The sequence below is a fragment of the Mercenaria mercenaria genome, chromosome 2, assembly GCF_021730395.1.
Source record: "Mercenaria mercenaria strain notata chromosome 2, MADL_Memer_1, whole genome shotgun sequence".
NCBI classification, from domain to species: domain Eukaryota; kingdom Metazoa; phylum Mollusca; class Bivalvia; order Venerida; family Veneridae; genus Mercenaria; species Mercenaria mercenaria.
In genome coordinates this window covers 94,969,968-95,258,325 of record NC_069362.1, presented here as the reverse complement: position 1 = coordinate 95,258,325, position 288,358 = coordinate 94,969,968, and the positions used below count along the sequence as shown (strand labels likewise).

At 34.0% G+C, this 288,358-nt stretch overlaps 3 protein-coding genes across 7 annotated transcripts; 1 reads left to right on the top strand and 2 right to left on the bottom strand.

Moving 5' to 3' along the window:
- Window positions 1–66,126: 66,126 nt before the first annotated feature.
- LOC123564619 (FMRFamide receptor-like) lies at window positions 66,127–279,047 on the top strand. Of its 4 annotated transcripts, XM_053537281.1 has the most exons (5): window positions 66,127–66,398; window positions 150,319–150,375; window positions 178,239–178,300; window positions 223,076–223,131; window positions 271,033–279,047. In XM_053537281.1, exon 5 carries the CDS (start codon window positions 271,129–271,131, stop codon window positions 272,254–272,256), a length of 1,128 nt encoding a protein of 375 aa, XP_053393256.1. In that variant the 5' UTR covers window positions 66,127–66,398; window positions 150,319–150,375; window positions 178,239–178,300; window positions 223,076–223,131; window positions 271,033–271,128; the 3' UTR covers window positions 272,257–279,047. The 4 variants fall into 4 exon arrangements, with proteins under 4 accessions (XP_053393256.1, XP_053393257.1, XP_045214268.1 ...); XM_053537282.1 differs by lacking the exons at window positions 66,127–66,398; window positions 150,319–150,375 and adding an exon at window positions 164,688–164,767; XM_045358333.2 differs by lacking the exons at window positions 66,127–66,398; window positions 150,319–150,375; window positions 178,239–178,300 and adding an exon at window positions 179,334–179,727.
- Window positions 75,728–82,638, bottom strand: LOC123542920 (uncharacterized). 2 transcript variants are annotated; one of them, XM_053537301.1, is made up of 4 exons: window positions 82,263–82,638; window positions 79,655–79,807; window positions 78,847–79,041; window positions 75,728–78,332 (listed from the first exon to the last, which is right to left on the bottom strand). In XM_053537301.1, exons 2-4 carry the CDS (start codon window positions 79,671–79,673, stop codon window positions 77,743–77,745), a joined length of 804 nt encoding a protein of 267 aa, XP_053393276.1. In that variant the 5' UTR covers window positions 79,674–79,807; window positions 82,263–82,638; the 3' UTR covers window positions 75,728–77,742. The 2 variants fall into 2 exon arrangements, with proteins under 2 accessions (XP_053393276.1, XP_053393275.1); XM_053537300.1 differs by lacking the exon at window positions 82,263–82,638 and having other exon boundaries at window positions 79,655–80,104.
- LOC123531130 (uncharacterized) lies at window positions 216,475–222,250 on the bottom strand. The gene is made up of 3 exons (XM_053537280.1): window positions 221,797–222,250; window positions 219,192–220,528; window positions 216,475–218,536 (listed from the first exon to the last, which is right to left on the bottom strand). The coding sequence occupies exon 2, from the start codon at window positions 220,526–220,528 to the stop codon at window positions 219,251–219,253; it is 1,278 nt and encodes a 425-aa protein (XP_053393255.1). The 5' UTR covers window positions 221,797–222,250; the 3' UTR covers window positions 216,475–218,536; window positions 219,192–219,250.
- Window positions 279,048–288,358: the final 9,311 nt, after the last annotated feature.

Genomic DNA, 288,358 nt, shown 5'->3' with positions numbered 1-288,358 from the left:
CTCTGGTGCCAAGGTATACTGCATTAACTTAAGCATGTTTGCATCAATTTGATAAATAATTTCACACAAACATTATAGCAAGATACTTCGCTGAACTAAATTGTCCTTTTTCGCCATTTCCAGTAGTAGTCAAAAATACTTTCAAGTTAAATTGAGTTTATTATCGTATTTCATAAATGTACTACATTTAGACACATTTCCGCCCGGAAGTACAATATACACTCACATTCAGATTCAACAAAGGGTATTATTATAGACTTACCGGCATATTTAAAAAGTAAACACCCGAAGTTAAATACTTAATAATTATGTTATTTAAAATGTTAAGTTAAACTTCACTTGTTTTACTGAAGTTTTACATTTCAGCAGGTTTAAATGTACAGTTTTCAGGGAAAATTTGTGCGATAGATATATTTTATAAACAATTTATTTTGAGAGAGAACGTCATTAATTTTTTTCTGTAAGTATAGTGTTCATTATATGTAACTAGAGTTGTCACAGGAGTGACGAATTATTCCCCCACAATATGGCCTTGTCACAGAACTAAGCCAGTGTCAAAGCAGAACTTGCTTGACTTTTGACCTACTAACCTCATAATCAATAGGAGTATCTGCTGGTCATGATCAACCTCCCTAAGAAGTTTCTTGATCCTCGCCCAAGCGTTCTCAAGTTATTGTCCGGAAAAGGTTTAAATGTTCAGGGTCACTCTGACCTTTGACCTTTTGAATTCAAAATCAATAGAGGTCTTCTGCTGGTCATAAGCATCCTCCCTAAGAAGTTTCTTGATCCTCGGCCCAAGCATTCTGAAGTTATTGTCCGAAAACTGTTTAAATGTTCCGGGTCACTGTGACCTTGACTTGTGACTTACTGACCTCAAAATTATAAGGGGTCATCGGCTGGTCATGACCAACATCCGTATCAATTTTCATGACCCTAAGCCCAAGCGTTCTTAAGTTATCATCCGGAAACCGTTTAACTGTTTCGTGAAACTTCTTCCTTATTATATCTCTCAAATATATATGTAACAAAACGTATTTAAGAGTCGCTGTCATTTTAAAGTAACCAAGCAATTTGGTGTGGAACAAAATGTTGTGAACCATTATTGCAACAGCAGTGCTACAACCAGGAGCCATTCTATGATCCTTATTTAGGAATTAGAAATTATTATGCAACTTTAAGAGCACCAACAACTGCAAGTAATTTCCTCTCAGATAGGGGTTACGAGGAGCAGCTGATGACAACAGACTCCATTATATGCTAACATTTGCCTTTAGCTCCACATGATTATATGCAAAACATAAAGAGCTATCAATATTTATAAAGTAATAAAGAATTCTGTGGCAGTTTCTCCCACTTTCAGTAACTTCGAAAGATCTTCTCAATGAAGAAAAACTAATAATAGCTATTTCCAGAAATATTTCATCAAATTTTATGAGATAATATTGTTTTATTATGGCAATGTTGTCCTTCGGGATAAACCACTGCAATCAGACTATCTTTGTAGTTCTAGGCACTTAAAAAGACACACCATTCAGGGAATCAAAGATGTGATTGTTTGTAATGTTTATGAACCTAGAAAAAATTAGGAATGAGTTGTAGCAAGTGTTTATCGTGTTTCACATTTTTTTCAGTCTATTGACTTTTTCAGCTTAACCTTAGCATGTGGTTTCCTGTTCTAGATATAGTATTAACACTCGTCGCAAATCACCACAAGCCAATAGTAACGGTATAGCATCGCGGTGGATATAAGGATGTGGCTCTTGTTTCGTTTGTTCAAGGGAGTATACTTTATGTTTTAAGACTGATAATTCAAGGCCTATTCATCGGCGTTGGCACCTGCGTCGGCATCAGCGTCCCGATTTGATTTAGTTTTGTAATCGCTTGTGAGGATGGGTTACTTTACATACTTATTCGCTGTGATAAACTGACTTACATTGCACAGGTTGCATAATCCTTTTTAGCTTTTTATCAAAATTATGCCCCTTTGTCTACTTCGCAATTTTTGGTTACGTTTTTGTTTGTAAGCTGGTATATCAGTACCCACTAAAGAGAATGGACTAAAACTTCACACACTTGTTCACTGTGATAATATGACAGCAGTGCACATGTTCCATAATTCTACTTTGCATTATTACAAAATTATGACACTTTTTTACTTTATATTCATTCAATTGATAAGACTATTGAATAGTCAAACGTTGCCGTCCTCTGAAACTCTTGATTATGTAGAAGTTAGAAGTAAATATTTTATTATAACTGATTCATATGTGTCTATTTAGATTTGATTCCGTATCAAGATATCATTGTTCTCATAATTAAACAAAACTGCAATATCATGATGACGATGATTATGTTGATGACAATAATATATAGAGGATATTTGTTTGTTTGCAGTGTGATATCGAAATATATCTTCACCGATAAGGGAGACAATTCTGATATTTTCACTCAGGCTCCGCCTTCGTGAAAATATTCAATTTCGATATCACACTGCAAACAAACAAATTTTCTTTTTATTTTATGCTTATTGGTGAAGGTCAACGAATTTTCTGTTTATAACATGCTTACATGTTCAAATAAGACCAATACTTCATGATGATATCAGGATTTATTTAGGCTGACGTGTTACATATAATGCATCCGCTAAATTACCATAGACACTCAGGCACATTGATATCGAATATTGGTGATTAGGCCCGTTAAATCAAAACGACGCCATTTTGTTTTTGAAAATAAAAACTACATTTAAAATATTTTGTTCAAAAATGCACAATAATCCGCGGCCAACAGACAGAATTTAAGTAAGCATATTTAAAACTTTTCGGTCAATGCCGTCAGTTCGTTAAATAACCGGAAGCTTGCTTTGTTTACAAACGCTGAAGGTCAGATTAAAAAAACGACTCGAAAAACGTAAACAACTGGGGATTATCCGAAAGTCCTTGGAAAATCAAGCTGCAGAATTAAATATCATCATGGATTTAATGGAAATATTGGTCTAGGAGCTGTATAGCATAACGAACAGGGATGGAATTTGGAACACAACTGGCTGGGTGGGGAAGAATTTCGACGAAAATGCTGGCATATTACGTAAGGTTGAGTTGATGTCTTGTGATAATAAACTAAGACAACAACCAACTAAATGTGCTGTCGCCAGTAAAATCTACCATACGATAGCGAGGAACAGATGAAAAGTTGGAAGACGTTGAGGCATATAGCAAGGCAAGAACCGTAACATTCAGAGCATTAGATCTAGTAGTACGTTATTCTTTTGCAAAGATTATTATAGCTAGCTTTCGATATAGATTTCTAGTGTATATGTCTCTCATGCTTGATATTAAGTAAATAATAGGATACCAACAATTAAAGCCCAAAAATGAAGTTAGTTAAGAATATTTCAAGGTAATGGACCTGTTTGAAGTGAATTTATAAATAATTAAACCATTCAAAACGCATTTTTATACTGCTGACATCAGATATATGTCAGATGACTCGACTCCAGTAGTTAACAAATATTCTTAAAGTATCTGACGTGAGTATTTGTTTCAGAATCAATCGTAAAATCAATCGTAAAATTTCGTTCTACATATTCAATATTTTCTTTTCTTCTTACAATTGAAGTATATTGTATATTCGTAGCGATACTGGCAAAACAGCCTTAATTTTATTATCACAGCAGCGTTGTTTGTGCCGTGTGGCGGCCGTAAGTCTCCCCGTACATTCAATCAGGGCTGTTATATTTCGATCTTCTCAAATCGTTCAGCACGACTTATGTCGTGATATGGTACTGTTTAGTTATCAGCTTGATATTCGCCTGGGTGTTCCATACTCCGCTTTATACTTTGGGTATTGTGTATCACCCTTGTGTGCCGCTTTATTGTCTTTGGCAGTTCTGTGATATGAGGCTCCTAACTCAGATCCTTTTAATTCCGTTTGTTAGTTCTGCCATTTTCTCGTTTAGGGCAATCATATTAACTGGACATATCGCTTCTGACTTAACGCTATGTATCATTGAAGTTCATGGCACCTCCGTAGAATACATCTGCGAGTTTCAATGATTGATTTTTGTTTTGTACTTGTGGCATGGTAAATGTTAAGTTCACTCAACCGGGCTATGGGCGTGAACTGTTCAGATTCCTCTACGTCCATGAACAATGTCATTCTAAACCGAGCCGCAATTTTCTTTTTTGTCGTGTTGAGCGACTTTGAGTTTCACATTCTGATTTTATTGTCCTAAGCGTTGTTTGTGCCGTGTGGCGGCCGTAAAATAACTCCCCGTACATTCAATCAGGGCTGTGATATTTCGATCTTCTCAGATCGTTCAGCACGACTTTTATGTCGTGTTATTGGTACTGTTTAGTTTATCAGCTTGAACTTTTCGGCCTGGGTGGTTCCAATACTCCCGCTTTCATAGCTTTGGGTATTGTATAATCAACCCTTGGATATGGTGCCTGCTTTTTAATTTTGTCTTTTGGCAGTTCCTGTGATATGCAGGCTCCATAACATCAGATCCCCTTTTTAAATTCCAGTTTGTTTAGTTCTGCCCATTGTTTTCTCGTTTAGGTCATACTCATTATTTTAACTGGGAACCATACGCCGCTTTTCATGGAATTACACGCTAGAGGCTCAATCAAACCGAGCATGCAATAGTTTCATATTTGTCGTGTTGAGCGACCTGTGGAGTTTCCACTTTTTTCTATCTTAATATATTTTAAATAGGGAATATGTGCAATCTTTGACTGTGTGTGTTATAGTGATAAAATATATATTGGTCAGTTACCTAATATAACAATCACGATACAAAATATAGGCGTGTAAATGTTTATGAATGATAAAGAGAGTGATCTGATGCCGTACTCGTCAGTTTATGGTACGTTTGCTTTAAATCACTCAGTAGATTATATACTGTTGAAATGGGCAGACAAAATGATTAATATAAGAACTATATTTAAAACAAATGTTGTCATCTGATAAAAACAAATGCCTAGATTTCAGACTTATTTAAATGAATACGGCATCAAGTATTTGTAAAACTTATTGTAATGGCAACATCTATCTATCACACCAATACATTAAGTTGTATGTTCATTCATAAACCGGTTTGATTAGGAATAAGATATAATGTAGTGGTATTAACATAAATTATTATTTAAATAGCTTGACTTTTAGAATCTTTACTCACTCTAAGATATCGAACAAATTGAAAGAATGTATAATCTAACAGGTCAAGGCATCATTTCTTTATTCTATGCATATTTCGATTGACCAGTAATGGAACTTCAAGATTAATCTTTGTGAATAATTGCAACAAAAGGTCAACATTGCCGTTATTTTTTGTCTGGCATTTTATCTTTCACACCTATAGAGATTTTGATTGTGTTATACTAAGTGGATGCAAAACGGGGACCAAAGTCTAAATAATTGTTTGCACTTGGTATTCGTTTCTCCATAAATTCCCTCTGCAACTTCAGACTCATCTTTAATAGTTTGTTATGTATTAGCAGCTATATCCAACAGCTTTACAATTGACGTTTTGCCAAAAAATATTGTAAATATTTGATGCAATATTGTTTTTGATAACAAAATAAACATAAACCTTAAAACCCTTAGAAACAATGTAAGCTTAGCATCGTGTTTACATACTGCTTTTGACTAGAAATTTTAGAGTTTAATTTAAGTTATCTAAAATGCTAAAAGGAAACGCCGGAAGATTGATATTTTGTGTAGAAAGTTTAGAATGCTTTCCTTTACAAGACTGAGTTTGAGAAATGTTTTATTTCAATGTTAAATTTCACCAACCTGATTAATATGTCTGAGCAAACAATATATTAGAAAACTAAGCATTGATTAATGTTGTTATGCACTGAACAGCATTAAATGCGCAAAACCATGCATAACTGCTATTTAAGGCATATAGTTTCCTCCTTATTTCCAAGCACGTCACATTTTAAAAACGCATAAAATTATATCGGTATGCTGTTCAAATCCGCAGACTAGTATCATCAGATTGACTTTTATATAGTGTATTCTACAATGCATTTATATTTTTCAAATATCTAAACAGTGAATAGTCCTGTTTAAAAAACATTTGACTTTTATGTGTAAACCAAAAAAATTCTTATGGCTTCTCCATTATAAGTTTTGAATACGAGGCTATAATTATGAATACAGTGAAATCTTTTTACGAGAATAACATGCACAATGTTCCTCAGGACTGACGATCCACATCAATAGATTTTTATTATTTAACTTGACCTCATATATTGTAAATTGAAATCTGCGAAATGAGCGTTAAGCCATTTACTCCGTTTTCACACATGAATGATCTCAAAGTTAACCAGTTGAAAAAATATGTTATAGCTTTAAGAATATTTTGTTACTAAAGAAATAATCTATTCCAAACAATGATTTGTCCTTCAATTAAGTCATTGTTTTCCAGGGCGTATGGATCTGAACGACAAACTCTGATTGTATTCAAGAAAAAAATCACTGTTTGAGATAATTATGTTATTTCTATTTCGACACGATCTAAATGATTAGTATCTATGTCCTTGATGACGTACACTGAATATTTGCCTGTTTTGTCGTTTTCTGTTCTAGCGCTCCGCTATGACTTTTGACGCTGTGACGTAATAATTTTGACGTTATGGTACTAAATGCGATTTTGTTGCAAGAAATTTCAGTCCATTTACAGTTTGTGGACTGGACAGTGAGACAATATAATCCAGACGTAATGTCCGTTCAGCATATAGACTGCAGTGCCATGTATTTTCTATTAGACACCTTCTTGTTGAAAACAAGTTTCGGTATAGTAACTATAAGACTGCGCTTTTCAGCGGTCCGTAATTCTGTCAGTACGTCTACAGTTTCATGTCGTCCATCAATGGATTTTGATATACTTGTCGCGTATCAAAACATGGATAGCATTAATTTCTGCTGTAATAGAATTTCGCTTAAGACAGTGTTGGGGGGCGTGGGCATATTTCATTAATGCTAATGAATAGACAAAATCAAACCAAGCCTGCTACTGCTATTATGCTGCTTGCGTGCATTCTGTTATTCCAAAAGATCTTTTTACAGGTTTTATAAACTATCACAACAGCAATATTTTATTGCCGTGACGCGGCTGTAAAAAGTCTCCCCGTACTTGGACTCAGTGTTCTATGTTTTGGTCCTTTTAAATTATGGAAATCATTTATTTTACTGTTCTAGTAACAGAATCCCGATTACACTGGGCTGGTGCTAATCTGTATATATTTTATAGATTATATTTAAATGTAAACAGGCTTTTTTTCCTGTCCGCTCCGAACCTCAAACCTACGTCGAGATCTTAATTATTATTACTTAGCAAAAATGTTCCCCATATAAAGACGGTATGCCATGCACAAGGCCCTGACCCCTATCGTAGAGGTCAACTTAAGCACACTTTGCGGTCAAATATTTACAGGATCTGTTTTGTGTCCATTCCGTAACTAAGCCATCCATCAATGTTACTTTGCACAAATGTTCCGCATAACGAGGTGATATATATAACTCACAGACCCCATAGCTTAAGGGTTTAGGTCATTCTCCGAGCAGTCTATTCAGCATCTGATAAATTGCTCTGCTATTCATTAAGGGATTTGAATTTTACTTGACACAAATATTTGTCATAACGAGTTAATGTGTCATTCGAGCACCCATAGCACTAGCTGAAAAGTCAAGGTGACATTGGGGTTTTATATTTTCGGTCACTTATCTTGTCATGTCCGTAAAGTTTTCGTCTGTGCATAGAGATGTACATAGCTTTTTTTTATATAAATTTTAAGCATAACAAGCTGATGTGTCATATAGACCTAAATATTTCCTTTATTATGATGAAGTTATACATTATTTTTTCTTAATTTACAATCAATTTACAAATGAACTGTTATTAAAAGATGTTGTTCAATTAATAGATGTTAAAAGCAGTTGACAACTGCAAATGGTTTTGTATGCAAATTCAAATCCCAACGTTTTGCATTACAAGAAATTGCATATATAGGGAGTATGTACAGATATAATTAGATCATAAATGACTTGTTTACAGCAATTGTTATGAAGTATTGCTTGACTGAAATACATGAATATATGTTGTTCCAAAGAAGGTTTTATTTGTTTGAATGTCAACAACGTTCATATACATTTTCTTATTTTTTTGTTTTATAAACTTTCACAGTCATTATGTCTCCCACCAAATAGTGGTGTGTGAGATAAATTGATTTACTGCTGTCCATGTGTCCGTGTGCGTGTACGTCCGTCTGTCTGTCTGTCACAAACTTTGCCCGCGCTTTAAGTTGAACAGTTCTCATCCGATCTCCACCAAATTTAAACAAAATGTTTTTACCAATAAGTCCTCGGCAAAGGTTGATAATGAGCCAAATCGCCATAGGCACTTTAGAATTATGGCCCTTGAATTACCGAAAATTGGCCTTTTTACTCTTGTCCGCGCTCTAACTTAAACAGTTCTCATCCGATCTTCACCAAACTTGAACAAAATGTGTTTGCCAATAAGTCCTCGGCCAAGTCAAATCAAATCGGTCCAGGCACTTCAGAATTAAGACCCTAGAATTACCGAACATCGTTCTGTACACATTTGTCCGCACTCTAAGTCGAACATTTCTCATCCGATCTACACCGAACTTTAACAAAATGTGTTTGTCAATAAGTCCTCGGCCAAGTTCGATAACTAGCCAAATCGGCCCAGGCACTTCAGAATTATGACCCTTGAATTACCGAAAATCACTCTGTACACATATGCCAGTGATACGTGTATTGGTGCAACATAACTATTCAGATGATTAGGCAGTTGTAGGGACATGTGCTTTTCTCAAAAGCGGCTCTTTAATAAAACACGACACAAATAAACGAAAACAAAACGGTATGACTATTTTGGTATGAAGCTTTTATGTCCTCAATCACAATAAAATCTTTGTCTAAACAAGATAATTAATTAAAATGATGTAAAAAAGACAAAACAACTCAATTTATAAGTCATAAAATATCTATAATTTTAATGCGTCTCGTCTGATGTGTAAGTATCACCATATGAGTTATCTACTATAAAATATTTAGTGTTTATTGTTTTCGTTGTTTTAAGTATTAACACGTTTCACTGAGTCTTTTCACAAAAGGTAAAGCATTCCCTGATTAGTCCAAATGAACCAAAATAAGTCGCACATAATTTTGGTAGCAGAAAAGTCGAACATCATTTTTTAAAGTAAAGTGTCTTTCCTTCCTGAAAATGCTAAGAACCAGATAGATATAAAAAGGATTCTTTCTTGATGGTTGGTCTACAAAAGGCGTCTGATAGTATTTATGTAATGAAGGAAATAAAGGTGTGATAAATTGATTTATATCAACTTGATAAACAGACTTAGAAAGCGTGACTTTAAGTATTCAACATAGACATTCAACAAGTGTAGGAGAATATATTTGGTGAGTTATTTTAAGGAAAATGTAAAAATATTGAGAACAGTCTCTGGTTATATTAAAAGCTGGAAAGTACTTTAAAGTATTTTTAATAATTTAGTTTAAACTCCCAAATCGATGTTTAAAGTTGCAACTGACCGTTCAAGGCGGTATAATACTATGTTCCTTCTTCATGTTTTATTCTGTCTGTTCATTATTTCTGTGTTATTATTATCCCCCGACGAAAGTCGGAGGTATATAGTTTTGGCGTTGTCCGTCCGTCAGTCTTTCTGTCCGTCTGTCCGTGCCCGCGAAATGATGGTTAAGTGACTGCATAACGGTACTTTCTCTTTGATGTCATTCATTCCGTTCTGTTTATGTGACCTTTTTCTTTTTATGTGACTGTTAGAACAATAGAGAGAACAATGGGGGTGTCACATAAATACCGTTTCGTTAGAACGTCTGTCCTTCCGTCCATCCGTCATTCCGTCCGTCCGGAGCCATATCTAGGAAATGGTTAGGAATATTTATATAAAACTTCATATACATGTTCACCACTATGAGTTCTTTCGGCCCATCAAGTTTCAGTCAGATTGCCCTAGTAACACTAGAGTTATGGCCCTTAGAAGTTTCTAATGTTAACTATATAGGGTACTATAAATATGGCAATTTCTGCATCATAACTTTTGATATATTTGACCTAGAACTATGAAACTTAAACAGAATTCAGATCACCATAATGTGTTGTGTAACACAATTTCGTTCGCATTTATTTGTAAATTAAGAGTTATTTCCCTTTAATTTTATAAAAATCCACATATTTCTAAATAACAAACTTACCATTTGGTAGAATTTCATTAAATTTCTTTCATTCTTTTCCATGAACATTTATTGTAAACATGTGAAGTTGTGTACCCATACCTGGTCACCCCCTTACCTTGATCACATCCCTCCCCCTCGCAACCCCCCTCCCAGATTGCCCTAGTAACACCAGAGTTATGGCCCTTAGAAGATTCTAGTGTTAAGTATATAGGGTACTATAGATCTATAGATGTGGCAATTTCTGCAACATAACTTTTGATAACTTAAACAGAACTTTGAGCACTATAATGTGGTTGTGCACACACAGTTTCATAGGGATTTCTTATGTAACTTCAGAGTTATTGCCCTTTAATTGTCTAAAAATCCACATATTTTTACATAACAAACTTACCATTTGGCAGAATTTCATTAAATTTCTTTCATTCTTTTCTATGAACATTAATTATAAACATGTGAAGTTGCGCAGCCGCACCTGGTAACCCAATTGCCTTTGCCACTCCCCCTCACCCCGCCCCCTCTCCCCCCCCCCCATTTTTTTTTTCATTCCATATTTCAGATTTTTTTCAAACCTTCCATGAATATTTATCAACATGATGCATGTTGTACCATTCTCCCAACTCCACCCACCACTGATCATGCATCCTCTGCCCCCCCCCCCCCCCCCCCCCCCACTTCACCCATTTTTTTTTTTCATTTTTAATTTTCCATCAATATTTATAATCAACATGTGAAATTTTGCTTCCTCACCCGTTCCCCCGCACCCCCACCCCCTTAAAAAATAAATAAATATATATATATATATATATATATATATATATATATATATATATATATATATATATATATATATCCATTCCTTTTCTTTTAAATGTTCAAGCCTTCAACATCTTAAGTTGTGACTGCACAAACATTGCCCTCAGCCATGTTCAAGATATCTTACTTGATTGTGTTCTCTTAAGGACATCTGTTCTTTTAAGTTCAAAATGTACATGTTAAACAGCAACATCTGGTGCCAAACCACTCAAAGACAATATTTCGTTCCAGTTAAACTTAAAGCGCATATTTCAATAACTGCATTTAATTTTAAAAGCTAACCTTATTACAGTAAGCATATCCCATTCAAAATAAATTCTTTAGTCAGGATCAAAGTATCATACATTTATTATGTACTCTTTAATTAAACATTTGTTTTCTGTTAAATTGATTTTGACTAATGAAATTATTTGCTTCTTATTAACATCCTTAACTTTTTGCCCGATATATTTTTTGCCATTCCTCACCACAAACCCTTTCGGCGGGGGATACCAATTCATCGAATTTGCTTGTCATTATTCGCACATATGCTCGGGCGCTGGGTACGTGTATGCATTTGAACATACTCCTATTCCCGTGTAGAGGGCCGTACAGAATTTTGCGTCATTCGAATGTGACTTTTCATCCTTGATTTTTAACGATTACAGTATAATAACAATGAGCTCAAACCGTCCGTAATACCCCGGTCACAAGAACACTACGAGCTCCGTAAGAGTAGGTTTTCAGTCGAAATTTGGCAAACTCGTACGGCATCCGTACGGACATCGTTGACTCGTACGAGCAACGTACGTATTTTGTTAATTCGTAAAGGACTCGGGAACTCGGTGAAAAGGTTAAGAGCTAGTAGAGATTTTCGAAGTCGGGAGCAACTCGCAAGAGCCCCGTACGACATCCGCACGGGCCTCGGAAGAGCTCGTATAGGCACCGCACGATGTCCGTGTGCGGATTTGGAAAACTGCGAGGATTGCCGATGCTCGCACTACTATCGCAGGGAATTCGCACGGTCAGCGTACGATGTCCATACGATATTAAGGACGACTTAATTGATTCAAGGTGGTATGAAAACGGGCATCGTACGAGGTACGGCCGGGCTCCTTGCGAGCTCCGTACGATTTGTCTGCGATGTCCGTACGGATATCCTACGGTTAAAAACGGAAATTTTTAGACGTTGCCGAACTGATTACTTCTTGTCGCACGGACACCTTGCGGACACCGAACCAGTGCCGTGCAAGCGCCGTACGAACCCACCTTGCGAGCTCCGTACGACTTGTCTGCATGTCCGTACGGATATCCTACGATTGCTTCCTCAAAAGTTCGTACGGGGCCCATTGGTACTATGGCCAGACGCTACGAGTGTACAGAGACCGTAACGATTCTAAAATTGGTGTACTCGTACGATTTTTTAAAACCGTACGGATATCGAACGGTTTTCTGACCAAGGATACATTGTAAATTGCTGATAAATGTTAAATGGATGCTTACCTACGTAGGCTATTCCATTTGCCAAACAGTTTTTCTATCTTATTATTATTCATTTATTATTCCCTAGTTCATGTTCTCTCTACTCTTACCGCTCTTGTATTGTTTTTTGGTCAAAATCCCAAAACGCAGAGGATAAGTACTAATAATGGAATTATATTTGCTAACAGATGTCCAACTCGGTTAATATGCAATAATTTGGCTTTGATAATACTTTTCAATTATCTGGTGGAACAAGTTATTGACGTAGTATAGACTCTGAGGCTTAGCCGAAATCCTCTTTACTCGAGTGATAAAAACCTATTCATATAAAGCAAATTGGTGAATGAACATGAACAGAGATTTAAGTGTATATGAGTGTTGAACCAGTGCAAATGTGTAGTACAATTTGGGTGTGTATATAAAGCAGCATCGAAACTAATCTTATTGGGCTAAAGAACATGCTGTGGCATGTGCACCTCGTTTGTACTACTAGGCGCTTTGCCGTTATTTGTCTGGTTATTGTGGTGGCGATTAGTTCGTATGAATTCTCTCTCTCTCTCTCTCTCTCTCTCTCTCTCTCTCTCTCTATATATATATATATATATATATATATATATATATATATATATATATATACAGTTAGCAGATACTTTTCTCTTCCCATCAATAGCTTCATCAATATATTTCGTCTTTTGAGGTTCTCTGGATTTTATTCCCCAGGGAATTTTTGATTTGATCTTAGTTTATAGTTACATATTTCTCTTTTTAACCCACTCACATTTGACCGATTATACTATACCGATAACCGTCTGCAGTAATTTGCATGTTTCTTTTCTTCAATTAGATGAAAAGTACCTCGTCGTCTAAGAGATATTTTTCCAAATATTATGGCACGTGTATGGTGCACATCAATATTACTGCACTCATATCCACTCTACTATTAATGGCAGATTCCTTATATGCACAGCTGGATCAATTTTGGCTACAAATTGTACCTCATATGTAATACATTGTGTAATTTGATTATTCGCTTTTTCAATTTTACCATGTGAAAACAAAGTATGATGCTTGTGTTTATAATAAAGGTAACACAGTATTCTATCAACACTAAATTTGACACTTTTGGTCATACGGTTCATAAAGATCAGCACTAAAGATTTAAGTTATAAATAGTGCACTTTATATTTATAAAACATTGTACATAATAATTTCCTTTACTCTCGCACCACTCACTTATCCATTTTTTTAACAAAATCAACACAGTGGCCACGTTCTCTTACTCGTTTCGGAGTCGTACATCAGAAAATAAATGATGTCTTACTGATTACTATAAGTTCGAGCATAATGTGCATATATTACCTGTTGAGAAGACAAGAAGTTCACTATCTATAATAGAATAGTTAGCTAAGCAAACTAAATGCACAATAAAAAGATCCTAGGTAAAATATTTGGAAAACAATGGAGACATTCCGCTAAAAATTGTTTTAAGCTAATATGACTGGGTACTTTTCATATCCTGCAAATTATACACTCTTAGACCTATAGGCATGGAAAAATCATGCATAACAACTACACAGATTTTTATCTGTTAATAGGTTCTTTACCTTGCGTAAAGAGGATTTATGGTAAATATCTATATATAGACATATTCTGATTGGATACTGCGGCCCACCCAATGCAGAAATTCCGTTTAAATAGTCGCCTTAATGAAGCCATACTTACCTACATACCTTCTTCTGTTTCATGAATTAGATATTAGAGTATTATATCTCGTCTTGGCCAACACATGCAGATTTTAAAATTATTGACAATATATTTTAAATCAAAGTTACAGAAGAGATTCAATGGCTGTCGTGCCTCTATTAGTCAATGCGAAATATGGTGTCTGGAAAAAAATGTGTATGAATAAGAATTGAAGCCGCCATTGTCTTACCGTTACATCATTGTAAGAAGCGACTTGTCTCTTCTGAAAACTTAATTTTGCGATTCGATTCCAGCAGGTATAAAAGTTTTGATTCTATACATCATATTTTACATAGAAGATATTACATGAGTGTCTTTTCATATTGAATTTATTAAACGAGTTGAATAAAATAATGAAATGCGAGACTCTGCCGAGCATTTTATCAATTTTATTCAACGAGTTTAATCAATTCAATGTGGAAAGTCACAAATGTAATAATTTTAATCACATGTTAGCTTGTCCGGTCGAAACATCAAAAATTCTACTTTCGTTTACTATATAAACAAGTAAATTTAACCAACGTCTCCTTTACTATAAACGACGTCGATGTCAAAGCGTTATTACACTAGTGTATTATAATTTTTATGTAATGGATTTATTATACACACGCAACGTATTCAGTATCAGTCTATTATTTCCTTCGGCAGTCAGTCTAAAGGCAACATAGTATTCATGTGTAAGAAATGTTTAACCATATAAGGCTCAGAAGTGTTTTATTTAAATCATATAACTGCTGCTTCTTGACAAATTGTCGGTCTAAAACACAGAAAAGTGTAAATAATAGTTCAAATATCTTTTATTTCCGGAGAAAAAAATGCGAAAAATATGCATTGAGATCTGATGTAGTTTATTTGAAAGCGACATGACACAGCTTCAGTGTTATTTGAAAGTTTTTCAGTATAATCACCTGCACATTCACGAAGTGACGAATAAAAGCATGCGTAATTCAAGTTCAACAGCTACAAAGCGGGTTATATGCAAATTGATTTTATCAATGTCTGTTTTGTTCAATGTTACTTAACATACTTAAGACACGATTTCAAAAGAGAGTAAAACGTTTTACTACTATTTTACTGACAAATGCATATAATTATGTATTAATTAACATCTTTTAAATCTTTGGTAATGCAAGTGTATGTCTAACACCGCTACAACATATGATTATTTTCAACCTAGTGACACCTCCTATTTTAAGAACAATAAATGTCTTACAAATATAACAGCCCAAAATTGTTCGTACATACGAACAATATTCCAAATTGCATAAGATTCTTTTTCAGTTCACACATTTGTTCGTACGTACGAACAGCCCAGACTGATATAGAAATTCTTTAGATGTCTTGAACATTTTTCAAATGCATACAGTCCACAGATTTGTTCGTACGTACGAACAAAATGTCAGAACTGAAAAATAATCTTTACGCAATTTGAAATATTGTTCGTACATACGAACAAATCCAGGCTGCTCGTACGTACGGACAAATGTGAGAACTGAAAAAGAATTTGTTAATGCAATGTGAAATATTGTTCGTACGTACGAACAAATCCAAGCTGTTCGTACGTACGAACAAATGTGAGAACTGAAAAAGAAATTGTTAATGCAATTTGGAATATTGTTCGTACGTTCGAACAAATATGGGCTGTTCGTACGTACGAACAAAATGTCAGAACTGAAAAATAATCTGTACGTATGAATAAATTATTTCAAATATGAGCAAAAGTGTATTAAAATTCTTGATTTTCTGTTGCTATGTCTTCGATTTCTTCAGTTTTTGCTGTGATTTTCACCGGTATAAAAACCCATATAGCAGTAAAAAAGAGGGACAGATCGGACGATCCTCTTTTATTCCGGCGGCAGATATATGTATATTAAGTTCCAGTAATTTGTCAAAAGAATAAATTCAATATATACTATGTCAAACAACCTTTATCTTCAGACAGAAGCTTGCTGCTTCACAAGACATTATTGAGATATATTAGCAGTAACACTAGTGTTTTTCCAACACTCATAAATTGTTATTTTACCCAGTCTAGAAATTAAGTGACCATATATTATGCCATTCCAGGCAATTTTGTTCTACATATCTGTTCAACTGATAATAAATCATGAATTCCAGCTTACTGTTGCTTAAGTCTAAATGTCAGTTCTGTGAAAAAGCTAATATTAAATCTAATTTATCATTTTCGTATACAACAGATGCCAATAGTATATATGATACATTAAACGCCTACGACATACCTATGTAGTGAAATAATATAGGAATAAAAAAAAACTACATAGTTTGGCTATGCTTCCTTTAAATGATAACAAAATACCTGAAATGAAAGGTCTTTTCACTGACAAACTAGCATTTACTTTTCTTTCATTTCAGGAATTGTTTAAGCTATATCTTCAATTTCACATATAGATACATTTTGGTATGAAAACGTAAGAGCCAAACTACCGATACTATTACTGCGAAGACACGGTAAGTTATTTATTTTGTTGTGAATGGGTAAACTTACTGTTTAGTTTCCCTTTCCTAACTTGATCTTATCACATTTACAGCAAAGATGTAACAACAGTCTCTATTTCAAAAAGACGAATTTACAAAAAACCTTCAATTTTCAGAAGAAAAACAACATTTTTTCTTCCCGAAATCATTCAAAAATGCGAAGTCGTAAGGACATTAAAGAATATTTAAGTACATGTCAGCAAAGTCAAAGGATGGAAACAAACATATTTGATTGTTTATTCCCCACAATTACCAGATTCGTTTTCTACTTTATTTCTGCAGCTACAATGTAAAATGCGAAGTGGCAATACTTGGCAAGGTTGACTTTCTAACGTTTTATCCACTAACCCAGTTGGATTTGAGAATTAATAAATGATCAAATAAAGCTTTTTTTATTTAATTTACATTTTCTGAACATATTTTGAATAATGGGAAAAATAGAAATTGCAAAAAATCGACGTCACCTTTTAAATGGTTGTTTGAAATATTTTCTTTTGTTTGTTTCGGTATATTCTCCCAGTTTGTAATTCATAAAAGAAAATATTTATATAAGACATCATACTTGTAGGTTACTAGAGCATGAACAACATTGTTTTCCGAAAGCCATTATTATCCAGTACTTAAATATACATAGAATGCTCAGTCCCATAAAAAATACAGATGACAAATTACTCGTACAAAATGTGCCGCACTGAAATGAAGGCATCGCGCCTCCGACGGCGCAGGCATTGCGCAGGATGTTTACAAAAATAACGAGCAAGGTGAGTAAAATTGAATGTTTTTGATTATTGTCTTTTTACAGTAAAAACTTTTTAGAAATCGGGGAATGCAGCGGGATGTACACGCGCAAAATAACAATATTACATATTTGTTCACAAACTGGGCATGGATTTGTCGGCAAGACACAACTACATCCCGCTGCACTCCCCGATTTCTAAAAAGTTTTTACTGTAAAAAGACAATAACTAAAAACATTCAATTTTACTCACCTGATTGTTATTTTTGTAAACATCCTGCGCAATGCCTGCGCCGTCGGAAGCGCGATGCCTTCATTTCAGTGCGGCACATTTTGTGCCGCAGGCAACGTTTCATACCCGTGTCGTACATGTTTCTGTTCAACATACCTTGGGAAAGCACAAACTTTGGAGGATACAGTTTGTGTTCGATAAATATGATTTGCTGATTTGACTGTTTGTACAAGTAAATTGTTAAATGTTCAATTTTCATAATCCCTTGAAAATGATTAAGCTTACTAAGATTATTTAATTATCACTGTAAATTGATTAATTGAAATCAGATGAAAATAAAGGTAAGTAGAAACAAACAATGTTAATTTGCATTATTTCTGTATTTTACGAAAAACAAAGTGGTTAGAAATTACCGTATCCGGAATTTTGATATAAAAGTCACAATGAATGAAATATGTTTATAGCTTTATAATTACACCATTGAGTCATTCTATGATACTAATATAGGAATTTGGGATTATAACGTATTTTGTAAGAGTCCAATAAGCTTTCTAAAAGTGATCAGTTACATCTATGCAACATTATGTGAATTTTTTCACTTTTTGTATCTTCTGTTAGATTTTTATTATGAATACAAGACCTATCAAACAGCGTTAAGTCCTTATAAGAAATATATATTATCGACTTTCGTGAAGTTTTGCAGTCATCAGTTTTTAATCTTAACCGTATTTTAAAAGCTGATTATTTGCTTACATTTCAACTGAATTTCTAGTTTTACTTTAGTATCTGGATATTTCAATAATCTGATTCAAAACTCTATATAGCTTCTGAATTGATTAAGTTCAAAACTATTTTGGCTACGCAACCAAGATAGGCAAATCGAGGTTTTTCTCTCTTTTTTCATATTTTAGTACATAAATGTTACCGTAAATCGAAAACAAACAAATACAATACATTGTGTCTGATATCTGTATTTTTTTAATTTTAAATTTTGTTTTATGCTGAAATAGCTCTATCTTGGTTGGGGAAACAGGATACGACTTTCAGTTGAAAAAATACCTCCAGTGAAAATCCAAATGTATAAAGTGCTAAGTAAAACGTTTAAGTGTAAATAATCTGATAAAAGAAGTTTGAAGAAATCCATTACTTGACCAAAATCTGATTAACCACTTTTAATGGAAAATAACGAATAATAGCTACTTCCAGAAATGTTTCATAAACTTTTATGGGATAATATTGTATTATTATGGAAATGATTGTCCTTCAGGATACAACTTGAAGTTAATGGTTTGAAGTGATTGGCGCATAACAAGAGGTACCATTCCCGGAAGATGTTATTGTTTTAGTATGAACCGGATCGTCATGCGCTTAGTTTTTGGAAAATACGAAAAATTAACAGAATAGAAATTATCATTATGTCTGTAAATGTAACAATTTCGGTCTGCCAACTTAACATCGGCAACTTAAGTTTAAATATAACCTTTCCTTGTTCCGTCTGTATTTTGTCCATTTTAAGCCACTACAGGTCTGGATCTACGGTGTGTTTGAAGTTCTATACTGCGTATAAAGAATGTGCTAGATCGATAGTTGGAACGGCACTTCTTTCAGTGTTGCAAATGAACTCACACAGGCCAAAATGCAGGAAATGAAGAACAACACATACAGTAATTCTTCCTACTATGTTGACCAAATATTCAAACCTAGGTAATAAATATCTAAAAGTAGAAAGTAAAAGAGATGAACATACTTTATGTTGATAACACAACCTGTGGCAGCAACATTGTAAACAAAGCCATTATGGACCGCCTTTACTACCCATTTGTTTCAAGGACAATTTTTTTCTTCATAACTCAGTAGGTTACGCAGACATTGTATATTAAAATTATTTACATATTATCTCAATTTCCTCTTAGTTCCATATTATGTTATCGCCTCTTTCATAGTGTGTAAATCTAATTTATTTATTATTATCTTTGTTTAATTATGCCATTGATAACACTGATGAGATAACGATTACGAAAATATAACAGCGTATGCGCATGATAGTTGTCATCACCATAATAAACTTAAGCCAACTGAAGCAAACTCTGCTGGTTAAGAATTGAGAATGCTAAATGCGTAGGATTTAAATTTATTTTTATACTTGAAATCCTGTGATCAGTCACAAAAATACATCATTTTAAGCAAGTGGCTGTTAAATCAAACGCGTTTAATTCTGTGCAGATTATCTAATGGCATTCATCATAAAATTCCACATTTTAATGAATACTTTTAAAATTACCACCATAAATCATTGAGTAGAAGCAATGTAAAGGTATTTCCATATTTTTATAGTGAAAATAAAGTATCTATATCCATAAGGAAAACTATACGCGTTTTACACAAAGATTTGTCAGGTTACTTGCAGTAGGCGAAATGTATGACCAGCGACTGTTTAAGCGTACATACCTAAATCCCGAGGCAAAGAAACTCGATCGAGAGTTCGAAACTGAGCTGAACATACCAACGACTCCCCTAGGTAGAGAAGATATTATAAATCCTCTAGGGATTGATCTGTCTCCAGTGACTATGGGCCTTGCTGTTCCTCATCTTGACGGCGGGAAACAAGGAAACAAGAGGATGAAGGCAATCGGAAGAGCCTCACACTAGCCATGATCAATGAAGACTATCCCCCGGAAACATGGATTAATGTCTGTACAGATGGATCAGCCACATGCGACATCAAAGATGGAGGAGCAGGAGCTTTCATTCTATACCCATCTGGCAAGGGAGAAACACTACATGCAGCCACAGGAAAAGACTGCAGCAATTACAAGGCGGAAACAGAAACACTCAAAAAAAGGCCGTCTCAATGACTGAAGACTCGGCAGAAGAAAGCTCCTCACTCGTCTTTCTCACAGATGCACTGTCTGTCATGGAAGCTCTGATCGACAATAAAGCTCCACAGCTGGCCAGGAGAATTCAGAGCCTGTGTATCACCTGCAAAGTATCACTCCAGCGGACTCCATCTCATTTTGGCCTTGCAGGCATGAAGATGTCGACCAACTGGCAAACACTAGGAGCTCAGTCATAATATCCAACAACAAGGAGAGAGTCACCATCGTCAAGGCACTAACGAGACCAAGAATGGAGGAGGATGCTTTTCATCTTGATCGGTCGGAGCAAGTGATGCTGGTAAGACTTCTCCCATGGCATAATAAGCTCAATGCTGACATTAACAGAGAAATACAGACTGGCACCATCACCAACCTGTCCATGTGGTGAGGAAGATCCGACTACAGAGCATGTACTCCAGAAATGTAAAAAGCATAACCAGGAGCGAGCTGCGACCTGGCCGATAGATACCGCGATCCACCTAATACTGTACGGAGGCATTGAGGATCTGCGGTAAACCACTAGTTTCACCGAGGCTACTGGTCTGACAGTGTAGGGCGAAAGAAGAAGAAAAAAAAGCACACACATATGCCCCATTTTCTGTAACTGTATTGTTATTTTCTACTTGTTGACAATGTACTAATAAATACAAATCCACTCTTTACCAAGATAGTTATCTCTTGCCTCACCGGCTCCAGTGACACCTGAACAAATCACCATCACGATAAACACACGAGTCTTCCAAAGACTTACTTTGTTCAGTTTTGACTTGTATGTATTTCAATATGAAGATTATGTTTTCCCATTTATCTCTGTATTGTCAGCACAAACGTTCAAAACCTTCAACATAATGAACAAATATGTTACCATTTATGTCATAGCCCACCACATTTTATCTATGGCAATTGATGATGTAACATACGTTTTGCCATGCATATAACTTGTATTTCACAGATACCTTTAATTATGTTTCACAAGGGGATACTAAGATACTCTGATAAACAAATATGTCAACATAGTGACCAAATGTATTATTCCTTTTCATTTAACCACCCATCTTTTATTCTAGCACTTTATCTATGACAGTTGATAATGCAACTTACATTTGACGTCTCACCAGCGGATACTAAATTAAATTCCTCATAGAAATGATACATTATCTCGGTAATACTGGCTACATGGCGCTATATTGGCAGTCATAGCTATATAACAGTAATTATATTTGTCTTAAACCTGCTTTGTATATCTATTACTCAGTGGGCTGAAATAGTATATTCTCAGCTAACTTAAAATAATTACGTGAAAGATGTTTTGACGTGTACCAAAATGCAACAAAAAACACGAAATATTGCATAATAATGAGATTAGATTGTTTTGTGGAAATTATCGAAAACTGTAATAAAGTTTTGAAGTTTGATATACAACTCAAATCGGTTGACTAAACTAAATCGGTCCAATTATTTATGCATATGAGTATCTCATTTTCATGTTTATGCGTATGGTACCTATTAAAGCATATTTGTTAGGGTTGTATCTATCAAATGTTTGGCTTCGAGAGATGAATTTGGCTTTATAATAATAATTTTGAGTACAACATTTTCTTTGCTAATGCTCAATTTATTCAACGGTCTAAATGCACGGACAAGACATATGTTAAAATTATGGTTTATTTTCATTAACTTTCAAGTCATATTTTAACGCAATATTTCAAAATTAAACTATAAATAGTACAGACTCGAGAGCAAAATCACAGGATCTCGCATTTTCTGGTAATTCTGATATGCAGTACGTGAACAGACACAATATTTTAAACTGGCAGCTCAATCAAAGAGAACAATATTCTAGATGTTTTGTTTCAAAACCTAGCTTAGCACACTTTTTTGTCTTGTCTCGTCGAAAAACTGACCATCGTAATCGCTTCGAAATATCATAAAGCAATAAACGTAAACATATGGACTTTTTAATTTCTATTTATTTAACGAAACTGATTGTTCGAAAATATACATAAATATAAGACCTTACCACGCTTAGATTAACCCCATTTATCCCGCGATTTACGTCATCATTTATGAAGACTAAATGAAATATAACCATGTCAAATTCAACCTCAGTTTCCATCTATAAGTTATTTATTACTGGTCTGTATCATTTCAGAAAATGTACAAATATAACAATAGACACGACTGTTAAAGTAAGTTGACAAATGATGGATACCACAAGGAATTGTATTGGAGATAAAATAAGAGAGTCAGCAACCCTATCAATCATGCAACAATCTGATCCGTAATGTTGCCTGTATTTACCCAAAACCTCAACCGATTACACAAAAATTAGATTCCGCATCATTTGCATTTGTCCACACGTTTACAGTTTTTCTGGAATATTTAAACAGTCGGGTATTATGGCAATATGATCGTTTACAGAACACTAACACAGAGAAACCCTTTCATGCCATAAGCGAAATTATTCAATGTATGTCGTCTTTTCAAATGTCGAGATGTATGACATTTGCATCTACACTTTCCGTATATATATTTATTGTTATAGTCAATATGGAATATTAAGAGACATGAGTCCAAAGTGAAATACTGTGATTACAGAAAATTATAAGCTCCATGATATAAGATTATTCCAAATATTAAACATTTTTTTCAAGAAATGTTACGTAGCTTTGATCATAAACAGAGATTTTCATAACTCATAATGATGCAGCTGCTGTCATGTATTTTGAGATAGTAACTAGAAAGATACTGTATCCATAAAACTTCTGAATATCTATACTATATTTTAATACATTTCAATGTGTTCCGATATGACAGCATTTTTTGGCATTTTGAAATTCGTTTCTAGAAGTAAAATAAGAATATAATCATTTAACTTTTTTCTCTGTGAGTAGCATTTCCTAATTCTTCTTTCCATTCAGATGAATAATTAGACTGAATCAAACATATTAGAATATCTTTGAAATCATTGACAGCAGCCTAGCAAAATAACAGCAAACTAGGATGGATCGACCTCTTTTTCATGAGAGGAACTGAAATATCTACAAGTTTTCTAGCATCGGCGTAGGTGGAAGTCTTTCATATATTGAAATGGACTCCATGATAGCAAAGGATCAGAAATTAAAAGTAATAATAATAATAATAATAAAAACATTGGAATCCAAGTACGGGGTGACTTCTAACTGCCCTGAAACGGCACTTGATGAGTACTAAATAAATTTGAAGCATACAAGGCAACATTGTAAAATGATGGCAAGAAATGTAATGGCGGTACAGTTAACTACTATACATGTACATTGCAACATCACGCTATATATGTCCATGTCTTTGCAAACATTTTTATTTACTTCTCATATTATATGAAATGATCTTAGATCGACAAATCATATATGAAATAAAATGCCTATTATTCACCAGTAAACGTGACGTCAGTTCATCTGAAGTGTATAGGTCATAAACAAAAAGTAATCTTTTAAAACTCTACGAACGAACAACTCTGCTACAAACCGATAATATTTTTAACTTCCACTATACTGGTGCATTATAATAAAATGATAGTTAAACCAAACATTAACTTCAAGACCTCATTTTGGGGCCTTAAAGTCAACAATTAATACTGGCATTTTGAACTCATTATGTATTTTGTAGAAATTTCTCAAACGTAGTAATGAAAGAAAAGTGTTATGTTATGGTATACAATGTATATACTACAAAATATTAAATGTAAAAGGCAAATAATATGGCCTTCAGAGTAATGGAAATAACAGTTTTTAAAACTTGACTTGGAGAATTTTTTTGCAGTGATTTGGAAGTCAGATTTTTATTTTCAATATGTCGAAGCCAGATTTTTTTTTTCAAGCTAAACCAAAGTCAGGGTTTTTTTCCAAAAAGGACCCACCCCCACGAATATCATATGATCGGTGCCTTAGAAAAACGTTCTTTGATTACTTTAGAACCTGCAATATTTTATATATTAAATAACGGAATTAAAAGGAAAATAAAACAAATGCCATACAGATTGAACTAGACAGCCTCAAATACAACAAACGAGATGATTAAGTGTAATTAAATAAAAAGACCAAACATGCAACACATTAATAATTCATGCTGACGAATGCATACACATCACTACAAGTTTATTATGTCTCATCGGATGTGTCAGGTGCACGATTTGCTGGCGCATGATTTATCTGATATAAACAAGTATTATTCGTTTTGATTTAGATTTCTCCGTAATACAAGCAAGGACTTGTCTTTCTGTTTATATTTTATTTATTCTTTAACAGGAGATAATTGGAAATACTGTCCTATTTCATGGCGGAGCGATGAAAAGTGAATTTATTTGATTTTAGATGACTGAAAATGTAATGTACGTAGGGAATTCAGAAATTTTTAAACTGTCTATAAAAATATAGAACAAAAACTTGCATTTAAGCATATGGCTTACTCGTCTGGGTTCTAAAAATATTCACCCAAAACAGAAACGTTTCTTTCCATCCATAAAGCCGCATAGTAGTCTGCCCTTGGTATGCTATGCAGACACTGACACACTGCACTGCCCAGGGTGCTTATTGACACCCAGCAGCATTTTCTTCTGCAAAGGAAAATGACATAGCTTGGCGAACATGGAGGATGTGACATTTGCTTGGCATTCTGGTCCCTTAAACACTGATGTTCAACATTGCTCTTGCGTGCAGATGCATTGTCACGAATGACCAAAAACCTAGTTTTAGCGAAACGTTTGTTTTGTTTTCTAATTGATCTTAAAGCATTGTTGCTGCTTCCAGTAATAGATATACCGGGTGCACTGGGTAGTTGCATAGCAGGACTGTTGTTATTACTGAAAATACAATTATTGTATTCCTGTCTTTCAAAATTTGTCTTTTAAATAATAAAATAAACATAACGTGCAGATATAATTACTTCCTTAGTAACAAAGACGACTTGTCCGAATAAGACTTAACACCTCATTTTAAAGACTTCGCGCATTATTCGCTTTTATCAGTGTCGCGTTAGTTGTTTGCATAAGCCTATCTAATAATATCTCCATAAATAAACATTAATCGAAAACAAAAGGATTTTTTTCAAGTCTGAACTTCCTCGAAATCACAATGAACGGCTTATGGTATGCACTGATACTTGACAATTTCCAAATCACTCCGTATTTCCAAATACCAGAAACTTTAAAAAACGGACTTTTCTTGTGGTCCTGATGGTGTGCGATTTTCGGAAATTACGCTGTATATTGTTTTATATGTCAGGACTAAACTGTATTAAACCAAAGACTTTACTTGCAATGCCTTTATTTGCCTTTAGACATACCATCTCGCTAAAGCATCTCAGTGTGTATTATTAATTATAAGTTCTATGAAAATATCAGTTGTTTCTACATATATTGCCCTTTATTTATTTTATTCTGATTCTATGAAATTTACATTGTATATAGTTTGGTTGTTACTGCTATTATGAACAAGGCATGTCTTATCGCTCGAGAAACGGTCAATTTATGCGACTAGTTGGCGTTTGATGAGATTCCCTTTTTCCATATGGATGTGTAAAATGTCATATTTCTCTCCATGGACTGTAACAATTCGATAAGTTAAAAATGCGTATATGTATTTGTGTTTGTTTAGATCGTTTACAAATATTTTTGATTATGAATGGTGTCCTTGATGGCAATATATGAGCTGCTTGCAAATTAGCAATGTAAATGTGTATGCCATTGCCATTTTAAATTGGTAGGCAAGGGACATATAGTGTTTATGTTGTCCATGGAAATGCGTGCGTCCATGCATGCGTTCGTGCATATGTGCAAAATATCATGTCCCGCCAATATCTTTATTATGCATTGTTAGGTTTTGAAATTAGTTCTGTGAAAAACCACTAGTACAATGTGACGTGTCGCTTGTAAAATCCAGAACCTTAGCTTAAAGATCAAGATCACACACTGAAGTTCAAAAATTTAATTGTTTGTATGTGCACAAAACACTTTCCGTCTTTGTTGTGCATTGTCGGGTTTTGAAATCGCTTGACACAAATAACAACCTTAATAAAAACCTCAAAGGTCAAATTAACACTGAGAGGTCAAGGTCATTTTTATTGTACGCTCAATAAATTTTGTACGAATGAATAAAATATTCAAGTAACTAGGCACAGATACGACATCTTGCGCTACAGACTCATACTCCTACCATTAAAGTCAAGATCAAATTAAAAGTTTACAGACTAAAGCCATTTCTCTTGTCCGCTATAAAACCAGTTATAAACGCATTGATATTCAAATAACTTGGAACAAAACATTAACCATAACATGATTAGACAATGTGTTGTGTGCTAGACCTATTGGTAGATCCGAACATAAACAGTCAAGGTCACCCTTAGAAATCAAAGATTTTACGTTTAAAACTTTTATATGAATGTATGAATACTCTTGCACCTTGGTATAAACATTCACAATTACTAGATGATACCAAAACATCTTGCTCAAAGATCAAGGTCATAAACAGATAGCAAATATTTTCCATGCATTTGTTTTCTTGCCTGGTCTATTACCTTTGCATTTATATACACATTGATGAATATTCAAATAACTAAGTAATACAATGTGTCAAATGAAAAAGTTAGACCCCTAAATCATAGGCCAGTATTACACTTTGAGACCAAAGCTATTTTCTGTCTTTTTTCTTGTCTACTAGTAATGTAACTATGCTTTGTTTAAGCATTTGAAAATAAGTTAATAAGTATGCACAATCTTGTTATTTTCCAGGTCATAGCATGAGTATACATATTCTATTTGCCATTACCGACAACCCGCACTTTTGAGTCCGAATATCCGAAATACGAGGTATTCCGTGTCCTATAGACACAAGTCAAGTTTCAATCTATTACAGAAAGACCAAGTAAAATTGAACACAAGTAGTCATACAAATAGCTTCACAGCATTAACTTAAACTGTACGGTGTAATAACTTTAAGTATAGAAATGAAGTGTTAAAGATGTGTAGATGAAACATTTTTGAACAATCTGAACAACTAAGCTTTTCTCTTGTACCTGATGGCATGACGAAATTTGACAATGTTTCTTTCAAAGAAGCATCAGAAAATTAGAGTTGTAAAATTAATTTTGTATTGTACTGAAACCCAACCTATCATAGTTCTACCCTGATTATAGAACACAAACAGAGGGCATAAAGTTAATGTTATATTTCAGTTTTCATAAGCCTTTTAGTCATTTCAGTTACTCGAGATTTATGACATTTTTGTCTTCACCCTGAGTGTGTTTATATAACATAAATCAGATACGATGTGGCGTATACAAACACATGTGTCCCCAAGGAAATACCGTGATTGCATGATAATTATAAGCTTGCATGATCTAAGACACCAATAAGAAAGAATGTATAAAACATGCAATTCAGTATATTAAGTATTTTCTGCAGGATATTAATAATTTTTTAAACGGTATGATAGAAATGAATTTCAAAAGGCGCACCTGAGGCAGTGTATTTCAGGCATTATGTAGAAAGGTCCTTTATCTAGACACCTACTCAGTATATTGCAGAATTGCTGTAACTTAATCTCGCGTTAGATCATTTGTCATTTTTGAAAATCGTATAGATAATATATCGGATATGATTTTATTTTTTCTGAGCAATCCCTTAGGTGGACCAAACTTTATGCTAATGCAAGTATCATACTATAAGACGTTTTGGAAAACATACTTAGCTACGAACAGTTCCTTCTTTTGAAGTACCCAAATTGTGCAGTATAACTAATAAGTCTTTTTCAAACATAGAAACATTTTACTCTTCTATTGTGCATTTTTCTATAACTGGAAATTTGTAGTACACATTTAATTTAAGTATTTAAAACAATTTTAACATCTATCAGTTGGTTTTGCTAATCAAATCTATAGAGATAATATTAATGAATTACTAAATGAACGAATAAATAAATTCATACATACAAAAAAAGAAATAATTTATTTGAGATAAATGAATACATAAATAATCGAAACATTGTTTAAAGACGGTAACACATTAAAGTGAATTTCAACATCATTAACCCAATTTCTTCTAAAATGTTCTTTTTCTAAATTAAGGAATAATCGGGCACACATGTAGAGTGAGTAAATCATTAACAATAAGTCAGAAACAGATAACTTATCAAGAATAGCACCATCATTTACACAGCTATCAAACACAATCATAGTGACATGTTTACAGTAAAATTCAAAACTTATGATACTAATACCCGACCTGATGTGACATTTAGCCACATTTCATCTATGTACACATGATTCAAAGTCTAAATTCTTCACATAAAACACCTCCTTTAAAAGCACAGCAATTTTAATACCCCAAACAGTCACTGCAGTAAAAACTGTTAAAACAGTTTTAATATAAAACTAGAAAATGCTTTTGTAAAAAAGCGCATGTCTCCCCCAATGCAAAGTCCTATAGGCACGAAGTCAATAGGGGTCAGGAGCGAAAGTCAAAGAGACACTGATGGTTGGCTGCAATAGGGATCATCTACTTGGCATGTCCAGCCATCCCGCTAAATTTCAACACTAGTGGCCTAGTGGTTCTCAAGTCACTGTTCAGGCTCCTGTGACCTTGACCTTTGATCAAGTGACCTCAAAATAAATAGGGGTCATCTTCTCTGCATGTCCAATCATCCTATGAAGTTTCAACATTGTAGGTCAAGTGGTTCTCAAGTTATTTCCAAACAATGATTTTACATGAACAGATCACTGTGACCTTGACCTTTATTAGACTGACCCCAAAATCAATAGGGGTCATCTACTCTGCATGTTCAATCATCCTATGAAGTTTCAACATTCTGGGTCAAGTGGTTCTCAAGTTATTGATCGGAACTGGTTATCAATGTTCAGGCCCCTGTGACCTTGACCTTTAACAGAGTGACCCCAAAAACAAGAAGGGTCATTTACTCTGCATGAACAATCATCCTATGAAGTTTCAACATTCTGGGCCGAGAGGTTCTCAAGTTATTGATTGGAAATGGTTTTCCATGTTCAGGCCCCTGTGGCCTTGACCTTTAACAGAGTGACTCTAAAATCGTTAGGGGTCATCTACTCTGCATGACCAATCATCCTATTTAGTTTCATCATTCTGGGTCAAGTGGTTCTCAAGTTACTGACCGGAAATGGTTTTTAATGTTCGGGCCCGGACCTGCATGACCAAACACTATTAGTTCATCATTCGGTCAAGTGGTCTCAGTTCTGACGGAGGTTTATGTTGCCGACGACCTTCACAGAGTGACCCAAAATCGTTAGGGGTCATCTACTCTTTATGACCAATTATCCTGTTAAGTTTCAACATTCTGGGTCAAGTGGTTCTCAAGTTACTGACCAGAAATGGTTTTCAATGTTCAGGCCCCTGTGACCTTGACCTTTAATGGAGTGACCCCAAAATCGATAGGGGTTATCTACTTTGCATGTACAATCATCCTATGAAGTTTCAACATTCTGGGTCAAGTGGTTCTCTAGTTATTGATTGGAAATTGTTTTCAATGTTCAGGCCCCTGTGACCTTGACCTTTGACGGAGTGACTAAAAAAAAAACTATAGGGGTCGTCTTCTCTTTATGACAAATCATCCTATCAAGTTTCAACATTCTGGGTCAGGTGGTTCTCTAGTTATTGATTGGAAATGGTTTTCAATGTTCAGGCCCCTGTGAGTGACCTTGACCTTTGACGGAGTGACCCCAAAATCAATAGGTGTCATCTACTCTGCATGACCAATCATCCTGTGAAGTTTCAACATTCTGGGTCAAGTGGTTCTCTAGTTATTGATCGGAAATGGTTTCAATGTTCAGGCCCCTGTGACCTTGACCTTTGACGGAGTGACCCCAAAAACAATAGGGGTCGTCTACTCTTTATGACCAATCATCGTTTGAAGTTTCAACATTCTGGGTTAGGTGGTTCTCTAGTTACTGATTGGAAATGGTTTTCAATGTTCAGGCCCCTGTGACCTTGACCTTTGACGGAGTGACCCCAAAATCAATAGGGGTCATCTAGTCTTTATGACCAATCATCCTGTGAAGTTTCAACATTCTGGGTCAAGTGATTCTCTAGTTATTGATCGGAAACGGTTTTCAATGTTCAGGCCCCTGTGACCTTGACCTTTGACGGAGTGACCCCAAAATCAATAGGTGTCATCTACTCTTCATGACCAATCATCCTATGAAGTTTCAACATTCTGGGTCAAGTGGTTCTGTAGTTATTGATCGGAAATGGTTTTCAATGTTCAGGCCCATGTGACCTTGACCTTTGACGGAGTGACCCCAAAATCAATAGGTGTCATCTACTCTTCATGGCCAATCATCCTATGAAGTTTCAACATTCTGGGTCAAGTGGTTCTCTAGTTATTGATCGGAAATGGTTTTCAATGTCCAGGCCCCTGTGACCTTGACCTTTGATGGAGTGACCCCAAAAACAATAGGGGTCGTCTACTCCAGCAGCCCTACAACCCTATGAAGTTTGAAGGTTCTAGATCAAATGGTTCTCCAGTTATTGCTCGGAAATGAAGTGTGACGTACGGAAGGACGGACGGACAGGGCAAAAACAATATGTCTCCTGGGGGAGACATAATTATATCGTAGCGCTCTGTTACGCCTGTAAATACAGACGTATAATAATAAATTATATACGAATGTCTTAAACGTTTCTAACGTAAATCAATCTTTGCATATCTAATCATTTCTTACGTATACGAGAGGTGTTCGACATATATCTGAATACAGTATAAACATAGATATATTATATAATAAAAGATCCTATTTCATTAGAACAAATGTTCTATTTGAGATCCTGTACAAGACATTATGCTTCGGCCACGATTATGCCAATACGGCAAAGTTGTATTAATAGTTTCCACCACGTGGTGCTTAAGAGTAATTTTAAATCAGCGGGGATCTTTACAGTGTGTTCTTACTGTCCGCTCATGATGTATTTCCCATATACCATTAGGATACGTATAGTGTCTAGAATCTATTCCTTGGGAATTAGGTTAAGACTATGTCTGCTTAGCTAAATGCGGTGTGTTGATGAAAAATAAACCATTAAGCGAACTCCTCTGGACACTGTGCACTTTTTTCAGCTGTCCGAAATTTTTGTCCGAAAAAGGTTAAAATTTCTATACAGTATATACGGCTCACTTATGTTCATTAGTTGACAATGCCAGTCTCAGTCGTCTTGTCTCCACCTTCAACAATATCCCATGCAGCTAAAGTGTCAATAACCTTCCTAACTTATGTTGCAGGAAACATACCTTGCATTTGATTTCAGCTCTTTTGCTAGTTTCTTGACGTTTAGCTGAAAGAAAAGAACAAATAATTGCTTTTCCTAGAAATGTTTCATGTATTTGTATGAGAATATTTCGTATTATGCAAATACTGTCCTTCTGGATAAACCAAAACAGACCAGCGGGAAACATATTGTGTTAACAGGGTTGTGACTAGACATATCAGTTGTAGTTATTTTGAAATGTCAGAAAAAAAACCCCAAAACTACCAGCTCTCTTGAATATGAATATGTAAACTGTGACAATTTGACGCTTGCCTGATTGCACGTTCTTTTGTTCGAGCTCGTGTTTTGTTCCATGCACTAGACTATATGTATCTGTAATGGACATGGATGTACGCTATAAGTAATGAGAAAAGAATATATCATATATACCATCTTACAAAAAAATAATAAATTAAAAATATTGATTTCGTTTTAATTCCATGTCCTAACTTGTATTTGACGGTAACTATTATAAATATAAAGTGCAGTTTTATAGTTATACTTTTAGTAATAAAATTATTATTATGATTTTGATAAAAAACGTTTAAAGGATCGCCTGTAGATTGATGTTGTAGTGTACTTTCTTCGATACGTGGTTGGACTAGACTATTGCGTATTCACTGATAACCACAAACCCGCCCCAGCCTTTCGTTGTAGTATCTATCATGCGTCCACTAAATGCAGCGATCGTGTATGTTATGCACCTTGTTTTAATGGTGTAGGACTGCAACGGATGAGACAGAGATGAAAGCCGTGCTTAGATTTGGAATTAGCCTTAAGGTAATGGACCCGTAATAGAGTATCTCCTTTTTGAACAGTATTCAATTCCTACCATAAAAAAACAAAGAAAAATATCAAAAAGGGAATGCCACGCACCAAAAACGCAGCCTCCCCAAAACGAAACCCCCAGCACGCAGACGCGCGCACCACACACACATACACACACACACACGCACACACACCCAAAGCCAACACATAAGGACAAAACGAACAACACACACGCGCACAAAGCCAACACATAAGACGAAACGAACAAACAAAGGAACACAGTGGGGCACCGCCTTGGAACGGTCAGTGGCAAAAACACCACTTTGACTGCAATTTTTAGGGGGGGGGGGGCGTAGATTCAAGCCCCACTGAGCCACTGAGACCAAATTTGTTTTTCATATTTTCCATTTTTTCTAGTTAGTTTTTACTTCTTTCAAGTCTTATTATGGATGTATTGTACAAAAGTGGAAAACTTTCATTTTATAAGCGATTTCTTGCTGTTCAAAGTGAATTTATCTCTGAATCAGGAGGGGTAGAGTTAGGTATCTTTAAAGATACTGAGTTACATGCGGTAAAAGTTCTCTATTTTGCCTTCATTCTTAAGATTACATATTGTGGAAGAAATGCAGGTAGCTTTAACTTCTGTCCCAAGGTTATCTTTGAATGAAGTGAGCAAAATTCAAAACAGACACACAGGATTCGACCTTAATTTTTCAATGTTGGAGTTAGAATTCTGTCTCATTAAACCTGTTTACCTGAGTCACCCTAGAAGAAAATGATATATTTATAGTTTTATTTTGTGTTTTATAATTGTTTAACAATAGTTTGATGTTTCTTTTATCCAAAATTAATGCTGTAATGAATTCTCTGCAAACATTTTAGATAATGGCCATCACATTGAAATTTGTCTCTAATTGAGCTTGAGTACCATAAATTATACAAAATTTACAAAAAACGGCTCGGTAAATGTTGCTTAAAATTTGCGACACAGTGCGAAACATGGTCACTATAAGAATATACCAAGCAAATGCCATGTTTTAAACATTACTATTAGGGGTCCAATACCTTAATAGATAAGGTAAAGCCAGGGTTAAATAAATTGGTTAATTTTACTGTGTTATGGTTCTACATTTTCAGGCAGATTATGAGCCTGAAAAAAAGATAAAACACTTGTCGGCTTAATCTGAATAAAATGGCATGAAAGCATGAACAATTTATTGGTTATAACAGAATAAAGTATATAAATATAACTTGAGATATAATGTTTGAAAAGCTATTGAAAATAATTTTCTCTCGATCAATAAAACTGCCCCTTGACTTGATGGTTGATGTGTGCGCGAAGTGTTTCATACAGGCAGGAAGCATAAACATTTTTGACAGTTAAGTAGCAGAATCCAAGGTTTTTTTTACCTTTTTGAAAGAAGACCAGGGACCGGCTTCCTTTTATCCTCTCATTCAGCAGAAATCACATAGACAAAGAGATCTGAAAAATAAAGCAAGCAGTTATCTTGTATTTGTATGTCTTCGTAAAATCCTAATGACATGAATCTGTCGTCTATACGTTGTTACAGTGAAACCTCGATCCTCGATAAAATATTAGACAATTTTTCTAAATAATAACATATTTGGCCTGGCTTACGCACAAACTCTCCTAAGCAACTGTAATTTCACATTTGACCGATGTCATGACACTAATTTTGACAAGTTATCCGCACGGAATATCATTTTGTAGTAAAATAGGGTTTTTTATTTTAAGACATACCTATATTTTAAGGTTTAGACCATGACCAGTTTGTATTTAGGACGGGCTGGAAACTATCAACTGCTGTTTTAATTAGATTGATTTATTTTCTTCAAATCTTTTTAGGGGGCCGTAACCACATTAAAACTGTACAAATACGAATGTCATATTACGTTCATTATAAGCAGCAATATTCAAAGTCTTTTCAATTCCCTACATTTATGCAAATTTTCATATACATAATTATACCACCAAGGATATATGATATATATGTCATATACATACACATGCGCCCCTGCAGAAATAGTGTATTAAACTTGTACTTATACGATATGACAAGGCAGTCATTTTTCTGTATGTCTTTTGCAGAATATAAATAATGTCTCAAGTAGTTACAGAGAATCTTGATCAAATGACACGTTATGTCGACTTGCAGTAGTATAAGATTCTTTCACTAGTTGTAGGTGCAGATGGGAATATCTGGCTCGAGGGTAACTGTTTAGGCGGTAACGAGACTCCTGCCGAGTTACCGCGTAAACAGTTTCCCCGAGAGGCAGATATTCCTATCTGCACCTACAACCAGTGATCGGATCTTTTTCTTGCATACCATATTCAAGAAATTCTTGTAAAAATAAAATCAATCGAACGTCTTTCTTTTTAGAACTATTTCTTATATAGTAGCGCATTTAAACAAAGCGCGGAAAACCAACGTCCGTAAACAGGAAAGACGTCATGACGCTTCAAAGACAAATGGCAAAGCTTAGTTCGAGTTTTGTTTTATCAGTTGCAGAGTAACGTTATGATTTTTTGATAAAATAACGTTTTTTGAATCGAGAAATATACTATCAGGAACAAAGAGGAACTGTCAAGGTATTGGATTTTTATTCCGTTTTATGAAATAAAATATAAATTACTACATAAATCTTCTACATATATGTAGTTCGTAATACGTCATTTACAGCATGAGAGTCATCTTACACCCCGGGGTGTAAGATGGATTTTTCCAGCACCGGTAAATATACCGGAAATCCCCGTCTGGTATGCAAGAAAAACATATATTCCAACATTATAATTAAGATTATAAAATTAATTAATTTATTTATTAATTTTTATAATTTGGTGTCTTTTAACGGGTTCTGATTTAAAGGAAATCTGATATCAAAAATAAGATGTAAAGCTTCTCAAATTGTATAGCATTTTAGATGAAACAAAATATTTCAAAAAGATTGGACATATGTAGGAAACTTACATAATTATGACAATAATTGCCCTCATATCCTTATATAATTTAAAAACATTTCTCGAATATCTTTTCTCTGACTTTAATGCGATGTTTGTAATCAACATTCTTTAGGGAAAAATAAGCTTATCGAGTTTTGCACTGCTTATAAGTACTGTCTAATTATAAACACCAGCATTGCAGAATGTATCAAGAAATACAGATGTACTTGATATTCAGAAAGTACCAAAATTTTAAAACACATAGCCATTCCCATACCAGATGTTTAACTTGTTTCTCAGTAAAACATATATGGACTTTAAATTATGCAATTATTCTCACATACTGGTCTTACGTAATGTTTTGGTGTTTGTTTTCTTTTTCATCAAGAAACTTACTTTATACAGAAGATAGGTGCATGTTAAAGACTTTTAGCGGTAAAATACGTGTGATATCCTATCTGAACTATTATGGTGCTACTTAAACTTCAGTTCAGTCAACGTTTCAAATTTACAAGAAATAATCTTCACTTCTTTTGAATAGGAAAAGAACTAAAGCAACAGAAAGCAAAGATGTAATTAGCTTTCAATATGTTTGGGTCGGCCGATGGTCTAGTGGTAACACGCTTGACTGTCGATCCAGAGGTCCGGGGTTCGAATCCCGGTCCAGACACTAGAAATTTCTGAGACGCTCTTGAGTGTCTCCCACCTAACTAAGAGGCCTGTACTGATTCTTCCAGGAAAGACGGCTTCGCGTGTATCGGTGCTATACACCGGGCACGTTTAAGAACCAGTCTATTTGCAAAGAGCTAGGCTAAGTTAGCAGGACAGGCCTGTATCTAAAAACGATTTCTCTCTTTCTGCTCTGGGGGCTTTATCTCACTCTGTCCCTCTGGTCAGATCGCTCCGTGTCTGTACTAGTAGAGGATGCATTTCGAGCCCTGTGTGGCTGCGTTTGCTATATGTAAAGCGCCTGTGAAAGCTATCGGATTATCTAATAACAACATATTTGAAATTCTTTTCTCGGTATCAGCACCGTCAATGCAAGTTCTCAAATCATACTTAACGCCATTAAATGACAAGTACATAAAAGAGTATATCTTAGGCACAAAGTGGCTTACAATTTTGTTTGTTCCAAGTATTACATCATTAATTTAGGCTAACTGAAATATAAATATGTCCACTCCAGCCTCGTTTCCCATTTATATTTTATGTAATGCATGTCTGCATTATATCAAAAAAGGTACAAATATAACAATAGACACTACCGGTTACCATAAATTGACAAATGATAAAAACCACAAGGAATGTTTGGGGGAAATTATGTTGAACTATTATCAGAGAGACAACGTGCCCATCAATCTTACAATAATCTGATCCTAAGATCCACAATTCAAAGAAATGATCCTTCAATATTGGTACTGGGTGGATATTTTATCGTAAACATAATGTTAACCATATTATATTAATGTAGCTCAAATTTTTGACTTTCAAAATGCAATTGAATATTTAAATGATAGACAAAACCCTACGCTATACATTTTAATTGTAAATCATTTCTATAAGATCAGCTGGAAAATGCAGAACACAACCAGAAGATAATAACTGCAGAAGCGGTGCGATTGAATTAATGAAATGTACAACATACCTACACTAACAATTTAAGACGAACTCAGTTATAAAGTGGTGTGTTCTTACTAGTTTCTAATGAGAGATGATGTAACTTAAATATATAAATAAGACAAAAATGCCATTTGTGTCACTTGATTCTAGATTTCCTTCCAACGAAGGTTTTACATATTTCCAAATGAATTGTCTAGGAAATTGAGGTATAGTACAGCGCATATTTAAAATAAAACAAAAAGTCGTTAACATCCTCTCTCTTGCCTTCTTGTTGTACAGACGGTTGTCTAAAGTAATGTCTAAAAATCTTCAACGATAGAGATTAGAATTCACTTGTGTTACGTGTTGAATTCGACCATAGTGTCCCATTTATAAGACACATCGCGTTTCGTCCGGTGTGGCGTCATATATGACAATAATATAAGGAAAACATTACGTTTGTCTATACTGGCACCCATCCTATTATTGACAAACTTATCTGCCATGATCCTTTCCAGAACACAAGCACAGGGCAAAATGTCCATGTCATATTTCAGTTTTCTTAAGCAATAGAATTCAATGTTTATCTTCATTTCAATTACTCGAGATTTATGGCATTTGTGTCTTCGCCTTCTGTATACATAATGATAGCCTAAATGAGATATGATATGGCATATACAGACACATGCGTCCCTTCGGAAATACTTTGATTACATGATAATTATAAGCTCGCGTGATATAAGCCAATAATAAGAAAGTCCAATAGAATATTCAGTCGTATATAGTTCTTGCAGAATATTAATAAATCTCTCAAGGAACGTTAGAACGCTTTGATCGTACAAATGAATTTTCAAATGGCCTGTTCTAACGACGCGCATGAGGCCGTCTATAGCGAGACATTAATAAGATACTGTTTCCTGAAAATTACACAATATTTATATGATGGTGCCTTTTAACTGATTTCGATATATTTCAGTGTGATATGTGTCAAAGCCCGTGAGAACGAAGATGCTCAAGTACGTTCAAGCATAATGATATTTGTACATTTTTCAGCATTACCCATTCACCAACTGATATTTTGCTAGTGACAAAGGCGTCATATAGCTAAGCGTTGCTGTCCTCGGACAGCTAAAGTTTAGTAGAATTAATAGTTCTGTAAATACTGATTACTCATTAGATGAAGAAATTTCAAACTACATGTACAGAGTTTCTTTTAAGGCTAAGGTGGATAAACAGGTGTTGTGTAACAGTGCAAAAGTTTTAAATAAGGCAAATGTAAAAGAAAAAGACGCCGTTTTATCGTAGTAAAACAAAGTTATTAAATGCAGAACGTTTTTGCAGCAATCTCTTCTAATTTCAGAAAATTCGGGATTTTTGATAACTGCTATAATTTTCAGAGCTGTTAAAACAAGTTTTATGGGGTAAAGTTTTTTCCTTCAAAAGCTGTCGTTCAGATTAAACCACTGTATTCATGACGGTAGTGTTTTGTTGTTCCAGTCGTGTAATAAGACAGACTATTCAAGGATCTGTCATATTTTTACTGAAAATGTTCATCGCTTTGAAAAGAACTTGTTAAGGTTTCAGAGATATGACAAAATAAGTTATTACAAATGTTAAACGGTTTGCCACTCAACATTACGTCTCAAGACATTATATCCAACAAAGGTGTGTTGGTGGGCGGGATCGCTGCATACTGTGCTTCCTAAGGTTCTTCATTTATAACTCATTACAGTTGCAGATTGTATATGTATTCTGAAATTATCATGTAATGCAAAATATATACATTGGATAGAATTTTGTCACTTTTTGAAATTTATATCAGGTGATCGTTTTTTGTATGTCAACAACCAGTAGAATACATCTTAAAGAGAACTTTGCAAGTTTCACAGTGTCCGATCGCTAAGCTGTTAATGCACTGTTAATAACACACGTATCTACGCTTATAACGTTGATATTTTATATAATTAAATGATCAAATACTCGGTATTATGTGTAGGTATAATACATGAAACAAGTCATTAAACGGAAATGGCGTGCCTGATAAAGTTAATTATACTCATAAGCCTATTCTTGGTACTAAGGCTACGTTTCGTGCAAATAGAACTGTGTTTTTTACTACTTAAGGCACGCCATTGCCGTCTAATAAGGGTATATGACCCTTTACAGAACACTAACATAGGAAAAAACATGCATGTCTGTTTTCAATTTTCATAAGCTACATTATTCAATATAGTCCATCTTCATTACAGTTGCTCGATATTCATAACTGCCTTTACACTCCTTATATAAATCATGATGACGTATACAAATACAGGAGTCTCAGAGGAAATACTATAACTTATTATAAGGTCCCATGCTACGAGACAATAGAGCTTCAATCATGCAGCTGAATTTTCACATTCACGTTATAGCGACGTGCCAGAGCTTTTGTATATGTGTATATTGATATTTATATGATTTAATAGTATGATTGTTATAACAGATTATTTCCTAAACTTTCAAAAATGTAAGTGTACATGTATTGTGACCATTAACTTCCGGACAAGATGCATTTACCCAAGCATGTCAATTTAATATTACCTGTTTTTAGTGATTTTTTGTTCTTTCAAAATATTGTAGCAAAATCCGTAACCATCACGCGGTACGCTGAATATTCAAACATAATGCTATTACTTGTTTAACATAGTTGCACTGGTTAACATAGAGAAATATAACTTAATGTAATTCATTGTATGTAATTCAAGGCGAACATAGAACGGCCCTTAGTTACACATGCTTTTTCTTTGAGAATTGAGAACTAATAAGAGCTGAACACTTCAGTCATTATTTGCTTCCAATTTACCTTATACGTCACTTTATTGTTGCAATATATACATCAATTTGCAATTTTCCGTGTACTTTTACTTCCATTAGATAACGATCGGTGACAAGTGCGATTTAAAAACCTCTAAATATAGCATGACAGGTGAGGCAATTATTTGATGCTTAATAATTAATTTTCGATTTCAAGATACTTACGACTCCAAATAAGTAAAATATCAACGTCCAATAGTTTACATGGTTGCACTTGAAGGGAAAGTGATTATCAAATAACTTTCCTTTCACTTAAATATTGTGCTACCTTTTAAAAGCACGTGTACATGTACTATGGCCGTCGTTATGTTTTCTAAAACAAAAAACAGAAATTCAACAGGAATAGTCACATCCCAAGAATGCTGTCACCAATAAATCACTGAACGTGGATATAAACATGGGTATGTGCAATAATGAAACACACATATATGGAGAACGTTCAGTGGCAAAACTACCACCAACTTTGGAGTTTATTAGGTGACGATTAACAAACCTCATGCTTACCCCATCATATTCCTATATTGAAAGAAATGAAATTACTTACCGCCAGGTGAATCCCTTACACACGTAACACACGTAACAGTCACCAAAGGAACACATTGAAAAAACACAAATGTGTTCATTTAAAGGTATATAAACTAAAGCTCATGTAGCGGTAAGTATATGTACCCGAGGACTTTGAGCCAGTGCCCCAAACGAAACACCATTAAGGGTACGATGAAGCAAGCGAGGAGACATTTTTCAAGCCAGTACTATTTCCTTGAGAGGAATATAACAGCCACTTGGCATGAGTGCACCGTCCCGCAATCTCATGTTCAGAGACTAACGTTAAGCGTAAGTTTAAAAGAGTTGAATATTAAACATGTATTTTGACTAAAAACTACGGTCTCGCCATCTCCAATAAAACGTTTGATAATTTTGATAATCTATGGTCCAAGCTATAACTAATATTTTGCTTAAGCCGTCCTTAACTGGGGATAACTTAAGAATTTTCAACGTACTAGGCCAATAGGGAGACATTATTTGATCAAGAGGTATACAATACATCTAGGACATTACTTACGTTTAAACTGTAAAAAATAACGTATTGATATATCTCTGTGATGTTGAAATACTTTTCTATTTAAGGCAACTCTTTCTTCTACAATTTAACACATACTTTACTAATGGAATCTACGGAAGTGTTTATTTCTGTAACTGTTTCTATCAATATATAATTATGGTTGTGCTGCAGACATATAATTCATGTCAAGACGAAGTATTTCACTGTAGTTAATTCTTTTTCCTTGGATCCTTTAACTATTTCAAAAGCAGTGCGTCCATCTTAGTATGAGTGTTTACGTATGCCTGAGTAAATTGTTATAAAGAAAGAAACTCTGTATCAAAATAGAAAAAGTGGAAACTCCACAGGTTTAGTATCGACTGAATAGGCATAACCATGATATTGCTATTGTTCGTAATTGAGTACTGAGGTGTTTATGTCCGCCTATATTGTTTGCTTTCTGTTGTTAAAACCTCAGCTTCCTTATCTCCTTGTCAAAGGCGGTATATCTTTTGTAGTTGTTCCTTCTCTTGAGAAGAACACTTTGACTGAGCAACTGACCTCGAATGCTGTTGTCATTACAAGCTGACCAGTCAAACTCCGTGACCTTAGAAATAACCACTGACGTTAAAATTATTCTTTCCTAATTGAGGCGATTCTCTGGCGGATTACATTATTACTAAACCCGAGGATGGTTAATTGATTCCTTTATTTCCTCCATTCTTAAAGAACATAACATATGTACAAACAGACAGACATATATCAGCATGTAAACAACTAAATATTATTGTATCATGAGTTTTATTTTGGAAAGGTGACGTTTAAAACTAAAGTAAATGCTAAGCTTAACTTAAAGTAATGTAATTGAATTAAGTTTAACTGCAAATGTTAACACAGTTTTACATACATTTTTCTAACTCTATAGTGCTGGTAACCTAAGTTATATCTTGCAGATATTGCTATTTATTTAATGTATATAGTAAGAGCAATGTGTTCATTTGACATTTCATGTGTTCATCTTTAGAAACTTTTGCTATGCTTTAACTTGTATAAAAAGCTGATTGAACTGAATATTTTAGAAGCTCCATAGTAGGTAAGATCAGTACAGAATGTGAAAATATCTGCACAAATTATAGTACATGTATATTGTCATGGGAACCACGGTATATATCTGGTATGGAAAGAGATATGTGTACTTGTAGAAAATAACGTTTTACTTGACTGGTGTTTCCAGATGTCCAATGGCTACCATTACTCTTACCCTTTGATTTTCAGATGGACAATGGTTACCATTACTCTAACCCTTTGATATTGAAAAAGATGAGGTGCCTAGCCTTGTTGTGCATATCAACAGCTTATCGTGTGTGCCTTTGTGCCTTTACTGTAGTTTTTAATTTTCAGGTCACGATTTAGTTTAATATCCAACACAATTTATAACAAGAGGGCCGTGATAACCCTTTATTGCTCACCAGAGTTGATCTGGCCTACTGACCTAGTTTTTGACCCAACATGACCCAGTTTCAAACTTGACCCAGAGATCATCTATACAAACATTCTGATTAAAATAAAAAAAAGTTTCATAAAAATTGAGTTACTGTGACCTCTAGTGTGCTAACAAGCTTTTCCTTTGATTTGACCGAGTGACCTAGTTTTTGACCCCACATGACCCAGATTCAATCTTGACCTAATTGTCATCGAAGCAAACACTCTAACCAATTCTCTTGAGTTTCAAACATAAACTGGGGACTCTAGAATGTTAACAAGATTTTCCTTTGATCTGGCCTACTGACCTAGTTTTTGATCCCACATTACTCAGTTTCGAACTTGACCTAGAGATCAAGAAGACAAAACATTCTGACATAGTTTCATAAAGATTGGGTTACAACTGTAGCCTCTAGTGTGCAAACAAGTTTTTCCTTTGATATGACCAGGTGACCCAGTTTTTGATCCCACATGACTCAGATTCAAATTTGACCTAGAGGTCATCAAGACAAACACTTTGGTGGCCAATTCTCATGAGTTTTCATCTTAAACTGTGGACTCTAGTTAACACGATTTTCCTTTGATCTGGCCTACTAACCTTGTTTTTATCCTCACATGACCCAGTTTCAAAGTTGACCTAGAAATCATCAAGACAAACATTCTGACCAAGTTTCATAAAGATTACACTACAACTGTGACCTCAAGATTGTTAAAAACTTTTCCTTTGCTTTGACCGGGTGACCTAGTTTTTGACCCCACATGACCCAGATTCAATCTTGACCTAATTGTCATCGAGGCAAACATTCTAACCAATTCTCTTGAGTTTCAAACATAAACTGTGGACTCTAGAGTGTTAACAAGATTTTTCTTTGATTTAGACTACTGACCTAGTGTTTGACCCCACATTAACTGTTTCGAACTTGACCTAGAAATCATCAAGACAAACATTCTGACAAGGTTTCATAAAGAATGGGTCACAAATGTTGCCTTTAGAGTGCTAACAAAGCAAATGTTGACAGACGACGCACGACGCACGACGGACGACGCACAACGGACGACGACGGACGCCGAACAATGACCGGTCACAATAGCATCTTGAGCACTTCGTGTTCTGGTAAGCTAAAAATGATTAAACCGTTTGTGTACCAGGTTAGTGTGTGTGTGTGTATGTTTTTTGTTTTTTTTTTGGGGTTTTGTTTTTTTTTTTTTGCAGAAACATAAGCCTATGTGTGGAACAATGAATTTGTTTATTGATGAAGTTTTCCACCTTGCATTTTTTTTTGTAGCAGCCAATAATAGATTCCATTTTACATGAATGGTGTTGTTGGTTTAAGCACGTTGTCAACAAGGTTTAAACGTCTACTTAAACGTCATACACAAATACTCAGTATGAAAAAAGTGTTTGTGGCTTTTTATTAAATCGAGGTGGAATTTTGTTAGTAAAGAAAGCCCAAAGTTTGGAATAAGTTTAGATTTGGAAATAATGAAAGCTGCCTTATTAAAATAGCTCTATACACAACAAATCTTTCGTACATAATAATGATTATAAAGTCAATGGATTATAAAGTATACGTGTATCTAAATATGTATCTACGGAAACGCACTTACGCGTTACAATTATGCATCTTTCAAAAACTTTCCAAAGTTTGATTTTAAAATATACGTCCGTCAAAATGTTTAAGTATTGATCTACCGAACAGAAACGTAACTTGGAATGTGTATCACATGGCTGTTCGTGTAAAATGGTATAGTTCCTGAAGATCAGAACTAATGTCAATAGATAGCTGCTCATTGTATTTCTTTCAAAGATATTTAAGATCTGCCCTACATTAAGATTGCGTTAGATAAAAAGAGGTTGTTTTTTTCTAGTCTGTTATATTCGGCTTTATTGTCCTTGCAGCCCTCAAGAAAATGAAAATTGCACTTTAAATAGTTCATGTATTGCCCTTTTGCGGAGGCAACGTCCGTTATTTCAAAGTAGCATAGTAATTGATTAAATCGTTCATTTTTTCTGTCTGGGAATTGTGAAAAGTAGTTTGTATTATTAAGAAATTATCTATCAATTTCAGGAAATAGAACGTCGTTAGGAGATATTATCTCAGTTAAGACAAAAAGAGATTATTAAATGGCGTAACAGCACAAAACTGTTTACGTTATGTCTGCTTTCTGGTGTAGTGATTTCATATTGTCAAATATGTTACAGATTAATGACAATATTCCTTATATCCGTTTGCATCTGAGCAAAAATATACAGGTTTACAAAATGAAATTCCTTTTCACAGATATATAAAGTTAACATTATTGTTTACTGTTACCCATGAAGTATCTTAAAGAGTTTAGGTCTGAATCACTTGGAGTCATCTGGGCATAAAATACCACTTTGCAGACAAAAATGAAATGTTCTACTGTCTTGAAAGTATTAATGGTTTGCTCATCAGTTATAACTAATTTTTCTCTCCGTTTAATTAATGGTTGATATTGAACATGAATTAAATTTTTAATTATAAAGTATGAATTAGGAAATTAACTTTCAGTTTAAAACATATAGTTCATATGACATAAAATATGACAAATATACGTTCTGGTAGGAGATTTTTACTGCTACACAATAGTCCTGTTTTATTGCAAGGAAGTTACACATTAAGAAATATACAATAAGACATAAACACCTTATTTCACCGAATAATATATTATAAACAATAAAGGACCTAGTAAAGATTCCTGCGGAACACCAGCAGAAATTGTTTTCATCGTTAAAGACTGTGAATCACCTATTGTAGCTTTTTGTTAGAAAGATAAGAATTAAAACCATAACGGTTTTCCAGTAAATACGGTTGAGTTCTAGTTTATGTCAAAAAATGCATATCACTTTTTCAGACGACATCAAAATTTAAGGGTATGACAATAAATGAAAGCTGGTATAAGAAATATTTTAATAACTATGCTAAATGTTATACTATTCGGAAGTACTGATATATTTCTTAAGTGTAAATTGTAAAGGTTACATTCTAAAACAGTATAAAAGTACCAAAAACTAAGAACTATTTCTTGGAAAGCTTCTTTTGACAGTTTTGTTCTCGGTGCTTCCGAGGGATCTACTTTCCAGATTTTATTTACCAAAATGAGTTATAAACTTACTGGTAATGGTATATCGGATTCATGTGAAGCAAATTTAATACCGGTAAACATTTACTATACAACAGAGCTTTAGATAGGAAGTGTTGTGGTGATTTGGGTGTAATTTTGAAAAGTATTCTCTGATCATTTTCATCATGATCATTTTCAGATATTTCGGAGTTATTAGAATTATATACATTATTGACTGTCATGAAGAATAAGGTTAAGTTCACACGATTTGAAATATTGAATACTTAAAATTACATTGTATAGCCGCAGAGGGATTAAAGCCTTTCCCGCATTAAATAATTTGAAGAAACAAAGGACCACTTGTTCGATAGTTACCACTTGTTCCATCGTTACCAGCTTAAACACTTATATTTATAACGCTTGATGTCATAGATTTCCGGCTGATACTATTGTCCTTCGATAAGGATTGTGGAGACAGAGGTTAAATTTCATCAGGGGTTCGAACCTACCACTTTAGAGATTATGCGTAATACGCTTTCTTCCTATAACACCAAACACCTCTGAATCATTTTTTATATGTTTCTAAGCATACGTTGTTAATGTCATTAAATGACCCGGTTGTTTGATTCCAGTCGTTCCGGTTTAAACAAGCTGATTTATACATTATAAACAATTATTCAGTTAGCTTGTTATTTAATCAGTATTCAGACTTACCTTCACAGTGAAGCTTCAAACTACAATGAGCCTAAACTGAACTCACGATCAACTGTAAGAAGTAATGGAACGTCCTTAATTTAAAATAACCTCATACAGACAAACACATCTTTCTTCCGATAAAATTACCCCCACAAACGAATGAGCTTGTCGGTCGGTCGGTCTGTCGGGCCGTTGGTTTTCATGGTTTCCGGACAATAACTCATGACAGGCTTGACAGAATTAAACAAATATTGGTACACTGGTGTAACATTATGATATACAGGTCAAGTTCGACTTTGCCTACAAACCTCCATCTTCTGACCTAGTTATGACCCCTTTCCAACTTAAAATTTGCCAAACTCATGGGTTCCGGACAATACTTCATGAAAGGCTTGACAGATTAAAATAATTTTGGTACACAGGTGTAACATCATAAAATACAGGTAAAGTTTGACTTTGGCTACAAACCATCATTTGTTTTACGTAGTTATGGCCCCTTTCGAACTTAAAATTTGCCGAACTCATGGTTTCCGGACAAAATCTCATGATGTACTTGACATATTTAAATAAATTTTGGTAAACAGGCTAACACCATAAAGTACAGGTCCCTTTCAAACTTAAAATTTGCCAAACTCCCGGACTCATGAAAGGGTTGACAGATATTAATAATTTTTTATACCCAGGTGTAACTGAAATCATTGTCTAATTATAACACCAGGCTCTTTCACAAACACTCGTTTCAGTTTTTTCACCCTCAAGTTAAAGAATTTAAATTGCACTTCTTGGTGCGATTTCTTTCATATGGTTGTCATACTTCTGTGACAAGGCCGCATTGTGGGGGTATTATTCGTCACTCCTGTGACAGTTCTAGATATTATTCATAAAAATGTTTTTGTTCATTTGATACTATAGTAAATATCAGTCAAATGTTACAAAAAGCCTTAGGAATCACACGAACAAAACTTGAATGAAATACAATATGCACCAGCTGCTTCCGTACTAAACGAATTCAGCTTTTGTCTATTTAGTTTCAAGTACTACTTTTCTTCCATCCGCTTTTTATCGTTATGTAATCAATCAACAAAACCATATAAGATACAGTAGATGCATACACTGCATAGCAGAAATATAAAAAGCAAGAATAAATATCCAATAGCAAAAACCATGTTACAAGATAGTAGAGCTAGGATAGCAGGTCCTTGGCAGTCTGAGTGCTTCTTTTCTGCACCATATGTACATAAGAAGCAAATATTTTGGTACGTGGTGTGCACTAAGCACATCCAGTTTTTCTTTCATCTAGGACAGATAACTGTTAAGCTCGTTTTTGCTTGGTTTGTGGCGCGTCGCTCATGTTAATGCACTTTGACAGACGTTTATGCTACGTTCGAATGTTAACACTGGATTCCCCTGATACAATTAATAAAACATTAGTCCCTTGGAAAAGTTCTTAAAATTGTCGGCAAAGATTTTAATAAATAATTTGCTAAAATTCTTAAACAGCATTGATTTGAATTCTTTGCAGTATTGCTATGTTGTTCACAAGTACTGCAATGGTCAGGCGATCTTGATAATTATTCTTGAATTAGTTAATAGTGTAAGTATTATGTGCAATATGTTTTCGAATTTCGAACTTTTCAAGAAATTCCAATACAATACAATAAAATGCAATGTTTTTTTTCTCAAGCATTAAACTGGCTTATAACGTTTCTAGCTTACAATAAATAATACGCGAAAACACATCGCCTTTTGAAACTTTTTTAAATGGATAGAAGGAATTAGCGTATAATATTTCAGTTTGAATTGACAATATTGATCATATGAAATCTTGTAGAGCGGTTTATAATTGTTTCGTCTAAAAGTATTATCTTGTTTTATACAAATATTCGACAGAATACATCTAAAGAAAAAATAAAAATGTCTTTATATAATCTTAAATGAGTATTGTTCAAAAACCTGCAGAACGTCAGTTACCTACAGGTAGGTGAAAATGTACATTTTAATACAAACATGATAACAATTATCTTAACTCCACGTATTATCGAAATTAAATAAAAATGTGTTTAACCAAGCGCCAATATACAGTATTTCATATCTTACAGGTCTGCAGTATGTCAGAAAATATATTATTATAACGGTAGACGAGATAACAATAAATTGACAAATGATGGATATCACTCAGAATTTATTTGAATATAAATTTTGAGCCATTTTTTTTCAGAGTGTAAGCATGCCTGTCAATCTTACAATAAATTGATACTAACTTCAACGGTCTTTCAACAGTTGTTGTATTGCACAAACTCGGTTAAATGCAAACAGTTTATATTAAATTGAAACACCTACTAAACACTCTAAAACAAAGTATTAAAATGTTTTGAAAATGTTAGGCTCGACCAACGCCCACTATAGTACATTATTATTACTTGATATAAGACTGTTAATTTCGAAGATTAATTGCCATTTATGTAAATTAAAAACAAAGGTGAATTAAAAAGAGAGAAAACCTAAGTATTTCTGCAACTTCATATTTATAGTTAAAATGTAAAATATTAACAGTTTGTATTTTGTGTTATTCGATACAATAAGTTTTCAAGCCTATAGGAAAGGGAATGTATGTAAGTCTTCTTTGGAAATAGCTTGTGCCAAAGGTCATTTTACAAAATACAATTTTTACAAAGGAAAATGTGACGGTTCAACAGACAGTGTTTCTTTTGTTTTAAAGGAGCTTATCGTTGCCAAAGGAAAGCAAATTTTACACTCCGGCAGTATGAAATAATGAACGGTTCAATATCTTATGATAGTGTATATATTTTATCAGATTTGTTATAAACTGTATAGAAACCACATAATTGAACAAATATACAAGCATCGATTGTAATGACGTGTTGCAGTTTCATATAAGATATTTTAAGAAATCTAAGTAAGAGAACAATTGAAACAAAGAGGAAGCACGAGAAACGCAAAATAGCCGCATGTGGCAAAGCAGGCAACCCATAATAGGCTGGCACTGAGTTGGAAAGATACTGCAGACGGAGAGCTTCAAATAACTCTCAACGATACACATTTTTATTATTTTGAAACTAATATAAAATTTGGGTGGGGGTTACAATAACATGGTTCATAAATGAAATAATAAATATAACAATAAAAATCAATGCAAGTAAAAGCACAGCTGAAAATAGGGGCGCCGCATTGGTACGATCAGTAGCAAAAGTAAAAGGAAAGTATATGATCATAGATAAAAAAATCGCTTTAATTGCATGCCTTTTGTAAATCTTTTCAACGGCCGACACAGAGAGTAAGCCGTGAATGTCATTTTTCGGTTCTTTTAATGTCTACCGCCTTTTCAGTTGCTCGGAAGTTATGACAATTGCATGTGCTCCAACAACATTAAAATGGTTATTTGAATGATATATGATCAATCATATACAATGACATCCCTGTGGAAATACAGTGATTTGATAATAATAATAATAATAAGCTCGCGTGAAATGGGACAATGTCAAGAATGCCATATGGCATAAAACCTCCATTGTCTACCCTTTTTATGAAATAAGTGTCTTAAATCTCTCTAGAAATGGAAGGGAACTTTGATCATATAGGTGAATGTTCCAATGATTCACTCTATAAAAACGCACCTGAGACTACAGAGATTATAGATATCAAGACAATAAGCAACAACCACTCTAAATCTATTATTTTCTGCCTTTTCACTGGTTTCGGCATGGTGAAATTTGAAATGAATTGAAACTGTTTCTGGCATGTATATTGCATTCAAGTTTGATGCTACTTTTGCAAATATCATCTCTTCTATAAGGAGTAGTTATGAAATATTGTAAAATACTGTGAAACGTATTCCGGGATATGATCATGCTCTATATGACGGCCTTATTTATTCCTGATATTATAAGTATGAAATGTACAAAATGTCAAAAATGTTTGTATGCGATTCAACCCAGACATATAACTCAAAATGCATTTAGATACATTCAGCTCAATATTTAATGTCAGTAGCAATAAAGAAAGAACATATACCAACTGTGTTCTAAAGTTTCAATTAAACAGTTTTGACATCAAGTTGTTAGATTAACGACATAAAATTTGGGTTTAATAAACTGAAAATGAAATCCTAAATCTGGAAAATTTGTTTGTAGATATTATTTAATTCGTTGACAGCCCATATGCCGCTTTGCATTGAATTGTACTCTGTGTATCATTGAAAGTTTCATGTACACCGCCTATTTTTCCGGTACTAGTAACAAGAGTAAATGTTGAGTTCTGCTCAACCCAGGGTTAGAGGGCATGGACGGGAAGCTTGCATGTCCACTATCTTCCACGAATAGGCTCAATCAAACGAGGCTGCAACATTTTTTATGTATGTTGTGTTGGGCGATATGTGGTTTTTCACTTTTTCTTTTTGTCAAAAAATATGAATAAATGCCATAAAAGTGTCAATTGCATGCCACTCCTCCTATTCCACAACCCCAGTAAAACTTTTCTTTCTATTTTTACTGGATGACGTTATGTGGTATCCATACCCCTACCCAACCACTGATGACTCATACTCCCAACCAAAGGCAATATAAAAGATTACATAGTCTTCCATTGCCAAGAAGTAATTAAATATGACTGTAGAGCGACAGGATGTAGGGGGAACCAGTGCACTATGGACACACATCTACTTTATGGTATACATCGGCCTGTCTTTGGAACAACTGAAGAAAACAGCATCTACTCAGCCCATTGAACTCTTACACAGCAGAATGTCTGTTTTCTGTGACAATAACTGTTTTTAAAGAAAACTGAATTGTTTTTCAGATTAACGGCCTAGTTAAAGGTTAAATTTGCTGCAGGTGTATGATACATTATTGCCTTTGCTATCCTATTGCTGTCTTTATCATATTTTTTAAAATCTATATGAAGATCCCTTTGATGCATACAGCGAAGCAAAATAATAGCAGCTTGAGTTTAGTTGAGTGTATTCATAAAAGGTAATGAAATGTGCAACTTTCCTCAAGCCTAGTACCGGCTTAAACGAACTTTTATCATAGTAAAATAAATCTGAATGAACATCAGGACCAGAAATATACCACGTAAGTGGAGAGGTTTTACAGCTAACAAACGGCAGGCACTTAAAGACTATTGTAAAGTTGTTAATAAAAACAATCTCTTGGAACAAGTAAAAGATTTATATAACAAACTCGGTTTGACCGCGTCGTTTTGTCACAGCTAATGAAATGTGCAATAAATCTCACGCCCCCTAGCACCGGTTTAAGTCGAATTCTATAGTAGTAAACTTGAATGGACTGCAGGATCCCGATGGACCAGAAAATATAACACTGAGTCTAGGCAGAAAAAAACACAAGAATCGTCTTTGATTTCTTAATATACAATTTTCTCAATTCAGAGTAACATGGGCAAATCAAAATAAAATGATATTCGTTCTCAATGTCATGCTTATCACAATATATACAATAACGCTGATTTCTCTCTCTTCTCATTATACCATACCGGCCTGTTTGAATTCTCAGAGAGTGAGAGGACAGCCTTATTTTGGTTAAATAACTTCTTAGATTTCTAGGTAAGATGTCCAAGTATTTTTCATACTCAATAACACATTTAACATTATTGTATAAAAACAGAACTATTTTGCTTGCCAACATACCAGCTTTGGACAAAGCAATCAATCACACGTTGTTTAAAATATAAAACAAATTTCTTATCACATACAGTATCGGGTACTCCTTACATAAGATGTGTTGTAAGATTATGAAAGTCTAAATTTTAGTTACGTTATTCTCCTGTTTTGAATGTGCAGGATGGATCACCTAGAAGAAAGTACAACCAAACAGTCCAAAAATGTCCAGAATATTCTGTCATTGTCGGTTCAGTTTAGAGTCCGTTGAAACAAGTAATAATTTAACCTGTCAAAAACTTGTCAAAATTATTTATCGAAATATGCTATTTAGTCAGAATGTTTAGTCGTAGTAAGTGAACTAAGAACACGTGTTTGAATTAGCGAGGCTGCACGCTGAATAGATATATCATAAACAAATATTTTGTATACATAATATTCATTTCTTGTAATTAATTCAAGATGGATTTCTGCCTGTGCAGACTGTACAGTGAAAATGTCAGAATGAGTTGTTGATTAATAGACAGCAAGCTGCGAGAAGTAATGGAACGTAGCTTATTTAAAGAATGATCTTAGACAAACAATTCTTTCTTTGATAAGAACCATATAATTGCAAGTAAGATATACAGAAATGCACGAAGTTTACGAAAAAGTCTTTAGAATGTTTGTCATACTAATACGTTTAAAAAGGATGAAGTCTGTGTTGAAATTTAGACTGCAAATGAACAACATAACTTCAAAACGGAATGTATAAATTATTCAGACGATGTCAATATTTTTTATATGTTAAGATTTTTTCAGACTGTACAAAACCATAAAGAAATAACAGAAATTAAATCTGATATAAATATATGTAACATATTTTCGATCTTTTTCATGACTGTTCTGAAGAGTTACAACGTTGTTGGAATATCCTAAGCAGGTATATGAGAAAAAATGGACACAAAAGTAATGTTTACTAAAGCTATGCGCAACAGTTTCCTTGGAAACATTTTGCACGGACAGGTTTGTAAAACAATGGCAAATAAATCATAACCAAACTGTTACTGATACATTCGAAGCGATTTTGTTTAGGAATAGCCTTTGCTGGACAACAGTACACCCGAGTCGCTTTTAGAAACAGACATGTAAATGCTTATTTTTAAGGCGATGATGTATTTTGGATGGAACATCATGAGCCGTGCCATGAGAAAACCAACATAGTGGCTTTGCGACCAGCATGGATCCAGACCAGCCTGCGCATCCGCGCAGTCTGGTCAGGATCCATGCTGTTTGCTTTAAAGGCCTATTGGGATTGGAGAAACTGTTAGCGAACAGCATGGATCCTGACCAGACTGCGCGGATGCGCAGGCTGGTCTGGATCCATGCTGGTCGCAAAGCCACTATGTTGGTTTTCTCATGGCACGGCATTCTTTTTTATATCATTCGGTCCATCCGTCTTAATACATATTCCATTTTTAAGTTCATTTTGAAAGGTAGGATACTTGTTCTAATAATATTCATATAAATATAGAACTGTTACCTCAAACACAGTTACTATAACTTACTCCTTAATTAAGTGCTATAAATGTTTTATGAGTCTTTTCTTGGCCATCAGTTTTTTCACAGGGATTTGAAACTGCAACTTCCGCGTTAGAAGTCACTTACACTTTACCACAATGCAAACACTAACCGAATGTTTCAGTATCTATTTTGCATAAAATTTAAATGTCATGAAAACGAGCTATAGCAAGCCGTTTAAGAAGGTTTAACGCAAAATTGTGATTAACTATAATTCAGTATCATAGCCAGTTATTAAACCAAGATTCACCGAGAACAAAAACATTCAGATAAGAATAAATCCTAGACTAATTGACGTCCAGCTGTGAGAATTAATGGATCGTACCTTGCTTAAAATAACTTCACAAATCAAAAACTTTCTGCGATAATTATTGTCTATGAACAGTCTTCGTGTCATTTGAAACTGAAATATGCATCAGTCAAATGCTACAGGAACTCTATGAAAACGCAACACTTAGCACTTACAAAGCTCCTATTGTAGGCTTCGGTTTTGAGTTCAATTTTCCAAGAACGTTGCATTCAATATAACTTATTCTTGATAAAAATCGTTTTGAAGAAATGCATGTTCGCATAAATGTAAGCTTTTTAAAACACAAAAATTAAAGTTGCAAAATGACACAAAGTTCGGACTTCCGTCCATTAAACAGATCAAAGCAGCGAATAGTTTACGTCAGAATGATTTTAATGTATTCTTCTTTGCCTACTACAAATCTTTATGATCAAAATAACACTGAGTTTCTGGTGTAAGCTATCCATAATACTGTTATCTGTTATCAATCACGAAAAATAGTGTAAACTTTCAAATACTTTGAAACATTTTACGAAATGAGCATTTCGCTAATCCACCCGTAAGAACATAGTACTTCGGTTGAATGTCGACATTTTACATATGTCTACATCTTTTTAAAGAAAAAATAATTTAATAGGGAAGGGGTTTGATCACAGACCTGAAATCTTGATATAAACCCTAAATTATTTACTCCGTTTTCCGCAGAAAAAGGTTTACAAAATTCAACATCAGAAATTATACAATGCAAGTTTCTGTTTATTTTGTTATCTCAAATAATGCTTCAAATATTCACGACTAATACTGCGTTCTAAAGCTGTTCAATGTATTTTATGACATGTGGCAGTTGCATTTTGGGTAACTGGACACAAAACTTGTCACGGCTTCATCGGGTGTCGCTATGTATATGAGGGTATGTGATTGAATTACTGAAATTCTATTTTAGGGTATTCGAAGACCTTATTAAAACAGACATTTGCGTTTTATATTGATAAAAAAGTGGAGACATCACATCTTTAGATATATCAAAAGATGTATAAACACTGCTGCGTTATTAAGTATCTCGGAACTCGTTGAATACCGCTGGCAAAATTATGGGTTTTTAACATATGGTCCGGGAGCTCACGGACTTTTATTGCAACAATTGAGGCCAAAAGAAGTTTATGCTTTTTTGGAAACAATATTTCATATTCGCCATGAAAACCCATTTCTTAAGTGTCAAAGCCGTGCCTATCTGTATTGTGTTCACTTATGTTTGTGATAGGGGAGGTAAACCCGCTTGTAAAAATATTAGTTGGTAGGGTAAAGTGTACATCTACCAGTTTTATCACTGATTGATTACAGTATTAACTTCTTTTGGCCTCAGTTGTTGCAATAAAAGTCCGTTAGCTCTCGGACCAATAACGGCGTGATCAACCTACGCCTTGTAGCCGCCGTATTTTTACTGAAACAAGCTGATGTATAATGTTACACTGAACACCCACATGTTTTAAATGTGAACTCAAGTTCGACAAGTGAAAGAGCTGTTTACGAGAAAAATAACCGCATGTTTAAATAATTTTCAAATCAAAGTTGGTCATAAAATTACTTTTGCAAAGTTGGAAAGTGACGTTTTATGTTGTAGGTATATATCTACTGACTTGGGACTTAATACATAACGTTTTTGGATCAATATTGACTGATAGCATGTACAGAATGCACGTTTACTTTTCCAAATGCTGTATGCATTAATCGCAATTCTGAAGAAAAAATTGTTATAAGTATTGTAATTATTAGGTAATTATTTCAGGGGAAAATGACGATAATCAACTGGATAACCTGAAATTCCCTACTTTTGCCAATGTCTAGTGCAGTGTATGCTCAGGGTTTGTCGGTACAGTAGCATAGTGGCATGTTTATTTTAGTTTTAGTTTTCATTTTATAGAATTTTAAGGTTTGTAAAATGACAATATGAAAAAACTGGTTTAATGGTATATATATTGCTTATCTTCTAAACATCATTTGAAAATGGACTTGATCATGACATTCTTTATTTTTAATGTAAATTGTTCCAGAGGGAAACTAAAACCGTAAGTTTTAATTATTAAACTGATAAGGCAGGAATAAATATTGCGAGTGAATTATGGCCAAGTTATTATAATCTGGACCGGAAATGTCTGTTTTCAAACGAGGCGTTCAGTGAAATGATACGATTTTGACATTGAAAGCTTGGGTATCTTGCCTGTACTTTAGAACGTTATGAATTCTGAATAATTAACTTGATTTGACAATTCACTTTAAGGCATAATAACGCTTCAAATACATAATAAATTAGCAACGACCTAGAAAAAAGGTTATCGACAAAAACACAATTTTGAGGTGTTTACAGAAAGTTTTGAATTTAAAGAAGGCGAAATTAAAATTTTTTAAACTCAGGCATGTATCGTAACTTCGAAAATGTAAAATTTTTGATACAGATTTACTATGGTAAATATCCGACTGTCCGTCTTTTGAACTCTTATTCTTAATAGAAAGTACCATAACTAGTGTTTATTCACATGAAAATATGGGCCCAACAAGCACTTGAAAATATTCCTTTGTAAGTAATAATTTTAATAAAATTATGCATTAATGCGTAACCTTTGAGCTTTCCTGGATTACCTTCTACCAAGAAATGTTTATGTGAAAAATGGAAAGTAACGAAAATTGGATGGAAGACATCGCATGTGTAAACCTTTGTTGATAGCCTTTCGTGGAAAATCGGGAGGGGGGTGGGGGGGGGGGGGGCGTGCTACGAGGCTGAAAGAGGCCTCGTGGCCGAGTAGTATTTTAAAAGTCACTGACTTGGAATCAGTTGCCTCATCGATGTGGGCTCGGAACTTAGAATTCGTAGTGTGAAGTCATACATATAATATTATGGGAAAATTAGACCCAACGGATTTCCGCATGAGTGAAGATATTATATATACAGTAGCGCAAAGAAGGAGTACTTTATTTTATCTAAATTTAATAAATAAAGTATAATAGATATTTTACTTTTGCAAATGATTCGACACTGAAGTTTTAAAACGAATTTAAAAGAAAACATTCCATTTGCGTATACTGTATATCTGTCTATCTACAATTAGATATATATAGAAAAGTACTGATAATTTGCTGAAGTTGTTCCTATTTGATAAGGAATTGTTAATTACTTTATTAGTTTATAATAGTTTATTATTCATCTTTTAAGGCAATTGAAAACGGCTAAGTAAGTATCTATATTCATTTAGCTATTGTTTCATATTAACTACATTTTTCAAACTGAAAAAAAAGGAAATGGTCTTTTTACGTGTTTTGTAAATGAGTATAGGGTTTTTTTTTCTTCGTTATCGACAAGACTCGACCATTCTAATATTCAAAATTCAAGTTTTAAAGAAAATTTAATTTGGGTGTTGCTTAGAATTACAGAATAGATGCAATGCTTGCATGTATATTGTTTAAAACACGCGTATCGAGAGTGAGTGTTTAAGACATCGAACGTGTACATGTTAAGTACATTCTGTAAAGGTTATTTTTCATAATCTATTCGTGTAAGTATTTAAGATTTGTACTTTTGTCAAATGATAACACTCGATACATTGACTGTATACTAAAGGTTTTAACCGTTGCTACTAGATACTCTGTTTGTGAGCTACTTGATCATTGAGGCATATAGCATATAACAAATCTGTTTCATTTAAAACATTAATACTCGTTTAACATGTAAGTCAAGTGTGAAATAACATTTGTTTAAAAAAAAACAAGTAAACCCATCAGTTCATACTACTTTGATTTACACACATATTGCATGATCGTGAGACTCGCTACTTGATGTTAGAGAAATAATCATTACTACTACTGCTGCTACTGCTATTGCTACTGGTACTACAACTACTAATGCTACTACTATTACTTCTACTGCTACAACAACTACAACTACGTCTATTGTTATTATTATTATTATTATTATTACTATTACTATTTCTACTATACTTCCACTTTTATTGCTAATGTTAGTTCTGCTACTATTATTACTTTTACTACTACTGCTGCTACTACTAGTAACACTACTGCTACCGCTGCTGCTATTACTCCTACTATTACCTAATATTACTATTACTAACGTTACTCCTGCTCGTCCTCCTACTACTACTTCCGCCATAACTACTATTATTCCTACTGCTGCTACTACTACTACTACTACTTCAGCTACTACTTACACTACTAATACTACTTCTACTGCTGCTGCTGCTGCTGCTGCCGCTGCTGCCACTACTACTACTACTACTACTTCTACTTCTACTAACATCACTACCACTTATGTTACTACTGCCACTACTACCACTACCAACATTACTACTATTACTACTGCTAACGCTACTTCTGCTACTACTACTACTACTACTACTACTACTACTACTACTTCCCACTACTGCTTCGACTCCTATTACTTCTATTACAACTGCCACTACTACTACTACTACTACTACTACTACTACTATCACTACTACTGCTACTACTTATACTACTTCTGCTATTGCTGCTAACACTGCTAGTACCCACTATTGATACTACTGCTACTAAAACTGCTAACACTTCTACTGTTACCACACTACTACTACTACTACTACTACTACAAGAATTTATACTGCTGCTGCTAATACTACTACTTCTTCTACTACATTTTCTGCTGCAACAACAACAACTTCTGCTGCTGCTGCTGCTACTACTACTACTGCTATTACTAATACTACTACTTCCACAGCTACTTCTATAACAACAACTACTACTTTTACTACCACTGCTACTACTTCTACGTCTTCTACAACTACTCCCCTCACAGATATGAGTTCGAGTGTCTCGTTTCAGGTGTTGAATTTTTCGTGTGAGGAAACCTTCAAACTGGCTTACAGAAGGTCAGTGGTGCTACCAAGGTACCCGCCTTGATGAAATAATGTACGGAAGGGCACCTGGTGTCTTCTCCCACCATCAAAAGCTCGAAAGGCGCCATATGACTTATAAATGTGTAAGTGTGACTTAAACCCGATCAAAATAAATCAAAATCTATTTACTACTACTACTACTATTATTAACACTATTACTACTACTACTACAACAACAACAAAAACTACTACTACTACTACTACTACTACTACTACTACTAAATGATTCAAAAAAGTGATAATACTAAATTATACCAAAGATGCTGATATAAGCAAATATTGTAATTTGAAATAATATTTGTTATTCTTGAAGTAGCGTTGCTAGATCGTTGACGTGGGCAATGGACAACACATTGCAATTACAGTCATTTTGTTTAATTAAGTATCTCGCTACAGGGAAGGGAGATATAATGTCATTGACATGTGATTCAGTACGCATGTATACCATGACGAAGCGTCGAGCCTCACTACTTACTGCTTACCAAAGTTTTCATTAACGTGACGGCTGACCGAGTTTGCTATTATTTTGCTTGCTTGCGTTCTTTTCTTCCAAAAGATGCTCTTTCAAATATTACTATATATATACATATTTGAAAAACGTTTAAAACAGAACACAAATAAACTCGCTTGAAACTGTCGGAATGATTTATTTATAGCTTGTTTACAGAATTAGTTTTGCAGCTATTTTGTTTCTTGGTGAAGACTAACTGACAATGATCCGCTAGTTTGAAAAGAATGGAATCACTGAGAACTGTGTGATAAATTACTAATTATTAGATCGCACTATTCAAATATAAAATTGAGTAAGTTGTCTTCGTTGACATTTAGTCACACCGGACAACTATTTTTTCACGATTAAAGTTATGCCAACAAAATGATATGTTATATGACGAGCTAAAGCCTATCGTGATGGAGGAAGACAACCTATTTCCATAAGCCAGCAAGACAGCTACCTCACATGAAAGAATTCTAAAAGGGGGTAAGTGATTCGAAGGTATAGACGTTAACTAATCGGCCAAGATTCCCCTTCAGCTTTAGTAGTTGTATAAGGCCCAATGTACCACGCTGTGAATTATTTCATGAACGGTGGATTTATTTGTAGAATCACCGGCCTCTAACAAGTTAGATGGGTGTTTTCCCGATATGCAAGAAATTAACGTGCTAAGAGGGCCAAACACCGAGCCACGAGTGTAGGTTCAACTACTTTGGTCACCAAGCCGCGGGAGCTTTGATCTGATATGATGCATTCGGTTCTCGTGGATTTTGCCAGACCTGGACCCCGCAAGGCATATGCAACATAATAGATCAAATAGGAAAAGTGCAAACTGCACAAGTCGCTCAACACGGCAAAAACGAAAATGTTGCAGGCTCTGTTTGATTGAGCCTGTTCATGATGCTACCGTCTATGCCCTCTAGTCCCAGGTTGAGCAGAACTCAACATTTACACATGTTACAATTTAGAGACATCCGCAGATGCGTTCAAGATACTATTACAATAGGCCCTTTATATATCATCAATTCAATTCCAGTAATTTAATACAAGAATCATGGCAGTTTTTAATTCAATATCCGGCATTCCGATACATTCTTTGACAGTTCTGACAACATTAAAAGCTGCTCTTAAAAAACGACTATCTCGGCGTATTTTTTGCCAATATATATCCTTTTTCATTATTATCATGAAATGAATACTAGGGATGGTCATAATGAAATCTGGCAGTAACACTTTCCGTATTAAAATATTTCTGAATCAAATTTGAGTAGTTTCCGTCAACATGATTCTTCTTTAAAAATTAGTACTTTTGCTGTTAAATCAGCGCTTATATTAAGGTTGTCATGTACTTTTAGCATGGTCAGCTGCTACAAGTGAAATGAACGAAATTCTATTATTTTTTGTTGTGTTGTGTTCGTTAATTTGAACAGTGTTTCTTCACAAACTTGTATTGTAGACTGAATATATTAATTTATTCGAGGACTTGGAATCATCTGGTGCATATGTCATGGCTTAAAGACATCTAGTGCTTTCGCGAAGGCTTGAAGGTTTCCAGTGCACTCATACTTGCTTGCAGGATTGATGGTTTGAAAGAGTTTAGAGCGTACTCGATGGCTAGTTTGTAATAGATAATTGCGAAAAAGTGTGTAGTGCGTACTCGATGGTTGTATAGTGTCTAGTGTGTACACAATGGCTGTAAAGTGTTTATTGCGTATTCAATGGCTATAAATTTACCAGTACGTTATAAATGGCTATAAAGTGTCTAGTGCGTACTCGATGGCTATAAATTGTCTAGTGCGTACTCGATGGCTATAAAGCAGCAAGTGCGTTCTTTGGTTGCTATAAAGTGCCTAGTGCGTATACGCGATGGTTTGAAGACTTGAAGGTTCCGGTGCTTACACGCTGGCTTGTGCGTACTTGATATCGTGAAGGTGCGAACTCGATTGCTATAAAGTGTCTAGTGTGTACTCGAGTGCAAAAACGTGCCTAGTGAGTACCCGATGGCTGTACAGTGTCCAGTGCGTACTCGATGGCTGTAAAGTGTCTAGTGCGTATTCCATGGCTATTAAGTGTCTAGTGCGTACTCGATGGCTATAAATTTTCTAGTGTATACTCGATGGCTATAAAGTGTCTAGTGCATATTCGATGGCTATAAATTGACTAGTACGTTATAAATGGCAATAAAGTGTCTAATTCGTACTCGATGGCTATAAAGCGTCAAGTGCGTTCTTGATAGCTTAATATTGCCCAGTGAATACGCGACGGTTTGAAAACTAGACGATTCCAGTGCACACACGCTGGCATGAGTGTTCTAGCGCGTACTTGATGTCTTGAAAGAGTTTAGTGCGTACTCGATGGCTATAAAGTGTCTAGTGTGTACTCGAGTGCGAAAAGGTGTCTAGTGCGTACTCAATAGCTGTACTATGTCTAGTGCCTACTCGGTGGCTATATAGTGTCTAGTCCGTCTTAATGGCTATAAAGTGTCTAGTGCGTACTCGATGGCTATAAAGTGCCTAGTGCATACGCGATAGTTTGAAGACATATAGTGTATACTCGATGGCTTGAACGTGTCCATTGCCCACACGATGCCTTGAAAGAATTTAATGCACACTCGAAGGTTTGAAATTCACGTTAGAAGGTCAATTGTCTTGATCAAATGATTTAATTTTCCTTGCATCAAAGCGGAATCTGGGGGTATTAATCGCCTTTAACGATAGCTCTAATTGTTTTGGCAAGAACCATAACGTTTTAATCGAATGTTTCTTTTTAAAAGGAGCTTTGATAAATGACCAGAATAATTTGAGGCGCTTTGGTTCAGTTAAAATTATTGAAAAAAAGTTAATGTATAAATTTCGAAAACGTGTGACAGCGCAAATTGGTCCGCTTTCTCGAAAATAACTAATGTTATTTTGTATTGCCTATTGACTATTATGTTGTATACACGCACAGAATAAGACTTTAATGTCAATTTTAATGCATATAATTTTGATACAAATACTTGCAGGATGACGGCGTATTCCACAGGATAATCCGTTATTTTCCAACTATTGCCGATGTCTAATGTTGTACTTACCTCAAGCGCATGAACTATATACTTTATTTTGTCGGATCGATAGGCACTCAAACAATTCAAGCAAAAACTGTAGCCTAATGGCGCGTTAAAAATTTTGTATCATATATGCATATAAAATTGTAAGGTATGTGAAAATTGTCTTATGGTACCTGCACATATATTTTTTTCATTGTATAGTATATTCGTAAATAAATTTAGCAGAACGGCGAGGTATATGGTTTCGAATATTACTGATAGGTTCTCCGCAACTTTTATATAGATAGTCAGACCGCATTAAGTCTGAGTCTTGTGATGTAAATGAAAATGTAAATGCGCTTGAATTTCTAACGGAATGGAGGTAGATCGCGACAAGCTTGCTTATCCTTTCTAAATATTTACCTTTTACAAGGTAAACAAAAATCTGTTGTTTTTTTCTCCAATAATCTATCTCATATGCAGGAAAAAAAGCTGTATTTTGACTTGTTAGGAATAATAACAATAATAACTTTATCTAATGAGGACAACATATTTGGCTATAGCCACTCTCACATTTGATCATCTAACATAATGGTTATAACCATTAGCCTGCTGGCGGCAAGTCAGTAATTCTATATTTGCGACCAGTGCAAATCCGCACAGTCTGATCATCATCATGGTCTGCACTGTTCGCTCTTCAGTCAGTAAATTTTCAACAAACATCCCTTCAATTAGTAAATGGAACTGTCTAAATTGAATGATAGACCAGTCCGTTTAAAAATTTAGCAGGGTGAAGGTTTAGAAATTCTGCCCTTAGTATGTAAAACAGGATATGAAATATAATATCGTATTATGAACAAGAAGCAGTATGAAAAGAATCTAGTTTTTAAATCAGAAGTTAAAAGTATGTACATGTGGTTAAAGAATAAATGTTATTTTTAATCCGCGCACGAGGTTAGCGGTGGTCTAGCGGTTAAGGTGTCGGTCGGCTCGGAGGTCGTATTTTCGAGCCCCACTGTGTAACGATCATACCTTTTCATACGAAAGCGTACTCGAGAGTCATTAAAGTAAGCTTCAAGTTCAAAACAAAAGGGGTAGAATGAATTAGTTTGGTATGTATTTAAATTCATATCTAAGCATCCGATCAAACTGGCAACTAAAAATAACCTGTCCAGACCGGACCTCGTTTTAGAAGGCGGGTCATTTAGTTTATAGAAAATTGAGTTATTCCACTCTTTCATTCAAAGCTCTTTTCTGACCTTATTTTGAATTACTGATGTGTTGACTTAATTAAAATATATTAATGGATTACAATACATCGTGTGTAGTGCTACATGAAAAATCATAAAACTTACTGGGCCGTATATAAAACTGACACTGTTTCATTTAAAAAAAAGTAGGTCGAGTAAGTTTCAAATTTAAGAACTAAACTCCTTTAAAGCTTAGCTACAGCACTATTTTGTCAAAGATGTTTTGGGGAAGAAGAATGACTTGCTAGTTTGAAAAGAAAGAAATGAGAGTGAAATTTGTGATTAAGTAATGCATTTTTATCACACTGTGCGAATGGAATCCAAAAGCCTGTCTGGTTTGTATCAAGAGCTTTTGCTTAGGGTGATAATTCTATGCGAAGCATCATTATTTGTAATAGATTTTTTATAGAATGCATTTACATAGCAACAAGGACCATGTAACAAGTATTGCAGAAAAGTGATCTTATTTCATCAACTTGAAAAGAAAAGCAAAAATTGCAAATGTAATTTTCTGAAATTATAAATATTTCACTGCAACAAAATACGATTCTAGAAAAATCAGCTAGTGCATTTTCTCGATTTTTAATACTCCTTACGCTTTTTGCAAAATTCATTTAGATATAGCTGTAAAATCGGCTTGGTTACATTTGTCAAATGGCAAAAACAATAGATACTTTTATAACGGAAATATTGCAAGAATATTGTAATGGAAAGACTTCTAGGAGAAGAAAAACTGATATGAAAACCTTCACCTTCAATTCTACATTCAGACCTGATTTCAACCATTCTGTCAGTTATTAGCATTTTATGCCAAAGGTCTGAAAGTAACCGTAATGTGACGAAAACACCATGACGAATCTTAAACGCATCATTCCTCAGTCGGTTTGAAAGATATGCTAGGGTTCTTGTTGGAATTTTTTTATCAAACTGATACAGTTCAGTTAGAAATAAAATAGAGATATTACACCAGAATTTGTTCATTGAATTAGAATGCATTAGAAAACCCTAGCAGGAGAGAGATATCGTTACGAATAACGGACTTACCTTGCAAGATTCGAAACTAAATATTTATGTTTACATTGTATAGCTGCGGAGGAGAGACGCCAGCTTTTTGAAATATATTTTTGAGAAACATGACCATTCGTTAATGAGATAAAACTTTGTTTTCAAGGAATATATTGTAAAGAAAATTCTGACTAATTTTACTTAGTATTTCATAAACTTTTGACCAGTACTCATATCTTAGTAAGTAAATGTGAAGATCGCTGTCAAATTCATTTTAGTAGGAATTCGAATCCTCGACCACAGGGTCAAAAGTCATGCGCTTTGTCTCTAAACCACTGTGCCAAAACACTCGCCACTGAAGGTTTCTATTTTCTGTTTTCCTAAGCATGAATTGTTAATGTCAGTAAAATTGCCCGACTATTAGGTCTAGTAAATTCGGATGAACGAGTTTGAACGTAATTGTAAGCATTATGAATAATTTGTTCATATGCTGTTATAAAATCAAGATGGTGTTGTACAGAGAACCTTTATGTGGAATGAATTCTGGATTAATTGACGTCCAGCTGTGAGTAATTATGGAACATGATGTGTTTAAAATATCTCCGCAGACAAACAAAAACTTGCTCTGATAATTATTAGCTATGCAAAGCCTTAGCGTCATTTGATACTAAAGCAAAAATGTTATAAAAACAGCGAATGGAAATGTACAATTACATATAAGCACTCCTAATTGTAAATATAATATTCAAAAATTGAAGGCCATGATTATTTTGTCGCTAGCAATCTGATACTAAATATTGAATTCTGCCGTCGCGAGTGTCTACGATCAGAACATCAATTAATGTTATTTGTGAAGACACGCTTGTCGCTAGAATGTTTCCTTGCTTTTTTCAGCGCATTATAAGCAGCATGTATTTGCTTAACTATGTTTTAGTGACATAAAGCATGTTGGTAGATGCTACGCATCAAGACAGTCTCATAGTTCGTATAACAATTTCATACTATATACAAAATATACTGTAAGATATTTGTTTGCTTCAGTGTAAAATTGAAATACCTTAATCTGAAGTATGTGAAAACCAGAAGCACTATTTTCACGAGAGCGGCTTACATTTGAGTGAAAATGCAAGCGCTGATGTGCATGAATATAAAATATTTTTCAGCCAACAATACTTCTATAGCACTGAAAAAAATATCTGATATTTTTCTAATCTTATCAGATATTATTCAGTGTTGTAGTTCAATAATTCTTTGAAGAATATATAACAATATTCCATACTAGATCACTTACATCTGTATTTGCAGAAATGGGCTGAACGAATCAAGTGAAAACAGTCATTTTATCTTATATAAATAGCAAATAAGATACACCTTTTGAAAAAAATGTTTAAATCACTGTTATTGCGGTGTTACACAGTTTAGAACGTGTTTAAAACCGCAGGCACAATTACAGGTTAACAAGTGTTCATATTAACAACTATAGCTACTGACTGCGCTTCGATGAAATCTTCATTTGATCAACTGGTGTATAAAATTACACCGAACACACACACTGTTTCAAAGGTTCACTCAAAGTCAAAGTGGTTTTATGAAAAACAAGTACATGTGTATTGACAGTTGTTTAAACATTTTTCAAAAACAAAGTAAACGATCTATATTTGTTAAATAGTTTGTCATTAAATTGCTTAAAGTGATTTTTATGTTGATGTATTTAACAAATAGTGTATGTTTGTTTATTGGAGATTTAAAATTCTGGAACTGTGTTTTGGATTAAAACTGTCTGGAATTTGTACTGATGGAATGTAAGTAAAAATGCATGTTAACTTTATCATAAGTGATATATATATAAGTGATATATATATTCATTTCTACAAATTAAATGCAGATTATACTTATAGGCCTGTTCAGTTATGAAGCATTTTCTGTTTTCGGTTTACAAAATGTATCTGATCTGTTAATATAATGCAAATCAATTAGCATCAAGTTAAAGTACACCATCTAATTTGAAAACTAATCTCGATATTTTCCACAATATTTTTATATTTTAAAGTAGAGTAAAGTCCATAATTCATTCAATCATTGAAATGTTTGAAGTTGATACTTCTTTAGTTTTGGTAGAATAACAACGTAATTGTCCTTATGGCACCTACATTTTACTGCGTGATCAGTGCAGTACAAAGTTGTATTTGTGTTTTCGTCAATGCCTTGAATTAACTGGTCCGTTTGCCATAACGCTGTGATTGAAATAACGTGATTTGTAAATTTGCTTGTTGCCATTTCTGTTATAAATGGCACTTAACGACAACGGCACCATGTGAAGAAGTTGAAATATGTAACATCATGTGTATTACGTTTACGTTACAGTTTTGGAAACAACAAAATGGCGGATATCGGCGAATTCTACAGTATAACCCGATATTTCCCAAATTTATTCGATTTCTAGCGCTCTCGTGTGCTATATGACAGGTCTTGTCAATGCGCTCCCTTGTAACATGCCTATTATTTTTTTCTATAATTTTCTAAGGCTTGTGGGATGGCAATATAAAACGTACCTTGCACACCTAATGAAACACAGGAAAATATATTAAATTATGATATTACTTATTTTTGTTTATTCATAATGCAAATTGTTAAAGAGAGAAACTAAAACCTTAAGATTTGAAAATTTAATTGATTTGAAGGAAAGTACATTATATTATGATTGATTTACAGGTGAGATATGGTAAATTTATTACAATCCGTACCGGAAATACCTGTTTGCTAAATGAGACATTTAGTTAACTGATAAATAGTGCGACTTTGACCTTGCCTACCTGTATTTAAAACGTCGTGAATCAGCAATAAGGTTTACCGAATGTTTAATAAGATCAACACATGACATACCGCTTTAATTATGTAATATATTTGTTTGTAAAGAAATGTATTGCCCAGGTAAAATGTCATTTTATGTATTATATAAGAACCCTGAATTATATTTTACCGTGAAAATGTAACCCCTTTTAAATAATGTTGTTGACTACGGTAAACTGATGCTTTTAGGTTTTTTCTTACAGATATTATCTATAATTTTTTGTTGAGACAGAAAACTACGCCATCAAATAAATATTGTAAATATTTTCATTTTAATTCAGTTTTTATTTAAAGAAAACCATTCAGTACTGCATAAATGGATCTGCCCGAATATCGTTTTTAATTAATCAAGAATATGAGTATATTTAGCTTGGGAAAAGTTGCATGTATTAACCCTATGTGGCATTCTTTATTTCAGTTAATTTACGATATTATGTAAGTGGGGTTAAGTCTGCTTTTCAACATGACATAGGAAGTGTTTTGTTTAAGTGTCGACCATACAACGATCCTTTTCAACAGTTTTACCTCTAATTATTAATAACGCACAGTTCATGCACAAAACGCGTATCCTTATTCACGGGCCGTTTTCCAATCATAAATCGAAGTTTATAAAATAAAACAAAATTTACCCTACGAACGGCCCTTAATTTCGTTTTATATTGAGGTAGTACTTCTGTTATATATCAACTGACAACTGTACGCCGAAAATGTTATAAACCATTGCTTTAGTTACCTCAAGAGCAATCACTGATCCATATAGCTTACACGAAATATGTTTCCTTTCACACACTATAAAGTGTTTAACATGTAGGTCAAGTATGAAATTGAGACTCTTTCAAAACAAACATGAACCCCTTTACATGCTGTTTTGATAATCTTGTAATGTTCTAAATATCTCTGTAACACGCCATGATTTACGCTACGCATAAATTTTACTTTTTGAGTGAACATTTATGACTTCCTGTTTGATATGAAAGTGGTGTTATGAGGAAATGAGCAGAAATCATGATTAATTACATGTTGTTTTTTTTTTTCAGTGAATTATTGAAATATTAGAGTAAAATAGACATATGTATCCGGTATTTTCACAGTTAAACATATCAGATATATTTTGTTACTGGTAAGAAACTGTAAAATGAGTAAAAAAAAACTGTAAAACATGAAATAAAAAAAATATTTATTTGTTCTATATGTAAGATGAATATATATTTCCCTCAAGAAGAACATATTGTACATTTTCACCCGTGGTCATGCCACATGTGAAAATATTGCATCTGGTGTTCACTGGTGAAAGATATTCAATCTTATACTGAAACGAACACTTAAACTCTATATACTGTAAGATTATTCGAGTGTTATGTAAATGCCATTGGTTGTAGTTTAAGTTTAAAGCCACTTTTGAACACTAGACCCTAGGTGTCCCTCCAGACTTTAATTTTAGGAACGGGCATGCACCAATCTTCTGCAACATATATATATGAGGGACATAATATAGACGTTACCTTCGCTCGCGAGTCTCGAACCCAAGTACTACCTGAACTGGTCGCTGTATTTTGAGCTATGCGGTTTAAGCTTGATCAATTTGCTATTTTTGATGAATTCGTTACGAATTATTGTAATGATGGCTAAAATAACATTGTAAAATTGAACACTTTCATACTTTCATTACAAATGTAAAATCTACGTAATTCATACCATATTTTTTATTGCAAAACAGTTGATGTGATAATGTTATGCTGACACTTCTGTCATCAAGAGTTTTTAAGTCCCAGTTCACTTAGTTCTGACGTCATTGCATCTGGTCGTAAATTCTTAAAGTCCCACATAATTTACTTTATTTTAGATTGAGTTTGTTCTTCATGTTATCTATTATAACTTTGCAGCAAGAATGTGTTTGAACAACAGTTCTAGAAATTCTGATCAGATTAGGGGGCCGCTCCGTTCAAAACCTTCTTTCATCAGTATTAGATAGACTTTTGAAATATTAATCAATTGTGGTACTGAAAAATTAGTATCTCTCAACACTACATTTAAGTTGCCGTGTACTTAGCTTGATTTTCTTTATCAAAGTTTACTAGATTATTTCATACGAACTACTTTATGCCAACGTTAGAAATGATATAAATCCGCATAATAAAGTGGAACTAATTGAGTCATTTTAGATTAATGCATTCTTGATTACATCACAGTATGATGTTAGTTCCAGATTGCTTTCGTTATATCGTATTAGGCTTTTCTTGCTGTATTTTCTCTAAAAAAATGTTTTGCTAAGTTATATCACTAAACAATCGAAGAAATAGAGGTTTGGTGAAAAGTAGGGATAAACGATTCAAGTCGAAATTTGAGATAGTAAGTAGTCCAATATGGCTAGGTTATTAGACTAAGTAAGTTTGAACGTTAGATGTTGGTTAAGTTATATCACTGTTTAAACGACGGTCAGTATCATTTTCCTATTAGTTGTCTTGTTAGTATGACCGAATGGTCAATGACCTTGCAGTACCTACGCAAAATAAGCGTTAAGTATCTGTAGAGGCTAGTTGAGGCTAGAACATAAGACAGCTGTGTTATATAGCGTATCGCAGACATTTTATATAAAACAGGTTTAACCTCTGTAAAATTATGTTGATCAAATATTTTGTTCACGAGTTTCTTTAGTAGATGTGATATTCCGATCATCATGAATCTGTTGATATTAACGCCCCGGCACTCTATACGCAATTGCTCTATGGCGAGCTATAAAGATGTACAATAGAAAAAGTGAAAACTCCACAGGTCGAAACTGTTGCAGGCTCAGTTTTGTTAAGCCTGCATGTGCATGGACAGTAGTGTAAATGGATGCTACCGTCCACGCCCTCTAGCCCTGGGTTGAGCAGATTTCAACATTTACACATACTACAAGTACAAGAAACAATTTAGAGACATCCGCAGATGTTTAAAGACGTGTTTAACTTTTCGGAAATGTTTAGAGTGCAGTGACTGACAATTACTGTTTCTCCTTATGAATTATATATCTAGGACAGTTCCAGTTTTTGTCGATAAATTTCATCTAAACCATCCCTCTATTGTTATTCTATCATACCAAGGTCAAGTGCTCACAAGCGGTATCACAAACAAAATGCAAGTGATCTATTGTGTAAGCTAGGTCAGTCGTATTTGAAGTCCCGACTGGACAGTCTGTTTTATGTCAACATTAATGATTGACAGTTTTGGATCCGTCCTATGATGGTAACTACTACTATTACAGATTTAAATAATGATGAAAAATAATAATTACAACATGACATCAACACATGATTCAGTGCGCGTGTATACCAGGACGAAGTATCACGCTACTCACTTTTATGAGTTTCATGTATGGGAACTCACCTACTTTGCGGTGTGTGGCTCTTGCTGTGGTCGCTGTGCGCAATCCTACTGACGTTTTATTGGACTCGTTTCGACCGCTCTCTGCTAATACTTTTTCTTGATAGTGTTCTATGCTTTCAAAGGATTTTCTATATTTGTATCTCTGTCTACTTTTTCTTTTGTAAGTCTTTTACGATATCAAGGTTGACGTTTAGGTTATTATTTATATGAATGGATATTACGACGAGTGTAATTGTCAAATATACAACTCACTTAAAAACATTCAAACTTCAGTGACAGTGTTAGGTTTTAAACTCTCACTTGACCTTTACATAATGATCAAAGCACAGCGTTTTGTAAATCATCATAAAATTTGCTTGCGGGTTTGTAAAGCGCGGAATGCATGATGTTAATATCGACATTTCAAGTTTTTAAACCATGATATTTTTTCCAAAGTAATGTTAGAAATATTATTCTGTTGTTAATCCAGCACGGTTACGATCTTTTTGTTTAATTTCAGTCACCAGCAATTATTAAAAATGACAGTGAACGAAGTTTTGAAAAATGTACTTCCGAAGACATCGCCGATACAGTTTGGTTTCGTTTTTACATTCAGCATTGCTGAATGCTAAAAGATGACTTTTGATATAAACCGTTATTAACTTACTGAGTTAGTTATCACTACGGGTTAACACGCTGTAACAAGCTAGCATAAAATGTTCTGTCGTTCATTTCGACTTTTTTAACGCAAATTCGAGTTTCAAAAGTCTTAAAACATGATGTTAGTGCTTTAAAAATATCCACATGTGTGTTGAAAGTTGTTTAAACTTTTTTACAAAAAATCGAGATTAGTGACATATTTTGTGATAAAACGGATAGTTTGCACCTTTAAAAACATTGCTTTTGTTTAATGCTGTCTGGAGTATATACTGATGGAATGTAAGTAATTACCTATAAACTTGTCTAACTTGTGCCTTACATAAAACAAGGCAGTCTGAAAGACAGCTAAATCCCCCGCCACTGCTATGGATAGTGAAAGGGTAAAACCTTTGATTTTAGCTGTAACCTTGACCTTGAACTGACATGGCTGACTCATGAATTCTGCACAACGTCTTGATGAGGTGATCATTTGACCAAAGTTTCATGACAATCCTTCAAGGGGTTTAGGAGATACAGAGCTGAAACCTTTGACCTTCAGTTTGACTTTGACCTTGAGTTGACATGGCTGACTCATCAGTTGTTGATGAGGTGATCATTTGACCCAAGTTTGATGAAAATCCTTCAAGGGGTTAAGGAGATACAGAGTGGACACCAAATGGAAGGCTCAAACCTTCAACCCTTAGTTGTGACCTTGATATGGACACGATTTTGTTACGGACGGAAGGACGGACGGAAGGACGGACAGACGGACGGAAGGACGGACGCAGACCATTCCTATAATCCCTCCGCCACGGCGGGGGATTAATAACCTGGCGAAATGTATCTTCTCTTGCATAGTATATGCTTATAACAAATAAAAAAGGTTTCAGTAATGGCAATATTAAAATGGTAAAATGGTATAGAATTTGCTTTTTTTTAAATAAAATTTAGAGCTAGTTATTTAAAGTGAAAAGAACACCATTAATGCACACGTAAGAGATATTTAGGTTCACATTATCACTTATTTTGTCCGTTTAGAATATGGTAGTTTGTCTGCCCATTAGATCATAACATATGACATATGATATGTATGATATGATATTCTTTATTTGTAATAAGCCATTTATGGCCCATGAACAAAGCATCAATATAAAGAACATAGGTAATACAGCGAGTCACATTATACAATATATAAAATACAAGATCATATTCTTTTAAGTAATGCTTCGTGTATTCCTCGGGTCTGATTATCTGGTATGTTTTGAGAATATAAAATTTGAATAGCATTAGGTATTATTTCGTGTGAACTTAAAATACGATCTGAATACAGACTAAGTTTATGATTTAGCTAGCCTTATTTATTCGGCTTATCGTGATGGCTTATTTAATGATATGACGTCTTTCTACGGGACAGCGGTCACTTTGTCCCTTAACGTCCTTTTATTTGGACTAATGGTAAATGCAAAATTTCGATCTATTGGAAAATGTTAAAAAATCTGCCCCCAACCCGCCCCAAACAAGTCTTAACTGAAGCATACGCCATATTTTGATTTAGCAGCAAGATCTGACAAATGTATAACATGGTCGTTTAGAAAACGACTGATGGATATTGCAATTTTGACCTTAGATCTCTCTATGCATGTAGCGTACTTGTGTAACGGGCAATAATGCTATATGTCTTTAATTAGCTTGAATACTTGAGCACCACTTCAATGCATGATAACTTAGATAACAACAAAATACAATGACCTGGGGAATACTGGTTTGATCATCACTTTCAAACTGCTATGGGCCCCATGTGGTTCTGGGTCGATCTGTGTATGAAAAGAATTGGAACCACTGCCTTACCCTTGCATAATCGTAAGAGGCGGCTAATAGGGTCTTAACACTTGGTTTTGCTGTAACTCTGTGATTCCAGCAGGTATGCAAATTTTGATTCCATACCTCATGTTTTTATTTCGATGTAAATGAGATGTGAAACCAAACTTTGTAGTCCTGTTTGGCGCTATATAACCTATACTGTCTTGGTGCGCCGTAAAACCCAAATAAATAAATTGCTATGGTTAAATACTTATAATAAACGAATATGTGAGTTTTCACGATTAAATTTTGAGAGAACCTCACTTGCATTACGTCAGACCTCAAGGTCCATAATCGCATAAATAATTCAATACAATTATTTAAAAGCTGTGCATGAAATATTGTAATCAACATCCTGCATGTTGGCATTTTTTGAAACTATTATTTCACTGTTATGGCAGTGTTGAAAGCTCTTAAATGACGTCTGACGCGGCGAATTTGGCAAATTCTAAATTGATTTTCGTTTTTCATGGTTGTCGTGATATGAATGTAGTATTGCAACATCAATGTGTTGGCATTCAAATGGTTTTGAATTCCTGTCGACACAATTTATTTCCCCCAAAAAAGCTGTTTATAAATCAGTATTTTTCCATTGCCATGCAGTTTTAACATAATTACCTCCAACAAGCGAATTGCGGAAAATTCTTTTCTCATTTCTTTACAGCATATTTCAGTTGTGTTTTATTTTTCATGAATTGTGTTTTTTTGCACACGTATTATGGAAACATTATAATAAACCTTCCTCAAGGGCTGAAGAAACGTCCAGTGCACATCAGCATGTTTACAGACTGTCGCAATTCTGTTAGTACTCTTAAAGAAATATTAAGTTAAATGATTATTTTACAATATTCATAAATTAATGTACTGTAAGATAATTATATCTAAGACGTTTCGCTAGTTTTAAAAAATATTTTATTACATTCAATAAGTGTAAGGTTCAGAAATGTTGTCAACGTTTCAATAGAAGAAAATAACTAACGCAGACCTTTTTAAATCAACCCAAACAGACGGGTTTGTTTTAACATCGAAATAAATAAATGATGTAATTTTGCTGATTAACTGATTAATGAGGTCTTTTTAATAATGCATTTGAGGGTTAACATGTCTTAACTTTGATATCCTGGTGTGGTAAACCCACGACAAGCAACTGCGCCTGAATGATATGTGACCATGACTGAGAAAATGGGTCCAGATGAGGAAATTTGACATTTTCAGATTTTTGCATATTTAGAAAGTACATCCATTCAGAAATAAATCCTGAAAATTTCAGAGGAAAATCTTCAATATATTGAGTTTTATGACATTTTTTGTAACACAGATATTAAAAGTAAAAATAGAACATTTCAGTTAATATCCTTTATTTCAAGTTTATTTGTCACTGGTAATAGTTCACAATTGTAAGATAGGTTTATCTTCAGTTACAATGGCAGGATCTAATATAGATCCCTACTTAATACACAAATTGTTAATCAATTAAAATCGACAAGCTTTCAATAAAAATCATTACTCATATTGTGTTACCATGGCAACAACTATATTAAATTCCCTTTTTCTACATGCAAATACTTAAAAAAAACATTTTCACTTGAAATAAGGTTTCATAAAGTAAAATATTTGAAAAAAAATGTATTTTTAAATATGGCATGAAAATTTCACACAAAAATATCCAAAATGTTTGATTTTATAACCATCTTTATGACATGGGTAATAACCATAAGAAAAAGAAATTTTAGTCATTTTTCTTCACAAGTAATCTTTCACTTGCTGGTAATAAATGAGTTTTTTTTTAAAATAAATGAAACTTCTATTATTATGAAATTTTATACTAGTGATGCTTACTTAAAAGTAGAAAAATTTAATCAATTTTAATTTTCCATATCATGTATTAAAACATTATTAAAATTGCGTTACCATGGCAACATATGCATTAATTTCCCTTTTCTTCAATAGTTGTAAAATAGAAGCTTAACTTGAAAGAATGTTTATAGTAAGTTATATATAATAAAAGTATAGGTATTCATAAATAAAATCTGAAGATTTAACATAAAAATCTTAAAAATGTTTGGTTTTATGACAGTTTTTGTACAATTGGCAAAATCCATAAGATTTAGGCATTATCATCATTGTGTCTTCATAGCTTGTCATACAATTGTTGGTAATAAATGTCTATTTTAAACCTTTTGTTACTATGAAATTGTATACTTTAGAAGCTTATTCAAAGTAGGAAAATACTGACAATTAAAATTGTCAATATTATCTATGAAAACACTATTCATATTGCGTTACCATGGCAACATATGCATTATATTCTTTTTTCTACAGTAGAATTTCAAAATAGATGCTTTATTTGAAAATGTTTCCAATAATCTGAATTCTTGAAAGTATAGATATTCAAAAGCAAAATCTGAAAATTCCAGACGAAATATTAAATAAAGTTTGGTGCTATGATAGGTTTGGTAATATGGGTATTAACCATAAGTATAAACTATTTAAGCCATTGTTTCTTCAGTTTGTGTTTTTCACTTACTGTTAATAACTGGCTATCTTTAAATACATGGATCTTCTATTATAATAAAAATTATGTATATTTAGATTTTCACTTAAAGAGCAAATATCTAGCTAACAAAAATCCTTTACATTTTTTATAAAAGATGGTAAAATTGTGTTACCATGGCAACATATACATCTGATTCTGTTTCCAACATTAAAACTTTAAAACAAGAGATAAATCTGGAAAAGTGATTCATTAAGTTGGATATTATATAGTTTATGTATTCAAAAATAGAATCCGAAGATTTCTTGTAAAAATATAAAATATGTTAGGTTTTATGATAGATTTCGTTACATGAGTATAACCATAAGAGTAAGACATTTCTGTCATTGTTTCTTCTTAATCTGTCTTTCACCTCTGGTAATAAATGACTATTAAAAAGAAAAAAAACATATATTACTAGGAAATTTTGAATTGTAGATGCTTATTATAAAGTAGAAAAATACAGCTAATTTAAAATCATATTTTCTAAGAAAAAATATTCAAATTGCGTTACCATGGCAACATAAGTATTAAACTCCTTTTTTTCTATTATCATACTTTAAAACAACAGACTAATTTGAAATTATGTTTCTAATAAGTTAGATATTTGAAAGTATAAGTATCCAGGAAAAGAAATGTGAAAAACACACAAAACTACTTTAAAATACTCTAAAATACTCAGTTTTATGGTATGTTTTGTAACAAAAGTAATTATCGTAAGAACATAACATTTCAGTCATTCCTTCTGCATCATTTGTTTTTCACTGGCTAATTATAATGGAAAATATTAAAGAAAGTGAACATTCTATTACAATGGAATTATACATTGTATATCCCTAATTGAAAATACAAATCAATAACTTCTATGAAACATAATTTGAATTATGTAACCATGGCAACATATACACTAAATTCCTTTATCTAAAACTAGATGCCCACGGGCAACATGTCGAGCCCGTCAGCTGTCAAAAGGACTGGGAGTTGCACACGACACTCTGTCTCATTGAGGCAAACATTTATGCCAGTTAAAAAAATGATTACATAAAGTTACAATATAAGTTATTTGTAGTAACAACAAAGGGAAGTAATCTTAAAAAAAAAAAATCTAAGTCCATACAAAATCCTTACCAATAGAGATAGGTCAAAATATGCCTCAAAATTGGATGTAACATGCATGTTGTACTACAGCAAAGTGGTCTTGATTTTTCCCTATTGATAACTTAGTCATACATACTCAAGACTCTTTCATTTCTATAACAGCATGATTCACAGTTGGTTACCATGGCAACATATATAAAGCAATAGTTTTGGTATTGTAAGGTTGCATTCAACATGTATGTACATGTCAATAAATATCAACTGAGTTGGTTAAACATGTCTTCCTTCATACTACAATTCACTTTCTCAGGTAGTGTAACTAAAATTATAATGTAGATAGCACAAAAGATGAAACATCTTAGAACTACTGGTATCAGTATACAACAGTCAACTTTATTCATCAATTCTATGACAAAATCATTATATCTGTAGTTGATAATCTCCTGAAACATAGAGTAATTCTTCAGTAGTTTTCTATTAAAGTGTATATTTTGATAGCATAGTCATACATTCTCAAGACCCTCTAATTACTATAAAAGCATGATGTACAGTTGGTAACCATTGCGACATATCTAAAAATGGTTTTGTTATGGTACCATAGCATTTAAAATGCATGTTTTAAATGTTTCTGTCAATAAACTCTTAATGGACTTGTATGAATATACAACTGTCAACATTATTTACCAAAAGGCAACATATCTTCTTTAAACATCAAAAAGCATACTTTTCTTAATACACACAGTTATGAATGTCTGTATATATAGTTTCCGCAAGGTTCCTTTGAAATTGAAATCTCAGACAGTACTTTTTGTATGAACTTTTTAATTCAACAACAGTTTTTTTCTCTTACAGCCACTTCCCTTTTTCCAGTTCTCAGAGCAATCCTCGTTGATTACAATTTCAGTCTTTGGCACAATTGGTTTTGGACAAATTGATTCCTTTGATTTTTCAGATAAACAATGTTCTCTAATATGTTCATAAAGGTACCATTGTCTGGCTGGTGTCAATCCAGGACAAGGAGACACATTTGGCAATGTACCCTTTGGAGGAGACATTTTTAGCAAGCTGACTGATACAACTGGACTGTCACTTAAGATTTTCACATTAACAATTCCAGGTGCTTCTGCAGATATGAAAAAGTGGTGATACTTGGTAATGTTCTTTAAAGGTTTAAAATACTGTGACAAGAAAGTTCTCCACTGATAGAATGTGACAGGCTTTGAACCATCATTGACCAACTGTGCAATGTTATGACCTTTCTTTGAAGACTGATCCACTGTGTCTGCAATGTCGTGTAAGGTCTCAGCATTTACCCTCCTCCATCGATTTTTCCAAATTCCAAAGTGCCAGTCGGGTTCAAACTTTGTATGGCCTGCAATCATCGTTGAATACTCAATTGATCTATGATATCCTGTAATAAATAGGTAAATCAGTACATATTTTATTTTAAACAATAAACCTGGGTGTCATCTGGGGTTTTTTTTTTCATTAATTATTTTATGTATCATTAATTACATAAAAGTATCATTAATTACATAAAAGTATCACCGACTGATAAAGGATTATTCTTACAACCAATGCTACCACAAATTGCCAGACAGACTGACAACAGGATGCGGCCAGTATATAAAATGTACTTTGTTTGTAGATTGTGATAAGTGCAAATAGCATGTTGAACAAGCACATTTATTGTTATCATTATGTTAGCCCTTAACCTGCTAAACTTGTAAAATAGACTACCCCATCTTTCAGTAGAGACAGTACCATTTATAGTTTAAAGGTGTTCTCATAGAAAATGTGTCGACTGAATAGCAAACAGTGCAGATCATGACCAGACTGCACATACATATCTCATGCAGTCCAACAGTTAAAATCAGACAAAGTTTCAACAGCTTTCAAAGAGATAAAAATATAGGGGTTGTTACCTAGTAAAACTCTCCACAGACCATACCACAGCACAATGTTGTTTTTATTCTGACCAGCAGCATTGTCAAAATGGAATTTGCCGTCTATCTCCCCATGACCATACCAATATAGGTAGTGGTGTACCATGCTGACAACACTGTCTGCCCCCTTACCAATTGAGTCACTTTCATCCACAAGATAAAACACTTGTTTTCCTGAAAAAAAAATTAAGTCCTTACCATATATCAGAAACCTTTACAGTCTTCAGTCTAATCAAAATTCATTCCTGGGGCAATAAAATTTATTAAAATGTTATAGAAGAATATGATTATAGTAAATGCAGTGAGATTTTTACATCATTTAGGTTAATGTCAAACTTTTACTGTGTAGAATGTGTAAGAAAATTGACCCAGCTGTTATGATAACTGTGTATAGAGTGCGAAGCTAGAAAAATCTTTGTTCTTTAAAAAAAGATTACTGACTTGTACCTCTGTGAATCTACTTCATTCTGAAAGTTACTGAGATACACTAGTACTTTTAATTATTTCTTTCACCTCACATCTTCTTAGTCAGAAATTGGTTCATTAATTTTGAAAATAATCACATCAAAATCAATTTATTAGAAAAAAAAAACAATTTATTGATGTTTTAATTTTAATTAATAAATCAAAATTCTTATTATTTATAATTATTTTCAGTTTAATAAGATATAATGTTATACAAGTACTGTGTTAAGCATTCAAAATGTTCTTGTACAGTTTTGACAGAGATATGAATAAATAATTACATGAAAATTACAATAGGAGCTAGTGGATGCATGTTGCTTACCTGATCCCTCACAGCACATCCCAAATACGTTGCATTTTCTTGGGGTCTTGAAGTAAACAGGGCCAACTTCCTGGCTGTAATGGGGTATATGTACCTGTTGAGCATAGTCCCAGCTGTAGTGGAACGAGCCATCAAAGGAACATGGTATATTATCTGAAAGAAGATACATTACATGTAAGTTGCAAACATAACCTAAATATTACATTAAGTAATATGAAATGTTTTTATTAACTTACCACAAAATAATTTTAAAGTTATCATAGAATCCATTTTCTAAGTTTTTCACACAGCAAGGCTCAAATATTGAAAAAAAAAATCATTATATGAGCCGTGCCATGAGAAAACAAACATAGTGCGTTTGGGACCAGCATGGATCCCTACCAGACTGCGCATCCGTATAGTCTGGCCAGGACTCTTGTTGGTCACTTTCAAAGTCTTGATTGCAATTAAGGAAACTGTTAGCAAACATCATGGATCCTGACCAGACTGCATGGATGTGCAGGCTGGTAGGAATCCATGCTGGCCGCAAACACACTATGTTTGTTTTCTAATGGGGCGGCTCATATCCTAAATTCCTCACTATAAATATACAATCATCCTGTTACAAAACATTATGAAACAACAATACTGGCAATAGAGTAGTTCCTAGAAAGAAATTACATGACTAATATGATACTCACAGCAAAAACAGTTGCATTTTATAAATACCTTGGCTTTGCTACTACGTTCTATTTTTTGTATTAAGTAAAACATTTAGGGAGTGTGTCCAGTGATATTCTGTCTGGGGACTACTCATGTGACAGAACTGTTCAGTGTTTTGCTGTAAAACAGTCTAAAAACTGACCAATGCCATTCTTAAATCTGCTGCATTTGAAAATTTAATTACAGTAACAGGGACCCCAGATTTTTTTGTGAACTAAGAGAGAGAAAAACTAAACATCTACACCAAAGATAGAGCACTGTTAAACTATATCAAAAGGATTATGCAGTTTTATACTTCTTAGCATGCTAGTAAGTGGCAATTGTATCTGTCTTTACAAACCCGTGCAGCTTGATCATGACCTGCACTGGTTGCTATTCTATCAGTGAAGTTTCAATGAATACCAAATTATGAACTATATTCAAAGGTAGTGAAAGATTGAAAAGATGGAAGTAGTCAAATTTAGAAAATTAGCAAGGTAAGAATTTTAATATGACTGAACTGATAATAGATGTTTATTAATAATATGCTATTACTCTTTTCAAAACTACACTTTCAATGTATGTACAGTAAAATCAGGCAGATTTATTCATGAATCTCACCATCACTTTTGTATTCTGGAGGCAAGAGACTGTAGTTAAGTTTACTATCCATGCATTGTTGCCTGTAATATTCCCTTTGTTGCTTTGCAGCATTTAAATGAGCTTGATACTCAACAAGAAGAGCTGTTTTTTCCTCTTCCGGCAAATTCCCACTATTACCTATCTCATATGAAAATTTTTGACATTGCTGACAAATATCTGTACAGGGTTTGCAAACACTTATGTAAGGACACAGGTCATGCCATGTCCTTTGAAATGTCCTCAGACTAACTGTTCTGTACTGTAATTGCGTGGCAAGCTTTTCATACTTCTGATGTATGTCAGACACAGTATTATCTGACGGTAAGATAAGAACATGTGATTCTTTGAAATTTGGTAATCTACCGGGCAATGGAAGCCCATTATCCCGGGCATATCTACAGATGAATGTTCTTATCTTCTCGGTCTTCAAAAGTAAGGCTATGTGAGGGTTGGACACCTTTTCTGCCATGAATACGAGGTTTTAAGCCATCAACATCCAATGACCGACCTACTGCCTGCAACTTTTTCTTGTCAATGCCATGAGCAAAGCAGAATGTAGCTCTACAAACTCTTTTACCAGACAAATAAAATTCCTGATATGGCCTTTCCCTCTCTTTTTTAACATGCTTCTTGCCATCCGTTAAACTGTCAGAATGTCTGTGACCTAATAACTCGGACTTAAGTGCTATATCTAACTCATCTCTAGACAACTCTTTGTAGTTTTCCCTCAACTCAATCAAAAAATCAAAATCTACAACAGTACTACATGGTTTTCCGTAGAATGATTTGCATCCACATGTATTTGTTTTGAATTGGGCTTGGCAGTTGTACTCTTTAAAATCTGCTTCATTAAACTCTAGAGGGACATGTTCACTGTCATCATCAATGTCAGAATCATAATTAATATCAGACTCTTCATCACTTGTATCTCCTGTCGGACTACATAAAACAGAGGGGTTTTGTTGGTTCGACTGTGGTGTTAATATTCTGTCGTTAAAGTACAAATTGTCAACTTCATTCAGCTCTTCAATAAAGTCTTGATCTTGAAAATCTGTTAGCTCATACGGTACTGTGCTTGTAGCACTAGATTGACTCATTTTAAACGATAAATTTCATTTTAAATTTCCCTCGGTATGACACTGATCCTGGTATCTATAAACAAACATGGGTTAGCAACAATATTTACTTCCGGGTACCTGTACGTGACAAATTAGTAATTCTTTCCAAGACTTCGAGGCAATATTTCATATATATTACGCTAACAACTGTTTATAAAGGTACTTACCTTATCAGTAAACAATATAACAAGTCTCATATCCTATCACGGTTGGACAGAAAGTAGTTTTACGAAAGTAAACTTCACATGCTTTCTTGGTAAATCCGAAACCGGAAACAATTTAAGCAAAGGGGAAACAATCGATTTTGACCGAAATATTTTTGCTTTAGGCGTAATACCATTAAATTTTTTGCATGCCCAACGTCTAAATATTCATTCTCTTAGAAGTTGTTATTAATCATGTAACAAATACTCGTATTTTAACGGTCAAACTTTTGCTAATTGAAACAGGTGGTAGAAAGCAGCGCGCGTAAACTTGGCGCAACTTTAAACGTCGTTTCTCGATATTACGTCATGCCGCATCTGGACCGGTTTTCAAAGACGACGTCACATATAATGAATGATTAGGATGGAGATGTCGCCGTATTTTTATTGTGGCAAGCTGGTGTATAATGTGTATAATGTTACAAACAGATATTTGAATGTTAATTCAAGTATGAAAAAGTCAAAGTGTTGTTTATGAAAAAGTGACTACAAGTGTGTCGAAAGTTGGTTAAACATTTTTCGAGAACAAAACAATCAAAATAGTTTATCTTCGTTGCAAAGAGAATTTTTATGTTATATATTTAAACGTTTGGTGTATGTTATTCAATGAACTTTAATATTTGGATTAATGCTGTCTGAAATGAAAACTTAGGAATGTAAGTAAATTGCATCTGTGCTATCTGAACTGTTCGCCTTTCGTTTTAGTTAATATTATACAAAGCATTTATTGTTAAGTCAAAAGGACAATATCGCAATCCAAACGACGACTCGAGCATGTTCACGTTTTACCAATACCAATATATATGTATATAGATATTTTATGTTCTCATGTATCAAAAGCATCTGATTAATGCACATCTGACTGACAGTTTCCTTCTAAAAGACAGATTTTTCCCCTGAAATTTTGCCCATTTGTTGACTTGGACGAATGAATAAAACTATCCAATAAAATGCCAGGTTAGGCTGTTCGTGCAAGTTCTGTACAAATGCAAAACTACCAAAAATTATAAAAAATGCTGTTTTAAAGTTTGAATCTCTTTTAGAAATCTAGTCTTAATTCTTTATAAGTTGCTAACAGATTTTTTCTTTACACAAAAGCAGATTTGATATGAATCATTTAGAGGTCAAACCAATCAGCTAAGAATGATTTACTTCTATTTTGAGTGAATATAAGTGTTTGGCAGATTTTGTTCAAAATAAATTCCTTTGCACTATTTTATAGTGTTTGACAAAACATGAAAAGTCACGTGCTCGTTAAGAAAAGTGGCGTTTATTAAGTAATTTAGCCAGAACAATTGGAAAATATAGGATTTAACTCTTCGATAAATGCATATTCCAATGTGCCATATTGATTGTTTTCATCATATAATTTTTCTTTTAATATTTTAAGGCTTTTGGATTGATATATCTAAAATGGTCATATTGTACATATTTTTGGTATCTTTTTACTAACATAGGTAAATAGAGCTTATAACCCCGAGACGGCTTTGTATATCAATGCCGGTGTAATGAAGTATTTCGACCCCCATAGAATAACGACCTCCCGGTCATTATTCTATAGAAAATGTGCCTCCTTTCCTGTAAAATATTGACTCCCCTTATGAAAAACTGACTCCCTTTGAAAACTCTATAGAATAACAACCCCCAGGTCATTATTCTATAGAAAAACTGACCCCTCCAAGTAAAATACTGACTCCCTAAAGATGACTCCCTTCGAATCTCATAGAATAACGACCCCGGTTATTATTCTATAGAAAAAGTGACTCCTTCAATGTAAAATACTCACTGCCGAAATTACTACATTCGAACTCTCATACAATATCGATTCCCGGACATTATTCTATTTAAAAAAGTTACTCTTACCGTGTAAAACACCGGCTCCTAAAAAGACTTCCTACGATAATATCTATTAAAAAGTGATCCCCACCAAACCTAACGGACAATTTTACTAGATCTACAACTCTAATACCCTCCATTGCCAATAGTTAACATTTTGATTGTACTACTACTACCGCTACTTCTATTGCTATTACTACCTGTACTTCTTCTTCTTCTTCTACTACTACTACTACTACTTCTACTACTACTACTACAACTGCTACTACTGATACTACTATACCTGCTTCCACTAATACGTCTTGTACATCTACCTCTTCTTCTCCTGCTGCTGCTGTTGCTGTCACTTATTCCTCTGCTGCTGCTGCTGCTGCTGCTACTGCAACTGCCACTACGACTGCCACTACTACTACTACTACTACTACTACTACTACTACTTTCTATTGTTGCCGCTACCGTACTTTACTGCCACTGCTAAGTATTGCAACTTCTATTAATACTAAGTTCTATGCTAGCAGTTTCTTGTGCAGTTTTCTTCTGAAGAGTTACTTCATACCGAAGTTTGCAGGGATTATTGACACTGGTGTGTTTTGTGAACGTATATTGAATTGCTATTTTCCTGAAAAAAAATGTATACACCAAGATACAGCGTCTAGAAATAGAATCCCTTTTCCCGTTGCGGAATGCTCTGATTTCTGTGTCAAGTGATGGTATCTGGGGCTAATGGTCAAATGGAAGGACGGACAAGGGCAAATCTATCCATTTTATGCCCTTCTCCCCCGAGTGGGGGCATAAAATGCAGCAATTAGGCCTTAGATGCATGAGTTATCACTAAATTTGACCAAATGACCGGGGGTCGATTTTTTATGGGAGTCAATATTCTTCGTGAGGTTCAGTTTACTTCAAGTGGGGGAGTCATAGTACTATGATCTGGAGGTCATAATACTATGACCGGGGGGGCTTCACTTTTTCTATAGAATAATGACCGGGGGGGTCATTATTCTATGGGGGTCGAAATACTTCATTACACCGGCGTCCCCGATTATATAATGGTTATTATAATAATAAGCATTCGGTCTATGAATCATTGATACATGAATGCAGATTTTTTTTCACATTTTATACGCCAACGGAATGATATGTCAATGCTTTTTTTTAATCTTTTTTATATTGAAGAAAGTTTATACATGGTTAACTAAATCCTCAAGTTTGACGGTCTAAAATGGTTCATAAAGACAATGGCAAATTCCTTACAATTCGGAACGGAAATGACTGTATATAATTCGAGACTTTCAGTTAACGGATCTGAGCGTCAAAGCTTTTTTTCTGACATGTTTTAGAACGTTACGAATTAGCAATATGTTTACTGTACCTTTACTTAGCTAAGTATGCGAGCATATATTTGAAGACTATAATAAACTGGCTTGTAACTTGGTCAAATATTTTGAACTAAGATACCTGTTTATGCATACGATATGCTAATGCAATAGAAAATGTTGTTAATTATAATAACACCGGAAACTGATATTATATTTTAAAGAATCCAACTTTTTATAATGATACAACATATAGAAGCGGTGGCAAATTGATGCTGATTTTTTGGACAATTGACTTTAATATGACTATTGACTTGTTCATTCAGCTATCAAAACCACACCATTTGAAAAGTAGGTAATGTGTTACTTCAGTGAACAATGAAAAATCACAGGTCAATCATTTGTCTTAACGAACATATGTCAAAATAACCACAGATATTTGAAAACACACACATACACGTACACACACACATATGCTAGAACCATTGTAAAAATCTTTGAGTTAAATAGCTTACACTAAATTTGTTTCATTTCAAAATGCATATAGATATGTTTAACATCGAGTGTGTTTCAAAATAAACATACATGCTGGTTTCACAATTATATCGAAATGCTATGTAAAACGCTAATCTGCAGCAAGGTTTGCAATTTTATTTAGATGAAGATTGATACCACTTTAATACAGCTCTTGTATCATTATTTCTCACCGCTCGAATGTAATGCTACGAGAACGCTTGTTGAGACTGCAGTTCATGCTTTAATAGCGGAAAAACTTAGATGTTCAGCAAGGCACGGCGTGTATTTAAGTCATCACAAAGGTAACTTCATAAATTATAAAACATTTACATATTTCAATCAGTTTTATCATAATATTTCATCGCAATTATTTTTTCAATGTTGTACATGGCGATTCTGTAATCAATTTCGTGCATATCGACACATCTTCTAATTAGTTCTGACGTTCTTAAATCGTATCGAGAGTGTCGCGGCAAAGTTAACAAGTTCAAATTTTATTTTGTTCTTCAACGATTTTTAGGAATATCCGTTATGTTATATTAATGAGCTTACAACAGCAACGAATTTTCAGACAAATGTTTCGGAATCAAATTAGAGCAGGTCCTGTCAACAAAATTCTAGAAAGAGTCGGAGTCATGCCATTCATAAATCAGTATCGTCCCATGTGAACACTGAAATTTCCTTGTACTTTTAGCATATATATTAAAGGTATTGAATACCAAAATTTCATATTTGAAAATCTGAACATTTCCTACATATACAATGTAGTTTATATCATAAAAATAAAATACACAAGTTTATGTGCATTATCAGTACTAATTGTACTAATTGTATTAGGTTTAAATAGTACACACTTAATACTTGCATATAAATGCATTTCAACATTACAAAAACTGGATGTTTATTTTTATCAGTCAATGGTTATTTTGTATCCTTTCCGCAGTGTAACGTAATTAAACGTATTAGCGTCTGATGGCCCTTTCACGCTTCCGTAGAATCAACATTTATTATACAAAATTCATTTTGGAAATATTTCTGAAATGTCTGGGTCTGCAGCTCTCAAATACGGAAACATCTTACATCCCAAGCATATACTGAAACTTTCAGACAACATCAAAAAGGACCTTTAAGCGATCTGACGAAGTTCCAAATTGTGTTCTCTATGTACACTTGCTCGGTTACGGACCCCTGTGGGATTTGTGTTTATCCCGAGCTCAAATACGTTTCCGTAGTTGAAAAGCTGACATGTCGTGCTAAAGCCCAGGTAATATCAGATCGTTAGAAAATGCTGAAAATTGACCCCTGTCTTTCGACGAATCTAAATACGACTTTCGTTTTCAAGTTTGGCATGCATATGCCTGGCGAGATTGCATAAATGTGCCCACTGTCCTAAGGGTATGTCATTTATTTATAAACGTTATAATTTATATATTTAGTAAAGGTAGAGACATTTGATGATATATTTCTACATAATACAAAGTAGATATATAAAAGGGTTATAACGTACGATCCGATACACACAAAGTATATGGTTTAGCAGGCGGTCATGAGTCTTTCGAGGGTCATGCCAATGATTTGGTCAATTTTTTATTTGAAATTGTTAAAACCTTATTTTTAAAAAGAAGAAACAGATGCATGCGTATATTTTGATTTACCATCACGATATGCATGATATGACAAATATATATCATGTTTAGTTAGAAAACGACTGTAGAATAAGGCAACTTTCACCGTTTAAACTTTGTATGTGGGCTACTTGTATTATGAGCAATAGTGCTACTTGTATTTGTAGCAATTATGTTTACTGAATATTTAATTAGCTTAAATACTTGAGCATCGCTTCAGTGTATGATAATTTAGATATAACAAAATACAATGACCTGGGGAATTCTATTTTAAAATTGCTGTGGTTAGATACTATGAAGATTATATTTTAGATTTTGAGAGAACTACATTTTAACAATGAAATATGAGAACAATTTGCATTAGATCATACCTCAATGTCCATTTATTTGTTTACGTTATCAGATTGAAATATACCCGTTTTAATAATGATGATATGCGTAGAATAAACAATCATGCTCTTCTCTGGCACAATTCATTTTGAATCTGAACAGTATGAACCAAAGTGATACTCTGTTTTCGTCCTTCACCTCTGAATCATGTGAGGAAGTTACCGGTTACTTGCGGAGAACAGACTATTACTACAAAAGAATGGCTGAACCTTAGTAAGGTTAATTTGTCTGTCGCAAATAAATAAAATACAATTGCAAAACTGCGCTTAACCAAAAAATGCGGGACTTCTGATAAATATAGATTTTCAATTTCTATTTCTCTTAGTTCTGACAGCGTTATGATCAGTACTGGATGCATATGCCATTAAAGGGGTCATGAAATTGGCCTTAATTTTTTCAAACTTTTTTTACAGAGTTTTAACAGGTCACCATTCGACCATTATTTCTTACTATTTAATGGGATTTTCATGACCATAATTTTAATGCCATACATTAAAAAGTCATGAAATAAGTATATTAAAACCCTGGTAAAATATACCTTGTTAAAATGACTGATGGCAATGAAAAGCTGCTTAAAATAAACCATTAAAATAAGTTAACAGGCTCCATAAAACCCCATGAAAATTTTTAATTGGCATGAAATTAATGTGCCATTAAAAAAGTACCCCTTAATTCCACATTAATTAGTAAGAGCTAATGGGGACATTAATTTTTTTTATACTCTGTTAATGGCCGTTAATTATTAAAATATTGATAAATGGTCTCATTAAATATGTCAGATTCAATTTTAATGGGTTCGTAATTTTAATGGTATATCAAATTAAGGGCCATGAAAATTTGCCATCAGAATTAGACATCTTAAGATAATCAACTTCGTATTGATATTTGCCGTATTGATTTAAACTACGTATTACTACACATGTAATAGTATCTATACATATGTACTGTTTTGTAAAATGCTAGAATATTTGTTTCTTCTTTTTTCTCTCGTTATTTTGTAATATAAACACATGTAACAGCCTCGTACATACATTTGTCATATTGTATCCTTATTCTGTCATATGTTCATATGAAATGAGAAAATAAATGGATATTGTATTGTATTGTGTTGTACTGAGAATGGTTTACAGGTATCGGTTTAATAGATCAAGTGACCATGTAGGTAGTTTTAACTATTCAACATTATAATATTGACAAACATTCTGACCAAGGTTTTATTTGTACAGACATCAGGCATCAGGTGTATTAAAAAGCAACTGTTGATGACAATGTAAGCGCACAATGGGCAATCTCAATTTAGCTCTCCTTCAGTACTTTGTGCTCAGGTGCATGCACTTAAACAGCTAAAAGCAAATGTTTGAGGATTGCATCACAAAAAGCTTCGTCCCTCCCTCCCCAATCAAGCGTACCACACTCTTTGATACATTAAAATGAAGAAGCGATTGTTCTGCCCATGCCCCAAATGAATTTAAATCAGACTGTAAATCTTACAATCATGTGTACAGTTCACTTCTCTATAAACCTTAGTTTCTACTCAAGGATTGGAAAATTTGAAAATCTAAACTGGTCTGAACACATTTTATAATGTAAATTCCTTACCTCACCCATTTTCTTATACAGATGCTGATTATTTGGACAGGAAAAACAAAAAACTAAAAAAGTGGCATGCATCAATACGTATTTACCCTTACCAAAATAATGTAGATTGATGTTATCAAATAAAGTAATATGTTTTCATCCGACTTTCATTGAAATAAATCCGATTTTTTGTAGGAACACAATCGGGCAAACATTTGAAAAAAATGGCGTAACTGCATCAAGGGGAAATAATCTTAATGCAACTTAATAAAACATCATGATATATTATAGACAATGTGTGCGTAGTATGTAATTATTGTGATTAAAGTCCATTTTAGAACAATATGGGACTGGAATTATAAGCATTCAATGGGAGAGCAAGCCAAAAACCAAAAACAAAGAAAATATACGAATCACATTTTACAGAATGTAGGATTTAATGGGCATCAAATTGCTGTTAAGGGCCATTAAATTTACTGTTAAATGAAATCGTACAGAACTTGAACATTTAATGGGCATTAAATAAAATTTAAGGGCCTTGAATAATCCTGTTAAATTCAAAATATACGGAATTTCACTATTTTTTCAAAGCCATTAACTTTTTTAGCTAACAAACTAAATTTTTAATGGCATGATTCATCGTCAAAAATGGATGTTTTAATGGTATTTTAACATGTAACCCATTAATATTGTGAAACCTGTTAAATAAAGTGATGCAAGAATTAATGGGGTTAATTAACGGGTTTTCCTATTTTAATGGATATTTTACAGGGTTTTAAACCATGTTTAATGGTATGTGCATCCAGTAGTGGATGTCTGACGCGGCAAATTTCGCGAAGTCAAAATTGATTTCGTTTCAATGTTTGTCGTGATATGAATGTTAACATTACTCATATCAAATTTATGAAATTTTGCAACTTCATTGTGTTGGCAGTCCGGTGGTTTTGAATTAAATAAGAGCAGCTCCTGTCAACACAAGTAATTCTGTTGATAAATCAGTATTTTCCCATTGCCATGTAGTTTTACAAAATTAGCTGCGGAAAATTCGTTCATTTTTTGAGAATCCATTAAGACGTCTTTTTCCATTCCTTTACAGCATATTTGAATTGTGGCTTCTCATTAATTGTGTGTTGTTTTTTTTTTTCACTTACAAGAAGGAAATTGATTATTAAAAAATGATACGTTCAAGATAAGCAATAAAATTAAAATGAAATATTGCAATAAAATGAGTAAATAAGTCCTTGGAAAATATGCTTTCCTTTATAAAGAACTGCATAAAATTAGCTGCTGTGTACTGTTTCAAGCTTTCTTTACTGTTCTTCTTCCCAATTAACCCTTAACCTGTTAAATTTCTATAATGAACTTGTCTATCATTCATTTGGGGCAGTACCACTTCTTATTCAAAGGGTAGTTCAGTGAAAATTTACTGACTGAATAGCGAATAGTGCAGACATTGATCAGCCTGCACGGAGGTGCAGGCTGATCTTGGTCTGCACTGGTCGCAAAGGTAGAATCACTTGCCGCAGACAGGCTAAAGGTTAAACAAAATATGAAGAAAACTTGATAATTTCAGTAGTTATATCACTGATAATTTGGAATTATGAAGTTGGAGGAATGATTAATTTAAGAATTGGTATAGCTACATACAAATGTAGTCTAATATGGTGCACTTTCCTGTTTAAGGATTTCTAAATTTGAATTTAAATCTGTATTTTACAAGTTGGTCGGGGTCGATGATTGTCTCGAACAGTAGAATTAGTTATTAACGCAAATCTCTGTAAATCTATCCCAAACCGACTGGTTTGTTTTAATGCAAATAAATGATGCAATTTTGTTAATTAACTCTCTAATAAGGTCTTTTTAATCATGATGCATTTGCGGGTTAACATGTCTCGGTGTGGTGAACCCACGACTACCAACTGTGCCTTAATGATAATAGTGAATGATTAGGATGAAGATGTCGCCGTATTTTTATTGTGGCAAGCTGGTATATAATGTTACAATCAGACATTAGAAACAAATTTCTAATGAAAGTCCCTGCCCTTTTTATCGGTGTAAGAGAAATTCTAATCCACGATGCTATAGTAAGAAATAACACCTAACACCGGGCGACAATGCGAGGTTTCACTAATTCTTGCAACTATGTATCATTATTTAAGCGGAATTTTAATTTCCCTATGCGAGAATTAAGAAAGACATGCGAATATTAAGACGATAATTATCGCACTGAAAGCCTCGCGAGTGTTGTTCAATCTTGCATGGACAAGGCGACAATGCGATAATTATCGCATTTGTCGCGTGTAGCTGAGGCGAGAATTAAAGTGGCACGAACAGGATTCCGTAGTGAATAGTGCTTAGCGTGTTTCCAAATAAGCATACATGCTGGTTTTGTAATTTCCACATGTATGTATATCGCAAGTCATTTTATTTAGATGAAGATTGAGACGACTTTAATACAGCTGTTATCTACGCAAATGTAAACGCATTAGTTCGCACTACGAGAATGTAATGAAGAACGTCTGGCTAGATTGCAGTTCATGCTTTAATAGCGCAGAAGACTGGATGTGCCCTTCCAGACATTCTGCTAGGCACGGCGGATACTTAAAATCAGCACCTAGTTGCCATCATAGATATGTAAAACACTTACAATGTCAGTTTCCATCCTCATTGTTTTAATACAATCATTTTGTAAATAGTTGTACATTGCGATTTTTCGATCAGATTCGTGCATAAGTTTATGCTAATTCGTTTTAACGTTCTTAAATTGTATCGCTTCTGTTGCAGCGAATAACTTCTAGAAATACTCGTGATGTTACATTAATGAAATTTTAAAACAATGTATCTTTAGACAAATGTTTCATAATCAAATAAGAGCAGTTTCTGTCAACAAAATTCTTCGTTACAAAGAGCCGGAGTCCTGCTGTTGGTAAATCAATATCGCTTCGTGTTAACACAGAAATGCCAATGTAATTTTAGCATATGAACTACTTTCAGCGATTATAATATATATTTCCGATTTTTTAACATCTTATTTGCATTGTGTTTGAAGTTCATGTCAATATAAAAAGGTATCTATAAAATGAACAAGAACCATATATATGTAAAATAATGAAAAGAAATGAGTAAATTCTTCATTTCAAATCATGTATATTACCGAGTACAGCGCAAATTGTTGCTAGCTGTTGAACCTGATGTTTTAGCCTTTGTTAAATGGACTTACAAATGTTATACATGTATGTATTTGAATATCTAAACAATTACTACATATAGTTTATATAAACATAAAATTAACAAGTTTATTTGTATTAACAGTACTAATTGTGCTTGTCGCATTAGATTTAAAATAGTACACACTTAATGCGTGTAAATGTATATCAACACTACAAACACTGGAAGTATCAACACTACAAACACTGGAAGTTTTTTATCAGTCGACAGTTACTGCATGTCATTACGTTATAAAAGTAGCTCTACATAAACAATTAAGTTAAATACATTTGATGATACTTTTCTACTTCTATACTTTTCTACATAGAAGTAGATATCTAAAAGTATTTAAGCGTACGATCCGATACACACTAGTTATATTGTTTAGCATGCAGACACGAGTAGATTGAGGACCATACCAAAGCTTTGGTCCATTTTTTTATTGCAAATTGTTGAAACCTTATTTTCTTTATAAAGAGGTAACGAATGGATACGCTATATTTTGATTTACCGTAAGGATATGACAAATTTATAACATGTCTGATTAGACCGTTTAAACTCTGCACTTTGCCTTCGTATTATGAGCAATAATGCTACATGTATTGTAAGCAGTTATGTCTACTGAATCTTTAAATAGCTTAAATACTTGAGCACCATTTCACTGTATAATAAATTAAATAGCAACAAAATACAATCACCTGGGGAATACTGTTTTCATTATCATTTTAAAATCGTTTTGGTTAAACACTATAAAGAATATTTCAGTTTTGTTAAATTTTGAGAGAACTTCGTTTTAACAATGAAACATGTTAACAAGACCTCAAGATCACAATATCTGTGAATGTTATCAGATTGAAATATACCCGTTTTGATAATGATGATATGCATAGTATACCAACCATGCTCTTCTTAGATTTAATTAATTTTGAATCTTGATACAATAGCTAGTTTCATTTAACTTCATCGTTCTTTCTCAATGTCAGATATATATTATTTATCAAAGTGATACTCTATTTTCGTCCCTCGCCTTTGATTCATGCGGGGAAGTTATCGGTTACTTGGGGAGAACAGGCTATTACTATAGAAAAGAACCCAGGAACCTGAGTTAGTCGTAAAAGAAATGAAATACAACTGCAATATTGCGCTTAACCAAAAACAAAGCAAATAAATTTTATCTCCAGCTATGTATAGTTACAAAATATGTATTAACAGATTACCGAGCCGTCGCTTAAATAACTCTGTTTTATAAGTACATTTCTAAAACAAAGTGAGCAACCTATTCTAGTATGTTTCAAATTAATCAAATGCTGGTAATGCTCTATAACATGTTTTGCCTTGTATTATTATATCGCACTATATGAATTAAAAACCAATGGATTGTATCAGTTGTTTTGTTGGAGTTTAAGAGACGGTCATTCTAACGAATTTACAGATTTGATAGTTAATGAAGATCCAGTGTATCCCTCTATGCGGCAGATACCTGTAGTCAGATGGGTAGTTTCTCATTTTAATGAAATCGACGTCCCGAGCTGACCCCGAACACCTATCAAGTCGGTTAATTTAACTCCTATGTAGCTTTTTATGTTCTTGATGTCATTGTTTTGATGATGGTAATGACGATGACTTTAAGCATAATAACGGTGACGACCACAGTGATGATTAACGATCTTGTAAAGACGGCAAAAGTCCGTGTTCCTGATGTAAAAAATATACATAATGCAATTGTTTTTTATTAATAGCACAAACAATTCAATACAATTATTTAAAAGCTGTGCATGAAATATCTAAATCGGCATCCGGGCATTTCTGAGAAAAAGACCTTTTTAAATTACTATTTCACTCAGTTCTGACAGCGTTAAAAGCTGTTCAATGACGTCAGACGCGGCGAATTTCGCAAAGTGTAAATTAATGTCGTTCTTCACAGTTGCCATTATGAGTTATATGAAATTAATGAAATATTGCACCATCAATGTGTTGGCATTCAAGTAGTTCTAAATCAAATTAGTGCAGCCCCATGTCAACACAATTTATTTTTTAGAAAATAATGCAGCTTATAAATCAATATTTTCCGTTGCCACGTAGTTTTAACATAATTAACTTCCGCAAGCGAAATACGGGACCATTTTTGAGGACTTTTCCCATTTCTTTACAGCATATTTGAATTAGGTTTTTTCGTGAATTGTGTTTTTGCACGCACAAGAAGGATATAGATCGTGTGACAATTAACGTTCGAGATAAGCACTAAAATTGTAATGGAACACTTGAATGGGATGATAAAATAAGTCATAAGAAAACATGCATATCTTTATACAGCGCAGAAAGACGTTAGTTGTGTTGTATTGTTTTAAGCTTTTCTTGCTGTTCTTCCCAATTAAAGCTATTTGCCCACAGCTTTGGCGAAATCTTTCAACATCTTCATTTCCACGAAGTTTGGGGTAAAATGTATATATGACATTTAAAATGCTAAAGTTGGTGAAAATAAAGGTTTGATATTGATAAAAATGCAAGAGAAATGTAAATTTTCTGCCTTATTTCAAACTACCTTCTGCACAATTTTTATAGGGCCACTTTCATAGTATTCACTTTTAATGGACTTTTAAAAGAAATTATTTTTCACGATATTTTCCGTAAATTTAAAGTTATGAAGAGGAATTTAGAGAAAAGAACAAGATAAAGATAAATGTAGCTTCGTAGCTTCATACAAATTTAGTTTTATGTATCTCAGTTTTGTTATTTTTTCTGGTCCTTTGGGATCATTGATTTCAACTTATTTAGATTTGAAGATTGAATACTGCTTAAGCCGGTGCTTGGGGGCGTGGGCAGTTACAGCTCATGAACAGACCCAATCAAACCGAGTCTGCAATTTTCACTGCAATTTGATCGGCGGTCAATGATCTTTATGGTCAGTAGTATAAGAATGAAGCTATACAAGCGCAGGGCATATGCCAACTATGTGAAATATGTTACCTACTAATTTTGAAGGCATTTTTACTTTACGATGGCATTTAGTTGATTAGGTGAAAGCAAAATAAAAATCATGCTACGATATCACTTGAAGAAGCTGATCGTCATAAATTAGTAGTTGATAGCGCGTATAAGATGCGATATTGACCTGTGACAGAGCATTCATTTACTCTATGACGTTAGTGTTTTTCTTTCTACTGTTCATTCGCCCTTAAATATACAGTACGTTAGTATAGTCAAGTTAAACATATTTAGTGTTAAATCAATATTTAGGGATAAGATAATTTAGTAAAATAGGAGCATAGTACATCTTTAAAATTGCAACTGATATGACCATTTGAGCCGTGCCATGAGAAATCCGCGCAGTCTGGTCAGGCTCCATGCTGTTCGCTTTTAAAGCCTATTGGAATTGGAGAAACTGTTAGCGAACAGCATGGATCCTGACCAGACTGCGCGGATGCGCAGGCTGGTCTGGATCCATGCTGGTCTCAAACCCACTATGTTGGTTTTCTCATGGCACGGCTCATTTGTATTCTTAAAGTATCGAACGACCGTACTTGAGAGTAATCATGCCATCAGTGCAAACATTTAAAAGATTGGAGCTTCTGAGAATACACCAGGAATATGTTTATACATACAATGTTCGTTTGACATTCGCCTTAAAGCAATCTTTCATGAAACATATTTAGCACTTTTAATCAAAGTTCATTGTATTGGAACATTACAAAAAAAACCTTCCTCAAGGGATGAAGAAACGTCTAGTGCACAGCAGGATGTTTACAGAAGCTGTCGCATTTCGCTTTAATTTATTAACTCTCTAATGAGGTCTTTTTAATCATGATGTATTTGCGGGTTAACATGTCTTAATTTTGATATCCCGGTAAACCCACGACTATCAACTGCGCCTGAATGATATAATGAATGATTAGGATGAAAATGTCGCCGTAGTTTCATTGTGGCAAGCTGGTGTATAAGGTGTATAATGTTACAATCAAACATTTGAATGTTAATTCAGGTATGAAAGGTCAAAGTGCAGTGTACGAAAAAGTGACAACGTGTGTTGAAAGTTGTTTTAAACTCTTTTCGAGAGCGAAATGAGTTAAATAGTTTGTTATTTTCTTTGCAAAGTGAATTTTTATGTTATATATGTTAACGTTTGGTGTCTGTTTATTCAAATTTATTCACAGGATCTTTAATTTTTGGATTAATGCTGACTAGAATAAATACTTAGGAATGTAAGTAAATTGCATCTTTGCTGTTCTGAACTGTATGCTTTCCTTGACAATATATTGTGTTTTAATTAAGTATTCATGCTTATAGGTTTAACATCTCTGGTTTTATAATCTCGAAATGCTATGTATATCGCAAATCTATAGCATTAATCATATCATGTATTTTTATTTAGATGAAGATTGATACGACTTTAATACGGCTGTTGTAGTCATTATTTCGCACTTCGCGAATGTCATGCATATTAAATGCCTGTCTAGCTTGCAGTTCATGCTTTAATAGCGGATGTCCGTCCAGACGACGGGTACTTAAAATCACCACTTAGGGGCCTTTACAGAGTGTAACATATTTACGTACAGTCAATTTTCATAATAATTATTTTAATACAATCACTTTTGAATGTTGTACATGGCAAGTTATATCGTATCGGCACATGTATGCTAATTAGCTCTGACGTTCGTAAATCGTATCGCGACTGTCTCAGCGATTTTCACAAGTTCAAAATTGATTCTGTTCTTTACGATTTCTAGGAATACTCGTTATGTTATATTAATGAAGTCTTACAAAAAACATGTATTTTCATTCACATGTTTCTAAGAATTCTCGTTATTATCTTGCAATAAAAAGTTTCGGAATCAAATTAGAGCAGTTCCTGTCAACAAAAATCTTCTTTAGAATCGGAGTCATTCTGTTGATAAATCAGTATCGTTCCTTGTTAACACTGAACTTTCCATGTACTTTTATTTACAGCGTGCTGAAGTTGATTTATGAAATTTTGTCATGTTAATGTGCGCATTATAATGTGTATTTCCACTTTTTACATTTTATTTGAATTGTGTCTGAAGTTCATGTATTTAGTCAATATAAACTGACATATGCAAAAAGAAACAAAAGCAACATATAAGTAAAATAATGGAAAGAAATGAATAAATGAGTCATACTTAACCCTTAGCCTGCTAGCAACAAGCGATTCTTTCTTTGCGACCAGTACAGACCAAGATCATCCGTGCAGTCTGATCATGGTCTGCACTGTTCGCTATTCAGTCAGTACATTTTCAGTGAAAAACCCTTCAAATGACAAATGGTATTGCCCGAAATTAAAGACTGACCAGTCCATTTTAGAAATTTAGCAGGGTAAAAGTTAATTATGTACATTCCAAAGTACAACACTATTTGTTTCTAGCTGTTGAACTTGCTCTGTTAGCCTTTGTTTAGTATATCAATAGTATACAAGACCCAGTTTTCATGTTTGAAAATATGAAAATTTACTACATATAGTTTATATAACATAAAATTAAAACGTTAATGTATATTAACAATACCAGTTGTACTAATTGCGTTAAGTTTAAAATAGTAGACACTCAAAACATGTCTAGCTAAACATAGCATAAATGTATATATACTCTACCAAAACTTAAAGTTTTTAACAGTCGGCAGTTATTGCATGATATTGAGTTATAAAGTAGCTCTTCATAAATATTTATATGAGCCGCGTCATGAGAAAACCAACATAGTGGCTTTGCGACCAGCATGGATCCAGACCAGCCTGCGCATCCGCGCAGTCAGGTCAGGATCCATGCTGTTCGCTTTCAAAGCCTATTGGAATTAGAGAAACTGTAAGCGAACAGCATGGATCCTGGCTGGTCTGGATCCATGCTGGTCGCAAAGCCACTATGTTGGCTTTCCACCAATTAGTATTTTCTACATTGAAATGGATATCTAAAGATAATGTAATTTTAGTGTTTTAATGAAAGATGGACATCGGATATCTTGAAAGGCCTAGTCTAGTTGTATCGTATGATTTTAATATGAGGAAAACATATGCATAGTGTTTTGATTTGCAACCTGATGTGGAGAAGATAAAACAATAAGAAGTTCAATAAGGCGGTGCTTTCAGACTTTAGATCTTTTAGTCTGTCCAGGGCCAATGAGAGGGCGGTAAGTTTGCCAAGTCACGTAGATGCATCAGACAATCTATACAATGGTAGTATAGGAATTTCATTTTACATGTGATATTTTACTTGGAGAACTTGGAGAGCATCATCTATCAGTTTTATTATGGTCTCAGATGCTGTAATTTACCATGCATATAAACTTTGATGTTTTCATTTTTTTTTTTTTTTTTTTTTTTTTTTTTTTTTTTTTTTTTTTTTTTTTTGATTTTTTAAAAATTAAATGCATTGCGACAATGTAGGGAAAGAAAAGTCATTGAACTTTAAGACAGCACTCTTGAACACTATCATGAACTGGTTAACTTCTATTCATTTATCTTGTTTCACAAAAGTCACCGTGACATTCTTGAAGGGTTCGACAACCGTAGTTAGGAGTAATATATTCATAAAAAAATACACCAAACATAAATTAGAAGGAACTTCTGATCAATGAATATGCCAGTAATTCATTTATCTTTTCGTCTTAACCTTAATTTACCTCAGAACCATCTTATTATATGATAAACTTATCACAACATACTGCATATATTGCATCATGAGTGCATCATACTATCTGCAGAAACAACTTGTCTTGTCATGCTGTCTTATCGTGTTATTATAGTATCGCCCAACGGTACAACAGTACGATGGCCCTATCGGAACACCGTAGATCATACATCTGTCATATGTTAGAAGGTAGGAGATAATGACACCACAATGATGATGAGTTTATATATTGAGATTATTCTTAGGTTTTGGGAAAAAATATGCATACATAATTTGAGTCAATTATTGTTTTCCAATTTTCATTTTGTCCGAGTCTTTGAATCATGAGAATAAATAGAGAAATCCGTATTATGTATGCTCATTTAACAACAATTGTGATTTTCTGACATTTCTAGAATATACATGTAAATGAAAATTTCGTATCTGTTTTCGGATGAATATAAGTTCATGATAACATGAATAACATTTTATTTCGAAAACTCTCGTCATATAATGTTTCAACTAGCAACTAGTTATGCTTTATATCGCTGATATTTCAATACGCTGACAACGTTACACGGGAAAATCATCTTGTTGTAAAATGATAAAAATATGGTATCGATAGCAGTTCGGTTGTATTGTAAAATACACGCTGTGTTACTATTAGTATTGTTGTTCTTGTAATGTTTTGATGACAGTGATGATGATAAGATGTCAAAGACAAGACGCAGACGGTAATGACGACATAAATGATAATGATGATGATGATGATGAGGAGGAGGAGGAGGAGGAGAAGGACGATGATATGATTAATGTTAAATACATTAGTGATAGATATGAAACACCTCCATAGAAATACGGCCTTGGATTTGATTATTGTTACCACGTCTGCTATTCATATTAAAAAGTAGTGCTTTACCATCTGTGTTCAGTTTTGGCAGCATTTGATTTAGCTCTTAAAATACAGCTGATATATCCAATTTCGCATTTTTACTTTCACATTCTAAATTAATTAATCCAATTGCGCAAATTGTAAAATTATCTTTTGAAATGCGTTTTATTACATTCCTGAAATATGTAACATCAGTGTGTTCACACTTTGCACCAGGAAGTTTATTACTAGATATTATTTTTCGGCAAACTAAATTTTCATAGTTTTGAAATATACAGCAATATTGTAGTAATAAAACCACTTATTTATCAGTTTTCTTAGAAACTATCAGATACTTATCATGAATACTAGCTAAATTTCAATCTTTGCTTATCATAACATATGGCAACAATATATATTTTCGCAATATGCGCGGAAGATGTAAGCTACACTATCATAACATGAAAGCAGCATGAATTTGAGGTTTTAGCTGATATAGCAAGCAACTAATGTCTAGGGTGTAAGATCCGGTATCTTACTGGTTTCGTTGAAGTTTATTCCATGGCTGGTACCTTGTACAACTAACCGATAAAACGAGATGTTTTTCTTTGTACTAAATGTAAACTTTGTTGCTAAAAGGGATTCAGTTGATCACACAATATCAGTCAAATATTTCAGTTGTTTTCAAGTTTTAGGGTATAATAAGGACAGTGACACTGAAGACAGAAACACTCGGTAGTAAGCTGTAATGATATAGCCATTGCATGACGTTTCAGTAAACAGTCTAGTAATATCAACACCATTCGGAATGATTGGCAATGCATATGTTATTATCCTATCAAAGTTACACTCGAGACAGAATCGCCTGATAGTAAGACAGTAATACATAATGATACAGCCATTGCAAGAGATTTTCATAAACAGTTCAGAAGTATTAATACCTCTCGCATAATTGGCTTTATATGGTCATTATTCGATCAGAGTTACACGCGAGACAAAATCACGTGATAGAAAGCCGTAATTATAAGGCTATTGCAAACGCTGGCAATACATAACGCAATTATCAGATCAGGTTTATAGAAGACGAAAATATAATCTATATATATTTGATGCATGTTATATGTGTTCGTGCTGTTTTGATCTGTGGCAATGGCTGACTTTTATATTTGCCTCTTAACAAAAATCAACAGTGACATTATCACAAACATGGACGAAATGCGAAAAAGACAGTCATGATGCACGAGTTAGTGATAGTGATACTGATATCGGCCATGCTTATCTTATTAATTTACAACTGGAGACAAATCTGAAGTTTATATAAAGACATGCATTGCTTTTGACTGTTGTTGCAGTTACAACACAAAAATCAAGATGAAGAATAATTAAAAGTGATGAGTATGAGGTAAAATTACAATTCATTTAGAAATAAAACAAGTAAAACACTTTAAACTGTTATGTTATCAAATGACCAACTAAACCTAGATGAAAGAACATTACCTTAACAGTTTTAAACTATGTGAACTGCTACAGGGAAAGGTAAAAATATGTCACTGACTCATATGCACTATGCAATTTTTAAATTAATGAATAGTAGAAACAAGTTTCATTTTCAACCTTTAATTGACAAAAACTTGCAACAAATATCTCGGCGTTATCAAAGCTCTCCTAGTATGACAAATGTTTAAAAAGTCTCTTTGTGTTTAAAAATACGCATTTTTGAAAGAGGTTTGCATATACTTTATTTCATCGCGTATGTATGAATATGCGTACTGCACTCAAAATGAGCAATAATTTTATCCTGTGGCGGAATTAAGACATTTTCTCCTTCAATTACTTTTTTATTTTTAAACAATTAAGGTTCATTAACATGTCAAAGTTTTAGAAGTTATTATGAATAATGTGGATTTCAAATCTGAGTTAATATAAAAATGTCAAATTTTGTGATCAATAAAGACCGTAAGAGCTTAAATATAAAAATTACTGCGGTCTTATTTAGTTTATTTTCTACTTAAAATAACAAAATTATTGTTATAAGTACCTAAAATTATTATTATTATAAATACCTAAAATCAATGTTTCGTGTGTATGAAATGACAGGTTCACGATAATCAATGGTAAAACTAGCATAGAGATAAAAGGCCTATATTACAAGAAATGAACATGCGACAGGTACATATTAAGTTGCTTCTATGGCATTATGTCAAGCCATGGGATGGATAAAAAGATCGCCACACACGAACATAAGCTTCAGGCTTATTGACAATATTAACTTTATTAGTGTTTCATGTTGACAGCGTGACAAAATGTAAATTTAAATATATATCTTGCGGACATTGCCAGATTGCACTTTTCTTTGGCACCGAGCGTACATAATACGGCACATGCTTCAGGGGCTCATCAGTATTACACATACATAAACTGTTTTATTTACATAACATTTGAATTACGCAATGAATTTGAGAACCTATACTGTAAACCGTTTACGAATCCTTTTATATTTTATGCTGGTGAAACTAATATTTTCATAAATACGGAATGATGAACATAATTATTTGTTATTATGCGGGCTCATCTATTCACTCATCAATCAACATGTTGATATAGACACGTATAGGAATAAGTGAAATTGGATATACCATATCTGTCACAGTGTCTCCCTAACTCTATGCGTAATTATCTATATCTGACGCAGTGTTCTCAAAAAACAACATTTCAGGAAATAGGGCCTGCCTGTCCATTATTTTTGTTATGTTTGGATTGTATAGTCTATCTAATTTGTGATATCAATGGTATGTACATACCACTGGCGCCAGATCAGAAAGAAAATGCCTCTGTACATGTTATACCCTACCCCTAGGTATTCTGTAAGAACCATGGTCGTGAACGGGAAAATATACTAACCCATTTCAATCGCGTATTTCATACCTAAAACACGCAGTTCAGTAAATGTGTACTACTGATATTAAGCAAGTGATAATTTATCTTCCATCGTGCACCAGTCACATTGTCTCAATATTCCATATTTCAGAGATGCTCCATATATTCTATGCTTTAGTCGACGTTACAGAAAAAACTTGCGTGAACTCCCCTAATGAACATCCGGTCTAGAGGTCACGGCAGTGTGCACATGTTTAGCGAAATGTAAACAAACAAAAACAGAATGCAATATACTAATAAACTTTGATAATGTGGCAGTTGAGTCCAGTAAGTCCAGGGGTGTTCAAAGATAATCCGTCATAGATCTATTGCAAAGCAATTATTGGATTTACCTGTATTGGACAATAAACAGTGTCGATTGTATTCAGGTCAACAGCCACATTATCAAAGTTTATTAGTATTCACAGTTTTACGATAAGACTCAAAATAATGAATGAAATTCATCTTATATGATTTTGAATTTGAAATCATACATTGGTATACATCTATTCTGTTTATTTAATTCATTTTGCAAATTTATACTGCATATAAACATTTTAGCGTACACATGTAGTAAAATGACGACTGACATACATTTTCACATCAGCCAATCAGAGAGTGTCTGTAATCTAGACCGGAACTTCACCAGGGAAGTTCAAGCAAGTTTTTTGTATACCTTTGAAAAAAACTGTAAACTATACGTTGTTTTTCTAAGATAAGAAATATTGAAGAAATGTGACCGGTACACAACAGAAGATAAATTACCACTTGTTTAATATAAATAGAGCACATTTGCTGAACTGCGTGTTTTAGGTATGAAATATGCGATTGAAATGGGTTAGTATATTTTCCCGTTCACGACCATGTTTCTTATAGAATACCTAGGAGTAGGGTATAACATGTACAGAGGCATTTTCTTTCTGATCTGGCGCCAGTGGTACATACAAAAGATATTTGTTTGTTTAGGCTTAACGCCGTTTTTCAACAGTATTTCAGTTATGTAACGGTTGGACAAAATATCCTGCCTAGTTAGTTTAATAAACAGCGTCATATTTACTATTTTTGTGCAACACATTTTGATTATCTACATGTTGTCATCACTTCGTTCTATTTTAATTTTCAAGTTAATATTGAAGTGTCAAGTTTATTGGCATTTTCAGAAGAGCAAATTGCTTCTGTCCGTGTTCGAGTATAAAGTAGTATTTGCACCTAGTTGTTGTGTATTAGACGAAGCCTATAAGGACCTTACTTGCCTGCCTGTGTAAGATAGAGTCTGTCACACTGAAGGACACCGAGGAACTTAAAAAACGAGCGGTAGCCAAGGTCCAGAGGATGAAAAAATATAATTTGGCATTTCCTTGCAGAATGTATATTGATTATGGCGTCATAATAGTACTACCCGATGTCACTTAACTGCACTGACAGATATATCTTTCTCTGGCACATGATGAGACAAATATATATTTTCCCCGCTATGTAGGCAAGAAATTACATTCTTGTATTTGTCACTTTAAATGTTTAAGTTAGACATTGCAATGTTCCGTTAGTTATAATCGATTGCTTGTGTTTTATTGTGTTTAAGTAAAGATCCATATAATTATGCCGTAAGAAATTTTGTCATAAAATTTATATAAAATTACTGTCTGTGTCTTGAAATAGGTTCTGAATGTGATTGCGCTGATAGTTATACAAAACTGTCACGTAATCAACGTATTTAGTATGTGCACAATGCATTTATTTTGCAATTTAAAGCGGACTCCCTTCAAATTAAATACAGGAAAATGTGACATTTCAATAATTTAGTTAGTTATTTCCTTTTTATTGCATGTGGAGATTGTATTAAAAGAAATATGAGCCTTGCCATGGGAAAACCAACATAATGGCTTTGTGACCAGCATGGATCCAGACCAGCCTGCGCATGCGCGCAGTCTGGTCAGGATCCATGCTGTTCGCTTTCAAAGCCTATTGCTATTAGAGAAACTGTTAGCGAACAGCATGGATCCTGACCAGACTGCGCGGATGCGCAGGCTGGTCTGGATCCATGCTGGTCGCAAAGCCACTATGTTGGTTTTCTCATGGCGCGGCTCATATTAAGTTTCCCTAGACAAAATAAACTGCAGCAGTAATATCAATAGCACTTAGACTTATACTGTCGAATGGATGAATGGATGTTGACTGCAGAAACTTGTTTCCTCACGGGGATGTTTTAAGTAGCAAGATAAGTTTGTATGTGTACCAAAGCTTTTGAGACGGACAGATATATTTTTAAAAAGTTAAAGTTTTCTAATTATTTATCCCCCCACCAAAGGTGAAGGGGATATTAGAAATGCTCTCCGTCCGTGCGTCCGTCTGTCCGTCCGTCCGTCCGTCCGTGCGTCCGCAACGATATTTGTCCGGAGCATAACTCCAAAAGTACTTGAGGGATTTCTTAAACTTCATACACTGATAGAACACATTGGGAGGAAGTGCAGTTGCAAGAACAATAACTCTACCTTGCTATTTTTGAGTTATTCCCTTTATCTTATTTTCTTAAAAAAATTTGTCTGGAGCATAACTCCAAAAGTACTTGAGGGATTTTCTTCAAACTTCATACACTGATAGAACACATTGGGAGAAGTGCAGGTGTGCAAGAACAATAACTCTACCTTGCCTATTTTTTGAGTTATTCCCCTTTATCATTTTTCTTAAAACATTTTGTCCGAGCATAACCCCAAAAGTACTGGAGGGATTTTCTCAAACTTCATACACTGATAGAACACATTGGGAGGAAGTGCAGTGTGCAAGAACAATAACTCTACCTTGCCTATTTTTGAGTTATTCCCCTTTATCATATTTTCTTAAAGAACTTGTCCAGAGCATATCTTCTTCATGCATGGAGGGATTTGATATATCTTGGCACAAATGTTTACCACCACGATGCGGAGTGTCATACGCAAGAACTAGGTCCCTAGGTCTAAGGTCAAGGTCACACTTAGAGGTCAAGGATACAAAAATAAAACCTTGTCCGGAGCATTTCTTCTTCATGCATTGAGGATTTTGATATAACTTGGCACAAATGTTTACCACCACGAGCGGAGTGTCATGCGCAAGATCCAGGTCACTAGGCCTAAGGTCAAGGTCACACTTAGAGGCCAAAGGTCAGATACAAGAATGACTTTGTCCGAAGCTTTCTTCTTCATGCATGGAGGGATTTTGATGTAACTTGGCACAATTATACACCATCATGAGACGAAGTGTCATGCGCAGTTCCTTCTTTAGAATTACTTCCCTTTGTTGTTACTTTAAATAGCCTTTATTGTAACTTTTTCATTACTAGTCGTAGGGAAAAATCGAGACCACTTTTCTGTAGTACAACAAACATGCTAAATCCAATTTTGAGGTGTATTTGACCAGTCTCTTCCTGATAAAGATTTTTGTGTGGACTTGCAATTTTTTTTTTTTTTTTTTTTTTTTTTTTTTTTTTTTTTTTTTTTTATAAAGATTAACTTCCCTTAGATTGTTACTATAAATAACTTATATTGTAACATTTTTATAATTGACCCTAGGAAAAAAACAAGACCACTTTTCTGTGGTACAGCATAGATTGTTACTCTCCAGTTTTAGGTGTATTTTATTAATTTTATTATATATAAGGTATCTCTACTAGTAAGGATTTTTTGTGGACTTTAAAAAACAAAAGACTTACAATGATTACTAAACAACCACAAAATTAACATTCCATTGCAAATACAGCTGCTAGAGTAAAGAAATTTGCTTTGACGGGCATATATTGTGACATTCTGGCACTCTTGTTCCATGTTAGCTTTCCATTCCTTCTTTTTACAGTAGCCATATAGAAAAACATCATAGTTATGCTCTTCATGAAATTAATAAATTTAGCAGTAAACCACCTCACTACTGACTTATTCTTTCTCCACATCTTAAAACCCCTGATGCGGACCACATCCTTCAATTATGATATGCCCGGTGGGGGGATTAGCCATGTCTGACATGGCTCTTGTTAGAACTGCAATGTTTCGCCTCAGAAGTATATTTTGGAAATTTAAAACAACAACCCAGTATCAATGTGTACTTATTTAAAACGACACTACAAAACAAATAGTGCACACACTGGTTCACGTTTAGTGTCAGGTAGGTCTGTATTGTGCCCCTTGTCCATTGCAAATACAATGAATATGTTAACATGATCTTAACACTTTGATGAAGGCTTTTTAAAATATATTAATTTAAAAGCGGTAAGGAAAGTGTATGGACTCGGACATCCCTGCATTATCGCAATATCAACGTATACAAGAAATTTCGTTAACTGTAATCTTTGCAGGGTTGAATTATTTTCATGCAGCGGAGAACACTGACGTATCGGTAGTTTAAAAAAAAATTTTTTGTATGATATCATTGAAAACAGATACTGACTTAAATTAGAGATGCAGTGACTTGAATATTCCATAGAACTAAATAGTACGACGACATTTTTGTAAATTGTAGCTTGTTAAAAACAAGTTTCCAAACAACAGAATCAGACCTTTAGAACCCCTTCTTTTTTTAAACGACATTTATTCGTATTATCCCACTGACAAGACGACTGCTTTTTGCTTTTTGTCAATCTTTTTTCAACAACGCTTACGATGTCAGAGAAAAACAAAACCGTGAACTCTATATGCTTACATGTACGTTGAAGTAATGCAATCAGAAAGTAGCTGGACGTCAATAAAAATGGGACTGCTGTTATTACTTGACTCTAAATGTTAGGCACTTTACTGACTGCGAACATTGATACGATGGTACAAAGACATAATCCGCAGACAACACTCATTTCGTGTGACGACAAATATTTACACTAATCGGCGTGTCACCGACAAGTTGTTTCCCGTATTTATGAAGATCATGAATTTAAGTGGTTGCAACGTCATCAAAAAACAACGTAATATCCCTGATTAAGCAGTGCTAAGGCATCTTCCGTAAAGTGAATCTTCAAATTAATTTCGAAGATTAATCAACTCACAAAAACTGCAGCTTTGTGGCATAAGGAATCGTTTAACTACTAGCTAGAATCTAGCCATATGATAACAGTATTGAAACAAAAAAATCCGAAAAAAGGTGTTATTGCTTGTAAAGTAGGTAACTTTTAATTCCGCATTATCTAAACTTTTGATACATGTATTTTCACATGTCTGTAGAAATTCTGCTGCGATTTTGATTAACAAAACGGGATGTTTGTTTGACTAAAAAGAAAAAATTCAGTCCGTAATTTCATACAAGTTATGCTATAATAAAAATGTGTAAACCTGTAGAGGAAAATCAACATAATTTTGTATTCAATCTATAGTCCGGCTTAAAGAGTGTTTCCCTTTTAAGTAAAACAGTTATTTGAGCCGCGCCATGAGAGAATCAGCATAGTGGCTTTGCGACCAGCATGGATCCAGACCAGCCTGCGCGTCCTTACAGTCTAGTCAGGATCCATACTGTTCGCTAACGGTTTCTCTATTTGCAGTAGGCTTTGAAAGCGAACAGCGATCACTATGTTGGTTTTCTCATGGCGCGGCTCATATTTTTCAGATATAAGGACATCTGGTCTACTCAAAACAGCTGAAACTGTATAAATGGTGAGAAATGATACAACAAAATAAAGTCCCGGTGAAAATATTTATAACATGCCACCGCTGAACCTGCATTCCCTCTTGAAAGTTTTGACGTCGGTCGATTACTTCTTTCCTTTACATTGAAATAAGAATGAATTAGAATGACTGGTATCACCATAATGGCAGCTGGATTATTTAGTACTTAAATCTCTGCTTCTTTTTTTTACTGTACAAAACTGAGTTTCAGGCTTTGCCTTATAAATATCATTTCCTTACCCATACACACATCCGGGTTTATTACATGTATCCATCAAAAAGAAGAATGGAAACTGGTATACTTGACTTTATCACCAATCCTAGCGTCATTTCCATATCCAGGCACTATTCGGTTTAAAGTGCACCTTGTGGAATCTCAATGTGTTTTAATGGCTTAAACTTTTGTTTGCTATATACAATACTCTGTATTATCGTATTACATGTGCTCATTAGTATTGCAGTTACAAGCCTCAAGGTAAATTTCGGTTGGAAAATTATGTATAACAAGAGCTGTCGAAGGACAGCAACTTTCGACAGCCTTGCCAGTCAAGAAATAAGCGTTAATGGACGAAAATGTCCGAAAAAGAGCATACTTTTGTAAACATGCGAATAGAGTTATGTAACTTGTGCACAGCAAGTCTATTCATCACGGTGAATAAGAATGTGAAGTTTCAATCCATTCCAAAAAGTGGAAACTGAGATACCAGATTTCATACAAAATCTTAAACAAATCCGACAATTGGGTGAGTGCAGTAGCTGTACCCTTTCTTCGAATAGTCGAGCTAAAAATCAATAACACTTACAATAGTAAAACTATTTTAAAAAACTGCAAGATGTTATTTTCATAGAACTATATTTTGAAATACTGCGAGTTGTTATTTAATTTCATAGAATTATATTTTGAAATACTGCGAGTTTTGTTTTTTCATAAAACTATGTTTTGAAATACTGCGAGTTGTATTTTTTTCATAAAGCTATATTTTGAAATACTGAGATAGAACTATGTTTTGAAATACTGCGAGTGTTATTTTCATAGAACTATATTTTGAAATACTGAGATAGAACTGTGTTTTGAAATACTGCGGGTTGCTATTTTCATAGAATACTTAGAGTTGTTATTTTCTTAGTACATTTTTTAACGGCCTGTCTCACAGTTATTTAAGCTTTCTTAAATGGTGATTAAACTATTGTAGTCCACACATTACCGAATATTTGTAATGCGGTTTTGACATAGCTGAAACGAGATGTACTAAAGGTACGCCTGTTTCTATGTATAACTTTTGTTTATATTTACTTGTCCAGGTAAGATAAAAAAAATCAGATGAAAAACATCTGTTATTAAATTTAGACAGAAGGTTATCGTAAATATTTTTGTAATTATTTTTTGAACTGATGAACTCTCACAGAGCAGAGTAAATAAATAAACTAGTGCTGAAAATATATTAACAGTTTATTAAGCTGAACTCGCGTAAGGTCAATAAACGTTCTCAACTAGTCCCTGTAACTTAAAACTTTAGGCCATGAACAGTCAGCATAAAATTCTTTATCGCTTGTTAAGTGTACTATTATCCACTGACCACTTTCCAAGTTAGAATTGAATGTTTAACTTTGTTATAAAGGTGCATCAGCTTTTCAGTTTTAACACTCGAAGAATGCGTCTATGAACGTTTGTGAACATTTGACAGCCGGCCATCTTTACCAAAGTCATTTGTTTAAAATTCTTCTTAAAATTGTTAAGGAAACCCAAAACGATCGAGTAAGTTTTACATATATTGTAACCTTGACAGAATCTTGATACATAATATCGTATTAGGACACCACTATGGCATACTTTTAATATGTTGCTAATAAAAAGGCAGTCGTAGCCGTTTATGTTTAGTTTTAGCATTGATGTCCGAGAGTCTATATTTCAAACGTCAGTAATAGAAAAATACAACCGGATGTTTATGTACAAAAATAGACTCAGATCATTTTAACGAAATTAATGAAAATCAGATAGATTTATTTCATTATGAACTGGCAAAACGTTTAAGTTGGTCTGCCCGGGATGTTACTACTCTCATAAGATTGTAAACTTTTGATTAGCAATAATATATTGCTTATGACAATAAAACGTACGGTACATGTTTATATGGCATTTATTACCATTTAGTATGTACCTTTGGTATTATATGTCAGATTTAATCTACTATGTCTTAAAAATGTGTCACTGCAAAAGTATGCCTTATAAACTGTATCATTCATATATTAAGCAGTATCATTTTGCCCAATACTTTTGTTATCAAACTTTTTATCAGTCACTTACGGATCTGAAAGCTCCAACTATAGGATGTCTACACTATTTTGCGTGATCGTAGCCATGGCATAATTTTGCAAGAATGTTCTTGCACTGAAGTGTTCCAAATTGCATCGGAACTCATAATAGGTAGTCTAAAACAGTCTAATTATTTGCTGACGAATCAACATATTGAATTCGTTCTTAGAAGCCTTCATATTCTTAACAGCGTCAGCTCTTAGCATGTGCCAAACCTTGAAACCATCTACTCGAAGCCGCACATTTTCATATTTTTGGAAAAATGAAATAATCGAAGACATTCATGAAACATCTTTTAACTAGTCAGACACGTTTTCGAAGTAAAGAATGCATGTTTCGGAACAATAAAAAAATCAACGCGTTTTGGAATTTTGGAAGATAATATTTTGTTCAGGTAGGTGCATGCTTCACTTTTTCTCTTACTTTGTGTGCCCGCTCGCTTAGCTCAGTAGGGAGGATCGCGGGGTTGTGAGTTCGATCCCCGGGCGAGGCATAATTATGTTCTCCGTGAAGATTTGATAAAAGACATTGTGTCTGAAATAATTCCTCCTCCGCCTCTGATTCATGTGGGAATTTGGCAGTTACTTGCGGAAAACAGGTTTGTACTGGTACAGAATCCAGGAACACTGGTCAGGTCAACAGCCCGCCGTTACATAACTGAAATACTGTTGAAAACTGGCGTAAAACTCAAAACAAACGAACAAACACAAAACATTGTTTTTGTGAAAAATGAAAATGCAGATTTGTTTTCTCTAATCATGACCTGTCCGCCAGTTCAAGTAATTTTGTAATGATAAAAAATTCATGTAGTAAATCAACTCACCAAACACTTTTTATTAATAAAATGAAATTAGTCATATTTGATTCTTATTACTCTTGTTACATCACAGTATGGTGTTGACTTGATCGCGTAAGGTAATATACTGAATATGCACGTTATGTTATTTTGTTTGTTCCACTGTTATTTCGTTCGCCTGTCTATCGTTCTGCAGTAGAAAAAGTTGGGTGCAGAAAAGAATAAAATGTAAGCGGTTTTCGGACAAAACAATTATATACGTGAACCTTTTTAGATTTTTCAAACATCAAAAGATAAAACTACATTGACAGTTAATGTAACGCAAACGTCAATTTAATAAATTTACATTTTCTGATATATAAACCTTTCGAAATAGATATTTTATCGTCAATGTATAGGATCCATGGAACAAATATAATATATTAATATCTTTTCCTTTTCATGTTTATAGACATTTACTGGGCATCAATTCCATCGTAAACGTGCAATTCACTGTCAGAACTCCAAAAATGGGTACGGTAAAACGGTCTATAGCCTGTAGCGACCAAATCTTTTTCCATGACACGAACTCTTTCCAAAAGCTTTATTGTTGTATATAACATTTTGACACTGACCAGGTATGCTTGATAAGTAAATACATACATTGAATTATATCAAAACACGCTCGTCTCTGTTTAGTTTTTCGTAGGTGGACAAAGCCCACATGAACTTTTTATAAAATGTTAAATAATGACGTTCATTTATTGCGAAAAATAAGGTTTATTCATTGTTACATTTCTTTCGTTACTTTCTAAACGTTTTTATTTTTTTTGTAAACAAGCGAATACATCTAACTGAATGTTAGGGAGTATGCTTTGTCTTTTTATATACAAATGAGGGCGAAGTGCTTTATAACTTGGAGAATATCAAAAATCTAAAACCGTTCATTATTTTGCTCCATTTATTTTACATAACTGTTTAAAACAAACATACTGAATTGAGGATAGCGCTGAACTTTTTAACCCTGTCACTGATACTCTAGTCAATCTTGATAGGTGTTGCACAGTTTTACAAGTTCTGGAAATCAATAATGATACAGTACATGCAGATAATTACCTGACAAACTGACTGTTTTAAACACTAAGAAAAAGAAACAACAACGATAGTTTCCCAGGAAAGGAACAATACATGAAATTGACAAGACAATATCCACATTGATCATATATTTTCCAAGTTTTGGGGCATTTTCGTGCCGAAAGTGTTTTAATTTCTATTTGCATTTGCTGGAAGTATTTCGGTTTTCATGGCAGCTTTCCACAGATAAACAAATCCGACAATTGGGTGAGTGCAGTAGCTGTACCCTTTCTTCGAATAGTCGAGTTAAAAATCAATACTCACTCTTAAGCTAAGTTCACACTATGTTCCCGGCGGCCACCGCAGCCCCGTTTGCCCAAAACGTATTGCGCCGTGGAATTTTGGCCAGTTTTGTCCAATTTTGTCTCCATATCCAAGTTTTGTTAGGTTGTGCTAAGTTTCATCACGGGTTATCACGGTATCCGTGACGGGCCGTTGGGGTAAAGAAGCGGCTCCCCCAAGGCGGACTAAGTTTCGGGCAGCGGTCTACCAGGGATGCATGTACGTTGCTTCCCGGTCCGACGCGTTCTGATGGGATCCCTCTCGTTGTTCACGTCTTCTTCCAGCTCTGATGCGTTTTTCACGTTCTGTAAAGGCCTCCTACTGATCAAACGTGGTGCCCGCGGTGTAAAGAAAACCCCTCAACTAATAGCAATCATTGTATCAAGATACTTCGATAAGTGAACATGACTGTCCAAGACGAAGAAGATTTTGTGTTTTCTTGTTTGTTTGCTGCAGTTATCCGGTCTTTGCGTCAGCAAGAAGGCCATCAGTAATTGCGCAGCCAGGCAGGAAGAAGGGTCGAAGTAGGCGGAGGAGAAGGCCAAGATCTCTGTGGGTTCGCGCATGGTTATCTAAAGATAGAAGGCAGCAGCTAGGTCACTACGCAACATTTCTCACCAGGGAGCTCCAGGGAGCTCCACAGCGAAGATATCAATGCCTTTCAAAATTATCTAAGGATGCCTCAGCCGGTCCAGTGTGCTGTGAATCTACCGGCCAGAGCTGCTGTCTCTCCGCTTCGTTATGACACTCATGCAACGCCCCTGTAATTCTGGCTTCTGCTTTTCGTCGGATGCTTCGAAGACTTCTATCGACGTAGCAGCCAAACGCAGTGCGGTGTGCCTTATTCTGTCGTTGGGTCAGGAAAAACTCCAAGAGGCCCATAAGGGCACCTGGGTTAGCGCTGGCTGTAGACGATGTGTGCGTAGAATCTGTGGTGCCGGGCGATGGAGCGTCTTCTGGAGCCTCAGGAGCAAGTGGAGTTTCTTCTCGAGGATCAGGAGCAGGCAGAGATGTAGACGATGTAGCAGAAGAAGAAGGTTGAAGTCGGGCATTGAAGCTCGCAAAGGTCCTTCTGGGCATCCATCTGAGTGATGTGCTCCGACAGGAACTGGAAGTGCTGCCAAATCCACCTGATGAAATAGAATTTGAAATTTATAACTTATACGAAAATATCTGTATAAATTATAATCATTATTATTATTATTATTATTAAACTATTTCTAGAGGTAAAGCTGTCACTACAAATAATATTACAAGTATTTAGAGCAATCCCGGCCAGAAATAAAGTGTGACTTACCATTCGGTGGCAGTGAAGCCATCTGCAGCTTACCCTGACTTGGTGGCCGCTTTCTATAGTTTACCAAGCTTGGTGTACATGCTGTCGTACCATGTCTTGAGTTCGTTCGGGGTGCGTTTCATCTGCCTGGCCTGCTCCGCCCACAGCCTGTCTTTCGCCGCCGCGTCTTTGTAACCAGCAAGCCTCTTGGAGTACAGCGTTGGATTCTGCTGCAAGAAGTCAATAACGATCTCCTTCTCTTCCTCCGAAAAGTTGGTAACGACCCTAGGGGCTGCCCTCTTTCTAGTACATGCGTCTTCTTCTGCCTCCTCGGTCTCATTGGTAGGGACCGGGTTAGCAGGAGCAGTAACCTCCTCTTGATCTGGCGGCGGTGAATAGGGAAGAGGACTTTCAGACCGCTTCTCAACTGGTATTACCTGTGCAGGACGGGGGGCCTTTGTTCGTCGCTTCCTTGGTGGCATTTCAAAGCTTGATCAAGTTATTCAATGTTCGTCGTCGGCTGCTCAGACTCAAATGAAGCTCTCCTGCCTGCCGCGGCCTTTTTATACACCTTTCAAGATCGCGTGCACCGTGTCAGACCGTAGTCGAACTCAACGTACTGTAACACACCGGCCTGCAAAGCGTCACACACCGGGACGCACCGTAATTCAAACGTATCGAAACGGCTATTATACACCCTAGCTTGCCGTGAGAACCGTGAATGAACGGTGCACAACGTGACAAAACTGGAAAGGAACTTCAGATGCCGGGGAATACATATGATTCCCGTCCCACTACAGACCACTTCCCAGTTTTTTAACGGCCTATTACGTACTGTCACGTTTTGTAGCGTTTCTTCCGTTTTACTACGGTCTAGTACGGTTCTCATCCGCACCGTGGCTGCCGTGGCAAATATTTTGACAGTTTAAAAATCTGACCCGGCATCCACGACAGTTACGGTCTGTCGCGTTTGCCTATCCCGTCCCCCAGCGTTGTCTTACGTTCATCCCGTTTTCTCCACGGTGGTCTGAACCGTGATTGCCGTGGCCGCCTGGAACATAGTGTAAACGTAGCTTTACAATTAAAACTATTTTAAAAAACTGCGGGTTGTTATTTTCATGGAACTATATTTTGAAATAATGCGAGTTGTTATTTTCATAGAACTATATTTTGAAATACTGCGAGATTTGTTTTTTCATAAAACTATATTTTGAAATACTGCGAGTGTTATTTTCATAGAACTATATTTTGAAATACTGAGATAGAACTATGTTTTGAAATACTGCGAGTTGCTATTTTCATAGAACTGTAACTTGAAATACTTTGAGTTGTTATTTTCATAGAACAATTTTTAACGGCCTGTCTCACAGTTATTTAAGCTTTCTTAAATGGTGATTAAACTATTGTAGTCCACACAGTACCGAAACAAGCGAATACATCTTACTGAATGTTAGGGAGTATGCTTTGTCTTTTTATATACAAATGAGGGAGAAGTGCTTTATAACTTGGAGAATATCAAAAATCTAAAACCGTTCATTATTTTGCTCCATTTATTTTACATAACTGTTTAAAACAAACATACTGATTTGAGGATAGCGCTGAACTTCTTAACCCTGTCACTGATATTCTAATCAATCTTGATAGGTGTTGCACAGTTTTACAAGTTCTGGAAATCAATAATGATACAGTACATGCAGATAATTACCTGACAAACTGACGGTTTTAAACACTAAGGAAAAAAAAACAACAACGATTGTTTCCCAGGAAAGGAACAATACATGAAATTGACAAGACAATATCCACATTGATCATATATTTTCCAAGTTTTGGAGCATTTTCGTGCCAAAAGTGTTTTAATTTCTATTTGCATTTGCTGGAAGTATTTCGGTTTTCATGGCAGCTTTCCACAGATAGCACGTTCTTTACTTCTCACATACATATAGAGTAGCAATAACTTTGTTTGTTGATAAGACAGAAATTTGCAGTCAAATCATCTAAGTAAGTAGGTAATTTTGTTGACAAAGGTAGCTATTTAACTGAGTTTCCTATTATCCGGATAACTTTCTACCAATTTTGGACATAATGTTGATGAAAGACAGTTTCAGGGAAAAAAATGATATTCTCTTAAAAAGTGAGTAAATCATTTCCGAAGCTTTAGTACATTACATGTATAACGTTGTGAATTATTGCAGCAATGGGTCATTGATTTACAAACAGGAACGCATTTCTTTCAGATATGCGAACATTTTCTAACCATTATTCCAAAAATCAAACAGTAATAGCCATGCTGCATTGAACAACGAAAGCAAGATCAGTGCATGTCTGTATGTCTAAATGAATGACATTAACACAAAAATACACAAATGTATAATGACAGTGCAATAGAATTCCGCTTAACCCGGTGTGTGTTAACTAGGGTGTGTGTGTTTAGAGGGGGTTGGGGGATGCGTGAGGTGTGTTGCCCATTTCATTACCTCTCATGAAGGGACTCAGTCAAACAGAGACTACTTTTATATTGCTTGGTTGCTATTTATGCTTCCAATGGATCTTTTCAAAGATTTTATTATTGGTGCGCCACGTCGGAACGACAGCACGATTTGGTATTTTGAACCTTGTTTTCATTTCTTAATTATTTAGTTCACTTTTAATCTAATTCATATTCATTAATATACTTACACTTAAATAAGCTGTTTCATGTTATAATTCTGCAACGCAATTTCTGTAAACAGCAAAATTAATGTAACTTCTGATTTTCTTTGTCAACACCATAGGGAAATCTATACAAAATAAGTTAGCTTAACAAACAAGGGCCAATTATCTCACTGATCTGCAGTAGAGAATGCGCTTCAAATATCAATATTTTCTATAAATTAAGTCGCCGCAAGCAGTTCCATTACGATTGATAGAATTGAAACAATTGATGTTTCCGAATCCGATTTGATCGCCATAATTTTTCAGGTCGAGGTCAGTGAAACGCATGTTAACGATGTCCTCTTTGGGATGAAATGGATGCAAAATAAATGTGTATGTATATTACATATTATGGAAAAGTAATGAATATGTATTTGTTTGATATTCCCTATGCATTAACGACAAAATTTCTACTTGGAAGCGTAAAGTTCAGAAAATGAAAATTAATAAAATTGCGCTTGCATTACCTTTACTTTCAGCTTGGTGTTGGATGTTTGATAAAAAGCAGAAAGAGTGCCGAAATTATTTTTTTTTCTGCGAATCCTTTCAGAAATAATTTAAGTATTGTGTAAAATTACCTGAGTGACAGAGTCGACGTAAGAAATAATAACATACGTGGTCAAGTTCCAGAAAGAGTCTGCTTTGAAAACGACTAACAAATAAAGTATGCAGATTTTAGCAAAATAAGGCCAAAATAGTTGCACCCTTTATCAATCTTTATATTTGTACATCGATTATATGAAAGCATTTGTATGGTCAATAAAGGCTAGTATGCAAGAATATGCACTGACGCCGTTGTGATAAACAAGAATGTGTAACATGTGTTGTATCAACCACAACCACCACTACTGTTACCACCATTACTACTACTTTTGTCATTATATCTTTAGTAAACGACTGACTGTATTGATAGCAGAATCTAAGAGAATGATAGTCTTAATGTCATGTCTTGCATTTTTCAACTAATTTTCATCATAATCAAAGATTATGCACATGCTTTATTTTTAGAAGTAAAAATATTTCTCAAAAGGCCTCATTAAATTCCCGTTTAAACGAGACAGTCATACACTGTTTTGGAATTTAGCAGTCTCGCTTTTTAATGATATTATAAAAGCAGTTCATACTTTATCCCAGTACAAATTAACAAAAATCTTAACTACATTTAATGCATTAATCAAAAGCAATGTTACCGGGAAATCATGTCATATGCATTGTAAAGGAACTATTTCACTGCTTAAAAAGTGCAAAAGTTATTGTTTTACGAATCATTGCACATAGGTAAAGGCTGTTATAGAGAAAATGCACTTTATTTTATTTGTCCATAACATCATTTAATCAAAAAGTATTTTCAAGAAAGCATTGTCACGAACCAGGACGGGGAGAAGTTTTTAACAGATAAACAAGTGTATCTTATTCCATTAATTTCCTGCTTTAATATTGGCCGAACCCTTTCTTGAAAGCTGAATAAAGGACAAGGTTCTCATTGCACAGACAGAGCAATCAACATTACATTATTCAGACACTTTTAGAGGATATGTGAAATAAGATATCTTATATTTGTCCGGTCTATTTCCCTAAACTCACATTAATGTCAGTATGCTCCAAGACAAATGTTGGGAATGTATCAGCTGGCTATAGTGTGTCTCTGTTGGACGCCGGACATGTAAATGTAGTTAATTTAGATCTAGAACAGATTGACAGCTAATTCGTCCCAAAGATACAAAAAGTACAATTGCGTTTTTGTCATGTTAAGATATTCATTACGGTATTGATACATGTAAAACATACCGTGCTTCCACCTGTGGTAAATAGGTAACAATTTGCCTTCGGCATTAAACAAATTCAATTGTGATTTATGTTTTTTTTCTTAATATAGCCTATTACAGTACCTAGATATCAATAGAACATTGATCTTCGTAAACATCATGTACTTTTAAGGAACTTAATCCTACTGTTAACTATGATTCGTAACAAATTGCTTGACATAGGATATGACATGTCAACAAAATATGTCCTGCATTGGAAATTTGATTTACAAACATTTTTCTAAGATATAATAGCAGTTGAGAATGATAGTAACAATGAAGAAAGGATAACAGTTTTAAAGACACCTATCTTTTGTATCTACGTTTAAACTGTATAATTGTTTGATTGTAAAGAAGAAAAGGTTACTAAGTTTAAGTGTAGCAATAAACAAAAAGAGGGACTGTAATCACCTTAAGTGACAGCAATCTCGAAAATATGTTTAATTATCATTGTAATATCTGGTTTGTTGTTGTTTGAAGCCTATAAACTGAATGTACTTTGTGAACTGGGGTATTCTGACAGATGTTGTTTGTAAATTGTGTTCCTAAATATAAAACTAAAACGAAAACAGAATAAAAATTGTCTTTTATAATATGTGGCGGCACAGTAATAGGCATACGGGCTCGAGCTTTCTAATGTTTTATTCTCACCAGTGCTCTAGAGCATTTCAATGAAAACAACAGAACTGTCTACCACATTAGAATTACATACCAAATACAAGGTTTCTGCTTGCTGTACTAAGTGTATCTTCATAAAAATATAATCTCATCAGAAAGTGCCCGTTTTATGTAAACGCTCAAAACTATAAAAATAAAGTTACATAGAACCTAGGATAGTAGCTTGCATAGTCACTTGTTGGTGTCTCTGTACTCTTCGTAGTTTTAATTACCATCTTTCAATACCATACATTATCTCAATTTTGTTTGAGGAATCAGTTAATGGCATGCATTAACTTAACAAACAATCTATGCAGCTTACGATATGGGCCCGTATCAGACTATGCTTATGTTGAAATATGGCAAACACTCATGAGCCTTTTTATGCTTAATTCAGAGACTTGTTACCAGGCTGTCCTGATAGAATTGTTTTATATTCATAGTTGCAAAAACATTCAGTTATATTCATAGTTGCAAAAACATTCAGTTTGGGATTGCTTCCTTATATAATATTTCATCACATAATGCATTAAATTAGATACCGACTAACAGTCAAATACAGCAAGATATGAACTATTTCTATCATATTCACCATGATAGCTTAATAGAACGCTAAATTATTTGAAAATTTTAAAGTTATATTACAGCACGTAATCCTATAATGTGAAACCAGTGTGGGACTATAGATTGTTTTGGAATGTTTACTTCGTAACAATATAGATCTTATAAATACAGCTATGTCTAGTCCGAATAAAGACTTATAATTGTCTGCTGTCTCTCTATCAGACTAATGGTTCGCTTAATGTCTAGTGTTTTAAACGGCTAAATTTGGTGTTATATGTGTGTTATGAACGTGATTGACTCATTTCAGCTAAATTTGCATTGATCTGTATTTTGAAAAAAAACCCCTGGTACTTATTTAAATATATATTATAGAAATAATTAGAGTACATGTACCCTTACATCACTCATTTTCTAAAATAATACCTTTACTCTCGGTGAAAAGACTTATCTTTATAAAAATTTCTCAATTTCTGTTGGAACAAGTTTTTTATGTTTCAAACTCAGGAACGTGATATAATATAATATGTCCTTTCAATTACATTATTAAATTACATGTATGACGTCATGTGAAAAACAGGGTGATAATAAAATTGTCTCTGTATAATCAACAAATACACGTAATGAAAGTTTTTCAGATAGTCAAACTGACTTCCTGTGTAAACATTGAAATACAGTTTTACTTACTTCATATTATGATCTGGCGTATTCTTACAAATACATTCTTTTTTCAAGACCTATGACCGTGACTGTGAGCAAAATGACACGGTTTAAAGTATTAAAGGGTTTGTATCAAACTTAACAAAGAAATGTCATTTTCCATCTTGTATAAAAAGGCATCTTTAAAAACACACAGTTTTTATTTCATATATAGTTGACCTGCATGCTTGATTCTGTCAGGTCGGAAATTATGTCTCAAAGAAAATTAGGGTCCAACCACCTGTAATGATATGATAGAAAGTACAATGCGCCAGAAACTGTCACAGTATTACCCAAAGTAACTGCATACGTTTAAACATTTGCAAACTCAAACTTAATTGGTCATGACTGTAGGTTCTTTAGGTAAGTTTCTAAATTGTTTAATTTGGTTTCTTAGTTTTGTTTCCACGCGTTTTGTATATATTTTACAGATATTGAACCAAGTTTCATTGACGCTACTTTCGTGTAGTTCTTTTTAGAGTACGAAAGTGTGTATTCAGTTCGAACTCTCGAGGGTAAAACATCTGTTATTGGCTTTTGACAGAGGCTCTCGTCAGAACAAATCTTAATTGGTTGTGTGGACTTAACTCCACAGCGTAGTGCATTACATGTACCTTGACGTTTAAACTTTGAACAGTTTCTAGGTAGGGTATTTTACCCTTTTTAAAAAAACAAACAAAAAACAGACAGGCATCTACATCGCTTCGACTCTATTGCGATATTGTTATGTTAACAACGGATATTTTTAACACTATATATGTGTTTTACATCATAGTTTTTAATGTACGTCTCCAAAATAACCTTTTCTCGGCGATATGTGACCTTTTTATGCCGATTCGCCGTAAAATCTAACTCACTCACTCTCTCACCCGATCGTCAGAACCACAGTATTGTTTTGAATGTATGGACTGCAGTAAACAAATAAAACGTGCTTAAATCTATTTAAAAAGACTGATAATCAACTCACGTTATTTAATATTTCAAGCACTTCAAAAATCTTCAAATCTGATCACAAACGTTCGGTACAATGCCGTCTTAACGTTTTCTTTAAGGCGATTGTTACATACATTTTACATGTACCACGTAGTCTTCTGTCTTCGCTATAAAATAAATGAGGCAAAATAACATTAATATTTTGCATAATCTTCAAGTTTTAAATATAGAAGTAATAATTCGGGCAGTCTGAAAAGATTGTGGTGTGAATCACCTTAAAACAAGAGTAATAATGCCTGAGACTCACTTTAATATCAGTAATTGTGTGTATAAAGTACCAAATTAATGTTGCAAAATTGCTTTAAGGGCAGAATGAAACAATAATGATAATATCTCACAAGGACATAATCAAATTTCTCTGCATTTAGCAGATATTTTGGCAAAAACACGTACATACCTCGAAAATGAAGATGTATGAAAGGATGTGGAACTGAGTGTAAAGGAATTACTCAGAATTTAATATGATTGCAGCTTATATCTGAAATTAATATCTTGGCGCACGAAGTACATGGTGTGACGACTTTGATTATAATTTATATGCCAGAATAAGGTTCGCAGTTATTGCTATTTAATGTGCGATGAAATGCACTTCTTAAAACCAGTACATCACAAAAAGGTGCATTAGTAAAAAGCAAATCAGAAAAAGGACGTAAAACACGTATTTATGTCATACATTGTCAGTTTTGTGCAAGAAGTGAATAACTGTCATTGTATGTCAATGGAGTTACCCACTTTTTTAAAGAGACGTACTGGAAGAACAGAACGCAACCAAGTACAATAAAAGCAGTCTCGATTTAACTAAGTCTGTTCTGGATAAGCAATGGACTGTGAAAAAGCTCTTATGCCCAACAGTACCAACTTAAGCGGAAGTGTGTTTAAAATGATCTTCTCATTTAAAAGAAATAACACCAATGAGTCCAAAAACGGGTTACCTTTCAGGGCTTCTGGAAAAACGAACTTCATCCATAAAGGTAAAATTATTTCCATCACAAAACATGTGCTAAGAATGTCAGTAAAATCTGTAAGAAGATCCTGTGGAAGCATAGAACATTGAACATTAAAAAGAAGAAAAGAAAGCAGACTGGTTTTGAATGTGTCTGTTAGCCTAGTGGTAGAGCGTCCGCTTCGAGTGCGGGAGGTCGTGGGTTCGATTCCCGGCCGCGTCATACCAAAGACGTGAAAAATGGTACCAGTGGCTCCCTTGCTTGGCGCTCAGCATTAAAAGGGCAGAAACTGGCCTCTTGTCTCATACCCTCGTGGCGATGGATTCCATCAGGAATGAGGTGTCGAGAGTGATTAATATAAGTTGTAGAACTTCCTTCACAATCGACCTCAAATAAATTATGTATAAACTAATAAACTAATGTGTCTGTTCATTGGAGGTAATGAAATTTTCAAAACACCTCATGCCCTTAGCACCGGCTTAAACTCAATTTATTCATAGCAAATTTTTATTGTTACAGTACATTAAATTGATAAGAAGATCTTCTGGGAGCATTAAAGCAACCAAGCAAAGTAATAGCAGACTCGTTTTGACTGAATGTGTTCATTAGTGGTATGAAATGAGTAACATCCCTCACCTCATTTAAACCTGAGAAATAGTAATATACATAACAAAAAGACAAAAGAAATAGTTCGAAACGTAGTAATTTGGACTGTTGGAAATGTGGCACTTTATAGCGGATATATAGTTTCTCTTACCGTGGATGTTGACTATTTGAAAAGTTTATTTTAATAACATAAATATAAAAAATAAATTGTCTTATTTGAAGTAAACGAGTATTCAAGAAATACTGCAAAGGTAATAAACAGAAAAAGTTAGAGAAACTAAAATAGCCTCAACCGTTTTGTCTTCTATTAAATCATCATGGAAAAGTTCATCTTCGCCGTGGAATTGAAATCACGACCTCTTGGTTTTTCTTCCTATTAAGTTATAGGGCAACCAAAATCATGCCAGACTGCGGGGAGCTATCCTGTGAAAGTACACGCTGCAACAAAGACAGTAAAAGTTTTTTCCGGTTTTATTCTAGAGTGATTAAAGAATGTATTGATATCAAGTTTTTGAGTTGTTAGATTGAAAGATTTGATTTTAAACAGTTCATGTTTTTACGCGATCTGTAATTTTGCACTGAATAATTCAACTCTCAGTATGCGATTACATGAATATCAAAACAATATATGTATACTCTTAGTATACAAAATTGTTCACTTTCGGAGTTCATTTCCATTAAATAAGCATTTGTATCATATGATTCTTGCCACTTTCATTCTAGAAATAATCTTGAAGGGAAAGTTGATCCATTTACTTAGTGAGATAATTTTCTATCCTGATTATGGCTTCAAGAAAAGACTGTCAAAATCCCTGTGCAGAAAAGCGACATATTAGAAAAAGATGCCTAAATACGTTTATTAGGAATCGAGGCTGACATAAGATTATAATTTTGATTTCTAAGAATTAAGTCATCATTTTCTTGTGTTCATGCGTGCGTGTAAGCCCTGCTGGGCCTTATTTAATGTGTGCGGAATTACACTTAATGCAAAAATAATTTTGATTACATGAGAAAGTAAAACGTTTCGCTAAAATGGCAATCATTTGTAGTTTTGAATCAGTCTTCTGTAAATTATTAATCATGACTTGTCTACAAACTCAAAGAAGTTTTTTTATGTTAAAAATGATGTGAAAATCAGCAGATCAAACAGTTTTGGAATAGCAATCTGATCTGTACTATATTTTTATGAATAGTAAGGGTTTTAGAGAACTAGAAAGGAAACACTGTGCTACAGAACAAATATATTTCCTTCTTTCGTTTTGGCCGTACCCATTCTGTCATGAACACAGAATAAACAACACGTGTAAACAATCAGCATTACATTGTTTAGACACTTTCAGGAAACAAGTGAAATAAGATATTCAGTATTTGTCCGGTCTACTTTCCACAGCCTTCGGTAATTGGAAATGTTTGAAAATTATATATCTGATAATTTTCGGTTTTTTTCTGTCTAAACTCTTTAACATGTGATTGCAGTTGAAGCTTTATGGCTAGTTCATAAAATGTTAAGTTATGCATACTAATTATTAACTGAATACTGAGAAAACTTTCAAGTATTTAAATATCAATTCTTTTGCAAATTTGAAACGGTTTCAAGTTTACTTGCGTTAATTATCAAGCAACATATGCCTTTGTTGTTTAGCAAATGCTAATATAATTAAAATTGAACACAAGAGTACCTAGAACGATGTTGAAGCCAAATGTTCTGATTGTTCCACAATTGCGGAAAAATAATCCTGTTAACAAGAATAGGTTTTGTAACAAAAATGTTCATTATCTTCTAATGTCCCATGCATTTATATTCTGCCTTATCAACAAAATGTCGCCCCCGTATAGAATCGTGATAGACTAATGTGTACTTTGAGTTGACATCGTCAAATTAAGTGGCTGATACGATGTGAAAACAAGTTGGTATTACAATTTGCCCCTGTTTGATCTAAGTTGACACACACAACGTTGGATATTATATAATGTCTATAGATTGTCAAACTGAAATGCTACTTTTACACCGCTCTGCATATGAAAATTGATGTTACGGATGTTTGGCGCATACAAGAAACATAAAAGAAGTGAAGGATGGGTAACAGAATCAACGAAATACCGTAATGTTCTTCCTTTATAAACAAGTGAATGAAGTACTGCCATGCAATACAAAGTCCCCTACTGGAAGGCACCTTATTGTTTCTACTGCGGTATATCATAATGAATTGATATATGTCAATGATGTATAAACAATATTGTACTATATGTACAATATGTTATAACAAAACACATTAAAACTTGCATACATAAAAACCTATAGTTGCTTTCATATGGATATATTTTGGCCAATTATGAAAAAGTTATCTATAGTAACAACAAAGGGAAATTAATTAAAAAATTTTTTTAAAAAGATCTGTTAGAAAAAATATATTACAAGTCCACACAAAAATCTTTACCAGGTAGAGATAGATCAAAATACATCTAAAAATTCAATGTTACATGCATGTTGTACCACAGAAAAGTGGTCTCGATTTTTTCCCTACGGCCAGTAATAAAAAAGTAACAATATAATCTATCTATAGTAACAACAAAGGGAGGTAATTCTTAAAAAAAGGTGTCTCATGGCAATGAACATTTGTGCCAAGTTACATCAAAATCCCTCCATGCATGGAGAAGAAATGCTCTGGACAGTCATTCTTAAATTTAACCTTTGACCTCTAAGTAATACCTTGACCTTAAACCTAGAGACCTGGTTCGTGCGCATGACAGCCCGTTTCATAGTGGTGAACATTTATGCCATGTTTCATCAAAATCTCTCCAGGCATGAAGAAGAAATGCTCCTGACAAAGTCATTTTTGTATATGACCACTGGTCTCTAAATGTGACCTTGACCATAGACTTAAGACCCGGGTTTTGCGCATGGCATGTTATCTCGTCCAGGGAAATATTTGTGCCAACTGATATTTAAATCCTGCCTTGCATCACAAAGTTATAGACCGAAAAGGAAAAAAAATCCTATTGACCTTTGATCTCAAAGTGTGACCTTGACATTTAAGCCATGGTTCTTGGTGTTGCGCATGACATGTCTCCTCATCATGGGGAACATTTTTGCCAAGTAATATTAAAATCCCTTCATGGATGGCAGAGTTATGAACCGGACAGGAGAAAAGCCCTGTTGACATTTGACCTCCAGTTATGACCTTGACCTTTGAGCTAGGGGTCTGCGTCTTGCGCATGACACGTCAACTCCTCATGGGGAACATTTGTGCCTAGTGATATTAAAATCCCTTGATGAATGACAGAGTTATGGACCGGACACGAGGCAGACCCTGTTCATGCCATGTTAACATTTGTCTGCTAAGTGTGACTTTTTATTATGAGATGCATTTGTGCCAAGTTATATTAAAATCCCTTCATGGATGGCAGAGTTATGGACCGGACAGGAGAAAAGCCCTGTTGAAATTTGACCTCCAGTTGTGACCTTGACCTTTGAGCTAGAGGTCCGGGTCTTGTGCTGACACGTCGTCTCCTCATGGGGAACATTTGTGCCAAGTGATATTAAAATCCCTTAATGAATGGCAGAGTTATGGACCGGACACGAAGCAGACCTTTTTATGCCATGCTAACATTTGATTGCTAAGTGTGACCTTGACCTTTGAGCTAGGGGCCTGAAAGTTGGGCATGACACATCGTCTTATTATGAGGTGCATTTGGGAACATTTGTGCCAAGTAATATTAAAATCTCTTCATGGATGACAGAGTTATGGACCGGACAAGAAATTGTGGACGGACGGACGGACGGAAGGACGGACGGAATGACAGAATGACGGAAAAGCGCATTCCTATAGTCCTCGAAACTGGTTTTCAACCAGTAGAGGACTAATAAGCGTTTAAAGGATATTTTTGGAAGTTCGATTGACTGAAACGTCACTCACTTCTATGAGCTTATTAACACTGTTCAGGTTTCTCAACTGTAGTTTTGGATTTTTCACCATGTACTGCCTAAGGTGCGACTAATTTAAGTTTTAGTAATTTTTTTGTATGTTAGTTGGTATCTTAGTAACAACTAGCGGAATTTCGGGTTTGTATGTGAGCTGGTATCTTATGTAGCATCATACAAATAGAAGGTGCATTGACTCTTACCTATCATTAAGCTAAGTGTTGTTTATTTTTGTGAAACACCTGTTGCAGAGTCAAGCATTGCTGTATTCAAAAAGCTATTGTTCTATATTTCTCTTCTCTCTTCTAAATGAAATGCCTAGTTCGTAATTAATATTTCAGTGTACAATACATTTCCACTTGTGTTTTTTTTTGTAATTGTTTAATTTTCAAGTTCGTTTGTACTATTTGTTTGTAACAAAAATTTTAAGGAAATGCGGGAATGCAAATTTTAAATATTACGTTATTTAAATACGCCGGGGAGTCTGAACATAACATTAAACCAGGAGGTGTGAAGCAATCGCATTATAGTTTGATATTACCTTTAAATGCAGATGTTACTGAGTGAATACCAATGTAATGTTGACAAATTGCTATTGGGGCTGAATGAAACAATACGAATAATACATCACAACAACTGTATAATCATATTTATTCACATTCAGCAATTATTTTTGCCTTAATTATCTTTGCAAAACCATCTCCACCCGGAACTGTTCTGGTATTCTTAGAAAATGAAAAGGAGATATATGAACACAAGTGGAACGAAGTGCATAGAAATTACTCAGTTATTCAAGATATCAAAATGAATGCAAGATAAATCTGTAATTGATAATTTGGCAACTTATTCTGAGGGTGTTATATAACGAGATATATTTGATTTGCAAATTATATATATACCATTGCTTGAAAAATATTAAAATAACGGTCAATACTGCTGTTGATATCTTAGTTTTTGTAAGGTGAAATGGCATCAGAAAAATCATTCTACCTTAATGTTTTAATTAATTAAGTGTAATAATCAGCAAGTCATACGAGTCAATCGCAAAAAAAATAAAAGAAAAAAAAAGTTATATAATGTTTGGTAATTAATGAATTTCTCGTTATTTTAGTGCTTAAACAAGACTTCGAGCTGCTAGGCATTTAAAAAGATACTTCGGTAGGCGTAGTGAACTCTTTCCAGTTTTTCATTCTTAAAGGTTATTGACAAAGCACTTCTAGCAAGCATGTGCGCTGTTCAAACTTAGCGAATAGAAAGAACATATCATTTAAGTTTTAGCAAATAGGTCTTTAATTGCATAATAACATGATATTTATTTACATATAAATATATGAATATTATTGTTTTCAATGATCTTAAAGCAGTGTGGCTATGAATTTAGTTAAAATACCAGTTTAGCACACAATGCAACTGTGCAATAATTCATTCACTTTTTAGCCAGTGCTTTAGCAGCTGGCTATAGCTCTAAATCAACTACCAAGTTTCAACCTCGCATCGTTTGAGTTTTCCTTCTATTTCTATGTGACCGCATCACACACATATTCTGGACGTGTACAAAAATAGTCCCATATATTTTTTATAATCTTGGTATTGTGTGAGTGTGTAAGCACACAATGCAACTGTGCAATAATTCATTCACTTTTTAGCCAGTGCTTTAGCAGCTGGCTATAGCTCTAAATCAACTACCAAGTTTCAACCTCGCATCGTTTGAGTTTTCCTTCTATTTCTATGTGACCGCATCACACACATATTCTGGACGTGTACAAAAATAGTCCCATATATTTTTTATAATCTTGGTATTGTGTGAGTGTGTAAGCAACTGATGACTACTGTCTTAAACAACAAAAACAAGCATCAACGGATTCTAGAATAATTATGAACTTTATATTCACATTCAACATATTCGGAATCACTCCGTTCTAGGGTTTAGGGTTAGGGTTAGGGTTGAAATTGGCCCCACCCTGGGGCAAACTCAGTTTTGCATAGAGTTGTATAGGGAAAACCTTTAAAAATCTTCTTGTCTTGAACCACGATGCACAGAGCTTAGATATTTGGCATTTAGCATTGTCTAGTAGACCTCTATAAACATTGTTCAAATCATGACCTGTCTATGCACAATGGTATGCTGATTCTTCAGGTGTATCGGTTGAAATATCACTCAAAAGCATTGGCTATCAGTCCTTTCAGGGTTTGATTGAATTACGGAATAGATACAGTATAGGAAGATTTTGTAGTACTATAAATACATAATTGTTTTTTGTTGGATTTAGAGTCACGCCAACACAGTCTAGGTCATATGATGACTTTATCAGATGTTGGTGGTGGAGGAAGATACCAGTTTCTCCTCTGAAAATTGTTCCATTCATTGGCGGGCACCTGGGTGGAACCACCTACATTTCGTTATGCAGCTGGATAGCTACCTCAAATGGTGAATTCTAAATCGAGGCTTCAAACTCGAAACCGTTTACCATCAATATTTTTTTTTAAATCTATGATATAAAATTGATTTTGATCATTCAAAGCTCATGACAATTTGTAAATTCAGTTTTATTAACAGTATTTGATAACAATATTTTTATGAAGTTTAAATTGAAATATTCATGTGTTATTCATGTGTTAGTATTTTAAATGACATGGACATTTTAAAACCTAGGATAGCTTATGATATACCTACGTAAAGTAATCAGTCACCAAGAAAGTACTAATAAAGTACTTTAACTATTGTAACATAATGTACAATAAGTAATGTTACATAGTAGTATTCGGAAGAAATTAGTCTCTCATCTAAATTTTAGTTTGCAATGGGGTTTTGTTCTTTAATCGTTGTACTTGTTTTGCATACGTACTGGTTGGCGACCCAGATTCGGACAATTTTACAGCCTTTTCAGCTGTCATATTTTCATATTTAAAGCAAAATCCATGAAATGTTACCTGAATCAAGTTCAGTTCTTCGGTGTCATAAAACAAGAATTTGTTTTTATCTAATAATAAACTGAACACGTCACTGAGGCCTGAAAGAGGGTACGTAAATTTAACGTTTTTAGCGTGTTGCAGGACCCAGAAATCGGACAGTAGGAAAACGCTAATTGTCGTCATTTCTGTCTCGCAGAATCACTTTTAGGTCAGTGTTAATGATAAAAAGACATGTTTACCTTCAACTATTAATGTTTGATATAAGGCTGTCGAGAGTTAAAAAATTCATCTTTTCCTTTTCTTAAATAACTTATAATTAAGAAATACATAATGGCCATTATCTTCTGGAAAATTTTATTCAAGCCTTGCACAATCTACCCATTTTGATTATTTTAAAACACGCAGTTTTCTCGTCTGCATTTAGCAGATTGTAGATGAGTACCCTTGAATAATGTTGGGGCCTCAAAACAAGTATGGCATGCGCACTGAAAGCACATACAACTTCCCCCAGCGAGAGCTGTCACAACATTTCGTGAACAAATGTAAATATTGCCATTTTATAAGTTTTACTTACCGATTTGCAGTTGTTGCAGCGGATGTTGCACATAAAGCAAGCGTAGGTGTACTTGTAAACAAATGATCAAAAAGATCGCCGAAATAAGCGTTTACGCGATTGTCCGAATTTCTGGGTCGTCCGAAATTCTGGGTCGCCAACCAGTAATGAATATATGACGAAATTAACATCTCTTTAATGTTGGCATTTTGCGTGTTACATAAGTTGTAACTTATAGCTTCTATTAAAGGACACAAATGAAAGTAACACTAACATCTAGCAGAGCATTCAGGTACGATGCAATTTTTACAATGAATGTCATTTAAAATGATAAAGTCTGTTCCCACATAATGATAAAAAATTATAAAGATTTTATAGGTAACATATTGTAACCGCTGTATATCCATATCGATTCAACGTCCAGTTGTGAGAATACAGGAATAAGCTTTTACAGACGTTCGGCTTTCAAAAATTTATAGTGTAGAAAATTCAAAGTGTTGAAGACGTCGTCACTCTGGCTCACAACCTGTTTGTTTAATCAGCATCGACGCAAACATCTGATTTTAAATAAAAGCACACTGTGCAACAGTGAAATAGAAAATGAAGAACATTTTCTGGATTCTTTTTCGATTTTAATGACGCAAATAAGGATTATATGTTTCGTAATTAATTTGAAATATATAACAAACTTTCTATAAGAGCTCATTGTTCAGTTACGTATAAATCTGCACAGCAAACGCCTGTTTATCCGTTCACTTAATTAGAAGCAAAAGAGAGAGAGAGGGGGGGGGGGGGAGGGGAGAGGGAGAGAGAGAGGGAGAGAGAGGGGGTGGGGAGAGAGAGGGAGAGAGAGAGAAAGAGCTTGTATATTTTGTTTGTGTGAAATGAGTTTATGCCATTTTCATTGAGTGTGCAAATTTCCGAGGCCTGTATAGACTAAGGATTCGTGACAAACATTATTTATGCACCCTGACATCTCCCCCACTTTATCGCATCTGACGCAGATATAAAATACGTAAGTTTCTTAGAATCGAGCGAGGAACCTTGTTATTGATAGTTTTGGAATCCCACTACTGAGCAAACGAAGTGGCCGAAAGTATGTCCAAACTTTGATGTTCCGATCGGTACAATGTATGATGACTGAAGAATTACAGGTTGCCTATTCCTTCCTTTTCTTACGTATTTTGAGGTAACTTTGTTTAGAACTATTATAAAAGTATTACTTCTCATTATTTTGAAATAAGACATTTATATTATTTGCCTGTCGTTATTTCTACAAGATAAAGCAATGTGTTTTGTAAAATATTTTTGCCATATTAAATGACTTTTAAACGAGAGGATATTGGATTTGTAATTTTCTAACTGTTAACCTAAATTGGTATTGCAGTAAGGACGCTGCATAATTCAAACCTCAGGTTCTGATAAAAAGCAATATATCGGAAAGACCTTGCTCTTAGTAATCATAATTATGTATTAATAATTGCTCATTTTGAGTGTTCGTTCAATTATATTGGCATTTGTAACGTATGGTTCACATCAATAAGTAGTCCTGTAATATTGAAAATGGAAAAGGGAATCTCCATTACATTTTGTTTCCGAGATTGAAATCCATTTGGCACTCCTTGTCGTAGTTTTTTTCCCTTCAAAACATGCCAATAACCAATATTTACAATTATGCAGTCTCTCGATGCCAGAAATAATTAATTACATTTAAAAATTAAATTACATTCTTTGGATTCCAAATACAACCTTTTTTCGAATTATGTTAATAAATGTAATAAAAACGGAGGTATATTACGTTATTAACCTGTTATCAATAGAAACTGAAATCAGTAACATTCTAAATGATTTTGAAAATTCATAACTGCAGAATGTCAAGTTACAAGTTATTTGTTTGTTCCAATTTATTAAACATATTTCTTACCCTAAAAAAAAGATCGCCAAGTCATTCGTTTTTAATGGGATAAATTTAGAGAATAAATCATTCGGCCTGTGTCTTCTTAATTGAAGCTGCAACCCAATATGTTTGCCCTGACTCCTCAGCATTCAGTTACTTTATAGGTATGGTCACAATTTCTTATCTGTAATTCACCAATAACGCTGAACCTCGTCTGTAAGCTAGAACTCTCCTACTGCATCAGTAGTTTAATTACCAAACTATATGTTTCTGTCTCAGCTTTCCCATGATAAGCCTTTATACGGTATCGTCTATAGCATTCTACTACGGTACCTGTAAAAATGTAACTTTTATGCGCTGCGCTGGCCCTAAAGCTCAAAACCTGTTCACAATAATGCACCACTTCCTTATCCTATGAAAGTCTTTTTTTAAATAATTTATAAGCCCTGACAGTGTATCAACAATAGTTTTCTTATCAAGATACTGGGGTAACTTATCCGCTGAATCCTCGATATATCTACATCAATCGTTGGATATAGAATTAACCAATTGTCATCTGTCTACCGATTTATACCCTTGCACTCCTGTGCCATCTACAAAAGTGTGTCCTTATTGGTGCCTTTTTATGTACAGTTATTAATGAGTACTTACTCTTAACAAAGTGTTGGTTCCTTTTAACTGTATTGTATATAATATAAAACGTGAAACTAGGATCTAGTTATGAGAGTAATGAACCCAAATCAACCATTGAGTACCCAAATCGTATTATTTACAAAGCTCCAACGATAAATACAGCAAACAAAATGCAAAGGGAGTCAGCACTATCAGTGCTTATGTATTACGTATTTAGTACATCAAACATACAAATTGATCTGACAGATTCTGCTATTCTTCAGTGACAACACTTAGTAGTTCTCTTCTGAAACCCTTATTGTATGTAGCAATGAAGCTGAGTCTTAACATCTTTTTTACAGCAGCAATAAAAGGAAAAAGTCATAACTGACGACAGAGAAAATATATTTGCGGTCTACCATCAATTATGTCATCAATGAGATGGTATATAACTCTTCTCATAAACAATAGCTTGGTTTGTAAACGAGACAATAAATTCTGTAACTGGGCTATTTGGTCCATATTTACCTACAATATTTTGACATAAATGTAGCTGATGGATTCATCAAAGAAAAACGTTTGTATAATAAGAATAGTATACAGTACACGTCCGACAAGCCATTTTGTAAGTATTTTTATTACATGATATCATAAATACATTTTAACATATTTAATTTCTTCAGGCTTTGACTTAAACCTTGAAACGTGTTTGTTTTCGTATTTGTCGTGTTGAGCAACCTGTGAAGTTTCCACTTTTTCTATTTTAGACAGGCCGATAGTACAAACTACAACCTGTCAACTTATATAAGGTGCCATGCAATAAAACTCATAAGACTCTGCATTTTATCAGGAATGGATTGTTGCTGCAAATTCTTATGTAATTCATAATATGTGTTAACTTTGACTTTATTGCAGCATTGACCATGTCAATGTTATGTAACATCCATTTTCATCATTTTACTTCATTACGTTTTCGTTCATTAAGTTCTAATCTGTAAAATTTTGTCAATGTCATTGTCTATTTCATCGCCTACGACTACTTGTGTCGCGAGAGACATACTGACTTAGTGCTGCCCGTTTGTCTGTATGTCACAAACTTTGACAATTGGAAGGATTTACGCCCGACTTCACAAGAATGATCACTGCCGAGCCTAGTTGTGCGTCGGCATTTCTAGTTCGATGATTTTCATCAGATTTATGGGCCTTGATTTGTCCAGTTTTATAATGTTTTGGCAATTTCTCTTATAACTCTGGGCGAATTTCCACCAAACCTTACAGGAGTGATTATTGCCAAGTCTCCTTATGCATATTGTCGACATTTTCCAGTTTATTGATTTCCCGCGTAGTTATAACCCTTGATTCATCAAATTTTATGATGTTTTGACCACTTCTCTTATATTTTTGTGTGGATTTCCACAAAGCCTTCCTTACATGAAAGTGTAGTTATACATATCATTGGCATGTTCCAGCGCAGTGATTTTCAGCTGAGTTGTGGCCTTTTGATTTTTCGTATTGTACAGTGTTTACACTTCTTGCTGTATACAATTACGCTGAATTAAACCAAACCTCACGAGTGGTTATGAAGCATAGTTGTGCATATTATCATCATGCTCTTATGAAATGATTTTCAGCGAAGTCATGACCCTTAATTTGTCAGATTCTTTGAGCTGTGCTACTTCTTCTATATCACTGATTTAAGTTAACCAAACTTAACAGGAGCCTAGATGAGCACACTGTTGGAATGTTAAGGTTCAGTGATTTTCTCTAAATGGTGGAAGGCATACGTTTTTCGTGAGTTTGATGTGTAATTCTATTTTAATTGTACTTCAACTGGATTGCAATCATTAAGTTTTTTGTTGGGTTAAACGTCGTACCGGCACAATTATACGTTACATGCCGACTTCCCAGCTTTGATGGTGGAGAAAACCCCAGGTGCCTCTCCGTGCTTTATTTCTTCACCGGCGGGCACCTGGGTAGAACCACCGACCTTCCGTAAGCAAGTTGGATGGCTTTCTCACGTGAAGAATTCAACGCCCGAAAGAGGCTCGGCCCAACATCGGTGAGGAGCAAGTGGACATTAATCACTCGGCCACGGAGGCCCCCACAGCTTATAAAATAGAGATAAATGTACACCAGTTCCGATAAAATTTACTTAGATTAAGCTAGAAACTGGACTGAAATAATGTGAACAAACTATGTTCTACTTGTTGTGTCCGTAGTGTCAATTCATATACATTTGTATGATATTAATGAGCCCAGTTATCTATTTGTACCTTGGAACGTCTCCAAATTGAACTGGCACAGGGAGTGACTAAATATGTGTTTTTACATGTTTCTAGCTTAGTCATAACCTTTATTTATTGCAAATGTATCTAAACTCTTATTTAACTATTGTCAGTTAGTATTTTCTGCGAAAGTATTATGTCATGTTATTATCAAGTTGTTTTAAACATATGGATTGGATTCTGAATTTTTCATTTCATCAAGTTAAATTATTTTATACACAATACGAGTACAAACAATGCCTAATTATGACATGATATATGTTTACTATAAAAGTAAGTTTAAATGTTTTTCTCTGAGACATTATTTTTTATATCCTTTGGTATAGTCACGCTTTTAAGTTATTTATTTAGACACGTTCGATTGTAATGTCAACACAGAACATAGTTACTCTTATGAAGTTTTACACATAAAGACGTGCTTTTGCTGAAAACATTAGTCACCACAAGGTCAAAGGTCAATCGCCTTTTTTGCATGCGAGAATGCTGTCTCGTTCTCCTTTGGGATAGATTTGATTTGCTCGCGTTCCTTATGAGGGCAGAAAACAGATCTAGAGGCGATGAATTCGGCACCGTTTCCTAGAAACTTTCATCAGTTATGATACTAAACTTGTATATACAATGAAGAACTCATCGCAGGAAGGACGCGCATATTGAGGGAACGATAGCCGAAAGATGCTGTTTCATTTCAGTTATGCTGATATTTGTTCTGTCATTACATTTTACAAAAGTAGGAGATACTTCATGTTTATAAAGCACAATAGGAGTAACATGTAATCTGTAATACACAAATGTATACATTAAAAAGATTTTAAATATATATTTCTCATCTTTATTTACAGTTTATACTCCACTTTTGCCTACCGTAATATGCAGTTCCTCTTAATTCTACACCGTTCCCACGATACAACTACAAAGTCAGATATAAATATATCAGCACTTACCATCGTGGCATGTCAGTATGTTTCTAACATTAAAATGATTTAATCTTGTTCGGGTGGAGACATTTTACTTTGACTTAATCTGACATGTAAAAATAGTTTGTTAAATGATCTAAATGAAAATATATGATGGATCAGAACGTCAACTTTTTGCTGTAGCCTAAGTTTTTTTTAAACCTAAGATAATATAAAATATCGAAGTTCCGATAGCTACTATTTCAGATGTTTTCGACAGATGCGAGTTGTATGTTAGTATTGCAGTCATATGTTGAAAAACATTGGAGTACATAAAATAACAGTTTCTGCTAGTTCCATTTTCAACTGTATTTCGGTGACATGACGATGGACAGTTGACCTATCCACTGGATTCTGTACCAGTTCTGTTCTGTACACCGCAGGTAAGTACTGACTTCTCCACAAAAATCAGAGGTTTCAGACACAATGTCTTTATCGAATAGTCCTGATGAAGAACGTACGCCTTGCTCAGGGATCGAAGTTATTACCCCATGATCTATCAATTTACGGTGTTCTAATTGAGCTGAACGGGCGGGCGTATTATTTTAAGGAATAAGGTCAGTAATTCGGTCGAAAATGTGCTTCCGTGGTGTAGTCGAAAGAAGTCCATAATAAATAGATCCTAATTTTCCCATTTTCTGCGCAAATTCGTGTAGAACGAGTGCTTTAATCACACTTTTTCGCTACTAGAATACATTCTGCATGAAATGAGACGGTTTTCATGTTCGTACAACCCACATGGCTAGTTTTGCAGATCGAAACCGGAAGTAGGTGTTTATTGCGCGGAGGAGAGCAAATATGCGCCATTTTTAGGGTAGCAGACCACAACTGACTGGCATTTCACTAGGAACTATTCAACCCCCTATTTTCTTTTCATTTTTGCGTAAATTTGTGATAGAACTTTCATGAAAAATTGGTGTAAGTGATGTTCTCTAAAGATACGTAAAGACGACATGAAGTTGTCGTTTTTTATATGAAACAAAGAAGGATTTGAATTACTGACCTTTAACCTATAAGAGCTGAAATAAGACTATTCTCGAAACACATCACAATTAGTCTTTATAGCCATAAATCGGTTGTATATGATATAAAAGAGTGTTTCCAATGCAACATAATAATGAAATATGAAAATTTGTGAACTTTGACCTTATTTTATGTAGATGCGCCTATTTCAGCAGCGATTTCTGGGATTAAAAAGCCAATACTTTGTCTCCAGAATGTCAGAAAATGCACAATATGCATCCTTCTGGGTCTTATTCATGACGGAATGAATGATATTTCAGAATCCCAGTGAAAAATGATGCAAAAAGTGAAACTTTTACCAAAATATGCAATAAAATGACCATAGGGCCAAAATTTAGCCCTGTAAATGGGTAGGGGGTGGCTTCTATTAAATGTCTATATTTCTCTAAAATCTCCAAATTTCACAATGAAACTTGGCAATATGTTTGGTATTACATCTTTCTTGGAAATAGATATGAAAATGGTGTGAAATTTGATAAGAAACATTTCTTATAAGAACTCAGCACAGAGTTACTGTATTCAGTTGTGTTTTCATGACGGTAGTTATACATGATTTTCGTAGAAATGATTGAGAGAAACAAGTATTAATATTTTTTACAGTTACAAAGCGACGGTGGCATTAAAGAAGGCAAGGAGTGGGTGGTTGCTATCTTAAAGGTTTTACTGAATAAAAGTGGTCACTATAGTAACTGTACTTGTTATATATAGTTAAGTTCACACTCTGTTTCTACACTGTAAGACATTAAAGTATGTCGGAGAAAGACTGACATAAAGCTTAAAGAAGTAGCAGATACAGAATAGAAAAAGCAATGACTACGGAAAGACCTTTAAAGTGTCCACCTGCTATTTTGCAGTATATTTGAATTATAAGTGCATTCTCAGAACGATTTCCATGGAATTCATGTCGGGGTGGTTCATATTTGAGGGGTTAATGGGGGTGGGGGGGGGGGGAGTGTCACGTAGGGGAGGTTCATGTGGGTGATACTAGTAGGCCACTAGGTTTTGGTTGGTCTGAAATGCTTGTACTGTTTTGCAGCATATTGTATGAAAATGCGTATCATTATTCTACTGACCGTAGACGCCATAATTGTCTAATTTATATTTTAAATAATCTTGAAAGGGTTTTACATGTAGTGCAAAGATATAAATACGAGCAATTTTAAGATTTTCAACAGTGCCTTTTAAAACTTATCAAAGCTTACCGCAACTCTATCACACACAAAGTAATGTTACTTATTCAAACCTTGATTTTCAAAGCATTATGCAATCAATTGCTGCACTTAAAAAAAGAGATAAATAAATGTATATATATATTTCCAATATATATATATATATATATATATATATATATATATATATATATATATATATATATATATATATATATATATATATCGAATAAATACGCGTCTATATATATAATTATTGCCTTTGGCTTTATTCAGGTAATCAGTGTAATTACACACTGTCGCAGCTAACATTTCCATTTTCTACTCATGTGGTTTGAATTGCATATAAGAGAAATGTCTTGTGTCACAGAAGACCTTCATTCTATGATGTTTTTGAATATAATCCATTTGCTACCATAAATAATTAAAACGAATAGTTGCTTAATTTCTCCCGGGAATTCTCAACTTAATCATTACTGCATGTAAATGAAAAAGTGGCTGCACAGCAGAATATAAGGAAACAGAAAAAAAATCATTGCTTCATTAAATATTTATGAATGTAGATAAAGATAATAATTGACTTTATTTAATGCGTCTATTTGTTTTTTGCCAAAGATATTTCACAGCGAACATTACATTGTTTAATCTATACAAGAAAAGGTAAACCTTCTCTCGGTGATTACTTGTTTGATAAAATATATTGAAGATCCCATCAAATAAAAAACGTATGGTAATCAATATGGCGTCATGCGATTCAACGATCTTTGGTAAAGTATTTTCAGCCAAGTTTTGAATTGAGAATTATTGCTTTTTGTATATAACATTGTATCGTAGATACATATTTTGTCAGAAACGATTTATGTTTCATTCTTTTGCCGAAGTATCAATGCTATTTCTAAAGTTATTAAATCTATAAACGATAAATTGCTGTATATTACCTCATTAGTACCAGAAGTTTGTTCAGCTGAGGTCAAGTTTGCTTTGACAATACGCTTAGTTTCATTGTCATAGGCAATGATCATATTACAAAGCCAAATTGAAATCAGTGCAATGTAAATTACAAAAGTTGGAAAGAAACCAATTTTCATCAGAAATTATTCCTGCTTAAAGTTTTCATGCAAACAGTGTTTCACCACCAGTCTACTTAGAACAGAAATGGAGCTATATGAAATCAGCAGCGTGCTTAAAACACGCGCAGTAATATAGTTTATTTCAAATTATTTTGGTTTAACCTAATATTTAGAAAGAAAACGGAAGACATGTCATCCTAGAAATATTCTTGCTTTAACGTCGAGCGTTAAGATGATAATGAGTATATCAAAGAAATGTTGATTAGCATAAACGTAACATATTTATCCAAAACAATCGTTGTGGAAACATATCTATAGCTTATATTCGTTTTGATTATTCTAGCCAATAATGTAACAAATGAAGATGAATAAGAAAATCTACCTGGAACGATTGTAAAATTACATTTTACAGCCTTAAATATTGTGGGTTTAAATCAAAGGCATACTGTACGACCTTTTTTTTCAAATATTTCTTTTTTATTCACATCTAGCAAATATGGATATAGTTTGAATGCTTTTTTCTTCATATTAAGAGGTTATTGTTAATTACGTATATCTCTCCTTACCACGTTTACTAAATGCGATATATAGAGGTTCCGTAATGTATGTACATTTTTCTTCTTTTTTATCTATAGTTATGTTTAATAAGGGTTTTACGTCTTTTAAAAAAATGATGTAGGTAAGATGGTTTGAAGAATTCGTAACTGTTCACTCGCGTCATCTCGACTCTATGCCGGTGTAATGAAGTATTTCGACCCCCATAGAATAATGACCCCCCCGGTCATTATTCTATAGAAAAAGTGACCCCCCGGTCATAGTATTATGACCTCCAGATCATAGTACTATGACTCCCCAACGTGAAGTAAACTGAACCTCACGGAGAATATTGACTCCCATAAAGAAACGACCAACGGTCATTTGGTCAAATTTAGTGATAACTCATTTATCTAAGGCCTAATTGCTGCATTTTATGCCCCCAATCGGGGGAGGGAGGCATATAGATTTGCCCTTGTCCGTCCGTCCTTCCGTTTGACCATTAGCCCCAGATACCATCACTTGTCACAGAAATCAGAGCATTCCGCAACGGGAAAAGGGATTCTATTTCTAGACGCTGTATCTTGGTGTATACATTTTTTCAGGAAAATAACAATTCACAATACGTTCACAAAACACACCAGTGTCAATAATCCCTGCAAACTTCGGTATGAAGTAATTCTTCAGAAGAAAACTGCACAAGAAACTGCTAGCATAGACCTTAGTATTAATAGAAGTTGCAATACTTAGCAGTGGCAGTAAAGTACGGTAGCGTCAACAATAGAAAGTAGTAGTAGTAGTAGTAGTAGTAGTGGCAGTGGTAGTGGTAGTGGCAGTGGCAGTAGCAGCAGCAGCAGCAGCAGCAGCAGCAGAGGAATAAGTGACAGCAACAACAGCAGCAGGAGAAGAAGAGGTAGATGTACAAGACGTATTAGTGGAAGCAGGTATAGTAGTATCAATAGTAACAGTTATAGTAGTAGTAGTAGAAGTAGTAGAAGAAGAAGAAGTACATGTAGTAATAGCAATAGAAGTAGCGGCACCAGTAGTAGTAGTACAATCAAAATGTTAACTATTGGCAATGGAGGGTATTAGAGTTGTAGATCTAGTAAAATTGTCCGTTAGGTTTGGTGGGGATCACTTTTTAATAGATATTATCGTCGAAAGTCGTTTTAGGAGCCGGTGTTTTACACGGAAAGAGTAACCTTTTTAAATAGAATAATGTCCGGGAATCGCTATTGTATGAGAGTTCGAATGTAGTAATTTCGGCAGTGAGTATTTTACATGGAAGGAGTCACTTTTTCTATAGAATAATAACCGGGGTCGTTATTCTATGAGATTCGAAGGGAGTCATCTTTAGGGAGTCAGTATTTTACCTGGAGGGGTCAGTTTTTCTATAAAATAATGACCGGGGAGGGGGGGGTCGTTATTCTATAGAGTTTTCAAAAGGGAGTCAGTTTTTTATAAGGGGAGTCAATATTTTACAGGAAAGGAGTCACATTTTCTATAGAATAATGACCGGGGGGTCGTTATTCTATGGGGGTCGAAATACTTCATTACACCGGATGTGGAGAGGAAATTACTGCAGCAAACGTAACTGCATCAAGGAGAACTGGAATCAAAAGCGCACCTGTTTACTAGTAGTTGTGTCTCGCATTATTGAGCTAATATTATTTGAGATGCACTGTTTTAATTGGTATCATAAACTTGTCATAAGGCACCTTTAACAATTTGTTTTTGTACTTTACTATTTAGCAACGACAGTTAGAGCTATTTTAATTACTATGGTTCAAGATGCGAATATTCTGCGAATGTAATCAATTGTACAAGGTTGAATGATGTGATTAAAAGCAAGTTTTTGACAAAACGGCTTCGTAATTATAGGATATTGAAATTGTAAATTTCATTCTGTCATTTCATTAATTTAAGCATAATTGTAATTGCAATAAAAGCACTGAATAATGCAGACTTCAGTATTTGAGAAAGGCAATGTCTGGAAAAGCAACAGCAGCAAAATCATGCATGCTTTTAGTAATTACAATAATGCATGAAATGCTCCAATTACATCATAATCTGTATTATGTTTTAGTTTGGATTTTTTTTATAAACGGTAAAAGGATCACTCATTTCATTTCGTTTTGTCATTGTTTTGTATCTGAAAAAGGATGCAAAGTACCTGTATTTACAACTATGAAAGCTTCGAAACCAGAAAATCAGTTTAACACTGTCGGAAAAGTTATGTTGTTTTCTATACAAATGTTTCTTTCAAGTTTTGATAATAACTACAATAAATAGAAATATTTGAACATAGGATTTTCATGTAAATAACCTATGGCCTGTTGAAACTAATATTCACTGACTGTCTAAATAAGTGTACTCATTTTGATATATTTTGTTTACTCCCTCTGACGATGAATGTGAAAATGCATGTTCGGTATCATACAGTTTGGTCCTTTCCATCTCTAAATGTAATAGGTAACACACATGTGAATGTGTACAAGTTAAGGTTTATTTAAAGACAAGTTATTGACTCATTGTCAGGTCCTTACTAAATCCTTATTTAATACATTTCATTCGATGGCTCGAACTATCGGTAACTCACACAAATTTTGCTGGTCCCGTCGAGTTCCAGTGAACGAAGTTCGACTGTATCAGTTTTACATTATTATAGAATTATTTGTACTATACATTGGTTGTTTGTGTTTGATAAACACATCGAATTTATAATAATTTTGTGGCGAGCCGTCTTTAAAATACACACTTATTACCCTCTTTGTGAGCAGTCATTTATTAAGATTTTACCAAAATGTATTCGTCTATATTGCCTGTTGAATGGTTATCACTTGCTCAGAGTTTTGGATTCGAAAATTTGCTTGGGATTTAGGATTCAGTCTTACAACGAAGCTCTACAGCTGGCTTTACAGAAAGTTGGTTGTAATACCGTGCCGGTGCCCTCGTGCCGGAAATAAAACCCGGAACTCTACCTGAGGTCTTCCCCAACAGTAAAAAGGTTAAATAGGTCTTATGACCTTATATCTGTGCCGTTGTGACGTAAACCTTGGCGAAGAAAACAACATTTAAGTCTTGTCATAGATATATTTAATACTTATTTTGATGATACTAAACAATATGTCAAATTTTGTTTAGTAAAATCGTAAAATGGAGACTGACTGCCTTAAGATTATAACTATGCTAAAATATATGTCGAATGTATTTTTGTAAGCCAGACGAAAAAAAAGAAGTCCATACTTTTTGTAACATAAAATCGGAGTACTTACTTTGGCCGACAACAGCAGTAAAAAGAAAACGATCATTTTTGACAAAGGAGAAAGTATTTGTAAGGTCTGTCATCAATTTATGTCATAGATTACGAGATGACATATAGCTCTTCGCATAAACTATAGATTGATTTGTTAAGGAGAATATTTCTGTAACAGAGCTATTTGTTCTGTATTGAGCCTGTTGGACTAACATATTTCAGACTGACATTTGGCCATAATTTTAACTGATGGAGTCATCAAAGATAATTATACAGATATCTTTGGGTGTATAAGCTAGAAGACAAAAACGATTTAGATTGTAGATGATGCGGGTTTTTTTTTTTTTTTTTTTTTTTTTTTGTTGTTGTTTTCTGGTATACAGTACAAATAGTTTACGGATTGCATTATGATGCTTGTAAGCGGTCGATACATTTGTTACTGCTATTGAACAAAACCGAGACTGAAAGATCTGTGGCAAACATTATCCGCACAAGGAAAACGACACATGTAGATAGCCATAAGGTAAATAAACTCCTGGGCTAAAACCGCAATAACAGTTATACCCGATTGTGACAGGATTCTTGTTTTTGCATTAGATAATCATCTTTAATTAGCATCTTTCCTCCATATATGCAGATCTGATATGATCATATTGAAATGTTATATTTTAATAATTCGTAACTGTAACCTATGCCGAAACGCATAGTATATTATGTATGGCGCCTCATACTATCAATAGTAAGAAAGAGTCCCTCTGTGCTAATTGTGATAGATTATTTCGTTTCTAGCTTTCCAGTAGCTTATTGTACAGAAAGCTATGTAAACATTATCTACCATGATACACAAAGCCTTCGGTGTTTTTCGTTGTTTTCTTTTATTATAAATCAAATCCGTAACACTGACCTGTCGAGACGACCTGGGATAGGATCAGCAGTTTATAAATGTAGCATGCGGCTCAAATCACTCTTGATGTGAGGAAAAAGTCACAAAATGAATGTCTCACTGTTTCTTTTCGCGGAATTGAACACACGGTCTTTTTGTTATTCTTTCATGCGTAATTAAAGACCATTTGCTTAATATAGATGAGGAAGGATAAAAATCCCATTGTACTGGTCGCTTTTCGTAAGCCAAACAGCTGTTTCTGGTCACCGGACTTAAATCTTTAATGAAAGGAGAAGCTGGAAGCCATAAACAGTTAAATGTCATCAGTGCTTCAGCTGCGAAACTTATACAAATGAGGAACTAGATATTCAAAAACCAAATGCACTTTTCATAATGACTTTAGTCTATTTATTAATTATCCTGCAATTCAAATTACGTAACAATATTTAATCTACTTTAAAAGTTCTAAGTACCATTAGCCATAGTTATATATTAATACATTTCGCTATCCAAGTAACATCTGCCTTTCATTCCTCCAAGTACGATTATCATCAGTGTCATTGACGCCCTCGCTGCTGCATTTTCTTTTTTTTTGTGACATTATCTTTCACTTCATCATTCCAATCTACAAAATTGCATCAATGTTGATAATTTGAGCCGCATCATGAGAAAACCAACATAGTGGCTTTGCGACCAGCATGGATCCAGACCGCGCAGTCTGGTCAGGATCCATGCTGTTCGCGTTCAGAGCCTATTGGAGTTAGAGAAACTGTTAGCGAACAGCATGGATCCTGACCAGACTGCGCGGATGCGCAGGCTGGTCTGGATCCATGCTGGTCGCAAAGCCACTATGTTGGTTTTCTCATGGCACGGCTCATTTATCTTTTACCCGCCTACACTGTACAATAAATTATGCAGAAACAAAGCTTCTTCTGGTGTTTCCAATAGTATTCGTTAGGTTTTTGCCTAGGCATTATTTATTTATTAGGGATTAATGATTTATATATTAATTATATCTTACATGATGAATCAGTAACGTTACAAAATCTAAATTTAATTAAAATTAGTGAAGCGGTATCTCGTACCGCAGAAAATGTCTATAACGATTTGCACATTGACCTGTCACGTGTCAGGTTGGTTTTTGAAGAATTCCTGTTTATGCCGAATTTTAGTCAGCCTCTTTATTCAGAAGTTGACTTTTAAATGTACACTTCTCTGTTGTTTAATCAAACTATTCTTAACGATATTTCCTGACTGAAATTTACATAATCACTTATCTGCAAAATGTGTTAAGGTATTTCTTTTAACAACTCTAACATGTACGGAGGCAAAACTTACACCAATGCAATATACAAATATTTTTAAAATGTTCCAATTTAAAGAGATAACGTACTTGAAATCAAATTAGAACCAACAGAACATCAATGTTATAGACGTTCGTTAAATTTCAGAGGCGTATTTTTTTCTACAACGTCATGTTATTTACTGCATAAATTGTTAATGAAAAACTCAAAAGTCCAGCGCTTTCTTTGTGAAACTGCGATCTCATTCTATTCAATATAATAATGGATTGCTGACAAATGCATTATCATTCCTGGATATTGCAAGAAACCTGCAGTACATAAATGTAACAGATTAAAGAAAAAATAAAAATGTTTTTCATATTTTAATTCCTTCTCAATATTTATCTACAGAGGTATGAAGTTCATCTTTCTTCTACATCTTAACAATCATTTCACCTGATACAACTACAAAGTCACCTATAAATATATCAGCACTTACCATCGTGGCATTTAAATATGTTTCTAACATTAACTGATATAATCTTGTTTGGGTGGAGACAATTTCATCTTAACTTTAGAAAATCAGGCATGTGAAAAGACTTGCAAAATTTATCTACAAATGAAAATATCAGCAGGATCGGAACGCAAATATGTAAATTAAAATTATTAGCTTAATCTTAAATATCGAAATAATATTAATTTCAAAAATTTTTGTTGGAGGAGAAACCTTGTGCTGTATTTTTAGATAGAAATTTGTTTTGCTAAATAGTTAAGTACATGCAAGGATATCTAGACTAAACGCGGCCAAGTAGACAAGTTTTCAGTTAAAGTTTATATAAACTGCAACTGCCTATATGAAATGCATATTCATGAATTTACTTCCCTGGACGCTATTCGTCTTCATTTATGATGTAGGAAGGAAAGGTGGACATTGCGCTGCCTCTGCCTCGTAGGCTTGCAATTCTGACTTTTATTTTCTAAAAACATCCCACATTTAAGTAAGATGCATATTAATATTTCTTTCCTTGTATAAATGTATAGAATAAGGCAAAAGTGTATGCTTTTAAGTTACAAAAAAATGCTTCATGCCTTTTGTGAATGATAAGAATATCCACTGGCTTCATTTTGGCCATTTGGGCACTTGCGTTCAGGCAATATGTACGTGTATACAGTAACATATACCCATACTTCCATGTGGGGTGACATATGCCCTACTATACGGGTATCAAACCGATAACCCCCAGAATTACGTGCGAGTGTTTTACGGCTGCATTATTGTGCCAGTCATGCTTTTAAAGTGATACTGACGTCCAGATATGCAATATACCCTGTGGCATAGTATGCGGAGTGTTCCACCAAAGTTTTATAATACACAAGCATGTGTCAAGACTAAATGACAATAATTAAAAGATTAAAGTTACTATCTCTTTGATGCTTGTTTTGTGGAAATTGTGCAAAAGAAGTCTGCAGGAAAAAAGTATTTTACCAAATATCAAACACAGTTCTGTAAAAAATGTTACAAGCATTATGTGGGTTGACTTAGGTGATTAAGCGTTTTAAGTGTAATTGAAATTAGATCCATTTTTCCATTGCAAACGAAACATATATCAGATGTCATTCATATAAACAATGTGCTACTGTGATTAATTAAAACGATTAGTAGCTTATTCTCTATCAGGTTTCACCTGCTTTCTTCTGGGATTTGATTTATTTTACATACAACCAGACACATTGGTTCATATAATATTTATAAATGAGCCATGCCATGGGAAAACCAACATAGTGGGTATGCGACCAGCATGGATCCAGACCAGCCTGCGCATCCGCGCAGTCTGGTCAGGATCCATGCTGTTCGCTAACAGTTTCTCCAATTCCAATAGGCTTTAAAAGCGAACAGCATGGAGCCTGACCAGACTGCGCGGATGCGCAGGCTGGTCTGGATCCATGCTGGTCGCACACCCACTGTGTTGGTTTTCTCATGGCACGGCTCAAATGTAGATACTGCTTCATATCTTTACGTTTTCCTAGAGACATTGCTAAGTGAACGGTGTATTGTCTAATTAAAGCAAAAATGATGTCGTCCATTTGTCAGTGATATTAATGAATGCACTGAGCTAAACTGCGAAATAAAAGAATATTGAGGCAAGATAATATTAATAATTGTTTGCTTTAAATATTTCTTGTAAAATTCCATGTCGTTGGCTATTTCATAACACTTATAAACGACATCTAGAATATTTACTTTGTAAAGTAAAAATATTCCGACACTGTCATACGGAAGATACTAAAATTAAATATGTATGTTATCTATTTAGGGCAAATGTGTGCTATCTTTGGTATCAATACGTTGATTGGTATTTCGAAATATTTTCGCAAATATGTTTAGGCCATTAAAAAGTGCTTGTTCAACATTAAAACAATACTTATATTTGTCACTTAAATGTATGACCTTTGTTTAGTGGGTGTCATGTTAGTTTTGTAGAAACATTTATTTTTCGTTATCTATGATGTTGTTTATATAAACATGTCAACTCTGAGACTCGGAGAAATCAATTTCAAACCGGATTTACATTCGTCTGCTGGCATGCTTTTATGTAATAATGTTGAATCAGAAAGTAATATTTCATAACCTTCAGACATATGCGTCATTTAATTGTCAGTGTTACAGGCTCATATATATTACCTTCTTGATTATTTCACATATTTCTCCATTGATTATGCAATATTATTTTTATAATGGACAAATTAACAAACAAATGTGCTTGAATTTAAATCTTATTCCAATAGCAATATCATCATGTATGAGCAGTCATATTGATTTGAGACTTCAAACAGAATAAACGTTCATTGGTGTTATTATATAATAAACAATTTGTCAACTATGACATTGATTGTCATTGCTTCTAAATTGTTTCTGTACGCAATATTAGTAATGGCATGTATTCAATCAACATGAAATACCCTAATGGAATCTCTTGCTTTATTGCCTATCAATCATATAGCCATTTGGGCCAGATAGATTTCAGTGCTAATGTCAGAACATTCTGTCGTGTCTCTTTTCAAAATATCACGTATCTCTCTTCAGAAATTTTGATTAACTTCGGCTTTCTTTAAATATCTGTTTGGGTTTAAACATTTAAATATTCATATACTCTGATTCCTGAGCTCACACGTTATTGGTTGTGATGTGTATTAAAATGGTAAGGGTAGACTTCCCGGAAGCACAGAGCACCCCAAACACAGACAGAGGGCTATGCAATAAAACAACATTTTTCATCAGCATTTTATACATATATCGTAATTCTCTGATATAACTAAAAAATTTGAAATAGAACAATTAAATGTGAACAGTTCTGGACAATTTTCTTTCACTTTATTTCCCTCCAATATCAATAATTCTTATATTGTCATGATAACGGTCATTCATATTTCTGGCGGTTTGTAGATATACAAATATTGGTCTTTCCAGCTCTCTAATATCTGACAGCATAAACGTAACAGAGAGTGTGAGAGAGAGTTAAAAATGAACGAGATGCTTGAAGCAAAGTTTTCCAGTCGATTGTTCGTTTGATCTGAGTCTATTTGTTAAGTGCGTTTCTGTTGAATTTCACTGTCGATAATTACTGCTTTATTCAGATGTATATAACTTGGTTAGTGCAAATGAAAAAATAAATGGCAAATAATGTATTTTCTGCCATGAAGAATACAAATTTCGTTTTGACAAGTGACATAAATGTAGCCACCGAATTGGATATTATTTTCTTTAATCAAGTTTGAAATAAATGTTTGCTGATACCAAATGTTGGAGACAAATACCTTAAGATATGGACTACCATATTATGGTTTGCATCGATATTTTTTTTTCATAGATTTTTAATTTTTCAAATGTGTATACGACAGCTATGCTATAGATTGCATCAATATCTTGTTCTCATGATTTCATTATTTTTTATTTTCTTTAAATATATTAACGATGAAATGTTGAAAGAATCTGTCTCAAAAAAAAAACGAATACTTCAAATTAAGAGAATTATCATATATAAATAGCGCATGGATTCATCCCTTTGAACTCCGACAGACGTCCGAAATATTTGCATTTTACAATTGCCTTTTCTGAGGATACGGCATACCCCTGAGTGTTATTTTTCATGTTAAGGTATTCCGTTAAGTGTTGTGTTGCTGCTACTGACAAAAAGGTAGAAATATCAGAATGAAAAATTAAGGAGCAAAGTACCAAAGTGGTACTGCTTTGTTTAGTTTTTCATACGGTGAAATTAAATTGTCACATTTTCCAAGTTACAAATCGAAAGACAGATCTTGATTTTCCGCAGATTTCTTTTGTAGCGTGACTTAATGGAAAAAGTCTATGATAAATGACAAAGATGCATTAATTTTGAAAGAAAAAATACACTCAAGAAAATCATAATTTTATTTTCTTTTCTGTTGCAGAGGTGTTAGAGCTTCACGTCACCAATGAGTTCATAGAAGTGGAAATACCATCGACAGGTAATCTACAATTTTAAAATGGTAGTTAAGATTGCTTTATAGAATAAGCGAATTTGAAATTTGAGTTTGTTACTATTGTGTCACATTGAATAATAGCGCACGAGACTCCCGTTTTAAATGTACATGAGTTGTTTTCATTTGATTAAAAGAAACGGGGTTGAAATGTTTCTTTTAATATGAGCTTGTATCGCTGTAAATTGAAAAGAAGATTCTAACAAGTGTTCTGGAAAAATTATGGGAATAGATTGTCAGTTATTTGTATGAAATGTTGTTGTTTCTAAGGTTGTATGAGATCTATGAAAAACTAAGAGTGTATAACGTTCAGCAGAAAGAAATTAAATGCAAATGATGGTTATTTTACCGAGTGTGATTTCACTAGAAAATAATCTATTCTATGCAAGGTATTCTGACCATGTAATATATGATGCTAAAGTCTATTAATCAGCGGAAATAAAAGTCACAAATGGCGTATTTCTGTTGCTTAAACACTGTACGCATACTTGTATTATAAAAAATAACAATGTTATAATAATAATATGAATACAGTCTAAAATTCGTACTTCAGTCTAGAGTGTGCTTTATATGTAACTGTGTGACTGGTTATTGCGTTAGGGCAAACAGGCTGCACAGTCATGAAAATGTTTGCATATCTTGTTACTAGTGGGTAATGATTGTGGATATATATTTTTGTAGATCAAAGCTTGAACGAAAACTTATCAATTGGTCTAAAAACAAGACAATAGATAGAAATAGTTTTATTCCACCAGAGTTTATATTAAATTATTGCGTCTACCGACCAGGAATGCAATTTGTATAACATTTCACGGAACCTCATACTAAATGAAATCGGAGACGGAAATTTTGTAATTTGAATAACTTCGTTTTTGACAATAATTGTTTCATATAGAATTGAGGCATTACTTCAGATAATAAATACTTTCAAACTGTTTCAGAGCATATCACATATTTCGTGTATTTAAATGTGTTTAAATCATTGACTACATGTGAATGGCATTATGTCCAGCATACATAATTCACAGTTATGGCATCAAATTTACCAGATTAACTGTTTAGAGTTATAAAGTATTTTACATACTTTAATTTAGCTGCATATGTCAAAAACGATATAAGTCCAAGGCAACATTGTTGTATGTTTAAAATAATATGGTATAATAACAGGAAAGATTATGCATATGACATTACTGAATATGAAACACTGTTGCAGATATGATTGTTTTGATATGCATGAATTTAGTAGTTGTTTTTTGTGTATGTTACATTAGATTGTGTATGAGCGTATAAATTTACAACAGTTTTTTAGTGATGCGAGCTTTAACATTCTGTATTCTTACTTTAATTATTTACTGTGATCTTCATGTGTATGAATTATAACAGTGGGTCCTTACAATCATAAAATGTATTTTCGTATACATATCCATTGTCATGTAATCTTGCATTTTCTACAACATAATTGTGTTAACTGATAAAAGTTACATAAAATAACGCTTAAAAACCAGAAGAAGATTATATATAACACTGAATATACCAAAGACAAGTTGTAAGACCGTACAGATGAAAAAATAGTCGTACCCCAGTATTCATAAATTATGTATAACATACCAAATATTTGGAATATTCAGGCCATTTATCCAAACATAAATCAAAGTACAGATGCATATGCAATATTAATTCGACTAAATTTTACAGACTGTTGCGGAGAGTTCAAAAGTCACTGACTTGTTTTGCATGTGAAGACATGATAACATTTTCCCTTGGGTCTGATAGATAGGGAAATCTTATATCTTCTGAAACATCCTGCAAAACAACAAACATACCGGTATGGGGCATTCATAGAATTGAGTTGCAGTTGAACAAAAATATAAATGCTGTGTTAGACGTGGAACAATAAATAGAAAACATATTTGAAAACCAGCCATTATCTGCGATTCATATCAAATCTTTTACTTACAGTTCATAACAACAATATCACCCATAAATCTATTGGCCAGTTTTATCTTGACATTTCAGACGAAGATCAAATAGTAAAAGGTATGTTCTACTAACGCGTGAAACTTAAATCTGCTACAGTACATGTAACGGTACCGGTTACCTGCAGAAAGTAAACAGAAATGTAGAAGTAGACATCGAGGAAAACACATAGAAACAAAGGAAAATGGAGGACTTTTCCATGTGTGAAAAATCTGAATGAGACAAGAAGGAATGAAAATGTGACACATACGATCTGCGCTACTGCATACCCATTTCATTGATGTAATGTAGATAAATTCTGCGTTTATCTTCGATAAATTTATCCCAATTTATTCTTGTTTCCCTTTGTTCAATCAGTGTCATTGCCAAGGAAAATAACGTATCGGGACACAATTTAGATGATATGGTCACTTCTCGGAGGAATACCCCACCAACTTTCCGTAAGCCCCGCAAAGGTATAATTTAATAACCTAGGCGAGATATCGAATCAAAATCGATGAGGTCAAAGTCAGCGACCTAAACATTTTTATTTGGCACAAGTACCATAGGGGACATTGTATGGTATGGAAACCGCTCTTTCGAACGGAAATAATGGTCCACTTCTTGCAATGGGGCTAAATCTAATATTGTATTCTAAATGATATTTAGTGATTCCGTACTAATAGAGTTTTAACTAGAATGTGACAGCTTGCAAATTGTTGAAATACTGATGTTTTTATCTTTGCTTTATTGGTAATTTCCTAACCATTTTGAAAGTATAACTATCGTCTAGTATCGTAAACTTGATTTGTTTTAGGGGAATACGCAATTTGTTTACATAAAAAAAAAAACAAGTTTTACTTTTGAAGTTTCATACGGCATAAATTGTTATGCCAAATATCTACAAAGAACAAACTATTTTATTCTACAAGCAATGATAGATAGTTTGAAATATCCTGTAGATAAATCGCACTATGCATTAAAACGACATAAACTTAAATGAGTTTTCGTCTGTAACACCGTACCCAACATTAATGACATCCCACACAATGATTAAAAGTGAATAACAATTTATTGTACAATTTTCAATTGCGATTATTTCAAAGATAAACGGCAATAAATTACTTCTTAAAATAGTTACAGTGCTTTGTAACACTTTTCTCGTGAATGCCTGAAAAAAAAACTAGTACGATGTGAATACTGTACGGACCTGTGAACATTGCTAGCTCTCTTCAACTGTATTTCAAAGTACACACTGTATTATTCGACAGTCCAAAATCTAATATATTATCTTCGTCGATTGGTAAGTTATTGAAATATATCGATATTTTTTGTATAAGTCATGATAAACAAGATTCCCGAAAAGTGCATTGTTGACGTTTGTACATTTATATTGATATGATAATAGAAACAAATATCCAACAAAAACAGGAACATCTACAAAAAAGAAATGTTTTGATAGTGTTACAAAATTTACACCTGAAAGCTCTGGTCTTACTCAGACTGTACATTTTGTATTTCTTTCAAGTAGCTGTTAGACTATGTTTTTGTACTTTCTCGGAGAGGTTGATTGTACTTATCATTTGCAATATTTAGGCCCGATTAAGTGAGAACATATGCAAAAGAGAGAATACAAAATAGAGAGAATACAAACTAGAGAAAATCTGCGAAAGAGGGAACACAAAAAAGAGAAACATTATAGTTTAAATAGCCCAAAATATTACAGCATCTGAATGTCTGACGGCACAAAACACAGAAACATGTAGTCATCTGTCATAAAACAAAACCGTCTGAAACCTAAAAGCATTCTAAACTAACTTAAAACTAGCTATCTGCTGTACCCTTAATTCAACAATACCTAACGTCACACTGAATATCGCTAAAATAAGAACCCCCTTAATTATGTTTTTATTATATTATTTACGCATACAGTCTTTTAAATAATCAAGCAAATGAAGACTATTGAGTTTTTGTTTTCTCTGGTAGAAACATAAAACACTACAGATAGAGCTAAATACTTTAAGGTATTCCTTCAAAGTTTTCCGCTGTTTGTTTTCTTTTTATAATGTACCAAGAATGATCAAGATATTTGATTTTAAATATTTTACTTCTGTCTTGAAATGTCTGAAAGAAGGTTTATCACTATGAATTAAAACTTGTTTTTATTGGGTTTAACGTTGCGCCCACAATCAGGTCATATGACGACATTCTAGCTTTGATTGTGGAGGAAGACCCCAGGTGCCCCTCTGTGCATTATTTCATAACGGGTGGGCACATGGGTAGAACCACCGACCTTTCGTAAGCCAGCTGGAATACACAGAATGCATTGTACTAGGGCAGACGCCATTGCACAGCGAAACGTGGTAATTCAAGATGATGTAGTACCAGTTTCAGGGTTGTTCTGTTGTATCGGATAGCTATCTTGACCCAGAAAAGCCGACATGTATTGATAGGACAACAATTAATAATAATCATTTAGGTGCAGACTCATAATATTTGATCTGACTTATGGCTCTTGACCGCTACATGACGTTATTAAAGAGCTTAGGTTAATTAAAATCATGATGTATTGAAAGACAATTTATTAAAAATATGTCAATAGTAATAGATGAGTTATGTCTATGGCCGCTTTATCATAACTCTTGTCCACTTGACAACTACTGAAAATTGTAGCTTCAAGATCACTTTGAGCAGTCTCCAGAAGGTCTAATTCAGTCATTAAAGTGATACATTTATAATTATGCTACTAATTGCTGCTGGGTTAATTCAAATTCTAATTCATGCGGAGGCACGCTCGCATGTCCCCCTGACGTAGTATTGAATTAGTTGTTCTGAGTATGAAGTGCCAAGTAAACGGAAAAACAGCAGAAAAAGGAAAGAGTATATTATTAAGATCATTTGCAATCGTGTTTTGACTGTCAGATGGAATATAACTAACATTCTACGCTACCTATGGCTTATTATCAGTTCAAAGATTGCTGCAAGGTGAAAAACTACGGCTGACCTTTAATTGTGTATGAAACTCTAGAGGGATACACAAACAGTTTTGATGTCATATTTGCGACGGTGACATTGTGTCGACAGATACTTTTAAACAGATTCTTATCAGGGAGATGCAGTGCACTGATAAGAAAGTCATAGAAACATTATTATGCCACGCTTTGAGTAGTGTAAACATTTTGCTTAATTGGTATTTAGTTGTGTATGTATTCTAATGGAGATTTAATTGGCAAAATTGCAATTTGGCGAGATAGTGGAAAATATAATCATATTACTAGCTTCGTAACATTCCTTATGTTTTTTGTACATTTATAAGCCGTCCGTTGCCTCTAGTAAATTTTGTTTGTTTACAGGACAAAATAATTTGTTTATATACTTAACAAGTTTAACTTCTGAAATTTTATAGTTTCATGTGGCATTTTTGTGCCAAATATCTGCAGGGAGCAGACAGTTCCATTAAGTTAACTACAACAAATGAATCATCTGTAAATCCTACTGTGCATCTAAACGCTATAAATGTAAATGAGATGCAGAATGTGATTTTTTCATTGCATGCTTTAAATAAGGCATTAATGATTATCCTGCAACATAGGTTATTAGCAATTTACAAAATAACATCCAGTTTTGATAGGTGATGAAGTAAATGAACGACAGTATTTTCAAAGGTAGACCTGGTAACCCCTAAACAGATGTACATTTGTGTGCACATGTCTGTTCCTTTTTACTCAATGCTTATCAGGGCTATAAAAGTCTCCTAATCTGCAGCACAGCTATTTTCTAAATTTCTCAATACACTTTACATTATACGGAAGTCAAATATTTCTGGAATAAGTTAGAGATATACCAATCATTTGTTTTTATAAGTAATATCAACATAATTATTGAAATATTCATTACGTTACGGATGTTTGTATATTAATATGATATAAGATAAATAAACAAAACGTCGAAACAAGAACTGCTTTCTTGATTTGGCTTAAAGTTTTGTATATTCAAATCTATAAGTAGCTCACAGAGTAGTAGCAGACTCGTTTTGATTGAGTCTGTGCATCAGAGGCAATTATAATAGAAACTTATAAGCATAAATTTAAAAGCCAGTGTAGCTCAACTGTGAATGTGTGTTATTACAGTTTTTTGAGTCGTAAACTTTAATTGGATATAAATATTCTTATCTCTTGCTTACCTAGCGGGGAAGGTGTACATTTGTCCGACAACGTGCCAGGGATAGATATTCCTGTATCTCTTCTGGAAAAAAACTTGTCTTGAATAGCGCGCACTAAAGTGACGTCACTTGATACTAGCACTGCAATGACGTCAAAATCTATACACATGATGCCAGGAAAACCCCAACTATATGTGTAACTTCGCAAGAAAAATGATCTTAAATGTCTGCTTGTGAGAGACAGTTGTTTGCACTTCCACATTGTCCCTCAGGTAGGGAAAACCCTGTCACACAGAGGCATGCAAGTAAGATCCTTATGATATCATAATATGCAAGCACATATAATTTATTGATTACATGTGATATTTCTTATTTAAACACATATCTATGCACAAACCATTTTTATAGATTATTTGTCGTAAAACGTGTTGAATGAAATTAGTTTATTTCATACGATATTCATGTTTGAAATTACTTATATTGCATATAGAAAACATCACAAGAAACAACCAAGAAAAGCCGACAGGTATCGTTAAAACGATGATTAATAAGCATTCGGGCTATATTGGCGGATGCAAACTAATTATTTTGCACAATCTCATGGCCCTTGACCGATACATGACCGTTATTAGAGAACTTATGCTAATTAAAAATGCCATATATTGAATGGCAAGATGATAATAAGACATCAATAGTAATAAATGAATTATGGGTTATGACCGTTGATGCATAACGTTTGCCTGATTCCAATTAGCTGTTACTTAAAATAGGTGCCGTACAGAATACTTGAGCAAGAGCACACTGTCAACATTTGTCGTTTAAAGATTGTTATCAGTCAAGCGAAATTTACAATAGTGTGCGTAGTTTTCCGTTTATTTATCATAAATATATCTGAACTTTTGAGAAAAGAATATTTCATTTAAATCTACATTGTGTAAATTTCGTTTAACTTTGTTTCTTAAACATATATTTGATTATAGAAATATGCAATACTTACTTTCTAACCGTAGGAAGATTCAAAGTTGTTAGAACTTCAGGTCGTTTCCAAGGGATGATAGAGTAAATTCAGTTTTACTAGAATAAAATCCCGCAAAGGGGGCGTGAGGGATGTTGCATATTTCATTGCCTCGCATGAACAGTTTCTGTCAAACTGCGATTACTTTGCTTGGTTGCCTTCTTTGCTTTTAATGGCTATTGTTACAGAATTCATCATCTGTCACAGTGTCATGTGGCGGCCGAAACATGACTGACCTTTCTTGAATTCAGTGCTGATATATTTTTGGTCTTTTAGGATCATGCAGTACATTTAGTTTTACTTTAAATGGATTCCATTTTAGCTCAGGCCTTTTTCTCATCATTTTGGGAATGTCACTAGCACCGGTATAATTAGGAAAATACCTCTGTAATTTGTCTTAATTAGAAATAATGGAAACTTAACGAAATATACTTGATTTCTTTTTTATTAACATTTTAAAATGTTTGATGGTATATTGGTAACTGATTATTTATTTTAACAGTTAACAAAATAGCAAAACTGTTGTTGAAAAGCAAAGAAAACATATGCAGTAACAATGGTTTGGGAGTTTAAGTAGAGAATTGGGGAAAAAACGTAATTTTTTGCATTGGGATTGCCTCCTTTTACGGGTGGTAGCTTTATAGGGGGAAAAAGCCCTGTAGCTGGTGTATGGTTGCACATTTCATTACCTACAATCTCAATCCAACTTTTGTTTTGTTGCGTTATATGCTTTCGATCTTCTTGTAGATTTTATTGACTGTTTGTACACAGTTGTTCACATTTCAATTCACGAATAATTAGAAAATTGTTATTCATATCCTATGTGCTAGTACATTTATAGTTAAACGTGATTTTTCTAGTTTTAATGAACTGAAGGGGAAAACGGACCCTCTCTTCATTTGTAATCATGGGTTATACACTATTTATAGGTCTGTAGTTTTACTTGAATCTAATATAAAACTGACACTTTGTTGTTCTCTAAAGTTCTTTTCATGAGATATTCGTGGCAATACTTTTCTTTTTATACCATTAGCATGCTTTTATATTAAACAATGTATATATTTTGTTTGTGTTATCGTTTTTATATCTGTTACTTAAAATAATAAGTTTTAAAACATATTCGTATAATAATACATGAACATGTCGTAGTAAATGATTCAGTTTGAGATTTACTTTTTATTTACACGTAATCTTTGTCAGGTAGCAATCATTTGATATATAACTTAATATATGATATAGAACTTAATATATAACTATCAATAATTTCGCCTGGACACGGGATTAACTTGGATACTTCTCCGGGCATTTTCTTTGCGATTTGATAGACAAGAGTCTGTAGTCGCGTTGCAGAGGAATTTGCAACTTGTAGCTGGTTAAACTTTTAGCTAGGACCTTTTTGATTTGACATGTCGATCTGTGCGTGAATATTAGCGAAAATTAATACATCGTCAAAGTCAAATGAACAATGATTTGATACAGAGACCTGGCATTTTTAGCCCACCATCATGATGATGGTGGGCTATTAAAATCACTCTGCGTCCGTGGTCCGTCCGTCCGTCATTCCGTCCGTCCGTCCGTCCGTTAACAATTTCTCGTTATCGCATCTCCTCAGAAACTACTGGGGGGATTTTGACCAAACTTTGTCAGAATGATGTATTGGTACCCTAGTTGTGTCCCCCTGAAAATCAGACTGGTTCAACAATTTATGAGTGAGTTATGGCCCTTTGTTTATTTCTATAATTTATATAGATTTATATAGGGAAAAACTTTGAAAACCTTCTTGTCCAAAACCACAGAGCCTAGGGCTTTGATATTTGGTATGAAGCATCATCTAGTGGTCCTCTACCAAGATGATTCAAATTATTTCTCTGGGGTCAAATATGGCCCCGCCGTGGGGTCACATGGTTTATATAGACTTATATAGGAAAAACTTGAATAACCTCTTGTCCAAACCACAGGCCTAGGGCTTTGATATTTTGTATGTGACATCATCTAGTGGTCTTCAACTAAGATTGTTCAAATTATACCCTAGGGTCAAATATGGCCCCGCCCTGGGGGTCATATGGTTACATAGACTTATATAGGAAAAACTTTGAAAATCTTCTTGTCCAAACCACAAAGCCTAGGGCTTTGATACTTGTAATGTACATCATCTAGTGGTTCTCTACCAAGTTTGTTCAAATTATCCTCCTCGGGTTAAATATGGCCCCGCCCCGGGGTCACATGGTTCATATAGACTTATATAGGAAAAGCTTTTAAAATGTTCTTGTCAGTAACTACAACATTCAAACTTGGACCACATGTATATTTTTGAGTGGCAAGATGAACCTTGACATGAGTTGACCTTGATTTTGACCTAGTGACCTACTTTCACATTTCTGTAGCTACAGCCTTCAAATTTGGGCCACATGCATAATTTTGTGCACTGGAAAAAACTTTGACCTTTATTTTGACCTAGTGACCTACTTTCACATTTTTGAAGGTACAGGCATCAAATTTGGACCATATGCATAGTTTCGTGTTTCAAAATGAAATTTGACATTGATTTTGACCTAGTGACCTACTTTCACATTTCTCAAGCTACAGCCTTCAAATTTGGACTACATGCATAGTTTTGTGTACCTAAAAAACTTTGACCTTGACATTGGCCTAGTGACCTACTTTCACATTTTTGAAGGTACAGGCTTCAAATTTGGACCACATGCATAGTTTTGTATTCTGAAATAAAATTTGACCTTGATTTGGCCTAGTGACCTACTTTTACATTTCTCAAGCTACAGCCTTCAAATTTGGACCACTTGCATAGTTTTGTATTCCGAAATAAAATTTGACCTTGATTTTGACCTAGTGACCTACTTTTACATTTCTCAAGCTACAGCCTTCAGATTTGGACCACATGCATAGTTTTGTGTACCGAAACAAACTTTGACCTTTACATTGACCTAGTGACCTACTTTCACATTTTGAAGGTACAGGCTTCAATTTGGACCACATGCATAGTTTGTATTCCGAAGTAAAATTTGACCTGGATTTTGACCTAGTGACCTACTTTTACATTTCTCAAGCTACAGCCTTCAAATTTGGACCACTTGCATAGATTTGTGTTGTGTACGGAAATGAAATTTGACCTTGAGCTAGTCAGTAAGTCTTGAAATTTGGAACACTCAAAAATGGCACATTGGTGGGCGCCAAGATCACTCTGTGATCTCTTGTTAGTAAAGTAAAAGGTAAGAAGATCGCCATTTTTTCTATTTCAATTATCTCCTTTGGGCTCATAGCGAGTTGGGCAAAAGGTATACACATTTTCATCTGTTACTGAATAAGTCTTACCAATGTATACTGTCAGGAGCCGTTGAAGTTGGATACCATATTCCTTCGCCATATTTGTTAGCCCACCGTCATCAGATGGTGGGCTATTCAAATCACTCTGAGTCTGTGGTACGTCGTCCGTCCATCCGTCCGTTAACAATTTCTTGTTATCGCATCTCCTCAGAAACTACTGGGGAATTTTAACCAAACTTTGTCAGAATGATGTTTTAGTACCCTGGTTGTGTCCCTCTGAAAATCAGACTGGTTTAACAATTTTTGAGTGAGTTATGGCCCTTTGTTTATTTTTATAATTTACATAGATTTATATAGGGAAAAATTTTGAAAATCTTCTTGTCCAAAACCACAGAGCCTAGGGCTTTGATATTTGGTTTGTAGCATCATCTAGTGGTCCTCTACCAAGGTTATTCAAATTATTTCCCTGGGGTCAAATATGGCCCTGCCCCGGGGTCCACATGATTTATATAGACTTATAGGGATTTTTTTTAAAAACCTCTTGTCCAAAACCATAGGACCTAGGGCTTTGATATCTTGTATGTGACATCACCTAGTGGTCCACTACTAAAATTGTTCAAATTATTCCCCTAGGGTCAATTATGGCCCCGCCCTGGGGTCACTTGGTTTTCATAGAATTATATAGAGAAAAACTTTGAACATCTTCTTGTACAAACCACAAAGCTTAGGGCTTTGATATTTGTACTGTAGCATCATCTTGTGGGTCTCTACCAAGTTTATTCAAATGATTCCCCTAGGGTCAAATATGGCCCCGCCCCAGGGGTCACATGGTTCATTTAGACTTATATAGGGAAAACCTTTTAAAATCTTCTTGTCCATAATCTACAACATTCAAATTTGGACAACATGTATAGTTTTAAGTGGCAAGATGAACCTTGACATGAGTTGACCTTGATCTTTACCTAGTGACCTACTTTCACATTTCTGTAGCTACAGCCTTCAAATTTGGACCACTTGCATAGTTTTGTGCACCGAAAAAAACTCTGACCTTTTGATTGACCTAGTGACCTACTTTCACATTTTTGAAGATACAGGCTTCAAATATGGACCACATGCGTAGTTTTGTGTTCCGAAATGAAATTTGACCTTGATTTTGACCTAGTTACCTACTTTCTCATTTCTCACTCTACAGCCTTTAAATTTGGACCACATGCATAGTTTTGTGTACCGAAATGAACTTTGATCTTGAGATTGACCTAGTGACCTACTTTCACATTTCTGAAGCTACAGGCTTCAAATTTAGTCCACTTGCATATTTTTATGTTCTGAATTGAAATTTGACATTGATTTTGGGCCTAGTACCTACTTTCGCATTTCTCAAGCCACAGCTGCCAGATTTGAAGCACATGTGTACCAAAATGAACTTTGACCTTGAAATTGATCTAGTGACCTACTTTCACATTTCTCAAGCTGCAGCTTTCAAATTTGGGCCACATGCATGAACCACATGCACAGTGTTGTGTACCGAAATGAAATTTGACCTTGATTTTGACCTTGAGCTAGTCCTGAAATTTGGAACATTCAAAAATGGCTCAATGGTGGGCGCCAAGATCACTCCGTGATCTCTTGTTTAGAAAAGACTTGCTGTAAAAGTGTGCTTCTTTTCATGTCAAAGTTTGTTTTGGAAATGGCGTGTTTCTTAAACCTTTACTATAACTGCCGACTAGGTTACGACTATTGTGTTCTACGACTGTTGTGAGACGTTTCTTTATATTTTAGAAATCCGTGTGCGTTCTTTTCCAGTTATTACAAAAGTGTTTTTCACGCCGCAATCGAATTTAGGAGAATCACTTATTTTCATTTTTAACCAATACGCAAATCTTTCAGAAACGTTTAAAAAAAAGCATACGTAACCCCTGTACTCCAAGAAGCTAAACTGATTTTTTAATAGAAAACAGAAAAATGTACATGCATGTCTATCTAATTACGACCGGGTGTGCAATAATATTCGAGTATCAAAACATGTGGTTTAGAAAATTGGTAATATATCCTCGGCTCTTTTATCTATACGACAATGAGTTAAATAAAACTATGTTTGGTACAATAGTATGATCAAAGTCAGCCTTAAACATAAAACAAATGTAACAGTGAAGTCAGTTATTTATACTTCTATGATTTACTTTTTATTGTATTATTTGTTTCCCCCTTGTCAATAAAAAACAAGCAAAAGCAATTGACATAATGAACTTTTTTCTTGTTTTCTCATCAGTTGAAAGCCGGCATAAAAACTTTTTCATGTTGACTGTAGGCTTCAAACAGAAACGACTGTCATCGTCATAATTAAACATTAAGCAATAGTTCAGATATGAAGTTAATTGTCATTGCTTACTAGTTAGTACTATTAATGAAATATCTTAATGAATCACTTTATATCGCCTATATTTTGAATTTTTCACATGTTGAGATCATTTTAAATGGTTATAACACGTGAAGACTACAACAAGAGACCGCTACAAATCAAAACATATCCACAATTGGCAGTTATTTCTGTGGTATGTTAAATTTGAATATGCTGGAAATATATAATGTTGAGTACTCTAGGTTATCACAGTAAAGCAATACAAAGGAAAGAATAAATCATGTGTACGAGGATAATAAAAATAAGCCTCAGCAAAAGCTTATTTTCTGCTCTTTAAAGTTCTTTTATAATATTTATGCAGCGTTTCGTTCCCACAAACGCCAGGAAAATTTGCTAGAGACTTAGGAACGTTTGCTTTTATACTTGAGTGTCACGAAATATGTATTATATCATATTACACTATGTTCTGCATTTTTGCAATTCCTACGGTTACAACACGCTAAATAGCTTTTCTTCTTTATTCTATATAAAATTGACATACTTCAAATGGCCGCAGCACACACCAGGACCCATTTAAATGTCTGTAAGTTATATTTTCTTGAAGAATATTATCAGTGCTGAATAAAAAGCAAAAGAAAAGTGGGGTCATATTTGATACAAGAAAAATATTTTCAGTCAAACACACCAAATGCAAAATAAGCTAAAAAATGAGACCCCAAATTGTAGTGGTGGTGTATGATCTAAGTTTCCATGAAAAATTATGTCATGTTGTTATTTCATTATGAAAATGCTACCTACATGTCAAGCATAGATCTGTCATGTGATTTTAGCAAAAACATTGCAAAGAAAGTAAGGAAAATAGCTCTACAGAGCAAAAAAAAAATATCTGAGGATTATTTGTATCCGCCATTTTCCTGTTTAGTGTCTGTATGCCTTAACGCCACTCATGTTCTCCCATCTTCATTAGGGTCAGTATGCCTTAACGCCACTCATGTTCTCCCATCTTCATTACGGTCAAGAAATACGTCTGCATCCTGTCGAGCAACCTGTTTCAAGACAGTTTTCTATTAGAAGTGTAAAAGACTGGAAGCGCACTGTATGGCGACACGATATAGTCAGATTGTAGAACTCTCTTCTCCTCAAGATTAAAGATACTGACACACTAAGTGTATTAAAAACTATCTAGAAACTGACTGGGTAGTCTCTTCGTACAGTACTTTTATTCTGTTAGTTTCTTAAATGTTTATATCTATATCTGGCTGTAATGTTTGGTGATAAGTTTCGTGTTTAGTGAAAATCATACCACTATATCGCATAAATACCTTATACCTATTTGCTCGTGTGATTTTCCTCAGCTCGTGTGAAACTACTGATTATTACTGAAGTACGTGCATCAATATTTTAAAACTATTAAATTATTATTTAATGCAAATACCTAATGAAGCTACTTCCGTGTTCCCGTATTAAGATATCATAATAGATAACCAGATGATATATTTCCTGTAAACATTATGCACTGTTACATGACTTGATATACTGAACATCGGAAAGTCGACTTCGATATATATGTAGACAAAATAATTGGAGGTAGTCAAAATAATTGAAGGTAGTTAACTTCATTTTAATGATATTGTAGTTGAAATGAGGAACGAAAATGTTATGTCAGTTTGAAATTGTTTATTTTTAGGTTTTTGTATGTTCTTTTTTTTTCTTTGAGTGCTCGGATTACAAAACGTAATCAATTTTAAAGTGAAATAATATTTTTAAACTGAACATTCATTCAGTTATCGTAATGACTGGGTAAAATGCTAAATAATCACGGCTGCAAATGTGTTATTTTTAGATTGTTTTTGCTTGTTTCAAACTTCGCTTATAGTGTATAACGTTAGATAAATATATCATATATACTATAATTTGTGTAATCTATCAACTACAATTATTCATACATTAATTATTTTAGACCTGCTAAAACGTATTTGTACTTCAAGGATGTAGTAATTCTATGTGATATAGTAGTTCTAAATCGTCAGCAAGGCGGCACATATACAAAACAAAGGGAACATGTAAGATCTAAATATTCAGACTATATTGGCGGATGTGAGCTCGTTATTTTGCCCATCTTACCAGCTCTGGACCGCAGTACGACCGAAAGTAGAAAGCTGAGGTTATGATCACAATCGCCTAATATAGAAGGATATTTATATTACATCTATTGTAGTAAATGAATAATGATAATGCTCATATTTGCATAAAATTTTTCCATTCGCTGTTACTTAAGGTATAATTATACCGTACAGTATAATTACTTGTAGATAGTCAGCATCTGTCGCCGCAAGTCTGTATTCAGTTGAATGAAATTTCGCGGAAAACCAATTCAAGTTGTTTGTACCATCTGGAAAAGACGGGCATTCCCCTCTTAGAAATGTTAATATTTACCTTTTCAAAAACCATATTTACTGCCTGATTTATACTCTATTTGGTTAAAATGCATAAACTCTAAATTAGATCGTAGAGTATATCTGTTGTTTGTAGAGAGATATTCACGTTTTAGTACACCATTCATTGAAAAAATGTTATTAGTTCCACCGGCGAGGACTCATGGTTATTAGTCTTTCTGTCAGTCTGTGAGTTCGCACACAAAGTGGGATCATGCAAAGAATTTAAACGACATATGCAATATGTTTTTTCATGACTTGGTCCATGGCTAGATGGCAATATGGAGAATATGCACGATATTTTATTTTGTTGGTTGCTGTGGCAATACACTTTTAACTTTAAAAACATATGGCACAAAATTGATTCTGCGATAAGGTGTAAGAGATTTTTTCATGATTTTGACATATTGATAGATGGTAACATAAAAGATTATAACAGAATTTTTATATGAGCCGTGCCATGGGAAAACCAACATAGTGGGTTTGCGACCAGCATGGATCCAGACCAGCCTGCGCATCCGCGCAGTCTGGTCAGGATCCATGCTGTTCGCTAACGGTTTCTCTTATTGCAGTAGGCTTTAAAAACGAACAGCATGGAGCCTGACCAGACTGCGCGGATGCGCAGGCTGGTCTGGATCCATGCTGGTCGCAAACCCACTATGTTGGTTTTCCCATGGCACGGCTCAATTATTATTGCTATTATGACAAATGTGGTTGCTATGGTTGCTATGGTACAAATGATTAAACAACATGACAAAATTTCGATTCTGCGACAACTTAGAAGTATAAGTATTTTCATGAAATTAGGTACATGTGTAGAGAAATTGCACGACTTACTTTATTTCTCCGTTCGTTCGTACATTTGTCTGTCTTTTTGTCAGTCGCAAAATGTGAATTATATCACAACGTTATAAGTACGAGAGATTTTTTCATGAAATTGTAAACATAGGTAAAAAGCAATACGTAGAATAAATGGGATATTTTTATATTTGTCCCTTTCCGTCTATCTGTCTGACGACCAATAAGCGGCAAATGAGCTTTTCATGAAACCGGACTTATAGATGGTAGCTTATTTGAAAATTTACAGGTACTTCACTGAAGTTGTTGTCCCTTGTAGAAAGGGTCTTCATGGCTTGACGATAGTCTTGTTATCCTTGTTCAAGTATTTTATTACACTTTGTAGTTACAGTGTACTTGCATTCTAAATTGGACATCTATCCACAAGTTTGGTGCCTTTACAGTCATGCTTAAAGAGGACATTGTTTTGTGTATAAATATCAATGGTATCGTTATCTAGTTATGTACAAACATGCGTGATTTATGAAAATAGTATTACTATTGATACAATTCAACACTAAGTTAATGCTCTGGAACCTTAGTGCAGTTTTTTGTTGTGTGTTTGTGCTTTCTTGCCTTCGAATGGATAGTACAAACTTGAATCGATTTAAAACGAAGTTGATGCTGCGATATTTCATGTACGGTTTATTTATGCTTGCAAATCTAGCTATAATTGCAGCACATTGTTTGTTTCCTCTCATCAATAAGCACACAAGCAAACGCAATTAACATGATGAACTTTCTCATGTTTTCTCGTGCTATCTCATCATGTGAAGCCAGCATAATGCAATTTTAATATTGAATTGAGGCATCAAGCAAAAGACTAGAAATTATGTAATAAATAATATTAATTGTCATTGCTTTGTACACACATTTTTTGTAATTTTAACAAGAAATACACTCGAACCACTTTACTTAATAGTCAATCTATCACCAGCGCTTAGAATGACTCATTCCGTAAAGAATTTTTCCTGGCGACTACAGCAGGTAAATCCCCTAAGAAAATCTGCGCATCTTCATGTGTCAGTACTTTATGTATATCTTATTTTAATGCGCTGGGAGTATTTAATATAACATAATCCCTGTAATCAGTGTTAAACATAACTGACAAAAAGAAAATAATTGCGAATATTATTTCCTGGTAATTGGAAGATTATAGAAATACACCTTCGTTTATGTGCTTATCTTTAAAACCTGTACTTTTCATTGTTGTCAAAATGTTTCTGTTTAGCTGTCATCCCACGACCTCCATGATAACTTGCTGGCAGTTCAGGAATTCTTCGCTATCAATAAGGTATTTTTGTATTTCGTAGCACGCGTAGGTTATACTCTTTTATGCAAGATGATTTATTTTCTCGTGCGAAATGCTACTACACTAAGAAACTGATTATACAAACTCATTAAGAACACTATTTATAGTGCATGTCACATATAGTTCGCTACAATGCTGTTAAGGTATAACAAAAGTGTTACAATCATTAAAAGTTTTATACAAATATTAGCGTTTCGAGCGCTCTTATAATAATGTGGACAGGCCCGGGAAACGAAAGATACGTAAATGCATATTCTTATTATTAAATCGGGAAAATAGCAGAGGATTCAGCAGGCATTTTCACTTGCAACAACCTGAAAATACTAACATTAAATCAAGCATAGCGTATATTACACAATCAACGGTATTAACACGTTGCCTTTACTAAATATTTTTACATATTTTCATGTTATAAAGCTTTCTGCAACCTTTGATTTTTCAAAGTTATTTATTAAATTGAACATGCACCAGAACATACAGGATTAGTAACTTATCAGCGTACTTTATTATTCCCCTAGGAAATAAGGTGCAAGTCATTTAGCTGTGTCAGTGTGCAGTTTGTTGAGCATTCGTAGGCCTTAAATTAGCCACTGTTATCCCTTAATTTCAGCTACAGGAAAGATTCATGTTTTACCGAAGTTCCCACAAGAACTTTATGTTTTGTATCAACTTGATATGATTAGGGGTTCCAGATATCGCCTAGTAGAAACTTCATGAAACTGTCGACATTAATCATTCAATCAGATTTTGTCATGGAATGTTCGAGGTCATGAATCTCAGCAGGGAATAATTCTATTTGCTCTGTCTCGTTGCAGATAGGGTAAGCGTGAAATTGACATGCTACAAAAGCGTTTAAAACCCAAGATTCCCTTTACATAAGTTACTGACCGTTCGCCGGGTGCATAATCAGAAAGACATCTTTGTGAAATGATGTATGTAGCACTTACATTCAATAGTACTACACTGACAGTTGGTTGATGGTCTGGTTTACGGTATGGCTATCTAGTTGCTTTAGTTAGTCTGGCTATAGACCATTCTGACTAAAGTATATCTCCTATTACGCTACGCTTAGGATCTGAGAACGAGCTATTGATAGCGTCGTTCTGACGACCCTTTCGCTAGCCAATCAGAGCTTAACTTACAACATTTTGCAAATCTATAGTTAGTCTTGATTTTTGATATTTACAATTCTTATGTCGTAATGTGTCAGATAGCCGGTTAGCTCAGTCGGCCACTTGCTCTGGACTGGTTGCACATTTTTCTTACTCTTTGACATTCGAACAAGTCGTCTGATTAGTTCAAATAAAAATAGATTTGCGAAAATAAAAATATCAATATTGGAAATCCAAAATATACGGTAGACGAATGTGAATGAGTCATTCTCAGATCTTCGTTTAGAAGATCAAGTACTTTAGTCAGATTGGCTATAGACTAGACAATCCTATTATACGCCCGTTTGAAAAACGGGACGTATTATCACTTGCACCAGACCAGAAAGAAAATGCCTCTATACATGTTATACCCAACCCCTAGATATTCTATAAGAACCATGGTCATGAACTTACCCATTTCAATCGCGCATTACGTATCTAAAACGCGCAGTTCGGTACGGTAAATCCGCGCAGTCTGGTCAGGATCCATGCTGTTTGCTAATAGTTTCTCTAATTCCAGTAGGCTTTGAAAGCGAACAGCACGGATCCTGATCAGATTGCGCGGATGCGCAGGCTGGTCTTGATCCATGCTGGTCGCAAATGCACTATGTTAGTTTTCTCATGGCGCGGCTCAAGTATGTAGTAGCTGCAAAGTCCATATTTCTCATAGTTGCAAATATGAATCATGAGAAGAGTTCAAAAATCAAACGTTTCGTTTACATGCGAAGACAAGATGATATGATTTATACACGACCTGACAGATAGGAATGACTGATATCTTCTTAAAGTCTTGTGGGACTAAGACTGATTCATGTCCTTTTCTTAATTATGTCATATTCCTAATATATGGTGTTTTATTACTTAGTGATTTAGCCCTTAGATTATAAAATGCTGTTTTAAAGGCTAAATATTTACTTATAGATTGTTTACAGAATATATAACAAATAACTGTTCACCAAAGGAGCCAGCATTAGTTCAGACAAGTGGCAATAAAAACGTTTATTTTGCACGCATTTACAAAGTATTAGGGTTTCCAAATGAACATAATTTGAGAGGGATAAACATTCGACAAACCGCGAAGAGTGAAACCTCACTTTACATTTCGTCTTAAAGACTTAAATTGTACATATATGAAGAATTTGTTAAATTATAGCTTTTAGCCCACCATCATCAGATGGTTGGCTATTCAGTTCACTCTGCGTCCGTGGTCTTCCGTTCGTCCGTTAACAATTTCTCGTTATCGCATCTCCTTAAAACTACTGAGGGGATTTTAACCAAACTTTGTCAGAATGATGTATTGATACCCTAGTTGTGTCCCCCTGAAAATCAGACTAGGTCAACAATTTTTGAGTGAGTTATGGCCCTTTGTTTATTTTTATAATTTACATAGATTTATATAGGGAAAAACTTTGAAAATCTTCTTGTCCAAAACCACAAGGCCTAGGGCTTTGATATTTGGTTTAGTCATCATCTAGCGGTCCTCTACCACGATTATCCAAATTATTTCCCTAGGGTCAAATATGGCCCGCATCGGGGTCACATGGTTTATATAGACTTATATTGGGAAACATTTTGAAAATTATCTTGTCTAAAACCACAGGGCCTAGGGCTTTGCTATTTTGTTTGTGACATCACCTGGTAATCCTCTTCTAAGATTGTTCAAATTATTCCCCCTAGGATCAAATATGGCCCCGCCCTAGGGGCCACATGGTTTACATAGACTTATATACGGACAAAATTTCAAAAATCTTGTCAAAAGCCACAAAGCCTAGATCTTTGATATTTGTAATGTAGCATCATCTAGTGATTATCTACCAAGTTTGTTCAAATTATCCCCCTAGGGTCAAATACGGCTCCGCCCCGGGGGTCACATGGTCTATATAGACTTATATAGGGAAAAAGTTTAAAAATCTTCTTGTCATAACCTACAACATTCAAATTTGGACCACATGTATGGTTTTGAGTGGCTAGATGAATCTTGACATGAGTTGACCTTGATCATGACCTAGTGACCTACGTTTACATTTTTGAAGATTCAGGCTTCAAATTTGGACAACATGCATAGTTTTATGTGCTGAAATAAACTTTGACATTGGCATTGACCTGTGACCTACTTTCACATTTTTGAAGGTAAAGGCTTCAAATTTAGATCACATGCATAGTTTTGTGTTCTGAAATGAAATTTGACCTTGATTTGGACCTACTGACCTACTTTCACAATTCTTAAGCTACAGCCTTCAAATTTGGACCACATGCATAATTTTGTGTACCAAAATGAACTTTGACCTTGAGATTAACCAAGTGACCTACTTTCACATTTCTCAAGCTACATCCTTCAAATTTGGACCATATACAATGTTTTGTGTTATGAATTGAAATTTGACCTTGGTTTTTACGTAGTACCTAATTTCACTTTTCTGAAGCCACAGCCTTCAAATTTGAAGCACATGCACAGTTTTGTGTACAGAAATGAACTTTGACCTTGAAATTGATCTAGTGACCTACTTTCACATTTCTCAAGCTACGGCTTTCAAATTTGGACCACATGCATGGACCACATGCACAGTTTTGTGTACCGAAATGAATTTTTACTTTTAGATAGTCTTGAAATTTGGAACATTCAAAAATGGCTCAATGGTGGGCGCCAAGATCACTCTGTGATCTCTTGTCTTATTATTATAAACCAGTCTTTAAATATATGTGTTCTCTGTCATTATGTGACATTTACATTAAGCATTCAGCTTAGAGTACAAGAACGAAACTGCCTTAAATCAGGACAGTTGTGAAGACCGCGCTCTTTCAGCTTGATGTTTTCGTTGAATGATTGATCATTTTCTGGTAAACATTTTCGTCTACACTATAGCAAACAGACGTGTGGACTAATAGCTAAAGCCGTTTAAGGAGCATAATAGATATTGATGAAAAAAGACTTGCAAGAATTCCAACATTATCCACGTTACAGTACGAAAGTTATTGTAAGGTACCCAGGATATGCGTGCTTACCGTAATATGGGTGTCTTGATGTCAAATGACATTTTTAAAACCTCTGTTTCATGTACAAATGTGTTCTGTGATTTGTACAGAATGGAATGAAATTACAATTTCTGAAGAACGAGAGATGTAAAATAAATGCCCAGAAAAAAATTCTAATATCTTCACATATCATCTACCCTTTGTTACACTGTTACAAAACGTAGATAAAGAAATCTTTGTTCATATTTTGAAAGCAGTTATTCTTTGAACAAATACTTTAAGTAAATACAAGTCCCAATGGCAACGTCACATGACGTCTTCCAGTCCAAACTAGTCTTTTTCCAGTTTTGCATTAGCTAAAACTTTAATAGCAACTTTCTTATTTATCAAGCTACATGTTCTTTATTCAGGTAAATTCTTTCGTGCAATAGGTCTGAAAATAATGATATTAGAGCACTATATCGGTTATTTTTAACACCCCTCTTAGTTCCAGACAACCTTACGACCCGTACTTTAAAAAAAAAAAAAAAAACAGCAATGAATAGTGCGCTAAAGACAAAAATGTATCGTGCTTAATTAGGCGAAATGGAATCGATATTGCAATTATGCGTGGTAAAAGTCAAGGTATACTTCCTTCATTTGTTTTTAGATAATTAAATCGAACTAAGCAGCATGGTGTCTACATTTAAATACAGAATTACTTCTTTTAAATTAGAAATAAATCGAAAGTTGTAACAAAGTCTTGGCTAAAATGTGACATAATAATGAAAGGAAAAATCAGCTATTTTGTTTTTCCTGTATTAAAAGTCATGCAGATAACAATAAGCATTCAGGCATGCAATATCATTACTTAGTATAGTCTCATGGCTCTTGACCGCTACACGACCGTTATTAGAGAGCTTTGGTTAATTAATATTGTCATGTATTGAAAAGCTAACAATGAATAATACATCGATAGTAATAAGCGAAATGTGGCTTATGGTGTTTGATCTGATAGGTTTGTCTAATTGATTGTTACTCGATGTCTGCCGCTCAAATTCATCTGTCATTTGCAAGGATCCCATTTGATTCAAGATCATTGAATTAGTCGGCTTGAAACGACATGAAAATATACACAACAGCAATGTTGAAGTACAACGCGGCGAAGTTGCTTCATCTATGCATGCTACTTAATATTAAATAAATTCAATGAACAATGTCACACCTTCGGGCCAAATGTTTACTGAAAAAACAACTTTCACTAAATATAGCCAAGATCACTGAAGACTTTTTTCTGTATGCGACACAAGTTCAAGATTCAACTGACAGCAAAAAATTGATTATGTAAAAATTGTTTTACAGCTAAATCGAAGAGAGTATCCTAGGAAGGTTTGCTTAACTGGAGGCATTCGACTGTGTATTTTCTACACATACATTCCACATTAATATCTCCAAATGTAGACAGATATTTATTGTTTACAATATGTATCTCAAATATAGTCTATCACGGGACATGGCATTTATATTGATGTGTAATTTGTTGTCCTTTGGGTATATTAGTCACTTTTCAATTAGCAGCAGAGGTTAGTAATCCCTTTATTAAAGTCGGGAAAATAGCCGCATAGCACTGAAGAAAATAAAAATGTATTTGACGTGGACACTTTAAAAATTATGGTGTAAAGAGGAGCATTATTCCTAAAAGCATTGTTAATTTTGAATAATTGTACATTTAACAACATGGTCTCTTTTGTTTACAATTAAGACTCTGTGCCACAGTTTTGTTTCCATAATCCGTGCTCGGCAATTTTACATCTTAAAAAGCGTTTGTACTATTTCTTCAACAGTCTATAGAATATACAACCAGTGCGTATTATAGTGTTTGTTACGCGCACAATCAAGCTAGGGAAATATTTATCTGTAGTATCCAATGCTCAATACTGTTCACATCAAAGGCACCGGAAGTAATTAGTCTTTGCGCAGGTAATTTGAAGACAGCCGACTTTTATCTAGCAAAAGTGTATTTAAATTAGTTTACTTGTACTTAATGTCTATCACAAAAGCACATTTATGGGGCAGCTTTTGTGTTTTATAATGAATTATCATGTTTGATTTTCGCAAACTATCAACGGAACAGATCAGTTTTTGAGACATTCTACACTTTCTGTAACCTCACTTCAGAGAGAAAACGTCTGCATTTCTTTCAACACACAATAATTTGTATCATACATAGGCTTGCATATGCCATATAATTATATTGAATAAATGAGATGCTTCTTATTTTTGCTTCAGCTTAAAAAACAATGAGGTTCTGCATGTATGAATATTCTGTTTGAGATAAAATCGTGTTTTCATGTAGCCATCTCGTTTAAATAATAATAATTGTTGGGACATATTATTAAGTTTACCTTCGTCAAATTGTTCAAATTTTGAAGAAGAAAGAACATTTCTTTCTTTCAAATTCCTGTGTTCAATGATATGCATGTGCTCTCGTACTGCTGTTAAATGTAAATCAATTTGCCACCTTAAATAATTAAATAGATCTACCGATTAGAGTATCATGTTTCTCTTGGGATTTGTACCTGTTTTATAAATGATAGTGATGGCAGAATGTAGGCAGAACGTTTTAATTAGCAAAAAATGGCCTTGTATGTTGGTAGAATAATGCTTATTCATGTTGTGTATTTTGCTCAAAGAAGTGTTAAATTGATCTTCTAATCTTGATGTTGTTCAGTATATAATAATTGTGCAGCTTTACTAAAAACACTTAAAATATAACAAGTCTGAAAACAGAACGGATGTTTTACTGATTGCAGTGAGTAATATTTATTACCAGAAGAATCTGTGCAAACAAGCCTCGAGTGGCGGTATGACGGATGTAATAATGCCAGAGTAGGTATGCATAGCTAAGTTTAATAAAGATTCAAGAATACACTGAGCATTTTGTCTTCAAATTTCCGGAACAAAACGTATATGAAGGTGAAAGTTAAACAGTACTATGGTTCCATTTTAATACGATCTTGTGCATCAAGACACTGTTAAGATAACACAATATGTAAACTATATTGTTATCTTCAAATAGATTCAGCTCTCTTGGCAGTACTTCCAGTGAGCCACATTTCTGTATGGAGTATATATATAACCTACAAAAGTGAATCACAAATGTTTCCAAATTTGTCAAAAAAAAAAAAGAGTTACACATAATTCGATTATTTTGGGGTCTGTTTCCTTCCTCATTGGATTTAACCTTTACCTTGCTAAATTTCTAAAATGGACTGGTCCATCAGTCAATTTCAGCAGTACCACTTCTTTTTTTAAAAGGGTGTTCACTGAAAATTCACTGACTGAATAGCGAACAGTGCAGATTTTATTATAGTATTGTGCCAGTTTCATAGACCATCCTTCCAAAGAATTTAAACACTGGCAACATGTAATGTTATTCCCCTCCCCATCCTCCATCAAAGACATTTTCTGCCAACACATCGGACTACTTCATCCTACAAATTTATGTATTATTTGGTTAATAGTTCATACATTATTCACACTTACTTACAAATAGTTAGGAGTCTTGACCAAGACTGCTAGTCAAAATCGGATGTATTAACCTAGTGAAAATCCCCCATATAATTCGGGTTACATCTAAGCAAATAAACTCCCACTGACGGTCCCTCTGAATCCTTGGATGTTCACATTAGTATTATTCACATTCATCCTAAACTTATTGTCTGAGATAACACGTGACGGCTGTTCTAATTGAAAAGGTGTTATTGTAAACACATGCCGAATGTTCACTGTTTTACCCTTAAAATTGCATCAAATGACAACTTTGACCGTGTTCTCAAAACTCTAAAGACTTATGAGAAATAATTATTTTTTTCATCAACAATTTACTACAGTTTTCAACAAAGTCAACGAGAAAAACGTCAACAGTGAATAAGATTATTTTATACATTAAAGGCATAAATGTTACAGCATTTCGACACAGGGAAAGCGAAAACAAAATTCATATTTTATGTTAGGACATTTTTGTAATTATTTCCATTTCACCTCCAGACTTTCCAGGGTTTCCGTAAGCGGCCAAGTTCCTTAAACACTGGCTTCGAATCACTAACCCCCTTACCGCTGGGGTTTCGTGTGTGAAACTCGTTCATGCGAGGAAGCCATCCAGCCGGCTAAGGGAAGGTAGTTGGTTCTACCAGCACGATTGATAGTAATAAAAATAAAGCAAACATTGCATTCATAAGGACGTTAAGGAAGTCTAAATCCTAATTAACTGTTTATGTGAACACATTCTCATTCTTGAAATACTCTTATCTAAAGCATAACATCTTACTATTTTTTTTATAAATTAGTATACATGTTATTCTAAGTGACTATGACTGATTTCATTTTATATTTACAAAAATGCTCTAAAATACTAGTACTGAAACTTGTGTCTCTAGATTGCATTGTTTGTATGAAGTACAGAAGGGAAAGAATTAGTGTCATGCAACCTACTACTCGTACTGTTTTCATGAATATTTCGGCCTAGTTTGTATTAATGCAGAAGGTATCCAGAAGTAGAAGTTTAGATATATCTTTCTGATAAATAATAAGGATGATTGTATATCATATTCAAGGAGAAATCAGGAAAAAGCTTGCTACTAAAATGATGGATGAAATAGTAGATCAAGCTTTAAAACCAAATACTAACTTACTTAGCTCCATGAAAAAGTCCTAGAGCTTGCCGAGTATAATATCCAGACTAAAAAATAAACATTATTTTAAATATGATATTTATTTTTATTGTTAATGTGTTTGTTTTTGTATTAATATTAATAATGTCATTCTTCATCAAGGCGAAATACCTTAATGGAATCACTTTATTTTACAGCTGAAATGAGTAAGACCTCTTATATACATCAGTCCAAAAACAACGACGATCTAAACCAAATACGCGAATGTTTTCAAAAAAAATGCAATTCAATTATATTTTCAAATAACATTATCTTAGTAAAATCTAAACAGAATAGCTACGAAAGATACAGTTTGCATATATATTAAGATATTCTATCTACCCATCTTGTGACGTTTCGATTTTCCTACACATACATGTGCAAGTTGAGGCAATCACAAGAATAATATCCTACTGCAAAAATATGTTACAATACAGTACATGTATACAATTATTGCCTCTTGAGCTATTGGATATGATGCGATATTTACCGGAAGAGGGCAATATTGACCGAGGCGATGGCCTATTATTGCTGTGAATGTCTGAAAATACCTGACACTCTTACTGCTTTAGAGCTCACGTAGAATTTAGTTAAACTTCTATTCTGTAATGCTCAAACGAGATTCCTTTCATTGTTGATGTTTCATTTTTCGTATTTTATCTCGATATCATAGAGCTGTTTTTCTGTCATTACCGAGGTCAATTCTACTGTTATCTGTTGGTAGATACGCAACTATTGGTCTTCGCAGCACTCCAGTTATCACAGCACAGAGAGATATGAAAAATGGATGAGATGCTCGAAGCATTTTTTTCCATCGGTTTATTTGTTTGATCTGAGTAAATATGTTTAGTGCGCTTCTGTTGGATTTCAAGTTCAATTATGACTGCATTATCTAGGTTTATTTTGATAGTTTTAGGCAAATAAAATGTAATAGATTTATAAAACATCTTTTATCATTAAGTAATATTCATTTCTTTTCTGACATGTGCCATTTAATGCTGATCTACAACTGGATATTGTTTTTACAAAAAATAATTGGAAACAGTTTTCTACTGATTCCAGATTATGGAACATAATTACTTAAGAGTACGCCCACACGGCATAATGTTTAGACGCCATTGTATATCTTTTAATTCCACTTGAAAGAAAATTAAAGAAGTAAATGAGAGTATTTCCGTTGTACCAGAATGTCATCATAGGGGTATTCATTGATTGTTATCTAATGCATAAATTCCCTTTTTCTCTATAAATATTAGCAGAAATCACGAAAAAAAAAATTGTTACGCGATTCTATATGATGTGCATTACAATCACATACCTGGTGATATAGCTAAAGGTTAAGTTTGTATTTACTTTCTGTTATTATAGTTTTATATATATATTAGTCAACGATGTGTTTATTTTGTAATTATTTGTATAATCACTATTATATCTCGTGCGACAGGCGTTCGCACGGAAAATAAATACTTCTCCAGTATTAACTGCTATTTTGATGTCAGCTTAAACTGGTCGGCAAAGAAATTGTTTGGTGAAACAGCCTTTAAGATAGAAACAGATATAATAGCAAATGCTATTAAAGTAAGACTGTCTTAAAAGTGACTATACTTTGTAAAGAGACAGGTTTTAAGATAATGATAATTAGTGCAATTAACTTAATTCTTCCTTCTATCTATTCCAGTGTTGGTTTCCTGGCATTGTTGAGGACATTTATTTGGACTTACATGGAACAAATCCACTCAGGTAATTAACTTTAAGTTTCAGAAATAAGATGGTAGTGTAAATTAGATTTAAAGAGAGTTGACTTTAAATTATCATAAAGATTACCATAAAGATAACTGTTTTTGTTGCGCGAGCAATATCGTGAGAGTATTTTTTTTTTCAATCTTTGAATGGATGAATTTGATGTCAAATTATATGCAGGTGATTGACAAATTAAGAATTTAAAGATTGTATACAACATATTTAAGACAACTTTTTCACATAACTGTTCACTTGACAAAAACGCCTTTCCTAATTTTCATATCAATTGCAGCTTTTCAAAATATTAACGTTGATGTCATTGAAATACGTAATTAGAAGGTAGAATTTCATATTTTTAATGCGCTCACTCAAAATCTGATAATATCGTGGCCGGGTTTATATAATACTTAATTTTCAGTATCACTTTGATTGTGAAAAAATATCTTAGAGCTTAAGAATATCTCGTGTTTCAACATTATGTGCCAATTCTTTTTTGCTTTGTTTTAATTATCTCATAATCATTTCTACCAACTTGTGTGTCCTACTCGCAAAATAAAAGGGCAGCCATGTGTGTTATTCGTTATGTAATAATTTGCTAATGTTTACTTGATAACTTACTGGTGATTTGATGTTTGTTCATATTTAATACGGTCATATCATTGACGTCCCTTTGTAACTATTAGCAAGTAAGCGAATAATTTTATTACAGGATTATATTAACGCGAAGTGAGAATAATTTCAACACTTGACTTTCCTTTGCGAATTTGATTACATCTTTGTTGTCAAATTCTTTAAACTTCTTTAACATTTGTTTTCTTTTTAATTTCTACTGTTGACGTAAATATTTAACGGACACCTTCGGGGAGTTATTTTGCAAAATAAGTATTTATTATCATATAAACATTATGGGAAAGTTTTAACAATAATATAGTATCAACTGACGCACAAGGTCGGAATGCCACTGGCGAAAGATTTAACAGCTAAAGTTCATTATACTAGTATCTGTTATATTGTTAGTATTGGTATTTTCGCTGTTAATTTTTCAATTGGTGTTATCAACTGTAACCGATATTTTTGAATAGCGACAGTGTATTTATACGTTAAGTTTACATTATTTAATGGTTTTGATGAACTTTGTAACGAATTTAAAAATCGCGACATTGAAGTACTTAAGCTAGAAAGAAAGTGTTGATTTTGTTTACTTAAGATAAAAGTTAAATTTGATCTTGTTTGATTGTGGTATATAGAACAAACACATATAAGGAGAAGTTTTCTTTTTATAAGTTGTTTTAATTAAAGTGACACCACTCTGTTACAAAATGGTCTTCTTGACACGATGTTGAAAGAAGTGACAAATTTCAACAATCATTTGATGAGATTAAAAGAAAAACATTAGGACCTCGTATAGTGATTATTCATGAAAAAAGGTATGTTTACATAATTAAAATGACATATTACTTGTAGATAATAAAGTTTTGTATTGTATCTATTTGTAGTTTCATTTAGGTAGAGAATTCCTTTTCTTGAACTTCATTAAAGTGGAACCCAGATTTCATAAATTTCATTTCATCTTTCTTTTAAGAAAACATAACTGAACCTTCCGTTCTTAAACTGCTTTAAAATAACTTCATAATACATGTAAAAATATTTCACCGAGGTCAAATATCTAAAACTCTCTCCTTAGTTTATCATTTACTGTTTGTTTAAAGGATTTTCGTTCTTCAAATAATAAAATAGTATCCGATAGCCGACATTGTATAATATATTTACAACAGATAGTGTTTTTGAAAAAAATTACAAAGTATATCTGACAGGTGTAACATTAATTACAGTGCCGTGTAAAAAGTAAACTTCATTAGCCGGTCAGTTACTTTGATTGATAGGTCCTGTTGCTAGTGCTTACAAGAATATTTTGTTTTGATACCCATTCTCCCTTTCCCACAGCTGTTACAAGATACAGTGCTACGCTACATTCGCGTATTCCGTGATTTATTTTCAATTTCTGATAAAATTCACGTTGTTATGCTTAAAGCATAATATCATTCTAAACTATTTATTATAGTTTTAAAATACGTTTTGTTACATGATAATTTAACTGGTTATAAATTGGGAGAAAACCCGTGTCTAGTATCCCACTAACCATTGGGCGTGATATCAATTAAACTGGTTATGATATATTGAAGTGCTATTAAACTATATTAAAATACTGTTAATCTAACATAATTTAGAACTGAGTTTAAAGAAATATAAAAACACGGTGTGTAAAAATGAAAAAAAAAAGTTTCCTTTCATAAAAAGGTTAATTTCTTAAGTTAAAATTACACACTATGATTTTTTCTATTTAATATAAACAGTTTCCAGGTCATTATACACAGTGCAATTGGATTTTAATCTTTTTTCATAACTTACGATAAAGTAATACACTTGTAACGCAAAATATTCAGTAATAAAACTGTATGCCATATTACATCTAAAGTATCGTTTCTAAGTTGATTTGTTCGTGAAAAAAATCCTTATCTTAAACTACCTTTTACCTTATTTTTACTCATAGATACTCTAAATGTATTTAGCCCTCCATATTGTCATAAACTGTGCAAATGAAAGCCAATGAAGGACCATTATGTTTAAAGATGTATCACATTTTTTCTATATCCCGTCTATAATATTGTAACAGCTATAGTACATTCTTATGATTAATTTCGGTAACGTAAGAAAGCAAGGCTAAAATTCTATAATCTATAAACTTAATTAATGCCGACTGCTGAAGAAATGTCAGTTCTTTGGAAAATTAGATATTAGAAATAAGTCATGATTATCGACAACAGGTAGAAAACACATTTGTATATCAAAGTCAGGGAACATTTCGTTATACGAACTCACACTTCATTAACCAGTCAAGTAGAGTGATTGATTGAGGCATATCAGTGATGTATCAACTTACAAACCTGTTATATGAATAGTGTGAGCCGATATAAATCTTGTTATTCCAACATCGGCAGTAATTACACATCATAGCCAGGTAATGTTTGAAATTACACATCAGATATTGGCAATTGTTGGGTAATTACATCGTTTGCATCGTTAAGTACATATTTATAGTATGTTTATATAATAATTCAAGTTTTTCGTTATGATAAACGTTGTTAAGAAAATATTTACGATATTCTGTTTACACTGACACTGCTTTTTTATTTAGGGAGAAGTTGAAAGCCAAGTGCATAATTTTGCATGCGCTGTGCAATTCAAGGTATTGCAATACTAGCCTCTCACGATCTCGTATCGGTTTTTTTGCGGTAGGCCTATATTAAACTGAGAGTAAAATGCATCATAAATTCTTTTAACGGCTGTAAAATGATAATTTAAGGCATTCTAAATATACACAACTTGGCGGCAGAAGTGTTTGCAATTATGAGTTTTAAATGTACATATAAAAATTGAAATTTACTGTCAGCAATTTCCATCTGATGACATATTTTCATTAAGTTGTCAGGTTTTTATCAGCACATGGTCACATTCTATTAAATATCTAAATCTGCCCGATTAACGAAATAAGAAAAGCTAAATAGTATTGATTCGAACCCTGGGCGAACCGAATGCCCTATCTATGGCGATATAACACAAGCCAGTACGTCTGAAGCCATATATTCCATGTATCACTTTGATACGCGGTTAAATGTTAAGTGATCCTATACAATGTTCCGTTTCTTCTAGAATAAAACGTCGACATTTACGTCATTTTATACGTAAGATGACGCCATGAAAGTCTAAAACGCAGCCTAAACATATGCGAAGAATCCGGTGATCACCCACCACGATTGTTTGGTGAGGTGGGCCGGTGGTCTAGTGGTTACACGCTTGACTGTCAATCCAGAGGTCCGGGGTTCGAATCCCGGTCCAGGCACTGGAAATTTCTGAGATGCTCTTGAGTGTCTTCCCACCTAACTTAGAGGCCTGTACTGGTTCTTCCCAGGAAAGACGGCTTCGCGTGTATCGGTGCTATACACCGGGCACGTTAAAGAACCAGAGTGTCTATTCGCAAAGAGCTAGGCAAAGTTAGCCGGACAAGTCTGTATCTAAAAAGAATTTCTCTCTATCTGTTCTGGGGGCTTTATCTCACTCTGTCCCTCTGGTCAGATCGCTCTGTCTATACTGTAGTAGAGGATGAATTTCGCGCCCTGTGTGGCTGCGTTTGCTCTATGTAAAGCGCCTTTGAACGTGTTAATCATGAAAATGGCGCTATATAAATCTGGTATAATAATAATAATATGCAAGTTTACAAGTTTATTATATTTCATTCCATTAGGCTAAGAAGCCCATGAGGAAAAACATTGCATGGTAGTAATATGACGAACAGTGATATTAACAAATAATATTGAAACTTAATGACAAATGTTCATATACATATTTACTCTCTTACTTCACATAAAAAGAATTACGAAATGGTACAGAATTGAAAAATCCAAATGCACCGTTTTATACCGCTAATCAAACAAAATAGGACAGTTGAGTAACATTAAATGGGATTTGAAGTTTTATTAGCTCACCTGTCACATAGTGACAAGGTGGGCTTTTGTGATCACCCTTCGTCCGTCGTCCGTCATCCGTGCGTCCGTCCGTCAACAATTGCTTGTCTGCACGATAGTGGTTTCATTTATGATTTTATTCTAACCAAACCAAACCCTGAAATGGCTAAAATCAGCTATTTTGACCTTGTCTGCACAATAGCAGCTTTATTTATGATTTGATTTTTACCAAACTAGCACACATTTTGTATCACCAAAGATCTTGGTTCCTTTCTTGAACTGGCCAGATCCCGTTATGGGTTCCAGAGTTATGACCCCTGAAAGGGCCAGAATTAGCTATTTTGACCTTGTCTGCACAATAGCAGCTTCATTTATGATTATATTTTAACTAAAATTGCACACAACTTGTATCACCATAAGATCTTGGTTCCTTTCTTGAACGGGCCAGATCCCTTTATGGGTTCCAGAGTTATGGCCCCTGAAAGGGCCAAAATCAGCTATTTTGTCCTTGTCTGCACAATAGCAGCTTTATTTATTGTTTGATTTTTACCAAACTGGCACACAACTTGTATCACTATAAGATCTCGGTTCCTTTTTTGAACTGGTCAGATCCGATTATGGGTTCCAAAGTTATGGCCCCTGAAAGGACCAAAATTAGCTATTTTGATCTTGTTTGCACAATAGCAGCTTTGTTTATGATTTGATTTTTACCAAACTTGCACATAACTTGTATCAACATAAGATCTTGGTTCCTTTCTTGAACTGGCCAGATCCCGTTATGGGTTCCAGAGTTATGGCCCCTGAAAGGGCCAGAATTAGCTATTTTGACCTTGTCTGCACAATAGCAGCTTTATTTATGATTTGATTTTTACCAAACTGGCACACAACTTGTATCACCATAAGATCTTGGTTCCTTTCTTGAACCTGCCAGATCCCATAATGGGTTCCAGAGTTATGGCCCCTGACAGGGCCAAACTTAGCTATTTTGACCTTGTTTGCACAATAGCAATTTCATTTATGATTTGATTTTAACCAAACTTGCACATAACTTGTATCATCACAAGATCTTGGTTCCTTTTTTGAACTGGCCAAATTCCTCATGGGTTCCAGAGTTATGGCCCCTTAAAGGTCCAAAATTGGCTATTTTGGCTTTTGCAGCCATATAGAGTCTTCATTTATGGTTTTATTTGATACAAACTTCTAAAATATCTTCAACAACAATAAATTTTGGATTCCATGACAAATTAGATCCAATCGTAGGTTCCAGAGTTATTTTATATCTGATTACCTCCCCTGATTGTAGTCAAAATGGATTTATATCAGTAAGTACTTATAGGACTTATTTGAAATTTCATTGTTGTCATTAGTTGGACTGAGCCAATCAAAGTAGATAACTATAGACTGATTTTATGTCAAATTACCTCCCTTTATTTCAAATTAAAATGGGTATATCTCCGTAACTAATGGAGATACTGATCTGAAATTTCATTTATGTCAACAGATTTATTTGACAGTTTCTTCTTTTGATCACTTACAATAATTTTCTTTTAATTACTTCCCTTTTACATTAATATACAGCTTATTTTAGTAACTTTTTTACTATTGGCCGTAGGGAAAAATCGAGACCACTTTTCTATGGTACAGCATGGATGGTACCTCCAATTTTTAGGTGTATTTTGACATATCAATTGTAAGATTTTTTTTTCTTTTTGGTTAGATTTCTTTCCTTTGTTGTTCCTGTCCTTTGAACTTAGGTATTTTTTCTGAGGACCTTCTTGTCCTCAAGTGCAGTGATAACAGGTGAGCGATATAGGGCCATCATGGCCTTCTTGTTGAATTTATATGTTAAAGGTGTTACCAATTAAAATAAAATAAATGCACACTTTCTTCGTATATTACTGGTCTTTCTCATTGCTTGCTAATTTTACAAAGTAGTTATAAATTGTTCTAGTGTATCAAGGTGTCACATTGAACGTGTATCAAATTATCGCAGTTTATCAAAATGTTACAAACTGTTTTAGTGTATCAAAGTTAAAAGTGTGTTAATTCTGTTTCAGTCTATCATATTGCTACAGTGTATCAGATTATCACAATCTATCAAATTGTTGCGATGTATTAAATTGTCAGTGTATAAATTTTTTACAGTGTGTTAAAGTTACTAGTTATACAATATAGTGCAATGAAATGATTTTGTACCATATGAAGTAGTAGTATTTTTAGTGAGGTGATTATTTTTAAATTCTTTGCCTTTTGTTCATAAAGTTATATGATATTTCTGATCCATGTTTCTTCTGTGTCATTACGTAGTTTTTTTATTCAAAAAGAAAACATTACGTTAAGGTGTAATGACTTCAGTGATTTTACAGTTCATTTCCATTCACTGTGAAGGATATACATACAATTGATCCATTATAAAAACAAAAATAGATTTTTCAAGTCAAAAGGTTGCCTTATCGTACAAGAGAAACATACGATATGTAAAAATGCCATATCAAATTGATCATGATTTAATTTTAACCTCTTTATTTGTCTTTGACCAGATCTATGAAGTATTATATTACACAAATCAAATGTTTGTAAATAGTATAAGGTGAAAATGTTAAGGACTCGAGATAAAATAGATCACCTCATACGGGCAATCAATGCTTGCGGCTGTCATACTATCAATAGATCAGAAATTTGCTGAGCTTGTCATCTGCGGTGAAACTATCATTGCCCATTGCTTTTAAAATTTGGAAAAAATATGACCGTCTAACACAGTAAGAAGGGCAAGACACTTCCAGTTTTAGTTTTGCCCACTCATTTTCGCAGCATATCAATTTGATTTCTGTTGAAACACGACGTTAAGCTAAGATCGTACAGTTAGCGTTTCCAGTTAGAGATGCACTCTGTCCAATACAAAAAAGGCATAATCAATTAACTCTAAATTATGTATTTGCATATTAAATAAGATTATTTCAAAACGAAGCAAATGTCACAATGGAGGCCAAATTAATTATGATATTTAACTGTCATGTCACGTTGTATACAAGAGAGATACGGACAATCTAATTTACTTATGCACATTTTAAGAAGGTAATCAAGTGAATTTGTCGTAAATTTGAAATTTGATCATCTGTCTATTCATTTGAGACTAACATTGGATTACCTCTCTTTCGAAAGTATGTTTTATCCTATTTCTTTGCTCCATTGTTTCAAATTTCTTGTACGGATATTCTTTAAGGCAAACATTTATAACTGTTACAATAACTTTTTACTCCAGTAAAGGACATCTGCATTAAAATAAGTATAATTTAAGGTCAATATCGGGTCTGTTTAATGTCAAGGCGATTAGCATTAAAAGCGTTGGCATTGCAACTCAGACATTCGTGTTGCCTTGTTAAACAAAAAATAAGCGTTTTGTCCGCAGACTCAGGGTTCACTATGTTAATTGAATGAAAGGGACGATGCCATTTTATTATGTCATTCACGGACCATTTTCAAGAAAATGCGGCTACAAAATGTGAGACTATGTGAGCAAAAACTTTCAACCGGCAAACATTTACTAGGAAAAATATTATAACAGCAGTTGATTAATCACTAACGCGCTAAGCATCATACATCATGTGTAGATGCAACTTTCAGACTGCGTTCAATAAGGCTGACTGACGCATTTTGGGAGGAAATGGTTTTAATAATTGTTTTGAAATTTAGCTCCTGGCGTTTGATAATTTGAAGTATGCAGCATAAAAATCTTACTTCATTGAATTTATCATTTTATACCGTTTTAATGTTGAAACTGATTGCATCCATGTACATGGAATTTGTTTTTGCAGTTTCATATTTCGTAAGGCTTAAGTTGTCTTTGTTTTCTTGTTTTTTTTTCTGCATTCTTAACTTTTTCCTTTTTTTTTAGACAAATGTCTTTGTATCAGCACTATCTCTAATTTAAAGTATGGCTGGTATATTTGCATTAGGTATATTAGTATTTCAAATAAAAAAATGTTTTATTTAGGTCATTTATAATCATAAGGGCTTAAAGATTTTCCAATGTACGTGGTTTTTCATGAAGTCCGTTAATAAAATACCGGTATACGTTTCTACATCTTGCCTTCAAATGCATAGTATTACCAAACTGTAAAATTGTGTAAGTCAGCAGGACTTCAGAAAATTTTTACTAAGAAAAATGGAGACCTCATATTTGAAGACGACATTAAAAGAAGACAGGGAATACATAAATCTATCCAATAATTGACATCGGAGCAGACTTAGGATAGTAAGATAGACCAGAGAAATGAAAGTCCCCAAGATAACCATAATTGTTTTTATTTCTCAATTTTGACGATACGTCGCCAGTACAGATTTCAATACAATAGATCGTGCGCGTGCTTCGAGGTTTTGGATATTATATGTATGACTTTTTAGGTCCTAGACAACTCAGTCAATCACATGTGACAGTGGGTGGAAATCATTATCTCATGCTGAGAGACAATAAATAATTGATAATGACAAGCCTAGAGCTATTGTACTGGCAATATAATTTTCCCGAGAATTAATTAGAAGTCCACCGAAACAAACGCAATTACCTCACTAAATTTATCGCTATCTGTACCATTATGACAGCTTCAAACACAACTGCTCCTGTGTGGCACCTTACAACCAGAATTCTGTCAAAAATTGTTTCATTTATTTCCCCGTTGCGTCGAAGAATATTCAATTACAATTAAGAAGATATATTAGCCGCCCGGTAGTGATAAAAAGAAATTTTATCACTATTCGGATACTCGTATCTCAGGACATGAAATCTTCTATAGAAATTTTCTATCACGTTGTCTAGTTATTTTCCTGGAAATGACAAATTTCCTGGTTATTATGTAATTGAAATACTTTTTGCAACCAAATAATTACATATCATACTTCAACCGTATTTGTCACTCTAGATTAGTCACATGTAGTTACATTGTTAGTAAGAAGTACATAAACTTGTTTTAAAAACACTAAAGCGCGATTTGTATCTTATAGTTACTTTCCGTTTATCTATCTTTCATTTACTGTGTTTCAACTGATTTATTGTTGTTTAATTACTACGCTGAAAATATCGGTCAAGATATTGCGATTGTTGGAATAACAGACGATTTTACGTTACGTCACAACACTTATTTTCTGTGGGAAGCGTCCCGTTATATGCTCCTGTCTTATAGGACGAAATGACACGTTAACAAACCTTTGTAATCGAGTGGAATATTCCGGCTTTTGGGTTTATAAATTTCATCGCATTGAAATTCAATAAAAGTATACACGTTTTTTTTTTAAAGTAACTTTAAACAGACGATTAGAACTAGAAAAAAGAGACTACATGCGGCTCTAATGTGAAAGTAAATTTATTTGTTGCAAGACACTGTATTTCTAAGGACCCAGTTTACGTATTAGGTTAGTTGTTTTCAAGGTCCTTTTAATTTTCAGCTGCTCAAAATGCTTTGGTTTTGAGGTGTTATAACGAGTACATCATTATGTTATGTATAAAAACACAGTGATAAAATTATGCTCAAGGAGTGAAAGAAACTATTGACACATAAATGACCTGTTAATATCCGCGTCATGTTCACAGGCCTCTAGCTGTTTAATAAGATATTCATTTAAGTCCCTGACACGATAAAGCTCCGGTCAGTTAGAATCGTCCTTTACCAGTAAGAAAACACCGTGCTTGTGGTCATTGACAGTCAATGATCTTAAAGATAGGGTAAGCGTATTATCTGTTAGTCATCTTGCTGTTTCTGTACACTTTTGTAACAGCTTTTATGAAAACGGGTATGAAAACAAGCAGTTGTAGAAATACGAAAACAGCATTGGAGTAGTTTTATGTTGTATCGTCAGGTCACTTCAGTGTGTTTCATAAGGTAGGAGATACTGTTTCGTTCATATCCTACTATCGTCTACCGCCTAATTATCATAGCGCAATGGCGGGATGGAAGGATAGCGAATGTACGCTATGAGGATGATTGGATAGTATGATGGCGATGATAGGCTAGTAGGATAGCGATAGTAGGATGATAGAATATTCTATCCTACTATCGCTCTATAAGCCTGTCCGCTTAGCTTAGTAGGGAGAGCGCTGACGATTTGATAAGACATTGTGTCTGAAATCATTCGTCCTCCACCTCTGATAATTCATGTTGGGAAGTTGGCAGTAGTACTTGCGGAGAACAGACTTGTGCTGGTACAGAATCCAGGAACACTGGTTAGGTTAACTGTCCGCCGTTACATGACTGAAATACTGTTGAAAAACGGCGTTAAACCCAAAACAAACAAACAAATACTATCGCTATCCGACAATCGCGCTTGTAATAACTAGGCGATGTGCGATGGTTCGGATATGCACAAAACAGTATTTCGTAATAAGAACTTAGTTCTTGATTCGGGACTTTGCCGTATATTATGGTCTGGATTATGCAGTCAGTGTATGTTCCTTTTATAAAATTTCCATGTCACGGCATCTTCCAATTAAGCAGTTCGATAAGTCTACTCAGCCATTTGCTAATTAATATATTTAGTATAAGTTTACGTTTTAATGTGGACTCAATCTGTGTCATCATTTCTCCTACCTATTTATTTTTTTCTCAATACTCAGCCAAAAAACGTGCTGTTAAAGTGACCCGATTACTTATTTTCGCTGGATTAAAGAACAAACGTGAAGGCTTACTCCTTGATTATTATGTCCTACTTCAGAATAGGCAAGTGTTTTATAAATATAGTTTCTATTTATAAATTATAATACCTGTCGGAACTGTTGTGCTTTCAAACAGCAATTGTAGAAATCATAACTCATTTAATGTTGAGAATAGAAAGAAGTAAATTAGCCATCTTCTCTACTTAGTACAAAGCCGGTTAAAGTTACACTTCTTGCAGCGCTATATGTCATTTGCATTATTGAATGAAAGAACAATATTCCTTGTTAATGTGATATTTTATAATGATGCAAAAAAGCGTTTGTTAGATTTACGATGTAATATACATATCGAAGGATGTATGCCACAGTTTAATGTCCTTAATGAAATTTTACTGTTTGACTCTGTTTGCAAATGTAGCATAAAAATGTAGTTTATGTAGTATGATGTCATTAACGAACTTTTTTTAGAGCAGCACAATTTCTGCTGACTCAGTCTTTTCTGCATCAGATTACAATTTTGCAATAACATGTATCTGTTATTTTCTGCATATTTGTGCAATAACAGTTGTCTATGCATACTAAAGAGCAGTTATTATTTGTCAGTACGAAGATTTTTACACATTCCCTAATTTTTATAGCCGGTGCACAACATTAATCTAAACAATAAATGCATCCTGTTCTGTCAATATTTACAATACAAGCAGACAGCTTAAGTACATTCTGGTTGCTCTGACGGAAGACAGAGCAGGCAGTTTTCCTGCCGTTGATATTGGTTGCAGATTTGCAGTCACCGATTTACAATTTTTAATGATGATGATTACATGTTTTGCATTAATCTAAATAATCACGGAAAGATTGCAAAAAGTCAGTAAGTTGTATATGCAAACGCACTTCCTCGTATACAACTAAAATGCACACGCTGAGTTGAAAATTGCCGTAGACGTAATAGTTTTGATATATCGATTCTCTCAAGACCATATTTTCGCTTGAAATGGGTTAGTATATCCCGTTCATGACCATGGTTTTTTATAGTATACCTAAGAGCAGATTATAACATACACAGTGGCATTTTCTTTCTTTGGTGTAACGCAGCCAACAAGCGAACCCACGACCTCCCCCACTCGAAATGGACGCTCTACAACTAGGCTACCGAGGCGGTTACACTGGGTGTTGAATAGTCATTCGAAGAAGACATCCAGTTAACTTACAACAGGTTGTTGGTATTGCCAACTCCTATCTTAAATAATGCCTCCGCCGTCAAAAGCTAGAACAGTCACCACATACCCTAAATTGTTTCGGTGAGACTCAAAACACAACTTAAACAATAACCTAATATATTACAGTGATAATGCATTCTTTGAAATGATAAACCAGATATATGTGTAGATTTCGGTATATAATTGCTTCGGATAACTGTAAATTAGATAATAATGATGGGTTACCGACAGAAACAGGTAATGAAGACAAATACTGATGATGTTTTACAGACATGTTTTGCTCCCATTATTCATGATAATTACGTTCATCATTGCTAGTTTTTAAGTCTTGTTTAAAGCATTTGAGGATTGTTACTTATAAACATACTAGTTTTTGCCGAAACAAATATGGTCTGTGTACAATGACATATATGGTTGTTGTCTTATTGTGCGGTATAATGCGTCGGAGAAAAATATGCACCACTGCATTGGAACTTTCCGTACTAATCAGTATATAAAGAGATTTCAGTAAACCTCATGTATGCTACACTGCAGACATGCATGCAAGTGTAATTATCATTTGATATCAATATGAGTTCATTTTATCGGTAAAGATGAATAAGGAATTATGAAATTTCGTGACAAAAGATCTAAGTAATTACTTATTCTAACACGATCCGATTCATTTTCCTATTAAACAAAGAAGGCTGAAAACAGTGAATTTATTATACAAAAGTACACTGTTCTGACGTCACAATTATTACGTCATAGCGTTAAACGGCATAGCGGCACGCTGGAAAAGAAACCTATTGAAAACGGCCAAATATTTAATGAATGCCGTCAAGAATGTACTTTAAAGTCCTTGGTAACGTGTTAGAATAGAAATAATATATCTCATTTAGTGATTTGCTCTGGAATAAAATCATTGTTTGTCGTTCAGATTTGTATATTATAGAGAGATCTATCACCGCTGGCCCTCGATATAATCCTTCCATGAACCCCAAACAATATTATTAGCGAGTGTATCCGACAACATAGCAACATTAAGAAACAAGTCGAAATTTAAAATACATAATTATTAATAGAAAGGAAACATGAATAGTATAGATCTATAACTGTGACATCAGATATGTCCTCCAGTGAAAGATTCTGATAATGTGAAATACTGAAGAACCAAAAAAAAAAAAAAAACAAGGATAAATATCAAACAGGGAATGCCACGATCCAAAAACGCAGTCTCCCCAAAACGAAACTCACAGCACGCAGACGTGCACACTCCTAACATACACTCACATACAAAGTAAACACACGATGACAAAAACCTTGAGTACTTTGACGCAGTAGGCCTCTGCAAACAATAAACAGATCGGATTTGAGGCAGCCATCAGTAAATAGACTTACCTTCTCCAACATGCTTATTTTGATTAAATATCAAAAATATCAAGGTAGAGCAGGTTAATAATATACCGTTTCAATTCTTCCACACCCCCACCCTTCCCAACACACCAGCACATTTGTGTCAGATATATTTATACTCCCATTTCTCAGTATGTCTCTACTCAAATAGTGCCCGTATTTCTAATCTTGTTGTATTTTGAGTTTAGATTCTAAGTTTATTAGTTTAGAGCTAAATATCTTAAATAGAAAAAGTGGAAAGCCGACAGGTCGCTCAAAACGACGTAACAAAAATGTTGTTGGTTCGGTTTGATTGAGCCTGTTCATGGACGGTAGTGGAAATGCATGCTACCGTCCACGCCCTCTAGCAGAACTCAACATTTACCCATGCTACAAGTACAAAAATAATTTAGAGACATCTGCAGATGTGTTCATACGACGGTACACATGTAAGATTGTTCTTATTGTTCTAATTCTCATGGGAGCAAAGTCCATAAAATTTGTTTAATTGTTAAATCATGCAAACGCTGTAAACATCATGCAACAACCCAGTAGTTTTATTGCGTAATATTATTATATCATGATACTGCTTGCCAAAACAAATAAAGATAATTCAAAGTTTAGGTATTAATAATAACATACCTCACTCTTCCAACAGTCTTACAAACAGAATGATTGCTGATTATGACACTGATACAGATGATGAAGAATAACATGAACGAAATTAATGTGAGAATTACAGATCTATATTCAGGTATCTTAAACCATCTAATTTAGTTTTTGTTGGGTTTAAAGTAACACTTATGTGGCGATTTTTCCAGCTCTTGGTCGATGAGGAATACTCCATGTGCTCTGCCAGACAGAGTTTCATCTGAGCCGAACCCCAACGTTCCATAAAGAGCTGGATGGCTTTCTAATAGGAAGAGTTCAACACTTCAAGCGAGGTTTACAGTCCCATTCGTGTGGGGCAAGTGATCTAAAGTACGCGGTGTGGGAGACACCCGTTGTAGTTTACGCGGGTCGATCAAAATAATTGTTTGCCAAGGTTTTTAATTGTGATAAAAACAGGTGGAATCAAACGGGTTTAATACAGTATAATACTGTTGTGCCGTTTGAGTACCCCTGGTTGTAAAATTTTGGTATCTGTAAACCGGAAACATTCAACAGTGAAAACTTTTTACCCATAGAAGCTCTTTACTTTAATTTAAACACTTGTCTTGATGAGCACTAAATCAAGTAAGGAATGACAGCACCACAAAGTTACGTATGTAGATTAGTCTTTACAAGGATTCTAGTGACACTGTATGTAATACTCAGTTCTGCGTGTTCATGTGACAGAGGTCGATTTTGTTTCAGCCTCTATTAATTCACTTTTAATTATTTTCAGATGTACAATTATTGAACTGTTTCTTTGATCTAAACAGGAAATGTGCTTGTTTTCTTACATGCTCTTACGTTTCTTGTTATTTGATTTTTGCTTTTGATTTAATGCAGTTTTTATATTCTTTCGATGTACATTTCTGCATTTAGTTTCCGTTAAATACTGATCAGCCAGTGAATAATAGTAGTAATTGGTAAAAACGTACTAAAACAAGTTAACAAGGGGTATTAATACAATTTTGAGTTATAGCTTTTTTATCTTCCATAATAGATTATTGATTTCGTTGGGAACTATTTTTATCCATATATTAGCCTTATGTCTTTGTAGTTGTTCTTTTAAAAGGATATTCAATATCAGCAATGCCCACTGTTATCACTTGCAAAGTAATAAAAAAACACAAAAAACTATTTTATTTTTTACCGAAATCCGTCCAGATACTTAACGAAGATACAGAGATACGGAACTTGTTCATTAAACAAGGATCATTACATGAATAAACATTAAAAGTAAAAGAATATGGACATGCAATCACCGCTTTTTTCAACCATTTTCTTATTATACCGAAATCCGTCCATATACTTAAAGAAGATATATACCGTGTTCACACTAGCAGAACGGTTTTATTTTTATTAGGCACTAATTGGCTATAATTGGTATTTGACATTCAAAACCCATCAAAATATAATCTAGTTTGCGTCCACACTACGCAAAGAAATGCGGTTTAAATATATACATGCAATGTTGGAAGTTAACAAATATCTTGCAATAAGCAAAAAAGGTTACAAAGAATTGAGGCTAACAGAAACAAGAAGTGGTCATCAATATTTAAACATCTGTGTTCATCTAAGAATTTCTGTTCATTCCATCTATTGTCTATTTTGAGCGTCAGCATGACTCCATATCGCAATTTAATGTTTTTGTTTCAACAACAGTCAAATTACTTTTGCCAGCCACAGCATCAATTGTTTGATACAAAAGAGAAACACATGGTATTCTTCCTCCAAAAGGTAAGATCTGTGGATTTGGGATTCTAAAACCAGTTATAACCCACATTTGCGTTCACATTTGTAAAATAATGTAGCATTACTTTTTAATGTAGTATTAAAACCACCTCCCGAGGTAGTTTTAATGCTACATTACAGAAACCACTTGACCTTTACAAAATTCACGTTTTACACCACATATAGTGTGGACGCAAACGAGTTTAAAAAATAAACCCAAGTTAATGTAGGATTAAAAACGTAGTCTGAACACGGTATTAGAGATGCAGAACTCGTTCATTAAACAAGGATCATTACGTGAGTAAACATTAAAAGTGAAAGAAATATGGAAACGCAATCATGCAATAATTAACAGCACATTTCTCGCTGCAAGATCAAAGAATAACTGTTGTCTTTGTATACTGAAATGCAGAAATATACGTTTGTAGTTAATGCAATTTCCGGACCGATGACATTTCGTTTTTTACCAGATTTTCGTGTTTTGCAAGATCAATAAGGAGTCTTCTAGTTTAAACATGACAGTTTGAATTATGGCTGTAGAATTGCTACAGTGAAACATATATGCAGGAGGAACAAAATAGATAAAGGCCCATCTAGACGGTACTCCTTGCTGTATAAACCTGAGGTGTACATTTTTTTAAGGAGTACACCTTGTACATCTACACGGCAAATCATGGTTTATGCAACTCATTATCCTTTATTTAATTTCCCTCCAACATTCCTTTTGCACAATGGAAACACTTGAAGAAGACCTTTCGTTGTGTGTTTGTTTAGTAATAATTTGTGTTATTGTTTAGCAAATTAGAAGGGATAATTTGATAGGAAGACAATGGGTGAGGTCATGGATAGCCAGAAGGGATAAATTTGGTGCATATAATGCACTGTTACATGAACTTAATTGATGCTGAAGATCCGACAGCATTTAAAAACTTTATACGCATGGACAGACCTTCATTTCTTAAACTGTTGGAATTAGTCACATCCCTTATCAAAAGTGCTCTTTGTCTGCAGTCTTTCTTGAAATAATTAGGATTTCTTATATCCCATAATTCTTCTTTATAATATGATAATATTCAATTAATTTTTCTGTGTCTGCGATGCTCCAACTAGCCGACATTTTTGTATATAATCACAAATAAATTCATAAATTGTACACTTTCATACTCTCAATACTTCTGGAATGTCATTAAAACAACACTTTAATTCACTTTAATTCGGTGTAATTGGTAAAATAAACAAAGGCGGCACAGCCAAGGTTTACAGAAATAGAACATGCTCTATCCTAAAAACTTGCTGTATACTCCCAGAGAGGTTTATAAAACAGTGTAGTAGACCCCATCTACACGGTAAACTTTGATGTATAGATCAAAGTTTATACAGCAAGGAATACCGTCTAGATGGGCCTTTAGTTATGCGCTTCGCTGTATTGCTATTTGTGTTCATTAAACTTTCGAAATACAAAATGTGATTTCTTTGGAATATGTAATCGCGTCTTTAAGTCAAAATGTCGGCTCTATAAATTTTGCATTCGTTTTTACTACAACCTATCCCTTTTATTTCTGTTTTTATTATCTTCCTTAAACCCCTTTTCTAATACATTATTTTTTTCAGTGCAATCCGTCTTTAAATTTATTTCAATTGTTATTTACATGTTTTACCTGATCTTTATTTACATCAAAACCTTAGCATTATATTTAATTGTTATCTTTTGATTTCTCGGTCACCACTGTTTGAATGTTTAATGAAATCAACAAAAATCGACTTAAACAGTGATCAGTTACCACAGTAATACGTTCCTTAAGATATAAGTAAACTATGCAAGTTGATTTCGACATTCTTATTGTAGTCAGCTGACCTTGTTAAACAAATAGTTCTGCCGTTACGGGAACCATTCTAAAACATTCCATAAATCTGTGAAAATTTTGTTTGTGGAGAACATGTTTGCGGCAAATTAAGTGCCATAAATCAGTGTGAAATATGTTCACAAAATAAATGCTGCTGAAGTATTAAATAAGTATAGACACGCATGTATTTATTTAAATGCAAATACGAAAAGGAATGCATGCGAAAATGGAAATTATATTAAAACAATGTTTTATTGTAAAATTAAAAGATGTTTATGCAACAAAAGTACTAGTAACACCGATAGTTAAGTAAGATGAAAAATGTCTAAAGTTCATGCTATTATGTATTCGGTAGTCTCCGCTTTATTTGTAAACTATGATAATTTTTATGATGAAATGTGACTGATGAACTTTTGTAATGGTGCAAAATGCATGTTCATTAAAATTGTTTTTGCTATTAATGCCCCTGTGATATATAGTGTTTTGTCTGTTTTACAGAAGAAACGTAAAAGGACAAGTTTTTGTTAATTATATATAACGGTATTTAGGTCATTTAGTTTTAAAACTGCACAACTTCTGTTGACCCAGCGTTTTCTGTTTCGGAGTATAATTATTCTGTTATCTGCTGCATATTGAACCGAAAACGATTTTGTATACCACTTTCGTTATTCGTTGACGGTAATTTGTGTTGTATAAAGATGTTTACAGTTCTCCAGTTTCTTTGGTCGGTGTAGAATAATTCATTTAAAAAGACAGTGGCATTCTATTTTGTCATTATTTACAATTGCAATAGGCTATCTTACAACCGTTTACAGAGCAGGCAGAATCACAATAGCTACTTTTGTCGCATTTAACAAAATATTCACACACGGGCAAACAGGTCGCATGCTAGTCCAGCCAGGCCGTTTGTACAGCGTGTTTGACATTTTGGTTAACAGATGAATGCAAACGGAGATGGACACATGCACAATACTGGGTTAGCGGGGCTTGTTGCATGTGTGAACTTAGGTCATCGGCTATTTAATCAAATAATGTTCAGGAATAAGTAAGACGCTCAAAGCATTTTATCTAGATAAAGGATATATTTCATGGAAAAGGTCTCCTTTGTACTTGCTGTTTATGTCATTTGGTTTGGCAGACCTACATAGAAAAGTGATGAACGGCGACGCTGTGTTCTAAGGGTAGCACATTTGACTGTCAAACCAGAGAACCAGGGTTCGAATCCCGTTCCAGGCACTGGGAAGTTTTGAAATACTCTTGAGTGTCTCCTCCCTAACTAAAAGACCAGTACTGTTTCTTACCAGAAAAGGTCTTTACCTGATAGATTTCCCTTTCTGTGCTCTTTGAGTTTTCTATCATTCTGTTATTCTATTGAAATCTCTGTACTTGTAGAGTGTGAGCAGTTGCCTTTATGTGTAAAGCGCCCTTGAACATGAAAAATGATGCTGTATAAACCTGGTTTTATGATATTACGTTGAATAATTAAAACAAATGAAACATGAAGATAGATAAAATATATTGTTAAACAGAACGAATTTCTTTAATTTTTGTGTTATTAGTTTCACATATTTTTATATTACTGAATAATGAAGTAAACATGTAAGTATAACAAGAGGATTGCTCGGTAATTTAAATAAGAATGTTGGTAGGCCGACACATACAAGCAAATAATACAAATGTTTAACAATAAGATAAAATGTTTTCACTTAATTTGCATTCTTTATTCAAAATGGCATTTACAGAACAGGGTGCAAAATTACTTCTTCTTGCAAGAAAATTGAAAACGGTATATGAAGTAATCTTTACACCGTTATAAATTGAAAACAAAGTATTTATTGAAACGTACCCTCTTTTATCAAACTTGTAACAATTATATAAAAAATGCATTTAATGATATAAACAAAACCTTTCACAAATAGATGAATTTGGAGGACTTGTATATTGTTAATATAGGTGTACTAAGAAATCAAGTCTAACGATTATACTTCTATCATGTTGTTTCTTATATTGAATACTAAATACAATTCCTACTGGATGGAAATAATATACACTAGCATTTTGAAGTAAAATAAACACAAAGATCAATTAACTATCTCTGTGGTATTTACTCTATACTAAAGTCAGCTCAGGCATCGTTGATTCTCATATTTTCACGGATTCAGTTTTGGCCAAGATATTAATAATAGGTATGATATAATGACATATCAAAAACGATAAACAATTTTAGAAAATGCATTCTGTATCAGCTAATTAACTATTTTCCAATTGAGTTCGATTACTTGTTTTTCTTAGTCAACTAATGACCGTTAGCGAAACTTTAGTTTTATCAGATTTGTTTTGCGTTGTTTAGTCTTCTTTTCAGTTTCAGTCCTTAGGGAGCCCTGCTATCGTTTGATAAAACTCCGCTTAAATCGATTCTTAGATCCGTGCACGTTCTATTTCGGTAACCTCTCCTGAACAGCGTACAGACTCGACCAAACACGAAATGTCTATTGCTTCCAAAGTGTCTGCTTACAGATTTATTTTCATACACGTAGCATGTGCGTTCCCTTCGCAAACAGGATAAGTTAAGTTGGAGTAGAATAGTCAACGTTTCACACCTTTATCGTTGACATTTGTTACAAAAGCCACATTTATTAATTAAATGCAAAAGCAATCATCTTTCTTAATGTGATTAAAATATTACACTTGATATGATTAGAATATTACACATCTGTTATAAGGTTGACTATAAATAAAAATGATTTAAGGTATGACTGTCCTATGCACTGGCACCAGAACAGAAAGAAAATTTATCTGTACATGTTATACCTAGACTTACAAAGTCTGTTGAGATCAAATAGTCTGTAATAATATTAATTTCTTCACACTGACACTAAATTATTTTCTCAGAAAAACATTGTCTCTCTAGGCTCATCTCATCTGTTAGAGGCAGAGGCAAGAGATATTGTAATTTTTTTTTAGAAAGTGGTATCAGAGAGGATTGATTTTATGGCCAGGTGCTTTACATTCAATGACTCTAACGACTGATGCCAGTCTAATGTTATACCTTACCCCAAGGTATTCTATAAGAACCATGGTCATGAACGGGAAAATATACTAACCCGTTTCAATCGTACATTTCTCAATTTAAACGCCGGTTCGTTGAATGGGTACCTAGTATATTGAACAAGCGATAATTTATCTTCCATCGTGCACCAGTCACCTTGTCTTAATATTCCATATTGCTGGGATTATCAACATATTTTATGCTTTCGTCAACGTTACAGAAAAAACTTGCGTGACCTTCCCTAATGAACATCCGGTCTAGAGGTCACGGCAGTGTGCACATGTTTGGCGAAACGTAAACAAACAAAAGTAAAATTTAAAAAAAAAATCACAATTTTACACTAAAACTCGAAATGATGAATGACATTCATCTTGTATATGATTTTTAATTTGAAATCATACATTGGTCTACATCTGTTCTGTTTATTTTATTCATTTTGCACATTTATGCTGCATTTTCACATATTAGGGAACACGTGTAGTAAAATGACGATTGACATACATTTTCACAACAGCCAAGCGGAATGGTTTTGTAATCTAGAACGGAACTTCACCAGGGAAGGTCAAGCAAGTATTTTGTGTAACGTTGAAAAAACTATAAACTACACGTTGTTTTTGTAAGATAAAAAGTATTGAAGAAATGTGACCGGTACACATTTGAAGATGAATTACCACTTGTTTGATATCCATAGTAAACATTTACCGAACTGCGTGCTTTAGATATGAAATGCGGGATTGAAACGGGTTAGTATATTTTCCCCTTCATGACCATGGTTCTCATAGAATACCTAGGGATAGGGTATAACGTGTACAGAGGCATTTTCTTTCTGGTCTGGCGCCAGTGGTCCTATGAGCAAAAATGTTTTTGACTTCTTGTGCATGCTGTCATGAAATAAAATAGATAATAATTGAGCCGTGCCATGGGAAAACCAACATAGTGGGTATGCGACCAGCAAGGATCCAGACCAGCCTGCGCATCCGCGCAGTCTGGTCAGGATCCATGCTGTTCGCTAACAGTTTCTCCAATTCCAATAGGCTTTAAAAGCGAACAGCATGGAGCCTGACCAGACTGCGCGGATGCGCAGGCTGGTCTGGATCCATGCTGGTCGCACACCCACTATGTTGGTTTTCCCATGGCACGGCTCATATTATGTTTCGCTGAACCCTGTATTAGTATTTCTGTTTATATTCGTGCTGAAACCATTGCTTCTCGCAGCGTAAGCCTGCTACTTATATGTTCGTCCTGATATTACAGATTATGTTATCTATAATATTTGTGATACATGACTTTTAAGCCGGATGAGGAATTAATTATGCGGAGTTTTAAAGATGGATTTGATATGATTGAATTCTTATGGTAACTCTGATATAATTTTGCTGGTATCAAATAAAAGCATCTTTATGTTCCTTGTGATTTTATGTATATTGCTTTCCTGTCCTTTCATATTGGGTGAGGAAGCTATTTATCATATCGCAGTTATGGACATGTTGCTATATAGTCGCTGTGCAGTGTGAAAGGTACACGCAAAATTATATACGAATAAGGAGGCATTAGGGATATTAGAGAGATTGTAGGAATCCCCTATAAGTATTATAAAATCGTCTCAGCGAATCGTAGTTTATTATCAACGTTGAATATATCTTAAAGATGTAGAAATCATTCAGGACTTTGTTTGAATAAATGCAACTTTGCTGTTACTTAAAATAGCGGCACGTTGTCATTAAATTTGCATGTTTCACTTTGAGGTTCATACAAAATTAAAGTCATAATTTTTAATAAAACGGATAGGCAGTATGAATTTGTTATTTAAACTGCAGTATGTTGTTACAGACTTTTTATACTCGAGTCTTTGTGTGGATCTCTGTTTACGTTTTTAACGCAAGTTTCTGTAAGTGACGTCTTATTTTGTCTGACTAGTGAATAGAATGACCAGGAACCAGATTCTGATGTGAGCATATTTGCAGTTTATAAAGTCATACTTGTTAACGATAGAATGTGCTTTGCAAAGTGATGAATTCGAAACTGCGTAAGCAATTCATTGAAGCCTTCGCGGATTTCCGAAAAATACCTTTTCTTTAGTATTTTAAAGTTCACAAGGGCGTAGCCCGTGTGTATTATTACAAGTATAACCGATTCATCACGGCCGTTTTGTTTATTAAGCAGAAGCACGATATCAAAGGTGAACAACACCCGATGGGATCACCTTTTCTGTGTACAGAGAAAATTATTACAAACTAGGGACCTTAAATATGTCTAGACACTTTCTTGTTTTGACGAAAGACCCTCCACGATATAAGAATTAGATATAACGTGACCGCATTACAGATACATAATTTGTGTCTCCTTTGCCCTCATTAAACATTTATCATCACATGCAAAAAAGCGTTAGATATGAAATGTGGCAATGCAATTATGTAATACTCGCACTGTAAGATCAATTATTGTTGTCGTTGTGTGCGGAATCGCAGAAATATGCATTAGTAGATAAACGTATTTCCAGACCATTAATTCTGTTAATATTTTATTTTTGTCAAGTTCAGTACAGAAAAAGCTTGACAGCGTAGAAGTTTGATTAATGTGGAATTGATGTAGGGTAACAGTATTTTAACATATATACATTCGACATGTGTTAATATAGACGTGATTTTGGAATTCTTGTTTACTAAACTTGTTTCTTTTTAAAGAAATTCTGTCCGTAGGAAAATGTTTGCCTGTATACATATAGGAAACTGTCAGGTGTGTCTTTAATATTTAACATTCTTTTCAGCACCATTGTCTCATTGATTAAAGTAGTTCTTGTGTCGGACATCTGTGTTTAATTCAACATGTCATCTAGGTTTATCGCTGTCACATAATATCTGATTATGGGGCCGTTCAAATGTCGGCCATATTTTTATATCCACAATGGGATGTAAATTGTGTCGTTTCAAAGTCTGTTTAACAAGTGCAGTTGGTTCAAATTTGAATGTTAATACAGTCTATGCATTTCGTTATAAGTAAATCCGCTTGACAGTTACAACAACGTGTATGTCAGGCATGAAATTTAAATTATAAGAAATAAAGCTTGATCTGACTTTAGCACGGAGTCCTTCATCAGTTTTTGAGGTACGCGGTGTGGGTTTTATGTCTGTTAGCATAATACTTGCTTGTTATGTAACAAAACATACGTCCGAAAACAGTCGCTAAAACATACAAAAAGGCGATGTCGAGATTCGAACCCACAAAAGTGAGAGGCAGACATTCATTACATGGCGGAAATTCTTCCTTCTTATAGAGACTTTTATATCGTGAAACTTAAAGAAATACTACATTTTACCAGCAAGGATGGTCTTAAACCTTATCATTGTATTCTTTTATAGAAAGAAAATAACGTTTATCATGTTATCAACAATGTTGCATGGGCGACCCTTTCCGCAAGGTAGCAAGTGCGTTCTGGCGTCGTTCACAAAACCTTACATTTGATATTGGATGTTGTTTAAGCATAGAACATCCGTGAAAATCGGCGGAAAATGAAAAAAAAAAAAAAAAAAAAACAAAAACAACAAAAACAAAACAAAGATAACTTAAACCGATAACAGTCGAAATTGTATCTATACGGCTATGCCATTTTTTTCTTGGAATTTTAAATTAAAATCGGGAACTGCATTTTTATCAGAAGACGAGTAAAAATTTAACGTGCGCGGATCGTTTTGACTGTTCTGTCTATTTGTAGACACAAATGGTAAAATGTGATAGTCTAAGATACTACATATGATTTTATACTTGCGGAATGGAACCTAACACTTTGATAGTAAGTTACTGTAAAATCTAAAAAAAAAGCATTGATGGTTCTTTTTGTTCTACATTTAACACTGAAGTAAAATATTGTAAACAATGTGTATCCTGTCTCCTCATGGAACATATCGCCCCTTTGGAGCAAAAAGATACCAAGTGCTAATAAATAAAGACGGTTATGGTACCTTTTTGTTCCAAGGGGGTGACATGGTAAATTCATATTCTTGAAGGAATCATGTTAAGGGTTAGGCCCCCTTGTCTACCTCTGTACCTCACCCACCCCTTCCTCCCAGTTAAGAGAACCGTTTGAATTATTACCAGTAATAAAAACATTTACATTTATTTGCATCATAAATAGTTTGAGAATTGTGTTTATAAACGTATAAAATTTCCACAAATTGGACAATTAAAACAATTAGACGACATGTTTAACTAAGATTTTTCCCCTAAACTGTTTATTGTTTGGAACGTAAATGCTAAAATAGTACCTCCATATAGCTCTTAGACTAACAATGAAATGTTTTTATGAAAACAAGTTTTATAATATTTCTTTAGAAAAACCAACACAAGTCTTTAACCTTTAGCCTATTCCGTTTTTGCGACCAGTGCAGACCAAGATCAGCCTGCACATTCATGGTCTGCACTGTTCGCTATTCAGTCAGTAAATTTTCAATGAACACTTCTTTGAATAATAAGTGGTATTGCCCAAATTAAATGGTGGACCAGACCACTTCAGACCTTTAGCAGGGTAAAGGTTAAAGCTTAGTATCATCCGAAAAGATGGGGTTTTTTTTAAGAACAGAACACTAAATAACTTTATTGTGCATGTAGTTTTGCGTCAATTGCCAAAGAGTAATTCAATAAATTTCTCTATCTTACTATTCTGTTTTATATATAGGACAAAAAAGTGATAATTTTTCAAAAGCTGCAGCCAGACTACGTTTCGGTTATCAAGTAGATTATCTTAAAGAAATGTATACGAATCAAGGGTGCGTGTGTGTGGTGCATCCCATTTCCGTTAAATTCAGCATTTCTTGTTGTGGATTTTCCGATAGAAATGCCAGATTTGACACTTGTCGATAGCATCAGACATTTTCGAACGAATGGCAAATGTGTTTCTTTTTAAAATTGATAAAAGATAGAAAGTTTTTTTTTTTTTTTTAAATCAGTTTGAGATAAGAAAAAAATACGGTATTGTTGGTTTGAGTTCATGCAAACCAATATGCGCGGCTCTTTACTTTTCGCTTATAAAAATTAGTAATGAAGATTTTATGCAGACTTAATAACATGGACATTCTAAACGATTTTCAAGAAAGATATTGTGAAGATAATCTTGCTTTTTAAATTTGATAAGAATATCAGTTTGCTAGCACCAGAATTTGCCTTGTATATAGTGTAGAAAATTACACCACCAAAGTTTTAAAACATGTAAAGGTGTATGTGTATTGTAAATGCAAAATGTGACTACCCTGAGGTTTTGACACGTGCGGCTACTTGAAAATAATTTCTTTTTTTTTTTGAAAGATCTATTGATATTAGTTATTAATAGAGAAGGAAATCAAATGTTTCAAGTCGCCTCAAATAATTAAGAAATAATAAGTTCCCAATCGTGGTTTATCGTAGAATAACCCGTGTTTTGAGTTCTTATGCGTGAGAATATATCACGAAGGCCGTAGGCCTGACTGATATATTGTTTCGCATAAGAACTCAAAACTATGGTTATTCTACGATAAATCACTTTTGGGAACTTGTTGTTTCGATTCCAACACGACATACTAGTATCAACAGTGTTAGAAAAAATGGTAACTACTTTTTACGACCGTGCTACGCAACTGGATCGGATGACGTCACAGCACGTGCATGGGGTATTGCAGAATAACCCGAGATAGATTTAGCTCTTCATGTATGTAGGTGTTTTGCTGGTCGTGTTAGAATGAAAGATAATTTGTGTTACTTGCCCCTTTGACTTTGAATCCCTTCATTCATTTCAAGAAGTTGCATGTTATGATAAATTAAAGGGGATTATATTACTGTATAGAAAAAGCGAGAATTCAAAGGTGTTGTTATGCCAAACATTTGAATGAATGTCCCTCAAAGACAATTTTTAATGTTCGGAGGTGATATAAGTGTTTGGATCCTCAAATTTATATTCATTTATGAAAGTTTTGTAACTCGTTGTTCATTACTTAGAAGAATTTTGAGAATATTATGTTCAGCGTGATGAAATTCAGCGAATAAAGTTATGACGTGAAACGTATCTATCTTTAATACAATAAAACATTGATTGCTCGAGGTCGCAAGGAGATGGGCAAAATGTTCGAGATATCTATTGTTTCGAGCAATTTAAACAGAAATTATAAGAACGACTGTCACTTATCAGATACATTTCTCGAGCTAGCCCCGGTACTCGAGCCATTAATGCTTGAACGAGTGGTAGTTCACTGTATTGAAAATCACACGACTGCGTATAATATACTTCCAGATATTCATAAGACCTGGTATAATATACTATTTCACAGTCAATGTAATAAGTTAGGCTTGTTAGCTATATTCTGTGGATACTAGAGTATTTCAAAGATACGTTGCTGTTTTTATGTATGATGAACATGCAAGTCGAGTTTTTTTACCCTTTACTCATAGATTACACATTCTGGGTCGGCGCTGCTAAAGAATGTTCGGATCTATGACTTTGGTTTGTTTCACTTTATTCGTTTGTCAAATATTATTTTATATTTGCACATAGATAACACAAAACAAGCCAGAGTGTGACCTCCCAAACTATATTGCAGACTACATTTTGAATAATACACTATTTTGTAATACATCATTGTTGATCATAATGCAGAATGTAAGTATTTGCATATACAGTTCAGTCATTAATCCGTCTGGTTGTATACATAATTTTATATTCTTCGAAACCGAATAAATAAGGTCACATATTTAATGATAAACATTGGAGTGTTGGATGACGAACTTATTGAATTATATGAGCTTACGAAGTATTCAGTGACCAGTGTTGGGCGTATATCCATGTAGACAAAACAAAATGGACAATAATACTTGGAAACATCGGTAAATAAATGGCCATTTATACGGATTTAAATTTTGATTTGCCGTGAAGAACTTTAAAAAGGTAATCGTGTACAAATAAAAAAATTTACTACAGGAAATTATTGCTACATAATGAAGCACACGACGCTGGAGTTTTGAACAGTAAGCAGAATACACATTGTATGTAAGAGTTCAATCCTTAACTAATTTGCATATTTGTGTTATATAATAGGTATGTACTAATAATTTAACAACATGTGTAGTTGTCTGGCTATGTGGAGTAGTTTTTGACATTTGTATGCATTTCGAAATGTACAAATGTGTAATTGTACATTTTGTAAAAATGTGAAATTTACATACATTTCTAGCAAAATATACTAGTACGTATTTTTGTAAACACAGTCAAGGAGTAGCCTAGCAAGCTAAACCACGTACGTTAAATTGTGGTTTCAATAAAACACAGTTTTTAAAAATAGCATATTAAAATATTGTGAATTTCACGTAACGTATTAGACAGACAGAACCACAACTGTCATACTTTCAAAGTCTAGTATGCATTTCCTCTTTGAGGAATCACAGCTGGCTGAAAAGATAGTTGCCGTCTTCACATCGTAAAATCTCTCCGATAAAATAAGTCTAGTCCATATCTTACTTAAAGGTCAGTTTTTATTTAGATGCACTAAACATGAAAAGTTCCCACAGTTTGCTATCAGACGGTTAATTTACTAAGTTCTGCGGTGCCAAAATTAACAGTCTTGGAGATATATGGGTTGAAGAGAGTCTAGTTTTCACGCACGCTGGTCAAAATCGATGAGCCTAATCACGTTAGCACATCGGTCACTTTATCTTATCGGTAGGATACCGCTTATCGTTCATAATTATATACACAGTGGCACATATTTTATTTGTATAGTTAAAATTCATGTTACTCAAATGGGATAAGCTCTTGATAGTGTTCTATAATCACGCGTTATTGATACTTTTGGATTAGTTACGCGGTAAGTCACTTATTTTGAGATACGTTTCTTTTTCGTTTAATGCATTTAAAAAGATTTTCATTTTAAAAGATAATGGTTGATGCAATATATTTTTGTTTGCATGCATCTTGCTGGAATTTGTAGAAATTTTATCGGATATATATTACGAATGTGAGAGCAACTTTGTGTTTGAATCTGCGCATGCGTTTCGGTTCGCTGTGTGCGCTGCAGGGTATTGCGAATTTAGGTTTGCAATGTTAACGTTTAGTTGCGCGGACTAATAATTATTTACGAGAATACGTGAGTTTATGCCAATGTGAGCAATGGGTCAGAATATTTCATTTATGTCAAAAACTTCCATTACATGAGGTTTTAAACATCGTACTAAAAGGGTGTGAGAGAAATGTTTACTTAATGTATTTGCGTTATCACCTTACTTTCCGCTATCCCCTCCGACAGGTGTATATTTCATCACACTTACCCGGTCTTATTACACTCTCCGATAAAATGTATTTTGATTATCTCTCAAACCATTTTCGATGTAATCATGATTTTTCAGATATGTAATGAATATTTCTCCCTTGAATTCCCTGAAACTGATGAGTGGTGATTGCTTTAACAGGGGTTGGGCGTTGTTTGATTTGAACGAGTATATTATAACAGAATATTTTGTTACCATTGCTTATCTTTCTTATCGACCTTTATGTCAAATTCATCAATCAAATTCATGTCTGTTTTCTATATACCTTTCTCTTATATATGTCTGGTTCTTCAATACATTTAGCATTTTGTTTTAGTAGAAAAAAATCTTAATGTTCTGTTCTATAGTTTTATAATCATTTGCCCTCCAAGTTTTGATTCAATACACATGCATGGAATCTTGAATTATAAATCAAAGTAGCCTCAAGTTACATGGAATTTTCTCCAACCATGACAAAACACATATAAGTTAACGCTTATAAACATTGCCCTAAGTGGCACTAACTTTCAATAATTAATTATGGTTTTCAGTTTAAGGTTTTTTCTTCACATCCATGAACTTGTTAATACAACAAGAAAACTACATTTTTAAATATGCAACTTGATAGCTTTCAGTATATTTTATGCATCGTTTAAACTGCACGAACTGAAACGGTTGCCTTCCTGTAATAACTATATATTACCACGATTGCATGTATACTGCATTGGCCTTTTCTATGTGCGGCTTCCGTAATGTTGTTTGATCGCCTGAGGTGTTCAAGGTTATTGACTACTAGTGTCTGAACTAGTAAGGTCGAGAAATGATATCATTTGTTTGTATAAACGATGTTTTAAAATTCCACTTAACCTACCTACATAGCAATAGATTAAGGTTAAGTTCACTATGATTTCACTTATCGACTTGGGACTACTTGCACACGCGTGTGGCTAGTTGTTGATAAGATAAAACTTAATAATGTGTGACGACATGCTATCTTACAATATTAATAATTACTGTTGCAATTATTTTGGAATTATAATCGTTTTTATCACTTTTATTATCATCATTATAAATGTACACGTGTTGAAGTTCAACAACACATCAAAGCAAATTTTAGAAATTAGGTATTTACTTATCTGTCATAGCCTTCTCTATTTCTTGTATATTTGAACGGAATCATTTCGTGTCTTCCGGCTGAAGAAGGCGCTATTTACACGGTCTAAAGTTGAAATAAAACAGAGACAAAATTGGTTTTTAGAAAAGATAAATTGAAATGATATGGACAATTCTGTCTGCATGGCATCATAAAATCATACAGACCTCACAAAGATAGTTTTACAATAATCTCTTTTTTCTTTTTTTTTTTTTGGGGGGGGGGGGGGGGGGGGGGGGGTGGAGGTTATGACGCACCAACACAGTATAGGTTATATAGCGCCAAACAGGACTACACATTGTCGTTTCATATCTCATTTACATCGAAATAAAACAATAATCTTAACATGAAATATACAGGCTGAAAATCGCAGACTTTACATTGCATTGTGTTATGTAAACTGATATAATTAGCCTATTATGTGTTAAATGTTTTTAGAAATGAAAAAAGAAGCAATCTGTTTTGGTATGTACAAGTTATGATTATGATCATTTTCACCCTGTGTTTCACAATTTACAAGTCGATAGTAAAGCAACATTTGTCTTACCAGTGCTAGAAATTTACTATATTTCACAAAAGCATTCTTGCAGTTTTTGACAACACACACTAGAAAAAAAAGCTATGACGTCCTTTGCTGATTACAATTTTACTATTCATGTCTCTCACAACACAGTGGTGTGGGAGACATATTGATTTACTCCAGTCTGTGTGTCTGCATTTAAAGCATGTCCTCACTCTTAAGTCGAACATTTCTCATCCGATCTTCACCAAACTTGAACAAAATGTGTCTGACTATGCGACCTCGGCCAAGTTCGATAAGTAGCCAAATCAGTCCAGGTATTTTGGAGTTACGGCCCTTGAATCATAGGGGCAGTTGTGGGAGACATGCGCTTTTCTCAAAAGCATCTCTAATTTTGATTTAGTTTGCACATTAAATAATAAATAAGTATACACACATTACAACCCTAGCCATAACACTGTAACATATTTTTAACAGTAAATCTGTAAAGGCCGCGAAAGGCTCGATTGAATAAAAGAAGATACATAATTGAGCCGTGCCATGAGAAAACCAACATAGTGGGTTTGCGACCAGCATGGATCCAGACAAGCCTGCGCATCCGCGCAGTCTGGTCAGGATCCATGCTGTTCGCTAACAGTTTCTCCAATTCCAATAGGCTTTAAAAGCGAACAGCATGGATCCTGACCAGAATGCGCGGATGCGCAGGCTGGTCTGGATCCATGCTGGTCGCACACCCACTATGTTGGTTTTCTCATGGCACGGCTCATATTATTTTGGTGGATGAAATCGTAGTGAGATATAACTTCAATTGATATAGGCTAAATAATAAAGACAGGATTGAACCTATTCAAGACTCATTTTGGACTATGAAATGTAAATATTGAAATGTCATATCGCCTTTTCCATTAACAATCTAGTTTTTGCTGTATATAACTGCGACAGTTTGACCTTAATTTATTACTGTGTTCGAGTTTCTGTTGACAATGATACAATATTTTATCAAAACCGTAAATTGATATATTTGTAAGTAGACCTGTTAAGTAGGTTAACGCTGATACAAGGCGCAAAGTCTTTCAAGCCCTACATAAAACACTGTTAAGTAGACTACACTTCATTTTAAACCCAGCAAAAGTCGTGATTCAAATTTCTTTTCATGATGGTTTTCTCTATGTCCATTCGGTTAAAATTCAAAATGATACATTTGTACTTCATCAATTTCATTTTACATGAGGGTATAGAAGATGTTTGCTTTTTTTTACAAGTCACATGAAATTATAGCGTCGACTCCGAATCATAAATAAAAATATGTTCTTACCATGAATGCACCTTATTATTTAAAAGTTAAACTCTATTAGTCAGTCTCAAAAATTATTAAATCTTGATAATTACAGTAGTCCTGTTAAGCAAACAGTATCGCTTTTCTAGTTGCATGCTCCTTGCAGACTTAAACACTCCTACAGTCTGACGTTACATCACATACTCAATTTTCTCATTATGGAACCCACAGCTCTACTTCTCCAGATTCAGGCGTCTATAAATAAACAACTTTCCAAAATAAGACATATTCGGTCCCTGAGTGACACACAGCTATATATTCCTGATGAAAGTTTCTATTTCGCACAGTTTAATCTGGATAGTTTATCGATATGCCTCTCCAAAAGTGCTTAAAGCTTTGCAAAATTAATGGCCTAGAAGGTTGGCAATGTTTTTTACCAGACAAGCCAAAATCTGTCTGCAAAATGATGTATTTAATATGTTGACTGCATTTGCTAGTTGTATATGAGAATATCATAGAGAACACATTTTGTGTTAATTCTTTTATAGGAGTTATACAAATAAAACACAATCAAAACCAAAACCAAACAAAATAAGAGGTAAATGCTCTGTACTGAATTTGATACAAGCACGACGTACGTCTTTCAGTATTGTAAACATGGCTCACATACAAGGAATTTAACCTTTTGATCTACATTCAATGATAATCCACTGGTATTATTCGGATACCATTTTTGCTCCCTTGCTTAATTAAACTCAAGGTTATTTATTGATAGTTTTGAACATATGCATATTCCATTAACAACCTTGGAATTTTTTATTCGACGTCTATGACTGCTTTGATAGTTAGGTCGTGGAGTAGCCTACCCTATATTTGTTTTTTTTTTTTCAAGTCGGGTTAAACGTCACAACAACACAGTTATTAGCCATAAAGTGACTTTCCATCTTTTGATGGTGGTGGAAGACACTTTCTGCCGTAAGTCAGCTGAATGACTTCATCACATGAAAGAATTCTACACCACCGCGACCGATGTTTGGGACCCAAATTGGTAAGGGCTAGTGAGTCGAGGTCAGTGACGTTAAGCACTCATGGAGTACTATTTAATGTTAGATATCGTTTGCAGTGAGGAGAGAAACATCTTTTTAGTAGTTATTAATTTCAGATAATTAAAGTTGGCTCCAAGTGTTGCCTAGACTTACATCGCAAATCACACAACAGTATTAAAAACATCCTATGTGCCGCTGTGGGCTATTCTTGTTTCTAGAAGCAGTTAAGGCATTTATAATAATCTGAACATATTTTAGCAAATCATCTCTTGAAGATGCATCTATAAGTTTTTGACTTTTTTTTTCGAGAATAATACGTTTTTGGCACGATAGAAACAATAGGCCTACAGACATTTTCAAATTGATATTGAAATTCCAACTCATTTTTATGTATGATTTCAGTCTTATCTAGAACAGTACTTTTTGCCCATCAATGTCGATTTTTATGCACGTCTTAACATTTCAAGCGGTTTTGTACTTATCTTAAATACTTGAACTAAATATATTTCATGATTTTGTTAACTTGTATTCTAGCATGGTCTCACAGAAATGTTCCATCACTGTGCATGTGTTGTCGCCTTATCTTAAAGGCATAAAGAATAATGTCATTGTTTGGCTGAATGTGAATCCTGACTTGAATTTAACAACATTTTGCCAAATAATTTTGAATCATTTCCTAGACTGAAAACATTGATATTCAATAAAAAATTACCCATTTATGTGCCATATAATATTATTGTAGTATTTAACTGTAATAACAAAGAACAATGTCATGGCTTGACAGACTTACAAAATAATCGTCTTGCCGACTGTCAGTGCACAGAGTTTGTACAGCTCGTTAATCATTTGATTTGAATACAACTGGTCCATATATTTGTTTTCATATTTTTGCATTCAGGTAATGCACTAATACCAGTTTAAAAGTTAGTCATGTCAGAATGGAATATTTGGAAAATGCATCACGATTAATTGATTAATGTATCTTAAGCCGACAAAGCGCTTGCGATGTCTGTATTTACATCAATTACCCTTGTTTTCCCTCAATTTTATAGATGCCACCTTTTTAGAAAGGGTATGTGTTGTTCAAATTTCCTTCTTGTCCAGAAATAGGTTACATCTTTCAGTTCTAAATATTTGAAGAGTACAAACTCAGGTAAAAGAACATATCATTTCTTAAACTGCGATAGGGAATAGTGCATGGTATTTTGAAAGCATTTTAATAATGAAGTCGCATACTTTTAATGTGTAGATTTAGTTTTTGTACCAACTGCTTACATCTATTAACGTTTGGGAGAAAAAAAAGGTTGTGTAGGTCGTAAAAAATCAGGTTTGATACCTTTATATACCTAAGAGACACGAAAGTATAGTGAAATGTTTAAATGTATCGTTTGTGAGGCATAAGTTAAGTAGTCTTGAGTTCTAAAGAGTTTTCGGAAATGAAACAGTTCATTTCTGTATGTCGATAACTTTTATTGTGAAACCAGGGAAACTGCACGAATTTACAAAACAAAGACAAATATCAAACAGGGAATGCCACGTACCAAAAACGCAGCCTCCCCAAAACGAAATCTACAGCACGCAGACGTGCACACCACAAACATACACACACATGCACATACACGCGCACGCACACAAAGCCAACACATGAGAACAAAACGAACAAACAAAGGAACACAGTGGGGCACCGCCTTGGAACGGTCAGTGGCAAAAACATCACCGGGGAGCTTTAACCGGTTTATGGTGCGCACCAAACCTCACTCTTACCCCCACCATGTTCCAAAGACACGGGACAGTGTAAATAAAAGTAATCCCCTCCAGGTGAATCTCTAACACACGTAATGGAAACAAAAAGACATGGCATGTAAAACACAAAAATGCTCGTGTATAAATATATAAAAAGCAAACCTTTAGAACCAAAAACGTATGTACTCAATGCCTTTTTAGAAGACAGAGCAACAAGAGAAACACCCTTAAGGGCCCGACGAAACAGGCCAGAAGACAGATATCAAAACAGTTCAGTCCTGGTAGGATTTAAAAACTGCTTGTCATAGAGTCCTCCCCCTCTTCCGTCAGACACAATCAAAGAGGGAAGCGTAGTGTCCAACTGTAAACGGGTTGAACACTAAACATGCGGTATGTCTCAGAACAGTTGGGTCGTAACCTCTTTTAATAAAACGTTTTATAATTTTACCAAATACATTTGGAAAATTACCATGACCCAAAAGCTTACGAAGTTTGTAAACCACATCCCCATAAAAACGGGTTTAGAAATACCTTCTCGCAGAAGTGTCTTTAAATTAGTATTGAATTTTAAAACTTAATTTACTTGTAATATATTGATTACGTTCATTGAAATGCTTGACATGACTACACGCTCTGGCAAACCGAATTAATTGGGAAATATAAACCCCATAAGATGTAGCCTGAGGTACATCCCCATCCAAATGAGAAAAATTTACAATACTAAAATTAAAATCACCCCTCTTGTCATAAATGTTGGTATGTATAATATTGTCATAAATAGAGAGATATTAATCTAAAAATGAAGTATCAGTATCCGAATTGTTAGTTTTAATTAACTGAAGCTCCCTAGGATAAATAGTACCCACCAACTGACCAAAAAACGGATTATCCGTATTAAGAATATCATCCAGATAGCGTGATGTATTATTAAATGCAGTTATAATATCTGCAGGCGTATCTGGAGAAAGGCGCAACATAAAGTCTCTTTCATAACAATATAAAAAACAAATCTGCGACAAGGGGTGCACAGTTTGTTCCCATGGGAATACCAACTACTTGTCTCAAAACTGCATTCCCAAACCTGATGAAAATGTTGTTCAATAAAAGGGAAAGGGCTTTACAAACTTCGTCACAGGTCCACATTGTATAATGTTTAATAATATTGCTAGTAAAAAAAGCTTTATCAAAATTGCAAGCGAGAAATGTAGCATTCTCTCTAGCAAAGTCTTTTGAATTAGGGCAGTTAGTTTGTCATTTATTAAGTTATGTGGTAAAGTGGTATACAAAGTAGAAAAATCGTATGTACTGACTGTAGATACCTTGTAATTATTAATTTTAAACTTGTCCAGGATTTCGCCAGAATTTTTAATCGGCCAAAATAAGTGTTTACCAGAGTTTTCGTATACTTTATCACAATATCTTTCCACGTGGGCTTTCACAGCAGTTAGACATTATGTTGATAGTTTTGAAATATTTGTAGTTGTACAAGAGCTTGAATTAGCGATGAAGCGAGTTTTATATGGTTGTTTATGCAATTTAAAAATCCAGTACATGGTTGGTAGTTTAATTTGTTGATCGTCTATACGAACTTTTAAATTAGAAACTTCAGTGATGTGATCAGTGACCAAATTATTTTCAGCAGAAGGACTCAATGTATAAGTTTTAGTGCTATTTAGTTCGTTTTGTAAAACATTAATATAATGTAGGCGTCAAATGATGATAATATTGTTGGCCGCCTTGTCTGCTGGAACTGAAACATACTTAGAATGAAATTCTTGGATTTCCTTTTTCAAATGTCTTAAAGTAAACTTGGGTTTTGGTGGAAGTATGTGTTCATTAGTTTGATAAAATTTTATTCGAGAATCAACAATGTTAAAGATATTTCGTTTCCAAGACGTTAATGCATTGGGATCAGCATTCTCACGACGACACCATTTAACACAAAAAGTTTCGATGGATTCCGCAATCTGACCACGACAAGCATCAAAATCAATAGTTGAAGAAATTCTATATTTAGGTCCTTTAAAGAATAAATTACGAATACGTTTGTCTTTAATAATATCAAAATTACCAGTGATGACATGACCGGCATCTGAATAGCAAAATTTTGAGTTTTTACATTCGTAGTAAGAAGGGGTATTTGTTTGAACATCTTAGTCGGAAACAATTTTATTGTAATTGAATATAACATTTCTAAGTGGTGTTTTATATTTATAACAGATAATAGGAACTTCGGAGTTTCTGAAATATTTAGGCACAGAATCAATGATACGTTTATCACGAAATATACTGGGTACATCGATGAAGTCAATACCTTTATTCATGAAATAAATTTTAAGAAAATGTCTCTCATGGTCAGATTGGGAGTCAATATGTGGACGGAGAACGTGTTGCGTGTAACTTTGAATAAGATATGATATAGTGTAAAACGGATCTGTTTGAATAACATACTGGTCCGCTTCCTCGTCTAGCTTTTTAAGAGACTGAACAGATAAAGATGTGAGACGAGAAAGCATTGAATGTCTACCAGAGTTTAAAAGAATTAAATCGAGGTCTGCAACAGATATATTGACTTTAGATTTGCCCTTAACATTACCATTTCGTCTAATTCCATGAGACCTAGATTTACGTTTCCTAATATTTAAAATAGAAAAAAAATATCGATATTTTGTATGAATGTTCACGGAAACGAATTTTTAAAGAACGCCCAGTTTGGCCAACATACTGAATACAATTGGGTGCGTTTCAAGTCAGTACATAAATCATATGGGCCGTATTTCAATCAACGTCAGAATTAAGTACCACATCAAAAGTTCTGCCGTTAACGTTTGAGGTAATGGTAGACCTGTGCGATAAATGATTGCAACAACCGCACCTCTTAGAAGTTAAACGAAGAAACGGATACAAATGAAAAACTGTTTACAACATGTGCATTTTAATACCTAAGATATTATACATTTGTACATCTGCTTAAATTTTCAGCATAAATGAAAGTGAAGACATCGGCGTTTAACGACTTTTAGCGAAATGCTTATACGTTAGTGACATCAGAAACACGTTAATACAACAAAATGTTGACGTTTACGAATGTAGGGATAACGCAAGACTTAGTGTTTTCGTATTATAACTGTACATCAGAATCCCGAGGGACTGGTTGGTGCCCGAGCTCGGTAGGGCGAGGGTACCAATGTATTCCGGGGGTTTCCGAAGATGTTATAACAAGATAATTAACATGCGCTAACGCTATTCTAGCATAAAACGCTTAAAACTGATAAATGAATACATTGTCACTCAACGTCATTAAAGGGCTAGATTCACTAACTATCAAAATTGGCCTAATATCAGAATAAACTGGAATTTTCAGCAAGTTATCAAAAATATATAAATTTTTGAAATCCGGGGTGATAAACAATATACATTTCCCAAAAAATCTAAAAAAATAAAGTTTTTGGCATGGCTCTGAGTAAAGAAAAACTCAATATAAAATGGGGGTATATGAAATGAAATACCTTTTATTCTTATTTATGTTAGTTTGTTAACAACAAAAGTGACATGTTCACTTTAAGAATTATTGATACTTCCAAACAAAACAAAAATCAAATGTTTTCACTCCTGCGTATATGAAAAAAACAAGGGAGATAACTCTTATTTTCTAGAAATCTGAAATTTTACAAATAAATAGCGATATTTACGATAAATTATGTTTTTCACATTTTGTATTCTAAAATACCATACATAATTGTTTTAACTAATAATATGTAAAAATATGACAGATAAAACTATCAAAAACTACATCTGCTACCATGGAAACAGTCACCTAATTCCTTAATTTTACTGTATTTAAACAGCAGTTACAATAACTACCGTAATAATTTTTTAAAAGGATAGAACTTTTCAAGTCAAAATAAAAGTAATTAATTATTAAAAAGAATTGCATAAATGACATGGAATGGTTACCATAGCAACTACCTTGAAATACAAAATTTCTAATATTCAAATTTTCAGTTGATTTTTTAAAAGCAAACGTTTTAAAAACTGTGCGAACAAGTTAATACATTACTATTTCTATGGAATGCACGCTCAGTGTTATTTCCACAAATACAGAACTTCCAGTACTATGTTGTTATATAGTGTTTGTAATTCTTTTGAGCTGATTATACAGAAACATTTTTAATGTAATCAGTTAAAATATGACTTTTTAATAAATGATCATTTTAACATAAATTAGTTGCTATTACCTTTTCTCAATGACCATCCAGTTTTACATACTAAATGATATACAAGTGTACATTCATATACAGAATATATCCGTACTTAAAGAAGAAAGTTGACTGGATGAACATAGTGAAGGCTACCATGGTTACAAAACATGACTCATACATCCCAATAAAATCTGCTGATGAAAAGTTTTAAAAAGATCAAACATTTAACATTGAGGGACGGCCTAAGTTCTACATAATGTCGGTGCGCTGCAGTTACTCTTCGATACAACTCGCCTCACTTTCCGTCTTAGAGCTATCAATTGGATCTGGTAAATTACTGGCATCAGACAAATGTAATCCCCAGTCACAAACTCCGTACCGATTGATGAAATACCTCGCATAACTCAGGTACCAAACAATTGCAGCCACATGCGCACAAACACCAACAACACGTGCCCCTGCGCGGCATTTGCAATACCACGCCGTCACCTCTGACGCGGTAAATTGTAACCACAACAGGTATGTTCTTGACGAAACGTGACGACTCTGAATTCTTACACGGATAAGATTTGCATTTTCCTTATGCACATAAATATCAGAATCTCCATCAATATATTCTTGTATATAACTTGGACTTAGCCGTAACTGGTATACTCCGCAGGTAAAGGTTCTAAGTTGCTCCTCTGTGAGTTTTTGGAAATAGTCTAAGTCTTCATCATTTACAGCAGACCATTTTGCATTTCCGCGCTCAAACTTATTTTCCTCGACATACGTTTTAAGCATGTTTACTTGAGAACTCAAGTGACACATGTGTGCTGCTAACTGAATGTCACTTTCTTCAAGATTTGCCAAACTTAAAGGAGGTTAATGTTTGTTACAAACCGCACATACTATACGCACATAGTCACCAATATATGGTACTTGACCAGTAGGTAGCACGTGGTCCAGGTATTTCCAAGCTTTGATCCTCGCATTAGCTGACTCTACAACCCATCTTATCTGAAATTAATGTAACAAACTGATAAATACTGTTCGTGTTGATATGATTTTTATTTATGAATACCACTATGAGGAAGGTTGCGATTTCATACGTATACGAGCATGTGAACTCGTATGCGAACGTGAAAAAATGTCCCTTTGTAATTTCAATCAGTTTCCGAAAAGACACAAAACAGATTCTTAAATTTTAAAGTGTATATTTACCTATAACGAGCAAATAGCGGACACTTTTAGCAGATAATATAATACTACTGCACATACTGACATTAGTGTGCAAACTTAATTAGCAGTTCTAAATACACATTTTACATTTACAATACTGGACATTTGACACTTCAAGTGTTAATCTAGCAGCAGGTTTTCTCTACTTATACATCTGTCTAACATATATTAAGGTTTTATCATTCATAGGCGGTGAGCGTATGAAATTAATTTGTTAATCCTTATCATGCTGGACACAATTGATACAGTGTAGATCATGATCAGCCTGCACACCCATGCAGTCTGATCAAGATCTGCTCTGTTTGCCATACAGTCAGTATCTTTTTGGTAAGCACCCCTTTTAACAGTTAATAGTACTGTCAAAACTAACTGATGGACAAGTTCATTATGGAAATTTAGCAGGGTATGGGTTAATAAAATATAAACTTGATACCTTTGTCACCATACGACTTGAATTAGCATCATCTGTTGGCATCTGTTTTGCACCTTTAGTCATGAATGCTGGCATCTCTGCTCGTAAACCGAGATCAAAGAAACAGAATCTCTAAATCCTCGGTCCACAACAAATATATCTTTCTCTTTCACAAAGTTTCTTATGTCCTCCGTATTTGAACGAAGCATGTGATTTAAGATTGCTGCATCATTATTTTTACTGTCAGCAAAGAATGGTCCTACTATGGTAACGAAATACCCAGTTGTTGTCACTACAACCATAGGTTTCACTAACGGTCGACCTTTGTGTATGCTGTATGATCTTCTCTGAAACTTAAAATTGCCACTTTTCTGAATATAAATGTATGTACCGTCTAAAACCAGAATCATCTCATCTTCTTCAGCACCAAATAAGTGTTTTGCAAGAGGTCTTGTATGTTGTGAAATAATAGTATTTCTAGTGATACTTTCAAGTCCAAGATACAAAGGGACAAAACTCCTCATCAGTGCTTGCCTTACAGTCCTAATAGCCCGTCGCACACTTGATTTACTTACCCTGAAAAGTGTTGCTAACAATTTATTAGACATTCCGGACCGTAGTTTTAATAAAAGCAGCCCTACTGATGTCCGACCTGTCCGTGCCGGTGTAGCTTTTACTTTGTCCTTTATGTGTGAGAATAAATCATTGAACTGTTCGAGACTAAGTCCAGTTAGATTTCTCATTTCTTCATCCTTTATATTGTCAAAGTCCAATATGTTTTGTTTCTTACAGCACATTTCTCTCATTTGCTTCAGTAAATTCAGAATAGTTGTTCTATTCATAAACGATTGTTCTGTAACTGGTATATTTCGTAAACACTCTGGTCTAAGCATACATGTTTTTTCTTCAATGTGACTTGGACAGCATCTTGCTCCAGCAGGAATTATAACATTATGATGAAGAAATGCAGCAAATCGGGCAGGTGCCGAAATAACTATAAGTTTAGGTCCTGGTTTCTTGCATGCCAAACACCGTGCATGTGTTTTTGGTGTAGATGGTATATTTAACTTTACCGAAGGTGGACTGGCTGCAGGAACAGATGAATTTGAAGCGGTTGAGTGAAAATCTGCATCCCTGGTAGATTGAGAATCTCTCTTGCTATTGTTTTGCTTAGACTTTGTACATATATCATACGTGTAATACTTGTGTTTACATTTGTTGCATATGATATCTTTTTCTGAACTGAGCTCGATAAATAATGCCTTTCTGACGTATTTCTTCACATCTTTGTTTATAATGCGTCTTTCCTTTGGTTTGGTTCGTTTGTTACACACAACACAGTTGTAGTGTTTCGTCATCTGTAATGAAGCAAAAAAAATCATTGCATTTTCTGATAGAACATGTGTATAAATAAATTCAGAATGGGCAAGATTAATATAACTCCAAATGTACCAGACGTTTTCTTCAATTACTATTAGAAATTATTCCGGGGAATACAACCCCCACCCATTCCAGATGAGCATGCTCTATAATGCCACTCCACAAACTATCCTGAGAATGTGTACCTACACATTCATAAAGAACTTGGTGCTGTGATATATTTATAACAAAAAGGTGAGAACACCAAAACGTTTTTGGATTTTGATGAAGATGTGTAGGTTATCAGTGCTTTTAGAATATATCAAATATTGATGCCTGGTAAGCTTATATAATTTTAGTAACATTTGACTGAAAAAAGAAAACAGAAATGTGAATCACATGACAATAATATGTTACAGATTTTTTTTTACTAAATATAGTCTTCAATGAAACGTCAACAGAAATGCAGTTATTACAGTGTTAGTTTTATCATTTCGCAGTCAGAAAATATGACTGTAATGATCCTTGCATAATTATTTATGGTCATCTTATTCAATAATTCTTGTTCAGCAAACACAACTCTTTTTCAAATGATACCAAAAGACATAGGGTCATAAGGCAAGGAAATATTGCCTATATGTTGATCGGTCGGATACCTTAATTCAGATATTTAACAGTAATAATTAAAACAGCATAGGAGTTGTATCAAGAGCAAGTACTAAAAAGACTGATAGAAAAGCGTTATAAAAAAAATGTTTCACTTCGGATTCGAACTCGGGTTTCCGGATTGCCATCATGCCATCCACTACACTACAGAGGAATTTGTTACGTAACAGTAAATTAATGTACTATTTAAATATAAAATATTATCTAGTAATATTCATTTTACATCTAGCCTACCCCTTTTTTTTCAACGGGCTGCATACTGTTCTAAACGTTATTTCATTTTCGCACTACTATAACGTCATGTCTATGGACTTTGTATGTAACGCAACTAACGTTAAAACCTACTACAAATTGCACGGTACAGTTTGGCACATTTAGTGATACAGAATCCCTTTTCACATTCATCAAAATTCCAACAATGAACTATGTGAATTCAGTTTATACAGCCAAACAATGTGTGGAATTAACTAGCTTTTCAAGCCTGAGATCATTGAATAAGAAGCGATTACGAAAGTCGGAACAAAATGGGGACGAATGTTGTCAACATTTTAGCGTCTGCAAAAAAAAGCAAACGAAAATAATCAAATAAAACGTTACTTACCTTTCTTGTGAATTTGAATTCCTTCAAATATATACTTAATCCATTATCTAACGTATCATTTACACCAGTGGTTCCACTAATAAAACAAAAAAGTTCATTTGTTTATCTATTTTTAGCGTGACGTTTGACAGATTTTCTTCCGTTTCGTACTCCGACTTATTCGCTCCTATTTTCCTACGGGTGGCATTAAGTGTCGTATTTGCTTCTTGCAACAAAATACTTTCTCTGTTTGCATAATTATTTTTTGACCTTTATTCGTCTTAAAATTAATGTTTTGATGTTAAAAACTGCCGAATTTATGAGCCGTTCTCCCGATAGGTTAATAAAAACTGGCAGTTCAAGGTATTAGAAAAAAGTAAAATGCATAATGAGCGCAGGTGTCGACAAACTTAAGATTTTCACAGACTATATATGAATATACAACGAATTTAAACACAAAAAGTAAAAACTGTCGACAGCTGCGCTGATATCTAAATTTTGATGTGAACATGGAAATAACAATAAAAAACTTGAAAATCGCCGATTTGGGGTATGTTTGATACGATATATCTGCTATATTGCAATCAATATTTTGACAACAAATGTCTTATTCGTACAGATTAAGGTATAAAGTAATGAAAAATAGTAATAATTTTGAGACAATAAATACTGTAGTAATTGTCATAATCTTAGGCCAAAACTACGAGTTAGTGAATCTAGCCCTTTCCACGAAATGCGCGGGAATATCTGAGTGTTTGTTTACGTTGACGTCATTTCCTTTTGAATTATCCGTTTTTGGGCCGAATGACGTTTACAGTTTGCCACGGAACGCGCATATATAAAAAGGTGTTTTAACAGCACGTGAGCGCGAGATCTCTGTTAACACACGTTTTCTTTCCTGTGAAACATCCCCGAAAAGTGACAAAAACAGCAATTTTATGCTAGAATATCACAAAATTCACGATTGTTTGCGATTCATCGAGAAATACACGAGTTCTACAGCAACACTTTAGGAGCGCAATATCCAGTAAAGGAACGAGTTTATGTTTTTGACGCAAAGCTAATATTATAGCTTACCCCTGTATACTTTATGATAGTGAGTGATGATGCAGATTTCAGTACTTTTCATGAACGGATGACGAATTTTGTTCTATCTTTCTTGGTTGCGTTCTATGATTTGAAACGGTCTCCTGTCAGAATTTATTTCATAGCTTGTTATTGTTATTGTTATCAAGTAAGAATGTTAAAATCAAAAACTATTTTTTAACAAATACACTTATAATTTTCATTTTTCTTGTAGATATGCAGCGGTATCAATCGTTCTTCCTGAAGAAAGCATTCTGTTGCCCGAAATAGGTAAGAAAATTTACTTCATATTCATATTTAGGCTCAGGCGAAGTTCGTTCCATAGTTTGTCCGTCCATCTGTCCCGTCGTCCGCATTTAGCATGTGTTCACGGTAGCAAGTTCATGTTTTACTTGATTTTTGACCAGACTTGCAAACAATATGAATCGCCGTAAAATTTCGACTTCCTTGGACCATTGACGCCGGAATTATTGTCTCATATATGGCAGGAATTGTTGAATGAAGTCTTGTGTGCATTTTAACCCCTTTCGATGTTCACCAGTGTGGGTTAAATTGTGAGATGGTCCCTGTCTTGTACCAGCTGGATCGCATGGTACACGACGGAGTTATGTTCTCTTGAAATAGCAAGAATAACCGTTGTTACGATTGTGTTCATTTATTTTTGGATGTTCACTAAACTGTATGAGGCGTTAAATGGACAAAGTTTTTAACCAATTGAATAGGTCTTCAAATAGCAAATGTACTGATTTTAAGTGTGTCGATTCTACGCACTTGTAGTTCCATTATGAAAAAAATTATGGTCTGATGTTAGATTTAGAAAAATCTTTTTTCTTGTCTTCATCAAGCCGGATTCGATGCTTATAATTTTAACCACTGTTAGGCACCATTGAAATAGCAAATATTGCTGAGTTGAAGCTTAGCACCAACTTCCCTGTAAAAGGGCGAGCTATGCGAAGAAAGAGTAGCGTCACGACTCAGAAGGTATTGTTTATAGATAACTTTTGATTGCAGAATTTATTCATAGATGAATTTTAAATTTACTTTGCATTGATGTAACCACCCCCTTCCCCATGCCGAGACCAGCTAAACTGAAACCGAAATAGATTGTCTGTACAAAGCATGTGGAACTCTTATCCAGAATTCCATACATATGAAAATCTTATTTGAGTCCCTGTTCACACCAAATATGAATCCTTGTCTCAAGTTCGTAGGTCAAGGTCATTGTTCAAGGTCAAATGATTTAAAGGGAAAGGCAATGTTGTTCTTATGTTAATTCTATCTGCTAGAATTTCTTGAATCATTTAAAGAAGTGAAAAAATTTTCAAAATCAGCTTAAAAATGAAAACGTTGTTAGCATTTAAATATTTAATCAAATTGGGAGCCATTTTGTTTCCATGGCAACAAAAACAAGATAGCGGATATATTAAATTTCTAGATACAAATCTGAACTGTATTTACTTACTTCTGTGATTCAATTTTTCTACCTTTTCAAGCTATAATGAAAGAGATTACCATGTTTTAATTTTACACTCAAGAAACATATAAATAAATCTATTTAAAGGTTATTTGTTAAATAAAGAATTCAGCAGTGTGTAAATGACGCCATAAACACCTCCTTGATCAGCTATTTTCTTAAATTTCAAACTTCCATATCTTTTTCAATAGTTATTCGATTTTAAAAATTATTTCAGTATTATGAAAGCCTTGAGGATGGTTTTCATGTAAAATTATTTATGTCAGGCTTTTCTTGCACTTTAAAGCAATTTATTCGGTTCAAATCTTTGGAATGTATGGTTGATTGTGAAAATAAACATTCACAGGTCCTCCATGTTCGCCTTGTCCGCTTGTTTGATAGACAAGGTCTATTTAAGTATTGAATGAATTGTCTCTCATTCGGATCATCTTTTTAGCACGGTAATAATTCTTAAAGATATTTCGTAACAGTGAAGAATGATACAGAAAATGACTGTATTTAATTAGCACGTAACACAGCAGCTGAATAACCCGTGTGCCAAAAATATAATTGCAGTTAAAGAAAACGCCTAAGCCTTTGATCTGTTACTGCATTGAATTGCACATTAAATATAAATGATTTTAATTCTATTTGCTTTGAGGTTATAATATGGTTCGGTTTATTCTCAAGATGCCAATTGTTTTAAACACTGCCAGTCAGCAGTCTTGCTAGTATTTGAAGAAAGTTTTAGATCCGCGTATTTTTCAGTTTGTTGACAAAGTTGTCTCCGAATTTGCATAATGTCCGATTGTTGACCACAAGGCTACGAATTCCATGTCGTATCTTTGCAAATTATATTACTGACAGTAATCAGCTCTTACAATTACCTCAATACTCGTGTAATTACAATAAGTCAGCGACACTCTCAAATAGGTTGCTTTCCAGAAAGTGTGAACTCATGAATCTAATTGTAGTGAAAATTGTAAACTTGGGAATGAATACATTTATTTATCTTATTTTTAATTACGATTGTTGTTTTTTTTTCATTCGTTTGGAGCATTTAACCTTAGAACTGCAGCATTATTAGAAAATAATATATGTTTTCTCTTTTTGATTGTTATAGATAAAAACTGATCAACATGTTAACGAGAATCTTTATTATTTAAACAATTATTCGCAGACATTTTTTGATACAAAATGACTGCAGTATGAACGTTTTAGATGTTCTCTATTCTAAGGTATGCTGTATAAAATATATTGCTTACCTGATACTTAATTTTTATTGACAAGAAAATCGTAAAATTAAATTAATTGTTAAAACATGAAAAGTCAGTAAATATTTGAACGTATGATAATGCAGCAATCGGTTCAAAAGCTATTATAACCTGTTGTTTTATAATCGTGTTTCTTGCCAAAACGAATAAAGATGTTCGACGTTTGTGTAATTAATATCAAATACCTCACGCATTTCTAGTCTTACTGACATTGTGATGGCTGGTAATGTCAGCAGTACAAGTGAAAGAAGACAGCATGAGTGAAGATGTTGTGATAGATATGCAAATTCATACTTCTAATGATAATATAATGATTGGTAAAATAATCGATGAAATCAAACTGCTTTCAGTCTTATATTATTTGTCCAAATAATTGCGATAACATATAGAGACTAATGGTACACAGATTGTATGCCTCTAGCTTTACCATTTCAACCCGTATTAAGTAGCTACAACCCTTATCAACTGAACATCTTTCGTGGTCCGTTTTGAAAATGGCACATGAATCCTTTAAACTAAAAAAAGAACTAGCTATAGGATACTGGAACAATATGACATTGGTTCAGATGCATAATCACATCTTATTTCAGTACATCACAGTTAAACATGATTAAATGTGCTCCCAATGTTTTTAGTAGTGGTTTGTGAAATGATGAAACATTTCATGCCTCAGAGGTCGACCTTCTTCAGCTTCAGTAAATTCACTCAGACGTACAATAATTGAACGGTTTCTGATCTAAATGGGAACTGTGCGTGCTCCCCTCTGGCATCTTACCTTACTAATCACTGTTCTTGTTTTATTGAATGCATTTTGTGAGCCCCAGGTATATATTTCTTCATCAAGTTTGACTTTATTACCAATTTTCACATTTTCCAAACTGGCTGAAACTACTTTTGAGCCAATGACGATAATCAGCTTGTCCAGTTTAGGTATTTGTTTTCATTTTTTATCATAGACCATCAAATTCGAATGCAGCATTTCAGAACATGAAATGGAGACTATTGTTTTCTTTATCATAGCAATATGGTTTATTTTTTGTAGCACTGTAATAAAAGCCTTCCCAGATTTTTCTGGAAGTTTACTGAGAAATTGTCAAATTACAAAAAAAAATGTCTAAATAGCTTTTTTTCATTTAACGAAATTCCGTCCTAGATATTTCGGCGAGATATAGTGTGACTGAAGTACAGATGCAAACTCGTTTTTCCTTTGCCATAATTAAACAGTTTTTTATTGCACGAATACATATTAAATCTTAAAACGAATACAAGAAATGTTGAAATGCAATTATGCAATATTAATAGGGGTTTACTCGGTGTAATATCGAGCAGTTAATTTGTTTATACAGTGTGCACTACTGCATATTATTGCAGAAGTATTCGTTTTTGTATAGAATACAATTTCCGGACTGATAATTAGAGTAGTTGAACAAGTGCTCGACGTAAAATCATTGCATCTGATACGCTTATCTTTCGCTATATACTATCCAAACTAGAGATATCCAAATATATGAGCGAAACAAAAGCAGAGATACATATATTTGATAAATAATACAAAAAATACTTTAATAAACAACAGTACTTGCGGTGTTTTTATTCATCGCCTTATTTCCACAATACCGCAAGTCCACTGTAGACAAAAGTGAGATTTTAGTGTCATTAGGTATGAATGTGTCTATGACCTCTGTATGATGGTAAATTTGTGACCTTGAAGAACTAACATGAACAGGCTAAACTTTAATTCGACAAGGCTTTAAGTAGTGTAAAGTCATTGACACCCAAATCTTTAAACGTCGTTTCCAAAACCAATCAAAAAGCTAGTTACGACATTGTGGAAATAAGGCGACGAATTGTTAAGACATTTTCGTTATTATTATATTATGTTTTAGTAGTCTGTTATAACTCTACTAAAGAGTAGCAAAGAACATGTATATATAGAATTTTATTATGTCTTTAATATTGATTTGTGTACTTTGAAGGATTATTAAAGGAAATATATTTTGCTGCTGTGAAAAGTCAGTAACTTGAACTTTTATTATGCAATGGATTTAAATGAACTTCTCTAGAAGACAAATTTATTAGGGGAAAAAATGAAAAGGGGAAGGAGAAGCATTATTCTTCGCCAAATACTATGTCGACGTATTGGCGTTTTATGAGTTTTTTTTGCGTGCAGATTATACCATTTAAGAGTTACACCGTTTTAAATTTATATGGAGAATGGACAAAAAGCAGTATGTTTAACTATGGAATTTTTTAAGTTTGATAGTTAATTTCAACATTCGACTTATATAGTATAATTTCAAAATGTATGTCACTGCTACACACTGCAGTAATTTTTTATTGGTACTTTTCAGGCTCGTAATGCTTTTGTTTGGTCGCTCCATTTTTCATTATGCACATAAAATATAATAATTTCTTGTTATCCTTTCTTCAAATAATAATTTGCTCTAATATTTGTGAAAGGTTTGAAATAGACAATTTTAGTTAAAAGTGAGCGAGCGTTCTGTGTCTACTGAAATATTGTTGTGCTTTGTTCCAGCTTCTATATTCATTAAATCAGTGCTGTCGTTTGTGTTATACATTTTTGAAATAAACATAAATTAGATTGTGGGCATTCAGCGTATATTATAGACTCATTTTTGCATTTCACAATTTTTGTAATGTATACGCATTCATCAAGATGCAATTAATAATTACTTGTTTACGTAGCTCAGGCGTTAATCGCATACGGTCATTAACATGATTCAATATTCGCTAACTAGTAAATTAGGTTTGATGCTAATTAGCATATTTGGTAAACACTTGTTAAATTGGAGAGTTAGCTGACGAACTAACCGAATAATATAAGAATGTTAAGAATTCAGCGGTCAGTGTAGGAATTTTGTTTTACAAGAGAGAATTATAAAAGGGGACATCGGTAAAAGGATGAACATTTAAATCAGTGGCACACACAGCTGCACAGTGACTGCTGTTTGCAAATAAGAAACAAATTGCAGGAAATATCAACCATATACTGTAGCAGGCAGCACTTCAGTAACTAGCATTAATGTTTGAAAACGGATCAGTAAAAACGAAAAATAGGTAAGGAAACAGAGGTTAATATGTTAATATATTCATCTTAAATGTGGTGTGTTAAGTGGAGCTCGATGATATGAAATTATAGTGTATGAAATATTTTTAAATTTTCTTATCGCTTCTAGTATATTTGTTTATTGTTTTGGCGTATAAGTGCTTTTGAAGGTAGAACTACAATAGGAGTATCTTTGCAAACAGAACAATTTATCTGATAAACAAATAAACGGATATAATTCTATTAGTAATTTGTTAATTGAAATATTTTGTTAACTGACCTTTTTATTGTGATGAAAAATATCCTTCTGAGCGAAAACTGCTTGTTCAGGGTAATGACACTTTTAAGGTCTAGTGTGCATTCCTGCGTCTTGTAGAAATGACGCCATGTTAATAGACAGCGCACTGTGTTCACCTCGAAAATTAATCTCTCTGACAAACAGTGAAAATTCTATAACTTACATGAGTCAGTTTTGGAGATATATTTGTTTATGCATTGTTTTGCGAATAGATGAGCCAAATCACGTTAGCACATAAATCACTTTATCTTATCTGTATATACGCAGTGAAACACATTTTATTTTATTTGTATAGTATTACCTCATGTTACTCAAATAGGTTATCGGCTTGATATCGTAATTCAAATAGGCAGTAATGATACTTTTGGATTACTTACATGGTAGGTAGCTTTTTATGGTTGAACCTTTCTGCTTCAGTCATTGGATATATTTTCAAAACAGAAACTATTTCATTTTTAAAAGAATTGACCTACCTCTTGACACATGTACCTGACTGAGATTTTTTAAGCATTTTATCTGTCATTCGTCCAAGATAATTAATTACCCGATTTTTTCGAAGAAAAGTTCGATTTCTTTCAGATCATTTTATTATGTATTTGAGTGTCAAAAGATTTGTACAAAGAGTCATACTGATTATCTTGCTTTTCTTAATCATATTCGAAATTTACCTTTCTAAAATCTTTAACTCTTGACACCAAAATAAGCAAATAAAATTGTCAGACAACTTTATTATCTGTTAAGATGTAGGCTGAATCTTGCATTCGCAGTAAATAGTGAGAATTCCCGCCTCATGTTTTCTGAAATTGATAGGTGATGATTATGTCAGTATGGGTTAAGCATTCTTAGATTTGAACAAGTATATTTTCACAGAATATTTAGTTACCATACCGTATCATCTTTTTGACATGGATGTCAAATTCATCAATCAGTTTTATCTCCGTTTTGAGTTTTGAGTTTCCATGCTCATTCTTATCCTTTTCTTCAGTACACTCATCATTTAAACAGAAGAAAGAAGTCGAATACTTACTTAATGTTCATATATCACCTTTTATAATTATTTGCTTATTCACAATTTACAGTGAATCGCGAATGATTAACTAATCTTAAAGGGCTTTAATGGCTTTGTTTAAAATGCGACTGCCATGTTTTTGTTACGAACATAAAATATATTAATTTCAGGCTATTTTTTATTTTCTGTAGTTATTCTTATATCATATATTTTTTTATAAGTTATGAATTTTTATGAACGTAGTTGAGAATAATATTGAATTCATTCTAAGACTTTCTGTTCTATGATGGTATATAGTTATGTACAACATTAAATGTTTATGTGTTTTTCTTACTATGTAACTACATGTATGTATATTCTTGATTTGGACAGCTATTGTCTTTGTTTTAATACAAAATTTAAAACATCATGGAGCTTTAAAAACACTTTAAAGGAAGAGGGAATTCAGTCCGTGAAGACATTAAAAAATGCACGTGAGTTTATCATAATACTTATAAAGCTCTGCCGTGTATGTCCTTGTACCTTTTTAAAGTATTTAAAGCGTCACAGTCTCGATAAATGTTTTCAGTTTATGAACTGTTTCTAGAGAATATTGTGCAATCCATACAAATATAATATCTAAGATAAATTGTTTAAAACGCAAAATCAATTAAATATCAATTAAAACGCTTGCATTCAAATATACCATGTTTTTAAGACCAGTAGTTTCAAAAAGCAAAATCCATTAAGTATTGATTAAAATGCTTGTATTCAAGTATACCATTGTTTCATAAATTTGCTTCCGGCTTACACGTTGGTGTATAAACAATATTTGGAAATCTGTTTCGCCATAAGTTACTATAAGTTTTTAAAGCTACTTTTTATGAATATTGTTATCTCACTTTTTATAAAATTATAAGATAATGAGGTGAATATCCAAGTTTATGTACCTGACCAGAAGCTGATAGGCCGAGGTGAATATTATCCTAGGCAGGTTTATAGACTTTAATATTTACCGATATAATCATACAGTAAGTATTCTATTTTAAGACTTCACTGAAAAAAGCAGCGTGGTTAGTATCTGGTGAAAATTAATTCTAGATCTTTAAGACAGACAACCCACCTATATCAATATTAATTTAGAATATTTTCTCAGACAGCCTAGAAAGACCGGAAAGATAATGTTCAGAAGATGAAATTTAATATTTATATAACCAATGACATTTAAAATATTAATGAAAACATGTTCTATACACGGAAAACAAATTTGTTTACAAGATTATCTTTTCATATTTTACGAATCCTCGTGTGCCAAGTTACCGACAAATGGTATGTCAAAAAATATTGTTTATGTTTCATTTCATTAATTTTTCGGTATGAAAAAATTGGATTAAACACACAACAACAAATACTTTAATAAAGAAGAAGTGTGCTTATCTTCCAAAACAAAACTTCCTCCCTGCCTTATCTATCAAGCGTGAATTTCTTGCATTTCTGTTATGCAAAAACTCTATCATTTTGTACTTTTTGGGTTTGTAATTTGCGCGTATTTAAAGCAAAATATATAAATTTGCCATAAAATGTGTTTTCGGGAAGATAAATTGGAATAAAATTGACATTTCGATCAGCCTTACCTGAGGGATTTATATCGAATACACAAGGTTACTTTGAAATTATCTTAGATATTAAACAAACGTACTAAAAATTCCTTGAGATGTGATAAAAACTGATAAAAGTGCCAGAAAAACTTTAAGCTTTTGCGTTGAATATCAGTTAGTAATTTGGGATATTGAAAAGTGATTTTTTATTTATCGACAGTATGCATTACCAGGGTAGGAACTTCATCATATCTTATGAAAGAGAACAACTGCAGATATCACTAATACTTCGTTCTGAAAAGACCCATTTTCAGTTTTGACTGCAGATATCAATTATTTGGTAAATCTACTTTAGTTTTTATTTTGTCACATGATATATTTACAATAAGGATGACTAGGACGAGATATTTTTCAGGGTCTATCTATTTTCAGTTTATAATGTAGTTATCATCTCGCGTGTTTACAGTAGAGGGTTTTTAGATAAAAAAAAAAAAAAAAAAAAAAAAAGGAGTATTCCGTGTCCGAGCGGTTAAGATCGCTGACTTGAATTATTTCAGATTACTTGTATAACCCCGCCAAATAATATCATGACTTATTGGTTGTTTACTAGTCTATAAATTATATACTTTTATACCTCATCTGCTTTATTTCAAATTGAGTGCTTTATATTTATTTTGTAATCACAGGATCGGGAGTTCTACCGATAAAATGCTTTCTCCTCTCCTTTTACTCCCTTCATATGACACTAAATTTTTATAATTGCATTACATTGTTAAATGTTTACTGTTTCTCAGGCTGAACAAAGACATTTGATGTTCAAAAAGCAGCCCCAACTTTAGAAGATTTTGTCTTAATTAATATACAGTCATAATCAGCACATGTTAACATGTTCATTAAAAAAAAAACGAATGTTATCGCATACTTAGCTTTTTATTACTTAGGACCTCCCATACTGAAGGAAAGCAGCTTGAGGTACTGATAGATATCTGTCTATAAATAACATCTTTCCGAAAATAAGAAACAAAAACATTCGATCCCTGAGTGAAATTCAGCATGATGAAAGTTTTTAATCTATCAAGAAGCTTCCCAAAAAGTACTTATAAATGAACAAGAACGTTTCTTATTTGTATCGGATTATACTGCAGGATCGACGTTTTAATATTTACTTCATGGAACTCCCGGTGTTAAACCCATCTATTTATTTCAAAGAAGTTTGGCTCCAAATGTAGCCCAAACTTACAACTCAAAACACATTAAGTATAGTTATATGGGCTTAAACAACAGTTTAACACGATCATCTCTAGACGGTACAACTTCCATTAATAGTTCCCTTAGGAAAATGCTTTGAAGGCACGGAACAAAAGCAGTCATCAATATTTTCAAATTTATTTTGAAATTCCTAGACATTTTCACTTATGATTGAAGTGTTGTCTAGAAATAGTTTTGCATATTTTGCTCAGTAATGTCGAATTTAGCAACTGTAAAAGTCTGTGAATTGTTTATACACAAGTATATCTGAATTGACATTCAATTAACATAGTCAGATGATATTTTCTATCATTTTCACATCCAGTTTTGATTATCTTGATAACAGAAAAAGTACAAGTTTGGCTGAGTTTGAGTAGTGTTTCGAATTTGCCTGATTATGACAATTGTATTTGCCTCTCTAATACTTTAAGTATTTGTACACATCTTATGAATCTGAAGTTAGTCTAACTCAAACATACTATATTCAATTATCAGATGTTCCTGTGAATAGAAGTTCGCATTTTATATTATTGCATTATTGTGTAAACATAAAAACAATACCCTAGATGGACTGGTTAACATAGATTTGTATTGCCGACTGTCAGTGAAACGTTTAAAATTTGTAATTTATGAGTAAAATAAAATCGTGAGTTTGTTTATCTCGTTAATCATTTAAACTAAATATTTTTCAATATCAGATTAATTCATTCAGGTAACATATTAACAAACAGTTTGGTATGTAATGTCTTAAGACATATGTCAGAATGACATTTTTGACAAATGCAGATCGATTTATTAAATAATGAAGCCGTAATGAACAGTCTACTGGATGTATCTTGTTACGTTTGCATGAACATCAATCAGCCTTTTTCTCTCTTTAATTGTCTGTCACCTTTCAGAATAAATGCATATGCGGTTTGAATTTCCGTTTGGTTTTGAATATGTAGAATATAGCCTGTAGTTTTGATTTTTTTTTTTAATTTTTCATTTTTATATAGAATCTGGCGGCAGAACATTTTGATTTGTATTCAGCTGATAGAAATAATATGTCTAGGTATTTATTAATGTATTTATGTGTTATGCTTATTGCTTTAGTACCAGCTGCTAACATCTATTACACTTGGGTAGAAAAAGAAAAAAGGCGATAAGTTAAGTCGTAAAACTTATTTATCTTTGATACCTTTATATACCATGGAACTATGAAAGTCAAATTACATCAATCTTTTTGAGATAACGAGATGTGTTGTCTAAAATACATTGAATTTAGGTGTTTTGAAATAGTGGTAGGAAGGGCAAATAACTTTGTTGCTTCCGAGCTTTGTAGAATCAGAACATTTCGCCGCGCAGTCCATGGCCTTCAGTATGTTCGGTAATGATACATAATACTTACTTGTGTAAAAGTTTTTTTTCTTTGAAACCGTCGGCGAATGATTGCAAAAATATGTACAAGAACATTACGTTTACATGTATTGTGTCAATAGCATAGAATCATTAATGTTTATAGTGATAGTTTTGCAAATGTTTTTCAAACCGTTTTGATAAATTTCGTTAAAAGGTTTTCAAACTAGCATCATACATGTTTTAACCTTTGGGATCACAGTGATCAAAACTAGTGTTTAAATGTCGTTTTTGTCTCGATTAGGTATATAAAAAGTATTTAAAAAGGCAATGCTTCTTCGAAAGCTCCTAATTCTAGTTGCCTGTGAAAATTATGAAACACTTTTGAAATTTATTGCCTTCGAAATATTTGTCTTTAAAAGCTCACCTTTTTACTCTTTTTTGTAGAAAACATGATATTTATGTAAATTTTTATGTGATGTTTAGAATATTTGGTAGACGTGAAGAATAATACAGAAAATGATTGCATGCGATTTGTACTGCATCAACAGCTAATTATTTCAAAAGTTGCTGAGTATAACTCGTGTGCCAAAATACAATTATAATTTATGGAAAAAACATAACCCTCTGGTCTATGACTGCGTTCTCTTGCACATTCATTTCGTTCAACTTTAATGTTTCTTTTTCTGCTTTAAATTAATGCATGGACACGTTAGTTTCATAGCAACACCCTGTTTCAAGTTATAAACTGATCAACACTGTTACTAATATCTGACCACATCTTTAGATATATTTGCGTCTTTTCCGTTGTTAATTTGTTGGCAACATTGTCACAAGATTTGCATACTGTCCGGTTATTTACCGCCTCACTTAGTATACCATGTCGTGTCTCCGAAAATTATATTACTGGCCATAAATATCTTTAAATTACATCAATACCAATTCACTTATTACAAGTCAGTGACACTTTCAAATCGGTTGCTTTCTGGAAGGTTAAAGAGGTTATGAGAATTTACATAAGGTCCATAAGTTTGTTTCATTATTGAAAATTTGCTTTTCATGTTTAGTCTTCACGGCAACCTTATCGTGATTACTTATGTATCATATTGCAATAGAATTACTATTTTGCATTATTAATCTCTTTGCTGCTCTTGATTCTGCTATTGATAAAGTTAGGCATATTTATGACATATGATAATTGCACTTTTTATGCCCCCTTTGAAAAAGGAGGGGTATATTGTTTTGCAGACGTCGGTCGGTAGATCGGTCGGTCTGTCGGTGGGTCGGTCGGTTGGAATGTAGACCTATCCGTTTCCGGATGATAACTCAAGAACGCTTGGGTCTAGGATCATGAAAGTAGATAGGGAGGTTGGTAATCACCTGCAGATGACCCCTATTGATTTTGAGGTCAGTATGTCAAAGGTCAAGGTCACAGTGACCCTGAATAGTAAAACGGTTTCCGGATGATAACTCAAGAACACTTGGGCCTGGGATCATGAACGTTAATAGGGAGGTTGGTAATGACCAGCAGATGACCCCTATTGATTTTGAGGTCAGTATGTTAAAGGTCAAGGACACAGTGACCCTGAACAGTAAAACGGTTTCCGGATGATATCTCAAGAACACTTGGGCCTAGGATCATGAAAGTTGATAGGGAGGTTGGTCATGACCAGCAAATGACCCCTATTGATTTTGAGGTCAGTATGTCAAAGGTCAAGGTCACAGTGACCCTGAACAGTAAAACAGTTCCCGGATGATAACTCAAGAACGCTTAGGCCTAGGGTCACGAAAGTTGACAGGGAGGTTGGTCATGACCAGCAGGTGACCCCTATTGATTTTGAGGTCAGTATGTCAAAGGTCAAGGTCACAGTGACCAGAAACAGTAAAATGGTTTCCAGGCAATAACTCAAGAACGCTTGGGCTTAGTGTCAGAAAAATTAATAGTTAGGTTGGCCATGACCAGCAGATGACCCCTATTGATTTTGAGGTCATTAGGTCAAAGGTCAAGGTCACATTGGCCAGGAACAGTTAAATGGTTTCTGATCTTTTTGTCCAAAACCATAGGGCATAGGGCTTTGATATTTGGTATGTAGCAAAATCTAGTGGTCCTCCACCAAGATTATTCAGATTATTTCCCTGGAGTCAAATATGGCCCCACCCCTAGGGTCACATGGTTTATATAGACTTATATAGGGAAAAAAATGAAAACCTCTCGTCCAAAACCACAGGGCCTAGGGCTTTGATATTTTGTATATGACATCATCTAGTGATCCTCTACTAAGATTATTCAAATTATTCCCCTAGGGTCAAATATGGCTCCGCCCTGGGAGTCACATGGTTTACATATACTTATATAGGGAAAAACTTTGAAAATCTTCTTGTCCAAACCGCAAAGTCTATGGCTTTGGTATTTTGTAATGTAGCATCATTTAGTGGTTCTCTACCAAGTTTGTTCAAGTTATCCCTCTCGGGTCAAATATGGCCCTGCCTCAGAGGTCAAATGGTTCATATAGACTTATATAGGGAAAAACTTAGAATCCATGTCATGTCCATAACTTACATCATTCAAATTTGGACCACATGTATAGTTTTGAGTGGCAAAACGAACCTTGACATGAGTTGACCTTGATCTTGACCTAGTGACCTACTTTCACATTTCTGTACCTACAGCCTTCAAATTTGGACCACATGCATAGGTTTGTGTACTGAAAAAAAACTTTGACCTTGTTTTTGACCTAGTGACCTACTTTCACATTTTTGAAGGTACAGGTTTCAAATTTGGACCACATGCATAGTTTTTTGTTCCAAAATAAAATTTGACCTCGATTTTGACCTACTGACCTAGTTTCACATTTCTCAAGCTACAGCCTTCAAATTTGAACCACAAGCGTACTTTTGTGTACTGAAATGAACTTTGATCTTGTTTTTGACCTAGTGACCTACTTTCACATTTCTGAAGGTACAGGCTTCAAATTTTGACCACTTGCATAGTTTTGTGTTCCGAAATAAAATTTGACCTTGATTTTGACCTAGTGACCTACTTTCACATTTCTCAAGCTACAGCCTTCAAATTTGAACCACATGCATAGTTTTGTGTACCAAAATGAACTTTGATCTTAAGATTGACCTAGTGACCTACTTTCACATTTTTGAAGGTACAGGCTTCAAATTTGGACTGCGTGCATATTTTTGTGTTCTGAATTGAAATTTTACATTGATTTTTATCTATTACCTAATTTCACATTTCTCAAGCTACAGCCTCCAAATTTGAAGCACATGCATAGTTCTGTTTACCGAAATGAACTTTACCTTTAAATTGATCTAGTGACCTGCTTTCACATTTCTCAAGCCACCGCTTTCAAATTTGGACCACATACACATTGTTTTGTACCTAAATGAAATTTGACTTTGATTTTGACCTTGAGCTATTCTTGAAATTTGGAACATTCAAAAATGGCTCAGTGGATGGCGCCAAGATCAATCTGTAATCTCTCGTTAGGTTAATAGGTTAAAGGTCAAGGTCAGATTAAACCAGAATGGTAGTACTTTCGTTTACAGTAAGCATATAATTTCTGTTCCTTGTGCAATTACTAAATGCATCAAGGGGGGCATTTCGTGTTCGACGAGCTCTTGTTTATAGATTAAATTTTGTTAATTACATTTGATAAAATCAACCACATTCTAATATATCAGTCCGGTTGTATTGGCTTTATTTTGCATTTAACATTTTTATATCGGATTTTCTCTGATATTATGATAAGTGATTCAGACAGTATTTGCTTATAAAAATGACATTTCAAAATCATACAATTATTATGACCGATAGGTTTGGTAAGGACGCCACGATAGTTTCCATTTAGGTTTGATCAAAAATGGTAGTGCTGGTCTCAGTGGAATTATGTTGCTTATAGAATATTGATTGGATAATCAAAGCAATATTAATAGTTCTTAGTAAGTCTCAGTATTGGCAATTGAAATAACGCTTACGTAATATATTAAGGTAGTGAACCCGTAATGAAAATCGGCAATTTCCGTGGGATTACGTATCACCCGTACGCGATTTCGGAAACCTTCGGCCATATTAGAAAATGAGATTTCGTAGGAACCGGAGAATGCCAAAGTCGCATTCGGAGAATACGGAAACGAACGGAAATAACCGATTGTTATTACGGGTCCACTACCTTATATCTATTTGTTTTATCTTTAAGCAGATATTTCGTATGGCAGTAGATTTGTGTCTATGTTCGATTTTTATATTATGTTCAATAATTGCACAAGTATGCGTTAAGTTGTTTATATTAGAAGTTTGTACCACAAATGTTTTCGATTATTGAACGCATATAAACAGTAATGTATCAAATATGTCTTCAATTATTGGACATATAAAAATAGTTAAATACAAAGTCTGTGCGATAATCAAGTACATTTTGTTTTTATCATCGAACGAATTCGAACGTAACACGAAAATAATTATTTGTATGAAATAATCGAACAGAAATATTAACAATTAAACGCAGTATGTGTCCGATTATTGAACATAATATAAAAATCGAACATAGACACAAATCTACTGCCATAATTTCGGTATTAATATATCATTAAAGGCTATAAAAGCAACATTGTTTTGTTCTCTCTACACTTAGGCTGGCAGGATGCATGGTATAATTGCTCTTCTCTGTTCTTCTCATTTTTGATTGTATTGGAAAAGAAGCTGTTAAACTTATATAAAAAACATAAAATTTGAGAATAAATCGGCTCATCACAATATTCTTACGGCGTAATATTGTAAATCATCTTCTTGCTTGCCAAAACGAATAAGAGCCGTGCCATGGGAAAACCAACATAGTGGGTGTGCGACCAGCATGGATCCAGACCAGCCTGCGCATCCGCGCAGTCTGGTCAGGCTCCATGCTGGTCGCTTTTAAAGCCTATTGGAATTGGAGAAACTGTTAGCGAACAGCATGGATCCTGACCAGACTGCGCGGATGCGCAGGCTGGTCTGGATCCATGCTGGTCGCACACTTACTATGTTGGTTTTCCCATGGCACGGCTCACGAATAAAGATATTTCAAAGTTTATGTAATTAATAATAACATACCCCACGCATCTCAAGTCTTTCACAGAATGATTGCTGATTAGGACACTGACACAGGTGAAACAGAGTAACAACAATAAATTGAAGGTGATGAATACGTAGTCTAAGTGATGATTTATATATAGATACTCTTACACTTCTACTTTTAGCAAGCACCAATCTTTTGAGTTGTTGGAATCAAAACTGAACTAGTTACAAGACACTGTTGTTGGAAAGAAATATCATGAGAAATACATCATGAACTTTTTTCAGGTGGTATTGCGATGAAAAAAGAAACAGAAACTTGGTTATACTGACATTGAGTTAAGAATGATAGTAATTCTCATATCCCATATTCCATTTTGATTATTAATTGTAATTATCTATTATAAATAACTATTTTGAAATATTGATTTTAAAATGTGGAATGGAAATTATTGTAATCCGTAGAAGATCAGATTATATAAACTTTTTGATGTGACACAGAAGTTAAGGTCAACCACACCTAATGTATTTACGTGTTGTCGGTATTGTACAGGATAATTTACATTTCAAATGCGAAGACAGTTTTACGTTCAAACGAAGTTCGTTTCTACATACTTGATTAAGATATAACGTGACCGCATTACAGATGCAAAATTCATTGCTCATTTGCCCTATTAAACATTTCTGATTACATGCATTCAATGTAAAGAATGAAAGAAAAATGTGGAAATACAATCATGCAATAATTAACAACACTTTACCCGCTGTTAGATCAAAGAAATACAGTTGTCTTTGACATATCGTAAATACTTTGTGCGATATTGCAGAAGCATGCGTTGTTTTGTAGATAATGCAATTTCCAAACAGATTTTATTTTCATTAGTTTTTTGCCTCTCACGTTTTTTTTTGTTTCTCACCATCAATCAGGGAATTTAGGAAATTGAAAACTGTATTTGAAATATTGAGCTTGTAAATAACGACAGTAGATCATGCAGTATTTATTAATGTTTTGAGACTTAAATACAGAGGTAGACTTAAAATTGCTGAAATTTCTGTTTGTATGAACAAATACCGTGATTATGAGAAAATAGAAATTGGCTTGTGGATTTAAGATAAGACATATTTTGCGAGCTTACATTACACTACCAACGGTGACCTTCAGTTTGACTAATAATATTTCAGCACCTAGTCTACATTACCAGTACGTTATATCCACTCTCTAAAACAGATGGATGGTTAAATTTAATGTACTGATGAATTTCCTCCTCTAGTATTCATAAAAATAAATTATGTTCAGGTTGTATGAAATATAAAGAATTTGATATTAATAATTCTGTAACCAAGTGTGTTCATTTTCATTGTATTGTTGTTTTTTTTTTTGTTTTTTTTTGTACGAATCCTGTCTGCGCAAAGTAAACAGTCGTATTCCTTCAGCTTCACTTGTGCCAATCAATTTGCACAAAACAAAATCAAAAGATTTTTGTACGATATTAGGTAATTATTCACTTCAAAGCATTTTCTGAAAAGAGAATTAATGAAACAGCAAGGTTAATGCTTTTGAAATCATGTGTCAATGTAGCCTTTCTTCCAACAGACCTAAATGGCACTTTCAGATAGGGTTAATTAATTTCCTATAAATGACGTTATATACATTATTCAGATTTTTTTCCTAAAGAGACTGGTTTTATGGTCTGGGTGTGCTTGACTTTTTTCTCCAGAGTGACAGTTTTCAAACTGCTAATGATCAAATAATTAGTTAATTAGAACAACTTCGTTCCTGGCTTTTTACGGAGCCAATAGAAATGATTCAGCACAGTATCATTCGGCTGGTCTTAAACAAGAGAGGGCACTCAGATTTACTTTTGTCCGTTCGCCTGTCCGTCCAGCCGTCTGCTGGACAAAATAAAGCATCGCATGATATCATTCAGCATTTGAAGATGTACTCCTGGTTGTTTTTAGAATTTTACACAGTAACACCAATTTGTATCGCCGTACGTGTCTCAAACATTGCAATCATTTTCTTGCTCTTTGTTTGTATTACTGTCAGTTTCTTGTACTTTAGGCACTTGTAATAATATCCAGCAAACATTACTGTTCAAGTTTGATTTCATAACAGTGAAGATTACTTAGTGTAGCATAATGCTAATCAACAATTATCACATAGCCATACAGTAAATATGAAATGGGGGTGGGGGAAGGGCTTTATCTTATTGATATACACTCAACAAAATTCCTAATTGGTCAGTTTATATTGTATTACTGTTTTGTTAATAATGCATGTATTCACACGAACTTTCACCTACCGACATTTGAATAGATACTGCAGCTAATTATTGATTTATTTTTGGCGACTCACAGCCAAGGTAACCGCATTAGGCGTTTTGACTAACATTACATATTTTGCACGTGCAGGGCATGTGCACCAACATGCACGTGTTCGTTTACACTTTTGGCATTACTGACGAAAGTCCTACTAGAAAAACACATATCATGGTGAAATTAACACAAAAGCAACGCGATCGAGCTGTCGGAATGTTGCTCGCCGGGACACATTTACGACACGTGTGTAATTATTTTTGCAATTTCAAAAGAACTTTGATGTACTTTGTTTGTAGCTGTTACTTTGATGGTTATTCCCATTTTAACCTTATTTCCGTTTACAAGAACCTTCAATCGTTGGTTATCTACAATCCACGCTCTTTTGGCAAAATTTAACCCAAGGACAATTCATTGAAGTGACCGATTTTGAGTTTTGTTGTAAAATTCCGACAGCCCAGGAGCGTTGCTCTTGTGTCAATTTCACAATGATATGTGTTTTTCTAGTAGGACTTTCGTCAGTAATGCCAAAAACGTTCACTAACAAGTGCATGTTGGTGCGCATGCCCTGCACGTGCAAAATATGCAATATTCGTCAAAACGCCTAATGCGGTTACGCTGGCCGTGAGTCGGCCAAAAATAAATCAATAATTATCTGCAGTACCTATTCAAATGTCGGTATGTGAAATTTCTTGTAAATACAAATGCATTATTAACAAAATAGTAATACAATATAAACTGACCAATTAGGAATTTTGTTAAGTGTATATCTAATTGTATATAGCCTAATAAATTGCACTATCATACTGAAACGGAATTAAACAGTCGTACGTTGCTTTCTCTTCTGTTTCATCATTTGAGCCGTGCCATGGGAAAACCAACATAGTGGCTTTGCGACCAGCATGGATCCAGACCAGCCTGCGCATCCGCGCAGTCTGGTCAGGCTCCATGCTGTTCGCTTTTAAAGCCTATTGGAATTGGAGAAACTGTTAGCGAACAGCATGGATCCTGACCAGACTGCGCGGATGCGCAGGCTGGTCTGGATCCATGCTGGTCGCAAACCCACTATGTTGGTTTTGTCATGGCACGGCTCATTTATTATGATGCAGTTTATAATTATTTTGATATACAGTAATCGAGTTGTATGCATAACTCAATATTCGCCCGGAATACTAAATTGATGCTAAGTCATGTACGATAATGACTACTGCGGTAAACAGCCATGTCATAGCAAGGAGGTGGATTATATACTTATTGAATTATGTGATCAATTGCAGTATCCAGTGGCCAGAATCGAAATCAAATCCCTTTTGGCTCCAAAATTGAGAATTATAAATGTAAACAGATGCTTATTTGCATGAATTTAGATTTTGGTTGCCATAAAGAATTGCACAATGATAATTTTATGCAAATAAGGTTTAAACTGCAGGAAATGATTGTCGCACACGGTAGCAGATGACACTTTAATAACTAGCATTCTTGTTTAAACTAGCAGATAATAGAGCAGTAATAAACTAAACTCAAATTCATACGAACAAATGAAATACTAAAGTTCACGTTTATAACCCATTTACATATTCACTTAATATAATAGGCTTAGACCTTGCAAGAAATATAATTGAATGTATATCATACAGAGTCTGGTTATGCGACTCTGTTAAAATTTGTTAAAAATGCATTTGTGGTATGAAAACTTTCTTGGTATACATACTTTATATTTTGTATCGAGGACTTTTATTAAATTTGTCCGTTTTACAGCGTTTTGTATGCCCGAAGTTAAATAGTTACGTACGAATATCATTGAAAGTCAAGCAAAGTATCAGATAATAACTGTGATAAAGCTTATTTTACTATTTATCAGCAGTTTGTTGTAATCTTTAACAACCTATTTTGCTGCTACTTTAAAACGAACAATACGTTAAATAGTTTTGGTATATTTGCTACATTCTATGGTGCCAAAATATTTAAGATAATTATAATGGTTGAGGATATTCGTTCTTCATGATGCTCAAAATCGGCTTTGTCTTTAGAAGTTCCCCTATCATTCATAGATGTATATGTGGTAAAACATTTGTCAGTTGTATAGTATTATCTAATGTTACTCAAATAGGTCAACGTCTTGATAGCGTGATTTAAACTCGCAGTAGTGATATGGCTGGACTGCTTACATGGTAAGTAAAATACTCGTTTTCATTCATTTGATAAGTCTTGTTTCCATTTTTTATACACTTTTATTAGCTCATCTGTCACATAGTGACAAGGTGAGCTTTTGTGATCACCCTTCGTCCGTCGTCCGTCATCTGTGCGTCCGTCAGTCCGTCCGTCCGTCCGTCAACAATTTCTTGTCTGCACGATAGTGGTTTCATTTATGATTTTATTTTAACCAGACTTGCACACAACTTGTATCACCATAAGATCTCGGTTCCTTTCTTGAACCGGCCAGATCCCATTATGGGTTCCAGAGTTATGGCCCCTGAAAGGGCCAAATTTAGCTATTTTGACCTTGTCTGCACAATAGCAGCTTTATTTATGATATGATTTTTACCAAACTTGCACACAACTTGTATCACCATAAGATCTTGGTTCCTTTCTTGAACCAGCCAGATTCCATTATGGGTTCCAGCATTATGGCCCCTGAAAGGGCCAAAATTAGCTATTTTGACCTTGTCTGCACAATAGCAGCTTTATTTATGATTTGATTTTTACCAAACTTGCACAAAACTTGTTCACCATAAGATCTGGTTCCTTTCTTAAACCGGCCAGATTCCTTATGGGTTCCAGAGTTATGGCCCCTGAAAGGTCCAAAATTGGCTATTTTGGCCTTGCTGCCATATAGACTTCTTTATGGATTTATTTATAACAAACTTCACAAAATTTGTCACCATAGATCTGGATTCCATTTAAAACGCAGATCCTAATGGGTTCCAGAGTTTATTGCCCCTGAAAGTCAAAATGGATTTATTCGGTCTTTTGGAGCCATATTGATTTACTTCATTTATGGTTTTATTTGATACAAACTTCCAAAATATCTTCAACAACAATAGATCTTGAATTCCATGACAAATCAGATCAAATCGTAGGTTCCAGAGTTATTTCTATCTGATTACCTCCCCTGATTGTAATCAAAATGGATTTATATCGGTAAGTACTTATAGGACTTATTTGAAATTTCATTATTGTCATAAGTTGGACAGAGCCAATCAGGGTAGATAACTATGGACTGATTTTATGTCAAATTACCTCCCTTTATTTCAAATTAAAATGGGTATTTCTCCGTAACTAATGAAGATACTGATCTGAAATTTCATTTATGTCAACAGATTTATTTGACAGATCCTTATTTTGTTCACTTACAATAATTTGTTTTTTTAATTACTTCCCTTTTACGTTACTATAAATAGCTTATTTTTAGTAACTTTTTTATTAGTGGCCGTAGGGAAAAACCGAGACCACTTTTCTGTGGTACAACATGGATGGTACCTCCAATTTTTAGGTGTATTTTGACATATCTGTACCATGTAAGCATTTTTTTTTTTTTTGGTTTTGGTTAAATTTCTTCCCTTTGTTGTTCCTGTCCTTTGGACTTAGATATTTTTTCTGAGGACCTTTTTGTCCTCAAGTGCAATGATAACAGGTGAGCGATATAGGGCCATCATGGCCCTCTTGTTTACTGAATGGTGCAGTTTATTTCAAAGTTATTGATTCGCTTGATGTTTCAAGTACACGTACTACGTCGGCTAAACTACAGACAATGTCAGCCAAAGCTTTGTGTGTGTGGAAGTTTGGTTTGTGTTGGTCCAGCCAAATTACGCGGTTCCTAAATGATTTTGTTTGATATATGGGCGTGATACAAAACCGTACCTAATGCATTTATATTTTCACCTTGTTTTTATAACTCAAAACCGACAGTTGCATATTTCCTCACCTTTGCACAACCTACCTCCTCCCTTTAAGCGCTTTTACAGTAATCCTGATGTTACTATGTAATGGAATATATGGTCTCCAAGGTTGACCTTCCATATCGACCGTTATGTCAAATTCATCAGTCATATGATCAGTTTTTATCTAGGCTTTCATTGTATATATCTGGTTCTCTTTGAATATCTTTCGTTTCAAGGAAAACGTTGAAATTCCTAATGTTCAGTTATCAAGTTTTATAGTCCTTGTTGTTTAACGCGCTTGATTTTTTGTTGAGGGTTAGCTGTTAGTATATGTGGATATTCCGGCGTCCGGCGTCTGTGGTCTGTCTTGCGTCGTCTATCGTGCTGCGTCCTGCGTCAACATTTTTGCTTAAACATCTTCTGCAAAACACTGGTCTAAATTACACGTTGATAGTAGCATTCTGGTAAGATCATTTATGAAATATGTTTAAATGGTTAAACTTGGTCCCATTTTGGGTCCACCAAAGCTAAAGCAGAAAGCTTTTAAACGACTTCTCCACATGACCCGCTTAGTGGATCTTCATCAAACATGGTCTGTAGCATCAGTATGAATTCTTCTCCCAAATGGTTGATATAATGGCTAGTTTGCAAATGTGGACACTTGGTCCCATTTATGGTCCGCTACAGCTAAATGGTAAGAAAAACTTTAAACGATTTTTTTTCTCGCGAATCACTTAATTGAACTTCACCAGGCTTGGTCTGTAGCATGATTTAAAGGTCATGTCCCACATTTTGTCAAATGAGGCATTCAGTCCCATTTAGGAGCAAGAAATTCAAAACAATCTTGAAATAACTTTTAATGAACTACTCAATAGTTGTTCACCACAAGGTCTGAAGTTCGCAGTCCTTCTCATGTGGAAATCTTTTTCGACCGAGTTGCAAACACAAAAGAATGTTTATTAAAATACTTATAAAGGCGTGTTTTGTATGTCATAGTTATTGTTTTCAATTTATTAATTTTCTTACGATCCTTTAGCATGGACATTTGTATGCACTGTCATACAAGTATTATTAAAATAGATTCAAGATAAAAGTCTCTGAATTAAGCAAAAAAAATGTACTGTATGGTTTCAATCTATGCTTATTTTTCCTCTTTGATAAAAAGTTTCCTTGACATCGTTTCATCGCTTCAGCCCGCTCCATATCTTTTAACCACTGGAAGGATTTTCATAAAAGCAGCATCAATTGTTAACACACAGTATGCACAACTCAGGTCACTAGGTCAAAGGTCAAAGTCAAACTTAGAGATGAAAGATCAAACGACTCGCGCATACCTTATTAACCACATGAAGGATTTTCATTAAACAGCAATTGTTAACCTCAAGAAGTTCAACTCAGGTCATTATGTTTAAGGTCAGAGTCACACTTGAAGGTCAACGGTCATGGTCACAACATTTTAATTTTCCTGTATCAAAGCGGCATCTAGGGGTATTAATCACCTTTAGTTATAGCTCTTGTTATTTCCATCATTATTGTTGTTGTTATTGTTGTTTATATCATCATGTTGTTTATGTTTGTATAATTATTATTACTTCTGTTATTGTTATTTCATTGCAGTTGATATTGTTTTTATACTACTAATCATTATGTTGTCCTATCAACATCATTAGCCGAATCAACATCTGTCATCCTTACAGTCGTTACCTATAATGTGTAAATTACTGTTATTTTGCTTTTCTGGTGATGTGTCTTTTTGATTTCCATCATCAGGAATACACCAAAACAAATTTTAGAAATTAATTATTTGCTTATCTGCCAAGGCCTCCGCCCTGCCTTATCTGGGGAGCGTGCATTTCTTGTATATTTAACCATCTCTATGACCGATAAATCACCGCTATCATTTCGCATTTCCAGGCTGAAGTAGGCAAACATTTACATCATCTAAAGATACATATATAAAGTTGTAATAAAATAGATAAGGAATTGATATTCAGGAAAGATAAGTTTAAATAAAATCGACATTTCTATCTGCATTTCCTCGTAAATTTGTATCGACTACTCAAAGATACTTGTGAAATTATTTAAAACATAAAATATACAGACTTAAAAATCTTAGATTTGGCATTAAGTTCTGACAGATCTTCAAAAGTTCTCTAGAAAGAAATCCTGATGAAGTTACTGTAATTTCAGAATGGATACATTTTTGCAAATGGGTAGTAAATCGGCGTTCGCTGCACTATTAGTGGTATATAGATTTTGGTGAACTACCGTATTGCTTTCAGTTTCATTTGGTAAGAGAAATATTGCAATTACCAAACATAGTATTTAGTTTGATGGTGTATTTTGTTAGTTTGATGGTGCTTTGGATGTGCTCATAGCCTTCAGTTTCAATTTTACACTTTATGTATTTAGAATTCGGATGAAAATGACAATATGATCTGTAGTCTCTTGCTTGTCACACGAACAAGGTCGAAAATGGCGAAATGTTCGATGGTTTATTTCTGTCTTCAATTTGATTAAGAGCAAGTTTCAAAGTTTTGTAGTGCATGTTGCTTTTTGGTGTGTATTCGAAAGTTATGGTGCGTGCATAACATCTAAATTATGCCTGTTAAACAGTTTAGAGAGCATTTAGCAATATTCAGTTAAATGCGCATTCGGAAACGTTTGCTAAGCCTAACAGATGTCTTATACAACACGTCTTAGACAACACGTCTTATACAACACGTCTTAGACATCAGTTTTAGCCATACAAAAATGCTTGATCTGATGATAAAATGTTCACAGAATTACGAATTACTTTCATGTATAAAATACATTGTTTCAGTTTAAATAGGTCTTTCGCTTTCGTTTTGGTCCTTTATCTTAAAACAAAGTGATGTAAACATTGTAAGGTCATGTCAACCTTTCTGCTGATAACTTTATTTAGTACGATGACTCCAGCGATAGTGTTTGGTCGTAACAGAGTACGAGTTAAAAATTGCATTCTTGTTTTAAATACCATAATGTATAGAACGTCACAGCTTCATTTTTATGTAGCATTACTTATATTACACTGTCAACACTCCTTGATCATTTTGTTTAGCGAAAATCTTTGTTTGTCGCTTTGTCGGTGCGACAGAACGAAGCAACGAAATGGCAGTCACTCTATTTTTTACTTAAACCTTTCGTAGTTTGTTGAACAGGTCCATTACCGACGAATGGAACCCATGTAAATCACAGGCATATCTTAAGTAATCAGTGTCTTATCATTCGTACAGAAAGGCGCTGTTGCGGGGATGGGTATTATAAATGCAGCCGAAATGCTGACAATTTTTGTGTTGTTTTTGTTTTATTTGTTTCACATGTATTCTTTTATATTATGATTGTTTGTGCATTTTTACAAAATTTTACATATTACAGCCTTTCGTAGAACCTTGTTGTGAATAAAATGGAGAACGTATAATATGTAAAATGCTTCTCGGCCACATACCAGAAGTACTTCATAACATTGTAATGGCTTTCTTTGCAATTAAGTACTTATGCTCTATAAATGTATTTGTACAAGAACTGGGGCTGTTTGTTTCCATTAAGTTTATATACTTATCTTTCTGTAGAGTGCAGAAAAGCCATATTTGTATGACGCTTATTCAACTTATATTGTTAAGTCTATTTAGTTTAAAGATTGCTTCACGGTTGTATCTTAACGCTAAAATCTATGATGATTTGACTTTATGTTGTACTTTGCACTATGATTTATTTAACCGAGATCAAACTCAAATTTGTTTAACACTAGATCAAACGCACTGACTGTTTTCATTAGTAGTACATTTGTCAAGTATTGGGTGAAAAAAAAAAACAACTGGATCTTTACTCGTGCAACATGTCGTCTTTTTTACTGATAGTAGCCGATTTTGCTATTTTGTTAACGTATTAATGACTACGTCTTTATAGAAGGGTTTATAGAAGGGAAACAGCTTGAGGTATTGATGGATATAAAGCTAAAAATATAAAAAAAAAACTTTCCCAAAATAGGTACATTCGATCCATTGACAGTCTGTTACACATAACCTGGTTTCTATTAAGAACAGTTTAATCAGAGAACAACGGCGGTAAGCAGATATACATACAACCTTAAAATATTTATGAAGGAAAATGCTGGCACCGTTTCTGATATGTAAGCCTATATCTAATATGTGAAATGTTTTGGCTGTATTCACCACCTCTCTAAGAGAAAAGAAACACGTATTTCCGATAAGCTCGATCGTTTCCTCCATTTGTTTTACAATTTGCATTGACAAAAATTATGTTTCATTGTAACAGTTAAAGATACTCTTAAAATTTCAAAACTGGAATTGAGAACGTATAATCCATTAAATACATTGACCCTGTTGGCCGCCAACATATAGATCTAATACGAACGATAAACATTAAACAACATATTTACTTTTGCGTAAGATGTACTAAATATTGCTCGGCTCAATATTTGATCCTCTATTGTGCTACTTAATGAAACAATCGTTTGCAATAAATGGTAATTGATATTCATCAAGGATCACTTATTAAATACATTTTCTCTTTCTGTAAGAAGAAAGTGTTGCGAAAATGCGGATAAATTTGATAATGATTTGGTGAACAAATATTGAGACCGACTCATAAGTTAGAATCTAAGATATTTCGAAATCTGTTATTTTTGTTCCCGTTTACCAGCTTGAAATTACAAGACTTAGTGATGTTTAATAGTTTGGAACCCAAATTTACTCTGGCATTTTTGTACTGAATAACATTCTGTTTATTTAATACACGACAGACGCATTAAGTGTTCTAACAGAATTATTTGTAATATTAATTTCGCTTGCAGTGAGCGCAGACAAAAAGAATCTTTAAACTAATGGTTGTTTATTCCACAGAATAAATCTTGGCTCTAAATGTGGCCCAATTTACAGCTCAAATCACAATGATCTATAGTTATACGGGATATCTTTGATTTTAGAAGCAGGTTTACCATTTGAATTGATTTAAACAGTAGTTTAGGACGATTATCATCTGACGGTACATCTTTCTCTGTTTTATAATTTAGCAGTTTCTTTAGGATAATGTGTTTTAGGCACGATAGAATCAATAGAAATCTTTTTCAAATTTATTTAGAAATTCCGAGACATTTTGCATACTCCTGGAGTCTTGTCTAAAATGTTACTGCGTTGTTTGCCCAACAGTTTTCTTACAGTTTGTAAAGTATTTATTATATACATTTAAAATAATTTAGAGTACTTCAGATTTCTTCATTTTCTGATATTCTATTAGCACATTTTGTTTGAACTTGAAATGATTTTGTATTTTTAAATTCGTTTAGTAAAATTATGTAGAAAACAAAAATAACTTTTTGCAATTCTAACCTGTTGTGTGAAGAAGCTGCAACAATCTTTAAGAACCTAATTCTATCTGTATTCAGCATTTTGGTATTAATTTAACAGAGATTTTTGTGAAGGAAAGCACTAAAATTCACGTTATGTTGGTTTTTATCATACAAGGATATAGAACAGTATAGTGTATTTGGTGAATTATAAAACTACGTCATTGCAATAATTAGAAATATATAACTCATGCTGAAAAACTATGACCGCTCATGGTTAATTTTTAAACTGCATTGAGCTATACATTTCTTGATTTAAGTTGAATTTATTCAGGTAACAATTTATCAGTTTCTGATTTATATGCTTCATGTCTAGGTGGCATGTTTGGCAAATGCATCTCGATAAATTGAAAAATAAAGTGTTAAAATAGTGTCTGTTTCGTGAATCTTTTGTCAAGAAGACACTTGCGAGGTCTGTATTCACATCGATTAGTCTTGGTTTTGAAATATATTTGAATATTTGCCACCTTTTTGAAAAACAACACGTGCTTTATGTTTAGAAAACTGTTTAAAAAAGTGACTGTAATGAATTATTTGTAATAGGTAACAAATTTTAATTGCTTTGAGATTTTTTTTTTCATTTTTGATAAGGAACTTGCCAGCAGAACATTTTATTTTAAACAATGTTCAGGATATATTGAAAGCATTCGTTAATGTATTTATACTGGTATCATATGTGTGTATTTAACTTTATTTACCGCTTACTTATGTCTGTTATAGTTGGAGAAACTGAAGGTAATAACATAGGTCGTAAATGATTGAGGTTTGATACGTTTATTTACCTTTGAGCTATGAAAGCGCAGTTAAATTAATCATTTAGATATAAGATGGGTTGAGTGATCTAAAAATAAGACTGTGTGAAATAAAAGATACGGAAATATGTCTACTACCTCTGCTTGTCAAGACCTTTCTTGACTAGGAATGTATACTTTATTTGAACAGATTTTACTAAGAAATGGATTATGAGATGACAGTTGTGTTAAGTTTACATGTATGTACAAGTATGTTACATATAATATGTCTTTATCCTAGGATGATTAATGTGTCTGGTGGTATCTGTTTAAATTGTGTAAAATTATCAATCTAATTTTAGAAATGGTTTTTTTTTTTTTTTTTTTTTTGAAAAAATTAACTTCGGGGATGAATTTATAGATTTGACTTTTCATTGACATAAATTGATCTTTCGTTAGGAACACTTGACCTGACTGACCAAACAAAAAGTCCATTAGTCTGCTATATTACTGGAATAATATTTTGATGGAGCTTTTAAATTTTTATGCTTTACAATTGATTGACATTTAAATGGAAACGTTAGAATGAAAAGTTATATCTTGACTGGCAGTAAAGAGTACTAGTATATATTTTATCTCGATTCGGCTTGATTTTGTTGTTCATGCATTTCTTACATCATTTTCACATTACTGTTCGATACTGTTCGATCCTCATTTTCCATAAGAGTGGTATCCTTTTGAATAATAGACAGCAGTATTTATTGTGTACGTCGTTGCTTGATACGTTGTATTAGGAACTTAAGTTTAATTTCCTTGATTAGTTATCAGAGTAGCATAGAAAACGTTTTGACAGGGTAGATTCCATTGAAAATTTCAACCATTTTGAACACATTTTTTTAACATTAACTTTAACCCTTCTTGAAAAGTTTTCTGAACATGTTAGTTAATATTAAAGTAACGAGTCTTTATAAAATATTGCAAATTTCGAAAACAAAATTCATAATGTTTCACGAACAAGATTATACACGGGAAATCTTATATTCTAACCATGAAACTGACATTTATTTTATATAGGCACAACTGGCACAGAACTGTTGGATTAAATTGACTCTAGAGAAAATATTCAAGAAAACTTTCTATATAAACCGATGCAAATGGAAGTGGTCCTTTAGGTAAAATAAATCTTATTGTAGATATTTTATCAAATATCATCACCACAACTTCGTTTTGATAAGTGATATTATATATACTTAAAACAAATATAATTACTTTTTGATCCACTGAACCCGTAAAAAGGCATTTCGTAAATTACAGACGCAGATTTTTTTTTTGCGCGCGATCCTGACATAAGTTTCACATGATTCTAAATGTCACCAGGGATGGTAGTAGGTGATTTTTAAAAATTATTATTAAATGATATTTCTATAAATTCGAATTTATTTTGGCGAAACTACGATATTTTTCATTTAGTTCTGATAGAAAATGGCCACTTTGGTTTGCTATGAATTATTGGTTGCTAATATATTATCGGTTATACAGAGGAACACGTATAGCGGATATTTGCTAATCTTAGCTATGGTCACTGAATGGACAGCATTTAGGTAAACTGATAAATTATTTATTTTATCTTATCTAGAAGCAGGCATTTTGGCATAAACATATCTGAATATAAAATGTAGCGGTTTATGAACTTACACTATCTGACAGCAGCTTCGTACGGATATAATTGAACAATTTTGATTCAGTTATTCGGAATGCATGATGTAAGTATGTAGTTATCATTCATAAAACTGTTCTCTAATTGCAGGTATGTAACATGTATTTGGGAATGTTGTTTACTTTGCTCATGAACTTGTTAAAGATGATATTTTTTGACTGGTTCGGACATTTTCAGAAACTATTGTAATTTTATATTTCAATTTCTTGAAATTCGAATATCACTTTTAGGGTAAGAAAAAATAATTACAAAATGTATTTTTACTTCTATAAACATTAATAATAAATGTGAAAATATTTTTTTAGCGAATGTATGGTATCTATTAAATGTACGTTATCAAAAACCTCATGGCTGGTATAAGTATATTTTATCAATTTGTCCAAACAGTTTTAGATTCAGATTTCTTTTATCGAAATTATGTGATTCATAGCCATTAATCATATATTTGCTTGAACTTTTTTTCAAGTGATTTTCGTGTCTCCTTAAGGGTACTGTGATACTGAGAGGTTATCATGAACGCTGTTGATGATATCTTATCATAACCTGCCACGTAACGTCAATGATTAATGGAGTTATATATTCATCGATTCATATTTCGTTAGAATTTAAACTCGGTTCCGCATTCAGTAATGTTCTAAATCAAGTATTTAGAAGATAAGATAATGATTGAAATGATCCAACATTTTAGCAAGTTGCGATAACGTGTAAACACAAGTGTAACAATATTGTGACCAATAAGAATTTCGGATTTGAAGGCTCGTGGATATGGGGTATAACATATTTCTTTTCCGTTTACATACCATACTTAGAGATCATGTTTAGTCTTCTTAAAAGCATATAAGAGTACATCAGTTAAAGGGTGTATGCTTCAACGTGCAGCAAAATATGTACTGATGAAGGGATGTTTGCGACGAAGTCGATGACGTCTCATATAACAACTGCGACAAAAATATTATTTGGATATGACGTCATCGTAACCAGGTTATAAATATATAGCACAGCGAAGAGGTTACGCGCTCTTCTGGGGTTTATTCTATGCGTGTGATAACCGATCCAGTGTGAGATTAATGTGTAACAACATTTCGTAGTGTTGTTTCAGTTCTGAAATATCATTTTACAATCATTATGGTAAATCGGCGTTTGTCATGTCACTATCATTCCAAATAGTAATATCCTAATATTTTGACGAATTGATGAATAATACTTAAGAAATTATATATCTCATTTAGTGATTTGTCGTTGAATAAAATTAATTGTTGTTTGGAGTTGAGATGAAAATTATATCATGAGCGCGCAGCCCGAGTGATAAAATAATACGCATCTGAACGACAATGATTTTATTCAAGAGCAAATCTCTAAATGAGATATAATATTCGATTGTAATACGTTACCAATGATTTGAAAGACCTAGTCCGTTTATCAGAAAGGTAATGCGTTATTTCGTGCATACGCGCGTAATATATGTATATTTGCACACAAATATTCACACTTTTTAACGTGTAATATAAAGTTCTTAATATCAACCAGTTTATTTTCTTCATAGTTACAAAACAAGAACTTTTTATCAAAGGGAGGTAAATCAGCATTTATGTACTTTGACGTAAATGCATAAAATTGGGAAAACAGTATTAAGGTACTACTGAGGTTATCTTTCTTTGTGATGTAATTGTTTAAATCGATTTGCTGTTTAAGTAAAGTCCCCTCAAATGATATTAAAAGATGTAGTTTTGAAAAGAGCCTTAGATATAAATTAACTGGTAAAAAAAAGTGTCTATGTAAACAACAAAAATGTAACGTCAATGAGGCTTTTGAAATGGTAGATCAAAATCAACATTATACATGGGATTTTACAAGTATTTGATAACGTTTAGCATTCGCAAATAATTCTTTTATATCAAAATCTGTGTAAATGAATGTTTCAACCGAACTGTAAAAGAGAAGCATTTATACTCTCAGAAACTAGAATTATAATCAACGTGCTCATGCAGAGATATATTCATTCATTCAAACGTCGCTTTTATTAAGCTATTAAATTAAATTAAATACATATGTATATATGCAGCTTTGGACCATTATAGAATATCACTGAAATATGTTGCAGATATGCTAACGTGTGTAAATTGTTTACCTAATGAATTGTTTTGAAAAGAACTACTTTGCACAAGTACAGTTCTGTCAACATATGTTACCGTGCAATATCAAAGGAATAGTTACAGCAGAATAATGTATAGTGTATTTAAATATATTACATACAGACGACGCTTCCCAACCGTTTTCATATACTATATAGAGTTTGCCTTTCGCTTTTGGAATCTTCTTCTTACTAACAAATGTCAATATTGTATACTGGACATAATAAAAATGTGCTCGTAGAATGAATTTTAATTTGTATTTCAATGCGAATTTTACTTAGAAACATAGTTTTATTCTCTATACATTCGTAAAAGACTTCTTCTTTTTTTGAAAAAAAACAAAACACACAAAACGAGGATTTACCAAATTTGCTGAAATAGCGAACAATGCTGTATACGTATGGTATGAAAGCAGTATCGTTACTGAAAAGTTACATGTTACGTTCTGACTAGATTAGACAATGAGGCAAAGTAGTAAATACATGTACATAATATAACATTAATAATGTTCTGATTACAGTCACAAAACAATCACGTATATTTACATGGTCATGAAGAATAATTCTATTCATTTATTCGTAACCACGTTTGATTGTCACTGTCCCTTGTGGTTATCGCACCAAAGATGATTGTATACTTTCTTTGAATATTTCTGAAGGTTTGCATGACAATAAATCTAGCATTGTTAAATGGAAGTTGACAGCGTTAATATAAGGTTCAGACCTCCTGTCGCAAAGGTCTACGTGTGTTATCTTCGTCATGCTGGTATTGCATGTATTTACCATAAAATGAATGTTAAATCAGTATGTTTTTACAGATATTCCCGCTCTCTACACATTCTTTCTAGCTTCCTGTTGTTATTTTCCAAAGGCGAACCTTTTTTTTTTGTATTTCCCTGTGCGTCTTTGTCAGCTACTGTCCTGGCACCAAGATATCGTCTGCTTCATGTCCGGGAGGAAGTCAGCAGAAATATTTAAGTGAAAAGGGAACTGTTTTCCTATGTTATCATTTGTCATTATATAATCTCGTCATGTAAATGGTTGGAGTAATAATTGTTTAGTCTCATTAAGCTTATCTTTGACCTGTTATTTGTGTGCGATTTACCTTTTGAATCGAACGACAGCGGTGATTTGTCAAGGCTGTATCCTGTGCAGGATTAATGGGATTTGCGAAAGGTATTCCGAATAAGATTAAAGTATTGAAAAGTTAGGAAATGGGATTGAGATAACCCATTCTGTTTGTTAAAAGTTAAAATGTTTGATGAATGCGTTTAATAAATTAAATTTGTACAGTAACAAAATTTGATATGGGTTTGACATATTTTAAAATAACGAGATTATTTCTGTGTAATAATACATGTCAGTTCACAATGTCATTCACATATAGACTTTATAATGTATGTGTCTGAATATTCCATTATTGAAAAGTTAACTGAATACTATTTGAAGTCAAAATACTTTGTACGAACAGTTATGTTCTCTAATGTGATATAGCCTTTAGAATTATGTAAGTTAGCTGTGAACCATATGCAAGTTTATTATCTGTTTGTGATTTATCACAGGCGGGCCAGATGTTTTTTTTTTCTCCGTCGATACATGTAATACGTGTGCGTGTTCAAAATGTGTCATTCATGCTAAGTATCCATGCATTTGAAGAAAAACTATTGTTGCTATTAAGTAAACATGGCAATTTATTAGACAAGTGTACAAAATAAGAAGATTAGATTTTATAATTGACAGTTTAACAATTGTGTTATAGGCAGCAGGGTGTATTGATATTTCCATAATTAACAGATTTAATTGTACGGGGTCAAACGAAAATGATTTCTTCCTGAAGACAATAACTACCCTTTGGAGATATCAAATGTACAAGGTGCAATGGGTTCATAATAGAGAAACATTTTGCGTGGCAACACAAAATAGCGGTTAAAAGAATCAAATGTTGTCTTGGCGTTTTGAAAACTACTTTGGCTTATAACTGTATTATATCATCTCTAGGTACTTTTTGTCTTACTTGTTTCTCACCAGTACTAATTAACGCCTTGCCAGTTATCACATTATGAAGAGAAGGCTGCTTTCAATTTCATAGGATTTCATTTAGTTATGTCACATTTTATACTTGATAGATTTTCCTAGGAATTTTTTACGTTGATGACAGTATGTACAGAAGGATAATAAAAACGCACTTCTTGGGAACTGATAATTCCGCAAGTAGTTTACAGCACCGCTTTGAATTGAACCACTTAGTTTTGAGTAGGATGGTAATGTATGAGCTGCTTCTAACTTTTATGTGATAACTTCCATTTAACGCCATATTATCCGATGTATATTAACTCTTTGTTACAAAGTAATTGCAATTCCCCGAGCCACCGACGCTGATATAAGACATAATTCTACTAATTATGGCTTTACGTATTACTGTCTAGGAACAGCCAAACATTGGTTAGATTGCAAAATAATGACAGTAGAGGCTTCTGGGATTTATTGTAAGTGCTTATTGTTCTAACATATTTGAAAATGTACTACCTTTGCACCAGTCTGCAGTTAACATGTAAACATCTTTTCACCTAAACACCTCTTTGTAAAGGCAAAGATCTATCCCATTTGGCGTCTTCGGAACAAATATCTTTTTGAAGTAAACAGCGTTTTATTCCCAGTGGACTTTACTTTACTTATTTCCTTCAACATCTTCAACGATGAATATTGTTATAGATGATAATCGTGCGAGAACTCGGCATTGCTTCGTTTGACAGTCGGATCCTTTGGTACTATCAACTTTCATTTATTTAAGCCATAAACTTTTATTCGCTTTTCTTACTGCCAACAGTGTATTTAGAATAAAAACTGAGACTTCCGGAACTCATTAATGGGCATGGGCAGTGAAATCCAATAAGATGTTATTTGAACAAAACTTCATTGCAAGTCAATTGCAGTGACCTATATTTCGGGTATCACTGTTATGAAATAAAACGTCAGAATAAAAGTGAAGCTCACTGTCTGCTTGTTTGTTTTGACCTTCATTCATGGCTTCTTTAATATGCCACATTTGACATGTTTGTCATTTCTTCCCGGGATTCATTTCATTGTAAGAGTATCTGATAACTAATTTATCAGCAGAAAGTATAGTCGATATTGCATTAAGAAACCATTCAAGGGATGGCCAAAAAGCTGTTTCCGATTTGACAAGTAATATGTTGGTATACCATGCGCATCAAGTTTGAAACTGGGATAAATATTGTTTTATAATTTGTTTTTAAGACACCTAACCACTTTCCCCGGCAATTGTTTGTTTGCTTGACTGTTTGAAAGGCTATTTTGTATGTACTTGCAATGGGATGGTTGCAAGGAGTTTCGTATACGGTCGTTTACCCTTACTCTGCTAAATTTCTATAATGAACTTGTCTATCCTTCAATTTGGACAGTAGCATTAACTGTTAAAAGGGGTGCTTACCAAAAAGATACTGACAGAATGACGAACAGTGCAAATCTCGATCAGACTGTGCAGCTGATCTCGATTTACACTGGTCGCAAAGACAGAGTCAATAATGTATAGCATGATAAGGGTTAATTGATTCTTTGGAGGGCAATTTTAATATTGTGACCAGTTTTGTAAGGTAGCTGGTCGCGAAATGAAACAAAACAGGGATTTTGAATCACATGCATCTATTTAGTAAAACCGCTTTGGGGGGATTTCAAGCGGTCGCTACACAGTAAGAAAAGTCATTGCATTATATCAAGAAATAATACCTGAGTATTGCAGATAGTTCAAGACTATACAAAACTGCGCCGTCAAAGTAATGATTTCATTCAAAAAAGCAATGTCTAACTTAAAGGTGAAAGATATACGGTCATTATTTCCTGTCGTTCTATATGCATGCAAGACAGTTTGTTGTGTGCAATATCTACAAGTACACTTCAGTCTAAAAGGTCAAGGCCTTATTTGTTTTCCAGTCAATAACATCAGTATACATGTTCTGATGTCAAAGTGATATTCCTGTCAAAACTATAAAAATAGTTCTTTTGCTTTTGTTAGGTTTAGAGCGCAATTTAGATCATATGACAACTTTTTCAGTCATTAGTAGTTGATAAAGACCATAGGTGCTAATCCAAGCATTGTTTAGGCATTCCTGAAAACTTGGGTGGAACCACCGACCTTCTATAAACCAGATACATGGCTTCTTCACATGAAGAATTGTACACTTTAAGCGGGGATTGAACCCATAGTGGCGAGTGGCAAGTGATTCTTAGCCAGCGACCGTATCCATTTGGCCACCGAGTCACCAAAGTTTGATACTCGTTTGAAAAGGCAGAATTCAAATGATCTTCATTGTCAGCGTGTTTACTTTGACCTTCGTTCGTGGCTAGAAAACATATGCGCATGTCTCTAATTATTTTTCTACTTGTAGCATGTGTAAATGTTGAGTTCTGCTCAGCCCGGGGCTAGAGGGCGTGGGCGTTAGCATGCATTTCCACTACCGTCCATGTACAGGCTCAATTAACCGAGCCTGCAGCATTTTCGTTTATGTCGTGTTGAGCGACCTGTGGAGTTTTCCACTTTTTCTGTTCTATGATATTCTTCTTTTGTCAATATTGTAATGCCTTCCAAGTTTTCTGTTTGTTAGTTATTTTGTATGATTTAAATGGGTTCAGCTGCAATGGAAATTGACCATGTGCATTTAATTTCTAAACATTGGCTTTCTTCTATGTTATTTGCAGCCGTTGTAGATGTCACTGATCCTCAGTCGTCCATTTTCTTGTTTGTTTATATAACAAAAACGAAGATCATCGCACTATATCACTGAATAACACTTTAAATATCCCTGATCTCGACAATCCCAAATTTCCCCGTCAAAATAATAGCTTCTTATAAATTATGCATATGTTAGACACAATAATGGGATTCCGAACATTAAGAATGCCACTTAATTTGTTGATAAATGTTCAGCTTGGTTTCTAAATCAAATTTTAAATATATCTCGGCAAATTTAATTGTATCAGAATTCAGCGAATGATTCTTTAAGAAGAAGTTAATAATCAGCAAAGGGAGAAATGAATATTAAAATGTCATAGTTGTTCTTTTCTTGTGCTACGCTTACAAGAAAATCGTATGCTATTTAAATTACACTTTACCATCGAAATGATCCATATGTATGTGACTCTTTAACACGTAAACGTATTGTTGCGATTATGTCACTAATCGTGAAGGTTTTTTCCTGCCAAAAACCTATTCCCTGTTTTGCAATAAGTAAAGCAGATTATATGTAATACGTTTATAAGCAGAAGATTTGCAATGAAAATGTGTAGTTTTAGTTAAGTTTAATCATTAATTTGATGTAAATCTCAGAACAAGTATTAAAAGAATTTTCATTTTGTTTCAGTTGGCAAATATGTCAAGATATCAAATCATTTTGATTTTGCTTAAATTTTCCAAGTTTTATTTCATAGTTTTAACTGTAAGAATTGTTTATACACTCGTTTTAGTGCCGAAGTGATTTCATTCTGCAATGCAAAAATACCTTATTATTAATATAACCGTTATATACATGCATGTTATTGACAATTTTCATTTTTATGTATCAGAACGAGGAAGGCCTTAGCAATATTTCTAAAATAGCAAAAAAATATCCGAAATATTTCCCGACTATCCTGTATTGCACCATCAAAATTGTAGCTTTTTAAATCATAGGATTTTTTGTTTGTTTGTTTTGGGTTTAACGCCGTTTTTCAACAGTATTTCAGTCATGTAACGGCGGGCAGTTAACCTAACCAGTGTTCCTGGATTCTGTACCAGTACAAACCTGTTCTCCGCAAGTAACTGCCAACTTCCCCACATGAATCAGAGGTGGAGGACGAATGATTTCGGACACAATGTCGTTTATCAAATCGTCACGGAGAACATACGCCCCACCCGGGGATCGAACTCACGACCCCGCGATCCGTAGACCAACGCTCTACCTACTGAGTTAAGCGGGCGGGCACAAATCATAGGATTCAGAAGATTTAGAGTGGCACTTATTGTTTTGATAAATGTTTCATTTGGTTACTAAATCTAATTTTAGATTCGTTTCGTAAAGAACGGAGCGACATCTATTAAAGAAAAGCTATATTGAACAAGAAAGAATGCAGAATTTGAGTATTTAAAGGGGGGGGGGGACGCTTTTAGTGTTTTTTTGTTTTTATGCCCCCGAAGGGAGGCATATAGTTTTTGAACCGTCTGTCCGTCTGTCGGTCTGTCGGTCTGTCAGTCTGTCCGCAATTTTCGTGTCCGGTCCATATCTTTGTCATCGATGGATGGATTTTCAAATAACTTGGCATGAATGTGTACCACAGTAAGACGACGTGTCGCGCGCAAGACCCAGGTCCGTAGCTCAAAGGTCAAGGTCACACTTAGACTTTAAAGGATAGTGCATTGATGGGCGTGTCCGGTCCATATCTTTGTCATCGATGGATGGATTTTCAAATAACTTGGCATGAATGTGTACCACAGTAAGACGACGTGTCGCGCGCAAGACCCAGGTCCGTGGCTCAAAGGTCAAGGTCACACTTAGACTTTAAAGGATAGTGCATTGATGGGCGTGTCCGGTCCATATCTTTGTCATCCATGGATGGATTTTCAAATAACTTGGCATGAATGTGTACCACAGTAAGACGACGTGTCGCGCGCAAGACCCAGGTCCGTAGCTCAAAGGTCAAGGTCACACTTAGACGTTAAAGGATAGTGCATTGATGGGCGTGTCCGGTCCATATCTTTGTCATCCATGGATGGATTTTCAAATAACTTGGCATGAATGTGTACCACAGTAAGACGACGTGTCGTGCGCAAGACCCAGGTCCGTAGCTCAAAGGTCAAGGTCACACTTAGACGTTAAAGGTCATATTTCAACATAGTGCATTGATGGGCGTGTCCGGTCCATATCTTTGTCATTCATGCATGGATTTTAAAATAACTACGCATGAATGTGTGACACAGTAAGACGACGTGTCGCGCGCAAGACCCAGCTCCGTAGGTCAAAGGTCCTAAACTCTAACATCGGCCATAACTATTCATTCAAAGTGCCATCGGGAGCATGTGTCATCCTATGGAGACAGCTCTTGTTGTTTTTTGTTTTTGTTTTTTTTATGCCCCCGAAGGGAGGCATATAGTTTTTGAACCGTCTGTCAGTCTGTCCGCAATTTTCGTGTCCGGTCCATATCTTTGTCATCGATGGATGGATTTTCAAATAACTTGGCATGAATATGTACCACAGTAAGACGACGTGTCGCGCGAAAGACCCAGGTCCGTAGCTCAAAGGTCAAGGTCACACTTAGACGTTAAAGGTTATTTTTCATGATAGTTGGGCGTGTCCGGTCCATATCTTTGTCATCCATGGATGGATTTTCTGATAACTTGGCATGAATGTGTACCACAGTAAGACGACGTGTCGCGTGCAAGACCCAGGTCCGTAGCTCAAAGGTCAAGGTCACACTTAGACGTTAAAGGTCATTTTTCATGATAGTGCATTCGTGTCCGGTCCATATCTTTGTCATCCATGGATGGATTTTCAAATAACTTGGCATAAATGTGTACCACAGTAAGACGACGTGTCGTGCGCAAGACCCAGGTCCGTAGCTCAAAGGTCAAGGTCACACTTAGACGTTAAAGGTCATATTTCAACATAGTGCATTGATGGGCGTGTCCGGTCCATATCTTTGTCATTCATGCTTGGATTTTAAAAATATTGGGCATGGATGTGTACCACAGTAAGACGACGTGTCACGCGCAAGACCCAGGTCCGTAGGTCAAAGGTCCTAAACTCTAACATTGGCCATAACTATTCATTCAAAGTGCCATCGGGGGCATGTGTCATCCTATGGAGACAGCTCTTGTTTTAATTAATACGGTTACTACAAGGACATGGTTTAAACTCCGGAAACATCTAATTAGAGAATATAAAGTACTGCATGTAGTTTTCCCGTTAATATTATCCATGAGTATGTCTCTCGTACTTAACACTTATAGGCTAATAGTGTATATTTTGTATATACAATTACATCAATTCGTTATAATTTAATGCACTTCTGCACTTATCGTGAAACTTTGGTATTTAAAAATTCTGTTTCCTGCTTTGTCATAAAAGTGAAGATATAATTATTATAATGGCATACAATAGGTTTATAAATCAGAAGTGTCTTATTCTTGTAAAAGTACATTTATCATTCTTTCACTAAAACAATGATTCATTTAGTTTCATCCATCATTTATACATGTTTATTTTTGCGCCACTAGAGCTGAAAAAGAATGCCTTTAAATGTCATCTTCTCGTGAAACGTTTGATGGATCTTCATCAAACATGCTGTATAGCGTTATTGTAAGATCCTCTCCAAACTTTGTTTATTTCAGGCGCTTTGTCCATTTTAGGGGCCGGTAGAGCTTAAAATAGAAAATCCTTTAAATAACCTTCTAATGAACCACTCATGAATCTTTACCAAACTTAATTTATGGCTTTTATTGTTAGATTGTTTCCTATGTTTATTTGAATGGCGATGTTTGACCCCTTCTGGGGTCATTAGAATTAAATGTAACGAACTGTTCATCAAACGTGGCCTGAAGCAATGTCAAGTGATGAAGATATTCCGGTTAGTTATATTGGCCTGTTTGGATTTCTTGTTTATTAAATGGTTCAAGCAAGTTAGACATTGACTTATTTGGACAAAATTAATATCATCAACATGTAGATTATACAAAGCTCTACGTAATTAAATACAAATATAAATATTAAACAAGTTAAAGTATTACTAAACACGTTTGCCTTTGTTTACATTGGTAAATGGTATGACCTTAAACACTACTTATTATGAATATTATTATTAATATTGTTTCTGCATTCAAGATTTATGCTGCAATTATAGGATATTCTTATATGCTTGTCTCTGTTGAAACACTCTTATGCTAGAATGACGTCACGTTAACGTGCGGTGACGTCAAAGTTTTTGTTGCGACCAAGAAAGAGCGCTTCTATATTTTATCCTACCTTCATGCAAAATAAAGGCAAAAATCAAGGGGTCAGATAAATTTTGCTTTATCTGGTCAGTGACTAAATAAAGCTTGGCGGACTACTTTTTGGATTTTTTTTTAAAACGACGCCATCTTGTTTTTGAGAATAACTGCTAAAAGACATATTTATGCAATTATTTTCATAAACGCGTTTTTATTAGGTATGTGAGACCATCACAAATGTATAGTGTATGCATACCGTACTTGCAATTACTACAAAAAGTTTTTATAACGGAAAAGCTCGGAGAAACAGAAAGTGACTCATGTATAGCGTTTGTTCAGAATTTTAGCTTTCTACTCGCCAATCTAGGAATATATTGCATCTGTAATGGAGTGTTATTGAATAAAATCATCGAGGAAACGGTTTGCCTATTCGTTTTGTCAAGCGGCGATATGGCGTGTATATAAGTCTCGTCAATCGTTTGCTTGGTGAGGATGGGCAATCCGACATTCAACTGATCTTCGGACAAAACTTCACTTGGCAGCAAATTAAAATTATTCTTTAATGTTCAGCAGAACAGATAAGTCAGACACAAAGCAGAACAAGGTTAGCCTTTGTTTTTCGGCTCTAATTTTTATAATATTTTTATTTTAAAGACCTGTCTGTGTAATGGTGGGGCGTATTAATTTCTGTGCAAGACAGACTCAGATCTAGTTGGTGGTAAATTTTGAATTTTAATTAAAGAATGATTTTAGATCAGAAGGTAGGATAAATAGAACATTAGGTTACTGTCTTATAAATTTAAATTTATTAAGTTCGTCTACGAAAAAATAAAAGTCTCGGCAGAGCCTCGACTTTTATATTTTCTCCGACTCACTTAATAAATTTAAATTTATAAGACAGTAACCTAATATTCTCTATTTATCTAGCGTTTGAGATTAAGGGCATATTAGAATCGCCCTCGTGAAATTACTACGCCCGACGTATAACTACCAATCGTGCATAAATAGTGTTAAAGCACTCTTTTGCTATAAATTATTTCTTAAATATAGATTCAAAGTTTTCATATGACATTCTCCACCATATATTTTTCCAACTATGGTTCACGGGTATTAACAACAGACATTGGTAAAATACTGAATCCGTAATATGTATCTACACAGAGAGAACACGTGTGCATATACGTTATATATCATTGTAATTTCTCTGTTGAATTTATAAATTTTATGTGTTCGGTGCAATATTTAAGAGAAGCCAATTTCTAAAAATAGTATCAAAATATTCAAAAGAAATTATTTTCAAAAAATCATAAGATTCAAAGTACTGCATCAAGACACTTCCTTTGCTTTTTTCTCAAGTTTCTCATTCCCCATTTTTATTGGGAAATGTATCTGTACATATTGTGCTTTTATTTCTATTTTTATCCATATTGTTCTTTGTCTGATAAATTACATCTGGCATATATCAATTAATATGTATGCATATATATACATTTTTGTACATATATAAAGGGAAAACTGTCGGATAAGTCAAAGAGTAAGAGTAAGTAATTTTCCTATCAGTTTTTTCCCAATTCTCTTTTCATAAATCTTATATTTTGTTCACTCACATGTCAGATCATTGTCTCTGTGTTTAAACTCTTACGATCTATTACTTGCTTTAATACTTTTTTTTTTACATCTTTCTCGGCAAACATTGACTACTTTTAATCTGAAACATGTAATAACCATGTTCTTTTGATGCGTGAATTTACAATTTCATTGTTTTTTATTGAACACACACTTGTAATAAAATCTGTAAAAAGATCCTTTGGAAGCATAGAAATCAACCACACAGAATAATAGCAGACTCGGTTTGATTGAGCCAGTTCTTGAAAACTTTCATGTAATGATTATTTTTCAATCCATTGTTTTGCTTTATCCATACACCTCTGATATTTTGTTCAGTCACATATCAGATTATTGCCACTATATTTAAAATATTCTATTTCTTTCGAGTATGATAATTTTTATTTAGTTCTAAGCTAACGTTGACTACTTTTACCTTGAATTATGCAATAACTACGTTATTTTGATAAAAAGTTGATTTTCTAAATTCATTTTATTGAACATGCATTTGAAATATTGGATTTGTATGGTAATGACTGTGTCTATAATCCAACGATACTGAAATAGTTTGAAAATATCATTTCGTAAGGATAATTGAGCCGCGCCATGAGAAAATCAGCATATTGGCTTTGCGACCAGCATGGGTCCAGACCGGCCTGCACATCCGCGCAGTCTGGTCAGGATCCATGCTGTTCGCTTTCAAAGCCTGTTGCAATTAGAGAACCTGTTAGCGAACAGCATGGATCCTGATCAGACTGCGCGGATGCGCAGGCTGGTCTGGATCCATGCTGGTCGCAAACCCACTATGTTGGTTTTCTCATGGCGCGGCTCAATTAATTTTGTGCTTTGTAACCAAAATTAGAAATCTTAGCATTTTGAAGGCCAGTTCTGCGTTTCTGACTTCCTGTCTGTAATGAATTCGTTCATTGTAAACAAATTTTGACCATTGCCAACAAGGTGCTTTTTAATTGCTAATATACATTTCACGTGTTTTTTTTTTTTTGTGCTAACTTGCTCCATTAGTTTTCACCTACTTTTCCTTTTAGGGTTTACTGTTACAATGCCTCGGTTATGCTGTTTTTGAATAAAAGCTCTTTTGGAGACTTGATCAATTAGTTTATTGTTGTTTTGTTGCTGATTGCTACAGCTGTTGTGTAGCTATTTAGTTCATATAATGTTTTACCGTCTGCTTTCATAGTGTGTAGTGTCCCAGACCGAAAGAATCGACATTTTGTCAGCAACAAAATAATTTCTGTATAAAATCAAGGTAGACCTTATCTTAAATAAAATAGTAATACACTATATTCAGCTTGCATTCATCATAAATTTTAACGCAAATTTAGAATTCGGTCGTGGAAACTGACCTTCCATAAGGTTTTATGTAAAAAAAAGCAATGTCACGCGGTGTCGATTTAGAGATGTACATTGAACGTATTCCTGTCGACTTTCACGCTTTCTGATGTTGATGCAGCAACAATGCCGAAAACAGTTTGTTGTCAATTTTGTTCTTTCTATCTCAAATGCCGCTCATTAGTTTATATCCAGTTAAGTATATTCTAAGCTGTTAAAAGACCGTTTTAAATTAAGAATGTGCTATGAAACCTGCTGATATTAGAGTACATGGAATTGAAAAATTATGGGCAGCACTGATTCTCCAAAACATTTGACAGTATCTGATCATGCTGACATTATTTTGTAGCTTTTTTTGCGGATGTCACTGTCTTTACATATGTTTTAATAATTTTATTATACTATCCAATTCTTCGTTGTAAACAACATTTACTTTCTAGTAAAATCAATACATATCGTTAATGTATTATTGCTACGAATATTGTTCAAGTTTGTTACGCTTAACAATGTTAATCGATATGTCATAGCCACCGATCAGTCATGTAGTGTTTCGCCCTTGGCAAATTAATGGCGGTAACAGCTGACTTGCTAAAAAGGTAAAAAGGTATTTTGTACAACTCTTACTCTTTCACATTGCTACGTTCAGACGTATTGCGCCGTACCTCGTAAAGGACAATGATGCAGTTAAATCCGATGTGCAAGGATAATGCTGTTACTTCTTTTTTGTACTGATTTTAATGTTCAGTTTAATAAAGTTTCACTTTTCTTGTGTATTTTACAGTGTAAACAATTAAGGACTTTAATTTTAACAGATGTGTAATTTGTACCACAAATGAGCCGTGCCCTGAGAAAACCAACATAGTGGGTGTGCGACCAGTATGGATCCAGACCAGCCTGCGCATCCGCGCAGTCTGGTCAGGCTCCATGCTGTTCGCTTTTAAAGCCTATTGGAATTGGAGAAACTGTTAGCGACCAGCATGGATCCAGACCAGCCTGCGCATCCGCAGGATCCATGCTGGTCGCAAAGCCACTATGTTGGTTTTCTCATGGCACGGCTCAAATGGCGTGTTCTTGGAACAAAGTTTGCTTTCATGTCGTTCAGGAAATAATATGTGTGTACATTAGAATATTTCAACTTTTTGCTTTACTATTTGTGATGCTATATATAACAAAACAAAATATACTATAAATTTACGCAATTTGTGTAATATTGAAATGATATTTCAAGTGGTGGTGATAAAATGGGAATAACAAGGTGCTACATATTGTTTTCAAGTGGTTTGTTGTTAATTTTTCATTGACAGACCGGTCATGAGTACACCTATTATTTTATTGTTATTAGTTCAATCTAAAGGAATGCATGTTATGTTTAGGTTACGTTATTATTCTTACAAATGAAGACTTTAGCAAACATGTTACTAGATTTGTAAGCCAACGGAAGTTAAAAGAAATGCGGAAAACATACGCTTTGACATTTTTTAAATTAGTTTACACATACATGTACGAGTTTTAGGTCGAATTTAGTAAGCATTGTGCTATAGAAATAGGTAAGACTTTATGTTCAACAATGAACATTAAATGAAAGAATCTTTTTAATCATTAGGGAAGGTTATGTTCTCATCATTAAATTTTTTTTGATTTATAACGCATACTTACAAACATCTGTTTCATTTTTTGCTTATCATTATACCATCTCATCTTTTTTTTTTTATATTCAGTAGAGCTTAATTTATTACAAAATTATTTCCTCACTATGCTGACGGTGTACTTCTTCATTTATTTTCATTATTTGAATTTGCAAAGCATCCACAGCTAAGGTGAAAACATTATGGACTATAATTTGGGTTGTTATTTTGAAACATATCTGTTTGTTTGATATATTGATGCGTTTTAGACAACACATGATAATTATTATATATGAGATATTATGCATACAACAGAAACATTGTTACAGCTCATTGCGTGCGTGAATCATTTTATGGTTCAGAATGATTTATCATTACAATGTACATTCATAATTATATTCTGATGGAGAACTCGTACACTTGTTTACTCCGGATTTATTATCACTTAACTGAGATGACATATTTTCAAAGGTATTTATAATTTATTATATGAAAAATACCCCTATAAACCAAACTTTAACCTATCTTTTTTATCCTTATCGTAAGTAAAGATAAAACCAATTCGTAAACCATGGACTTTTAAAATGTTTAGATGTAACATTAACTTGTCGTGTTTGGAGTTATCTTGAGATAGAACATTAAAGGAGGTAAAAATTTAGTCTGAATAAAACTGGCCAGTATGTTAATGCAAATAAAAGAAGTTTTCAGACATACGGATAAGGTACCATGAAGCTCCATCCAGGAGTGATACATCAAAACAGTCATAAAGCTTGCAAATTTAGAGTGATATATTCATTTATATGTTAAAAGAACCCTGCTTTGGATGTGTCTCAGTAGTTATCTTCATTTTAACAGTAATATTTGCATAAACATATCTGTTACGTATATTTTATCGTCTTCTTAATTGTTTCCGCAATAAATTTAACGCAATTATGTCTTAGACGAAACTAGTACAGTTTATACCGCTCGGTGATTCCTCTTATTTTAATAAGCCTTATCTAACTTAACGACTATTTCACTTCTAAAGAAAAATGAACTTGTTTTCATTGGCCCGTTACTTCTTTTGAAAACGATCTATATCGATAACCATTGAAAAAGCAAAAAAAAAAAAAAAAAAAAAAAATATGCTTCTTGCTAAGGGTCAGATTGTCTGCATAAGGTGATGTCAGTATACTCAAATCGCCATAACATCCCTCGTTTGTATTCTCTCTTAAAGGTAACTTTGGTAATTATTATTTCGATAAAACTATACCGATTAAACATCTATCTAATTAATTAATTTCGATAAAAACTATCACCGCCACTCCTAAGACATCTTATCTTCGTTTTTGCATTCTTACTTCAGAAGGGATTTGTTCATCATGTACGTTTATCTCTGTTGTGAGACTATATCAGATTTAGCACACGAAACTTATTTCATTGAACCAGAAATAAGAAATGGTGGTCTTTGTAAGAGAGAGAAATCAAATATCGCCAAGACTGTTAATTCTTTTTCAGTTGTCTTTCAACTTTTCCAATAACTCCGACTAAACAGAAGACCAGTGTTATATCATTATTAGTAATTATACAGTGTTAGTAGCCAGACCAGTGTTATATCACCGTCGAAACATACACTGCATTATGAAGGTTGTATATGCATAGTTGACATTATCAAGATAATGAAAATGCATATATTGCCCTTTATGTCTCGCATATTTTCTAACATTCATTAAACTGCACATTACATGGTGTGTTGCATTTTACTATTTTCAGTGAAATCCGAATAATTATCGTAATAACAACACTCAATAAACAGGTCTGAGCTACTATGTTAGTAATAATTAAACATGAGTTGAATGACAAATACTTAATTGTTATATGTAATGATTTGACATTTTGAATTAATTCATGTGAATTGGCTAACTTCATTTATCAGTATAACTCATATACGTTAGATTATGTGAACTGTTAGTTTGTTTACCTTGAATTACTGTTTCGATAGATAACTTTCCACATACTTTTGCAAGATATACCGTAACAGAATTGGACGTTCTTGTAGTTTTAACAGTATGATCATCGTTGTTATCAAGTGAAGTATCGTAGTTTGAACAAAAACTGATATATAAATATTACTTATTTATTTTCAGAAATGCTGTGAAAAACCAATACCATTAAAGTGTTTGTCAACCACTCATAGCAGGACACATTGACTGTGGAAGGAAGGGGAACTACAAACAACAAACATGCCTGTAAGTGAACTGAATCTCAAGGTCAACTTGACCTATGGAGATGACTATATACAAGACCAAGATACGAGAGCTCGTCAGCTTATGTTTATATTCTGGGGTATTATAATGCCCATAATAAGTGTCATAGGATTCTTTGGGAACATTCTTACCATCATCGTGCTCTTCCGACGTGAGATGAAATCGACGACAGTCTATTTCTTGCGAACTTTGGTTGTAACTGATACCGGAATTATAGTTGGTGCAATTATGGGACTTTCTGTAATATCAATAACACAACTTAACCCTGATATGTGGCTATTCACGGATGTTATATACCCTCACATTTTTACACCGACTAATTATATTGTGATGACTCTACAAATGTTAAATGTTTGGACCACTGTTGCCGTGTCGGTGGAACGCTATATTGCTATCTGTCATCCATTTAAATCAGTTAAAATTTGTAATAAAAAGAACGCCTATAAGATGATTGGAATTATAACCCTTATATCATTATTATACAACATTCCTAGGTGTTTTGCCACGTGGTTCACAGGTTGTGGTCAAACCAACGGCCATGCTTGTTACACAATAATAACAACCCAATTTGGTCAAAGTGACTTTTTTGCAGTTGTTTACAGTGTGTGGTTATATATGATACTAATCTATATTATACCGCTCGTGTTGCTCGGTGTTTTAAATACGTTACTAATTTTGGAACTAATGCGCATGCGCAGGAGAAGAAGTGTGACAAATATTCAAGAAAACAGCGAGGCAAATATGAGCATTGTACTAATTCTCATAGTGATTGTGTTTATATGTTGCCAAACACCAGGACTGGTCGCACAATTCGAGTTTTTAGGCCCTGTTGCCTTATTGCAATGGACCTGTGTCAGTAATACTCTGTTTGTGCTAAACTCGTCTGTGAACTTCTTAATATACACAGCAGTTGGTCGAAAATTTAGAAAGATTCTACTTAAAACTTTCCAAGTACTGGTAAAGCGCCCGGTGAATGAATTGAAAACTTCATATTCTCAAGGGAACGGAGGAACTGAGCTTACGAAACTTACCAAACAACAAGTGACATATGACTCTGAAGAGTTATCTGACGAAACATGTAATCTAAAAGGCTGTGGTCGATAGCTGAACAATCGAGTGCAAGTAAGGCTTTAGATAAATATAAAGAAATATATCTTTTATGGAAATACCAATCGTGTTAGACTTTGATGGGTTGTCTAAAATGAGGACTGGTGTGTCAGCAGTAGTCAGTGGCTGAACAGTGTAAATGTATTGAATAACACCTGATACATAACCAAAGGGTGACACGTGATATTAAAGATGGCAAAGGATATTGAAAGATACGTTTTTAGAGCGTGTGTGACTAGGAGTTGGAAAAATATTGGATTAAACGGCTTGCTTCACAGTGTTCAAGACTAAGTCACAAATCAGTGAAAGCAGTTAGCATGCAAAATGTGGTACCATAAAAATAAACATAATTTTAGAAATATAATAGAAATAAAATGCTAGTAATTTTACCAAAATCGTTTATACTTATGAGATGATACACTCGCTGGACATTTTGTTATGTGAAAAGGATTTTAAAATCCTTTGACCTCATATGTTGTAGCGGCTAGTGGAAGAGGCACGAATTGATTGATGAGTGGATATGAACCTTTAATTACGTAACTTAGATAGCGACAGAGGCATATCTGTATATTCGAATGCCAATTGAGGGAAGTCACAATGACGTCAGTGATTTCTGCGTCAAAATGACGAATGTTTCTATTACGTCATTAGTTGAATCATGACGTCATTCTTGCTATTTGTGATATATGCTCGTCTTGCTTGTTTTAACATGAAAAAGCTCATTTGCAGATTTAATATCGCAGCTATGCAAAGTAGATCTATTATTTTTCTGCCTCTTAATTACTGGATTATTTCTAGAAATTATAAACAAACGACTAGACGTTTAATAATTTTTTATTCTTTTTAACTTTATTGTTTAGCTCAATATTGACAAATAGACATAAGTTAAACCGATTCTCTTGCATATGCACAGCGGTTTGTAACTTACTAGTAGATAGACAAGTAGATTCTAAATATTTTCCTTCTGATTCAGATTGAATAACATATGAGGTTAATTCACGGTATGTAGTTATTTTCCTCCAAGCAAAAGCAAAAATATCGGTTGTATGAGATAAACTGATATACTTATCTGTAAAACTTGATGCAATGTTGTATAAACTTATTTGGTAATTCGAGAATTTTCTCGGCTGGTTAAACATACAATGAAGACAAATTAGTACAAATGATCGTTTAACAGAGACAGATTTGTCTATGCTAGATATCAACACGTTATATGTTTTGTGCAGTAATTTAATAGCATGACATCAAATGAATCGAACTGAAATGAAAATGTGGTAATAGTTCTTTTCTTATACAGTCATGATGTTATAACGAAATGACTTATCGTAACATAGCCATAGTGAGGACGGTTTGTTTACATCTTTTTCTCAGAACTAACTAGAGAATTGGCGGGGAAAAATTCAAAAAACTGCATTTGCATATTTAAACATTCCAACATTACGTTGATAATTATAAAATTACATTTGTGTTCGTCTGTATATGTTTGTTTTTGTTATTGATATTTGTGTTCAGTAAAGAGATGTGTAAGCGGATATTAATGAAACTATTTCATTTCATCTTTCAAAAGCGAAACCACACTATGTACCATTTTCGGTATTTTTGTAAATAGATTGAAATAGGCATTTTCATATGTCAAGAATTTGTTTCTAGTGCAACACATGATTATGAACATAGCAACATGAAAACGGACTGATTTCCATAATGGCATTTTCTTTAGAATATGCGATTGTTTTTTATAATATTAGACTCTTAATATGTAATCATAGAACAAATTGTCATCTGCATTTTTATACGCCCGAAGGGACGTATTATGTTATACCCCGGTGTCCGTCTGTCTACCCGAGCCCACATTTGCATACTTAGGTGGCTATATGAACAATAGGTAACTGTACTTTTTCTTTGATGTCATTCATTCCGTAAGGCTTTTATGTGGCTATTTTTCTTTTACATGGTTAAAAGAACAATAGAAAGAACGAAAGAGTAGCCACATAAATACCCATATGTAGGAACATCAGTCTGTCCGTCCGTCTGTTAGCAATTTCGTGTCAGCTCTGTAACTCTTAAACCCCTTGAAGGATTTCAAAGAAATTTGACACAAATGTTCACCACACCGAGACGACGTGCAGAACGCATGTTTCGGATGACTCCGTCTCGCTTCAAGGTCAAGATCACACTTAGGGGTCAAAGGTCATAAATGACTTTGCTTTTTGTATATTGCTCTGCATTGCAGTGCCCTTGTTTTTATTTGGCAGATCCCTTTTTTGTTCACTTACAATATTTTTTTTAATTACCTCCTTTTTCTGTTACTATAAATAGCTTATTTTGAAACTATTTTATTATTGGCCGTAGGGAAAAACCGAAACCACTTGTATGTGGTACAACATGGATGGCACCTCCAGTTTTAGGTGTATTTTGACATGCCTGTACCTGGTAAGGATTTTTTTGTGGACTTGGAATATTTGTTTGTGGACTTAGAATTTTTTTTGAATTTCTTCCCTATGTTGTTCCTTTCCTTTGGTCTTCAACAGTCAAGTTCTTTAAATTTTGCTCCCATCCTCTGACTTAACCCTTCGGGCGTATATTGCCCCGCTTGGCGGAGCTCTTGTTATAAATTCTCAGAACTCGTTTTAATTCAAAACATGTGTCAGATGGCCCATACTCCCTAACAAGTGTTTAAACACAGCAGTACGTGGTATGCATATATCTAGATATATTAGATGGGTTAAATGACAAAATTCATAAACATAATATTATGTTTATCAGGCACATATACATGTATGTTAAATATGGTCACACTTTCCTGTTGGAAAGTTATTTCTTTCTGCTTACACCTAAAAATGATTCAGCTCTTTTTGTTTTTTACTTTTGTTGTTAATTTTATATATATTTTTTGTATTTGATATAATTGTAACGATCGTAGTTGAAGTCTATTTCTGACCCTTTTGAACGAATTGATTTGTCAATTTATCAAAGGTGCATATTATCATACCTGTCTACAACATTGGACTTAATAACGCCACGATCTGTAATGAAATACCATCTTGACATTTAATGATTGTCATTTTATGATTGTCCTCAAAACTGATAGCTAATTAATCGTATTGTCTTATTATATTCTGATAAAAACACACAACCTGCACAAAGTTAATATTTTCGCATGTTTATTGCCACATCTATCTTAAACTGAAGAAGTGCAAAGAAAACTCCTCTGTATACATGTGCTAAATATTTTCTCATGTCAACTGAAAAAGTAAGAAGAAAACCTCCTCTTACTATATACATGTGATAAATAATTTAATGTAAACATCTTTCTGTCTAGGACTCTCTATTTTGCTTTCAATTGCTGATATGGTAAATCATATTTGTGGTACTGTATATAGAATGCAAATTTCATTTAATAGCTACACGTTATTTTCGGTAAGATTCAAGCTGAGTTTTACAAATTGAAACAAATTGTTTAGGTTTTTATATGACTTTCGAGTGGAAACAGTATTCAGTCGAAGATTATTTCTAAATCAAACTTGACAAATTGATACGTATTGTATAGGTCATCACTTGCAAAATTAGTCGAAAGTACTGCAGCAACGTTTAATCTCAATCGACTTCGACAAATTCATACATATTTTATAGATTGTTACTTCGAAATAATAGAAAAGACAACAGTCAAGTTGATATCTCATTCTGTTTTTACAAGTTGGTACAAATTGTATAGTTTATTACTTGAAAAAAGAAGCCAAATAAGTAAAATAGAATTCTGTTAAACTAGAGACAGCTCGGCTAAAAGACTTTATAGGATAGGAACACTTAATTTCATTGAGTCTAAAAGACATTGACTGAAACATTCGTAATATCTGTTAATATCAAAAGGTAAGAGTACATTCTCTGAACATTCTGAGGACAGACAAAATCCTACGGACATAACCATATAAGAATATATCAATAATGTAGCAGATTAGTTGAGAGTTATTTATAACAACTTACAGAATTATTATCGAAATACGAAACCATTGCGAACATTAGAAAATCTGAAACGTAGAGATAGATGATTGCGGCATTAATATGTTAGCCTCCTTTGAAGTCGATGGAATCTAATTCACTTTCCTTGGAACAGAAATAACACAATGATTTACACTCCGTAGAATAAAGATAAAAAGGCTTGTTTCCCTTTCATCAAAATGTCTAAGCCTACTTTCTAACGTTATTAACAAATTGTTCGTCAAAAAAGGCGGCCCTTTTGTTTAAGAACAATTAAAAAAGAATTTGAGTTAAAGATGTAATACGTTATGTCAAGTAAAAATCTAATTTTGAGTTAATCTGTTAAAAGCCAATTTTAAATGTTGAAAGAATGAATTAAACGTCTAGTTTAGTAGTTAGTAACCATTATAATGTTATCAACTATATTCTGTTGCGAAGTACTACAATGCGGTGTCTTTTCTTAGGAACATCTATATGATAATTTACAACACATTCTTTCAGTAGCATCTTTTGTGTGGTCCTCTTTCAGCTTTGTTTTGGTCGCTAGTAAGAGCAAAATAATATAAACGACTTATTCTCATAAACCACTTGATGGAATTTCACCAAACCGCACTCAAATTTGTTTAAATATTCCCACTTAGTTCGTTTTACTGAGACGTCAAGAATCTTAATTCCTTTAACGTAGAAATAATAATATACAGTCATCCATTGTGACGTTAATGAATCAATAATATTGTCTATTTGCACGTTTAATTAAATGCATAGGGTCAATCTAATATCATGTAAACACTTAAATTGAAGGAAATCATAAAATGTTTTTCAAATCATGTTGTTATACCTGTTTGAATAGACTTGCCTAGCATTGTACATGTAGAAATTTAGTATGTCGTAACTGCATCTGTTTTCAAGTAGCTGTTGATCTAGTTTGTAAACATCATGACTTGTTTCAAATAGTTCCTATCTTTGGTCAAGGAATTTCTTACCTAACTTAAAAATGAAATTGTCAAGTAATCGTGAAATGTTTTAGGTGTCTGTTAAGTATATAGTTACATTTCAAAGTAATGTTGAATAATTGTTGAAACTATTCTGAAGGTGTTTCGGAAATAGTTCAAGTAAGTTCGTCATTTTGGTCTTAAAGGTGGTTAATCAGTTTTTGGTCAAGTAATGGATTTGTTCAAACGTTTAACAACAATTCATTTACAATATTTTGTGTTCACTGAGTTCTTAATATACTTGAAAGTATTTTTAAAATTTTATTATCCAATCCTGGTTTCCCAACCAAGATAACGTTATTTTAAACATACGTATGAATTCAATAAACATTAAGGAAATAAATCAAATATTTACTCATACACTAATGAGTTCATGCGCATCCATTGTTGACATTATTTATGATAGAATCGTATGTCGTTTTGGCAATGGTTGAGAACAAACATTTTCATATACAATGTATGTGTTGATAAGTACATGTATGTTTAAGAATGTGTGAGTTATCATCTCAACTGTTGTTATGTTTGTTATAATTACTCAAAATATTTTGAATTAAAATGTTATATTATCTTAACCACATAGTCCCTTTAGAAATAGCTAATTGTGTAAAACTTTATGATTTTTTCGAACTCGGTCTTCCATAAATATTTGCCTGTCGTATGAAGTTGATGGTAATCTATTCCTAATGAATATCTAGAATGAGTGTAAGTAAATGGCGGTCAGTGTGCAGTATGTCTCAGAATTTTTTTATAGTTTTGCAAACTAAGACAAAGTCATGAAAAAAGTAAGTTTGAAATAGCTTTTATGTTTAGATCCGACAAAATTATTTATAAAAAGAGTTGTTGATAAACCACTTTAGTATAATTATACCAACGAAATACGCCAGAAGTGTAAGAACTTAATCAAAATCAAACAGGATAATACTTGTCGTTTTAATTTTTGTTCAAATCTCATTGAAATTGTCTTCATCTGTTGTAAGGTCTAATTTTCGTGATATTTCTGAAATTTCTATCAAACATTTTTTTTGCTTGCCATACGGGGCTTTTCTATGTTTTCGCCTGAGCTTGAAAAAAAAAACAGCAACATGTTTTGCACAATGGGGCGAACGATTTACTCAAGGGCTTCAATTTATAAATGAATGCGTAAATTCATACGCTATTTGACTAATGTACAATACTAGTTTTATTTTATTGCATGGATAATTTGAAGAAAACGGTTTGCAAAAAAAAAAGAAAAAGAAAAAGAACACAATACTGCTTGTAAATGTGCATTGAAATATCTGGTTCTCGGGTATCTGATTCTGGTTGCTCTACAGAGTCTCGTTACCCTCGCCTAAACACTCGATCCGCAATTATTTCAATCCGCAACTCGAACCAGAAAGTTTTGATCTCTGTTATCAGTTGATATAAAATGCTCTACAATCTATAAAACTTTATGTATAATTATGTGCATGGGGACTTAAAGTACTTTACTTTCGTGAAAGATTTTTTAAGATAGCATGTACAGAACACTTCCTGTTTTTGCAACATATTGGCGTTGCAAATTAAAATTTGCGGTCATTAAATATCATTAACAGAAGTAGCTGTGTATGTATAAACACTTTGCACTCAATCTAAAATGCTCATCAATGTCAGATTTGTTTTACCTGTGAATATGTATGCATTGTTGAGAGAACGTGAGAATGAAAGCAGACGTAATTGTTAGGTCTGTAGTTGAACGTTGGTACTCTTATAATAACTCTATGCCAAAAAAACTGTGATTTTCTGTCTTGCATATATGTATGCGTGCAGGCGACGTTATCTAAATAAATGTGTCAAAAAATAGCCTCTTGTTATTGTTCATTCTAAATGTATTCATACAGGTTTAATGGATGTGCTTTGGCCGCTGGCTGTGGAAGACTTGCTCATCAACACGCGGTTTGAAACCTCGATAGACTTCTTCCGTGTAAGGAATCTATCTTGCTATAAATCGTGTGCGTAATTATGTTGTTTCTATATGTCTGCCAAAATGTGGCAATTCAGTCGTGTATGATAAATGTCCCTTTCTTATTGTGAACTTGGTATACTCCAAGATAAAAAACATATATAGGGAGGACTTTGTTGGAGTCACGCATGTCTTTTGGCCCGTCCGTCCGTCCGTATCCGCTCCATATGTACTTAACTGCTGAATCAATTTTCATGAAACTAGCGTCATTTGTAAATTTCATCACGATGACGTACAGAGCGCACAACTCGGGTCATAAGTTCCGAAGTCAAAGCCTCACCTGGAGGCAAAATTTCATTTGCTTTCATGGCCGCTCCATATTTCTTAACAGCTTGGAAAAAGTAGCATTCATTCGTGCCTTGCAGAGCACAACCCCCAGGTCACTAGTTCCAAGGTCAGTGTCATTCTACGAGATCAAATGGCAAATAACTAAACTTCGGTTCGGCTCCATATTGTCTGAAACGATCGGAAGCTTTTCATAATAGTAATATCAATTATTTACCTACCGAAAAAGGCGTGCAGAGTGCAAAACCGGATCTCTAGGTCCAGTTGAAGTTCAAAGGTAAATAGCTGAACTCTGTGTTCGCTCCATATCTTACTGCTCGTAAGATTTTGTTTAAACTATCGTCAGTTCGTAACCGCATTAAGATGGCATGTTAAGCGCACAATCTAGGTCACTTGGGCATACTGCGAGGCCAAATGCCAAATAATTGAATTACGGTTCGGCTTCATATTTTCTAAACCGCGCAAAGGATTTTCATTTCATAAAATAAGCAATAGTTCTTAACCTCGCAAAGACGACATGCAAAGCACACTAAACGGACCATTCAGTTTAAGGTCAAGTTAAAGATCAAAAAGCTTCAATGTGTGTCCACTCCATATCTTCTTAACCTCTAGAATGCATTTTATGAAATTACCATCAATTTGTAACGTCGCCTAGATGGTAGACAGAGTGCACAACCAAGATCTTTAAGTTCAAGGCCAAGGTCACAATTTGAGAGCTTTAACTCCGCTCCATATCGTCTTTACCACAGGAATTATTTTTCATAAAACTAGCAGTTATTTTAACAATATCAAGACTACGTGCACAGTACAAAATCCAAGACGCCATGTCCACGGTCAGTATCACACACAGTTTCACATTTTACTTTCCCTACTTGGGGTATGATAGCACTAGTTATAAGTGGAAATAAATCTGTTCCAGATGTGAAAGGAAGATTGTATACCAAATCTATAATGTATATAAGGCGTGGAATATTGAACACGGTCTGTACACGTTGCATAAATAATAATTATGCTTACACATACAGTACATATAATATTGTTTCCACCATTCCACCAAGACATGCGTTAAAGAAGAAATTACCTTTCCCACTTATAATAGTGCACAATGCAAGACTGAGCTTACTACTATCATCACCAGCAAAGAACTAGTACCTTGACATGATGGGCATGGTATGATTGATGGCCTATAACATGTATAGTTAATTAATAAGTTGCAATGACCACATTGTCCTATTATGCTAATCAAGACGTTGACCAACTATACGTATGCTAATGATGTCTGTAGAATATCTAAACACACTGACACGCTTTGAAAACGCATATCTTACAGCAACTTGAACAACACCAGTTAGAACATGAAATTTTGTTTAAGGTCCGAGCACTATATAACACTTTTTGGTGTGTAAATTCTCACCATAAAAGATCGGGAGTTGGATAAATATCATGAAATCATCTTCAAATTGGTCGATTTTGTGTATAAAATCATTTTTTATTTCCAGATCGGCCAGTTATATATATTCATGGCAATAGTATCGCACGTTGGTCAAGCCCTGTTCATAAGCAACAAAATGTTAATTGAATAATAAATGTTCCTACGGGGCGGCGGGAGTGCCAAAAACTTTATTACGCATAAATGATATAGGTGCCTAAAGAATATATTGGGGGCCTCCGTGGCCGAGTGGTTAAGGTATCTGACCTCTAATCACTTGCCCTTCACTGAGGTGGATTCGAGCCTCGCTCGGTGCGTTGACTTACTATCTTTACAAATTGACAAATATGGTAGAAACAATGATACGGTCCAGTTTAAATCCCCATTACATTTCACAAATTGGTGTAAGGGATATGTTATTACTTAAAGAATGCAAAGAAACTGAAATATTTGCATTACTGGAGGCAACTCGGCTAAAACAGGTTAAGATATGGGATTAAGAATAGCTCTGGCATTGGGTGAACAATTGGTAACTCCATAAAATGCTAAAACTCATTAGATTTCACACAATGGAAATATTTCGATAGTATAATAGACTTCAAGAATTATTTGGTCTAACCTAAATAGGTGTTATAATGAACAACAATTGCAAATTAAAAAAAAAATCAATGTAATGATTGTCTGCAGCATGACTTTGTCAGTCATATTTGAAGGTGAATATATGTTTTTTTTCCTTAGGTAAGAAATGGTATATTATAAAATCAAAATTGTGCCGCACCATGAGAAAACCAACATAATTGCTTTGCGACCAGCATGGATCCAGACAAGCCTGCGCATCCGTGCAGTCTGGTCAGGATCCATGCTATGCGCTTAACAGTTTCTCTAATTGCAATAGACTTTGAAAGCGAACAGCATGGATCCTGACCAGACTGCGCGGATGCGCAGGCTGGTCTGGATCCATGCTGGTCGCAAAGCCACTATGTTGGTTTTCTCATGGCGCGGCTCTAATGATTACACGCGATCGAATACATTTATAAAATGTTGTTAGCATTGAGTTAGTATTATCAAATCAATTTTTGTCTGTTAAAAAGAAATGAATAAAACAAAACCTTCTATTGAAATTATCTATGCAACCTCACCTCGCAAATCCAAAAATGGAAAAAATCTTAACGTCATAGAAAAAAGAACAACAGTAATTATGCAGTTGAATCTTTTGTAAAAATATTTGATTTGCAATTTTTAAGGTATACATCTGGAACTATTGCTTTTTGAAAGATAGAATCGTTCATACAGATGATGTATGATACTTTATACGAGAACATGAAGTTGGTTTTTCAAATTAGATCTATATTGTTTTTGCTGTTGGAGAATTCTTACCGTGAAAACGATGCATAGCATGGTAATCATGTGGTATGTCGTAACTGCATCTGATTCATGTAGCTATGGACCTACCCTGTGCACTTTAGAACAAATGTGTTAGTTTGTGTAATTTCTAAGTGTCTTTCATTAATCATCAAACAGTAACTTTCAAGTAATTCTTTAAGGATAAGTATTACAGGCGTCAAGGAAATGAGTAAACAGCGAAATTTCAAAGATCTCCATACTTTTGTATTTGATGATTAAAGATTCTTTATGATGTACCGGAAATCTTTCAAATTAGTGTGTACATGTAATACTGCGTTTGAATGTTCCGTCGTAAATAAGCGGAATAACTATATAATACTTTTGATATCTAACTGAATTAAATCAATATCTAAATTAAGTTCATATTTAAATGAATCTTCTTTCTTTGAATTGTCACATTTAAAATTTTTGACCTGTGTATATACACGACACACAAGGTTTTTAGAATGACGCCATTTATATATGTTCAGCGGAATGATTTTAAAAAGATAAAATATTGTAAATACAGTTAAAACAGTCATTGCTTATACAATGCAAATCATGATAAGTGTACGTATGTTTAGGAATGTAAGTAGTCTTTAATCCCAATTATTAAATTTGAAAAAAAGTACACAAGATGTTTGAATTAATAAGTTCTCTATTCATAGCCACAATATCCCTTTCGTGAGCATTATTGTTTTACTCGTTAAAATATTTTTCAAATGGTTTCCCAAGTTTTTATTTGTCTGTTTCCTGTAACTAGCTGTTATCCGTTCTTGCTGTTTGTCTAGAATGAGAGTGAAAACGTACGAAATAGCTCTAGAAACTGTCTGTTACTGCAGAAAAAATGTATCTCAAAGAACAAAATGTAAAATGATTTTTTTCTTGTGTCAATAAACACTTTTAGAGTTTGGACTTTTTTTTTATAAATACTGACAATTTCGTAAGTGTTAAAGTCATCTACTATTTGTTTTAATTCACCAGACTACCTTGCATCTTATGAACTAAATTTTTGTTTGTTACGTTGTTTATATATACTACACACATTTATTACAATTGCAAAAGAAAGAAAAATATCTGAATGCCAGTTCTTCATTTTCTCTTTCGAATATCTACTAAACTGTCACTCCTAATTGCCCAATCAATTTACAGATTATTACTTAAATGGTTAATATGCACATGTATCATCAACTAATTTCATCATTGTAAAATTCGAAACATTTTCCCCTTGTATTGTTTTGTAAATGTACCACTTGCAGTTACTCTGTCTTTTCTATCTTGCATATATGTGATCGCGCAGGCGATCTTCATAAAACTTCAATGGCCATGGGTTTATTGTTATTTTCCTCTGACCTCTGTCAGTTCGAACGTCGTCACTAGGAAATGTAGAATTCGTTCATGTTAACTATCCAACTAGCTTGAGGAAAATATGCCTTGAATTGTGCCAAGAAAACTGTGTTTGAAAGTTACCAGATGACTTAATTTGTGATAACGCAACCTAAATCACAACGTCGGTCAAAAGCTATAATGTCGGTCAAAAGCTATACATAGCTTATGTTTGTAATGTAATATTATTTACCGACAATAAATAAATATTGAATTGAATTGAATTGAATTGACGTAACAAACCAGTGCAATGTACTGTTTCACTTTGTTTACACAAGCGAATCGCTAATGAAATTCAGCAGCTGTCAGCATATATTGTTGATTGTAACTAATACATTATCAAGGTGACATTTGTTGTGAACAAAATTAAATACCATTTGCAGTATCAACTTCTAAAACAGATGTTCACTTCTTTGTGGATAACATGAAATATTATCCAGTCTTGTCAATTGTTTGAAACTGAAGTCAAAACATTTTGAGACATCAATTAGCAATCAATGTCCGTAAAAAACTCACATTCTTTTGCTTTTAGATTGTTAATGTATAATATATAATAGTTTATATTGTAGCGCCATATATAAATAAAATAAGTCAAATTCCCACATATATATTAATGTCAACAGAGAATAATAAGTTTTTTTCAATTCATGATTTTTCAGCTACATTGAAAATAATACTACATGTTTTAATCATGTGGTATGTCGTTACTGAATCTGATTCCCATTAGCACTTTACCTAGATTGTTAGCTTTAGAACTTATGACAATTAGTTTCTCTGTAAGTTTGAATGATTTCGTAGTTCTTTCATCAGACTTAATCATCAAACTGACAAGAATTTCTGTTCACATGATAATTGTTAAAGGCGTAGAGGAAATTGGTTAAAGTGGAATCAAAAGGTAGTTTTCTATTCATGCCTACACTTATGCGACTAATGGTTGAATACTACCTAATGATATCACGGAAAACTTTAAAGTTGTAAAATTTTGCCCTTGAATGTTAAACTACATGACCACGGGCAATATGTCGAGCCCGCCAAAAGGACCAACATTTATGATACTATTAAAAAGACTGATTGTAGTAAACATTTCTGCCAATTATTTAAGAAAACATCTCCATCTATGGCTAAGTATTTGACCTTTGACTTCTAAGTATGACCTTGACCTTTGCGATAGTGGTCTGGGAGTTGCACGCGACACGGCAAACATTTATGCCAAATAAAAAAGATTGCTTCATGCATGGCAAAGTTACAGCCTGGACAAATTCTAAAATGACCTTTGACCACCCCAAGTGTGACATGGGCTTTTGAGATAGGGACCTGAGGTTTACGCACGACACTCCGTCTCATAGAGGTGAACATTTACGCCAAATAAAAGAAAAGATTGCTCCATACTTATCAAAGTTATGGTCTGGACACGCTCTAAAATTAACTTTGACCCCTAACTGTGACCTAGACCTTTGAAATAGGAACCTGGGGTTTGCACATGACACTCTGACTAATTGAGTTAAACATTCATGCCAAATATAAACAAGATTCCTCAATGCATGTCAAACTTCTGAACCGGTCAAGTTCTGACATGACCTTTGACATCCAACTGTAACATTGACCTTTAAGATAGGAACCTAGGGTTTACGCTTGACACTCCGTCTGACTAAGGTTAACATTCATGCCAAATATAAACAAGATTGTTCCATACATTTAAAAGTTATGATCCGACCAAACAAATCCGGACGCACGCACGCACGCAAATACACCGAGCAGCCATTTGGACGACTATGTCTTCGCTTCCGCAAGCGGGCTCAACAAAAAAATAATCTGATATTCTAAATATAACTATATCAGTATATTTAAATTAAAAGAAAAAATATATTTGTACTTGTAATCGATACAGTTCTTACGTCATAAACAATTCTACCATCTATCACCGCACATGGAAAAGATGGCATGTTTCGCAGTGTTATCAATGTTATGAAAATGTGAGCATGTACTGCGTTCATATGCATCCGTCATAGGCGTTGTTAGATTAGCTCCTAGACTATAATATTATATCATTTTCTTGCCAACTATGCGGGGAAAGACAAGGTTATCCGGATATGAGATAACCATATATTTTTGTAAAAGATAATACGTGTGCATATTGACGTTATACGGCGATTGACTGCCTGAGTAAGGCAGATGTTTTCCCAACCCTCGGGACAGCGTGGATAAAACAATCCTCGCTATCGTTCAGTTTTCCATTTTCTCTGCCCCTCAGGTTTAGCAAAACCCTGTCGTAGACAGGCACTCGTATAAGATTATTACATTTACCTGTTTTCTTTCTGAAGTTGTTAATGTAGATAGTTTATGTGCAATGTCCAACATCTCTAAAATAGTTTGAATTTTGTCACTTTTATTTGACATAAGAGTGAAGTTAAAAACAATATAAATATAATGAATCATTTGAATGGCTCATATGTAGCTACAGTAAAAATATTTCTCGGATGGAAGTTTCATATAACTTTAATTTCGAAAGTAAGTGTTTCAAGGTGGCAATACCGTTAATTAAGGTTAATGAATTTGCTCTTACACTAAACAGACATAATTTAATCAAAATGGAAAGGATTGTCACGACTGTTTTTAATCATGTCGTCTATGTCAATCATTTAACAAGTTAAAGTTTTCCTTGGCAATATTTTTTTTTATTTTAAGTATATTGTAAGGATTAAATTTCTTCACATTTTGGAAACTTCTATTTCATTACATAGGTATACTATTTCTGTCAAAACTACAGAAGTCTTTCACCAAATGTTACCGCCTATATGATTTGAAAGGTAAAACAAAAACCTTAAAACACTTCTTAATCCTGGTCTTAAACACCCCGTATTCTATGTGTATGTAGTTTATAAACTACTTAAACATAATGCTTACTTTATCTGTAAAATATGTTAAATACATCAAGAGTATACAATACTAAATTTCTAAAACGCATTGTAATTTTTTTAAAACTTCCAACTACAGTATGTCGCTACACTTTCCTATTTGATGATGCGTTGACTCGCAGGTGTGAGACTCTAGTAGCAGAAGCCAGTGTTTGGACCTCTCGTACATCGGTCGCAGACCGTCTTCCTTAGATTCAGCAGACATCAACTAATAACAGAGATCTAAAAAAAATAAAACATGAAGAATCATGTATCTGTACATTTCGGTTAAAAACACAATGTATTATGAAGTTGAGTACATGGCTTAAACTAGAAAGCATGACTTTTTTGAGACATCAATCAACAAATCCCATGAGACACTGTATGCTGTCACGTGACTTGGTGTACGGCAAGAAAAAAATGTAAGATGGCGGACGTGAGGAAGAGTAGGCTTTTCGTATGTTCATTGATTTCTCTGTTAATATTTCCTTTAGGGGAGACATTTTTGTCGTATGACACGGCACAGACATTTGTCTTTCATCGGCTGTATACCATTACCTCAGACAACGGCTCAATTTTCTAGACTTTGCCCTTGAATGCCACAAAAACATGGGAAAATAATTTTAAGCCAGGAGAGATTCAGTTTTTCGATTTTTTCATCCCTTTCTTCCACGATTTGTGCCAGTTTATGAAGTCCACATAGACTATGTACATAGACAAAACGTGTGTATCAACCAGTTCCCTGAAAACCGCATATTTCTTCAAAAAATACTCATTTTAAAATTTGCCAAGTGTACGGACAGAAGGCCGAGGTTCTTCTGTCAGTGTACGGACAGATGTCGGCTAAAAGTGTACGGTAAGAAGACAGAAATTCAAATATTTTCCTACGAAATGGTGTACGGAAAGAAGACAAATCCTGACACGATCACCGATTGCCTTAAACTATAACTTAAAAGGATTAATCAGGTGTATATTTCGACATTTGTGCTGCAAGAAAGGTTTGGAATTTCGAAAAACTGAGTTTCTCCTCGCTTAAATTTATTTTCCATTGTTTTTGTTGCATTCAAGGGCAAAATCTAGAAAATCAAGCCGTCGTATGAGGTAATAGTATACAGCCGATGAAAGACAAATGTCAGTGCCGTGTTATACGACAAAAAGTCTCCCTGAAAGGAAATATTAACAGAGAAATCAATGAACAAGTAAGGAGCCTACCTTTCCTCAATATCCACGTCCGACATCTTGATTTTTTTGGCCTTACATCAGGCCACGTGACAGCATAAAGTGATGAGATGATGCTTTAGAAACAGAACGAGACCAACCGCAGTTATAGCAGACTCGGTTTGTTCGAGTCTGTTCACAAGAGGTAATGAAATTTGCAACGTCTATCAGGCCATCTAGTAACAGCTTAATCAGAATTCCATTAAAAAGTAGAATTTATAGTAAAATCGAATGTTCTACACAATCAGAAAGGGCGGGGAAACAGAACACAACTGAGTAAAAGAAGATTATTTACAGCCACGCCTAAAGACTGATGTTGCGATATATAATAAAATCTGTGAGATGATCCTTTGCAAACATGGAATGTAACCGAGCAAGATAGTAACAGAATAATTCAAACCGAGTCTGTTATAATTTTGCGTGGTTGTATTCTATGTTTCCAAATTACCTCCTTGTAGATTTAATTGAAGAATCAATGTGCGTTGAAATATCATATCGTCCAAACTATCTCTCATCTAAATGTAGATGTCAATACAACAGTTGTACGACATAATTA

Bases quoted from the DNA above. Each gene is read 5' to 3' on its own strand.
- LOC123542920 (XM_053537300.1), bottom strand. From the start codon at position 79,823: ATGTATCTTCTTTCAGATAATATACCATGTTCCTTTGATGGCTCGTTC. The intron at 79,042-79,654 runs GTAAGCAACATG...TTTTTTTTTCAG, and splicing joins GATGTGCTGTGAGGGATCAG to GAAAACAAGTGTTTTATCTT. The intron at 78,333-78,846 runs GTAACAACCCCT...TATTTATTACAG, and splicing joins TCTGTGGAGAGTTTTACTAG to GATATCATAGATCAATTGAG.
- LOC123531130 (XM_053537280.1), bottom strand. From the start codon at position 220,528: ATGACGAAACACTACAACTGTGTTGTGTGTAACAAACGAACCAAACCA.
- LOC123564619 (XM_053537281.1), top strand. From the start codon at position 271,129: ATGCCTGTAAGTGAACTGAATCTCAAGGTCAACTTGACCTATGGAGAT.